General features: G+C 44.5%; 2 protein-coding genes, 3 long non-coding RNA genes and 1 pseudogene across 7 annotated transcripts; 5 read left to right on the forward strand and 1 right to left on the reverse strand.

The window, feature by feature from the left end:
• The first annotated feature begins 11,732 nt into the window (after positions 1-11,732).
• On the forward strand, positions 11,733-20,234 carry LOC135973705 (uncharacterized). Its single transcript, XR_010590675.1, has 3 exons — positions 11,733-11,869; positions 14,771-14,880; positions 19,079-20,234. It is a non-coding gene; the product is annotated as an uncharacterized LOC135973705 (long non-coding RNA).
• Positions 20,235-23,074: 2,840 nt separating this feature from the next.
• Positions 23,075-27,601, forward strand: LOC135973706 (uncharacterized). The gene is made up of 3 exons (XR_010590676.1): positions 23,075-23,208; positions 25,726-26,290; positions 26,950-27,601. It is a non-coding gene; the product is annotated as an uncharacterized LOC135973706 (long non-coding RNA).
• Positions 27,602-86,253: 58,652 nt separating this feature from the next.
• Positions 86,254-90,188, forward strand: LOC135973610 (RING finger protein 112-like; annotated as a pseudogene).
• Positions 90,189-94,005: 3,817 nt separating this feature from the next.
• LOC135973707 (uncharacterized) lies at positions 94,006-95,162 on the forward strand. The gene is made up of 3 exons (XR_010590677.1): positions 94,006-94,181; positions 94,759-94,889; positions 95,108-95,162. It is a non-coding gene; the product is annotated as an uncharacterized LOC135973707 (long non-coding RNA).
• Positions 95,163-95,615: 453 nt separating this feature from the next.
• On the forward strand, positions 95,616-102,985 carry LOC122172968 (centrosomal protein of 164 kDa-like). The gene is made up of 6 exons (XM_065557439.1): positions 95,616-95,687; positions 95,877-96,089; positions 97,271-97,351; positions 97,546-97,758; positions 102,273-102,362; positions 102,552-102,985. Exons 1-6 carry the CDS (start codon positions 95,616-95,618, stop codon positions 102,939-102,941), a joined length of 1,059 nt encoding a protein of 352 aa, XP_065413511.1. The 3' UTR covers positions 102,942-102,985.
• Positions 102,986-113,889: 10,904 nt separating this feature from the next.
• PXYLP1 (2-phosphoxylose phosphatase 1) lies at positions 113,890-208,331 on the reverse strand. Of its 3 annotated transcripts, none has more exons than XM_065558049.1 (6): positions 208,126-208,331; positions 184,388-184,519; positions 146,984-147,145; positions 145,766-145,892; positions 120,438-120,577; positions 113,890-116,588 (listed from the first exon to the last, which is right to left on the reverse strand). In XM_065558049.1, the coding sequence occupies exons 2-6, from the start codon at positions 184,464-184,466 to the stop codon at positions 115,657-115,659; spliced, it is 1,440 nt and encodes a 479-aa protein (XP_065414121.1). In that variant the 5' UTR covers positions 184,467-184,519; positions 208,126-208,331; the 3' UTR covers positions 113,890-115,656. The 3 variants fall into 3 exon arrangements, with proteins under 3 accessions (XP_065414121.1, XP_065414122.1, XP_065414123.1); XM_065558050.1 differs by lacking the exon at positions 208,126-208,331 and adding an exon at positions 207,439-207,539; XM_065558051.1 differs by lacking the exons at positions 184,388-184,519; positions 208,126-208,331 and adding an exon at positions 154,265-154,329.
• Positions 208,332-288,358: the final 80,027 nt, after the last annotated feature.

Raw genomic sequence — 288,358 nt, forward strand, 5'->3', positions numbered from 1 at the left:
AAGGACACTGAACATAGAAGGGGCTTCTTGCAGAAGTACCGAAGGCAGAATGTAGGTCATTTCTGCAGGGCCAGGTTGGGGGAAGAGATGCATCCTCCCAGCCTTCACCCAGTATGTGTCTACCCACCCCCTCCTTCCTGGGAGATCTCAACCATGCAGAATGCCTTCCTTGTGGTCTTAGGAAAGGGGAATGCTGCTGCAAAAGAACAAAATACTGTACCACTACTATCTACTGCAGACCTACTCATGTAAGTTTGCATGTGATAGAGACCTAAAAGTTAGTAGCAGGAAACAGAATGTGGTTCTTAATAATGTCATAAGCATATGGCGTAGCCGATGACTGTGGTGTACCCTATGGATTTATTACACGCTTGCAAGGTATTAGGCGAATGATCATCTGCGCTGGAATGACCATAAGAGGGGAAACGAAATTTGATTGGATAGTAGACATGGGCTATGTCTGCACTACAGCCTATTTCGGCAAAACTTATGTCGCTCAGGGAGGTGGAATATTCACACCCCCGAGCGACATAAGTTTCACTGACACAAACATTCGTGTGCACAGCACTACGTCGGCGAGAGAGCTTCTCCTGCCACCATAGCGTATGCTCCTTGCGGAGGTGTTTTTTTATGCTGACAGAAAAGGTCTCTCCCGTCACCATAGAGCGTCTTCAGCTGTAGTGCTGTATATATAGACATACCCATCCTGAGTTGTGTTCATGGAAAGCACATAGGGGATTTCCAGGATATTATGGATTGGGAATTCTTTTACAGAAGTCCATCTCTCTCTGATGAAGGAGTCTGGCTGGCTCAGGATGCTTCCACATATCCAGTCGGATGGAATACTGAGATGCCCACAACTCTTTTTTGTAAAAATGCACCTTTAACTTTACCCTAAAGACAAGAATATCGCAGCAGAAATGAAACAGTGAGAAAGAGGCTTTGGCATATACTGAAATTGACCAATGCGACATGTAGGCTTCTCCTAAGGGGCAATCTACAGGTTTCTGCTGGATTAGAAAGCAATCAGATGGGTGATTTTCTGAAACCATGTTTGTATTTAAATGGATTTTGAAAAACATTGTGAGCCTGAACCTACTAATTCAGGACAATGCCTCCTGAAGTGATATTCACAAGTTTAAGCCAGCTCAGGGAGCAATTCGTTCAGCAATTTCCAAGAAGTTGGATTCTATAAACACAGAGTTCTGCAGAGTAATGCCTCTTGATGTGAAGAAATTGACAGAATTTTGTCCAACCCAGGCAGCATATCAGATTGGCAATTTCTGCACTAAACTTTCAAGCTTTAGGGGAAACAATCATGACCAGAGTCCCTAACAAAAACAGAACAACACATTCCTCCCTATCCCTGATTCTGATTTATCATATCATTTCAGGTGTAAGTTTTCAGGATGAAACTCAACTCAGCTTTAACAACCTAAGAGTGATTTCTAAAAGTGAAGAAAAGCCATGACACTTCTCATTGTACTTCTGACTCACAGCAATCTGGTTGAAAGAAAGGAGATTTTATTTGCTGAAAGTAAAGATTAGCGTTTTGGGGTTTTTTTGAAAAAGGATTTCAGACCTTTCAGGTCTCACTCAGCCCACAGGCTACTACCCCATGCTACACTCTCACTGATCTCTACCCTTGTTTTGCTTTTAAACCCCTTGATATTTTCTTGGCCCACGATCTGAATTCTGAAGGGTCAGGGCAGAGCAACAGACATCTTCAGTGTTTCATGACAGACCACAAAAGATATCACATGGCTACCCACTGACTTTGTTTACACATTCTTGTAAAAATGCGAAACAGCTCAAGTTCAGCCCTCTGTTGGCTATTTTTTTTTTTTAATCACCAAAGGGCATGAAACCTAATTCAGTTCTCTCCAATATGACACCTTCTCTTAGTGAATTGTTGTCAAATCTGATACACTAGCAATACAAATAGTAGTATATTTCTTTGCAGGATTATGAAGCATGTGCTTCGTTAAGACTATATTATAATAAAAAACATAGGATGACATCTTGGCTTCACTGAAGTCAATGGGTGTTTTGCCATTGACTTCAAGGGGCCAAGATTTCACTCACAGCATTTTTTTTAGTTCTTTAATTAAAAAACTAAAAATACTATACAAAGTCAATGATGCAATAGGAAAGCCCGTGTGGCAGCTGAAAGTGGGAAATACAGTGCAACAGTACCTTAGTGTATTTGCTTTGTATTTAGACATCTTATTTGTAAGGTAGCCTACTATGGGCCTATATTAACCTTATTCACAATGAATAGGACTTTATTCTGCAAGTAGTACCTTTCATCCAATGGGACTGCTTGCAGATTAAAAACAGATTTTAAATTTTTATTAAGAGGATGTTAAAAAAAAGTGAACAGAGTTTGAGCATAGAAGTTTCTGGTTATCAGGGAATAATGTACAGATTATCGAGGGTGCAAAGTTTCGTTTAAAATCGGGTGGCATAAGGAATATATAATCTGCAATATCCCCAATTGGGGGTAAAAGGTTAATGGGTCAAAGTACAGGCATTGAGATACGAGGGTATGAAGTTCATAGAGTGGCTATGTTCGGCTATGAGTGGATATGATGAGGAGGATGGATTGACCCTCATTTGGTGAGATTACTACTCAGCATGATTAATGGTGGCAGACAATGGCCCTATGTTAGTACTGAGGAAACAATGAAAAGCCAGAGAAACACCAAGGTAGAAAAATATTCCTAAATCATTAAATCTTTTAATAACAAATACAATATTCAGAAAATTTAAACTGAAGTTCTTACAAGAAGACAATTGGAGTAAGTGCACACTGGCAGTAAGGTATGCACGTTTCATCTTTAGAAGAATGCTCCTGAGATAATACATTAGTAGTCATTAGTAGTCCTGTAAGCTACTCATTAGAAGAAGTTTTCCCCATTGCCTCTCCCTCTCATCCTTAAAAGTGGTTCCTCCCTGGTAGGGTGAGGCAATGATCTCCATTACCATTCAAACCCTGATCTTTCTGCTTATGCAATTAAAAAGGCTGCTAGTCAGGGCCAATTCTGGTAGTGCTTTTGTGATGCAAACACATATCCTGTACTGAGACACTCCTTATCAAATAAGGGAAAGAAAACTAACAGAAAAGATAACAGCTACTTACCAGCTAAGAAAGAGAAGAATGCAGCAAGCAGAGACCAGTTCCAAAATGGCCACTTACAGGCTGCAGCTGTTTGGCGCTGCCAAATTTAAAAGGCCAGCCCAAGCAAGGGCTGCTGGGGAAAAGATCTGTATAGAAGGGCAACCCTGCAATACAGAGAGCTGGTAGATACCAGGGAATCACTAAAGAAGAGCTCCTAAAGAAGGAGCTGCTTTGGGGTTATTTTATATTGCACCACTTAATAACCATTAGGTTATTATAAAAGGTTCATTTGAAAAATGGCAAAAATAAATTTTAAAAGTGTTATTACTGAAATGGGGAGCATTTGATGCCAAAATCTAGACATTAAAGGTTCTAGGAGCCATCTTGTCCTGATGTTATTTTAAGGAAAAACTCACTCAACTGATGCAATTATGATATTATTATTATTTATATTACAGTAACATCTAGAGCAGTGGTGGGCTACCTGCAGCCCCCAGGCCTCATGCAGCCCATCAGGGTAATCTGATTGCGGGCCGCGACATTTTGTTTATGTTGACCATCCTCAGGCATGGCCCCTGCAGCTCCCAGTGGCTGTGGTTCACCATTCCCGGCCAACAGGAGCTGCAGGAAGCAGCACAGGCCGCAGGGACGTGCCAGCCACCGCTTCCCGCAGCTCCAATTGGCTGGGAATAGTGGTTCACTGTTCCCAGCCACTGGGAGCTGCGGGGGGCCATACCTGTGGACGGTCAGCATCAGCAAAATGTCTCGTGGCTTGCAATCACCTTACCCTGATGGGCCACTGATCTAGAGGTTCCAAATGAGACCAGGGCCCCATTGTGTTAGGCGCTGTACATACACCTTACACATAGTAAGAAAATGTCCTTGCTCCAAAGAGCTTAACACCTAAATAGATAAGACAGACAAAGGGCGGGAAGGGCAAGAAAGGTAAAGTGATTTGTCCAAAGTCATGAATAAGTCAGTGATAATAGAAATAGAACCCTGATCTCGAGCTTCATAGACTAGTGCCTTATCTACTGGACCACACTGCTTCTCCTAGATGAGAGCATAATGTTGGCATGTAGGATTGGCCACCGAAGGCTGACAATACATGGAATGAATGTTAAAATGCTGATGAAGTGTCACTGCCATTTTATCCAGCTTTGACCCCTTAGTAACCACAAAAAATGACACCATAGCAAATCTTCCTCAGACAGTTCCCCACCCCACCCCCCAAAAACAGCCTAACAACGTGATTTAAAAATTGTAATGTCACTTAGATTGTTTAAACTCTCCCGGTTTCCTCTGGGAGGCCACTTTAAGTTAATGACTGAATAAAATGGAAGATTTCCACTTTATTGCCTTTCTTTATGCTCTTGAAGTGAATTTGGGTTTTTTTGTCTTGCCAATTTCCGAATGTTCTTTTTCTGTTTTATGCTGTTACCTCCTCCTTTCAGTGAATCATCTGAATTTGGAATCTCATCAGATCTGTGTGTTCAGAGCTGTAATTCTAATTAAGCTTTTGCAAAAGTGGATGTTAACTTTTACTATAGCTATAAACCAGCACAAGAGAAAAAAACATCAAGAAAGCAGTTAAGAATAAAAGGAGGGAGAGAGCCTAGAGTGTTGCTAGGTGATGTGTCCCTTTGCAGTCTTTGCTTTTCTTCACTTGACACTTTCCCCACTCTTTGTAGCTCATTTTAGGCAGCTTTTCCTCCATATAGTTTTCATCAAAGTGGTTAAAAGATGACAGCAACACAGCCTTGGATCTCTCATCCACTGCAATCATTTACGCACTTCTCCTCTGCACACATGGACCTGGTTTCCCCAACAATTAAGTAGCTGGATTTCGGCTACGTTCTTTGCTATTTTTGCAGCTGATGTTTCAGAAATCTGAGACTAGACCATTTAGGAAGAAGATGATAGAGGCAAGGGGTCAGGCATTCAGAATCTGCAACCCATCATCACTACCCAGTGACCCAGGCTTCCACTGCAGTGAAGCAAAAGACAACACTTCTGCATGCTGGGTAAGGCAGTTAAAAGGTCATACATAATTCATATTAAAGAGCCATATTTTCAAAACAAGGCACAGAGGTGCACACGGGGGAAATGTATGTCTCCTAAACTCATGGTTCCATATGCACCTCAGATAGTGATATGCATGAAAGGTGATTCTCTGAGGGGGGAGGTGTTTATTAGGGACCCATTATCAGACATGCCAACTCTCGTGAATTGATTATGAGAGTCGCGATTTCGGAGTAAAACTAAGCCTCACTCATGATCTCAGGAGAGAACTCTCAAATGTCAGGATTCTTTTTTTTTCAGCCAGCACAAATGTGCTTCCACTTTCAAACAGGAGTTACCCCATCCACCCTAAACAAAGGAAGGTGATTTCTCTACCAGGCAGTTAATTCCAAAGTACTTTGAAAGACAATGAGAATTCATTTACATATCAGACGAACAAAGCTATCAAGTTAACAAGGGGGGGTGAGGGGCTACACCCCAGCAGGGAAGAGAAACTTAATCTGAGATATAAAGAAGGTGAGGCCAACCCTCAAATAAGTAATTGAATGAACTGAAAAAAAACAAAATCATGACATTTGAGAGTTCTAAAAGTGAGGCTTAATTTTACTTAGGCTTTGTCCACACTGGCAAGTTTCTGCACAGTAGAGCAGCTTTCTGTGGTGGAACTCCCAAGGTGTACACACTGCCAAGCCAGGGGTGTGAAAAAACCACCGCCCTGAGCAATGCAAGTTCCAGCACTGTTAGGGTTACCATATTTCAACAATCAAAAAAGAGGACATAGGGTGCCACCCTAGCCCCGCCCCCTCCCACTTCCCGCCCCCCTCAGAATATAGCGCCGCGGTGCCAGTGTAGACACCCTGGTCAATTACAGTGCTGTGATTGGCTTCTGGGAGGTGTCCCACAATGCCTGTTCTCGCCTCTCTGGTCATCGATTTGAACTCTACTGCCCTACCCTGAGGTGACCAACCATGAGCTCCACCCCTTAAATTCCTTGGGAATTTTGAAAGTCCCCATCCTGTTTGCTCGGTGACCTGTGCAGTGGTCTCAGCACATCTTTCCAGGTGACTATGCCTGCTCCATGCACCAGGCGATCCCCTGCTTGGAGCAATGCCGAGCTGCTGGACCTCATCAGCATTTGGGGAGAGGAGGTTGTCCAGTCCCAGCTGCACTCCAGACGTAGGAATTATGATACCTACAGACAGATTTCATGATGCATGACAGAAAGGGGCCATGACCGGGACACACTGCAGTGCAGGGTCAAAGTGAAGGTGCTGCGGAACGCCTACCAAAAGATGCGGGAGGCAAACCGCTGCTCCGGTGCTGCGCCCACGAGCTGCCGGTTCTACAACGAGCTGGACGCGATATTAGGCGGTGACCCCACCTCCATTGCGAAGGCAACTGTGGATACTTCGGTGGCTCGCGTGCCAGTTGAGAGTGGACTGAGCCAAGAGGAGGAAATCTTGCATGAGGTTGTGGAGGGGGACCCAGAGGCAGAGGACGATTTGGAGGTCAGAGATGCATGCAGCCAGGAGCTGTTCTCTATTCCAGAGGAGGTTAGCCAGTCACAGCTCTCAGAGCTTGACAAAGCACAAACAGGAGAGGAGGCCCCTGGTAAGTGGCTTTGATTTTGGGAATCATTGAAAAGAGTTGTTGGGGGCAGGAGGGTTGCAGAAAGCAGGCTTGTGTCTGTATGATGCGCATACCACCACATGCCTAGTCTGAGTGGTGGAACGGGGTGTTGATTGACTCCCTCACCTCACGGGAATCTGCCTCAGAGATCTCCAGGAAACTCTCGTGGAGATACTGGGCAATCCGCTGCCACAGGTTCTTTGGCAGAGCTGCTTTGTTTCTTGTCCCATTAAGGGTAACTTTTCTGCGCCACTCTGCCATCACTAGGAGGGCAGGGGGACAATTTCGGCACACAGGCGAGCTGCATAAGGGCCAGAGCAGAAGCCACAGTCTTGGGAAGATCCTCCCTTGATTCCCTGCTCACCCTCAGCAGCAAGATATCATCCATAATGAACACAGCCTGTGGAAAATGTGGGGACAGGAATGAACTACCCCCCCTCCACCCCCAATAGTGCTGGCTCTCCCCAAGTGTACAGTACAGTCCGGGAACACTGATTTCCCCTGCCCCTGCAGTTACTTGTGGCTCATGTGTGCTTGCCTGTGGTCAGCCAGTTAGTGCCAGGTATGTGAACAGTGGCTCTGATTTAAATCATTGAATCAGTGGTCTCTGTGTTGCAAACAATACTGCTTCTGTAAAACGTTGCATTTTGGCTTCACAGATATGACCTTGGGAGCCCAGCCTCCCTCTTTGTTATTGCCAGCTGAATAGCTTCGCAGAATTAGAAAGCGGCCACGAAGAACTAAAGAGGACTTTCTGCGTGATGTCATGATGCCCTTGGCGGCCCTAAAACAAGAATTGAAGGAGTGGTGGGACAGCGAGAAGAGGGACTGAAAGGAGAATGCGACGCGCTAGAACGAAATCACGGAGCAGCTCTGAAATGTTATGGAGCGCCAAGCAGACACACTACTAGCACCACCCACTGAGCAGCTCTGTGCCCTCCCTCCCCTGCAGCCACTGTCACAAAATTCTTTCCCATCCCTCCCACCCACCCCCGACACTGCCAACACACTGTTATCAACCTCCTGGCTCCAGTCTGTACCCATGGCATTCCACTCCTCCCCATCACAGTCCAGCCCTGCGGACTCCCAGTACCCATTGCACTCAACACCCGTCCCTCTGCAGTTTGGCCCTGCTGAAGTACAGCACCCGCTGCACTGTACTTCAAAGGACAAAATTCCATATGATACCTAGACAAACATAAATCTTTAATCATCCTGGGAGCCCACCTCCTCCTGGGACCCTCCCTTCCCGCATCTCCCACAGTGCTGATGTGTATTTTTGTTTGTCTCTCTCCTCTGGTTGTTGTTTTTTAATAAAAGAATTGTTTTGGTTTGAAAGCAATCTTTATTCTATTAATTGAAAGCAAACAGAGTCCTGCAAAGCAACAGGCAATTTTCTTAAACCTTCATAGTGTATCGTCTGCACCAACCACAATCACCTCCTAGCATTACAAGCACTGCATCACAAGCATAGCAATGAATATTAGTGGCTTTCAGCTTCAAATTGCTGCTTCAAGGCATCCCTGATCCCTATGCCCCACGCTGCACTCCTCTAATAGCCTTGGTCTCTGGCTGTTCAAACTCAGCCTCCAGGCGCTGAGCCTCTGCAGTCCAGCCCTGAGTGAAGCTTTCACCCTTCCCTCCACAAATATTATGGAGCATACAGCATGCAGCTATAAGCATAGGAATATTGTCATTGGCCAGGTCCAGCCTCCCATATAGGCAGTGCCAGCGAGCCTTTAAAAGGCCAAAAGCAAACTCAAAAGTCATTCTGCACTTGTTCAGCCTGTTCTTGAACCACTCCTTGCTGCTGTCAAGTTGCCCTGTGTATGGCTTCATACGCCACGGCATTAAGGGGTAGGCGGGATATCCCAGGATAATAATAGGCATTTCAACTTCCCCTATGGTGATCTTCTGGTCCCTGCTTGCAGCTTCCTGAACAGGCCAATGTTCCAAAAGATGTGTGCGTCATGCATCTTTCCGGACCACCCTGCACTAATGTCCGTGAAACGCCCACAGTGATCCACAAACATCTGGAGAACTACAGAGAAATACCCCTTCTGATTAATGTACTGGGTGGCTAGGTGGTCTGGTGCCAGAACTGGAACATGCGTGCCATCTATCGCCCCTCCGCAGTTAGGGAAGCCCATTTGTGCAAAGCCATCCACAATGTCACGCACCTTGCTCAGAGTCACGGGCTTTTGGAGCAGGATGCAATTAATGGCCCTGCACACTTCTGTCAACACGAGTCCAATGGTCGACTTTCCCACTCCGAACTGATTAGCGACCGATCGGTAGCAGTCTGGAATAGCCAGCTTCCACAGTGCAATTTCCACGTGCTTCTCTAATGGCCGGGCAGCTCTCATTCTCGTGTCCTTGCGCCGCAGGGCTGGGGTGGGCTCATCACACTGTCCCATGAATGTGGCTTTCCTCATCCAAAAGTTCTGCAGCCGCCGCTTATCATCCAGATGTGCATGACAATGTGATCCCATCACTCAGTGCTTGTTTCCCGAGCCCAAAAGCAGCGTTCCACTGTGATTAGCACTTCCATGAATGCTACAAGCAATCTCATGTTGTAGCTACTACGTGTGGCAAGATCAGTGTTGAACTCCTCTTGCCACTGTACTTTAAGGTCTTGATCTTTCTGTGCCTCAACTTCACAGCTGTAAAATGGTGATAAGAATACCATCACCTATCACAAGTATATTTTGAAAATAAATCAATTGATGTTTGTGAAGCACTCGGTTACTATGGTGAGAACACCATAGAAACACCCAAGTGGAAATTAATACTGTTTTATTTGGTGCAGTATTGGAAGATTGTAGGAAATAAGGCCTAGGGCCACACACCGAATGTGGAGGATAAAAAAGAAATAGTGAATAACTACCCATTCACTATATGAGGTGGGGTCCTGTGGAAAAAAATAGTACATGATCATGTAATTAAAGACTGTATCATAATGCATGCATACAAGGGGGATGAATTAAGATTACTTAGGCCAGTACTCTGGCATTTCCTAACTTTGGCATGCTTGACTTTGCAAACTAATGTCCTTGTAACAGAGTTTTTAAATTATAATGAAATATATTATGGTAGTCCCCACTGATCCCAAACAGGATTGGGGTCCCATTGTGCTGGGTGCTGTTAAAAAGATAAAAATTGGCAATCCCTGCCCTTCAGGGTTTACAATCTGAAGATAAAGTGAATCTATTGTCCTTTGCTCAGCAAAAGTAATGCACAGAATTTCAGGACATTATGGGCTAGATTGGGCCCCTCTTATTGGCCAAGGGAGGGAGTAAGGTAGAGTAAGAGTTCTGTCATCCCTTGCTTTTCCTACCTGGACAGTGGCTCCTATTCTCTGGTCACTCCTTGTTATGGCCTTGGCTGGCCAGAGAAGTTGGCCAAGCACATGGGAAAAGTAAGCTGTGCCCTTTCAAGGGCATCCCCACCTCCCACCCCAGCCCAAGTAAGACAGGGGTAGGGAACGAGTTGTGAAACTGAGTCACATTTCCTTTCCATAGCTGCTCCTGGGCTGGAGCAGATATGTGCAATCCCTTACTCAGAGCTGAGCTTGAAGGCTTAATCTAACCCTCAGAGTATGTCTTTCAGATACTCCCCCCCAAGAAATATGGCTATTTTTAAAATAAGAAAAAATTACTTGTGCATCTGAGAGCTAATATATTGCTATTTAAAATAAGAAAAGCAAATAGTGACATGTGTGCTTAGGTACAATATCATAAAAATAATACTACCTAATGCCTTCACAGAGACTCTTCGACTGTATTCATCCTCTGCATATTTCCCATAATAGTCTCCCTTTCTTATGCAGTATTTTCACAAAGATTCCAAGGGCTACATTACAGTATTAACAAGAGATGAGCCAAAGCCTTCCACAAACATTAATTAATCAAATGAATGAATCAGAGATGGAATTCTTCCAAACAAGACCAATGTTGCCCAGCCCATTCTGTCTTTCACCACAACACAAACCTTCTCTCTCTCTCTCTCTTTCACACACACACACACACACGTCACATCTCCTTTATTAACACAGTTATTTCAAGTGTTCCCCTGCAAAAAGAAAATCTGTGGCAAAGCCTTTGATAGGCAGCCTGAACACTGACATGTAGCTAGTGCTCAGATACTTCACTTACTTGTTTTACTGAGTTGTCAGTTATCTCCCTGTCTCACTTTTCTCATCATCCCAGGCATGGCCCCTTAAAATGTGACTCAAACGTGCAGTGCATTTGACCTTGGTAGACTATTAAAGGAAAAGGGGTTTGGGACTGGTATATAAAAGACTAATGGCAGCAGGTCCGGAAAAGAACCCTGATGGACAAAAGCCCAGAAGCCAGACGGTATTAGAGGTGGGCTGAAGATGAGCCAACATGTCTTGTGTTCTTTTGCTAATAGATATGGAATGAGAAAGTTTGTGCTAATAGAAGAGAAAGAATTAACTATGGGAAGATGATTGTGTTGGAAAGGCCAACAGGGTCTGGACAGATTATAGCGTCTGGATTTTCTTGACAAGGTATTTGAATTTCCTGTCTGAAATGACTGATACTGTTCAGACACATTTCTTGTTAGATCATAAAAACTACTATAAATGGTAGAAATGTGATGGTCAGTTTATTGTAGTTCTTGCATTGTTTTGAGGTGGAGAATTTCTCAGGGCCAGAGGGCTGGGAAATATATCCATGCCGTTCCTTGCCTCTATTGCATGCCTCCTTGCAGCTATTGAACATTGTCATGGGATGGGAGCCAAATTGAGTGTCTTTGAGTTTGAAGTGACTTAGAGGGGGTTCACTTAAAAAGTTCATTCTAAGTCTAGAGCCCGGCCGAGCGCAGCAAGCTGCCGGTCCCTCCCCCACCTTTCTCCCTCCCCATGAGCCCTGCTGCGGCGCGCGCAGCACTCTGGGGGCCGGGGCTGCACGCTCCCATGGGGCAGGGTTTGGCTCCATGGGGAGGCAGACACCTCCCCCCTCTCTTGGAGCCCTGCCGCCGCATGTGCAGTGCTCTGGGAGCCAGGGCTGAGCGCGCTCCCGCGGGGCAGCGTTTGGCTCCGCGGGGAGGCTGGGAGCCTCATCGCATGCCATGGTAAGGAGTTGGCCAGGGGGGTTGGCTAAGGGGTGGGGGGAGTCAGGGGACAGGGTGGGTTGGATGGGGGTGGGATCCCGGGCGGGGGTGTTAGGGGCAGGGGGGTCTCTGGAGGGGGCAATCAGGGAGCAGGGGGTTTGGATGGAGCATGGGAGTCTCTGGGTCTTTCAGGGGGCGGGGGGTAGATAGGGGTCAGGGGACAGGGAGCAAGGAGGGTCCTGGGGGGCAGTTAGGGTGGGGGGGCCTCTGGAGGGAGTGGTCAGGGGACAAGGAGCTGGGGGGGATTGGATGATTTGGGAGTTCTGGGGGGGGGGCTGTAAGGAGGCAGGGGTGTGGAGAGGGGTTGGGGGAGGCAGGGAGCAGAGGGGGTTGGATGGGTTGGGAGTTCTGGGGGTCCTGTCAGGGGGCAGGGAGCGGTTGGATAGGCGTGGGAGTGGATAAGGGTTGGGGCAGTCAGGGGACACGTAGGGGGTAGGATCCTAGGGGGGCAGTCAGGGGACAAGGAGCAGGGAGGTTTAGATAGGGGGTGGGGTCCTGGGGGGCAGTTAGGGGCAGGGGTCCCAGTAGGGGTAGTCAGGGGACAAGGAGCGGAGGGGTTGGGGGTTCTGAGGGTGGCAGTCAGGGGGCAGGAAGTAGGAGGGAGTGGATGGGGCGGGGCTAGGGCGGGGCTCCCTGGGTGCCCACCCTAATGAAATGGGCTGCACACGCCTATGAGAGTATGACTGGTACCCACTAATATCTCTGTAACCAGAATGAACACTTTCAATTGTGGGACCTTTATTTAAGGGCAATTGGAATGAAATAATTCTACAAGGACAGTATGACATACTTTTGTGGTTTATAAACTTAAAGGGAAGGCAAGGATTTTTAGTGGGAATCTCTGATCCATTTTTTGGATTAAAGATATGTGTTAATGTAAAACTGTCTTGAGCTTTAGGATTTTTAAACAGACAGACCTTTGAGAGTTAAAATGGACAATAATATTGGGAAACTTAACAAAATCTGGCAAATTAAGCTTCTCACTGGTTAATTGCCTGATCCTAGCTAGGAATTAGTTAATGAAAAGATTTCCCATTGTATTCGTGTGGACACGTTTGGGATGGAGGCTCTTTTCAGGCTGGTCAATAAACACAGATGGGATTCACACCAGTTTTACAGCAGTATAACTCCACTGACTTTCATGGAGTTGCTCCTGATCTATATCTACCCAGTGCAAGGGAGATGAGAATCACACACATTTTGTGGTACATGTGTATGAGGGGTATAGTATACGTGTGAATGAGTGTGCAAAAATTACTACTCCCTGTTACTTTTTCAAACAACTTTTTTATTGAAAATTGTTAGGAAATTAATAAGCAATAAATTCCTTGGTCAAAAAATGAAAGTTAAATGCAGTTATGGGATATGACAGACTGTTGTAAATTATACACTGAACTACAGCTACCAAATGGGACAAACCCTTTTTGGACAAAGGAAGCCTCCTTTTTAGCTCGCTTGCCAGCAACACTGCCAACTACTAACCAGCATTGTCTTAGGTCAGGCCTTAGCTACTGCAATGTGTAGGACACACACAAGAGCAAGCTCAGGCACTGGGAGAGGAGTTCACTAATTGATTCAATCTGCTCTGGTGTCTACCAACAGCTGCAGGCAACACAATGAGGTCACAAGAAGAGACCTGGGGGAAAAAATGTTGGAAAATCCTCGAAAGAAAATAATGAAACATTAGGAGACCCTGATTTTTTTTTACTTCACCTGTAAGCAAGCCAAGGCAAAGCCCAAATACAAAATACGCAAGAATCATCATACTTCTCTTTTCTCAAGTGCTCATAAAGGTCTGTGAGCACAGCACACACCCCAGTGAAGAAAGCTAGTGCATAGTGGCTGTCATCCTGGGCCACCTCTCAACAGTCTGAGTTTGTTCTGTTCAGAACTGACTCCTAATTATAAACAGGCATCCCACTTCATTATCTTACAGAAGAATTGGCAACTAAAATCAAACATTTGCTCAATAAAGGTCTGAAAGCTGGCAGTGGGAAAGGCTGTCCATAGATCTGTCACACAATCACAAGCACAGCCAGCTGGAAGATTTGAGTACTTGCAGCTAACGCCACGTTCTGCAGATTTCCTTCTAAAAGTGTACTTCAAAAAGTAATTTCAAAGGTATTTGATGCAGTAGCATATGGAAGAAGCTAGGACAAATTCTGTCCTCCACTATATCCATGCAACCCCATTAAAGTCAACTGATTTCACAACTGAGGGTAGAATTTGGCCTGGGCTCTTTGAATTTGACTGATGCAAGATATTTACTGATCCTAGTAAAACGTCTACTTTATATGCAGTGGTGGGAGGAGGGAAGAGAGATTTACAAGGCTTCCCCTCTGCTTTGAAGACCTTACAAATCAGAGGTTTCCAATACCATATGATTGATATTAAGTGACTTTCCATTTTCAGTAGAACTATTGGGTCAAATTTTTCCTTTTGGTTACACTGGTGTAAATCTGGAGTAATCCCATTGCTTTCAGAAATGATACTATGCATTTACATCAGTGTAACTGAGAGTACAATTCGACCCATTGGCTCCAAGCATTAGAAAAACATTATACAGGTGTCACAGGTACAGGGCTAGCCCCTTTTCTGGTCTTTGAGTGCACTTATGTCATGTGTTCTTACCCTTATCTATCATCCTATATGTCCAACTGGGTTTCAGGCACCTGCATTACCTCCCTATGAGACCTGTGACCAGTGAGATTGGTCAACTGCCTTCCCCAAACAAAGTATATTTATTTAGCAGTCGGATCAAAGCATTAAAGTAAAAGGATTTTAAAACAACAGTCTACTCATATATTTAGTCTTAAGCTTTCCTGCAAGCTAAATTAGATAGTCTCTCTTCTTAAATTGCAGGAACCAAACTGAACCAACTCATGTTCTCCTAACCAGACCAGATCTTACTGTGTGTCTTTGGACCTCTCAGTCTGATTCCCTCTTATTCAGACTGGTTTGGGGGAAAGCAGGTAAGAGCCACGGAAGCTATTTGCTCTGACATTTTCTTTTAATGACCTATAAATGGTCTTCTCTCTCTTTGTGTGTAGACTGGTTCAGCTACCCAGACAGACCCCTGAGGTGAAATATCCTCACCCATTTATGGAAGTGGACATACCACCCTAGTGACAGATCCAGATACAGTACCAATCATCATTAAAGAGTACCTGTAAGGACCCAGGCCTGCAGAGCCTGTGATAGCTGATACTCCCATAGTGCCACCTGTGAGGTCATGCAGAGGTACAGCCAGGGAGTGCTATGGAGAGTAGGCGCTGCAGGAAGTGTCCCCAAGAGACCCAGAGTCAGTAGTGCCAAGCCCAAATGTTCAAAAATCACGAGATTGGCTCACTAAAAATCATGAGATTGACTTTAAAATTATGAGGATATGTAAAAATAATAGATTTGGTGTTCTTTTTAGTTGCCTTCTGCTTTTTGAGCCTTTAGGGCACACTGGGGGTCACATTTTGAACCTTTCTCCACAGGGCTAGAAACTTACTTTTTCTTTAAGAATGGAGGTTGAAATCATCACATATCCCCTTGACTCCAGGAGCTGGGGCTTTAAGGAAAACAATAATTATCATGAGACCCATGCCAAAATCATCAGAGTTGGCAACACTGAGAGTGATGGTACCTTGAACCCTCTGATTGGTCAAGCCCCCTGTTTAACCCCAGTGGTTGCCCCAGGAAATTGTCTGGACAACCACACAGACTTTGGCCTGCTGCAACACCAGACCTTGCTTGATCTCCTGATCTCCAGCCTCTGACTCCAGCCTGATTCTGACTCTGGTTCCTGCCTCCCAGTTCTAACCGGGTACTGCCTCTGATTTCCGGTCTCCAACTCCAGCCTGATTCGGACCCTGGCTCTTGCTTACAGAACCTGGCTCTTGCAATTCCTCCAGCTGCTGCCTGGCGATTACCGTCCCTTGTGGGCAGACCTCAGCCTAGCTGTGACCACTAGGCCAGACCACCTATGCTCAGTTCTATTATAGTCCCCCTATGTGTCTCAACAGCTAATGGGTCCCTATAGTTCCATGCTGCAGCAATACTCATGGGAGAGGACTACAACATTCCCTGTTCAGAGATTCCTGCCCATTGACCTTGTTAGGAGAACAGAGTGTGCCACACACCATGTCTATATCCCCCCCCTCCCGGCCTCCACTCCCTGGCAGCACAGGAGTGTTGCACTGGGGTCCAATGGGGCTATGTTGCAGGCTGTCTTATAATTTCCCAGAGAATCTTTGCAAGATTGTGGTGGCTGGGAGGAGATAATGTGCATTTTCTTTGCCCTGCCCCCACCCTTCTCCGCATTTTATCAACCTTCTCCCCTTATACATGACTCTGCACCCATGGCCCTCTGGAGAGTCATACGGAAGTAGGAGGATTCTCCCATGGAGGCAGCTGAGTCTCTTTTGCCCACCAGAAGGGAGATGTGCATGCAGAAGAACCCACCTAGGCATGGATCTCAGGGGTACTTACTTCTGAAGCACTCTCAGTGTGCTCAGGCTGCTGTAGAACATAAGAAAAACATTGCTAAAAATACATTGAAACATTATAAAAAAAAATAAAACTCTCCAGTTATAACTGACGTTGCAATCTATATAATTTTATAAAAATATGCTAATGAGTGAATATAATGTAACTGGGATATGCTTCATGCAAAAGTTCTCTTGTAAAGTATCATTACAAAGCTTATAATCTACTGAGTGTGATCATCCTATTTGTATAAATGTACGACTCTTGTATCTGAAAGTAGAAATATGAAATATAACTCTGAGGGCCTATTGTAATTATGCAAAGTGTGGGCCATTAATGGTGGTTTGGAATCTTGATGACTCCCATTAACCAGGACAATTGTCTGCAGATGGGTGTGTTTTAATGTAAGTCTTCCTGTATGCGTGTGTGTGCTGGCAAGTGGGCAATGAAGTCTTGCAGTGACATGTGACCATGTCACCTGAACTGGAATCCATCTTTAACCTGATGTCTTTCCATTTAGAAGAAGGGGGTGGGAACCCAGAGAGGGACAAAGGATTCCTGCCTTATGCAAAAGATATATAAAAGGGTGGAACAGAACAAAGGGAAGAGAGGAGCCATCATGAAGAGTCCCCTAGCTATCACCTGAGCTGGAACAAGAGCTGTACCAGGGGAAAGAATTGTGCCCAGGCCTGGAAGGTGTCCAGTCTGAGGAAAAAACTTACTGAAGCATCTCTGAGGGTGAGATTATCTGTATTCAGTTTGATTAGACATAGATTTGCGCATTTTATTTTATTTTGCTTGGTGACTTACTTTGTTCTGTCTGTTACTACTTGGAACCACTTAAATCCTACTTTCTGTATTTAATAAAATCACTTTTTACTTATTAATTAACTCAGGAGTACAGTATGTATTAATACCTGGGGAGCAAACAACCATGCACATCTCTCTATCAGTGTTAGAGAGGGCGAACAATTTATGAGTTTACCCTGTATAAGCTTTATACAGGGTAAAATGGATTTATTTGGGTTTAGCCCCCATTGGGAGTTGGACATCTGAGTGTTAAAGACAGGAACACTTCTGTTAGCTGCTTTCAGGTAAACCTGCAGCTTTCGGGCAAGTAATTCAGACCCTGGGTCTTTGTTGGAGCAGATGGGAGTGTCTGGCTCAGCAAGACAGGGTGCTGGGGCCCCGAGTTGGCAGGAAAGGCAGGGGTAGAAGTAGTTTTGGTACATCGGATGGCAGCTCCCAAGTGGGGTTCTGTGATCTAACCCATCACAATAACAATCAAAACAAATAGGCCGTGCACAGAGCACCTGCAGAGCAAGCTGACTTATTACTGTCATAAACGGCAACAATGACTCAGGATACAGTATGGTTCATTTTTCTACTTTCTCCAGTTTAGATTTAATGCAGCAAATACATACATCACAGAATACAAAACTCCCCATCAGGCATGGAATTGTCACAGGAATAATAATGCTGAAACAATGGCACAAACAAGTGAGGAAAGAGGTTCCTTGTTAGTGTCTATTTTGGGGAGGAAGAATTATGCTTTTATTGTAATTGTGTGAGTAGGGTGGGAGAGAATTAACAAAGTGCAATTAGCCAGGAAGTATTCTCTAGTTAAAGGCTTTAAAAGTAGACATTACAGAACAAACAGGAGGAAGAAGTGCTTAAGGGGAAACCCTGCCAAGACAAAATACAGATTTTGCTGTAAGGGTCAGAACTTGTGCTATTAACAATGTCCTATGTTATTAAAAATGGGGAGGGGAAAATCAAGAGCTCTATTAGCATCAGTACCAATGATCAGATTCTCCCTCTAGAGGGCAGAGGTGGGCAGTGCCTCTGGGGCAGAGGCAGCATTGCAGAGAGGGTGTGTGAGGGTTTGCGCCTCTGGTTACCGGGCAATACGGCCTAGTGGCCAGAGTCCATAGAATCGCCCCTGGCTGCAGGGCAATACAGCCTAGTAGCCAGAGTCTCTAGGGTCGCCCCGGGGTTGCAGGGCAGTATGGCCTCGTGGCCAGGGCTCTCCCACTCCACCGGGTCCCGCCTCCAGCCTTAACCGTGGCGTAGGACCGTGCCCTTGGCTCAGTGGGGGGGGTCCTACCGAAACATGCTGAGGCTTGCTGGGGGCAAGGTACCAGTCTGTCACACACACACACCCCGGAGTCGCTTCCTACCGGCTTGAGTGTTGAGGTCTTCCATGAGTCCCTAGATTCCCTGTGGGCCTCTGGGTCAGTCGCCTCCCTGGGTTCTCCTATAGTGGGGCTTTGAGCCGGCCTGGAGAGGCTTCAGTCCCGGGACCTCCGTGGGCGGTGGCCGGTCCTCCGCAGGAGCTTCCTGGTCTGGTCCTTCCCCTGCGGCTGCCAGCCCAGACTGAGCTGGTCTTGCTTCTTTTATACTTTCAGAGCACTTGGAGCATGCCCAGTATGGACGGGGCGGGACTTCAGCCATCAGTGCTACTGGCCTGATGCTGCTGGGGCTGGTGCGGGGCGGTGCTGCCCCGTCACAGGGTGCAAGAAACAAATGAGCTGGAGGTGGAGGTGGGTTGGGAAGATGAGACATCAGTAAAACAGTTTAGCAGAAAATCAGAAGCCAGAGATTGCCATTGTCTAACCAATGCCAGACAGGAGCGATGTAGGTATCAAGTGCCCAGTATCTGAACCAACACTTACAGAGTTTTGTTTTGTCTTTCAGAATGAATGCATTGGTACCCTTTTCTTACTCACAGCTTATCGGCAACAGCAAGTCCACTAGACATGTGGGGACACCAGCCAAGCCACCTGCAACTCCCGCTGCACTGGGATCCCAAGGCCTGGACGTCTAGTTCCAAAAATGAGCAGAGCTGGCCCAGAAGAGAGTGGGCTCAGGAAAGCTGGGCCATGCACTGATGCAGCCCATCTCCCAGGGACCCTCCCACTGGCTGTGTTGCGATGGCTGGATTTTGAAGCTACCCTCCCTACAGAAACTCTCCAGAGGGCACCAGTGAGGGAAAAGGGACACATTTTTCCTCAAAAGGGAGATTGTCCACCTGGGTGGGAGCCAGGCACAATGAAGCCTTCTCTGATGTCCACGGTCCACGTAAGGGCCATGCTCATTTGTTCTCCCTGTGCTGAGCAGTGCTGCCTCCGTAATCCCTAGGGCACAGTAGTCAGAAAGGGACAAGGTGTGGGGAGAGGCAAGATCATCAATACTTTCCCTTTCCAAAGCAGACCCCAGTGTGGGCAGGGGAGATTATGATGCACCTCATAGAGGTATGCAGTAGTAGATGTATTTGCCACGGAACTGCAACACTGTGCCACCATCTCCAACACAGGCTATGTCTTAAAGGCACAGCTGAGCCCATTGTGAATAACCCTGCTAATGGAGCAAACAACCCTAGCAGTCAGGGTGATTTAGCTATGTTTAGAGGACTAGCTTTGCAATGAAAGGGGTGGGTAACACATTCTTTTATAATCATGAAAGAAAGATTTCAGACTCAAAGGAAGATTTTGCCCCTGAGAGAGATTTAGTCAAAAAATTTGATCCTGTAGTAGAAACTACGTTTCTGCTGTAACTTTAGAGCAAAGTTCTGCATCCCTTCCACTGCTAGATACTTATGTGGTAGAAAGGATTGGATCTAGTTAGTGTTGATATAACAGTCAATTATTACTGGATCCAGCAATCAGCCAGCACAGTGTTAATTCTCGATATGTATGTATTAGTTATGCTGAAACACAGCATTTTTCCTGACTCTCATGCAGGTGTATAACACATGTGCACTGTACGTCTGAAGATCTGGTTTGTGCTTGATCTAACATTACTGTCAGAAACTCTTTATCGCACATGCCCAATAAAAGAATTTAACTTGTAATCAAATATTTCCATGTTGTCTACACAGTAGTGGCTGAGAATTTCAGTGCATTAAGGGAAATAAAGGAAACCTGCAAATTAGTTAAACTTTACACAAACAAAACCATTGGCCTTGATTCTCCACTCCATCCAAACACAACTTGGATGAAGCAGAGAGGGCCAGTAGCCAGCAGGTTGCAGGTTCCTAATTCAGAACCGCCTGGCCCCATTGCAAGTTAGGGATGCACAAGGAAAGTGCTAACTTACATCAGTGGAGAATCAGGAGTAGCAAAGCTCTGCTCTGTCACACCCTCTCCTACTGGTGCCCTGCCTGTATCCTGCTCCCAGAATGTTCCAACAGGCCCCCTCTTTCAGTTTTAGCTGGGGAGAAGAAAGGGGTGACTGGGGAGGAGCCAGAGGATCTGTGTCTGCCAGATTTTCACCAGTGGGGTACAGGGGAAATTCTCCTTTGGTCATCTCCAGTTGATCTGAGCGACTTATGCAACACAACATGACATTAATGGACAGATGAATCAGCCCGGGGCCTGTGTCAAAGAGAAAGATTCACCTCTTTCTATATATTATAGCCCTATGCCCCGATTTTTGACCCTACCAGAATCATGAAGAGCAAATTTGCTAGACATCTACTGGGCTTTTACATTGAAATCAGTAGGAGTTAGGTGTCTCACCAGGCATCATGTGCATCTTTAAAATCTGGACCTAAGATCTGAGACTTTCCTTTTTACCTCTTCAGTTTAATTTATGTTCTAGGTCAAAATGAAGTAGTTTAGGTCTTAAGCTTTATCTGCATGCAGAGGAGTGCATAGACAAAACAGAAAAGGTAGTTTACTCAATTATTTGAGCAGGTCTATATTTAAAACCTTGCAGCGGCACAGCTGCCACAGATGCTACTATGCCGATGGGAGAGGCTCTCATGTTGGCGTAGTTAATCCACTTCTGCGAGAGGCAGAAAGGCAGTAGCTATGTCGACAGGAGAAGCCCTCCTGTCAATACAGCGCTGTCTACACTGCGGGTTAGGTGGGTATAACTGCATTGCTCAGGGGTGTGGATTTTTCACACCCCTAAGTGATGTAGTTATACCATCGTAAGTTTATAGTGTAGACATGGCCTTTATGTAGCCTTTAAGGAAACCAGCTCAGTTAGGTGCTGAATCACTGAGAAGCTCTCATTTCATCAGAAAAGTTTTTTCACACACTAGAAAATGCTTTTTAAAAAAATAGTTTTTGTGCAGTCAACCAAATTTTTCTTAGCAATTATTTTGCTCTGGAATATCAGCAGAGAAACCTTTCAGATGGGTTCCATTCCTCTTCCTTTTAATGAGTCGTTAGCAAAATGCATTCTTACCAGGCTTCACTTTAGACTGCACCCTCCTCTAGTGAGCCAACATTTAAATGCTAAGGTCGGTCATATTTGCATGTCACCACTTATGCTAATAGCAATCCCAGCACCACATTCTTTAAGGAAAGTTATCAATCATTTTGAGCATAATTAAACAATAAAGCGAGTGAACTCCTCACAAGGTGATCTCCACTGTTTTTCAGCCAATTAATGTTGTATTATATTCCGTCTGTTCAGAGAAATGCTTTGGCTTGAATCTCCCCCCGCCATCCCTTTATTGTACAAGGTAGCAAACATAAATTGCTCCTTTTTATCATTAGTTTTGATAGCACAGACATGTATCTCCAACTGGCTGCAGTTCCTTGAGTGTGTGCTTTCCCAGATGTAGTCCAGATGCCTCCTACATGCATGTGGCAGGAAATTCTTAGCAATCTTTTCTGTTTCCCATATATTATTGGTTTATAATTGCTGCTATCCATCATAATTTTTTTTAGCTACTGACTACTGCCCTTGCGTTGGTTTTTTTCAAAGAGTTTTGCAGGTGTTTAGATGAAACCCAGGCCCAGCAAGCTGAGCTAGTTTTGCATCTGTCTCCGTGGTGAGAGGTTCAACTAGTCATTTAACATTAGCTTAAAGGGACACTTATTGGAAAAATCCAGTGTAAACAAGGTACTGAATATGAATATTGCATTGCCTCCAGAAGAGTAGCATGCAGCTCCTGACAAGCAATTCTGCCATTTTCCTGAAAACTGATTTAATTAGGGGGAAGATTACTTAGCAATGTTTCAGACATTTTCTTTTGTTTAACCTAAAAGGCTGATTTTTACATGGAAAAGAGGAGACCTAAGACAGTGTGATAAACGGTATGCAGGACCAAGTGTGTAGCATAATAGGCTCTTTTGGTCCAAGATTAAGCTTAAACATGCACAGCCAGGACTAAGATGCTTTAGCTGTTGGATGAAAATTCACACATGAATTTGTGCGCTTTAGTCTGAGCCACGTGAAAAGCGCACTCAAAAACAAGTGACTACGCCAATGTATATAATAATCATAATAAATAGATGACTCCACATTTTCCAACTTTCATGATTGTATTGCGAGTTTCACAATATTTTGGTGTTTTTTTCATGAGGCCACAGCTGCTGAAATCAAGAGAATCTCACCTTTCATTCAAAAGACTAAGTACATTTCTAGCCCTTGAGGTTGCGGAGACAAGCTTGAAAATGTGAAGCGTGTGCCTTCTGATGTCTCAGAAACCAGAAGGCAAAGAATAACCCCCCCAAAATGTAATATATATTTTAAAAATCTCATGATTTTTCTGCCATTGTCATAATTTCTTTGGTCCAGACTCATGCTTCCTGAGCACTGGGGTTGGCAATGCTGTGACACAATCATTTCACTCAGCCTAATGGAAGGTTTTCGAAATCAGAGCAAAGAACCCCAAAAGAGGTCAGAAAATGAACACAATTCAGGCTTGACTGAACCTACCTGTATTTTTTCCTCAGCTTCTATCTTTGTGAGAAAGTGCCAGCTCTTCAGGGATAAGAAAAGGGAAACTACGAGAGTTAAGGACCAGCTCAAGAAGAAGGAGGAGGGCAATGAAGGAGATGCAGCAAGAAACAGACCTTTGCAAAATGGTGGGTAAGATTCTGTGCTGAATTTCTAAGAACCATCTTTGCACCACTCTAGCCCTGGGAGCTTGCCTTAGTTACAGTAACCTCCCCAAGCTACCGCATGGGCTGCAAATCTGGGGGGCAGCCTTAAAGCTGTCTTCCACAGTTCCTGTATTGCAGGACTCCTCCCGCCTTTTCTGCAACCTTTACACCACTCCTGCTTTTTTACCAATCAGTATAAAGGGGCCAGAGCAGGAAAGAGGATCTCACCTAGCCACCTGAAAGCTGATGCTACTTGACAATATGACTTCCGCTAAATATGGAAGGACAGACCCAGAAATACATGCTGGGAAAATGTCTATATAAGAGGTCAACTATTCACTGAAGAGAGTTGGTAGATGCTAAGCAGCCACAAAGATTGATGCCTCTATGCATTACTGCGATATCACAATTATTTTGTATAAGATGTATTATGACGCTGCTAGAAAAGATATAATACAGTGCTAACTTCCTCTCTTTGAAACAAAAATCAATCACAAAGGCTTGAAGTGTTTGGGTCCATGTTATTTTTCTAATCACTTAACTCTAAAGTTCAGTGCTGTATTGACTTGTAATTGAGTCAGTGTAGCTCTTACAAATCATTCTCAGTCAACTGATTTGGCTAAAAAGTGAACTAGGCAATTGGGAGTGTTTTTAAACTTGCCAGAATCTTTAGTCCTTCAAGTCCTTGGAGTTTTGTGTGATTTATTGCTTATAGTCAAAGTTTCTCCCTCATCAGATTAGTGGTGATGACTACTTGATATTGATTTTTTTTCTCATCTGCCTCATCTGCTTTATGGACACTTTGCAGAGGCCAAGTTAGGTGTGACAATAACAATTTTTTTAATTGAGAATAATTTTAGAGCTCATTCAAATGAGCGACTGTGCACACTAGACAGCAGTAGCTATAGTTGTACTGTACAAATCTGGCTACAAAGCTCTGCTAATGCATCTTATATCTGACTTGTGCAATGGGCCTATTATTCTAGTCTTGGATCTCTCTGAAGCATAGATTGCCAAACATCTTTAACTGTGTGGTGTGTTTGTGATGCACAGAGAGGAGAACTAGGATCATCCATTTAGCTACTTCCACTTTCAATTTCCAGCCACACGGATCAAAATCTCATTAACCTATAGACAATGAGTAATGCTCAACAAAATACTGCTGGTTTAGTAATGAGCTTCAGTCACACCATTTGGGGTTGGAATAAATCTAAACTTTTAAAGAAAATTCAAGTGGTACAAACCCATGAGAATCAAAATAGACCAAAAAAGTTAATTTCATACTGTAGAAGAACAAAACTAGTAAGATACATGCAGTCCCAGTTTGAGCACTCAGTCCCCTGATCTCAATTACTAGCCTTTATCCTCCCTGTATGTAACTGTGTGTGTGAAACTGACAGAGAGTATTCTCCTTTTGTTAGCTGTTTCACATAGCAGATTGTACTTAGCTCAGGAAATGGAAATGAACAGTATTTTTCAAGAATATATTACAAAAAATTCTACCCTTTCCTTTTCTTAGACGGCAACTATCACAGCAGGGCCAACATTTAGTGCCACTTTAATAGTCACCGCCATTACCGCCCGACTATCTACTAAGGGTCATATCTGGAAAAAGCCTGCTGCATGCAGTGTTATGAATTGTCACTCACACACTGAAGTGTTCATGTTTTTAATAATATTGATTGGTTATAGCAATCAAATAGGATGGCTTCAGGATTTGTCATTTACTCCAACAAAATACATCACCCATAAATTATAAAGAAAAATAAACAAACATTGGTTGTAAATCTTATTGTGTTATGGATTTATTGTGTTACTTTCACTGAGTTCAGTCAGTGGTGAGTTATTACAGGAGCTCTCTCTTTGGCTTGAATAATGTGAATGAGTTATAACTTGTGCCTAACATTTAGCAAATCATAAGGAGACTGATAAAGCGGTCAGTTGCCAGCATGCCTCCATTGCCCTTGCTGGTTTCTACAGCTCTAGGAATCCATGTACACAGGATATTCTGCATGGTGGCAAAGACTACTCTCCTCTTGCTCACAATGGTGTAAATCAGGAGTAACTCCGCTGATGTAAATGGAGCTACAAGGGGGTAAAACTGGTATAAGTGAGGAAATTCTTAATCTTCTCTTAGGCCGTGGCTACACTTGCAAGTTACAGCGCCGTAAAGCCGCCCCCAGCACTGTAACTCATTCCCCGTCCACACTGGCAAGGCATTTGCAGTGCTGTATCTCCGTGGTTGCAGCGCTGCATGTACTCCACCTCTCCAAGAGGAATAGCGTGTATTGCGCCGCCGCTGCAGCGCTGCGGTGCCAGTGTGGCCGCCCAACGCGCTGTGACTGGCCTCCAGAAGTATTTGGCAGTATCCCACAATGCCTGTTCTAGCCACTCTGGTCATCAGTTCAAACTCTACTGCCCTGGCCTCAGGTAACCAACCATGTGACCCTCCCTTAAAATTCCCCGGGAATTTTAAAAATCCCCTTTCTGTTTGCTCAGCCAGGCATGGCGTGGAGTGCTATCAGCGAATCTTTCCAGATGACCATGCCTCCACGCGCCAAGCGAGCCCCAGCATGAAGCAATGGCGAGTTGCTGGACCTCATCAGTGTTTGTGGGGAGGAAGCTGTCCAGGCCCAGCTGTGCTCCAGCCGTAGGAATTACGATACCTTCGGGAAGGTATCAAAGGACATGATGGAAAGGGGCCATGACCGGGACGCCCTGCAGTGCAGGATTAAAGTGAAGGAGCTGCAGAGTGCCTACTGCAAAGCCTGCGACGCAAATGGCCGCTCGGGTGCTCCCCCCGCAAACTGCTGATTCTACAAAGAGCTGGATGCAATACTTGGGGTTAACCCCACCTCCACTCCGAGCACCACCATGGACACTTCAGAACCGGGGAGGGAGGAGGAGGAGAAGGAGGAAAATGGGAGTGAGGGTGGTGGGGCAGATGGAGACACCCCGGAATCCCTGGAGGCATGCAGTCAGGAGCTCTTCTCGAGCCAGGAGGAAGGTAGCCAGTCGCAGCAGCCGGTACTTGGTGGAGGACAAACAGAAGAGCAGGTTCCCGGTAAGCAGGTTTATTTTCGGGAAGGAATTTTTTCGGTGCGGGCTCTTCGGGAGAGGAGGGTTAGGCATGCATGCCTAGATGCGGAATAGTGCATTGATGTGGTTTATCACATCGCAGTAATCGGCCTCAGTAATCTCTTAGAATGTCTCATCCAGAACGTGTGCAATGCGCTTGCGCAAGTTTATCGGGAGAGCCTCCGGGGTCCTTGTCCCAGCCAGGTTAACGTGTCCGCACCACTGTGCCACGAGGGGTGGGGGGGGACCATTGCTGCACACAGGCAAGCTGCATATGGGCCAGGGTGGAAACCGCATTGCAGTAGAAGACCCTCCCTTGCTTCCCAGGTCACCCTCAGCAGTGAGATATCGTCCAGGACGAACTCCTGTGGAAAATGTTGGGATAGTGTTCAGTGTAGGTGCCCCCTGCAGCTGTTGGCTCTCCCCAAGGCACGGAAACCCAGAGGACAGTGCAGCCCTGAAACAATCAGTCCCCCTTACTCACCATTTTGAGGCTCCTGTGGGTTGTGTGCGCTCTGTTTGGGATGGGAAAATTATGCTATTGTGTAGACCCTGTGTGTGCCCTCCTTAAGTGTGGGGGAAATCATTACTCTGTCTGCTATAAACAATGCTGCCTCTGTTAAATGTTGCATTTTGCCTATACAGCTGCAACAACCTTGAGACCTCAGCTGTCCCTCTTATCGCCTGTTCAGAGACTGCAAAGACTCAGGAAGAGACCGCGAAAAACCAAAGAAGACATGCTGCAAGAAGTGATGCAGCAATATATTAAAGAGAATGAAAAAGCACAGAACTGGAGGGAGAGAGAAAGCAGGATCCGCCAGGAAAACGCAGCGCACTGGCGGCAAAGCACAGAGCACCGTCAGCAAAGCACAGATCGGCTCATAAGCATCCTGGAGCGCCAAGCAGACGCTATCCAGGAGCTCGTAGCCATGCAGAAGGAGCAGTACTGCAAACGCCCCCCCCCTTACAGACCTTGTCCCAAAACTCTTTCCCTTGTACCCCATTGTTACCTCCAACCCACTTTCCCCAACTTCCGGGTTCCTCATGCCACCAGCTGCCTCCAACACCAGTATCTTCACCACCCAGCCCTGAAAACCACGACCCTTACCCTCTGCACTCAATCCCCATCACCATGCAGTATAGCTATCCTGAAGTGCAGCACTCACTGCACAGCACACCAGACAGGACATACACGAATCTGTGATTGTACCATTCCCCACTCCACCCCCTTGCCCTTTCTGATTCCCAAGCAGTTGTGTTTCTTTTCAATAAATAAATTTTCTTTTCAATAAATGGATTTTTTGGCTTTGAAAACATTCTTTATTATTTATTAAAGTAAAAGATTCCTTAGCCCAGGAAATAAACAGGCAGTGCAAGTCTGCTTAGCAAACACTGATTCCTAAAGATTGGAACTACTGCACTTCACTCCCGTGCAGGGCACCAGATATCACTGCTGGTTTTCAGCCTCAAATTGCTCCCTCAAGGCATCCTTAATCCTTGCAGCCCCACGTTGGTCCCCTGTAATAGCCCTGCTCTCTGGCTGTGCAAATTCAGCCTCCAGGTTTCAACCTTGGAGGTCCATGCCTGAGTGAAGCTTTCACCCTTCCCTTCACAAATATTATGGAGGGTACAGCATGTGGATATAACCGTGGGGAGCTGTGTTTGGCCAAGTCCAGCTTCCCATACAGAGATCGCCAGCGGCCCTTTAAACGGCCAAAGGCACACTCCACAGTCATTCGGCACTGGCTCAGCCTGTAGTTGAACCGTTCCTTGCTGCTGTCAAGGCTCCCTGTGTAGGGTTTCACGAGCCACGGCATTAACGGGTAAGCGGGATCTCCAAGGATCACAATGGGCATTTCAACTTCCCCTACTGTGATCTTCCGCTCTGGGAAAAAAGTCCCGGCCTGCATCTTCCTGAACAGCCAAGTGTTCCGAAAGATGCGTGCATCATGCACCTTTCCTGGCCAGCCTGTGTTAATGTCAATGAAATGCCCACGGTGATCCACAAGCGCCTGGAGAACCATAGAGAAATACCCCTTCCGATTAACATACTTGGATGCTAGTTGGGGTGGTGCCAGAATAGGAATGTGTGTCCCATCTATCGCCCCTCCACAGTAGGGAACCCATTTGTGCAAAGCCATCCACTATGTCCTGCACATTACCCAGAGTCATGGTTCTTCTGAATAGGATGTGATTAATGGCCCTGCAAACTTGCATCAACACGATTCCAACGGTCGACTTTCCCACTACAAACTGGTTTGTGACCGACAGGTAGCTGTCTGGAGTTGCCAGCTTCCAGATTGCAATAGCCACCCGCTTCTCCACTGGCAGGGCAGCTCTCAATCTCGTGTGCTTGCGCCACAGGGTGGGGGCGAGCTCCTCCCACAGTCCAATGAAAGTGGCTTTTCTCATCTGCAGCCACTGCTCATCATCCCAGACTTCCATGACGATGTGATCCCACCACTCAGTGCTTGTTTCCCGAGCCCAAAAGCAGCGTTCCACGGTACTGAGCATGTCCGTGAATGCCACAAGCAATTTCGTGTCGTATGTGTTACGCAGCTTGTCAGGACTGAGATCCCCACTTTGAACTTTAGGGTACAAATGTAGGGGCCTGCGTGAAAAACTTTTAAGCTTAACTACCAGCTTAGCTCTGGTTCGGCTGCCACCATCAATGGATTCCCTCCCTGGGAAGCCTTGAAAAACCCTCACCAAATCCCTGGTGAAAACAAATCCAAAACCCCTTGGATTTTAAAACAAGGAGAAATTAACCATTCCCCTCCTTCCTCCCACCAACTCCTGGTGAATCAGTTCCAACCCCCCCCTTGGGATCTACAACAGGGAGAAATTAACCATCCCCCCTCCTTCCTCCCACCAACTCCTGGTGAATCAAGATCCAAAACCCCTTTGGATCTAAAACAAGGAAAAATCAATTAGGTTCTTAAAAAGAAGGTTTTTAATTAAAGAAAAAGGTAAAAATCATCTCTGTAAAATCAGTATGGAAATTAACCTTACAGGGTAATCAAACTTAAAGAGCTCAGAGGACTCCCCTCTAGTCTCAGGTTCAAAGTACAGCAAACAAAGATAAACACTCTAGTAAAAGGTACATTTACAAGTTGAGAAAAACAAAGGAAAACTAACACGCCTTGCCTGGCTATTTACTTACAAGTTTGAAATAGGAGAGGCTTGTTTAGAAAGATGTGGAGAACCTGGATTGATGTCTGGTCCCTCTCATTCCCAGAGAACGAACGAACTCCCAAACAAAGAACACAAACAACAGCCTTCCCCCCCCAAGATTTGAAAGTATCTTGTCCCCTTATTGGTCCTTTAGGTCAGATGCCAGCCAGGTTACCTGAGCTTCTTAACCCTTTACAGGGAAAAGGATTTTGGAGTCTCTGGCCAGGAGGGATTTATAGTACTGTACACAGGACAGCTATTACCCTTCCCTTTATAGTTATGACACAGCTCGATAGCATCGTCGGAGTCCTCACTCTCACTGTCACTTTGGATCTTAAGGAATAGTTCGACAGCCAAACGTGACGTGCTGGCGAGACTCGTCAGCATACGCCTCAGCAGTTTGGACTCCGTTTCCCGCAGACAGATCACGCTGCACGGAAACCGTTGAAAGATGGCACCAAAGGTGGATGGAAACAAAGGGATTTCTGGGATGCGAAGCGATGCATCACGGGGCGTTGGGACAGGACCCAGAATTCCCCGCACTCACGCCCCCTTCCCACAACCCACGGCGCCAGAATGGGAAGAGGTGCTCTGTGGGATAGCTGCCCATAGAGCACCGCTCCCAATGGTGCTGCAATTGCCGCAAATGTGGCCACGCAACTGTGGCTGTCAGCTGTCAGTGTGGACAGACTGCAGCGCTTTTCCCTACTCAGCTGTACAAAGACAGGTTTACCTCACAGCGCTGTACAGCTGCAAGTGTAGCCAAGGTCTCCGCCATCACTCACACATACTTAGCTGTTGCAATCATTGCTCATGAGTCAGTCCTTTCCACCCTGCTCTGATAACTTTGTTGTACTCTCTCCCAGTTGTCAATATCATCCTTGTACCCATCTGGCCAAAGTCAAAGTCTATTACATCTCCCTGTTCTGATCTAATAGCACGGGGAATACTGTGTGTGCAATTTACTAAGCATGCAAATTAGTGTGTGCAAAATTAGAGGCTGCATTCGGAAAATTGGGCCTCAATAAGATGCCAGAAGAAAATCTCTCTCATCTGATAACATCCCCTCTGGCCTAAGCAACTGGTGACTTGCAATAAATAATGTTCCCCAAAGGATTCATGGGGACAATCATTTTCTTTTCATTGTCATTACCACCCTAGGGTGAGCAGCTTGTCTCCTCTTTCTGCCCCTATATTTTCCCTGATAGAAGCTTGTAAAAATAGCTGAATGTTCTGCTAGATGTTTTGCTATTGCTTGTCTTCCCTCTTTATGTCCAACTGCCTTTTATTCAGGGGTTAGAAGGTGTTCCAAGTCTTCTTTATATGCTCCACTATGGCCTTTCTCCTTTAACTAACTGCCCAGCACTATTCTTTTGGTGTGGGCCTCAGAAATCTGAGCCCTTCCTTCAGCTGTTCTGTCTGCCACTCTAGTGCTGAGTGCCTCCGCAATGTTGCCCCCGATACCTCTATTCTTTGTCTCCTCTCTCTGCTAGGTTCCACTGCAGCCCTACATGACTAGTCTATCAATACTCAGTACAGTTGGTTCAAGGGTTTACCCACCCACTCTCCCATCTATCAGCTCACAGTTCTTTAATTCACTCACACATTCTCTCATCATTCATCAGGCCATTTACACATTCTCCTATCCATTCACACATTCTCTCTCACTCTTTTTCATTCACTTGCGTATTCCCTTACCACCACCACCACCACCCCTGTCATTTTTGCATCACTTCCATTTGCTACAGCCTGTCTCTTGTGGGCTCCACAGCACCAGCTTTCAGAGTACAACACAAAGTATTATTGTATACCATCTTCCACTCAAAAGTACCGTGAAACACTTCACAGCTAATCACAGTACATACCTTCAAATACAAGTGAACTAGATTCATTGGGCCGGTTACCTCACCTTGTTCCTGCTCCCAAGCCCTAACTCCAATTATTGACTTTGGCTTGACCGTTAGTGCAACTCTGACTTTGACTTCAGTTTAACCCTGGGCGTGGCTTCTAACTCTGACTCTGGCTGGACCTTGGGCGCGACTACCCACGACCCTGACTCTACTCTGAGCTCTGACTAGTAGGTCACATCACTTGTGTACTGCTCTGACACCACCAGACAGCAAGAAGCACCTCCCAAGCCAGTTGTTTACATGAAACCAACTTCAAGTACCCATCAGCCCAGGAAAGGACAATGGTGGACAACTGAAGTTAATGGAATGACATTGAGACATACCCGCTCCCAAATCAAGAGGGGTTTCCACACTCTGAATAAAAGTGAATCACCATGGGCTAAGGGAAAAGAGAATAAAGCCTTTTAAAGGAAGGCTTGTGTCTGAGGTTTGGCAACAGGAAACTGAAGGGCAGGTCTATGTTGTGCAAACCCTCTAACAGTCTGTTGTGCAACTGTGTGGAGTGTGGGTGCAAAACTGAACTGATAACTGGGGGGCTGGTTTCACTTGTGCAGGGGGAAATGATCTGAGAGTCTGGCACTTAAAAACTCATGGAGAGTGGATTTGGAGAGACTCAGGATTTAAAGAGCTATTGGTGTCAACCTGCAAGCAGTAAATAGGCTGGTGGAAGCCAGGGTGAGAACTTGCGCTTGTAGGGATCTGAACCATAGCAGCATAGCATTAAGGTTACAGGGCGGGCAGTGACAGAATTCCTTATGGATCTGGGTGATCCCCAACACATCACATTGTTGTCAGGTTTTCTGTAGGGATCATGACAAAGGTCAGGTTTAAGGAGAGTTGCGAAGGCAGAAAATGTGGTAGCTTTGCAGATATTTATGCTTGTGGGGATTGGAAGCTGGCCTCATGTCAGAGGTGGGAGTCAACATCTTGATAGTGAAGAAGATATGATAGTTAGGGCAGGGATAAGCTTGAAAGTGAAGACAAGTGACTTATTCTTGGCCGATAGAGAAGAGGTAGCTAGTGGAGGAATTCAAAGAGAGGAATGACATGGTCACAATGCAGCAGCATTCTGAATGGATACGAATGGGGCAAGTTTGCATTTGTCAAGGGCAAAGAAAAGGATGTTGAAGTAATTTAGATAGAAGACGAGAGCCCAGGTGAGAACTTTAGCTGTGTGATAGATAGGAAGCCATACCTTAAACTTGTTAAGCAGAAAGAATTGCAAGACTTAGACATGGCCTGGATGTGGGGACCTAGACAGTAGTCTGAATCGAAATGATGGCCCCTGTGATAGGCCTGAGTGACAGGCAGAATCGTGGTGTTGTCTACAATGACCAAAAAAGGAAGTAGTGGGGAGGTCTTGGGGGAGGGAAAGATTAAGAGCTCTGTTTTTAGCCTTGTTGGGCTTGTGCTGACGGCTAGAGATCCACAAGAAGATGTCAGAGACACAAAGTGAGATTTTAGTTTGGACAGAAGGAAACAGGTATGGAGTAGAGAGGTAGCTCTGTAAGTCACCAGCATCAAACCCAAACACAGCATGTAACCCTATCCTGAATGGGTCATACCAAGCCTCTGATAGACCTCTGAGAGGTATGTCTTTTTCCTGCACTTTGGCAACACTTGTATAGCTTGTCATGGCGATAAAGTCTCAATGAATTGAAATGAATGAGCGGGAAGCGTGGGGGAACAGAACCAATTCTGTCACGAGTAGTGGAGGGAAAGTCCTCAAAAATAGGAAGAGAGATGAATGAGATCAGATTGGTTAGGAAAGTCAAGCCAGAGAGGGTCCTGAAGACCTGAAAGAATAATGTTTTATACTGGGTTCTGAAATGTCCAGGGAGCCAGTCATTATCACAGAGGATGAGATTCGTGCTTCCAGGATGGACTGAAGTGGGTTGAACTGGCTCTAGTGGGGACCATTTAGGGTGGGAGGAAGGACAGTGAAGATTTTATGAACCCATGAATCAGAGGAGGAATTGAGAAATGGTCATGGACATTTTCAGTGGGGAAATGTTTTGGAGGTAACGGCGGGTAGATTTACAGATCATGGAAGAGGTGAGAAGCATAGGAGTTCAAAGAGACAAGTCTAAAAAGCCTCGCTTACTCTGCCATTCATTCCTGACCTCTAGAATACTTGGGGTTTATGATAAAAGCACTGACACAAACTTTGCTGTAAACATGTTAATTAATTAGTTATCTAAGGCCACTGTCATAACAAGACATATATAAATTGCATTCAGAATAGATTATCACTTACCAAATCAAGTTACAGTCAAGGGAAAATATTTTTGTGGGCTTTTCCTCCCCTTTTTCAGGCTATTGCAGAATTATGATGATGTGTTAATGGGTCAAAAGTACCTTTGGCAAGTTGGTACAAGGCTCAGATTTCATTGATAATCAACAGATGAATGAGCCTGTAATAATCCTTCAGAGTCAATTTTCAGTGGTTGAGTTCCTTTACACTCTCCAGAGCATTCATGTGGTTTTGATGTCATTGCTAGCTACCTTGACCAGAAAAGATTACTGATAGCTGTGGGTTTTTTTTCATTTACATTTCTAGGGGATAGTTGGTTGGATTTAACATCTTGGAAGCTTGTATTTCCTTTAAACTACAACCAAAATGACTTGGGTTCTAAAGGAACTGTGACCACTATGGAAAGAGACCTGCATGATAATGGATATACATCTGTTCACTGTGTACTCATGGTCAAAAAAAGCTAGCAAAATATTAGGTTACATAAGGAGTAGGCTGGAGACTAATACTGAAAATATTATAATGCCATTATATACCATCACCTCTCATCTGGAATATTTTGATCGGTTTTGGTCACCCTATCTCAAAATAGATATAGCAGAAATTAAAAGGGTACTCACAGATGGCTGATGAACTAGTTAGAGCAGGGGTTGGCAACCTTTCAGAAGTGGTGTGCTGAGTCTTCATTTATTCACTCTAATTTAAGGTTTTGCGTGCCAGTAATACATTTTAACATTTTTAGAAGATCTCTTTCTATAAGTCTATAATATGTAACTAAACTATTGTTGTATGTAAAGTAAATAAGGGTTTTAAAATGTTTAAAAAGCTTCATTTAAAATTAAATTAAAATGCAGAGCCCCCTGGACCGGTGGCGAGGACCCGGGCAGTGTGAGTGCCACTGAAAATCAGCTCGATTTTGGGAACTGGGTGTCCATTTGCCCTTTGTGCCTTTGGAAGTCTCCTCTGGCCTATCCAAAACATGGGATCCTCCCAAGACACAAAAGCAGCATGGTGGCCACTATACTAACCTTTTTTGCTGCTGGTGTAGACGGCTTACTCTCCTGCAACTAGCCCTTTGGGCTATTGGTAGCTGGTGTAACTTAGAGCTGCCTGAAACAGAGCTGGCCTAGAATCAAGGGAGAGCAAAGACCATCTTTGCATCCAGACTCCTATGAAGTTTCACAGTGCAGTTCTTGGCCGTAGCCCAGGATCTAGTCCTGTTCTGCTCAGAAAGGAGAGGGACAAGCATGGGAGCAGTATGCCTCATCTTTACCATTCATTATTTTGTAAACGGAGTGCTCCTAGTCACCCTGTCAAAACATGCAAAAAAGGTGCTGCCAGTGACAAAGAAGAGACAAAGTTAAAAGCTATTAAAAGAAAATACTATTTTCCTCAATGCATAATTAACCATAGAACTCACTGTCACAAGATTACACTGAGTGCAAGAGCTTAGTAGGATTCAAAGAAAGGATTGGCCATTAATATAAACTTACTTCCACAGCTACCCCAGATTTATTTTAAAATTAATTGATAAACTCTCAGGCTTCAGGCCAGGAGCCAACCATTAACCGACGGGTCAGGAAGAAACTACCCCTATAAGAAGAGTATTCTAAAACTGTCTATGCTGAGGTATCTTACACCTTCCTATGAAGCATCTGGTCCAGGCCACTGTCAGAGAGAGGACAATGGACTAGAAGGTCCAAGGGAAGGCTCTGATATGGCTTTTCTGATGTTTCTTTCAAAATTATAGCCAGAGGGATCATTTTATTGTGAGCCTTCTCTGCAAAATCTTGTAGTGTTCCATCTTGTTGCATCAATTTCATAAGTGGCATGTCATTAGTAATGTTCTTTTGTGCAGTTTTTCATCGGGGCTGCTGTTCCTTTCCCAGAATTATAGTTAAAAGCCAGTCTTAGTTTCAGAGTTTTATAACTCTATGTCACACATGAAATAACAGAGATTAAACGAGGCTGTTGAAATGTTGATTAATGAAAAAGAGCATGAAATCCTGTGAGCTTCTGGCAGAAACCTTAAAGGAGCAATTCTCCATATTCTTTCTTCATTTGCATATATGACTTTCTATGGGACTCAGCACTACAGTATCTGAGCACCTCAAAGAGGTTAATGATTTAATCCTCACAGCATTTCATTCAGGAAGAGTGGTAGCCCCAATTTTACACATGGGGAACTGAGGCACAGAAAGTAGAGTTTCAAAAACACTCAGCATTGGCCTAACTCTGCTCTCAGTGAAATCAACAGTGAAATTCGCATTGACTTCAATGGGAACAGAATTAGGCCAGTGCTGAGCACTTTTGAAAATCCCCCTCATAGAGACGAAATGACTTGCCCATGGTCACACAGGAAGTCCAGAGCCCAGCCAGGAACAAAACCCAAATCACCTCAGTCACAGGCTGATGCCGTAACCACAAGACCATATTTCTTCTGATTTTGTGGCCATTGCAGCCCCAGTCAGCTCTCTTGAAAATTCTGAGTCCAGTCAGAAGCAAAAGAGCTGGTAGTCTCCAAGCTGTTCTAAGGAGACAGCAATCCATTATGCACAAAACTACCAATGCAATTTTTATTATATTGCACTGATAAGCACCTTTGCTGGCAGTGTTAGCACTCACCAAGGACTGGAAGAACAGCATCGAGTCTAACCAGCCTTCTTCCTGGCATTGTCAAAGTACCTTGGTGGAGAAGCGTGTGGAAGAAAGTGCACGGATGTTTCCTCGGTTCAGCATGTTCTGTGTCTGTATAGAGGAATTCAGTCTACTAAGCTGCCAGTCCAGCATTTTTTCATAAGGTCTGAATTCATTTAATTCACCCATTAAGCTTGTACTAGGTTTATAGACAACTAGACTTTGAAGGAAAAAACTCTTTCCAAGATCAGATTCAGTGAGCCAATTCAAATGGGGCAAAGCTTCCAACTACACAAATACTATATGAAGAGTGTGAAACTCTGAACAATTCAGAAAAATGTTTCTTATTGATATGCCATTTCCTACAACAGTCACCAAATATTACACATCTTAGAAATTTGCTAAGAGTTTACTTTTTACAGAAAAGGTTGGAACAAAAGATTTTTTTCCCCCTCCACAAGATTTCTACAATACCTAGTGAGAAAGATATCTCTTCTCTCCAAATATTACTGTGACACAGAGGGTCAAATTCAGTACAGCTCTTTGGAAGTCAATGTAATTTCAACTGATTGTGATCTTACATTTATTTTAGAACACATTTAGGTTGCAGTCCTGCCACGGGGTGAGGACACTGACACACTCCCAATGGAGTGCAAACAGAACTTCCTGGAGGGAAATTCTGGCCCCGTTCAAGTCAATAGAAGATTTGCCATTGATTTCTATGGGGCCAGAATTTCACTCTGTGGGAGCATAACAGTCTACACTAGTAGACTTTATTGTGAGATTGAAGTATTAGTTTTACACCAGAAGCAGTACATGAGTCCCTGTATTTTTAATAGGCCTAAATTTTCAAAAGTGAGTAGTGATTTTTGGGTGCCCCAACCCGAGACACTTCAAAAGGAACTGATATTTTAGAGGGCAGGTGCACAACACTTTCTGACACCAGGCCCCTTTAAAGTGACAGAGTTGGGAGCCCAAGAATTTGGGCAGCCAAAATCCTTAGTCATTCTTGAAAATCTACACCTAATATTATTCTTTGCTGAGTCATCGAATATTCTTCTAAAGAGACACTGTCCACTTATATATAAGAAAAGCCATAGCACGGTGAACAAAACACTGGGATTAGCCAAGATAAAATACACTTGCCAAAAAAATATATTCCACAATTCTTCCCCAATTTACCCATTGTAAAAGATAGAATTTCAAAGCCATTTCTCTGTAAGACAGTGATTATTTTGGGAGAGATGGTCACATCTGTTAACTTCAAATAGGAGTCCATGGGCAGAAATGCAGGGTATTTTGGTGAAACAGACACAGATTCTCTCTTTCACTTGTTTTTACCTAGTTATCAGCCACATTAGGATTTTCCTACCTTATGCTAAGAGACTGATCTATGTCACTTCACCCTATGAACCTTTCTCAAACTGCTTTTTATTTCCAAATCAGAGCACTAAGCTGCCTGCCCTGCATTACCATATTTAAACATGTCTCTCTTTTCTTACCCTTGCTTCTCAACAAACATCAACTCCCCCAAGAGGAAGTTTGTCCCAAAGCTGGGAATATTGAACCAATATTTTAAAACATAGGTACTGGCAGGACACAATCACCCTTGTGATACAGGAGGATGACAAGTACTTGATTGTTAACATTTTTATTTTATAAAATAAAGTTTATATCTCCATGAACCACTTGCCACTTCCTTTCCAAACTTGATGTTGTTTATGCTAAACTTCCAGAGGCCATTGCTCAACCCCATGGCTGTTACATAAATTAGAAACTTGTCTGAGTTTAGAATTTAGAGCCCTCTTAACATCCAGAATATACTTAGAATAGTTCTAATAAATCCTTTATGCGCTGAAAATCAAAATATAAATAAGGAAATTAAAAAGCCACCTTTAAAATAAAAATAGCGTCAATGCCATGGACTGTACTGAGGCAAAACAAGAGCTACATTTCAGCATTACTGCAACACATTTCCTTAGCCAGACAAGAATAACCCTCTCCCTCACTTGGTGGGATATTACATTTTATAGCTATACCTCTTTTATTTTTAGACAGCCAAAAGCTCTTTGAGTATATAGCTTATGGTTTCCTTAATTTCTTTTGTATGTAATGTGTTTAGATATTTTTTAAGAGTTAAAACAGCTGTAAATTGGCCCGGGCAGTAGAGGTCTTTAAAAATGTTAAACAGTTGAAATCCACAATATCCATAAACATTTTTATTATCCTTTCTAGCTTAGTGGAATGGCTGGCAGCACGCGTTTCTAACTTGGCACCATAACTAGCATAATTTTGGAAGTGAATGAGCATAGTAACATTATCTCAGTTTAGACAGTCTAAATAGGGAGGAGAGTCTAAGTACACTCTTCCTGTAGAGCAAATGTTATTAGTGCTATAAAGTGTTCATGACATAAAACAGCAAAGGAATCTCACAGAATTTGTATATAGAAGAGTCGCTATTGTTGCAGGTTGATTCATGCCGCGGACAGACACATTACTATATACCTATACGCAATACCACTGCTTCTTCTAGCAACCACAGGCATAATGGGGACCTTGCTGAGTGAGTGCTAATACCCTCTGGAAGAGACAGCATCACAGCTCTGATAATGAGTTGGCTGATGATTTTTCAGTTCTATCAACCAGAGAAACTAAAGTTTTTCCAAGTACCAGAGCTGTGATCCATATCCAAGGAGTCAGGCAGGCACAGTGGGAATGGACAGTTTTCGTAAGATCAAGGATCATAATTTATGGGTGTGTTTTAACTGGGAATGAATTTCTGAATCATTGTAATAGGTAGGATTTCAAAGAAAATTGGTAGCAAGCATCATTAGAGCATTCCAGTGAACTGAAGCCAAGAGCTGGTTTCCTTGATGTCAGTTTTTCCATTGGAGAGAACATAAGTGTAATGTTAGTGTTTGATACCAATACAAGGTGAGTGTCAGTCTCAGCTATGCATTCCACTAAACATTAAGCTTCAGATTTAAAACAGGCTCATACCACAAAAATGTACCTAATTCTTATTCTCATTTGAGGTACGACATATTGCCTTTTTATTACCACTAAACTAAGCTCTGCTCTCATTTTAAAACAAGCTCAGTTCGCTCAAATGGGATACTCTGCAGAATGAATACGTTTGCTAGAAAGATCTCCCAAACATTATGATCCTAGTCCTCAACCTCTGGTAGGGTCTTTTGGGGGCAGTCACAGTAAAAGGAACCTTATATCAGCTTGAAAGGGGCCACTGAAGATTCCCTCAGCATAAAACTGGCTTTGTACCATCTATTCCCTCACCTCTGGCCTGGGGAGCATGTTGAGGTGATAGGACTGCAAGGGGAAGCTCTTTGTTATTCCCCAGGACCAGGGGAGCAAGAAGGAGGTTACAGCCACCTTGTTCTCCCATCTTTTCAGTTGTACTGGCTATGAGTAACTGGTCTCTGTGTGTATGTACATATTACAGGCAGGCCTTGTAGCACCACCTATTAAGGTAGCCCAACAACTCTCATTATAAGATCCTGTTCTAAGTTGCTTAACACTTTGCCAAACGTTAACCATTCAAACTGAAATTTTCTATGCAAGGTGACTGCCTCAGGCTGACTTTTTCCGGAACATCTCAGCCAAAACTGTTCAGCCATTTCTGAGAATGAGGCTAGGGGGAAATAATGTTGTTTGGCACATGTTAAAAAACTCTGGCAATCCTTTCTTTGAACTATTCTAGTGCCTTCATGCTTTGGAGCAAGGACTTGAAATTTAGCAGGAGAGTGGCCCTTATATCTGGCCTTTGGCCACCCCGTGAAAATCTGCCCAGATTTGGCCATATTACAATCCTTCAACAAATCGTAGTTCCCACATGCTCCATAAAAACTTCTTCAATTTCCAAAGATTCCACCCTCACTGAGCATGTTTGAGCCTTTCACAGCTTCTAGCACTGACTGGTTTGTGCATGCGCCATCCCCACGCAGGTCCTAGTGCTAACCAGGCTGCATATGAACCGTCCCCACAGAGCAACTGAGCAAGCTCCAGCCCAGGGCTACAGTTGAGAACCTGGACTTTCTCTATCATGGCTGCTCCCAGCTACTCTGGCTAGGATGGGGCCAGGAATCCAAAATAAGAGTTGGAAGCCTGTGTCTCCTGTGCTCTCAATGATCCCCCTGCTAGCAGGCAGTGTGGAAGAGGAACCCATCTGATGTGCATGCAGAGGGGGAAAAAGCTGGGTGAGGTGGGATGGAAAGGAGGATATTGGCACAATTAGTCTAAGATTGGCATTAGTGGGGGGGAGTGGAGAAACTGGGACTGGTTGGGCATCGAGACTGGGACTGGAACCCAGTGTATGGAACCTGGGAATGGAAGAGTGAAGAAATGCTGGGACTGAGAGCTGGTGACGGAAACAATGACTGGGAGCCAGTTGACCTCGGGGGAGGGAGAAGGGAATGGAGTAGGATACTGAGATCAGATGAGGAGCTAGGGAGCAGTGGTGAGACTGGAACTTGCTGGACAAGAAGCATGGGTCTAAGAACCAGTGAGGGCAGGGAGGGGAGACAGATTGGACAACGGGCTGGGGTGTGGAGAGAGAACTGGAATTGACTGGACAAAGACTGGAACAAGGATCTTGGGGGAAGGATTGGGGACAAGGACCTGGGGCAGGAGGGGGGAAGTGGGAGTGCTAGGCAAGGAGACCGGAACTGGGTGTGGGCAGAACAAATGACAGAGAGGGTGGGAGTTTAGGATTTAGACAGAGATCCAGGAGGAAGAGACTAGCACTTGCTGGGCAAGGAGACTGGGTCTAGGATGAGAAACCTGAGGAATAGGGAGTTGGACTGGGCAGGCATTTCCTGGGTGCCCAACATACTCCAGGGCAGGGGCAGTGGAGCCTTCCCAAAAGTGGGGGACCAGGGACTCCCCACCCCATCCGTGGCCCCATCCCGCCCCTCCTCTTCCCCCCAAGGCCTTGCCCCCAGCCAAGCCAGAGCAGGCTGGGGAGCCCAGGCCCCTCCAACTGCCCAGGGTAAGGGGGCCCGAGAGCAGCCACCAATCCGTGTCATCGCCCCCCGAGCCCTCTGGCCCACAGCAGGTGGAAGGTCCGCAGCTCCCCACATCCCCCTGTGCAGCTCTTATCCCGACCTGGCTCCAGCCAGGGGGTGGAGCCTTGGAGCCGCAGCCTGGCCATGGTAAGAGCCACAGCTGTCGGGAGCCGCAGATCCTCCATCTGCCCTGGGCAGGGACGTGGGCCAGGAGTTGCTCTCAGGCACCCCCAGGCAGGTGGAGGATGCATGGCTCCCCACTGCTTCCCCGGGCTCCAGCTGCCAGCCTGGCTGTGGGGTGGGGGCTCGGGGGAGAAGAGAAGGGGCAGGGGGCAGGGCCCGTGGCAAAAAGTGGAGGGGCCAAGCCTGTCCACTTTCAAAAAGTGGTAGGGCCATGGTCCCCTGGTTCCCCCTGTTCCAGCACCCCTGCTCCAGGGTCTGCTTAAAAGTGCTGAGGCCTGCACCTGAAGTCAATAGGATTGTACGCTGAACATAGAACATGCTATATAGTGCTTTGTGTTCTGAAAAATCAGTTCCTAGGTGTCTCAGATTGGGCACCCAAAATTATTGGAAACTTTTTATCTTAATCTCTGTGATTACTCCTCATCTGTAAATTGGGGATAATAGGACCCCCTCAGCTCACAGAGTTGTCGTGGAGATAAATGAATTAAAGTTGTAGAGCATTCAGATACAGTAGTGATGAGCATGATGGAAAACTCCATGAGGAAATTAATAATTCTGTCTTCAAAGCAGTGTTTGAATAGTGTGCAGTAGCCAAGGCCTGGGTCCACACATTGAACAATGAAGATAAAGTATTGAATAGCTGCTATTTAAGTGAGCAAAATCCATCCTGTAAACTGAATGAGGCAGGGGTCCTATGAAAAAACAGTATGTGTTCATTTAATTAAAGACTATCATAGTGCATATGTATAAAAGGGTTGAATTAAAGTTGCATAAGCAACATTATTTTGGAATTTCCTAACTTCTGAGTGCTAGACTTTGCAACCTTAATAATATTCATTTAGCAGGCTGAGGTTTTTTGTTTTTTGTTTTGTTTTTGTAATATTTTTATATATTCCACTTTCCTTTGTTATCTATTAGACATCACTTGGAGCCACTGAAATCAAGAAAAGACCACAAAGCATAAATGTATCAAAAAGAGAATGCAATCATAATAAATATTTCAGACAAACCACGTACTCCTTCCTCATCACAGAGGTAAAACATCCAAAGGCTGGGGAAAGCAAGCAGGGATAAAAGCAAGTGGGGTTTCTACTCCGTCCATCGACAGAATGCAAACTTGGGTTTAAAAAAAAAAATGTAATCATGTTCATGTCGGCTGTTTCAGGCTATCTGGGCAGCAGCAGTGGCCAAGAGCACTTATACACATCTGCCTTGCAAGTAGCTTGAGACCTTTTCTTTTGGAAATCTTGCCACAACTCTCCATGCCTTTGTCCTCCATGTTAAATGACAGCAATGCCTTGTATATGAGCCAAGTATTGAAGGGCTCGTAGAAACTTCAGCTAGTGCAGAATGGGGCTGCCTACTTATTAAGTGGATGTTTATGCAGACTCTTACTCCTGGATGAATTCTGTGCCTAAAAATTCTGCAACAAAAAATTAAAAATTCTACACAAAATATTTTAAAATTCTGCATATTTTATTTGCCAAAACAACACAATCTAATCACACCAGTTTCAATTATTGTTGGTCATTTATTTCAAAATACCTGTTAGCAAGTAGGTCTGTAACAATACAGACAACAAAAAAGATTCAGGAAATGTTTTTTGACAAATAGATTCCTTACTAGGTATATTAACACAGAACTATGAGTAATAATTCATTTAAACTACAATACAGAACTGTATTTCCAGCACCCCTCAGAAGCAGTGCAAAGGCTTGGGGGAGTTAGAGCTAACAGAGGGAGAGGGAAGTAAATTGCTGGGAAGGAGCCTGGGAGTGAACTTGGAGGGTTGTTGGGTGTGGATGGGAAAAGTATGAAACAGGTTTTGGGGGGGCGGGGAGGGATTGTTAGGGAGCTTCCCCCATGCCGACCCTGGCTGACCTCTAGCCTCTCCCATTCAGTCAGGCACATCTGCCCCTGTCCCCATGTGTTCCTGCACCCCTATGTGTCCCTCCATCTCCACTCAGACACCCACTTCCCCCATCCATCCACTCCCCGTCCCTATGTGTCCCTGTCCCCATGTGTCTCTGTGCCCCCACCCAGCCATTCCCCTGTCCCCCTTCCCAATGTCTCTGTGCCCCCACCCAGCCACTCCCTTGTCCCTACATGTCCCTGCCCCCCTCTCCTTGTCCCCATGTGTCTCTGTGCCCCCCAGCCACTCCCCTGTCCTTACGTGTCCCTGTCCCCTTGTGTCTCTGTGCTCTCACTGAGCCACTCCGATCCCCCTCCCCATCCCCATGTCTCTGTGCCCTCACCCAACCACTCCCCTGTCCCTATGTGTCCCTGTATCCCTCCCCCTGTCCCTATGTGTCTCTGTGCCTCCACCCAGCCACTCCCTTGTCCCTACATGTCCCTGTCCCCCCTCTCCTTGTCCCCATGTGTCTCTGTGCCCCCACCCAGACACTCCCATTCCCCTCCCCGTCCCCATGTCTCTGTGCCCCCACCCAGCCACTCCCCTGTCCCTATGTGTCTCTATGCCCCCCCCGCCACTCCCCTGTCCCTATGTAGCTCTGCACCCCCTTCCCCATCACTATGTGGCCCTGCACCTCCTCCCCCCCATCTCCACAGCATTTCAGCAGAAGCTTTTTTCTGCACAAAAAAATTAAAAATATCTGAGACTCATTAATTATGCACATGTGCAGTTGTTCAGAATTCCCCCAGGAGTAACAGACAGAACGTTTACACCAGCCATGCATCCTAGTTAGCTGTGTTTATATATTGGTTTCTTGGTGAAGGCAAAGGTGAAGACTTTGGATTTTAGAGCTGGTCAGGAATTTTTGGATGAAATGTTTCTCCATTGGAAAATGCTGATTTGTCAAAACCAAAACTGTTCACAGATAAGGGCTGGTTTCAACAAATCTCCCAATTTGAAAGAAAAATTAAAAGGTTTTAAAATTTTCAATTTTTAGTTCAAAATGAGTTCTTTTAAAATTCAAAATTCTTTTAAAAGAGCATATTTTGAAGTTTATTGAGATTTCAACTTTTCATCCCAATTCCTGAGAGGAAGAAATTTCAAAATCTTGAAAGCTCTCACGGGATGAGAAAACTGTTTCCTGCCCAGCTCTATAGTGGTCCTGACTATTTGAGGAACCATGTCTCTCCTTAGGGCATACTTTACAGTTGTGATCAGGTAAGGCACTCAAGCAAACAGCCTCAGCTTTAACCAGGCGAAGGCAGGGCATTTTCAGTGATCGTTCCTAAGATCTGACACCTATTCACCAGATCTCAGATTCAATGGGGTTAGACTAGATGACCCTTGCAGTCCCTTTTAACTCTATGATTCAAGCCCTTAAAGAGGCACCATCACAGTTGTTAGCCCTTACCCCTGTCAAATTCTTTCAGTTGTTCCATATTCCAGACTTCAGTGATTCTGTAATGGAGCTGGTACTTTACAGAAAATATCAAGCACTTATTTAGGTCATTACATTTTCAAAGAACGTGGCAAACATTAACTAATCTTCACAGCATCCCCATAGGTCTTGTAACTATTATTATAGATGCAGGAGTCAAAGATACTTGCCCAAGACCACATGGTGTCAATATAAGTGTCCAGATTAAAATTCAGATTCTCCTAGTTCCTAGTTCTGTGTTCAGGTCACTTGAAAAGGACAGTTGTACTAGTAAACTCAAACTGAGCCTGATTCTCCACTGCCTTTCATAGAATCGAAGTCCAGAAAGGACCATTCTTATTACCTAGTCTGACTTCCTATATAGGCACAGGCCATAGAACTTCCCCAAAATAATTCCTATTCCATCAATACCAAGGCAAAGTATCAAATATGAATTTCCCCCTCATTTTCAACCAGTGATAACCTTTTTACATATATATTAATGAGTGCACATGGTGTATGGCAGTGAAGTATCCAATCTACTATTGCATCACCTTTTATAGTGCACCAGTTTATTTACTAACTGATGCAAGGTATGTTGGACATTTGAGAGATTTCTTACTCACTGCAGCCAGGACTGTTTTTAAAAATTAAGCAATAATTGCAATGCTTTGCATAAAAACTGAAACATAGACAATTCTCAAGGTAACAGCAGAGTAGGAGATGCTATTTTTTTTTTTTTTTGCCCTAGCAACTTCAGCCCTCCCTCTAAATTAGATAAATCAAGGATTTGAATCCAGATTTGATTTAGGCCAGAGTTTGAGTCAAACCAGAGCTAATGTTTTGCCTTGAGTATCCAAACAAGGGCTAATGTCAGATTCAATGACACCAAACTCTTTCTTCTCTCAAGCTATTTCTTTGATATTTTAACACCAAATGATGGAAATCTTATAAGATTAGCTGTTTTCATCAGCTTTCTGATCTCTTGGGTTGCATCTGACCCATATTCAGAAGTAAGAGAGCTGTAAGATTTAGATCCTCTCTGGACTCAAAACAGGATAACATTTGAAACCCCAGGACAGTGTAAGATACTCCAGTAACCATCCTAAGAATTTCTCTATTCTATAATGTCAGTGCTATTATGGATGCACAGGTTTATTAGCATATATAAGACACTATGTAATAGGATGATTTGAGATCTAAATGACCGGATTAAGGTCCCCACTCCACACTGTATTTGCAATTCATGCTGAATGAATTTGCTGTCAAACTGTCATTTTATATTAGAAGTGAATTTTCCTGCTCTTGATTCTCTTTCTGCTTATGCTTTCCCCATTCTTCACTGCCTCAGGATTTTGGAAGAATAATAAAAACTGAAATATAACAAACTACTTGAGTCACTGAATACATTTTGCATGGTATTCATTTCCATCTCCATCAACTTCAAGATGTGCCTAAGAATGACATAAAACAACTTGATGCAAATTACCATTAATACAGCAGTGCATTTGAATAACGAGTCTTTGTTTATAATAAATAAATAAATAAAGGTCTCTTGCTGTCATGTTACAGTGTAACTGAAACTGAATAAAGCTATTCAGCCAGGAGGTGTATATACACAATAGCAGTTGGTAAGCAAAGCACACAACTTCTGAAAACAAAATGTCGGCACACAAATATGGCCAAGAAATTAGGTCTTGGATTTCAGGAATGAATTGATAGAGTATATCAGAGTTAAATGGCATTAGATAGCTTATTGTTTAAAAAAAGAACAGTGATGGGGACAACAACTGCACTTGATGCATTCAGGCTAGATTCTACCCCTATTAGTATGCCCCATAAATATGGATTTTCCCATGAGTTGGCTGAGACTGCCATATGAACAGTCATTCAGTTGGAGGTAGCAGCAATTCATATCACAGTGGTGAAGTCATAATATCAGTCTGAAGAGCCTGCTGAGTTTTTTGATTCTATATTATGAAATGTGCCATTTTCGGTGGCCCAGATAACACAGGGGAACTTCCAAGTTACCCAAGTTATTGAAGAAATGCCACGAAGTACAATGGAGAAATGTCATGATGCCTACCAATCTGTATTGCCAATGTCTAGCTACTGTAGCTGCCTCCTGAATACTCAGTATTATGAATAGTCATCAGTCACTTCAAGATGATTTAAGATGATAAAAATAAGATGTATATATAAACTATATTGCATCCTCACATCACCACCACAGCCCTTCCCGCTGCATAAATAACTCGTTAACCCATCACTTCCTAGGACAGTTTTTTAGCCAGGGCAGCTGGTGGTTTTATGTACTCTGAGCTGAATGTAAATGTCAGCAGCTTCAGAACATTAGCAACAGATATGAAAATTGAATGTGTGTTTTCTTTGCGTACAAACAGGACCATCCATGAACTAGGTAGAATTGCAATGCGTTTACTACAGCACATAAGGCCGAGCTTATCAAAAGTAACTAGAGATTTTGGATGTGTCCATTTTTTGAGAGCCAATTTGAGACTCCTTAAAGAGCTCTGATTTTCAGAGGGGAGCGGGTTCAGCCCTTTCAGAAAATCAGCCCATTTTACAATGTCTCCAGTTGAACACCCAAAAACCAAAGCACCCAGAAGCACTAGTCACTAGTGACTAGGCAATACTTTAGGGTCAGATTCAATATGTGTTACTGTTCGTGAATAGTCTCTTACTCATGCAATATCTCGATTGATTTCAATAGAACTACTTAGGGCGTAAGGTATGACTCAGCATGAGCAGGGGTATCAGAACAGAGCCCTTGGCGAGTATAATAAACAGTTGTATGCAGTATTCATTCTAACTTAATAACTGAGTCCAGTTAAAAGGACAGCTGGGCAAATCATGCAACCACTTCTCCCCCTCAGAAAACCAACCAACCAACCAAAAATCTCATCCCTAACCCCTCTGAATTTTCATTCAAATATTTTAATTAATCAAATTTTACTGGCAAGAATATTGATAGATAGAAAATTCCTAAAGAGTGCTTGATTTGGATCTTACACCAGTGCAAATCTAGAGTCACTTTGTTGACATCGATTGATGTCAGTGGAGTTACAACTGCTGTACAAGGTGACCATGAGAGAGAAAGAATCAGGCTTCTTATGTGTAAGTATTCATAGAAATAAAATTTTAAATTTATTTGAGCTACAAGTATTTCCATGCTCACTCAATTAGTGAACAGGAAAAAAATCATGTGATTTATCAGACCCATCACAATTAACACAGCTCAAATATCAAGTATTCATGATCAGGTTCTAGTGCAAAAATATTCAAAGATATGTTCAATAAATAAATAACATAAAATTAAGGGAATCATGCCTTGCTAACACACATTCCAGGAGCAAAAGAGGTTTAATTCATGAAATAAATTGTGAATTATTTTCTCAATTCTAAATAAAATCTTACAAAAGAGGGTGTCTGATCCCATTATTTGAATGCCCTCTTCCTAAATTTGGAAACAAATGTTACTTTGAATCATTTCTGAGTGAAACAGAAGTTTTTTGCTTGTCTGCACAGCCCCTCTGTTTATTAGGCAGGACTTGTCATCAATAAACATTGAAATAGCCCAGATTACAATGTACAGCTGATTTCTTTGTTTAAAAACCTGTGGTGCCTCTTCTTCCCCAGGGCTTTCAGCAAATTAAATTTTTTATCTTCTAGGGCTATCGTCTCCTGACCATTTGTAATGAATGAATTACATTTGCATTTGTGCAAATTCATCAAGTCACGGCTGTGAAAACTCTTTACTGGATGACTATAAAAGGTGATGTGAAAAAATCAATATCACATTGTGAGTGGACAAACCTTCCAGGGAAAAGAAGAGCAAGGCTTATGTATTACCTGGTGTCAATGACCAGGGCAGTATGTGACAGAACAGTAAATACCCGAATGGTTGTAGCTTTTGAAACTGAAGGAATTGTCCAGCACTGGGATCCCTGATGAATAGGATGACCTAGAATAAGCTTTATTTCCATTGGCAACAATGTCTTGAGGAAACACCTGGGGAATTCTTCCTATACCCTGAGGTAATTGGCTGCTACTTCCATACATGAAGAATGACAGGAGAATCTCACTGCTGAATTTCTAAGCAGGACATTGCTGACCAATATCTTAATTTAATGCTGTTACAGCAGAGGTGGGGGAGAGTCCCAGCTCACTGATGTAAATTTCATTTGACACAGTTAATATATTTCCCCTATTTGGTAACTTCTATTCTAACCGCAGCCTTCATGATCTATGACATGTCTCTAATACAATACAAATGATCAAACCTAAGGAGACTCTCTCAGCATGCAACTTAATTTAGAAACAGTCAGTAAAGGTTTAGAGCAGCGGTGTACAGATCAGCCCTATCTTTGATCAAAAACGGTTTTATTCCTCACTATTTAAGGAGCATTCAGTCACTGTTCCCTTCAGGGCATGAAAGAAAATAGTGGGGACAGGTATTCTAGCCCTGAGGAAATCTGCTGGGAGAATTTCAACAGCTGTGTCACACAATTATGTTCATTGCCTGAGGCAAATTGGAACACATTCCCCCCCTCCACATCATTCGCTCATTAACTAGTCACCTGGGACAGAGCACCACCTCACATCGAGTAGTACCTTACACTGCCGGTAGCTCCACTGAAACCAACATTTCCACATTCTTATTCAATTAGCCTGGCCTGATGATGGTTCCTTACAGCGATATGACACACATACAATGTTGAATGACCTCAGAGCAGAAGTGAGATTTACAATGGAGTGTCATATACATTAAAGGCCTGATGCAATGTCCATGGAAATCAAGGGGAGGCTTTCCATGGACTTCAAAGAGCTTTGAATCAGGCTCTAGGTGAAAATAAACAAGTTTTATAGCAGTATAGTTATGTGTTATAGCACCCCGCAATGAGTCAGGTGGTCCCTGCCCTGAGGAACTTACCCTGGAGGTAGATACACCATACAAATGCAGGGAGAAGGAAGAAGACAACAGAAAGTGAATGAACAGGGGAGTGTGCCACACTTTTTGTAGTTTCAGTATATTTTCATAATGATGTAAATGGGAGGTTATGAGCATTTCCCTAAGTGCTAATCTAGTAAATTGATGAGCCGTTTGGTCAATTGTGTTAAGGATGGAGATAACTGACATCCCTCCCCACCAAAAATCTCACATCTTTCACCTTTTCAGTCCAGCAGAATGCAAATTATGGCTGATCACTTTAAAGCTGTTGCTGTGTTCCATGGACAGGGCATTGGACTGGGATTCAGGTGACCGGGGGTCTAGTCTTGGCTCTTGTCTGACCTGAGGCAAGTCATTCCATGCCTGTTTCCATCCTGCCCTTGTCGGTCTTGCCTATGGGGCAAGGATTTTTTCCACTGTGCATACCTACCCTGTCTAGCACAATTGTGCCCCATCTCACTTGAAGTCTCTAGGCCATAATGAAATACAACAACCAAAAAAATTTTTTTTAAAACAATATGAAAAGAAATGGAACTACAATCATCGAATTTGCCATTATATTCGCTGTACCTATGTAAGAAACAGTCAGTCTAGGATACTTGGATACAAAAATGTATGAATCATTTGGAGGAATTTTTAAAGCAATCTTTAATGCCATGGACCTAATATAGAGCATAAACCTATAGTCTAGGCCTTGAGAGTTCTGTGCTGTATTACATTAACACAGCAGCAGCAGAATATTTGTAAATTGCTGTAAATATTATGATGAACACGTGCCTAAAAATAAAATCATTTATGTCTCCTAGTTCAGATGCACCATCAGTTACAAATTGGATTCTTAAAGGAGGAGTTCTTCAAAAGCAGAAGAGTTTGTAGGACTCCAGTTCTCCACCAGCCAGCTCTCCCATTCTATAGCCTGCTGATATGGATTAGTGCCTGACCTGCTTGGGGTCAAAAAAATTTGACTGATTTTCAAATATGAAATTTATTGCATTTTTGATCATTTTCAATTTCACTGAAATACTTTGGACCCCTCTGATATTAGCTGTCTGCAGAGGAGTGTTTTCTCTCAAAATGGAGGATCAACAATCTGATGAGTACTTCCTCTTAATGGGGCTCCAGCGAAGAGGATCTGTTTCTTAGTTCACTATAAAGATGATGATGAAGGGAGATGATTCCTTCCCAATTCCTGTGCATCTTACCGGTCCCAGCTACTGGGGCTTATAGTTTATCCCTAAATGAATGGCATTAGGATTCTGCATTCAAGCAATTAATTATTTTTGCGATCAACTCTGGATCAATGTATAGTATATAACAGCGTACTTGTGACCTACGTTTCATTATTAAATAAAGTTAGTACAATTTAATACAAAAAACAAAAATTCCAAAGTAATTCATATAGCAGTACATCAGTTAATGTTACCAGGCTGGCCATACAGGGAGAATTATCATCTTAGATTTCTGAAGGATCTCAAAAGAGCTTTGCAAAGGCACCAAAATGCTATACAAACTATACATGTTATGTCATCTTTTATCTCTGAGGAGAATCCTAGCATCTGTTTAACAGTGCACCGCAATACTACACAGCAGTAGGGCAGGAAGTAGAGAATAGCTTGTTATATTGAAACTGCAGGGGGACTTGAGACAGAAGAAATGTAATTATTCAGTCTGGAATATAGCCAGAACACTGGGGTTACCATCCCTTTCACTGCTTTGTCTAAAATCAGAAAAACTTTAGTTAATATACCACTTTTTCTTGGGTGGCTTGTATTTTGAAGTGACATCTATGTAGTGTCTGCAGTGGCAAATACGGGAGCTATAATTCACCACCACTACGGCCCCACTGGTAAGAGCTATAGCGTAGATGGAGTTCAGGTGCTTCTATCTATATGGAATCTAACCCTGTACTGAACAGGGCTACACAACACAATGGTGAAGATGCCTGAGCTCTCTCTACACTACCACTTCCACCAGTGCTCTCACTCATGATGGATTGTAGGTCCCATTTTTGCTAGTGTAGATACAGTACTAAAGTTTCCAGAAAATGTCCTGACTCCTTTAGAGCTGATTATTTATGTGTACTATTCTTCCTTCAAGTTGCATTGCCCCAGTTGTTGGAATGACTTGGGACTAAACAGTCTGCTTCTCTTTAAATCATTGACTAGAGTAGCAATGAATATAATGGTGGAAACACTTAACTGCACCATATTCCTGGGCAAAAGTTAATCACAGCGATGGCAGAAGGTAAGAATTTAAAATGGTAACTATGTGCCAGATTCAGATACCCTTATGTTGAATAGCACTTTACTTCACACGTAGTCCCATTGACATCATTGGAGCGCCTTCAGGAGCAGGTACTGTTGGTGTAAGTGACAGTCAGCACTTCTACACTGCAAAAGAAGCCATGTGACAGCAAGTCTCAGGGACCAGGTCAACTGACTCGGGCTCGTGCTATAGGCATTTGGGCTCAGGCTGAACCCCAGGTTCTGGAACCTGATGTGGCAGGTGGATCTCAGAGCCTGGGATCCAGCCCGAGCCTGAAGGTCTAAACTGCTATTCTTAGCCCTGTAGTGCGAGCCTGAGTCAGTTGTCCTGGGCTCTGAGGATGTGTCTACGAGGCAATTAAAAACCCATAGCTGGTCCATGCCAGCTGACTCAGGTTCACCTGGCTTGGGCTAAAGGGCTGTTTGATTGCGGTGTAGATGTTCAGGCTTGGGATGGGGCCTGGGCTTTAGGACCCTGCAAGGTGGGAGGATGCCAGGGCTGAGGTTGCAGCCCGAGGCCAAATCCCTAGGCTGCAATAAAAGAGCCCCTTAGCCTGAGCCCCGTGAGACCGAGTCAGCTGGCACAGGCCAGCCCTGGGTGTCTAACTGCAGTGTAGACATACCGTGAGACTTGCTGCGATTTATTTATTTTTGCAGGGTAGACATACTCAGTATCATAGCAAAGCCTGAAGAAAGCCAAAATCTGAGACACAGGAAGACAAAGAGCACTAACTTTTCAAAAACTTGCATGCAATTCAGTCACATGACCACCATTAATCTTTATGTGAACTGTATTGATAAATCCCATGCAACTCTGGAAAATTAGACCAACATTTTAAAAATGTCAGTGGCTACAGTTAGACATTTAAATACATATGAAGCACCTAAATAAGTGGCATGTTTGCCAGAGATGCTGAATACCATAAGTTCCTATTGACTTGTTCTGAAATTCAGGACACTTATTAAGGTGCTTAAATATGGATTAAGGAGCATAACTTTAAGCAGCCAAGTTTGAAAATGTTGGCCCTAAAGTTTAAACTTTTATAAATTGAAGCCTACCAGTATTTCCTGAACTTGAGCTTTCTTTAAGACAGCACCCAAAACCTTATCTAGTATCTGTGGATCCTTTTCTGGGGAGACTATAGCCTACCTTTCAAGGGAAGTGGACTTCGTTACAATAAATAGCTTCCTGATAGGGGCAACTGCAGCTGAATTATGTATAGAAACTTCACAAACTCTGCTCGCAGAAGGTGCTTGATGAGACAGAACAGTATATATGAAGGAAGGATTAAAGGCCGAGCATTGCACTCTCTTGATCCTCTCTCAGTGCTTACACACTGAACAGAGTTGATGATTTAATAGTTTGGTTTCTCCATCTCTAACTATGTGCATCCTGTTACAAAATATGTGGTTGTGTGTGCACATTCGCACAAGCACACACTAAGACAGAGGCAGTGTTTGGATTTGTGAGAATGCCAGACCTTGGAATGGTTACACCTCCTAAAAAAGCCCTCACCTCTTCAGCATACATTTATGTTCTTAGTATACAGACTGCACTTTTAAATAGATCAGTCATGAAAGGGGTAAGGTTTGATCAAGCATGCATCAAGCACGCCTGGATTCTATGTCTGGAGATCACCTCTTGTATGCATTTTACTAAAGCAACCTGAGCTGTCACTGACTTAACAGGAAATATTTCAATCTCTTTGGAGGGAAAGAAAGAAAGAAATGAAAAGTAGCAGATCCAGACAGTATATATTATTCCCTTTGGAGATTTTTTGGCAGGAACCCAGGGAAGAAATCTACATTTGCAAACTCCTCTGGGTATTGAGGTTGCAGAGAAACCACAGCCCTGCCAAGTTCTGTGGCTCAGTTTTGACAGATGAAAAGTCATCATATAGTTGTACCTGACTCACACTTCTCCATGTCGGAAACTTTGAAGAAGAAGCTGTACACTTTTGAAATGCTTAAGTGCTTTGCCAGGAGACTCTCATGAAAATAATCCAGCAGTATTTTACACAACAGATATTAGAAATGTAGGACCTGAATCCCTTATTGCACTGTAAAAATATCTCAGTTTATAAAAGCTGAGACACTCATGGTACCAGGAAATGCAGTCTTCTCTTTATTTTACGTCAGATTAAACTGCACACAGTACCCCATGATATAGACATACAACTGGCACTGAGATCTAGAAACTTTATTTAGAGTGTCCTTAAAATGAATGAAAACCAAAGAAATTTGGCAGAATTGCCATAACCATCAGTATTTACATACATATTTTTTACTCTTAGCTATTGACAGATAAAAGGGCTGGTTGAAAATTTTTGGTCCAAATTCTATTTCCAAAAGAAAATTGGAGAGAGAGAGAGAGAGAGAGAGAGTGTAGCATGTGAAGTGTCTGCTTCCCTCAAAAGCTTTTTTAATTTTTGGCCCAAAATGTTGGGTTTTTCAAGAAAAAATATACATGTTCCACAGGGGAAAATAATCTTTTCTGACCAGCTCTTCTAGGACTATATTTTAGGGAAGTGGGTCCATTGAATTAACTTCCTTCAACATTCAGACATTTTAGGTAATATGTTTGTAACCCTTCTGCCAGGTGGAGCCAGCAGCAACAAGGGCCGGGTTCAGTATCTAGGGGTTCCTTTTCAATAATATAACACAAAACCGGCTTGAGCCCCCACCCAGTGACCTGGGACAATTACACACCACCCCCCGGGTGCTTCTAAGAGGCAATACTTCCCCTCTCACAAGCACAGAGTCTGAGTGTAGCAAAAACTTTTAATAAAAGGGGGGAATTAACTCAGCATTAATTTGGGAAAACACTGCAACTAGTGTTCATAAAGACAAACCATGAGCAAAAGACCCACCCCCAAGTAAGTTGGGCAGTGTCCTTTTCCCCTCTGGGTCTGAAGTCTAGCAACCCAAGAGTCCCTTTAACGTGCCCGTCCCTTCTCTGTACCCCACTCACAGTTGCTGTCCTTGGCCAGTGTAGCCCCAGAGTTCAGAGGTTCATCTGCAGAGTTCATCTTCCACCCTGTGGGGAAGGCGGTGGGGATAAGGAGGTACCTTACATGCTGCACTGCTCGGGCGCTCACTTGTCTCCCCAACAGCCAATTGCCATGCCTCGGTGGGGCTCTGCTCTGGCCCTCTCCACCAGCTTCTTTGCTGGCCGCTTGACGTGTCTTTCCGCCAGCCGCCCTGCTGGCCGCTTGCCATGCCTCTCCATCAGCCACCCTGCTAGCCACTTGCCACACCTCTCTGCCAGCCACCCTGCTGGCTGCTTGCCATGCCTCTCCGCCAGCTGCCTGCTTGCCAAGATGTCTTCAGCCCCCCCCCCACATGTTTAACACAGCTCTCAGTGATTTCAGCTGTTAGTGGGGGAGCCTCACTGCTGGTGCACACTGGGCAGTCTCTTGCAGTAGAGACACTGTCCCAAAGTAGGTCTAGTCTTTAGACCGAGGTATCAGTGATTTTAGCTCTGCAGCATGTAGCAAGACTCTCTATTGAAATTAGCTCTTTTATTATACCATGGAGAGAGGAAGGGTCAAATGGTGTCTAGGACCCTTAAACACAGCCCACACCACCAAGTTCAAGTGTCTGTGCCCACCCTCTCTCAACTTACTGGGCTTCGGAACCCATGTCCCCTGCTTAGAGAGTGCTGTTCAGTTGAGGGTGAATCCCTCCACTGGGGTATGCCAGGTACAGTTCCGCTGCCCTCAGTTCACACAGTAAGGATAACAACTCTTTATTACTCCTGCCCCAATAACAAGGAGACTGGGGATCCAGCACCAGCCACAAGTGATCATTTGGGCAAGCAGGGTGGGTATGTCCATGCAAACAAGATCAGCTTCTGAAGTCTTTTTCCACAGTTCACCACTAGATGTCAGGGGAGAGCTCATCCAGTCTCTGCTTACATGTTAATGGCATTTGTATCAACACTGTGTGAAAGAAGCAGTTGTGGATCACAGGCGTTCATGCATGCAAACAAGTTCCAGGTCTGTGTGGATTTATGTAAACAGAGCTCCACTTTAAGATTTGGGTTTAAACAAATTCAAATACTCCAAGTAAAACAAACAAAACTAGCAATGTTTGCTGCCCAAAGGTACGGGCCAGCTCCTCAGATGGTATAAATTAACCTAGTTCCATTGATATTTAATTCCTTTGGTCTTTACTATGCAGGAGCTCAGACTAGATGACCATATCACTGCTTGCTGGCCTTAAAATATCTGAAATAAATCGAACTACAAAATTCTCCTTTCCCTCCCCAGTGATCTAGCCCAATAAATCAACTCAAATTTGCTTGCCTAGTCTTGGCTTGCCCTTCTGCCCAGACTTGTGCTAACTTTGAAGAACATTTTGGCAAATTTGGTCTGAATTTTATAAGACAAGTATTGTTTCCTCTAGCAATGAAAAGTGTGCAAGAGTGTAAACCTTGTTTGATGGTCATGTTGGACTGGATCTCCCTAGAGGTCTTTCCTACCTTCATCATTCAGTGCTAGTGGAATAATTATATTTCTTGCTGTTACCCAAATTCAGGAAGAAGAGAATGAACTAAACTGTTGATTTAAAATAAGATATTGGGCCACATTCTGCTCTCAGCTACCCTGGTTTACTGTAAATTTAGAATAAATTCACTGGGCCAGATCGTCAGATTGGCAAAAGGAGCTAGGATTATTTGCACCAGCTGAGGATCTGGCTCACGGACTTCAGTGGAGTTACTCTGAATTTATGCTGGTGTAAACAGAAAGCAAATTTATTTCCTAAATCAAGGCATTTTGCATTAATTGGTTCATTTGCATAACACTCATTTATATTATCCTTACAATTAATTTCACTAAATACGAAGAGGCAGGAGAGGGGAAGCCTCAAAAGCTCCATAAATTATATTGATTTCCTCTTTCAGTGCTGTACTATTAAAACAATATATGTAAATGTGTTCAGGTGTTTGAAGAGTGAAGAAGTAGCAGTGAGCATTTCAGTGGTAAATGAAAAGCATAAAAGTGAATGAGAGATTTTAAGAAAAGGATCCACATCTCTCTCTCTCTCTCTCTCTCTCTCTCTCTCTCTCCGTATATATATATATATTAGTTAAAAGCATTCAGAGCTAAGAAAATATGACTTGGATTTTAGGCTGATAGAGTAGGATTAGTAATGTGATTTTTAAAGGGCTGCTGCCACCATAGCTACCCCGTATTTTCCTTAAAATATCCTAGGGCAGTCATTTATCAACATTTTTAGAGCCGGGTGAACTATTCACAATGAACCATTTATCCAATGACTCTAGTGCTCTCTTCCTGTTCACAAAGTAATCAAAAACAGATTGACTTTTTTATTATCTGAAAGTATTCAATTAATCGATTGTGTGATATATTTTACCTATGGGTTCCATGCAGCCTATTCCCTCCCTGTGCCTCTTGCTCAGAGTCTTCCCTATCCCTAATTTAGTATTGGGTCACCTAAATTACATGTACTGACATTCCTTCTGCTCCCTGACTGGATGACTTCCTGTTAGCCAACCAGGATGAGGTCAGTCTAGCTTAGTGGGCAGCATGGACATCAGGACCCAAGGACTAGGGTCAGAACCAGAGGCAGTAAGTCAGAAACTGGAGCCAGGGTTAGACTGGGGGGCAGGAACTTGATACCAGGCCAAGGCTCAAGCCAGGAACTAGAGCAAACAGGGTATCAGGCAAGGGAGGGTTTAAGGCAGGAGCACAGAGGCAAGGCTGGGTGAAAGGCAGGAGCAGCAAGAACCAGGTAACGCAGAAGCACGCACAGTGGTGGGCAGGTGCATTGAGAAGCCAGCATGTACTGCAGGCCAACTGTAGTGATAAGGCAGCCTGGAGACTAGCTCCGCCGCAGGCCCTGATTTGTGACACTTTTAAAACCAAAGACCACATGAATACTTTCAGTAGACAAAGTTGTGCAAATGTGTATGCATATGAGCATTTGCAGACAAACACACATATACTGTAAAAGTACTTGTGAAATTGTCCATTTCAGTCAACCAAAGTTTGCTCATCCAATATTTGTGACAAAGAAAATAAACAGGATTACAAATCCTGCTGAAGTGAATTTGCATGGAGGGGAGATATTTATAATTTGTTGTTAATTTTTCCAAATGCAACCAATATACCAAACTGCAAGATTCATCAGACCACACAAGTAAATAGATAGGGTTAGGATAAAGTGAGGGGAGGAGAAGCAACACATGTATCTTCGGGGCATATGTTAATCATAGATCTCTAAAAAGTCAGCCCAAATTTCTTTGCATTTTTTGGGCCTTCCCTTTCCGTGGAATGCCAGGCATTCGTTAGCTGTTAGGTCACCCATATCACCGAGCAAGACATCAATATTTGGTGGGGATCGACTTTGCCATTTTTGGAGGATTAATTTTTTTAGCAACCAAAGCTGCATGTTGGAGCCATGCCACCTTGTTACTAGGTAGTCTCCAAGTATCAGGAATATATCCAAGAATGAAACTTAAGGAGGAGGGATCCAACTTAGGATTCAATACCAAATTAGTCCTTTGACACACTTCATACCAGAAATGCTTGATACCGGGGTACTCCCAAAACATATGAGCTAATGTAGCACCAAGGGAGTTACATTTCCAACAGTGGTCAGCATTTATGAGGCCAATTAGCCTTAGCCAATATGGGGACCAGTATACTTGAAAAAGTGTCTTTAGTCTCAGGTCTGTAGGTGCTTTTTAAACATTAGACACAGTTGTATTCCATTAGGTCGGAGATTCCAAGCAACTCTCAAATTATCAATCTTTGGCAGATTTCTTTGGGCCAGAGAACCATAAAAGGATACTGCTGGCCAAGAAAATCCAGGATATTTCCTCCAAAATAATAAAAGTTCTGGAGGTTCTGGAGCTCCTAATGCATAGGGTCCAAATGCATTCATAAGTAAATGCTTAAACTGGAGATATTTCCATGCTCCGGAGCAGGGCTAGCCAAATTGTTGCTGAAGATCTACTAATAGTTTAAATATATCATGGTCAATTAGATACGACACAGTCACAATTCCTCTGGCCATCAATCCCTCAACATCAACTTTTGCCACTGATTTTAAGGGTAGTATAGCTCCACAGGACCACCTCTACATGGAAGACTAGAGGGAAGCAGAACTTTTTAGGCAAGTTTGATCAAGCTGTCTCACAGCCATTATTGTGGGAGCAGAGCTCTGGAGCTATCAAATCTATAATAATTTGATCCTACAGTTCCTGAAAGGAGGAGAGGCTGTACTAATTCTCATTCAAGCTGAACCCAAGGTAGGGGCTGTGGTGTCATATCTAACAGTCTTTTGGGACAGAAGATTGTTGATGTCAGACCTTATATTGATGAGGGTTCCGAGTTTTTCTGGGGAAGGGGTCAGAAGCATAGTCTACATTCAAGGCCTTAATTTCCTTCACAAAGGTATCAATTCTATGCTCTCTCCATTTCTTTTTTAAAGGTGCCATAAGAGATGATATGGCCTATGGGGAAGGCTTTAAAAGTTTCCCGAAGTGTGGCAGCTGGTGAAGTAGTGAGGTCATTTGTTCTTTAATAAAAGTTCTAACTCCTGCTGGATAGAGTTAACAAATGATGTTTCAAACATCAGAAAGGTATTTAATCTCCACATTTTAGTGGGGGGTGCATGCTCTGGGGGTCTAAAAGGAGCACGGTCAGATTGTGGCATTAGTACTAATGCCACAATCAGTGACAGAACTGATCAATTCTTGTGACACAAAAATTAGTCCAATCTTGAATATGTTGAATGAACCGCAGAAAAAAAATAGAATCTATAGTCGCTGGCTGTAGTCACCAGACATTTTGCAGTTACCACACATTTCGTCAACCGAAATCACCCACATATGTCTGAAGTACCTGATGAATATTCATGTTTTGAGATGGAGATGATTTATCAAGGACTGGGTGTGGAGTTTGATTCAGGTCTCCAGTGATAACAACAGTATGATTGCCCATGTCATGAATCATGGGATCATCCTAGTTTGCCCGGTGCAATTGGCAAAGATGATTATAGAACTTCGAATTACACTCGAGGACAGTAAATCCACTCTCACTGTCAGACCTTGTGCTCAGAATATTAGTATTTAACTTTTTGTATATTAGTATGGCAATGACCCTCACTTTAGAATTAAAGCAACTAGAAACTAAGAGGCCTACCCAACGTCTATTCAGTTTACAAGCTTCAAGTTCTGTCAGAGATGTCTCCCGGAGTATGGCAATATCCACACATTTTTTTAAGCATTGAATATTTTTTTTTCTTTTAATAGGGTTATTAAAACCCTTTATATTCCAGGAGACATATTTAATTTCAGAGCCATCATTGTTAAAATATACTGGATAAAATATAAAGTCTATTTGTGAATAAATGAGAAGTTGCAAATTTTCCTGAGCAGCATACAGTTCGTGCATAACTATGCAGCAAAATTATATAATCCCTGCTTCCCAGTACATATTCTACAGGAATAGGAAGGAAATTCTCAGCATGGGAGGGTAACAGGAGGAGGGCAGAAAGAGGAATTAAATAACTGAAAATACAAAACAGAAAAGAGAAATACTTAGTAGTACCATATAATCTAAAGGGAGAATCTGTTTAAACAGTCCAAAACCACACATTTGACACCTAGAGGGGGCAGCCGAATCAAGTGAAACTTAAATATCTTCACAGCACCTGAGGCCCCAAACAATACAATTACAGTAATCACCTTTTACCAACAGAACCTTCATATATTAGTTCATAAGAAAGCACCATCTAATACAGCAATGATAATATATAATTACTAATCAAATGATAGATTTTACATTGATGCTCCTTCCCCATGAGTTAAGGCAGTGGTTCTCAACCAGGAGTTCCCTGGGGGTACTTGGTGATCTTCCAGGGGTTACATCAACTCTAGATATTTGCCTAGTTTTACAACAGGCTACATAAAAAGCACTACCGAAGTCAGTACAAACGAAAATTTCACACAATGACTTGTTTATACTGCTCTATATATCATACACAGAAATGTAAGTACAATATTTATATTCCAATTGATTTATTTTATAATTATATGGTAAAAATGAAAACATAAGCAATTTTTCAGTAATAGAGTGTTGTGACATGTCTGTATTTTTATGTCTGATTTTGTAAGCAAGTAATTTTAAAGTGAGGTGAAACCTAGGGATATGCAAGACAAATCAGACTCCTGCAAAGGGTATGGTACTCTGGAAAGGTTGAGAACCACTGAGTTAAGGCAATAGGAAGTAAATTGGTTATAACCCTCCAATCCCAATGAGAGAGAAAAAAGGGAATTAATGTATCAGTATCAATCAGCACCCATCAACTTGTTTAGAGCGACCATCTATAAATTCTATACAGGCAGATTTCATAGCTATCTCCTCTTGCCTGGGAGCAGTTTGCAGATTTTTGAGGTATTTTTCTGCCTCCTGAGGGCAACTGAATGATATTATTGTCTCACCATTCTTAATATGGAGTGTTGCTGGGTATTTAATAAAAATACTTCAAATTCCTCTTCCTGGCCAATTGTTTCGCTTTTTAAAAAGCTGAGCTCATTGAAACCAAACCACAGACAATCTTGAAGAGCAATATTTTAATTATTGCTTCTCCCCATAATAGCTTTTTTCCTTGCGATTTCTGCAATATTAGATCCTTAGTGATAAACTTCAGGAACTTCACAATCAATGCTCTAGGCCAATGGATATGGGGTCATGGGCACAGTGTGCGCCTGTTCGATATCAAACCAAAAATCTATTGGCATATCAAACAACTTAGTTCTCAGTTTCAGGACAAATTCAGAGGGTTTACCTTTCTCTTTTCCCTCAGGATGTTACATCATCTTGAGCGGCTTTCAGATCTATTAGCTTGGTCTTAATAGTCTTGATATTATTACAGTTCTTCACAACCTGTAAGTTGTTCTCTTTGAAAGCCTCTTCCACTTCAGAAATTCTATGTTCTGCTTCACCCATCCATCTGCACGGAGATTCAGAGGGCACTACAAGCTCTGTCATGGTGGTCTGTAAGGTGGAAACTATAGGTATAATTTCAACAGCAGCTGCGCCACCTGTTTCAGCACAGCCATCAGCTGCATTCTATCAGGCTCAGGCACCATTCTGTTTGTGGAAGAGAGGAAGGCAGATCTCCTTTGGTTTTGGGGGCTTTCTGACTTAGAGAGGAAGTTGCAGAGCTACAAGTCACCTTGGGGGCTTCAGTAATTGGGTGGAATATTTATTGGGGTTGGATGATGTTTGGAGATTCTCCGTAAGATGCTTTAGGGCTCAAGAAACCTGAATCCACCTCATCTGCACCACCCTCTGGTGTCCCAAATTTGCAGTTTTTAATCAAACAAATAGTCACAAATAGTTTTTACAGTTTTCACTAGAGGCATCTGTTCAATGTTGACAGAATCTTTTAATTAAACTCTAAAATGTTTTACTAACACAGGGGTGGCCAACCTGTGGCTCCAGAGCCACATGTGGCTCTTCAGAGGTTAATATGCTATTCCTTGCATAGGTGCTGACTCTGGGGCTGGAGCTACAGACATCAACTTTCCAATGTGCTGGGGAGTGCTCACTGCTCAACCCCCTGCTCTTCCCCAGCCCTGTCCCCACTCCACCGCTTCCTCCAAAGCCCCCGCTCCTTCCCCCAAATGTGCTGTGCCCTCCTTCCTCCCCCCCACCCCCCAGAGCTTCCTGCGTATGCAAAACAGCTGATCATGGCAGGCGGGAGATATGGGGGGAGGGGGAGGCACTGGGGACTGGAGGGGGCGGAGCTGATGGGGGGCTGCTAACGTATTACTGTGGCTCTTCGGCAACGTACATTGGTAAATTCTGGCTTCTTCTCAGGCTCAGGTTGGCCATCCCTGTACTAACATGTTCATACCTAATAATAATCACGGCTAGTCTGATCTTAAGTTTAAGACAGATATTTTCCAATGATGTACTGCTCACAAGTCACTACTCAACAGAACTCATGCACTGAGAGTCATCTCAGTGGAGTCATCTTTGGACCAAGAGGGAAGGGCAGGTGGTGTTCACACTATTGCCCTTCTTTGAGAGTTTTGCCCAGGTAAACCAGCTTTAATATTCAGTCTAGAATCCCATTGGGGAGCCTGCCAGGGGAGTGCACTGAATCAAGTACATGACTCAGCTGGCTTGGCTATCCCATCTCCCAGCAAGCACTACTCAGGTTTGGGGCTGAACTTGCCAGCTCTGGACCCTCTGACACAGCAGGGCTTGCTTTGTTTGCACCTTCTCTTGTTGCTTCCCATTTTGGATGGACTCAATCCTGCTCTGATTGACTCATATTATCTTTGAAAAAAAATCATACGAACAATCATTCAGTTCTCTTAAATTACATTATACTGGAAGATGTTTCCCATGTTTCAAGGTTTACTTGAAACTTCCCCAGGATCTGTCTACCTCCAGTGAACCTTCTAAATCCTGCCCCAACCTGGGCTTTGTAGTCAGGACCCCACGTAGCAAAGCACACCTTTTATAACCCTTCCATGTTTCCTACAAGGGTACATTTCCTCCCCACATATATATCCCCAAATTAGACCAATTCACTATAGCTCAGGACAAGGGAATCTTGTTATATGCTCTCATAAGGACGGATACACAGTGCAGTTGTCTAGATGTTTGAGAATGCCTTGTCTGTTTAGATTGAAATTCTTGCTTCCTCTCATTCTAATGACAGGCTGACATTCTGACCACGAAATAGACATTTTTGCTGGCAGTGGACAAAATACTTTTAGTCTCAGGTACTGATGAGTGTGTAACTTTTGTAATTCTCTACCATGAGGCATTAAACCATCATGATTTCTTTGTTTTCTGTCCTACCTTGTGCAACTTGACTTATGTTGTATTAAGTGGCTATTTTACAAAGTCACTGTGGTTGGTCTTGACCACAAGAGGGAGCTCTTCACCTTTCTCCACTCCACAAGAAAGTGGCTTTGGAAGTCTGAGGAGGAGGAATGTAATATTAACTCCTTCTTCTTTAAAAAACAATCTTTCCCCAAGCTGACAAAATGACATAAAACATACTGTACTGCAGACAGCAATTTTTTCAAGTTCCACAAAGTACAGCTGTGTGACGTGTGCATACACATGTACACCGAGATTCTCCAGCCTGCCCAACTGGAGCTGGGGCAAAGTGGAGGGGGTACAATAATGGCAAAGTTCTTGGTTCAGGCTTGTAGCAGTGATAGAATAAACTGCAGGTTCAAATCAAGTCTCTGGAGTACATCCACAGCTGGGATGGGTCATTCAGTCCTTTGTATAGAGCTTCCTTTTATAGCAAAGTCCCTCCAGAAGTATGAAGCAGGATTGAAGACAAGATGGAGACGAGGCATCAGCCTTTTATAGTCTCTTGCCGTGTGTTCTTTGCTTTCTTTGTCCCAAGGACACTCTATCCAGCATGTGGCATAGAAAAACCTTAGAGTTCTGTCCATAGGCAGGTTCCTGCATGCCTTGCTGAATCACAAGGTGTATCTACCTTCTCTCAATGGATCAATTGTATAGCTCATGATCCTCAGTGGGCCATCAAGCAGGCTAGGCAGAACTAACACCAACTTGTCTGGGGTGTTCCCCGGAAGCATAGCACAAGTTTTAAATACGGACAGTATAGAGCCAATATTCATAACGTCAACTACAAAACTGATACACATATACAGATAGCATAATTATAATCAGCCAATCAGAACCTCTCCATAGACCCCTTCCACGACAACCTTTATACAATATTGGCTGCAAATATATAACAGTGGTCACAACGGTGATCTATACAGTTACAGATTATGTCAATAGCATCACAGGAGGTGACACGGCATCAGTGAGACTGATATTGGAATACTGCATCCAGTTTTGGTGTCCTCCTTTGAAAAAGATATTGTGAAATTGGAGCTGGGGCAGCAAAGAGCCACCAAATGTTCTGAGGGCTGGAGAAAAATGCCTTCTAGTGAGCGATTGAAAGAGCTCAACCTCTTTAACTTATCAAAAGAAGATTGAAAGGTGACTTCATTGAAGTGTTGAAGTGCCTTAATGGAGAGAAAAGATTGGGTATTAAAGGGCTCTTTAATCGAGCAGAGAAAGGCAGAACAAGACCCAGTGGCTGGAAGGTGAAAAGAGACAAATTCATATTACAAATAAAGCACAGATATTCAACAGCGAGAATGATTCACCACAGGAACAAGCTACCAAGGAAAGTGGTGGATTCGCCCTCTCTTGCTGTCATTTAATGAAGACTAGATGCCTTTCTGGAATGTGTTTGCCCCCAAAGTAGCTATTGTATCATACAGGAGGCCTGTGACATGCAGGGGGTCAGATTAGATGCTCTAATGGTCTCTTCTGGCCATCAAGTCTACTAATTTCTGAAAAACTGAGTGTAGCATTGGGAGCAGCGTCTGAGGTTTTACTGTCTAGTCAGCTTGCTTCCTAGAATGAACACGCCTTGAGTGGGGTGATCCACAGGGAGTAGCTCAAAGCTCCCAGGTGCCTGGCCAGGGGCAGGACATTAGCACAGCAAGGGAGGGGCGTGGCAGTGACATCACAAAGGCCTTTTGCAGGACCTCAGACTATTGGTCAAAGGTGGTGACCTCACAGAGAGATGCTGACATCAGCCAGGCAGGACAGAGGCGAGTGGCCCGGGAAAGCTCAGAGACCCCTGTGGCTTTGCTTCAGCAAGTCTCTGTCTCGAGGTCTCTCTTTGAGGACTGAGAGAACATTCGGGTTCACGTACGTGAGCGGCAGGAGGAACCTCTGTCGAGTTTTCTCCTTCCCTTTTAGTGATTGTACTAGAAAGCAGACGTCCCTGTGTAGAAGGTAAGAGTCTCCTCGAGGTTTGAAACCTGTTCAGTCTGATCCATCGGGTGAGAGTTGAATTCTAGGCATGGAAAACACGAGCTTGAGGAGGCAGAATTTTATTCCACACCTGGGATTTTGTCCCTTAGAATCACTGGGGACATTGGGGTTTGTCCTTTTTGTTTCACCTTTTCCTCCAGCCCTCCCTCCTTTCTTTTCTTCTCTTGCTTCTTTTGTCCTTTCCCCTGTTCCCCTCCCAACACCAGGGTGTGTGTGTTTGTGTGTCGCGGGGGAGTGCTCTGCAGCTCCCACTGTGGGAGGTCCACCCAAAAATGTGGGGCTGAAATAGTGCCCCGGCAGTGATCCCCACCAGTAGCGTAGCTGGGGGGGGGGGGGGCAGGGGAAGCAGCCACTTCCCCTCAGCACATTTTCCAAAAGTGGCGCCTTAGTCAGGGGTTACCATGGCGCCAGCGGGCGAGGCCCATGCTCGGCTCTGAAGCTTGGCCTGCCCGGCCGGCGCTGACATCCTGCACGCAAATTCAAGATCCGATGGTTAGTTTGAAAATCAGAGCTCTTGGGTCCTATTCCCAACTCTGCCACTGACTGGCTGTGTGACCTAAGACAAGTCAATTCTCCTTTCTCAACCTTAGCTTCTCCGTCTTTCAAGTAGGGATAATAATGATCCGCTCCTACTTACCTCACGGTGGGTGGAGGATGGAGATCCATTGGAGAGTGTCACTAGGAGGAGTGCATAATATGAGGTGTCCTATCTCATTTACTCAGATCCGATTGTGACATAATAGAATAGCTGAAATAGTTTATTTTATTTGTATTTTTTTATTTTGAAATTGATAAGAGCAGCAACTACTTAGCTCAGACTGAAGCATCTTATCTAATTTTCGAGATCTAAGGGTCTCCTCTTGGTGTGCGAGGAGACAATTTAACACACTGTGACAAACAGGAGATGCTTTTGTTTTGCAACAAAATATTTTTGCAAAGAACTTTCATCCCACTTGTTATGAGTTCAAGAAACAAACTGGTTTAGTCTGAATGGGATTTTCTGACAGAAATGGTTTCAATGAAATTTCAAGTTTCATCTCGATTCCTGGGCTCTATCCCTGCCCAGGGGTGAAAGGAACTTAAAGGATTTACCATTACGCCGGAGTCCTGAGTGGGGGTGTGGCCTCAACCAGAGGAGGCGGGGCCTTTCAAGATTTAAAGGCCCGGGGCTCCGGCTGTGGCTGGGAGCCCCAAGGTCTTTAAATCACCCCAGACCTACCAGCTGCAGAGGCGGCTGGGAGCCCCGGGGCTCAGGGGCAAATTAAAGGGCCCAGGGCTCCAGCCACCGCGGAGCTCTGGGCCCTTTAAATCACCGCTGGAGCCTGGCTGCTGGAGCTCTGGCAGCGCTTTAAAGGGCCCGGGGCTCCCCGCAGCGGCTGGAGCCCTGGGCCCTTTAAATCACCGCCAGGGAAGCCGTTCCAGTCCGGCACGGCGTAGTGGCTCTTGCTGGTACACTGTACCGGACCGGATTGGCTTACTTTCCCCTCTGCCGTACTTCTGCGGGGTTTGTTGTCCATTAGAACAGGAGTCAGGACTGGTGGCTTCTCTTTCTGGCTCTGCCACCGCCTTGCTGTCTAGGCGCGGTGCTCGGCAGGGGCTGGGGCCGGGGGCGCAGGGCCGGGGCCGGCGCAGTGCTGGGCTGGTGGTGCGGGCACTTGGCCGGGGGCTGGTGTGGTGCTCGGCCAGGGCCGGGGGCCGGTGCAGTGGTCGGCCGGAGCCTGGGGCCGGCACGGTGCTGGGCTGGGGGCCGGGGCCGGCGTGGTGCTGGGCGGGGGCCGTGCCGGGGGCCGGTGTGGTGCTCGGCCGGGGGCTGGCGCGGTGCTCGGCCGGGGGCCGGCGCGGGCACTTGGCCGGGGGCCGGCGCAGTGCTGGGCCAGGGACCGGCGCGTTGCTCGGCCGGGGGCTGGCGCAGTGCTCGGCCAGGGGCGGGGGCACTTGGCGCCCCAGGGGCCGAGCCGGGCAGGAGACGCCAGGGCCAGAGCCTCTTGGCCTGGGTCGGCCAGCCACCGGAGGGAGCCGCTCGGCCAGTGGGGCCGGACTGGGCCGCGCTGCACCCCGCCCAAGACTACCTGCTGCCTCCCTGTTTCAGGTTTCCCGCGAACATTTGATTCGCGGGAAGCAGGGGAGGGGGAGGAGCAGGGGGAGGAGCGTTCAGGGGAGGGGGCAGAGTTGGGGCGGGGCCCCATGGAGTGTCCTCCTTTTTAAAAATTAAAATATGGTAACCCTACTAGTGAGCATGGACTTGTCAAGAACAAATCATTCCAAACCAATCCTCGCTCCTTCTTTGGCAGGGTTATAGGCCTAGGGGAGGTGGGTAAACAGTAGATGTGATCTCTCTTGGTGTTTCTAAGGCTTTTGACACAGTCCCATGGGACATTCTCACAAGCGAACGAGGGAAATGTGGTCTAGATGTAATCAGTGAAATGTGAGTGCAGAGCTGGTTGAAAGCCCAGACTCCAAGAGCCCTTCTCCATGTCTGGCTGTCCAACGGCGAGGGTGTACCTAGTGGGTCCGGCAGGGATCAGTCCGGGGGCCGGTAGTATTCAATATTTTCCTTCAGGATTTGGAAAATGGAGTGGAGAGCATGCTTCTACAATTTGCAAATGACACCAAGCACTTTGGAGCACAGGATTGGAATTCAAAACGCCCTTAACAAATTGGAGACTTGGTCTTCTTGAGCCAGACTCCTTGGCTGGGCCCCTCTCTCTAGACTGGGCTGAAGTGAAACCCCAGAGCCAAACCCTCCTCCTCCTGGGCAGTGCGCTCCCACCTTCAATGGGCAGATGCTGCTTAGCGCTGTCAGAGCAGCTTTTGCTGGGGGCTTCTCCCAGCACTTTCCAATAGTGGGAAAGTATGAAATCCCCGTTTGACTGCTGGGGACAGAGCCAGAGAAGGGGGAACAGGAACAGGAACAGGAAAAGGAAAACACCCAGCAGTGGAACCAACAGGAAACCCAGCAATGGAACTCAGGAGTCCTGGCTCCCAGTCCCCTGGTCCAGTCACTCCAGCGGAGCACACTCCCTCTCAAAGGCAGAGGGAGTGGACATGGGGGCCTGGTTGAAATTGCCAGCTGTGGGAGGGAGGGTGCAGCAGGGGTTAGCGAAGGGGCCTGGAAAGAAGGCCTGCTGGGTCCCATCCATTCTTCTGACACTTGGTGTGACCCTGTGCCAGTAGCTTCCCATCCCAGGCCTGGTTCTCATCAGTAGGGTTGGGGTCGCAGTCCCAACAGCCCAGGGGGGTCGGGAGGCTCCAGGAAGGTGTGTAAAGTGCTGGGATGTCGGAATCCCGGATGCGCTGTCACCCCTGCACTAGGGCGGTGTTCTGCACCCCCTGCTGCTAGCCGAGTTTCTCTGTCCCTTGGCAATAAGACAGACTCTTGTTTTCACAGCCAGCCGATCGCCCCGTGCCATCACCCTGCCTGCTTCCTGGGCAGGGTAACTCCTCAGCTCACCACCACCCTCTCCAGCCTGGGCTTGGAGAGTGAGGAGAAGGGCGAGGGACGACCCTGAATATCCTCCATCCATCTCTCCGTCACCAGAGCAAGTGAGTGGCATTAGGGTTCCTCGGGGGCATCCCCTGTCTGTCTGGGGAGAGGCAGAAAAAGGGGGAGAGAATCTCTCCCAAAGGAGATTGGATTTGCAAACAGTCCCCAGGACCCCCTCGCTCTCAGACCGGGAAGGGGCTTCTCCAGAGCCGTCTCCAGTGTGTTTGGCAAGGTCCCAGCAATGGGGCTCCCAGCCCTTCCCTTGTGGGAGACTGTTCCCCAGGCTGAGAGTCTGTGAGCTGGGCCAGACCCAGTGAGCTGCTGAGCATGGAAATCAATGGGAACTGAGGGGGCCCTGGCCTTGCTATGCCTAGGGACTTTGAAGTGGGGAATGGTTTCCCAGGAGAAGTCCGGACTCCTGGGTTCAGGGCCGGCTTTAGCAAGTGCGGGGCCCGATTCCTGGGGCGGCACTTCGGATTGCTGGCTGGGGGAGGTGGCCCTGCGGGGCTGCCGCGCTCCGGATGGCACTCTGGCCAGGAATGCAGGGCCACGGGGCTTGCCGTGGTCCGGCCGACGGTCCGGCCAGGGTCGTGGAGCTGCAGGGCTGCTGCGGTCCTGCTGGGGCTGCGGGGCCGCGGGGCTGGCCGGAGCTCCAGCTGGGGTCGCAGAGCTGCCGTGGTCCGGCCGGAGCTCCAGCCAGGAGAGCGGGACTGCAGGGCTGGCCGTGCTCCTCCAGAGCTCCAGCCGGGGTCACGGGGTCACAGTGCTGCCGCGCTCCGGCCTGGGTCGCGGGGCCACGGGGCTGCCACGCTCTGCCTGAGCTCCAGCCGGGAGAGTGGGGCCGCGGGGCTGCCGCGCTCCGGCCAGCGCTCTGGCCAGGGGAGCGGGGCCCCCGAAGATGACTGCTGCCGTGGTGAGTGCGCGGGGCCATCTTATGCGCGGGGCCCGATTCTGGGGAATCGGGCGAATCGGCCTAAAGCCGGCCCTGCCTGGGTTCTGTTCTTTCTCTAGCCTGGGCGGGAGGTGGGGGTTGTGAGTGTGGTCTGGAGTCGCAGGAGGGAACTGCTTGTCCAAAGTGACCAGTGTCTTTGTGACTGACCCCAGTGTTCGAAAAGGACGAGACTCCCCAGTTCTTGCAGCCCCAGGGATGACGAGGGGGAGCGTTGAGGGGGAGCAGATCATGCAATGAACTCCTGCCAGTGGGGGTAGCTTGCCCTCCCTGTACCCCTGTGGGGGGAGGAGGAGCTGCTCTGGCTGGGGCAGGGATCGGGAGGGACCAAACAGGCTGGTTAGTGAGAGGCTGCCTTGACCCCAGACTCACGCCTGCTCCCCTCTGGGTTCCAGGATGGCCAGGCTCCTGAGGATGTTCAGGAAGAAGGCTCTGCAGGTGGCCCCAGAGCCTGAGGGAAGCAGCCACCATCTTCCCCAGGAGCGAAGCGGCCCCTCCGTCCCCGCTGGAGGGGAAGAAGCTTCCGGCCGCGCCAGGAGGTGGAAGTGCAAAGCCTTCTGGCGGAGGAAACCCACTCCCGGCGCAGGTGCCGAGGTGGGAGCATCACCTCCCAGGCCAAAATGGAGCTGGGCCAGGCTACGGCTGGGCAGGCAGGACCCAGCCCAGGGGCGGAACCGGGCAGGGTGGCTCTGGGGCTTGTTGTTGTGTGGGCAGCAGCGGCCCCAGGAGCCCAGCCCCAACTTCCAGCACGGGGCATCGCCCTGCTCGGTCAGTGAGGACCTTCCAGCCTCCCCAGGGCAGGAGGTGGAGGATCCCTCTGCCAGTCCCAGCAGCTCGGGCCGCTCCCCATCCGACAACAGGAGCGCCTGCGACTCGGACAGCAGCCTGGCCGATGGACGCTTCTGCTTTGTTCTAGGTGAGGAGCCAGGCTGGGCTCGGGGAGGGGTGAGGAGGGGGCTGTGAACAGCCAGGGCCCAGGCCCTCGAGCAGTGCTATGGGGGCGGGTCTCCAGCCCAGGTGTCTGGCCTGAGCCATGTGAACCCCACGGACACTAGATGCTGCCACTTTGGTCCTTGGTGCTCCATTGGGCGGGGGTGGGGGGAGGCACCTCCAAGGGAGTCCAGGACAGTGGGGAGGGTCTCTTTGCTATGGGCTCCTGAAGGAGTTGGGGGCTGATGCCATCACTGAGAGGGGGGAGTGTGGGGCCCAATCTGCCCTATGTCCCGGAGGTGGGAAGGGGACACATTGTCCCACCATGCCCCTGTCCTTCCCCCGAGTGGCAGCAGGAGTCACCTTGTCCCCTTCTCTCCCTGGTGCAGCGTCCGCCAGGGACTCTGAGGACGACGAGGAGAAAGAAGAACGGGTAGACTTGGTAACAGAGGAGGCTGCTCTCATGAACATCCGAGAGCAGCTCTATGCCCGAGAAAAGGTACAAACGTTCCCCAACGGTGCTGGAACTGAGATTGTCCTGCTCCTTCCCAGCATCCTGACCCCCTGCAGAAGGTCTTGGCCCTAATGGGGACCTTTCTCCTTCATGATCTGGGACCCCCAAGATGGGGGTGTTAGTCACACACCAGCCGGGGTCTCCTCCCCCCACAGGCACTGTCCCAGTTCCTGACCCTGATTGTGGAGGAGTCGTGGGTGATTTGAACAATAGGCAGGTCCCCACTATCCCCCATTCAGGCCTAAGTCCTGCAGCTGGTGTGGCTGGGGCAGGGAGGTCCCTGGCTAACTGGCTCTCACTCCCCTAACCCCACTCCTGGTGGGCGCAGGACGAGGCACAGCAGCTCGAGTTCCTGCACGCCATCTACCCCGCGTGCCTTGCTGCCCAGCAGAGAGGGGACTACACATTGGAGCCACACTGCTCGAAGGCGGCTGTGGTGGAGAGGATTGTGGTGAGTGAGACACGGCTCCCGGCAGCTGGAGGGTGGACAGAGATATGGGAGGGGCAGGGGTCTCCCCGGGCCGAGGGTTGGGGGATGGCTCGTGCTGGAGGGCAGCTAAGGGCAGGGATTGCTGGGGCTGAAGATTGGGGAGAAGAGACGGGAGAACTAGTGGGCAGGAATCGGAGGAGCGGGAGGCAGCTGGGGGGATCCTGCTGGCTGTGTAATCTCCTCCTTGGGGAGTGTCAGTGAGGCCCGAATCTCACACGCTCCCTTGTCTCCTTTGCATCTCACAGGAGCTCATTGAGGAGCTTCCTCCTAACTCTCCACCCGGCGCCGTCCTGGCCAACTCCCTCATTGCTGTGGCCAACCTCAGGTACCGAGACCCTCCCGCCCGGTTCCCCTAACCCCGGTGCTGCTCAGGCCCATGGCTGGGAGTCACTGCCCCTTCCACTCCCAGCTCACCTCCCAAGGGTGGCTCCTCTGGCAGAGGTGGCAGGAAGGGTCACTCCCTCTCCTGGCTGCTCTGTTCTTTTCACTCCAGTCACATTGCAATGGCTTTGGGGAGAGGCTGACTCCCAGGATCAGATACAGGAGGGGCAGCAGGGTCCAGGGAACAGGCGCCATTCCTGCCCTGCCACTGTCGGTCTGGGAAACCTCAGCCTTATCATTCCCTGGCTCGGTGCCTCAGTTTCCATTCTCGCCAGCCTCTGCCTATTTCCCTGCAGTTTCATGTCCGTGTTGGTGCCAGTCCCACCCCCGCACGGCACAGTCTAATACCGGCTCCTCTCTCTTGCCAGCACCATGACACCTGCCCTGGAGCCGGAGCTGGAGACCCACCTCCTCCAAGCCACCCTGCAAGCAGTCTTCACCCTGGGCACGCAGACGGACACCAACCAAGTCCAGGTACATCAGCCAGCTGTTATCCTGCCCGAATCCTTGCTAATTGCCTGCAGTGGGATGTGAATGAGAGAGGCCAGGATATGTGTTTGGGGGTCTCACCAGTGCTTCCCAGAGACCCCTCTTCCCATCCTGTGGCAGGTGTAGCCCCAGTTTCCCTAACTCTGACCCATGGCTCTCCCTTGCTTTGCAGGATCTGCTTAGGGTCATACCAGACCTCCTGGACGCCATGCTGGGGAAACTGCTGGCAAAGACCCCAGACACGGACAAGCTCCACTACATCTTGGAGGTGAGCCCGATGAGGGGATGGGGGCAATTTTACCTTAACTCTTAGATCCATTTTCCAGTCTGTCCTCCTAGCTGGGCCCCCAGTGGCCATCCTTGGTCAGGGCAGTCAGTGCAATGCAGGGTCAGGCCTTTCCTCCTTGAAGGACAGAGGAAGGAGCTGGGACTTCAAGTCAGAGCTCTGCCTGCTTGTGTTGAGCACTAACCACAGGGCCCCCGGCTGGCTTGAACCCCTCCTGGGAGATCCAGAAGATGGTTCTCAGAGAAGAGCCACAGCCTCATTCCTAGAGAAACTGGAGGGCCCCAGAGAATCAGCCCTTGTCTCTGACGGGCCCCGAGATTCCTGGGGGGATTGTGCTCACACTCAGTCCCTTCACCCAGCCAAGGACTTGAGAGCCAGGGAGGGGGGAGGGGTCTGTCTCCTTCCTGGGGAGCTGTTCAGGAATCAGGAGTTCAGGGAGGATGGGACCAGCCCCGACACCGAGCATTGGGCCAATCTAGAGAGACAATGACAAGTTGTGACCTGCAGGATACAAGCATCATCCTGGGGGCAAGAGTCCCCTTCTAAAGCTCTGCGGTCAATGAATCAGATATTCCACCCCCACCGCATGCAATGTCTCAGCCCCCTTGGGATGGAGGGGGCATTAGCACTACACATGCACCCCCTCATCAATCCTGAGCTGCCTCCTTTCCCCACAGCACATTAACTACTGGACCGTGTCCAGGGTGCCACGAGAGAGAGCCAGGGCCATCAGGAGCAGCGTGGCCCTGCTCACGTCCGTCATCACCCTCCCTGACTTTGACGTAAGTGGCCTCTGAGCCCAGCTTCCTGACTCCAGGCGTAGGGGGGCCGGCTCCAACGGGCTGGAGGATCTGCTGCTGCAGGGGCTGTGGGCTAGGAGTGTTCCTCTTGGGAAGGCAGAGTCAGAGCAGAGAATGAGCCTGGCTTGAGTCAAATTCTTCTTGTCCTGGTTAAGTGGCGACTCTCGCTTGTAAGGAGAGTATGCTCCAGGTTCTTGCCTTCCTGTCATCCTGGAGCAGCTGGGGAAGCAAATCCTCCTGGAGGGCCCTGCCCACATCCCTGTTCTCCGGGCTCCCTTGCAGGCAGAGATAACTAAGGATCCAGCTCTAGCTCCTATCCTCTAGCATCTCCTGCAGAGGGGCTGAGGGGAAGGAGAGTCCTGGCCCAGGCGGGGACTGGGAGCTGACAGAAAAATGCTGATGGAGTCCCCTCTCCCTCTCCCTTCCATTAGAACTCAGCCGAATTCCCCAGGATGGGTCACCACGTGGCACAGCTGGCTCTGTTCGTCGGTGACCCAGACGAGGACATCAGCCGGCAGGCCAGGGAGGGGGTTTACCGGCTCTACCAGCTCCTGCTGCGCCAGAGGGGTAAGTAACCCGGCTAGATGAGTGAGACTGGGCCCCAGCCAATTTCTCTCCGAGTGACCCCGGCTGGCGGATCAGTCTCTCTCTATCTCTTTCTGTGTTCTCCACCACCCCCGCAGTTCTGTTGGGCTCTGCCCACTGTGCAGCCACCAATGGGATTGGAAGGACACAAGCCCTGCAACCAGAATGACCAATGTGTATGTGTCTCTCTCTTTCCCAGACCTGAACATCCATGAGGTTGAAGACCTTTGGTGCTGGGACTGGCACCAGGACAGCAGGCTCCTCGGCTATAAGAACACCGCCAGGGTGGGAGAGGTAAGGACACTCTGCCAGGGCATGGCACAGCTCTGCAGGGCAGGTGGCTGCCTCCTGGAGCCATGCAACGGAGTTGCCATTCTAGGCCAGGATTTGGAGCCTGGTTCGGGGCAATCTGCTGAAGCCTCACATCTGGTTGGTTTCAGGTTTTTGCCAAATTTTTCTCGGAGGGGCAGAGAAGATTCTTCCTGCAGACAGCAGTGCTGGCCATGCACGACCCCCTGCTGCGTGTCAGCCAGGCTGGGCTGCTCCTTACTTACTCCCTCCTGGGGCAAGCCGAGCAGCTGATGGGGAGCAAGGTGAGCAGCTGCATTAGACTCAGGAGATTGGGGCGGGGCCCAGGCCTCATTCCCATCCTCTGGCCATTCGCCGGCCTGGCAGCAAGGCGACTGGTGGGGAATGAGAGTAAGAGCAGGTGCTCCTGGGAAGGGAGATGAATTCACCTCCATGAGCAGGAGGGAGCCAGCTTGTCCCCGGAGCAGCTCCAGCCCAGCTCTTTAGCAAGGCTAATGAATGACAAGCATTGCCTCAGCACGGACTTCTGTTCTTGGGAAGGGTAGCAGAGTCCTCTACGTGCCCTCTGCGAGCCTCTCCTGTCACCCGTGCCACCACCCAGAGTTGTTCCCGTCACTGGCAGCCTGGGAGGCCAAGGACTGAGGGGTGATGGCGACTGACCGGGCAGTTCTGAGGCACATGGGTGGGGGAAGCTCGTCCTGCTGCCGGCAGGGCTGGACTCGCTCTAGAGAGAACGGGAGGATTCAGTCAGCAGGGGCTGCTGATCTGCCCCATTCACCAGGGCTGCCATCCTGTGGCTTCAGCCTCAGTGGCTGGGATGACTTGGGGAAAGGTCTCAAGCTCCCCACATCCCACTTCACTGCTGCCAGAATCCCTCCGCCCCCCGCCCCGCTAGAGCCCCCTCCCTGCCCAACCTGGGTGGGGGTGGAGGAGAGGGGTCAGAGAACTTAAGCTGTGGATTGGAGGTGGAACAGCTGTCAGGGGCACTGGGTGGGAGGTGGCAGGAGCTCCCCCTACAAGGAAGTTGTTGGCACTGGAGGTCCCTTGAAAGGAAAACAAGACTCCATTCTGGGGGTCAGGAGGGGGACTTCATCCCTCAGAGGTGCGCGGGTGCTGGGTGGAATTGCTGCTGGTCCCAGGTGCCCTTAATTCCCCCTGATTCCACGGAGGCATCTGAGTCTCTGACAGGTCCTTGTTCCCTTGCAGCTGGAGGTCGTCACGGCCAACATAATGAACCAACTTCACATCATCCGGCACTTGCGCCAAGTGCCGGAGGCGCTGCAGGAATTCTGCCTCCAAGGCCACCAGCAACTCCTGCTCCCTCTAAACGGGGAGTGTAGTGAGACTGAGTGGCCTCCCTCCGAGCAGGAGAGCGAGGGCCCCTCTACACGACCCTGGGAGGGCAGAGCCTATATCGCCCCACCCCCCTTGCCTGTTGGCTGGCCACCGGGGCCTCTGGTAGACTCTGTTGCAACTGAGCGGCCTCCCTCCGAGCAGGAGAGCGAGGGCCCCTCTACACGCCCCTTGGATGGCAGAGCCTATATCGCCCCACCCCCCTCGCCTGTTGGCTGGCCACCAGGGCCTCTGGTAGACTCTGTTGCAACTGAACAGCCTCCCTCCGAGCGGGAGAGCGAGGGCCCCCCTACACGGCCCTTGGAGGGCGGAGTCTATATCGCCCCACCTCCCTCGCCATAAGGACCGGGGCATGGGGTCAGAAATATAAAAGGCCGGCCCTTCACCACAGTTGGGGGACAGCCTGCAACAGAGGAGGACACTTGGCCTGTTCTCCAGAGTCCCCTAACCCTAACCCCAGACATGGACGAGGACTGGCCCGGAGTACCCGCTGCGGTTTACCCCAAGGAGCCGGAAGAGGCCTGGAGGCCGCAGGTACCAAACCCCGGGGAGGCAGGAAGTAGCCCAGGGGCAGCCCGGGAGCTGCTGGCTGCAGAGCCCGGCGCGGCTCAGTCGGCGTGTTGCGGCTGGATCCCCGCCGACGCAGGGGCAACCAATCCTGCCCCTGCCAGCACCTTGGGCTGGGACGCGGGGGAGGAGGGTGGGACCGCGTCCCCCTGCCACCCCACCCCGGGTGGCTGACCCCCTACACGGTGCAAGGAGGCTCTAGCCCAGGACAGGAACTGTTTGTTGGCTGGCCACCGGGGCCCCGCCCAGGCTAGAGCCAGCCCTGTCAAGTCTGTCTGTTTGCTGGCTGCCAGGGTTCCACCCAGGCCAAGGCCTGCCCTCGAAGTCTGGTTGTTTGTGGGGTGCTTGGGCCCCGCCCAGGCCTGAGCCACCCCCGATACAGTGTGTTGAGGGGCTGACCACTTGAGCGACCTCAGCCCAGCAGCGCCGGCTCTACCATTTTTGCTGCCCCAAGCAAAAAAAAAAATACAACAGCGCTCGGACTGCCAAAGTGAGCAAAAAGAAAACCAAAAAACCACTTGGACTGCTGCCACCCGAACTGCCGAAGCAGAAAAAAAACCAACAACAACGCTCGGACTGCCGCCGCCTGAACTGCTGAAGTGCAAAAAACAAAAAAGTCGCCCGGCCTGTGCTGCCCCAAGAATGGACGGAATGCCGCCCCAGGCATGTGCTTCCTCCGCTGGTGCCTGGAGCCAGCCCCGCAGCCCAGGCCACAGCCTGGTTGCGACAGCTGATCGCTGAGGTGGGGCGGATGCTCCACCCCCATGCAAGAGGGCGCTAGAGTAGGCCAGAGCGGCTGCAGAGGCTGGTAGCCAATCAGAGAAGGGCCAACTGAGAGCCAATCAGGGCCGAGATTAGAGCCAGCCAATCAGGACTAAGCTAGGCCCTATATAAAGGCTGCCCAGGCGAGCAGCAGGCAGTATCCCCAAGACCTTGATGGGAGAAGGTCTGTCTTCAGAGCAGGAGACCAGCATCTCTGAAAGAGCAGTGCTGGGCAGGCTCAAGCGAGCATACTACAGCTCTGGCCCAAGACCTGCCAGACTGCGGGCCCTGATAGAAAGGGCCTAGAGGACCCAGAGGGGAAGTGTCCCTGGGACAGTTGGACAAGGGGAGAGCAGGGAGACTGCCACTAGAGGATCCCTGGGTTTGGACCCAGGATAGTTGGTGGGCCTGGGTCCCCCTGTTCCCTCTTGTACTGCACCTGGCCATGTGGTGGCTGAGTCAAACTGCAACCGGGCCTTGAGACAAGGGGCTAGACCTTGGGGGTTTTGGTTGGCCACTGAGGCATGTGCAAGGACTGTTGCTAACCTGCTTCCCCCCTCCCCGCTGGAAGGAGATGAGGATGGATTAGGGGGCACTGCTGGAGGGAAGTGGCCTGAAGAAGGACACCGTCAAGCGGACTAGGCAGATTGTGCCACATGGAGAGACCAAAATGGTGGAGAAAAGAGACTTCTATTGGAGGGCCTGGGTGGCTCGGCTTGCCGAACAGCAGAGGGAGTTGTTCTGGCTGCTGTGGAGGTCGGCACCCAGACCAAACAAGAGATCCGGCACCGAGGGCGAGAGGCCAGGAACGCTGAACTGCTTCGCCTGTAGGTGACAGGGACACTAAAGGAGGGAGTGTCCCTCCTGGGAGGGGGCAGAGAGGCCCCACCCAGAAAAGGCACCCCCTGTGAGAGTAACAGGGGGGCCCCCAGCTTGTTGGGTCTGTGGGGAGCCAGGGCACCTGAAGAGAGAGTGCCCCTAGGACTCCCAAGGCCCGGGCCAGCCCAGAAGGAAGGGCTAGGGCCCAAACAAGCAGGAGTAGGGATGTGGCAGGGGGAAGACCCAGAAAGTGCTTCCACTGCCACCAACGGGGACATCTAAAGAGGCACTGCCCCCTGAGGCAGAAAGGGGGAGTGTCTGAGACAAGGGCTGGGTCAGAGACTAGCCACAGAGAAGAGGTGGTGAAGACGGAGGCCCCTAGAGAGAAAGGGGCTGGGGCAGAGAGGCCCCACCGAAATGAGGGAACCCACATAGGAGCCAGGAGGGCCCATGGGGGAACCCAAACAGAAGTAGGAACCCACGTAGGACCAGGGCGTTCAACAGTGGGAACCCAGACCCTACAGCTGAGAGGCAGCTGGCTCCAGACTTTGGAGGGCCTGCGAGAGGAAAGGGATGCCCTGCAGGCCCCACTACGTAGGAAGCTGGGGTGATAGGGACCCCTTTCCTCCCCTCCCCCGTGAGCATTTTTTAAGGGGGAGGGTTTGTGGTGGGACGGCTGCCCCACCCCCATGTGAGAGGGAACTAGAGTAGGCCAGAATGGCTGTGCAAGCCATCAGCCAATCAGGGAAGGGCCTACTGAGAGCCAATCAGGGCCGAGATTAGAGCCAGCCAATCAGGGCTAGGCTAGGCCCTATATAATGGCTGCCCAGGAGAGCAGCAGGTAGTCTGTCCCAGAATTTCATGGGGGAAGGTCTGTCTCCAGAGCAGGAGACCAGCATCTCGGGCTGGGCAGTACTGCATCTGGCCATCCGATGGCCGAGACAAATTGTAACCAGCCCTTGAGACAAGGGGCTAGACTTTGGGGGTTGCAGTTGGCCACCGAGGCAGGTGCAAGGACTGTTGCTAACCCCCATCCTGGAATGGGGTGAGGATGGACTAGTGGGCACTGCTGGAGGGGCAGTGGCCTGCAGGGCAGTGTCAAGCGGTGAGCAACGCGGCTCCAGATGCCAACGGAGGACAAGAGATGGATGGGATGCTGCCAGCAGAGGGCGTTCCCCATGGACTGAGCTAATTCCCAGAGCGACCAGCGGGAGGCGCCATGCTGGTGAGTCCCAACCCTGTCAAAACCGCCCAGCCCTATTGTGGGCCCACTGCTACCCTGCAGACTCTGGTCAGGACCAAACTGGGCCAGCTGGAGTGGCCTCCCTCTGATTGGGAGAGCGAGAAGGGGAAATGGAGCCCCCTGGCACTCACAGAAACTCTCTCCCCTCTCTGTGGAGCAGGGTTCTTCCCTCTGCCCCCCAAATTCCTTCATATGGGGCAGGACCTCTTTCCCTTGCACCCACTCCCCTCCCCCCTTTCCTTGGTCTACCCCCCCTCATTCCCACTGCGCCCAGGCAGAGCTCTCCCTGCCCCATATGGTGCAGAAAAGCCCTTGTGTCAGGGTCACAGCCCCACTGGAGCTCGGAAAGCTCCACTTTTGAGGAGGTGGGGGTGGGACAGAGACTCAGGGCTAGCTTCACCTTCTGCCCTTTATTCTCCCCTTGGCCCTTCTATGGGGTCTCTGGGTGTGACAGGAATAGGAGCCTCCTTCCAGCTGTCTTTCAGGCCCTGGGATCTGGCACAGCCTCCCAGACGGGCGCTTCCTGTAGCTGAGTCGTCAGGGAGCAGTGGGGACAGGTCACCTCGTCCCAGCAATGCTGGCTCTCAAAGAGGCTTAGATGGAAGACCCCAGTCCCTCATTGAGGTAAGAGCCATTTACTTCTTGGGGCGTGTGGGTCTCTTGGGGGAGAAATGGCATCCCCGATGCATAACCTGTCTGGGAGCTTTCCCTGTCCCTGGATCCCAGCCCTGGTACAGAGCCCTATTTCTCATCATGATATCCTCATTTTATTCTCAGAGGCGGTGTCCAGGATCCTGGAGACTGTTTCCTGCTGCAGGAGGTTTGAGCGGGGAGAGATCACTCACTGTCACGACCCAGGGGTCTCCAACCCGGGTCTGCAGGGTTCATGGGAGCAGCCACACTCCAACCCTCCACCTCGAAGCCTGCTGAAAATTGCTTACCTCGGACCCATGAAGTTCAGCCCCAGTTTGAGGCTCCACTCATGAGGTTCTATTGGAGGAGTCCCAGGAAAGCTCACTGGCCCCCTGGCCCTGCGTAAGACAGCAGCAGGAACACGAAGCTGACTGAACACCAGACCTGCTCCCGGTTCTGGACCGTGCGCTGCCTGGTTCTGCTGCCGCTCCCCTGGCTTGATTTCCTGGCATCTGAGTTGTGGTGGTGATAGCAAGTTTGTCTTTTGCTGCTGATCTTCCAGTATCCTGACCTGGCTGACTCTCCACTCCTGTCACGTGAGTGTGGACTCTGGCTCTGACCAGTAGGTCTGGCTGCACTTGACCCAGCCGTGACATTGACTTTGGTACAATTTCTCCATTGCCCCTTTCTGATCTCCAGCAAGATACACCAGTCCCTTGGCTCCCAAAGTCCCAGTTGCCCGCTATTCAAGGGCTGAGGGGTAGTGCTTGTATCGCCCCACCCCAGCTGCTTTTCCTAGGGGAATCTCCCTAGGGCAGAGGAGAAATCTGCTCTTTTCTTAGGATCAGTGCCACCCTGGCCTCAGCTTGGCTACTTTGTTTACCTGGGGTCAGGCACCACTTTTGAAGCCCTTAGCGTGGGGGTGGAGGTGGGAGCAGAGGCTGAAGCTCCAGCAGTTTCCACCAAAGAACACCCCCCTGTCTTTCTATGGTCCAGCTAGGGCTCCCCATCCATCCTGGAGCTGAACACCAGATGGGAGCTGATGGACTGTCCTTGGTGGGCCATGTTCTTGTGTGTGATGAGGGCCAGGAGCAGATGCACCACGCCTGGCCAGGACCGGGCTAAACAGCCTGTAATGCTAGGTGAGTCAAACCAGGGCCACAATACAGACACCCTGGGCATCCATGGGGACTGAATCTGGGCCCTTCACTACCAAGAGCACAACTGGTTCCAACTTGAGTCATGACGCTGGTGACCCCTGCCAGCCCCTCTGAGGTGGGTCAGTATTATCCCTGTTCGCTGGGGCATAGGGATAGAAAGCAACTGGCTGCAAGGTCACACACGACGTCCCTGACAGAGGCAGGAAGGAAGCGTGGGACTGATACCAGTCCAGCTCCAACCGCTAGACTCCACCCACTTCCAAAGTCCGAGAACCCAGGAGCCCTGACTCTGACACTAGGCCTTAAATGACAAGACCAACCTCCCTCCCACTCAGGAAGCCATAGAAGGGACCATGTGCTGAGCTCCCCTTGGCAATGCCGCTGTCAGAGACCATTGCTAGTGGATGCCAAGTGCCTGAGCAGGGAACTGCTTGAGAGCCTCCTAGAGACTCGCAGGTGTTTGACTGTGACCCTCAGGGAGCCATGGCAAGAGACTCTCCGGCTCTAACAAAGGGTTTCTGTTCTCCTAGACAGTCAGCCAGTGAGGCCAGTTTGCAGAATGTGGAAGAGCCCTTTGGCGAGGCATTGGAGGATTCACCATGAAGGTGGCAGCAGCGGCAGTGCCTGGGGTCCCTATGGGCCAAGCTTCAACTCCTGCCCATCCAGGCTAATCTCCCCCTGCTTTCAGCAGCACTTGGCTTTAGCTGCTGGGGCTGTGAGCCTAGACCAGGGGTCTCAAACTCAAATGACCACGAGGGCCGGCTGAGGACTAGTTCATTGGCCCGAGGGCCACATCACTGACACCCCCCCCCTCGCTGCCCCCAGTCCTGCCCCTAGAGGGGGCAGGAGGAGTGTGGCAGGGGCTCAGGGTGGGAGTTGAGGTGCAGGGGGCTCAGGGCAGGGAGAGGTGAGGTAGGGGGTCGGGGTGCAGTAGGGGGTTCTGGGCAGGGGGTTGGGGTACAGGGTGCAGGAGGGAGTGTGGTGTGTGGCAGAGGGTTGGGGTTCAGACAGGGGGCTCAGGGCAGGGGGTGGGGGATGCAGAAGGGGGCTCAGGATAGGAAGTTGGGGTGCAGGAAGGATGTAAGATGTGGCAGGAGGTTGAGGGCAGGGAATTGGGGTGCAGCAAGGGGTTGAGGTGCAGGCAGGGGGCTCAGGGCAGGGAATTGGGGTGCAGCAGGGGGTTGAGATGCAGGCAGGGGGCTCAGGGCAGGGAGTTGGAGGGGTGATGTAGGGGGTTGGGTGCAGTAGGGGGCTCTAGGCAGGGGGTTGGGGTGCAGGGGGCAGGAGGGAGTGCGAGGTGTGGCAGAGGGTTGGGGTGCAGGCAGGGGGCTCACGGCAGGGGGTTGGGGTGCAGGATGGCATTGGCCTGTGGCCTGGAGCCGCTTACCTAGAGAAATAGCCCTGCAGGCTCCGTGTTGGAGACCCCTGGCCTAGACAGAGCACTCAGGTATTTCCATCAGCCTGCTCAATGGCAAATGCAGCCACCCAAAGAAGTGAAGAAGAATGGAAGTGAAAGAGTAAAGCTGGACCATCCACTGAGCTGCTGCAATCAAGTGAGCAGAGCCGGGGAGAGAAGAGGGAGAACTCGAAGGTGGCTGGCGGCAGTAGGGAGGAGAAGCAGTTTGGGAGCCAGGAGAGGAGAAATAAATAGTTAATGACAAATGCTGCCGGCTTTCTCTTGTGTGGTGAAGGGTTGAAAAGGGGTCTCTTTACTATCAGGCTAAACTTTAAAATAGCTGTGTATGGGGGGGGGGGAGCTATAAAGGTAAGAGGTCACTCTAGGGGCTTGAAGTCCCAGATTCTGGGGCTATTGCAACTCCCTCAGGTGGTAGCAGTAGTGAGCACTTGTCCTCCTTTTCTGGACTAGCCACCAGATAAAGGACACGATACATGTGGCCAAGGAAAGAGAGAGGCAGTGTTGCCTATTAACATGGCTCTTGTGGGGGAGCACGGCAGGTTACTTTGGACTAGGTAGGAGCCACGTGTCTCCAAACCTGCACCTCCCGAGGCTCCAGAGACTTCGCTCCCGATCCCAGAGCGTCCTCAGAGTCCTACAGTGCCAGATGGAATCTGGCCTCTCCCCCCACCTCAGCAGTCCAGAAAAAGTTACTTGTAGACATGTTCTGTGTCCTCTCCTGCTACACTCCCCTGTTGGCGACTAATGCAGTCACAGAGTCCAGGCTCGGATATTAGGAAACACTATTTCACTAGGAGGGTGGTGAAGCACTGGAATGGGTTACCTAGGGAGGTGGTGGAATCTCCAGCCTTAGAGGTTTTTAAGGTCAGGCCTGACAAAGCCCTGGCTGGGATGATTTAGTTGGGGATTGGTCCTGCTTTGAGCAGGGGGTTGGACTAAATGACCTCCTGAGGTCTCTTCCAACCCTGATATTCTATGATGTCTCTGTCCCTCTTTTATACTCTCTTTCAGTTGCTAGAAAGATCGTTGCTGTGTCATGGGGGTCAGGCAAGCCCATTGGTCAGGCAGTACCCCACTGACTAAGTGCCCTCTCCAAGGAGTCTCTCAGAGAGTGGATTCTTCCTGATGGGCCATCAACACCTTTCTGGCCCTCCTTTGTTTCTACTGTAAAGCTGGCTGTGGGCGTCTTCCAACCTCACAACATATTTCAGAAACGCACAGAGAGCATAACTTCCCATACAATGGCAGCACATCCAATCCAACAGGTTATTAATGTTCAACAGATCCAGACATTTTACATACCACCTCACAAGGCATGCATAATACAAAACATCTCATAATCATATCACAGTGGTGAATACTGTGTGCTACTGAGGGATACAGGGTTCCAGAGTGTCAGTGTATCATGGCCAATGGCAGTAAAAGCCCAAAGGAGATGCTATCCTGGAACAGCCTTTGGTGACAGCAAGGTCCCCACTGAGAACTTCAGTGCGACTCTGCAGCTGTTACCCACATGTCCCACCCCAGCATCAGCTGCAACTCAGTGCTTTTGAGTGGCTTCATGCTGGCTGCATGCCTAGACAGCAGATAAAATCTGCTAAATCTTTTCTTTCCCAGAAAGAGCCATTCCCATGTTTCTTACGATGTCCACCCGCGTCAGACAGGAAACAAACCCAATGCAGAGTGGAGGGTGTCACGGCCGTGATGCACTCTGAGAAAACCCAACAGCATTCACAGCTGGCTATGTAACTTTTCATTGTCTGATCACTGCCTTCCTGCCTCCCAGCCTGAGATCCAAAGTGAAGATGTGGGGTGTTGAGAAGTGGCTTGCCATTAGTAGGGTTCAGAGTTAGCACCACATCGAGATGGACTGAGGCCAGCTCGCCCCCCCCTCTGATAGCTGTTGTGTGAGGCCCACTACAGACTCAGGCAGAAGTTAGTTTGTTCTGGAACAGCCTTCTAAGAGGAGCAGTGAGGGCAAAAAACCTAACTGGCTTCAAGACTGAGCTTGATAAGTTTATGGAGGGGATGGTATGACGAGACTGCCTACCGTGGCATGTAGCCGATCTGTAACTGCTAGCAGCAAAAATCTCCAACAGGCGGTGATGGGACACTAGATGGGGAGGGCTCTGAGTTACTATAGAGAATTCTTTCTCAAGTGTCTGGCTGCTGGGTCTCCCCCACAAGCTCAGGGTCTAACTGATCGCCATATTTGGGACTAGGAAGGAATTTCCCCCAGGTCAGATTGGTAGAGACCTGAGGGGAGGGGTCGCCTTCCTCTGCAGCACGTGGCACAGGTCACTTGCAGGTTTAAACTAGTGTCAATGGTGGATTCTCTGTAACTTGAAGTCCTTAAACCACGACTGGAGGACTTCAGTAACTCAGCCAGAGGTTCGGGGTCTATTACAGCAGTGGGTGGTGAGGTTCTGTGGCCTTCAATGTACAGGAGGTCAGACTAGATGACCTTCTGACCTTAACGTCTAAGAGTCTTATTGAGTGGTTCACCCTTAATCTAAAGAACCAAAACCTGGGAAATACCAGACAGGAGACCATCAAACAGGAGTAAAAAGCCTCAGCAAAGAGCTCCAGGATACATAGCAGGGATCATGTGGCAGTGAGTTCCAAAGACAAAAGGACCCATTCATAAGATCACGTTATCCGAAGAAGCCACCCCAGAGACAGCTGCATCTCAGCGCTGGGCGAGCTATCTCCATGTAGTGTTGCTGTGCTGCTGTTCCTCAGCTGTTCCACCCCAGAGGTGACTGCATCTCAGCCCCAGGTGACCATTACCCAGCAGTGGAAAGAGTTCAATATTTGCTAAGGGTTTTTGTTTTCAGTTCTAAGAAATGCCTCATTTCTGAGAAGAGGCAGTTGGGGATGTCATTTCTGGACGGAGAGGCAGTGGTAACATCCAGAAATTCACTAGGGGGTGTATCTCTGGCCAAGCTGTCCGGCCCCCCAAGTTGATCACAGTTCCTGGCACTTTCAGTGCCTTTTAAAGCACGTGAACTTCCAGACCCTGCTGCTCCAAAGAGCCTGTGGGGGGATCTGGGGAATGAAGATTCTCTGCACCCTCCAGTCTCTGTCACTTGCTTTTCCAGCCTGGCCCCACCTCTCCGGGCCTCTCTGTGCTCCCCTCCCACACGCACTCTGCCTCCCACCCCCTCGTACTACAATGTGAGAGCAGGGCCGCCCCACCCACCTTCAAACTCCCGCCAGCTGGGCTGCTGGAAGGATAAGACACACGGAGTTACGCTTTTGTTTCTCAGACAAAATTTTGCCTGCACGGAGAGAAGCGGAGATTTGGCCGGGTAAGAGCAGGAGGCGGAGGGCGTGTGGAGCCCATCCCCCGCCAAGGAGCAGGATTGTCCCCGCCACTCTATCCCCCTTCCCCCTCCCCCTCAGACAGCGGCTAATCTACCCCTAATGCTGGGTCTGGCTCATGGCGTGATTTGAAACACTGTCAAACTCTGACCAGTTCAACCAGCTAAAACCCGGGCAAACCCTTGGGCCTGTGGAATCACCCAGAACAGTGGCTTGTCTTGCGTTAGCCGCGATCGGGACATTTACAGGCACAAGCTAATCTATGGAAGGAGAGCCGGCCCCTCAGATGTTCACCCCCCCCCACACACACACACAAAAACGAGGGGTTCTATATATTTGCTTGCCGGTCTTTGGAGCCGCTTTTCCAGCCCTTGCCACTGGAGGGAGAAGCTGGAAAAGGGGCTCCAAAGACCAGCAAGCAAATATATAGAACCCCTCTTTTTTAGGGGGCTGGCTCTTTCTGTGGGTTAGTTTGTGCCTGTGATGGGCACTGCTTTGCCTTATCAGAGTGCAGCAATCCCATGCCTCCAGCAGCTGGGGATTGCAGGAAAACCCCAACTGCCCTGTGAATCTGGCAACTTCATCCAAAGAGGGAGGGAAACAAAATTCCCATCTTCTATCTTGACGGGGGGGAAGGGGGTGTCCACTTAGGATGAAAAAACGAATTGGGCTGGCCCTGGTGCTTGCTCAGGAGACATCACTGATGGTAGGACAGATAGAGCCGGTCCCCTTTGGGGCCCATCGATGGCTGGGAGGGATCCCAGGGTGGGAAACTGGAGAGTCTCCAGCAGAAAAAGAGGAGACTTTGGTGCTCCAGGACCAGAGCCCAGCGTTAGGGGAGTGGGGTTGGGCCAGGGCATGTTCTTTCCCTTTTCTGTGCCTCAGTTTCCCCCACCCAATGCCCAGGGCTCTGTGGGGGTGAGAGGGTGAATTTGCTCTCACGCCAGCTGGAGGAAAGCTCGGCCAGTCAGCACCCAGCTCACTGCATGATGGGAAGGAAGCTATTTCCTTGTTAGGCCCTGAGCGTGGCCTTTCCTAAGGCCGAGCTCGGTGCCTCCCGGACTCGGGCTCCAGGAGCCCCTGTGTCTCCCCAGCTGCCCTCGGCAGCGAGTCTGACTGAGATCAAACTCCTCTCAGAGGCTTGTGCCCCTGGCGGGCATGGCACTGCCAGTGATTAACCCGTGGCACATGGTGTCTGCCAGGCCGTAGGCAGCGGAGAAAAGTCCAGTGTCACCAACAGCCCCAGCGCTAGGGTAGGCTGGGCACAAGCCAACAACACGTGCTGTGATACAGCCAAAGAGCGTCGGCCATGCTCCCAGCCCGGTGGGGGGTGGAGGGGTGGGTGTCTCTCCAGGGACGCAGAGACGCTGACAGAGTGTAGGGGAACATGGGGGATAATCAGCTGGACGTGAGTCCCCGTGCGACAGTGTGGCCAAAGGCGCTAAGGATGCCCAAACAGGGGAATCGCGCGTAGGAGCAGAGAGGTCAGTTTACCTCTGGATTTTGCGCTGGTGCGACCGCTGCTGGGGTCCTGTGTCCAGATCCGGAGCAGTCCAAGAAGGATGTGAATATATTGGAGAGGGGGCAGAGGGGGGCCAAGCGAATGGTTAAAGGATTACAAAACGTGGCCTGGAGTGATAGACCCCAGGAGCTCAAGCTGTTTAGCTTAGCAAAGAGAAGCTCCCACCTCCCGGGGTGACTTGACTCCAGTGTAGAAGCACCTACGCGGGGATCAAATATTTAATAATGGGCTCTTCAGGCTAGCAGAGAAAGCTCTAACGTGACCACATGGCTGGAAGTTGAAGCTGGACACATTCAGCCTGGAAAGAAGATATCCGTGTTTACCAGGGAGGGGAATTAACCATGGGAACAATGTACCAAGGAGTGCGGTGGATTCTCCCTCGAGGTGGGATGTGTTTCTAAGAGATCTGCTCTCGTTCAAACAGGAATTAACTGGGGGCAGTTCTCTGGCCTGTTATCCAGGAGCTCAGCCTTGGTCCCTCCTGGCCTGGGAATCTACCAATCTCCGCCATGACTTCTTGGAATCCGTCTACTCTCTCTGGTGCTGCCCGGTGGACAGGAACACAAAGTGGGCAGGTAAACTGAGTCACACAGCTTGTTCACAGAAATATTCCCATGTTCTCTCGCTCCTCCCCAGACTCCTGCTGCCAGGAAGGGGCACACCTGGGCTAGAGATCAGCCGTCCTCCAGCAGAGCCCTACTGCTCCGGGTGCCAGGTCCTGACCCAGTAGGTTCCCCCCACTCAGCGGGTCTAGAGAGATGGATCAACTCAGGGAGGACGTCACCTGCTCCATCTGCCTGGATGTCTTGGATGACCCCGTCTCCATCGAGTGCAACCACAACTTCTGCCAAGGCTGCCTCGTGGCTCACTGGCGCGGGGTCTCGTCCCAGGGCTACCAGTACCCCGAGTGCCGGACCTCCTGCTCCAGGGACAGGATGACCCCAGACACGCGTCTGAGAGCCCTGGTGAAGAAAATCACAGAACCCCTGCGGGAAGAGATGGAGCTGGTGAGACCAAACAGGCTGAATCAGGGGAAAGGGGCGCACGCTCTCACAGGCCCCAGGGCGGGGACTGGCTGGATCAGGGGGTGGGGAATGGGACACGGGGCCTTTCCTCTCTAGGGGGCGCAACCTCTGATTTGGAGGGCAGGGGACTGGATGGCTCACGGGGGGTGGAAATGGCTCAAGAGGATCTGATCTGAGGGGCAGGGACTAGTTGGTTCAGGGGATGGGAATGGGGCACGGGGCTCTCATCCAGAAGCAGGGACTGGCTGGCTCTGGGATGGGGTCCGAGCTCTGACCCTGCTCTGTCCCTGCAGCAGGGCCTGGGAGCTCAGCCAGAGCCGGGGCGCCTGGTGCAGCTGGTTCGTCTGGATGACAAAGGCAGCCTGATCCTGTACGAGGAGGCCCTGAGCCTCCGCCTGGAGCAGGGTGGGGTGGGGGATGCCCCCGTCTGCCTGGTGTCCATCATCGGGGAGCAGCGCCGGGGAAAATCCTTCCTGATGAACTGCCTGCTGCGCCGGCTCCAGAGCCCGGTGAGTGGGGACAGGAGCCCCAGCTATGGCCCCATCGCCTGAACCAGAGATCCCACCCACCCCAGCCAGGGCCCTGCCCCTTGCAACACAAACTCCACCCACCTCGGCAAGGGCCCCCTCCTCCTCCATGACTGGCCATGCCCCTTACAGCAAAGGTCCCCTCTCCCCAGGCAGGGCCCTCCCGCTGTACCAGGCCCAGGGCCGAGCAACTGAGGCCCCACCCTGCAGCCATGGCCCCTCCCCGTGCACCAAAGGCCCCACCCTCTGGTCGTGGCCCCTCCCCCTGCAGCACAGGCCCCACCCTCCAGCCATGGCCCCTCCCCATGTACCACTGGTCCCATCCTCCAACTGTAACCCCACCCCCAGACCCTTAGAACTCCACCTCCTCCCCCAGTGTCCCACCACCCTGCCCCCTGAGAATGCCAGACCCAATCCCCGTTCCCTTCTGACCTTGCCCTGGTCACCCCCTACAGGAGGCTGTGGATGCGTCATGGATGGGCCGAGAGGACGAGGCCCTGGGTGGTTTGAGTGTCGCAATGGGACAGCGACCGTGACGAGGGGCGTGTGGATGTGGGACCAGCCCCTCTGGGTCCAAGCCCAGGGGAGGAGGGTGAGTGGGGCAGGGAAGCAGGCAGGGGAATGGGGGATGGGGCAGTATGGGAGGGGAAAGAGAGTGGTGTGGGGAGAAGATTCTAAGGGGAGCAGGGGACTGGAGTAGTGGGGGGGGGGGAATGGGGGAGTCTGGAGGGGGTAAAGTCCTGTGCAGGGGCAGGGGGACGGGAGGGGCTGGAGCAGGGGGGAAAGAAATGGGCAGATGGGGATAAGGTCCCAGCCCTGTAGTTCCCTACAGGCTCCCTGGACCTGCAGCGCCGCATGGAGACCAGCATCAAGCTCTCCGTGTTGGGCATATTGCTCAGCTCCTACTGGGTGGGGGAGCCGTGCTGCGGGGGACGGGACTGAGGGCTCTGCAGGGGGTGCCGTGCTGTGGGGAGCGGGGTGAGGGGGCCAGCAGGGGGGCTGTGCTGCAGTGGGGTGAGGTGTGGGGTTGGCAGGGGGGCTCACCTTTTCTTATTATTATTTTCCAGATCTTTAACATTTCCAGTATGTTTAAGCAGACGGAGGCAGATTATTTGGAGGTGGGTGGGGCAGAGGATACACACAGCTCTACTGACACGGACCTGCCAGCCAGGTCTCTGCTGGGAGGACCCAAGACTCTGGGTGATGTAGGGATTGGAGGGGGGGCAGTCTAGAGGCTGTTATTGATGTTTAGAAAGTCCCAGAGATCTTGCCCCAGGCTGGGATTCGAGCAATGAGTCTGAACAGTAATACGTGAGCAGTAATTAATCAAATATTAGTGACTGTCATATTTCTGGTTCTTTATCATTACCTGGTGGCTATTTGTCATTAACCAATTAGCTCTGGTTCTCACTGTTGAGTGCTGGACCTGCTGGGGGGCTGGTGGAGAAGAGACTTTTGTGTCCCGGTTCACTCCCGTAAGTGATCTGAAATGCGCCTGCAGACTCAGGTTTCCGGGAGGGTCAGGTAGCCTTGTGGTAGCTTTGGTGACCCAGAGCTGAGGTGGGTGGAACCAGGGCTGACGAGGGGGGGGAACCGGTACAAATTACTGGGACCTGGCGGTCTGAAAGGGGGCCCGGGGCCCAGCGGTCCGGAAGGGGGTCTGGAGCCCAGCTTCCCCCCCCCTCGTCGGCCCTGTTTAGCCGGTCCGCCCTTGCTGGGGGGCCCGAACCCGCTCTCGGTGGCCCTGGCACCATGCCACTATGGAGCAAGGTGCCCAGATACAGGTGCCCCCAGAAATCAGCATTTCTCACAGAACGTGCCCTGCCAGAATGTCGTGCTCAGCCAAGCCAGGGCCAGCAGAGTTAAGGGAAATGCCCGCCCAACCGTACCTCGGCCTTCTTGGGCTGGTGCTCCAATATACTTGTGGCACCCAGCCCTGCTCTCTGCCTGTGCCCCATATGGGGCAGGAGCCACCTGCACCCAGACACTGAGTCTGGATGGGCAGGAGCCAGCCCTGGGCACCCTGCATCGCTCTGCGTTAGTTAAGGGTTTGTGATGGGAAAAATGTTCCATTGGAATCTTCCCAACCAGCCCTAACCCTAAACCTATGTCCCATCCCCCAGCCCCACCTCTGTGTGTGCTTCATTCCCCCTCCCCCCGTGCCAGGGGTCTATGTGCCCCCCATTCTCCCTGCTCAGCACCCAGAAGTCCCTGCTACCTTCCTTCCCCAGAGTGATTGGCTCATTGGCTGCTGATGCTACTCACCAGATCTAAATGGAAATTGGGCTTTCCCGTTTTCCAATTTCCCCCGCCCCCAAGTCAGTAGTGTTCTTTCAACTGTTGCCCAGCGTGTCCCCTGAAATTTGGGAATTGATCAGATGTGGTCTCAAAAAGTGATCACGATACAGACAGACAAAGAGAAATGCCATCCGGTTGTCTTTTAGGCCTTTTACTTCACTTAGCCAATTAACTAACTTGTATAATTGGTTATTTTATATTCATTAGTAGCTGCCAGTTATTGATTATTTGTGAGTCACTACTGGCTATTAGCTGTTTGTTATTTCGTACCCACCATTAGTTGTCAGTTGATTTCATAGTGACCAAGTGGGGAGATGGAAAATAAAAGTTTTGTTGAAAAATGGAAAGCTGACAAAATCAGAATGTTTTCATGCCAATTTCCACTTTCAAAGAACAGCCAAATGTTAGCATTTCTTGGGTTTCTCTCTGCACGTTTTTGGGTTCCACTCATTGTTTCTCAAGTTTCGATCTATGATTTTCAGCCTTTGGTTTTCAGTTCTCGTTCATTGTGTTTTGGTCCATGCTTGTCAGTTTTGTGGCTTTAGTTATCACCACTCCCATTTCATTTATTGGGTTTCATTCTTTGATTGTCAGATTTTGATCTCACTGGTTTGAGGGGAGCGGTTCATTATTGGTTTTCTGCTTTTTGTTTATTGGTTACAAGATTTCAGTGTTTGTTTACAGAGCTTCATTTATTAGTGTCTCTCTACTGATTACCGGCTTTTAATTTTTCTTTATATATTTGGAGTGTTTAAACTTTTTTTTCATTTCTGCTGTTCACTTATTGCTTCTTTATACTATTGGTTTCTGTCTTTGACTATTCATTTTCTAACTTTGACTTGGTTTTGTGACCTTGATCTGGTTTTCATACCTCAATTATTGGCTTTCTGTTTTGGCTATTGGTTTTCTGATTTTCATTACTACTTTTCTGGCTTTGATGATTGGACTTCTGCATTCAGTTATTGCTTTTCTGATATTGATTACTGGTTTTCTGTCTTTCACTTTGGGGTACAGTATTTTGACTTTGATATCTGGTTTTCTGACTTGCATTGCTGGTTTTGACTCTGACTACTGGTTTTCTTATTTCAAATACTTATTTTTTATTGTTGGCTTTCAGATGTTAATTCCCGATAACTTGCTTTGATTACTGTTTTTCTGACTTTGATAAATGCTGGTTTTCTATTTTTGACCATTGGTTTTCTGGCATTAATTATTAGTGTGTTGATTTTGTTAAGTGATTGTGTGATTTATTTCACTGCTTTTCTGGTTTCAATCATTGGTTTTCTGATTCCAATGACTAGTTTTCTTCTTTTCATTATTTCTTTTTGGTCTCCAATTGTTGGCTTGATGAGTTTGATTTTTGGCTTTCTGTGTCTTCTGTGACTGCTTTTCTAGAACCAACTATTGGGTTTTCTGAATTCAGTTATTGCTTTTATATCTTTGATTACTGGTGTTGAGTTATTGTTGTTTGAAATTATGTTTTCTCTCTTCATTTTGTCAATTTTTCTCTCTTCAAATCAGTTTCCACTGAATGTTGTCTGGGATCCCTTTAGTTTCAGTGGCATTTATTTCACTCATTTATTTTGCATTGCCAATCTTGATTGGTCACATGTGCGGGGATGGTTTGTTCAAGATGGAAAAATGTTGCCCTCTCTCTCTCTCTCTTTCTGCATCTCAGATGTTCATTCAGGTTGCGAAGGAGGTTGGAGGGACCTGCAATCTGGCCCCAATCCAGATGGGTCCTTGTTTCCCATCACCCCCCATATGAGGATATAATGCTTGTTCCACCCCCCGCCAGTCCTGTTATCCCACCTGATTCTTACTATTCCTATTTACTGTCTCTATTGCCAGAGCACCTCAGAGCCCCCGTCCTAGACCCAGACCCCATTGTGCCAGATGCTGGACAAACCCCAAAGAAACAGCCAGTCCATTGTTCTCCCTCCACGCCCACGTCATGCCCAGGGTCTCAGTGTCCGTGGCTGGGTTGGACAACAGCCTCCAGCTCTGGTCTCCTCTCTGTGCCCCCAGCCCCAGTGTGACCCTTCTCCTGTGCTCTCTGTTGCAGCACCTGGACCTGTTGGTGCGAGATTGGCAGCTCTCTGGAGCCTACGGCGCGGACACGGGGCAGGAGTATCTTGGAGAAATCACACAGGTAATGATCAGATACCACGTGTGTTCATGGAAACAGCAAACTTTGGGGCGGAGCTGAACGTTTCCACAGCGGGTCTGATTCCCTGCTGATGGCCACAAATGTTGCTTTGACTCCCGCAAGACCTGGAGGTCTCTGCTGAGCAGCCCCTGGTGTTGGAAGCCCTGAGGGCGAGCGGCACCCGGTGCTACCTATTGCCCCACCCTGGCACTCAGTTCACCAGGAGCAGGGCAGGGATGCCAGATGGTAAGAGACCCTCATCTTCTCCCCTCTCACCCCCTGCTCTGCTCCCCCAGTCCCCACCCCCTCCTGCACTGCTCCCACCCTCTTCCCTGCCCCCATCCCCACCCTCTCTCCTCTGCTGCCCCTTTCTTCCCCTCTTGTACTTCCCCCACCCCAAAATCCCAGTGCCCAGCTCACCCCCCTTGACTTAGAATTGACTCTACTGCCCACTGCACAGGAGCACTTGCTGGGTCACAGCATCTGTGTGGGAGGGGAGAGGGACATGGGGGGGGGTGTCACTGCTGGGGTCCTGGTCTGCTAGGGGAACGCTGCTGGGGTCCCCCTTTTGGGTCTTCATGGGTCCCCTGGCACCACCCAGTGGAGATTGCTGTCTCCCCCCTGCAGCCTCTCCTTGCCCCCTCATGCCTCTCCCGCATTTTCCCCCAGGCAGTGGGGGTGGGGGGGCGTTAAGCAGCTGTTGCCCAGAGATGGAATCTCATTTCCTGTGGCACAAACTAGCCCACCCAATCACATTTAACGTGTGTCCTACCCTGGACACCTGGATCCCTCCCGGATGCCTGGGTCCTTTTCCCCTCTGCAGACATGGACGAGGATTTCCGGCAGTGCCTGTGTGAGTACGTCACCAGTGTGGTGCACTCAGCAGGGACACACGTCCGGACGGACCGAGCCGGGCAGGTGCTGACGGGGGCTCAGCTGGCTGCCAGGATCAAGGTGGGAGAGTGGGGGCTGTTAAGGGGGGGCTGGATGGGAGACAGCAAAATGGGCCGCAAGGCGGAGACAGGGATTCAATACGGGGTGCTATTCTGCAGGGAGCGGGGCAGGGTGCTCAGTAGGGGTCGCTGGGCTGCAGGGAGCGGGAAGGGGCTCAGCGGGGGCAAAGGGGCTGAGCTGTCCCTGATCCCACTTCCCCCGGGCGTTATTCCCTGCAGGGCGTCTCCCAATATTGGAAGACCCAACGCTACGACTTCTCCTCACCCATGAAGGTACCAGGTCACCCCTCCCTCCACCTCTCTCTTTCCAGCCTGGATTTGGGGCGGGGGCTGGTTCTATTGACCCCAACCCCAGGTCCTCCTAACATTGGCCAATCACACTAGCCCAGAAGGGGCACCACAACAGCTCCACCAAATGTCCTGATCGAGGACCCCTAGCACCCAAGAGATAAGGGGACCTGCAGGAAGCCCTGCCAGAGAACCAGCCCCTCCACGGGGGTGGCAGCAACGTGGTCATGGCTGCGGGGTTGAAGTGCTGCCCTCTGGTTCTATTGAAATGTGGAGGGTTGGGGACCAGTTCGCAGGTGATAGCGAGGAGCAGGTCCTGTACGAATGTGGGGAAGGTGGTGACTGGGGGGGGGGCTCCCAGTTCAGAGATGGGCCCATCCCATCCGCACCCCCAACCCCGTTCCCTCTCCCCACACAGATGGCTGAGGCATTTGCAGTGATGACACAGGAGTTAAACAGGAGAGCAGTAGAAGCCACCAGGAGGGAATATGACCAATTTGTGCAGGAGCTGGTGAGTGCAGATGGGCTGCGGATTGGGAGTGAGGGGCACCAGCATCCCTCGGGGGAGGCAAGGCTGAGGTAGCAGGGGGCTGTGTATCGGAAGTGAGGGAGCTGCGGGTGTGTGAGGAGGCAGCGCCCCCTGTGGCTGGGTAACGCTAGTGCTCGTCCCTAATGGCTGATCACTCCCCCATCCCGGCAGGACCGTGACCACCAGAGCATGAGCAGCTGCCTGAGGGTGAAGCCCCTGGAGATGCAGCGACGCCTGGAGGGGAAACGCCAGGAGCTGCTGGAGTGCTGCCGGGGGGAGCTGCGGGGCAAGGACCCCCAGAAACAGGCGGCCCTGGAGGAGCTGAAGAAGGAGCTGGACAAGCAGATGGCGGAGTTCCTGCCGCGATATGAACAGCACTTTAAAGTGAAGAAGGCCGAGTGGTTGGGCCTGTACATTGGGCGGGGGGTGGGGGGTGGGGTTTCTGGCAGTGGTGGGTGCGGATATCGGAGTAGGCATCAGGGCGGGTACAGCTCTAGTGGGGCTGGAGGAAGCAGTGGCCATTGGGATTGGGGCTGGGGTCTTTGGCCTGATTGGGGGGGTTGGGCACTGGCTGCGGGCCTGGTTTGGACAGAAGATGGCCCAGAACAAGACAGGCACCAACACCCCAAGTCAGGGGAATGAGCGGGAGAGGAGGGCAGGATGTTCAGATTAGGAGCCCCTGCTGCGGGGGGCAGATAGCGGGAAGGAACCATCACACCTCACTCTGGGTAAGGGTCTGTCCCAGCCGTCAGCACTGGGAACCTCTGTATGCAGGGGATAGATAGATATGAGGATGTTTGGGGATAGATAAAAACAAACTTACAACAGGTAATTTTGCGAGATTACAAAAGGACACAGAGGTTGATTGATTTACAGCCGGGTCACCGAGATCAGAATCCAGCCCAGATCCCATCGACCTCAGTATATAAATAACATGGCCGTAGATCCTGTGCTCCGAGCCACCCCCTGCATCCCTCGGTCACAAGTTTTTTTGGTTTTCATTTTCAAAAGTGGAAGAAAAATTGATTTTCATACTTTGTTTGTTTTAAATATTTTCTCCTCCCCTGATTCAGTGCGTGTGTAGAGGGGACAATTTGGGGGCATTTCCTCTCATTTCCCCACTGATTTTAAAACAATCCTAAGGGGTTAGGGAGGTTAGAACACCCCCAAATCCCAAACCAACAGTTTCAGTTTATTCTCACCCCAGATCCTCCTGCCATTAGTCAGTTGCACTAGGCCAGGAGGGGGCACCACGGCAGCCCCCTGCAAAATGTCCTGATTGGGGCTCCCTGACCCCAGCCCCTGAGAGATAAGGGAACCCCCAGAGACCCAGCCGGAGAACCAGCCCCCTCCACAGGGGTGATGCTAATGTGGCCTTTGCTGTGATGTCATTAGGGGGCTGTCCCTGGCTCTGGGGGAATGTGGGGGGTCAGGGGGCAGTGGGGAGGTGACAGTAGCGAGCAGGGCCCTGGAGGAATGGGGAAAAGGTGAGTGGGGGGAGAGGAGTTCCCAGTGCAGAGATGGTTCCATCCCCATCCCCCACCTTTTTTCCCATCCCACCACAGATGGCAGCGATGATGGAGGAGGAAAACAGAAAAGCAGTAGAAGCCTCCAGGAGGAAATATGAACAATTTGTGCAGCAGCTGGTGAGCAAGAAGGGCTGCGGGTCGGGAGTGAGGTCACCGGCAGAGCTGGGCTGGGGAGGGGCAGGGATGGGATAGCAGGGGGCTGTGGTGGGTCGGAGTTGAAGGGGCTGTGGATGCATGACATGGTGGTGCCCCCTGTGGCTGGGAAACACTAGAACCCGTCCCTAATGGCCAATCTCTCTCGCTCCCCACAGGACCGTGGCCACCAGATCATGCGCCGCTGCCTGAGTGTGAAGCTTGCAGAAATGCAGCGACGCCTGGAGGGGAAACGCCAGGAGCTGCTGGAGCGCTGCCGGGGGGAACTGCGGGGTGAGGACCCCGAGAAACAGGCGGCCCTGGAGGAGCTGAAGGAGGAGCTGGACAAGCAGATGGACGAGTTCCTGACGGCCTATGGGCAGCACTTTAAAGTGAAGAAGGCCGAGTGGTTGGGCCTGGCCATGGGTCGGGGGGTGGTTCTTGGCAGTGGTGGGTGCGGGTATCGGAGTAGGCATCAGGGCGAGTGTAGTTGTAGTGGGGCTGGAGGAAGCAGTGGCCATTGGGGTTCTGGCTGGGGGCTTTGGCCTGATGGGGGGGGGAGGGTTGGGCAGCTGGGTGGGCCCCAGTTTGGATGGTAGGTGGCCTCGAGCAAGACAGGCACCAACACCCTAGGTCAGGGTGATGAGCGGGAGAGCAGGGCAGGGTGTTCAGATCAGGAGCCCCTTCTGTGGAGGGACACACAGCGGGAAGGAACCATCACACCTCACTCGGGTAAAGGGTCTGTCCCAGCCCTCAGCACTGGGAACCTCTGTATGCAAGGGGATAGATAGGTAGATAGATAGATAGATGGGGCGTGTGGGGATAGATAAATAGATAGATGGGGTGGATGGGGATAGATAGATAGATAGTGTTGGAGAATAACAGAGTTCTCACTTTTTGTTTGGGTACAGCAAGTCAGATACTTTATTTTCTCTAACAATTGCGTAGAGGGAGAGAGCTAAACAGGTCTCTCTAGTGGTAAACAGTTACAGCAAACCTTTATACCTTTCATTACAGACAATAATAAGCAACAGCTGCATTTTGTTTATACATAGGCCATCTTGATATCTTATTTTTCTCACTTGTTTTGACTCTAGTCTACATACAATATTTTCTACACATTATCTACACAAGGTCGCAACAACTTCTCACACAGTTCTTTCACACTCGCCTCACACAATCCTCGCGTCTACAAATCTCGTGTTATTAGGGTTACAGTTAGCCTGACTCTTGCTAACAAACTGTCATGAATTGCAATCCCCTTCCTGTCAGTTTTTTCTCTGCTTCCACAACCCCCCCTTTTGTACTACTAGTACAACAAATATTTTTAAATTTTTATTTGCATGAAGTTTTGGAATTTAGATTTTACATTGGATGCTTTAATCTTAGGGGTTTTGATTGGATGTAATGATAATGCATGATGAGCATGGACATGAAAGGTATTATTATTATTATGTTTTCTACAATAACAATAACATACTTTTACACTAGCTAACAACAATACAAGCAATAACATTTTTATAGCGACAATATGATGGGGTTGTTGTACATTTTTAGTTATAAAACATAATATATTATATTTAGTACATAAGGTGGACATTTTATAAGCTGTATGAAAGACATACTTTTTAACTTGATATATATTTTGAAGCATGTGAATTTGCTTTTGTACTTTAGAGATTTTTTGAACCTTTGGTAACAGTGAAAGCAAATTTTGAAATTGATTTGGTATTAAACTAGTTTAATGAAAGGGTATTTGGAACTTAAAGGCTATTTGCAAAACTTTATTTGCAGGCCACTAGATAATATGATTGCTGCAGTGGTAGTGAGATTAAAATGTATGTCGTGCAATGTGGTGGCATTAATATACACACAGCTATTATTAGCTTGGAAAAGTAAATGTTTTGTTAGGGTAGTTTTTTGTTTTTTATTTTTTTAGCAAACGTAATTATGAACAGTGACAACTTTTTTTGGCTTTAGTTTACGTATACACTGAAGCTGTGGGGGTTTTAACGGCCAAAATGTCCATTGACTTTCTAACTTTATTTAAATGTCAGGTGTAATTTTAGGAGCACTGACTAAAAATTGATTGGGCATACCAGGTAGTTTAATTTTTTAGATGTTTTGGTGAATTACCCAATTCCACGTGCATTTTTTCCATGGACCCGGCAGGATTCGGTATATGGGAGCCCACACCCCCCTAACCGGTTCATATGCTTGGAAGGAGCACTGAGAACGTCTGCACTTTCACCCAGAAAGTCTCCAAGTATGTTTTTATGGCCACAGATTAGATGGTACTTCTGATGTGTCTGTAAGGGCAGTGGGCCAAGCGTGATGCTCAAGATCATTTTGAATGGCCATTAGCTGGTTATTTAGGAAATTCTGAATTTTTGAACTTGCTAGATTTTACTGCAATGCCTTTTTAGCCTTAGTGATATTTAATATATCACTTTTAGACTCCGCACCTGAGACTCGTGGAGTCTCTTTGTTGCTTTCTTTTACCAATAGACAAATTGCTCCCACTGCGTATTAGAGGCTTTTGGCGAAGCCAGGGTTTTTCTGAGATATGTAAGTTTATTTAAATTGAAGGTACCTTCTAGTGGGCATTGTATAGATGGATTTGCACGCGTGTAAAGATTTCAATTCTCTAAATACCTGCAGGTTTTCGGACCATAATGTACGTACATGAAATAAGCTGGGGTACCCTTAGGGGGTGAGAGGGAATGCTTAGACTGTTCCCCACCCATTTTTTAATTACACACACAGGGAGGATGCTCTGTCCGCGCTAGCGGCTCAGAAACTAAGGATCTCTCCCTACAGGATACTCATACAGGAGAGGCTAACGAGGATGGCCACAACCCTCCTACACCTCCCTTCAGCAAAGAGTGTCGGCTAGTCTCAGAGAGACGGCGCCGCTCATTCTCTGTGCATCCAGCGAGATGATCAGACTGTCAGTGGCTCACACAGAGAGGAAAGGGGAGGGAAGATGGGTTCACACACTCCTAGACCCAGGTAGCTTCCTTGCCGGACGATGCCAGGCCGAGTCAGCCCACCGTGGGTCAGATCTCCTAAAAGATCCTCTAGTTACCGGGCTTGCGTTAGAGTAGTTCTGGTCACGAGCCAAAAGACTTCGCAGAGTACTCTGGGCGTCTTCTGGTAACTCTCAATTCGCACTGGTGTGTACACACACACACACACACACCCCAAGGCCTCTATTTCCAAATACCACGATGCATCTGTACCTTATGTCCAGACTCAATACACTATGAGGCGGTAACAACCCCTCTTGAGGCGGTAAAAACCCCTCAGCACCGGTGCATACCTATGCATTTTTTATATGCATATGGGGGCGGCCAAACTAACAGGTCCCCAGAACCACATACAACTACCTTATTGGGGGCGGCAAAACAATTCCCCAGAACCGCTCTGCATCAGATCTTGCTGCAGAGTCAATAAGTTTGGATGGCGTGAGCCCAACAGGGACAGACGGCTCCATGGACAGTCCTTACTTGACACCCCAATAGAGATTTTAAAAGGTCTCTTACCCCTATTGTGGCGCCATGGGGTTCGAAGGGGAACGATCCGTAGCAGCTGCCGGTACCTCTGCGGGCATTGCCATCCCGGACGAGCCCCCAAATTGTCGGAGAATAACAGAGTTCTCACTTTTTGTTTGGGTACAGCAAGTCAGATACTTTATTTTCTCTAACAATTGCATAGAGGGAAAGAGCTAAACAGCTCTCTCTACAGGTAAACAATTACAGCAAACCTTTATACCTTTCATTACAAACAATAATAAGCAACAGCTGCATTTTGTTTATACATAGGCCATTTTAATATCTTATTTTTCTCACTTGTTTTAACTCTAGTCTACATACAATATTTTCTACACATTACCTACACAAGGTCGCAACAACTTCTCACACAGTTCTTTCCCACTCGCCTCACACAATCCTCACGTCTATAAATCTCACGTTATTAAAGTTACAGTTAGCCTAACTCTTGCTAACAAACTGTCATGCATTGCAATCCCCTTCCTGTCAGTTCTTTCTCTGCTTCCACAATAGATAAGAAGGTTGTGTGGGGATAGATAGATAGATAGATAGATAGATAGATAGATAGATAGATAGATAGATAGATAGATAGATAGGGTGTATGGGAATAGATAGATAGATAGATAGATAGATAGATAGATAGATTAGATAGATGAGGGGGTGGAAGGGGGTAGATAGATGAGAAGGTTGTGTGGGGATAGATAGATAGATGAGAAGGTTGTGTGGGGATAGATAGATAGATAGATAGATAGATAGATAGAGGTGGTGTATTGGGAAGAATGGGGAGAAGGTGAGTGTCCAAAAGGACACATAGGTTGATTGATTTACAGCGGGGTCACCGAGATCAGAATCCAGCCCTGACCCCATCGACGTCAGTCAATAAATAACCCGGTCCTGGCTCCTGCGCCCCGAGCTACCCCCTGCATCGCTCAGTGACAAATTTAATTGGTTTTCATTTTCAACAAGTAGGAGAAAAATTGATTTTCATATTTTGTGTTTGTTTTAAAGATTTTCTCCTCCCCTGATACAGTCCGTATGTGTAGAGGGGACAATTTTGGGTGATTCCCCTCATTTCCCCACTGATTTGAAAACAATACAAAGGGGTTAGGGAGGTCTGAAAGCCCAAATCCCAGTCCGACAGTTTTCAGTTCATTCTCACCCCAGGTCCACCCGCCATTGGCCAATTGCACTAGGGGGCCAGGAGGGGGCACCACAAAGGGGGCACCAGTGGGGGGGTGACAGCCGCAAGCAGGGTCCTGGAGGAATTAGGAGAAGGTGGTGAGTGGGGGAAGGGGGGCTCCCAGTTCAGAGGGTATCCCATCCCCACCCCTACCCTTTTTCCTCTCCCACCACAGATGGCGGAGATGGCAGAGATGAGAGAGAAGGCAAACAGAGGAGCAGTAGAAGCTGCCACGAGGGAATATGGACTATTTGTGAAGCAGCTGGTGAGTGCAGAGGGGCTGTGGGTCGGGAGTGAGGGGCACCGACAGGACTGACGGGGGGCAGGGCTGGGCTAGCAGGGGGCTGTAGGTTGGAGTTGAGGGGGCTACAGGTGTGTGAGGCAGAAGTTCCCCCTGTGGCTGGGTAATGCTAGTTCCCGTCCCTCATGGACGATCTTGCCCCCCTCCTGGCAGGACCGTGGCCACCAGAACATGAGCAGCTGTCTGAGAGTGAAGCCCCTGGAGATGCAGCGACGCCAGGAGGGGAAACGCCAGGAGCTGCTGAAACGCTGCCGGGGGGAGCTGTGGGGCGAGGACCCCCAGAAACAGGCGGCCCTGGAGGAGCTGAAGCAGGAGCTGGACAAGCAGATGGACGAGTTCCTGTCGGCCTACGGGCAGCGCTTTAAAGTGAAGAAGGCCAAGTGGTTGGGCCTGTACATTGGGCTATCGCCAGCTGCCAGCGTGCGCCAGGCACGGGCTCGCCCCCACTGGCCCGTGCCCCTGCCAATCAGCAAATGGCTCCGGCCCATTGGCTGCCCCTTCAGGAGGTGGGATGGGGGAAGCAAGGGATTCTGGGACTTGTAGTTTTATGTACCCAGTGGAGGAGAAGGGGGAGCTATGGCGCTTATGGGGGGGGGGGGGGTCTAGTGGTTGGACCAGAGCCCTGGGGTAGCAGGGGGCTCCAGGGGCTATTTAAAGTGCTGGGGCTCCAGCTACCTCGGTCCTCTAAATAGCCATGGGAGCCCCACAGCTTCCCCAGGGCTCCGGCAGCTATTTAAAGGGCCAAGGTGGTAGAAGCAGGGGGGCCCCTGCCCTACCTGCAGCCAGCCCCTGCTGCACCCCCTACCCTGCCTCCAGCCCCGCACCCCCTACCCTGCCTGCAGCCAGCCCCTGTCTCCAGCCAGCCCCGCACCACCTGCCTGCAGCCAGCCCCTGCTGCACCCCCTGCCCGCACCAGCCCTGCACCCCCTGCCTGCAGCCAGCCCCTGCTGCATCCCCTGCCCTGCCTCCAGCCCCGCACCCCCTGCCCCCACCAGCCTGTCTCCAGCCAGCCCTTGCCTGCAGCTAGCCCCGCACTCCCTGCCTGCAGCCAGCCCCTGCTGCACCCCCTGCCCGTACCAGCCCTACACCCCCTGTCTGCAGCCAGCTCCTGTCTCCAGCCAGCCCCGCACCCCCTGCCTGCAGCCAGCCCCTGCTGCACCCCCTGCCCTGCCTCCAGCCCCGCACCCCCTGCCCCCACCAGCCCGTCTCCAGCCAGCCCCTGCCTGCAGCCAGCCCCGCACCCCCTGCCCGCAGCCAGCCCCTGCTGCACCCCCTGCCCGCAGCCAGCCCCTGCCTGCAGCCAGCCCCGCACCCCTTGCCTGCAGCCAGCCCCTGCTGCACCCCGTGCCCTGCCTCCAGCCCCACACCCCCTGCCCCCACCAGCCCGTCTCCAGCCAGCCCCTGCCTGCAGCCAGCCCCGCACCCCCTGCCTGCAGCCAGCTCCTGCTGCACCCCCTGCCCGCACCAGGCCCGCACCCCCTACTCTGCCTGCAGCCAGCCCCTGCTGCACCCCCTGCCCTGCCTCCAGCGCCGCACCCCCTGCCCTGCCCGCAGCCAGCCCCACACCCCTTGCCCTGCCTCCAGGCAGACCCTACCTCCAGTCAGCCCCTGCCCTGCCTCCAGCTAGCAATGTATGTAATATACAATTTTATTTTATTTATATAGTTATGGAAAGTAAATAATACATGGAAGAAATAAAAGGGCGTTTTTTACGTGTGTTTTTTTTTAGTCATCCCTGTCGGGGCCCCGCCTAAAATGTTCAAATTGGGCCCTGCACTTCCTAAAGCCAGCCCTGGGGGGTTGCATAGGAAGCTAGTTGTACTCCCTGATCCTGAGCTGCCCAGGCCAGGTGCAAGTTAGTTACTTCTCTATAGCTCTAACTTAGGCCAGTGAAGGATCAAGTGGAGTAGAGCTCTTTTCCCACCACGTCACCCAAAGTCAGACACAGAGGCAAACTGGTGTTCAATCAGCAGAGTCCCCCACCTCACACTACTGTAACTCTCCATGCAAGAGTGGGAAATAAGAAAATTAAATGGAAACCAAAAATAGAACAAAAATTGGCAGTAGGGCTTCATTTTAAAAGCACAAATAGCCATGGGTGTATTCTGCTCTCCGAGAAAAGCTGCGCAGATACTACTAAATGCTTAGAGGCTCTTTCTAATTTCAAAATCTATGACCATGTGAATGCCTAGGGCCAGGGAGATAGGATAGTTATTATGGGTAGATTTTTCAAATTGTCTAAGTGACATAGGATTCTAAGTCACTTCTGAAAATGGGTCTTATAGACCCTTTTGAAAATGTTACCCTATGTCTCTATATTCGTCTCCAAATAGAGTGAAACTTACTGCATACACATCTATGAACAACATACAGTGTTTGGGTTTCTGGGTGAAGCTCTAGTAATTGACAGTGGCAGTTGCAGTCTTCAGGACATAAATATCCAGTTCTTATGTAATTATAAAGTGAACAATAATTTCCAGCATAGCTGAATATGAGTGGCAAGTAAAATGCTCCCTGTATATACCTGCAAAACCTACAATAAGGGCCACTTCTAAGAAAACAAGCCCCTGCCTTGCACTTTAAAATATCCCTGGGGTTTCCAGTACTGTACAATTTCATTCAGACCAACTTTCTACTTGACAACTGATTTTTGCTAGCTCCTTGGGCGGTCCCTTAAGACAGGACACCGTAGAGTGTAAAAGCCTAGTGGGATCCATCAGGATGAAAGATGCTATTTATCCATAATTTCTAATTATCCATCTCTATGAAATGTAAACAAAACTGAAAATGCACAGCAGAAGTTTGCAGGATGCTGCCTGCGCTACACATGCATATTAACACCACATGAAATGATCATTGATTCAGAAGAATGATGTACTGTAGATATTAATGTAGTGACTGGAATTAACTGCAGAAAACTGACAGTGTCTGCACTAACAGAACAGGCAATCCCTAAAACGACAGCAGCAATTCACTGTGGACGTGCATAACAGATTGCATTTAATTGCACTACTTCAAAATCTATTGCCAAGGCTGACTATAGAGAAGAGGTGGCCATTTCTTTTTGATTTGTTGGAAGTGCTCTAGAAGCTATAAAATCTAAAAGGTCCAGGTGGCATTTCAATGAGTGATGCAATGGTTAGAGTAGGTCACCAGGAGCTGGATTCTTGGTTCAACATCTGGCCTCATCATTTACATTGGGAAAGTCTCTTAACATCTGTGTCTCTATTTACTCACAGTAAAACAGGTACAATACTGCACACCTACCTCAGGGTCGGGGAGGGGGGATCATGAATTGTTTTGACAGGTTCCAGTCAAGCATAATACTAAATTACCTTCTATCTTCATTGTCTTTAATGGGGGTTGAAGGCACTCAGCAGCAACACATGAATGACCCCTAAGGATAAAGTATTATTAGGTTTCAGTTGCCTTAAAAGACAGTCTAAGCAATTCCTCACAACCTTTGTCTGCAGCTCTGGGTGTTAACTATAGGAGAGGCCAAGCAGTGTCGAGGCAAGGGCCCATTTCCAAGGCAATGGCTGAAGTGTCCCGACACTGGCTATGCAACACACAACAGTGTGTCAGATCTTAGCCACTTTAAAAGTGATGCCAGCAAACACAAAGTGGGATGGCTCCTTTTATGGGCATGAAGGGGAAAAGGAGAAGAGGTCAAATCACAACTGAAAAATAGTCCCCCCAAGAGTGATAGTGTTTGTGTTCTAGCACATACCACAGTGCACTGACCACAGAACTTAATTTATTTTGTAATTTACTACTTGTTAAAGAGTGGGATTTGAGCACATGGGAAAACAAAGCCCTCTCTTTACCCACAGCCCAGAGACAACATGGCAATCCAAGCTTCCTCACACAGCCCAGCAGCCTTAATCTTGTTCTGAAAGAACAACTTCTTTGGCTGAGAGAGGGTTCACTCTCTCACTTCATTCAGTTCTCTGTTGATACTGCTGATTCACCTCACATAGTTACCAAGAGCCACCAGCTGGTAACTGCCATATGATACCAACAACCTGGGCTTGGTTCAGTATGGAAAGCTAAATGCACTAACTCCTGTTACCAGTGCCTTGAGCCCTCCAGTTCCTACTCTGTGTCTTAGTTTTTAATAGTACAGTCTGACAATCTGCTTTCTTCCCCCCGACACATATACACACTTGGTGATTCTTTATCTGGTACCTTTGCTGCCTGTAGCAGTTATTATCATAGAATATCTGAGTTGGAAGGGTCCTCAGGAGATCATCTAGTCCAACCCCCTGCTGTAAGCAGGACCAATCCCCCTCAGGGATTGAACTCACAACCCTGGGTTTAGCAGGCCAATGCTCAAACTACTGAGCTATCCCTCCCCTACCAGCCCTTGATGCTGGGTTACTGGAACAGCCTTGGCAGTCCCTCACTTTCCTCTTTCCCCTCCAGAGTCCACCATGACCTACATGGGCAAGCAGCTGGGGCTAGAGTCACCAAGCTGAGCTCTCTTCAGCCTCCTTTAGTTCCCTCCTCAGAGCTCTACTAACCCTTTTTCAGTTAGCCTCTCCAGGCAAGTCTATCCAGGTCTTCTGTCTGCCCTCCGACTCCTTTACCATTCCCAGATCTCCCTCTTTCGAGAGCCACTCTCCTATCACCTTGGTCAATCCTCCGCTGAAGCTCTGCCCCCTCTGGTGATGTCACTGCTGGTGATGTCACCAGCCTCAGCAGTTCTTTCATGCAGTGTATTGATAGAACATGTCTTGTGTGAAATTCAATTACTCGTGTTCTGTAATCCTCTTGATGGTACAGCAATTGGTACATTACTGCCAGTTTGTTAATTAGTAGTTCAGTTTAAGAGACAAATAGTGTGCTAAAAAATAAGTTGGTTTGCAAGACAGGCAAATAACTATCCCTTTCCATTTATTACACTGTCACCATCTCTCCTGCTAACACAACCTCTGCATTTAATCCATCACCAGAAAGCAATAGTTGAGAAATAGATGCAGAAGATTGGATACCATCATGAATCTGCCATTCGGTGTCTGCCCTACTCATCCCAATGTATTTTGAGCAATATCTTCTAGACGTAGGGACTAACACTAGAGCTATGCAAAAGGAAGGACTTTTTCCACCCAAGCCATTATGCAAAAGATATGTAAGTTAGAGGCAGTTTCACATGGAAAAATTAAAATTTCCATGGGCTGTTTTTCACATCAAATCACGCAAAAATTAGTTTTGTACAACAGGAAGCTAACACAAAGGTGTGTCCTATCTGTACATATGCAAACATATAGTATTTATTTTTCTGTTAGGATTTCTCACCTTCCCATATCCGTGCCCATTTTTACAGTCTTACTTCTCTGTCTTTGCACAGTGCAGATTCCCTCTGCCTGCTGCCCCATTTCTCATCCTCGCATTTCATCATTAGGTTTTGCCTCAAGCTCTCCTGAATGCAAAGCCAATTATGCTAGGGCTCAAGCCAATCCATTTGAGCACTACAGTGTCCAAGTGGGTTTAAAATATGGGAAAGGAAGTTCACCCGTTCTAGTGTCCTTAGTCATTTCACAAATGACACTGTATAAAAGGGAAGAATGGGAAATAACCCACCCTGTTTCTGCCATGAAAATGCAAGAAGAGTATGAGTTTGAGAATCACTCAACACTCACAACCCCAGCTATAGTCAATGGGAATGGTAGGTGAACTCAGCACCTCTGGACCGGGACCTAAGTTTTATTTAAACCAACAGGATGATTTCAGGATAGCAAGATTTTTTTTTTAAGCTTCGTTGTAAAGTGTCAGCTGTTTTTATTTCTATGCTGTCCATTTGATTAAACCCGTAGCCATTCAGTCAAGCTTTCCCGGTTTGCATATCTAATCTAGTCATCCAGGTAGCAAAATTATGGTCGTGTACCAAATATAAATCCATTCTCAACTGTCAATTGGACAATAAATGATACAAAATTGTTAAACCTAGTCATGAAAGAAATGTAATGGCTTGCCTGGCTCATCATTTCATCTCCTTAGAAGGGTCAGTGGTGTGAACGCAACTAAGCCATGCAATGGCCTTTGTTTTAGCCCCTTAAGTGCTGGGAGGTACCGCGGGTCTTTCAGTGCTGGATCTACAATATCCCTTTGTGCACAAACATCCCATCCTTTTGAATGGATGTTCAAAACGGAAGGAAAAGTACTGCTGGGACATAGGCATATTCTACCAACAGTAAAGAGTTTTGTGAGTGCTGGGGTTGGTGAGTCTCATTTTACTTACAAACCTTAAAATAATATTGATTGCTGAACTTGCTGCACAGTTCAGTTATCACAATTAGTTCCGCACCAGAGAGAGGGCTTGATCTAACACCTAATGACTTCCATGGGAATTGGGTCAGACCTTAAAAGCCTGTGGCTTCAAAAAGGTGACACACTGATTTTCTTGACGTATGCAATTTTTTTCTAATCCGCTGCATTTTTTCATTTTAGTGCCTCTGCTCACTCCCTCTCTGTCCAGGTCAGATGGCTGAGGTGACTATCCTGACATCAAGCTAGCTTTACGGCTCTAGAACCCATGTCTCTAGGAATATTAATGTACCATATAAACATTAATTATGCCTCCCAACTCCCGTGAGGAAGCAGAGGACTAGTATTATTATATATACTAACAGGTTCTAAACTAATTTAATTTGGGATGTATAAGATGTGCCTGTGTGCAGAGTTTAAAAGATCAAGACCAGGTTGAGGATTAACCCTTTAAATGCTAGCCTTACAAAACAAGCAGAAGAGTTACACTTCTTCCCACGAGAGATGAACTTGAGTCAAAGTCTGGACCAAGAATCTTATCCAAACCCAAATTCCCACAGAGTTCAAGGTTATCCAGATTCAGCGATGCATTTTTTCCCATTATAGAGTTAGGCACAAGTCCTGAAGTATGGATCCAGAATTGGATATCAACTTCAAAGCTCAGAGGGCTCAGTTCATCTGTACCATTTGGCCTTCTCTTTCCTTCATGTCAAAAATACAAACTTAGTCATCTTGGTTTATAGAGCACCGTTCCTCCAGTAGATCCAGATTTTAAGGTGCTTTTCAGGGTAAACAATGGAAAACATGAAAGTGGCACATTCACTGGCAGTCTTTACAGACAGGTTAGTGAAAGAATGTGGATGGAGACCGAACCACTGTTCCAGATTAGCACTGAGGCATTTTTGTGGGCCATGTGGGGAAGCTTGTGATGCTGGTGTCTAAGTAACAGAAAGCTTCAGTACACAGAGTTGTCATGCCTGTTCTTCTCATGAGCCCCAATTTTACGCTGCTTCTCTCCCTCTCACTCACAAACAGTCCTAATTCTCTCTCTTTTTCAGTAATGCAAGTTTGTTTACAATGCTGCAAAGATACTAGGTTTAGTCTGAATTCTGGAAAAGTTCCAGTAGTAGCAAAACCCTTAAATGAATTTCCTGTAAGTTTAAAATACTTGAAACCTTTAAAGATGCAGTGAACTGGTTTTCTCCATAAGGAAAAAAAAAAGCACTTAGCTTTTAATCTTGACATAACCTTTACTTCTCTATAAAATCATTTATACTGCACCATAACAGAGTATCTTAGAACAGCAACACATGGAAATGGTTAAAGACCTCCCCCACCCTTTATTTATTTATTTACTCTAATGCATGCACATAGCCACAGTGGTACAAACTGAGCTGCCAAAAATGCTAGAAACAAAAACCAGACTATTAAGACCTTTGCCCCCTCTTTCATTATTTCTTAGCATTTTGCTATGTCCTACTCATGCAATTCTCTTCTTACGCATTTCTTTTGGCCTTTATATAAAGCTGAAGGGTCAAATTACACCTCCATTTATATGGAATGCCCCAGGTCCTTTTCAAGATGCTCTGCAAATCCATTGGCACTCAACCCACATTGTGAGTAATCAACATTAGTTCAGCTCGTGCCTTTGTAGTAATTAAAGATAACAGGCTGAGTGTTTTGAGAGCACAATTCTAAGCAATGAGCTCTAAGTGCTGCTCTGTCGCCATTCTTTGACCTTCTTAAAGAGGTCATTTTATTAAGTGTGTTGGTGCCCATGATTTTCTTGTCTGAAACTACGTTGCCTTAGATAAATGAGTTGCTGCGGGTATTTCTTCTTCCATCAATATCCTGTGCGGCCATATAAGGCCAGCAGTGAGAGGAAAAAGCGGCATCGAAATGGAGTTTGAGAGAGGAGAAGAGGCTGTGGGAAAAGAGGGCTGTCGGGAAACAAAGAAACGTTACTCATCAGTAACAGAGGTTCAAGTTGCCTCTGGACGTTGACACACATTGAAGTAGCACCCCCACTACCTTGGGCATGGAAGCCTTTTCCAAAGCAGTGTCTGTGGGGGCTGCACACCCGTACCCTCTACTGGAGGCAAGCGTTCCAGGCCTCAGTCTATCTAAGGAAGTGCAGCTGTTTACCTTCTCCACCATAGGCTCTTCCATAGAGCCCCTTTTACAGTTTTCCATCTAGTTTTAGGTGTTATGTTTAAGGGAAATGTTTCTCTCGTTTCCAGTCAATTGCAGAACTTTGAGCCTTCATGGGCTTGTCTCACACTGAGACCACTCTGACTGGCGAATCCCTAAAAGGGACAGACTCTAGAGGGCTGGGGCCCCATATAGGGCCTATAATGGCTGCTGTCAGCACTCACAATCCTCACACAGGCAAAACTATCAGCCCCGACTTCTCCTTGGGTACCCAATTCCAAGCAGGGCTCAAGTGTAAGGCCTGTGAACAGGACCAAGAAGCCCATGGAACCTTCCATCTTGGCTACACTTCACACAGAGGCTTGGAGAATAGCACCAAAACCAATTCCATAGACCCATGGGCCTGTGACATTCATCTGTGACATTTTACCTCCTGACATGAGGAATCCATTCTTGTACCCACCCCAACACACGGCACTGACACCACACCATAGAGCCATCACATCTCAGAGCAGACTCTTCCTGTGAAGAGAGAGCAAAAGAGTAAACCCTGCTGTGGTACCCATGACACCTAATAAAAGGAAGAAACACAGACAGACACTTTTCCCAAGATGATCCTCTGGAACAGACCTCTCTGGTGCACCTGGACACAGCAAAGGGTGTGTGACAATGCGGTTCTGGCGGAACCCAACTGAGAGTGCCAACTCAGGACAAATTGCTCAAACAGGGCAGTTACAGCCCAAGGCTGGGGTTTTTCCACCTCTAAGGCAAACCAAACCAGCCAGACTAGGAGGACTTCGGTCTCACCCCACTGGCTAACCGCAAGTCTCACAAGCAATCTCCTTAGACACTCCAGTTTCCCAGTATTACCACCAGTGCCACACGTTATGGGGACAAATGGTTATGAAAACCAATACCCCAGTAAAAGAAAAAGGTTCTCCTGATCCCAAAGGACCAAGCCCCAGACCCAGGTCAATATACAAGTCGGACCTTACCCACAAATCGCGCTACTGCCCATCCTTTAGAATCTAAAATCTAAAGGTTTATTTATAAAAGGAAAAAGATAGAAATGAGAGTTAGAATTGGTTAAATGGAATCAATTACATACAGTAATGGCAAAGTTTTGGTTCAGGCTTGCAGCAGCGATGGAATAAACTGCAGGTTCAAATCAAGTCTCTGGAATACATCCCCAGCTGGGATGGGTCATTCAGTCCTTTGTATAGAGCTTCCTTTTATAGCAAAGTCTCTCCAGAGGTAAGAAGCAGGATTGAAGACCAGATGGAGATCAGGCATCAGCCTTATATAGTCTTTTCCAGGTGTAAGAACACCTCTTTGTTCTTACTGTGGAAAATTACAGCAAAATGGAGTCTGGAGTCACATGGGCCAGTCCCTGCATACTTTGCTGAGGTACAAGGCCTTCTCTCAATGGGTCCATTGTATAGCTGATGGTCCTTAATGGGCCATCAAGCAGGCTAGGCAGAGCTAATCTCAGCTTGTCTGGGATGTCACCCAGCAGCATAGCATAAATTTGCCATACAGACAGTATAGAGCCATTATTCATAACTTCGACTACAAAACTGATACACACATATAGACAGCATAATCATAACCAGTAAACCATAACCTTGTCCTAGACACCCCATTTGACCCCCTTTATACAAGATTTGGGTGCCACTACAGGACCTCGGTTGCAACAATGATCTATATGGTCCCAGTTTATGTCAATAACGTCACAGGGTGCAATGCTGCTAGAGGGTGCATATGTGCAGGGAGCACCAATCTCACAATTGAAAATGTACAGGGGTCCGCGATGGGCAGCGCTTACTGATGGCGCTGCATAGGGGTTTAGCAGCTGAGTCACAACTCTGTCCTGTTTCTAGCATCCACTGCCGGTGGTCACTCCCGGCACTGTGACGGTCTCCTTTCTGGTAGCATGTGATTTGGCCACCAGACACATTGACTGTTGAGTCAGCCCCCTTCCAGGGGGTTAACAGAATGCAAATATATATATGTTTCCCACAAAAGAAAGTTTTCAGCTCGCATCCAGGCCTCTGTGGGCTGCATGCCCTTGCCTCAGGGTTTACAATGTCTCTATCCCCCCTTATCTCCAGGGAGAAGGGGGTTGTACCCTTTCGCAGGAAAGGGGTTGGTAAGGAAGCCTAGGCCTTCCCTCTCCGCTGGGTTCTAGCCCAGGAGCCTATGACAGGCAGCATTATCAAACACCAAGGAGTGCTTCAGGGCTGTCACTCTGGGCCACTCCCTACTACTGGCCCTCCCAATCCAAAAGCCTCACAAACGGTTCACCAGAAGATGGAGCAAATGGTTCCCTATTCCTAGGGAAAGACTAGTCCCTCGCCTAGGGGTTGCGGTAGCACCGCTTGTAGCCCTCCATCCCTACAGCCAGGACTCCAGCTAAGGAGTGTCAAGATAGGTCTCTCCTCCTATCCTGCCTGCTCCCCTTCTGAGCTGTCTGGCTATCTTTTAAGCTCCTCCTCCAGCTGCAGCAAGCTCAGCAGACATGGTGGGGAAGAGCCACTTGGGCCCAGAACTGCTCCTTAACACCTATCCCAGTGTGGGGTTTATATACCCATTACAGGCCTTAAACAGCAGCTTATCAGCCTGAATTATTTATTGCAGCAGCCCTTTGTAGAGTGACTTAGGGAGTGCAATGCCTACTTTAGACAAGCTGATCATTTTCAATAAGTTTAAAAAAAGGTTGTTTAAAGTGAGCTAAATCTCTCAACTTGATGCATTCTATACCCTTCCCAACCCACCAGAAGAACAATTTAAATTTGCTACATATACAGAGGGACAGGAACTTTTCCTGTGATTACACACTCCTAATGCAACATAAAAGACCTAAGATTTATACCTTTATTTCTCTTTAAGACCTTACAATGTGTTTACTAGCCCCTACTCAGAAACAGTTTTAAGGAGACAGAAAAAAAATTAAATAATGCAGTGACAGTGAAAATTATCAATGAAGCAAACAACAGCTTGCAAGATAAATTTTAAAAGCTGAGTATAGTAAAGAAAAGCAAGAATTATATTGAACTCAAAGCACACACAAGTGTACAAATATTCCCCAAAACTTTATTTATAGAAACGTATTCAAATTCAGAATTTGAAAACGAGAGAGAGAGACAGGAATGCTGATCAAGTTAGAGAATCTCATGTTCAGTTACATTTTCTTTGATTAACTAGCACCATTAAGTCACAAACCACAAACTAAGTCATAATTATTTCTAGACATGTAAAAAACTCCACCATTATAAAATGCAATACTCTAGTAATGAAAATCCTTTTCAAACATTTGTATTAAAAATTGGATCTGTATTAACTACTTGTAAGAGATGAAAGTAGTTTAAAAATGGAGTTTTCATACCTACTTTGGTGGCTCAAGGTAAATCATCCATAAAAGCTAGTTTGTTCCTAAGTCTGTTTATCCTGATCAAGGGAAAGCACCTACAAAATCAGCTTTTCACAGCCCTTTGCCAACCAAGCAGGTAAGAAAAATTTAGTGTGCTACACATACACACAATACAGTATGTACCAGACTTGTCTTATAAAATAACATCTTCCTAGTCTATAAAAATACTAGTTGGACTACAAAATTTCTGAGCGTTTAGTCAAGCTGTCTTTCTGCCTCACACAACCACTACATCAGACTGAAACACATTGGTTTGTACCACAGTCTATCAGCATGAATACAATTACTAAAAGGAAAGATCCAAAAATTTTGCCATTAGACTGATTTATTGTTCTAATTTCCCCCTCATGTTTATCTGTAACATTAGCATTTACTTATCTGTTTCTAGTGACAGTCACACACCCTTAACATTTCTGGATTGTGTTCAAACTATTTATGAAAGTGCTGAAAGTGCAATCAAAGGATAGGTCTACACTTACCTCCGGGTCCGGCGGTAAGCAATCGATCTTCTGGGATCGATTTATCGCGTCTTGTCTAGATGCGATAAATCGATCCCGGAAGTGTTCGCCGTCGATGCCAGTACTCCAGCTCGGCAAGAGGAGTATGCGGCATCGACGGGGGAGCCTGCCTGCCGCGTCTGGACTCACGGTAAGTTCGAACTAAGGTACTTCGAATTCAGCTACGTTATTAACGTAGCTGAATTTGCGTACCTTAGTTCGAAGTGGGGGGTTAGTGTGGACCAGGCCAAAGAAGAGAAGTTTATATCCGTTTATCCAGCATACCTACCTGAGGGACAAGTTTTCAGAAGGCTGTGTGCAAAAAAACATGCATACATTTGCGCAAGCTCAAACACATGCGTGTATTTCTGCCAACTTGTCCCCTAATATTTCTGGCAAAGGGAAGGATGTTCCTGTCACAGGATTTCTTTAGCATGACTATACTAAAGATGGTTGGAATTCATAAAATACTTTTGATCCAGTGTGCTCCTTATGTATTAAAATTATCATGATAATATGGTGGAAAAAACCCATTTTGTTTATAAATGGTAACTTGCAGTGTCCAAATATTGCCCTAGAATACAAAGGAACCAAACCTATACTCAAACTTTTTCAAGCAATGTCCAGTTTACAGTAGCATATTTAATTTATCAATTAATTACAGATAATTTAGCAAATGTGTTCATACGCATACTAAAATAACCTAGCAAATTATTTTCTACTCCAGAACATCTAGAATGTCTTCTGATGAAAATACAACTGTATTAAAATCTGTTTCAAGCAATATTTTGTACTTTAATGTACAAGAACTGGGAAACCCAAAAGGTGAACTCGACCCCCTCCACCAATACAGACACACAGACCTTGTGTCAAAACACAAATTAACATTTCTTCCTCTCCTCAACACCCCCCTTTAAAATGGTCTCCTGCGACATGCATCATAATAATTAGTGCTATTAAAAACTGAAAACATGCCCCTTTTGACAAAATGAACAAACTTTTCCAGAGGACACATGGGCTTGCTGGAATGCATGTTATGCTCCCGGCAAAACAAGGTCTGGAATGTGACATCAAACCCATTATATAGGATGCGGATAAAGTGTTCTCTGGGTTTTTTCCCATCCTGCCACAACTCAAAGACTAATCTGGCTGCAAATCTTGGAAACCTGGCTTCTGTAATGCCCAAGGCACTGAGAACAGGTGACAAGGTTACATCATGAGCTGAGTAAAGGACAAATAATTCTTCTTTCTTGCCTTCTGCAATGCGCTGCATCCGGTTAACAGTCTGATTAAGGAGAGGATGAATAGCCAGTAGTGCATACCAGAAATAAAGTTTCTTTTCTTGTCTTTCTCTCTCATCCTCTAACTGGTGTGTCTTAATTACCTTAAAGTGTTCAATGTCAATGCAGCCATTTTTAGTACAAGGGAAACTGACATTGTGGCAAAAATGGCACAACATAGAATCTATTGGGTTAGAAGCTCTTAATTGCCTAGTGGGAATGCCTACTATTTTTGCCATATCCACATATGTTCTCTCCAAATGGCTGTTTTTCACCCTTAAGCTATACTGGCGGCGTTGCTCCTCTTCTAGGTAATGGTTTCTCATTGGGCAATCACAGCTTCCAGAACAAAAGATAGTGCTCCACTGATGTTTTATGTTAATTTTCTTCCAATCAAAATCTGGAAGGAAAGTATACAGAAGTGCTAGCCCACTCTGCAGGGTTCGACTTTTTCCTGTTGTTTCCAAGTAGAGATGCTTTGCTGTCCAATCACTTGATAGCAGTTTATGTTTCTTTATATAAATTTCCCGTAATAGCTGTCCATTATGTAAGTGCTGTACAACACCTAGGAGAGATTCAAAAAATCCTGTTATCAGTGTTCGGATAAACGGGTTCTGGGAAATGTCTAGAACTTTGATATTTTTGGAAAATGACAATTTAGCAGTTTTCTAACATGCACAAATTAGTTAAAAAAATGTTGATCTTACCCAGGAATCAAATTTCACTTAAGCTTGGCTAGTATCCAGGAAGATATCACAAAGTTCCTGAATAATAGCCAAGCTTAAGTGAAATTTGATTTATATATATATATATATATATATATATATATATATATATATATATATATATATATATATACACACACACACACACACACACACATACACACCTAAATCTGAAATATAGGTTAGCTCTGTATACTCTTCAGTGTAGATAGATAGTTCTATAACCTTTAATAATAAAGCAGCTCATTCATGAGTAGTACTGGATATAGAACTTTAAAATAATTGAACAGGAAAGCAAGTCTGATGATCTATGAAAAATACTATGTGGTTTATAAAATGGATCCACATTCAGAGATTAACTCCGTTTCCAGGAGAAATTTGTTAACACAGTGCTGCTTGCACAGATAAACAGCCATACAGTTTCAGAACAGCCCTTAAGAAGTGCATGTCACAAACCTGGAATGGGTTAGGGGAGCATAAGCTGGTATACAGACTCTCAAACTAGGGAAAGGAAATCAAGTCCCAACGACCAGCCTCTTCCCATTCTTTCTTCAGAGCTTGCTTTATTTCCAGAACCAAAATTCAAAGCCGGCACAAATCAACTCATACTACAGAATAACACCCTCCACATCTCAGGCCTTTACAGCTTCAGACGGCTGGGAAGGGAGAAGTGCCACCCTTCCCCTACAGTAGGCTCCTTTGCAACAGACTCCCTTTTCCTTTTACAACCCTGTCCAGCGCAGCCAAGTGATGGGCAAGAACTCAGTTACTTTTGCATGCCAGAGCACCTTTACACGTTGTCACAGGGAGCGTCAGTTCTGGATACTAACTGACCCATACAGCCGACGTACGAGTCCCGGGATGGGGTAAAGTTAGATTTAAGATTGATGTATAGGTTACCCTGCTGCATGGCAGAAATCCTGGGATAGCTTTGCAGATTCCTCAAGAGGGGTGGTATTGCAGGGGCTGAGGCCAATGTCACTCAGCGACTGATACCCATGAGGAGGAGGATTCTTTTGATTTGACTCCGGAATTTACGGCTATGGTGACAGTCACAGGGCCACCCCAGCTGGTTTCTGGTTTTACAAATCTAGCTGGCCACAATCTGGATCTAGTGCTAGGAATGGGTCTGGAGAAGTTATGATTACACTTTCAGCATGGACTGGCCAACTAGTTATTGTTTCAATGATCCACTCCAAGGTGATCGATGAGATCTGACAGGCTCCAGAAGGTTGAGGGAATTTATTGTGGTATGACTGACCATTATCAAAAGTCCGATCAGTGGAGACACTATAGCTGGTGCTTCCTCAATACAGAAAGGAGGCAGCTGCTGGCATTCTCCACAGAGGCTCCTCAACTCTACAATGTGTTTGCCACCCTCTTTGGCCAGAGCCCAGATTTCTCCTTCCAGATACATTGCAAAGAACTCCATTTTTCATAGGTATTTGGGGGAAGAGATAGAATTAAGGTATAATGATGTTATGGGGCAGAAATGAAGAATGTGCAGGTGGTCCACAGTGTACTGCTGGGGGAATTTTGTGCCACTGCGCAATGTAGAATTTTGAATAAATTAATGTTGTGCATGCAGAATTTCCTTTTTTACCCATAGAAATGGGCTGCAGAGATGTTGGCTGCCACTAGGAGCTGCTGGACCTGGCAGAGCCCAGCTCCCAAATAGAAGACAAGGCTGGGGGAAGGGGGTGGGAACTGGAGGGTTCCCAGCAGTTGCAGTTCCCAGCACGCCCTGAAGGAAAGAGACAGCAGCACACAGGAAACTGTGCAAGCCTGGGACCCAGCATCAGTCTGTTTCTTCCTGTGGATCTCTGGGAGGGTAGGGTAGGGTCTGTGAGTGTCTGATCCGGAGTGGGGGGAGGCAGCTGGCCACTGGGGAGTGGTGTAGGGCTAGGGGTTGTGAGTGTCTGGGCTTTGGGGGGGAGGAGGGGAGCGGAACAGCTAGGCCTCTGGGGGGAGTGGGGGTGTGAGTGCCTGCACTGGGGAGGGGCCACTGGCTGGGCTCTGCGGGGGAAGCGGGCAGGGAAGAAGGAACTGGGTTGACATAGGGGTTTCTTTAACTCTCTACTTCTGGGGAATTTTTGTGTGTCTGTATTGTTACAGACATACTTGCTGAGAGGTATTTTGAAATAAATTACCAAAATAATTGAAACTAGTGTGATTATGTAGTGTTATTTTGACAAATAAAATTTGCAGAATTTTAAAATATTGTGCGCAGAATTTTTAATTTTTAGGCACCAGATTCCCCCAGGAGTAACAATGGATATGAATGGTTCAGTATTGTTTTAAATATTGTAAAGGGAGTCCAGAGCATGGAGGTGTGTGCTGCTAGTGTGTTTTTTAGAAAGCAAAATAAATCCATATATGGAGGTAAGAAATCTGACAACAGCAAAACTAATTCCTTGCTCACAACCACATTTCAACCCAACTGTGTAATGACTCCTTTCCCTAAGTTTATAGATAGGGATTTTGTTTTGTTTTGTTTTATAAGGGCTTTTGTTAATTTTGGAGGAAAATATTTGGACAGCAAATAAAAATAAATGTACAAACAGGGATTGTAGCTTATACACAACGGGTGCTATACATTGACCAGAATTGATAATACACATAAAATACACAAATATATTTGAGGACCTGAGTCCAACATGTTTTCATATATCATGTGATATATACACTTAATTTTTATTACAATAGTGAGGATAATGTATTTGGTTGACCTAAACTGTAACATGGTTTTACAAACAGGAAATGCATGATGGTGTAATATAAAGGTTTTATCAGAATAAATGAGGGACAGAATGTTACGCACAAGGAGTGAAGCCATGACAGAGTTAAGCAAACAATCCCCATTTGCTACCAATGAAAGCTATACACTACATAACAAAGCCACCATGTGTCCTATACATGTCATATTTTAGAGCCAAGCTAGTTCAGGAATGTTTTAGAATGGTTAAACAATTTATTGGAATTCCTTTTTAATCCCATCATCTGTAAAATTCGGCTCCCTTCATATCAACTTAATCCAATTGAACAGAACTCAGAAAGAGAAAGAAAAATAAACTCATACATTAAAAGCCCCTCATATAATCTAAAATAGAGTTTCCATTTCCATACTGACAAGTGCCACAATTTGACATGTGCTCTCTCAGGATCTCCCTGGGCTAGAAGCAGCAACTTCATCACAGGGGAAAATTGTCAATTAAATCTTGCCAATCATTTCTAAATTTGATGGATCATAAGATATTGAACTGTAAGCCTGCTACCAACTCAGCATTAATTATTCTTCCTGGATGTTGGACTAATGTACATTTTTAGGGGGTGCAGAGAGGAATTCCATGTTTGGGAGAGGAAGGAAAAGGAAATAAGGTTGATTTTTTTTTAAATGGCAACTGTTTGCCGTTCTGAGGTTTAACATGTTAGAATTAGTCTCAACAGTGATGCATTAGTAGGCTGAATGTAGGCAAGGTATATGACACTATCATGACTGTGTGGTATATGCAGCTTTTGACATGGCCATATCCCATCTACACTGGGACTGGAAACAAAGTTAGCTGGCAGAATCATTTTTCAACATGGTTCTACTTAATACACACTGAATTCCTATCTAAACAGGGCCACAGAGCCCTGGAAGTGGACTATGTTTTGTTGGAGACCGAGAAGAAGGTACAGGAACTTACCTGTCTGTGTAAGTTCTCCCATTTCACACAAAGAATGACTGGGGTAACGAGGCAGGCTGCTCAGGGTGCCATCCATTTGGGCTTCTGAGCCTTGGGACATATGCCTAACAAAAGCTTCAAGTTGAGGGTGAGACGGCTTCCTGAAGAGGTAAACCAAAACATAAACACTCTCGTAAGTGCATGCAAAAATAGCTCAGAAAAGTGAAGAGTTCTAATTAGGGTCAGTTCACGTAATCTCATGACAAGGGGATATTTCCTGTTGAGAAAACATCTGCTCTTAGTCAGGGCTTTCCTTAAAAAAATCCAGCCACATAGCTGTGCACTGATATTAAAGAACTGGTGAGGACAAAATAAAGAACTTTAATGTGTCCGAATGTCCAACAAGAATATCAAAAATTCAATAAAAGTTAACATTCTTCAGTTTAGTACCTTTTGTGGTTACTTGCACCAATATCATTATAACAATATTGGGAAAAATCCCTTGTGTGGAGGGATTTTTTTTCAGAACCAGAAAGACTACTCCATTTCAACAGCATGGTCTGTAGCCACACGACCTTGGTTTGTGATTTTGTCAGGTCTGATAATCTAAATAGGGCTGACTGGGTCAGTATTTAGATGGGAGATCTTCAGGGAATTCTTAGGTACTATAGTGCAGGAAGTACTGTTGGCAATGCAGTAAGTCATACTTTTCTCTGAGTCCAAATTACATTTCTACTCAGTTTCTTAAAGGGCACTGTGCCACTGCTGGAACTGTCCTTAAATGAGAAGTAAAAGCAACCTCCTAACTTCTCCTGGCCATTAGAAACACCATGGTACTTTTTGTAAGAGTAGAAGAATTAACCCACATGACCTGGCCAAATTAATGGATAATTCATGGGGTAACTACCCACCTGCAAATTCACATTCAGTTTTAATTGAATAAGATACTCCTTGTATCAAATAGTATAGTGTTAGTCTGTAACCACTTGCAAAAGTGTTTTTAAAAAACTATTCTTATACATACTTTACATGACCTTACAGCTAAATTTTCATTTATATTGTAGTAGCACCCAAAAAGCCTAAATGAAATGGGGCCCTTTGCATCAAGCACAGTACAGACACATGAGATGACATGCATCCTAACACTCTTGGCCTGACCGTTATGGATGAGGCCAAAACAAACCAAGCAGTGTCACAGTAAGATTGAGGGGAGATATTCACAGAATACTCCGTATTTTACCCAGGCAGGCAAACCGACAACAAACATCAAATATTCTCCATAATCTCTGTCTAGCAGCAGAGCGTGAGAGTGAGTTAGTTCATATAAATTGTCAGTGTTAGTGGCAATATCTAAATTACATATTCACAATTTAATAGAGTGACTAAAAGTCATTTTTAGGATCAAATATCCCTGCAAAGATACCCTGATGCCCTGATTTATATACATGCAGTATGTATTTCACTACTAATAAAACTTTGCACTTCCAAGCCTTTCCAAGTGCTTTACCACCATTAACGAAACATTCATCAATTTCCCTCTGAGACAAGTATTTTCATTTTACAGGTAGAAAAACTGAGCAGCACAAAGCTTAAGGAAGTTGCCCCGGACATTCAGTCATAACATGGACAAGGATCAATATTTAAACATTACACCAACGCATAACATTCTTTCAACAAATAATTTCAGTTATGTGAAAAGTAAATATTTGGCTTCCCTGATACTACAAAAAAGAAACATAGCTCTAGCTCTGAAGTAGTCAGGTCTTGGCTGTTGCTCCATTTCAAACTTTTGCAATGTCCTCGGATATAGAGCACACCTAGGAACTCGCAGTGGCACTAAAATCTCTCATGCATTGCAGCTTCCAAGGTGTCCTTGGCACTGTGGCATGTAACTAATGGACAGCTCTATGAGAATGAAACAGAGGGGCAGCAGTATGGAGCAAGGAGGTTGATAGATACTGGCCTTTCCTTCTCATCAGTGAAGATGGCTATAACAGAAAGATGGTTAACCCCATCCTAAAGTTACACCCCATCAAGCGGAGATGGCTACTCCACAGCTGTTCCTTTAGCCTTTCACTGAGACAGCTGGGGAAGTAGTGTGTTTATTTTAAGAAATTAAATAAAGTACACATGCAGTAACAGTAACTGACTGCAAACATTCTCTTATCATACAAGTGTCATGGCTACAACTGTCATGGATATAAGCAAAAAGTATCTGAAATTAACAGGTGTTCCCTATATCCCAAGGCATTGCAATAACTGAGAGTTCAAATTAATGGAAGATGTGTCTAAATTCCCCACCCTGCTTTGAAAATCTCAACTAAGATGATTCCATACCACAATATGAACTCTTATATCATTGCTGTTGGTGGGCTACTTAAGGGGGTATTTGAAGATTAAGCAAGATAATAATAAGAAAAAAAATGAGGAGAGAAGCAAAGGAATAGTCTGATTTTTCTGTGTATGGGTGGGAACTTAAAAGTGTACGTTCAAATTCCATGACAGGACTATATCACAGATGTACATGTTAAGTCATATATTTAACGCATGCAGAAATGAAAAATACGAAACACACACACACAAGCTTTGAAAATCATAACAATGTGTGTTTGCATTCTCATATTCCATTACATACAAGATACACTTCTAAAAGGTTCTACTTTTTCATCTAGTCCAGTGTCATTGTATTTCCCCTCCATCCCTATCCCAACTATTTCAGCTCTACACAGCTTACTTAACCATGGAAATCCAAGACTGTTGACATCTCCGCGATATGGCTTTTAGCCATCAATTTGAGATATAGCCACCTATTTCTTAACATTACTTAGAAACAATTTGATTGGGATTTTGGTTTTAAGCAGAACTGACTTTGACTTTATAAAGAGAAATTCTTAAAGGGTCTCTAGTACTTTTATGGAAAAGTTTATATAGAACTATTTAAAAAAAAAATAAAGACGCACACCTACACCCTACTGACTTTTGCCACAGTAATATACAAAACTGATATGAAAACTAATGTCTACGAACTTTATGCTTTTCTCTGAAAGTTATCTGAACCTCTAGAGGGTGCCATAATGCCATCTGAATAAAAGCATTCTGAAACAAGAAATCTGGCATCAGATTTTCTCAATATAAAGGCAACAGTGCTCACATGGGATCTTCCTAGATGCATAGTTCCAAGGGAGCAGATGTCTTTTGTTAACAAGAATGTATCTAGCATGAAGATACACTAATTGCATTAGCTCTCAGGCAAATCAGTTCACTCAATTGGGATCAAAATGCCCCTTTCTTTTTTGTCTGCAGTCTTAAATAGATTCCCAAAACCACAGTGTGTATTATATTTTTCTTTATAAAGGTATTAGAAAAAAGTTGTTTGTACTTTACTGTAACTATGTAAATGGAAAATCATGAGCAGTGACAAATTGTGAGAAAAGAAAAAGGGCATAAAGAAAAGTTTAAGTTTTACAGTACTAATACAGGTTTCAGAGTAGCAGCCGTGTTAGTCTGTATCCACAAAAAGTACAGGAGTACTTGTGGCACCTTAAAGACTAACATTTATTTGAGCATAAGCTTTCGTGGGCTAAGGCCCAATTCTTCGGATGCATGCAGTGGAAAATACAGTAGAAAGATATATATATGTATATATATTTACACACAGAGAACATGAAACAATGTGTGTTACCATACACACTATAACAAGAGTGATCAGATAAGGGGAGCTATTATCAGCAGGAGAGTGTTTGTAGTGGTAATGAAAATGGCCCATTTCCAGCAATTGACAAGATGATGTGAGGAACTGTGGGGGGTGGGGGGGAGGGGAATAAGCATGGGGAAATAGTTTTACTTTGTGTAATGGCCCATCCACTCCCAGTCCCACGAAAGCTTATGCTCAAATACATTTGTTAGTCTCTAAGGTGCCACAAGTACTCCTGTTCTTTTTGTAGTATTAATACAGTTTGGAAGGAAAACAAATTAATTTATGGGATTTTAGCCAATTCCACGCGGTTTCCAGATTTTGGAAATTTTTATGTAGGTCAAATAAAGTGCAGTGTTAGGAAAATACAGGCCATAAAAAGTTTTCTTTATTTCTAGATCACTTCGAGTTTCCTATTATAGCAACTTCGGCCATGTACTACAAAGCTTAATCCTGTTCTAAATATGGAACTTAACTAAACCTACAAAAAGTTTAGTGCATTTGACGTGTCTCAGGAAAATGAATCTAAAATTAAAGAAATACATTTAAAGAAAATTATTTTGTATGTAATCCTTCTGCCAACGGGTTTGTACAAAATTTGAAGGCTAGAACATGATCACAATTTTTTTTTTTTTGGCTAACCAAAAGCAAGCCTAAAACCTTTGTGGTCTTTTAATAAACTTTAGCCGGCGTAACCTGCCATTTGTACTTTTCTCCCAGCAATGCTCCCCTTTAATGACATTTCTAGCTCTTTGGTTAAGCTCTTCAAACAACACAACAGTGAGACAAATTGCAAGAGCTGCTCTACTACTTGCTCTGCTGCTTCTGTTACATCACCTATAATTCTAGTGGACTAATCCCATCCCTGGTGAAACTGTTAGGAATTATTTGAGGGAAGGAACGGAAACCACATAGCAGATATCATCTCTCAAAGCATTATTACTGGTACAATGCAGAAGGGAGTGATACACAATACTAGGACAGAACAACTAATATCCAGGACTTAATAGCAACCTTTGAATGTCAATGAATTACAAAACACGAAACTGATACATTAAGTTATTTAATTTCTAAGTTTTTTTTAACATACAGATGCTCCCCGACTTATCCAAGCATTCCGTTCCGGAATGCCTTGCGTAACTCGAATGTTGTGTAAGTTGGAAACATATACCTGACAATGATGCAAAAAAAAGAACCCCCCTCAAAAAAACCCAACTCCTATTTCTAGTTTACGCAACTTTTTCCGTAAGTGCGGCTTGGCGTAAGTCGGATTTGCGTAACCCAGGGGGCATCTGAACACGCATACACCCACAGAAATCAGTACAGACGATTACGTTATTGGATTCCCTATTCTGAAAGCTGGATTTCAGACCTGGAAAGCTTTCTGGTTGCTTCCTATAATTTCAGAAAAGTAGAGAAGCAATCCAGAAATGATGGAGTTTCTTTGCCAAAATGTGTTTCTGCTTTCTATCCTTATTGTAAAACTCCAGTATGAAACAAACAAACAACAAAGTATTCTAGTGGTTTTACTGTGGCAAGTTTCTATATAAAAGCAAACAGAATTCTGCAAGTGGTGTTGAAAAGCAATTCTTGCAGTAGTATTTAAACTGGTAGTTGACAAATTCCCTTTTCCCAAAGATTTTTTTTATTTAGATTACCAATCTTACTGTTGAATCAGCCAATTTACAGATGCCGCAGGAGATGGAGTATCTAGGCAACACTGCTAAGACTGCTGGGACTGCTTCTGAGCAGGAAGCAAAGAAAATGACTCAGTTGTGTAGTTGAAAAGATTAAGCCCTCAAAGAAATTTGTAAAATTTAATTTCCATAACATCACAGAAGACTCAAAGTGCAATAAAAGGGATTCATTGTGTAATTTGACTGACTTCTTTATTATTATAGCAGCAGCATTACAAACAGAAGTTGGTGAATCAGGAGTTAATATAGCAGCTATTTCAAATCAAGTCAGTCCAAAATTTGTTTTTAAATTGTCAGCCAGTACATTGTGAAATTCATCAGCTGTTACCATCTAACTTTATCTGATCATGGACATCTATTTTCTGGTTATTAGTTGAATGACTTATTTATATCTTTGATTTTTAATTAAGTTTTTATTGCTGTAAAATAAACTGATGATTACCTGTAACAAAATACAAGCATTTATTTCCTTTTAACAATAACACGTGCTTGCTTTTTTCATGTGACTTCCTGTTACCAATGCACTAGGTTTGCGCCACAGCTCAGATACAGATCTATATTGGGATAACAAAAACCATTTGCCAGTTTCATTTTCTGGCTTTCATGCATTATTAGCACCAATGTGGAAGAATGTTTAAATCCAAACATTTTTTTTAAGTCTTTAAAAGCATTTATATTAGATCTTCTAGAACCCTTTTTAGAAAAAAATAAATGTATGCCAAAACTATGACAGTTCTGTTCATGTTATATTGCTATGCACTAAGGAAAGTATATTGTGAAACTACATGAAAAGGAACCATATATACACCAATGCCAAAAACTTAGCTGACTCATCCTGACATGAAATTGTTCTTGTTTCTATTGGATTACAGTAACTCCTCATTTAACATCATCCCGCTTAACGTTGTTTCAATTAGGGAACATGCTCGTTTAAAGTTGTGCAATGCTCCCTTATAACGTCGTTTGGCTGCCTGCTTGTAAGATTCTGTGGAAGAGCAGCGACTTTACAAGAAAGGTTTCAGAGTAGCAGCCGTGTTAGTCTGTATCCGCAAAAAGAAGAACAGGAGGACTTGTGGCACCTTAGAGACTAACAAATTTATTAGAGCATAAGCTTTCGTGGACTATAGCCCACTTCTTCGGATGCATATAGAATGGAACATATATTGAGGAGATATATATACACACATACAGAGAGCATAAACAGGTGGGAGTTGTCTTACCACCTCTGAGAGGCCAATTAATTAAGAGAAAAAAACTTTTGAAGTGATAATCAAGCTAGCCCAGCACAGACAGACAGTTAGATAACAAGTGTGAGAATACTATCTCCCCTTGTAAGTATTCTCACACTTGTTATCTAACTGTCTGTCTGTGCTGGGCTAGCTTGATTATCACTTCAAAAGTTTTTTTCTCTTAATTAATTGGCCTCTCAGAGGTGGTAAGACAACTCCCACCTGTTTATGCTCTCTGTATGTGTGTATATATATCTCCTCAATATATGTTCCATTCTATATGCATCCGAAGAAGTGGGCTATAGTCCACGAAAGCTTATGCTCTAATAAATTTGTTAGACTTTACAAGAGAGCATTGCACAAGTTCCGCTTCTCCGCCTTCTCCCCCCCCGCCCCAGCGCTTAGGACTTTCTGGGAGGGAGGGGCAAGACCGGGGAAGCGCCGTGTCTCTGCTCTTTCCCCTCCCTCCCAGAAAGTCCTAAACGCCACTAACCAGCTGTTTAGTGGTGCTTAGGATTTTCTGGGAGGGAGGGGGAGGAGCGGGGAAGTGCTGCGTCTCCGCTCCTCCCACTCCCTCCCAGAAAGTCCTAAGCGCCGCCAAACAGCTGTTTAGTGGTGCTTAGGACTTTGGGAGGGGGGAGGGATGTGGCCCCGGAGAGGAGGTGGAGTGGGGGTGGGAAGAGGTAGGCCTGGAGTGGAACGGGGACAGGAAGAGGCGGGCATGGAGCATTCCCGGCAAAGTCCGAGCCTGTTCTTCTCCAGGGAAGCTGCTGCTGCAAAGGTGCTTCCTAGCGTCTTTGCCTGCAGCGGGCTGTGCCTGTGTGGGGTAAGCCAGGGGCACTTCCCAACCACAGTACAGTACTGTACAGTATATAATGCCTTTTTTCTGCCCCCCAAAAATTTCCTTGGAACCTAACCCCCCGCATTTACATTAAATCTTATGGGAAAATTGGATTCGTTTAACTTTGTTTCACTTAAAGTTGCATTTTTCAGGAACATAACTACAACGTTAAGTGAGGAGTTACTGTAGGTCTAGAAATCAGGAGATATTTTAGCTGGTTTGATGAGAAATGAACCCTGACTTCCGTTTTGTGGTTTAAACTGTTAACTAGTTAGATGCCTCTGAACGTATACAGCACATTGGGAAATCCCTATTTTTGGTATCTTTGTTAAAAAACAAAAACAAACAAAAAAAACCCACCTAAGCTGCAACACATACAGAACCAAGAGGAGCCATGTTGTAGAATTTGGGTCCAGTTTGCCATGGAGTACATTTTGTGTGTGTGTGTGTGTGTGCGAGTGTGCATGTGTGCGAGAGACATGAACTCATGGTTTTAGGTATATACATGTTTTTCCCACATGCATGAAATGTGATTTATGCACAAAAGGTCATGTTAAGTCCTCAACAAGCTGGACATACATTCTGCAGCAAGGCCCCTTGCTTCTGTGACACTCTGGGACAGCAGCTTAGAAATTCTGCTGCACTTATTTAAAGTTTTAAAAACGGAGGTTTTTACTGATTCTGGGAACTCAAATCAGTACATGGAAATTGTCAGGGAATTAGCTGGAGCTTTTGCCACTGAGAAAGGTATCGCTCTTGGTACACCAGAAGGCCTGGGAGGCCATTCAGGATCATACAGTGAACTCATTAAGCTGGATATGTTCATTCAAATGCTGAGCATAAAAACAGAACATCAACTCAAGACTTCAGAGTTAAAACAGGGAGATGGATATGGACAGTTCATGCACCTCAGACCTACTGTTTGAGGCTAACTCAGGAAAACAAAACTGTCAATGCACCCAATTTACATCTGGAAGATTTTCTTTTCACCCATCATGGCTAGAACCTTTTTTTTGATTAATAATTCAAATCACATTCTGTGGCACAATTGTATTCTTGCTACAAGTAGGCTGCATATTTAAAAAAATATTCTTTTACCACATAATGTGGATTAAACTGAGTAGAAAGTTATTTTTGTTTTGTTTTCTTTCCAATAAATACGACTACTTATGATATTTGGCAAACCACTATGCTCCATATGTTTGTTTTAGTGAGGTTAAAAAAAAAAAAAAAAAAAAAAGATCGATATTGGAATCTACAAGTCATTTGAGATTAAACTTCCATGAAAACTACAGGGTCAAACTGAGTAATAAAATGATGGAGTACAGCATTTATTAGTGAAACTGACATTAAAATCTTATCTTGACAAGAAAATACATGTTTATTTTTTAATAATTTAAATATTTGTAAATATTCATAAATAGAATAAATAATGCAAGATGCTAAAGACAAACAGAAGACAAGCTGTCAGACTATGATTAAAGGAAAACTGTGCTGTAATATGATATTTTAATCATCATGTTCAATTACTCAGTCACATGTTTAAAAATGTGTCTTAAATATAGCGAGAAGAAAAAGTTAAATGAATAGTTAATCAAATAGGAAGCTGCCAATTTGACAGATTAAAGATGTACACTAGAATGCAGTGGGGTGCACACTCTCTGTTAAATCTTTCTCTGGCCAGGTGCTGTGTTCACAGCACAGGAATCTGTGCACTGAAAGACATCTGCACGCCTCAGGAGAGAATCTATGGAAGTATGTGAGGATACCCAGGAAAAGGGATTCCTCACCTCCACATGTCCACAAGGAAGTGGAACTTGCTGAAGGAATATGAGCAAATTTCCATTCTGTGTACTGACTGGAGTTACTGAAGTCGGGCTAGAGCCAGACAGACGTGCTCCAGAAGACGAGAAGTGGACAGGCTCTTTCATCCTATTAACACTGAGCATCAGAACCCAGATCACACCACTGGTTTACTAGGTGAGACAGTGTCTGCTGTGTGGTTTCTATCTGAGATCTCCCTTAAGAGCTCCTACTGATCTGTCAAGCCTTTGGTCACACCTGGCTCAGATCCTTCTCCCTCTCACTCCTGGGGGGAATTCTGTGCCATAATTAATGAGCTGTGGATATTTTTAATATTTTGCACAGAGAAAAGCTTCTGTGGGAAATTTATTGCAGTTCCACCTTTTGCCCAGCAGAGGGTGGTGTGGCGATAGAACAGAGCAGCCTCAGCAGAAAATAACTTTAGCTGGAAAGTTGCTGCAGTTTTGCCATTTTCCCACCAGAGGACACTGTGGCAATAAAACAGAGCAGAAGCTCCCAGCCAGCTAGGGAAGAGAAAGAACCTGCCTTTTTTTTTACAGTGCCTGTCGGGCCAAGTCAGGAGACAGGGGCCATTGGGAGGCAGACAGCATGGTGCTACTGGGGGGTCAGACAGGGGCTCATAAGGGCTAGTTGGGGACGACAAATGGGGGATGGGGCTGAATGGGAGTGGAGGTGCAGGGACACGGGGGGGAAGGAGGTGCAGGTCCACACGGTGATGGGGGAGGGGATGGAGGGCCACATAGGGACAGGAGGTGGATGAGTGGGGGCACAGAGACACATGGGGACAGTGGGACGGAGTGCGGGGCCACGTAGGGATGGGGTTACTGAGTGGGGACGGGGGAAAGGGTGCAGGACCACATAGGGATGGGGGAGTGGATGTCTGAGTGGGGGGGTGAAAGGAGACTAAATGGGAGAGGATAGGGGTCACACAGGATCTTCATTGGGGAACCTTCCCTAACAATCCCTCCCCGCCCCTCAAAAAAACCTGTTTCATACTTTTGCCACCTATACCCAACAACCCTCCAAATTCACACCCAGGCTCCTTCCCAGCAATTACTTCCCTCTCCCTCAGCTCCTCCGTTACTCCATGACTCCCCATGCACTGCTTCTGAAAGGTGCAGGAAATATGGTTCTGTACTGTAGTTTAAATGAATCATCAGAGTTAATATGCCTAGTAAGGAATCTATTTGTCAAAAAACATTTCCTGAATCTTTTTTGTTGTCTGTATTGTTACAGATCTACTTGCTGACAGGTATTTTGAAATAAATGACCAAAATAATTGAAATTGGCGTGAATATTGTGTTATTTTGTCAAATAAAATATGCAGAATTTGAAAATATTGTGCACATAATTTTTTGTTGCTGAATTCCCCCAGGAGTATCCCTTTAAACCAGGGGTTCTCAAACTTCATTGCACCGCAACCCGCTTTGGACAATAAAAATTACTATGCGCCCTCAGGAGGGTGGACCAAAGCCTGAGCCAGCCTGAGCCTCCGGTGCAGGGGGAGGGGTCCCACTTCGGGGTCCAGACCCACAGTTTGAGAACTGCTGCTTTACACCAGCTTATTGTATTTGTATTTTAATATATTCTGGCTCAGAGTTATACTGAAACTAAGTTCAGTTTTTCTTATGCTTACTGAGTTTAGATGATTTTATAACTCCACAAGGGAATCACATACATTTTTATGCAAGCCTGACGTCAACTTCTGAGCAGTCAAATAGCTATGGATTGAGGGACTGGATTATTTCCCTCTTTGGAAGACGAATGAATGGCCAGGGATATAGGATTAATAAATTATCCTAATCTGCATAAAGAACTTTGAACAGAAACACAATACAGTTTAGCCTTATTTACTCACTAAAATGCAGCAACTTTCACTTTCTTAGGACATGTCACTGGGCAGGACTCCCCAAAAATTAGTACTTTTCAGCCTTTAACTATTTTTGTAGAAGTACTCCCACTTTCTAGCCTTGCCATATGCTTCTGCCATGTGGTTTATAGGATAAGTGGATCAGCTTCTAAATAAGATTTAGCATAATTCTTGACAGCCTCTGCACCTTAGTTTGAGAGGACTCTGCTGTTATTTTTTCTGTTAAATTCTCCCAACACTGCACTACCCTTTGAGAGCTACACTGGTGACAGCAATGGAGCATGAGTGTACTGTTACAGCCATGCCTCCTAGCACTGGTGGGAGCACAGCAGCCTTAAAGACAACAGACCAAATTCCCTGCTACTGTAAGCAGATACAGGCCTTCGGAAGTAAGTGGAGTTGCACCCACTTGTGCATGAGACATACCCAAAACTCAAATATTGTTATTTAACTTAGTCACATCAATACCTCACAAGCACTTGCCAATTAAACCAACATGCTATTAAACTGGAACATTCTTCTGTAATGGTTTTAATCTCTTCCGATTACATTTTTCTAAATACAACTTATTTTAGTAAATTGATGTTCTCTATTTTGTATGCGTTTGACATTGACACACTATAATCAAGTATTTGTTATAGAGAGAGAAAAACACGACAAAATAGTTACTTTATTTTTAGGAACAACTACTACTATGGAAAAATTTGGATCAAAAGCATAAAAATAATTCTCATCGAGAAAAATGTGTGTTTAAGTTCCCTCTGTAAATTTGCACTCTGAATGTTGAAAATAGTAAAAATGTTAATTGAAGTTACAGACAAAAGAAATCTCCAAAGCATTTCATCCATTTTTCTTCTATTCATCCCACATTTTATGTATATGACACAATCCGTAATTCACAAAGCCCAAGCAAAGCTATTTTACATATCTATTAAAAGTCCATCAGGCTGTGGCATAATCTGTGTAATTAATGAATTTCATCAGCAGAATACTAATATCAAACAATGAATGGACTGAATCTGAATGGCATACTTATCAGAAAGTAAAGTCCAAGCAGTTTAAACAAATTGAAATATTAGACACCTCAGATTAATTATTCAATAGCAACAAACCTACAGTTCAAAAATGTGCCAATTATATATATTTTAATATCCTGATTACAAATTTGCAATTAAAAGCCAATATAGAGTCATAATGGAACTCAAGGCTGACAGGCAAAAAACAATAAAATCCTCCTGACATTAAAACAACATACCATCCAAAATGATGGCAGCAAAATTAAAAATGCCAGTGTTTTTACCTAAGGGATCCACCTCTGCCAAGCCTTGAAACTATGGCATATGCACCTCAAGCTGTCCCCTTCACTGACTGCTCCACTCTTCTCGCAGGCAGGGTTTTAATTTACAAGAGGATTGTTCCCATGAGAGACAGTGTTTCAATTTTAGATAAGTTCTCATTTTTAGTGGCTATGAAAGGTGGTGGATACACAGATCTGAAGACTGACATTCTATTGATCCACAAATTAATAACAGGCATGGGCAAGCTTCCTCAGACTGCAATGCCTTCCACCTTGCCTTAGAGGGACCAGAGGTAAGAGGACTCTTGAATTGTAAAACCATTAACTCTCTGACCTGGACATTCTGCTGAGAATGCCCGCAGAGTTACCAGTCAGTTAAATTTTATGGGTAGTTTTCATGATACAAACTCCTTTCTACTACAGTACAGACTGAGATCACAGGCAGAAGAATCAAATAGCCATCAAACAGTAATTATTTTCAGTCATTACTGACCTACACCCTTTTCCTACAATCTGATCCATAATAAAGAACCCTTACATCCATACAGAATCCTGCTAGCACAAAGGGGCTCCACAGAGTGGACTGATTTATATTAGTGATTTAAATCACTGAATTAAATTACGATTTAAATTAGCAAGCAGAAAACCTTGATTTATCTAATTAACTTTAATCATGTTTTGTTTTTGTACTTTCTATCTTCCTGAAGAAAGCTTGATTTGTATTGATTGGTAACCATTAAAACACATTGATTCACAACTAAGCATAACACTAAATTTGGTGTTTCTTTTTGCTGATCAGGAAGATATATACTACATCTACGCTCATTTATTTAAGCAAGTATATAAGCTTAACTTATCCTTACACTGATTTGTAATTTTTATATTAGAAAATGGTGTACACTACCTATCTTATTTACAAGATTATTAATTTTTTACTTGTGATTTGTGTCAAGCTCCATTTGGATGGAAATTCAAATGCAATTAAAAATACACAAAAACATCATTTAATACATTTTTGCTAAATAAAACTAAATTAAAAGTTACACTAAAATGTTTATCAAGCCATGATTTGCATTTAAAACTGATTTATTAAACAAATGAAGTATTATATGTAGTTGGTTAATTTAACTGGTTGTTTCTGGTCCCCTTGTCCTTCAGGATTTTGGAACTAATAGATCTCATCCTCTCACACTTAATTTCTATTCAGAGACTGAAAGGGAAAAACAAGCTTTCCTGCCTTTTCAATGCCTAACTGATTTCTTAATTTTGAATGAACTAGTCAATGAACTGAACCAGTGGAATAAACTGAAATGAAGAAAATACTCTCTCTACACCTGCAGAAGAGACTACTGGTGGCAAACCTGGTTTCACTTCAACTAACTCTGATTCCAGGTGCTTAGCCAATGACTCAAACCGCTGAACTCATGGGAAATTTCTTTAAAACCTGGCAGCAAACATGTACCAATTAGTTGTACTTTATATTTAATTTGCATGATTTTAATAGATTATAATTAGTTTTGGTCTTAACACAGATTACAATTTTAAATAGTTTTTTAATTTTAATTCAGCTGTAAGCTCCACAGGAGTGCAGGGGTCTGCCAGCATAGATCGGATTGCAGGTTCAGGTCCCTGGGTAGACTGAGCTAGTAGCCTTCAGGTGAAAAGCTCTCTCTCTTATTTAAGCACTTCCACTGAGCAGTCCCACTAAGAGGGAGTAAACCGTTTAAAAAAAGCTGTGACTTTTGCACAGTATTTTAAAGTAAAGACAAGGAACTGCAGATGCCTTTTTTAGCCATCCATCAACCTTGACTTCTCTTCAAAATATCAAACTGAAGTCTCATATCCCCCTGTAATCCAGAGAAATAAATCTAGTCACCCAACATCATCATTTCCAGTTATCTTTGCAAAGGTGCTTTCTTGTATATATTATAACATAGCCGACATTCTCTGAGATGAAAAGATCAGACCCTTTACGATCTAAGTGGATTTGAATTATGTCTCCTTATTTTCCAAAGGAAATATCTCACTCCCTAGAGACAGATAATTAAAAATCCTATCTTAGCAATTAGCAATTTGCTCCTGGTTCATCTTGTTAGAGGAATTAATTGCCTGCTCAGCCCCGTGATAGAGTTATTTGGTGGCATGCAAAAGACTAAAGTCTGGGAGAAATCTCAACTGTACATGACCTAATTCACACAGTAAGTTTGATTTGTGGAGAGTGCTGACCAATGTTCTCTATTAGCGTCCATACCGCCCACTGAATGGGTGATATTTCAGCACCACCTTATCATTCTGGAAGGTTCAGTTACAAGCACCTGAAGCTCTTCTGGTTTAAGGCCTGGTCTACACTATGAGTTTAATTCGAATTTAGCAGTGTTAAATCGAATTAACTCTGCACCCATCCACACAACGAAGCCATTTCTTTCTAAATAAAGGGCTCTTAAAATCGATTTCTGTACTCCTCCCCGACGAGCGAAGTAGCGCCGAAATCGATATTGTCATTTTGAATTAGGGTTAGTGTGGCCGCAATTCGATGGTATTGGTCTCCGGGAGCTATCCCACAGTGCACCATTGTGACCGCTCTGGACAGCAATCTGAACTCGGATGCACTGGCCAGGTAGACAGGAAAAGCCCTGCGAACATTTGAATTTCATTTCCTGTTTGCCCAGCACAGGAGAGCACAGGTGACCACAGAGAGCTCATCAGCACAGGTAACCATGCAGGCCGATAATCGAAAAAGAGCACCAGCATGGACTGTACTGGATCTGATCGCTGTATGGGGAGAGGATTCAGTGCTAGCAGAATTTCGTTCGAAAAGATGAAATGCCAAAACTTTTGAAAAAATCTCCAAGGGCATGATGGAGAGAGGCCACAATAGGGACTCAGAGCAGTGCCGCATGAAAGTCAAGGAGCTCAGACAAGCCTATCAGAAAACAAAGGAGGCAAACGGTTGCTCCGGGTCAGAGCCGCAGGCATGCTGCTTCTATGCTGAGCTGCATGCAATTCTAGGGGGGGCCGCCACCACTACCCCACCTCTGACTGTGGATTCCGAGGCGGAGGTAATCTCATCAGCCACACCGTACCCTCCCAAGCCTCCCAAGCCAGTAACCAAGACCATGACCCCATGGAAGGGACCTCAGGTGAGTTTACCTTTTAAAATATAAAACATGGTTTAAAAGCAAGCATTTTTTAATGATTAATTTGCCCAAAGGACTTGGGATGCATTCGCGGCCAGTACAGCTACTGGAAAAATCTGTTAACGTGTCTGGGGATGGAGCGGAAATCCTCCAGGTACATCTCCATGAAGCTCTCCTGGAGATACTCCAAAAGCCTTGCCACAAGGTTTCTGGGCAGTGCAGCCTTATTCTGTCCTCCATGGTAGGACACTTGACCATGCCAGGCTAGTAGCAAGTAATCTGGTATCATTGCATGACAAAGCCTGGCAGCGTATGGTCCCGGTGTTTGCTGGCATTCAAGCAACATCCGTTCTTTATCTCGCTGTGTAATCCTCAGGAGGGTGATATCGCTCATGGTAATTAAATTCCCATATTTCAACCAGGTTAAGGGGACAGAGGTGGCTGAAAAGAAATCCTTCCCTGTAGTAAGCCAAGCGCCTTGGGGGGGGGGGGGGACAAGAGGGGGACTGGCGCTGAGCTTTTCACGTGTGGCTAGCAGGGATCTTCCCTGATACCAGCCACGTGGTGGGAGGAGGGATAAACCGATCATCCCAGAGAATTGGATGGGGGGGGGGGAGGGTTAGTTTGTTTTCTGCTACTGAAGGTTAACAGGAAAACCGCAGCACTCAACGAGCTTTGCTTGGTATGTGGGAAAGGAGGGTGCAGAAGCCGAAAGACAATGGCCTACCATGGCCGCATGCAAGCCAAATTCTGTTGCCCGGACCTGCGTCTGTGATCTCTAGCAGCAAAGCTACAGGCACTCAACATTAAGAGGCAAAATGCGACCTTGCACAGGAATAACATGTGCTATGTAATGTGAATAGTGTTGTTCACCGTGAAAGAGTATAAGCATTGTTCCGTAAAATGTATCTTTTTAAAAAAATGCTCTCCTTTTTTCCCTCCCTCCAGCAGCTGCAAATTTTTCAAGCCTCCCTCCTCCATCCCGAAGGCTATCTCAGATAAGGTGTCGGAAAAAAGAGGACGCAAGACGAGATGTTCGCGGAAATCATGGAATCCACCCGCAATGAAAGAGTTCATCTGAATGAGTGGAAGGACACGGTTTCAAACTATAGGAAAGATGCCAGTGAACGTGAGGACAGGAGGGACCAACGTGAGGAGAGGAGAGACGCTCGAGATGAGAGGTGGCGGCAGGAAGATCAGAGGAGGCAGGATGCAACGCTGGGGCTGCTGCATGAGCAAACAGACATGCTCCAGCATCTGGTGGAGCTTCAGGAACGGCAGCAGGATCACAGACTGCCGCTGCAGCCCCTGTATAACCCCCCTCCCCATGTTTCATAGCCTCCTCACCCAGACGTGTAAGAACGCGGGGGGAGGAGGGGGAGCGGAGGCTCTGTGCACCCTCCCATTCCACCCCAGTGGACAGCCCAAACAAAAGGCTGTCATTATTTTAACCATTTTTTAGTGGCCTTTTCCTTCCCTCCGATCCTCCTCCCAAACATCACCCTGGCTACCTTCTCAGTTCTCTCCCTCTTTTTATAATCAATTAATAAAGAATACATGATTTTTAAAGGATAGTGACTTTATTTCCTTTGAAAGCAAGCTGTGATCGAAGGGGGAGGGTGGGTTGCCTACAGAGAATGAGTCAATAAAGGGGGCGGGTTTTCATCAAGGAGAAACAAACAGCACTTTCACACGGTAGCCTGGCCAGTCATGAAACTGGTTTTCAAAGCTTCTCTGATGCGCTGCGCTTCCTGATGTGCTCTTCTAATTGCCCTGGGGTCTGGCTGCGCATAATCAGCTGCCAGGCGATTTGGCTCAGCCTCCCACCCTGCCATAAAGGTCTCCCCCTTGCTCTCACAGAGATTGTTGAGCACACAGCAAGCAGCAATAACAATGGGGATATTGGTTTGACTGAGGTCTGAGCGAGTCAGTAAAGTGCGCCAGCGATCTTTTAAACGGCCAAATGCACATTCCACCACCATTCTGCACTTGCTCAGCCTCTAGTTGAACAGCTCCTGACTCCTGTCCAGGCTGCCTGTGTATGGCTTCATGAGCCATGGCATTAAGGGGTAGGCTGGGTTCCCAAGGATAACTATAGGCATTTCAACATCCCCAATGGTTATTTTCTGGTCCGGGAAGTAAGTCCCTTGCTGCAGCCGTTTAAACAGAGTAGTGTTCCTGAAGACGCGAGCGTCATGAACCCTTCCTGGCCAGCCCATATTGATATTGGTGAAACGTCCCCTGTGATCCACCAGTGCTTGCAGCACCATTGAAAAGTAACCCTTGTGGTTTATGTACGGGGTACCCTGGTGCTCCGGTGCCATGATAGGTATATGGGTTCCATCTATCGCCCCACCACAGTTAGGGAATCCCATTGCAGCAAAGCCATCCACTATGGCCTGCACATTTCCCAGAGTGACTACCTTTCATAGCAGCAGCTCAATGATTGCTTTGGCTACTTGCATGACAGCAGCCCCCACAGTAGATTTGCCCACTCCAAATTGATATCCCGACTGACCGGTAGCTGTCTGGCGTTGCAAGCTTCCAATAGAAGCTTCTATTGCCACTCGCTTCTCAACTGTGAGGGCTGCTCTCATCCTGGTATTCTGGCGCTTCCGGGCAGGGGACAGCAAGTCACAAAGTTCCATGGAAGTGCCCTTACGCATGCAAAAGTTTCGCAGCCACTGGGAATTGTCCCACGCCTGCAACACTATGCGGTTCCACCAGTCTGTGCTTGCTTCCCGGGCCCAGAATCGGCGTTCCACGGATAGAACCTGCCCCATCAACAACATGATCTCCAAAGCACCGGGATCCGCGGTTTGAGAGAAGTCTGTGTCAATGTCCATGTCCTCATCACTCTCGTCGCCGCGCTGCCGTCACCACCGCCTCCTTGCCTCGTTTTTCTGGTCCTGGTTCAGCATAAACTGCACGATAATGCGCGAGGTGTTTACAATGTTCATGACTGCTGTCTTGAGCTGAGCGGGCTCCATGCTTGCCGTGGTATGGCGTCTGCTGTGTTCACCCAGGAAAAAAGGCGCGAAACGGTTGTCTGCCATTGCTTTCATGGAGGGAGGGGTGAGGCTGTACCCAGAACAACCTGCAACAATGTTTTTTCCTCACCAGGCACTGGGATCTCAACCCAGAATTCCAATGGGCGGGGGAGACTGCGGGAACTATGGGATAGCTATGGGATAACTACCCACAGTGCAACGCTCCGGAAATCGACGCTAGCCCCGCTACATGGACGCACACCGCCGAATTAATATGCTTAGTGTGGCCGCATACATTCGACTTTATACAATCTGTTTCCAAAATTTGAATTCTGTAAATTTGGATTAATCCCGTAGTGTAGACGTACCCGTAAGCGTAAACCAAGTGTGGCTGGAAGGCTGCAGTGAGACACAGACACTCAGGGTATGGCTTGCATACTGGAAGGCTGTTTGTGACCAGCTCAGTTGGAAGCTACTTCAACAAGGCATTATAAGGCACCCAAGGCTGTAGGGTAGAGGTGACATAGCTGCTCATTAGTCTGGATTGTCCCCTGGTTCATCACGGTAAAGATTTCACTGATGCCACGTGTAATGAGCATCAAATACACCAGTGCTGGCTTTGCAGGTATCCTCTTTGCCTTCCTTTCACTTTCTGATCCCAGAGCATGGCCTATGCTCAAGGAAGTGCTGGCCAGCGGTGACTTTTCCAGCTACACTTTTGTAGAAACCATCACATCAGAGTCCAAAGTGACCTGTGTGGACTGCTCTTGCAGACGTAACTTGAGCTGAGCATCCCTGGATTTGCCGAACCTAGAGAAGGATTTTCATCTACCTGGGATGTGATTCTCCCCTAGGCAAGAAAGGCACTAACTATGTTCGCCTTTGATGTGAATCAGTCCGTCACAAGATGGGCAGGTTTGCCCGACAGTTTGAGTCTGCTGTGAGGTATAGCTCTTGGCACAAAGCACCTCCCTCCACTTACTAGGGCATATATAGAGGAGGAAGTGACCAATGCTTGCTGCTTTATTTTGTTATGTCCAATTTAAGGAAATGGAAGTGTGAAGATTAACTTTTCTTACCTGAGAGTAGTTGAAAAAAAATTGACTGTAGTCTCTAAGAAGAGTAGCAACAAGTCGGACGCTTGCTGGGTTCCATCTTGCTGCCAAAGGTGCAAAGAGGAACAGAGAGGACTTCTTTGCCTTTTATGCCCTGGCACGGGAGAATGGGGTGGGGAAACACAGAGCATGGGTGCCCGATCCCACCAGACTCTGCTATTCAAAAGAAGCCAAACTCATATGAAGGAGGCACATGCTCACCAACAGTGGATTTTGGTCTGACATATCCTAAAACAAGAAGTTTTTTTACACTATAAATTATCTGACTAAAAATAAATGAATGCTTAGGGCATAATGTTTGAGATACTGGAAACTGACTGTCTAACCAAATTGCAAATTTTTAGAATGGATCAATCCATACTTACCTAACTTTGCCCGCGTAGATAAGTGATTAGAATCCTGATTGATTAATCGGACCTTTTACCTAAGTTTTACACTTTAACATCTCAGAACTGGATGGAGCAAATTAACAGAACTATTGGTCAAGACAGATCTCTGCTTTTTTGTGGATTCAATACAGTATCCACGGGCCCCTTAAGTTTAATTGTAATAATTCACTGTGACATGTTTCAAAAATGTAATATATTAGGGGTAAATAATACTATGCAATTTTAAACTGTATCTAACTTTCTAAACACAGTAACAGTACATATTTGAACCTGTACACAGCCAAATATTTTTCTGAACATTATATCAGACATTTTTCACAAAATAGCATGCACTTTACATACAATATTCCATGTTTTAACAAGATAAAAGTTAAATTTCCTGAAAAAATGTGTGTGCATTAAACTAAATTGACTCTTGACTATCAAAGTCAAAGTACCCACAAGCCAATGGCTCACAGGACTGATGCAGTTAAAGCACATCAGTTTCACAGCCAACAGTACACAAGGGAGTGATGTGGCCTGCATCACATCTGACTGCCCTAACCCTTGATTATACCAGTGATAAATCACAGCCAAAGAGATTAATACTCATGTTCCCTTCCAAAGTGAGGGTGTGCAAGTAATTTGTTTTCCCAAAATTTCTGCCCATGATCTTTTCTATAACTAACTGTTTCTTTGCTATAAGACAATGAAAATTGCTAGCATTAACACAGTGTAGCCAGGGAACTGTGCAGCCGGGACATATTCTAGTCAGAAGGGAATGAGATGTGGTCTCCGCCCAAAAAAAGGCAATGGCTGGGGAGCTGGAAGCCTGAAAGTAGGCGCGCTTGCTGGACCACTGAGAGAAAACACAGGTGGAGTTGTCCTCAATGGTGACATACGGTATCAGGGAAAAATTGTTTTACAAGAAATATTGTTATACATATAACCAGGATGTGAGAACTATGTCAAATAATGAACTAACTTCTCCTACTCTTTATATTAAACTGCATCTATTTTAAGGTTAGGAAAGGTTTAATTTTCATTGCATTTGGCAGTTTCATGAGGCTATCTGGAACTCTAGTAATTGCTAGGAAGTACTGGAAACTTTACAAAAACCCAGCCCTGGTCCAAATGAGATTTGTAGTCAAATTCTCTGCTGCTCTGGCCCACAAACCTGTCCCAGTGAGGAAAGAAAGAGAAAGACAAAGAAGTTTTGCAAGACATTACTTAATAACACTTAGCTCTTGTACATTGCTTTGGATACATTGACCTCAATGCCCCTCACCATGGACTGTGGTCCCAACTTTACAGAAGGACAAATATATCTGAAGAAATAATTAACAAAAATATATTGCAGCTATTCATTCGGTCTTAGGTAATCAATATGCATAGCAAACTACAGACTGATAGAAAAGGATATTTATGTTGGGCATTCATTTTTTGTTTTTACTTTCAGCTTTCAAAATTTTGAGGGTACGTCTATACTACATTTCAAAACTTGTAGCAGCAAGTCTCAGAGCCTGGGTCAGGCTACAGTGTTAAGAACAGCTGTGTGGATATTCAGACTCAGGCTCTGAAGCCCTGGGAAAGGGTGGGTTTCAGAGACTGAGCCAGAACATCTACATAGCTGTTATTAGCACCGTAGCGTGGGCCCAAGTCTGTAGACCCAGGCTTTGAGACTTGCTCCTGCGGGTTTTGAGTGTAGACATAACCTCAGAAAGTTCACTGGGGAAAACTGTGTCTTTTGGGAACTCAATCACCACCAATGACTCAAGTACAGTATAAATAAAAAACAAACAAACTAGGGTGAAGTCTTTTTATACTGTATGTTTCTAATGTCCACTTTTGATTCTTCCATACTGCACCTCTCATATCACTGAGCACCACCTAAAGTAAAAAAGAACAAATGTTGCTGCCAAAAGTAGTGGCAACACTCAGAGAATGTCTGCAACCGGAATTGGGCCTGCTACCAGTGGAAGTGCTAGGCTGTAGGCAGTCGTATAATGTGAAATAAAAGCACCAAGCATTCAAATTAAGTGGTTGTCATTAAAATATTTTATTACACAGAGGTAACTGACATACTATATTTTTCTTTTTTACTTTGGCTTTGACCCTGGCATCTCAAATAGTACTGTGTGGTAACTGTTGGTAAATAGTAATTTTTGAATAGTGACATTGTATCTGTTGACCTCAAAGAGCTCAAATTAAAATGACACATGTGCAATCTCCCCCCACTCACCCCGCCCAAAAAAGATATTCAATGCAAAAAGAAACTAAACTGAAGAAAAAGTATTATTTTTCTCTTCGACACTAAGGATAAATGTTAAGAAATGAAAATCAAAGGTAACTTATACATGTGGAATATAAATATTTTTAGAAGTTTCAAAATTTCTATAGCAGAGGCTGGATCTGAACTCACTGAACAGAGATTGCAATTTACTGTTATCATGCAGGAAAGGAGATTTGATTAACTGAGATGGAAATTCTTTCCTATTGATGTGGAAAAAGCAGTCAGTCTCTAATGCTTCATTTAGATAAGGGACAAGAGGTTTTTAAAATCTGAAAGAGGCACTGTATCTAGTGTAGATATTCAATTAAATTGGTTCTGGTTCTTTATAAGCAGATGTAGCCCAGGATTTGCATATGAAGATAGATAATCCCTAAGAATATGTGCTGCTCTGGACTGGTATCAGAATAGGATATTTTTATTTAAACATAACATGCTAATCATAAGATTTATTATCTGTATTACTGTAATGCCTCATAGCCTTAATCATTCACCAAGACCCCACTGTGTTAGGCGCTGTACAGACACAAAATAAAAAGGCAGTCCCTACCCCAAATTTACAGTACACCTCTACCCTGATATAATGTGACCCAATATAACACAAATTTGGATATAAAGCGGTAAAGCAGCACTCCGGGGGGGCGGGGCTGCGCACTCTGGCGGATCAAACCAAGTTGGATATAACGTGGTTTCACCTATAACGCTGTAAGATTTTTTGGCTCTCAAGGACAGTGTTATATCGAGGTAGAGGTGTATAAGTCAAGAGACCACCAGATGGATACAGACAGATGGGGAGTACAAGAAAACAATACTAGTCAGCATGACAGGCAGTGGTCTCTAACCACTGTCAAGTTTTTTGTAGGCATCACGGAAAAGGAGAACGTTTTAAGGAGGATAATTAAGTAGTTTCGTGGATGTTTACAGGGAGCTCCTCCCAAAACTGAGAGGCAGAACGGGAGAAATAGATAGGTGATTGTTTGAAAATTTAAGCAGTGCATGATGGAGGCTGGCATAGTGGGCCGACTGGAGGTGGGCAGTGACATCTCAACTGTGAATGGTAGATGAGAAGTAGGATGGAGGTAAATTGTAAAGGGCCTTGAAAGTGAAGACAAGTAGCTTTTGTATGATGCGACTGAAGGGGGAGCCAGCAGGGGGATGCAAAGCGGTAACATGGTCAAAGTGAAAGGCTAGGAAAATTATCTTTGCTTAAACCAAGCTATCAGAGTGAGGAAGTGGCAAGGAAATGGTGCTCTGGAGTTTGCTGGGGTAATGGTTACCTCAAAAAAGAAGCAGGACAGCACACAAGGCTTTGAGGCTGCTGTAAGCTAAGAAGAGGGATAGTGATGAAAGGGACCTAATGGGAGTTCACAGCAGTCAGACTTGCTCCCAGTAGAGAGAGGAGCCAGCTTGTAGGAAAATCCTGGAAAATCCTAGTTGATTTAGGAGGAGGAGAGAACATGTGAAAATGCTTTGTGTGAGGCCACTCAGAGAAGACAGTCAGGGAGCTGGGTCACAAACAAGATGTTTACAATGAGATATATCAATCAGACTACAGTTCTAGAGACTTACCAGCAATTGGGTCTAAGTTCAGTCTGAGACTGTAGGTACCAGCACTAAGTGGGCAGCTGTTTGACTCCAGATGGGTCACAAATGGCCCCCCATGACCCATGCCATCCTCAACCATGCTGAATTCTGTTCAAATACTTATGTGAATGAGGGCAAAACATATTCAACGCTCACAGCCGAAAGTATGCTGAGCACTGCAAACCAGCAGAACTTTATTTATTCCAGCAATAAAACTAACCAAGGAAGCTTCTCTACCAAGAAGTACAATGAACAAAGTAAAATTACTGCAGAATAGGAATGACACATTCAGTTTACATACCAACAGCACTTTCAACTACCAATTCAACCTGTAGTTGTGAACGAGGACATTATCACTGCCCTAGTACTCAGGGGTAGTATCTCTCCTCAAGTGCTAATCACATCTGCCTACAAGTACCCAAGATAATGTAAAACTAAGCTCCATTTATCCACCCCCTTCAAGAATGATTAAATACATGTTGAACCTTACCTACAAACAGCAGCCAAAGTCAATTGTTTTACCAATTAAATCAATTGAAGAGTTACCACCATCTTCAGTTCAATTTCCCATCTGGACCCAGGAAATGGCCTCCTTAATGAAATCTTATTACATTTTATTACTTTTGCTAAATAGCTTAATTTTTAAAGTAGATTTTTTTTAAAGAAGTCTATGATTCTGTCACTTTGAAAAATCATCTGAATTGTCTTTTAATATATTAGGGTTAAAATTTAAAATTGCTCCAAATTCAAGAAATTGAAACTGAATCTCACACAAAATGACAACAAATTGGCCATTAAAACTAAGGCATTTATCTTAATATTAATATATGTTAATACAAAACCTATACATGGATGAGTGAGCTGGATTACAGTTGTAAGAACCATAACTTGGAATTTCTACAATTTTGTCCAATTAATCCCAACCAAAATGCTTCATTAATATAATCTGTGTGAAAAATATTCACATGCATCTGTGCACTATTACATCATTTTATTTTTACATTTTTAAGGACCAAATGAAGAGATTAAATAGCATCTTAATGCACAGGGCCTGCTATGACAGAAGCCATCTTTTCAATGACAAACAAACTATTTTGAGTGTAGCTAACACAGTGGATTTTTTGATAATTCAATGACCCTCTAACTTTATCCAAGCAGTAGACATGCAAAAGAGACTGCAAAACAACAGACTGCTACATGACTAATAATAAAACTTGGACAACCGTTCATGGCTGAGTGAAGAGACAATCAACCATTCCCAGATAGTTGTTTTACACACTGGATGCATAACAACAACAGTAATTTCTCTCTCTCTAATTTTGTTCATACACCATGCCTCAGCTCTCACACATTTGGAAATGTTACAGTAAATGTCAACATGGAGAGAGAAATGGTAAAATCCAGGATGTTTACCTTCTAGACACCAATGTACAGTCGATCTCTGGTCTTTTTGTTTTGGGAATGGCATAAAGTGGATATCTATCCCCATGACGAATCAACACGTGGACAGACACAAGCTTAAAATAATGTGGTGCATGACCTATGTGGAAGGAAGAAGTAAAATTAAACAGCAATCTTAATCCTCTCCATATGTTTTCCAATTCTACTATTCCAAGTAAAAAAGCATGCATTATTGTTAATTATCTATTGTTTTCAACATTGTATTCAGTGCTTAGAGAATATGGAGGAGAGACAGTCCTTTGTCCTGAAGTATTTATTTCAATTTAAATAATAAAAAGACATCTATAAAGGCTCTAGGCGCCCAACACATAATACTACAATAGAACCCCAGAAATGTTAGAATAATTATTCAAAAAGAAACTCTGCTACCATAAAGCTCCTTTCCTTCCCTTCTTTAATCATTCTGGGAAGCATACCCACAGCCCTCTCCAAAAACCCAGTTCAGCAGATGACTTTTCCAGCATGCCTAGAAAATCACCAAATGTGGACTACTTTGGATCAAAGTATTGGTTTTTTATCTTTACCTTAGGTTTACTTTCTAAGGGGACTGACTGATATAAGCACTTAACTGACATTAGTGGACGATACAAAGGTATAGTGATTTAAGATGCTTTGTGCCATACTACGGGGTGAGCAGTCCAAAAAGTGTCTTCCTCAACTAAAGATAGAGGCTGCTTTCCCCTCCCATCATTATCTCTTTCCATGGTTCTCACCAACCTAACCTGTCATTTCTGGGGAAGCACTCCAATTGCTTATGTCCCACTTTGAGACTTCAGCATTAACATATTAAAATTTCACACCACTAGGACATGATTACACGGTTTCCAACAAAATGCTAAATATTTTTAAACAACAGCTACAATCTATATTTTCTTTCCCTGTCCCCCCGTCTCTTTGTGGATCTTACATACAATTTAACTGTCAGAAGAACCTTTGTAGATCTCCTTTAACAACCAACTCCAAAATCAAAATACACAATGAGGGGAAGAAGGAACTGAGCATTTTTGGAAACTGAATATATTTCAGCAGCCAGTCAAGATGTTTGTGGCTAGCTCCAAGTTCTAAAGCATTTACAATGCACACTTAAAATCACCATTTCCAGTGCCAACATGTAGGACCTAATAATGAAATAAACCCTTTCAATTGCCTACACCATGTCTGACAGCCTACCTTCCATGCTGCGTTCAGTTATGCTAGGAACATTACAGTAAACACGAGCTTCATAAATAGGATCAATTGCAGGGGGTTCAGTCAGAGGATCAGGCATTATTCTCTTTCGGCTCTTAGGGTTCAGCCCATCTTCCTTGACTGGGTTGACTGGGATTAAGTGCACTAAAAGACATAAAATTAGCAACATTTGTAGTAAATTAAAACTGGTCATTACATCCATATTATTATTTTAATAATGTGCAAAATACTCAGTTGTAAAAATTGGTTATTTTACCAGGAAATGGACTTCCATGAAAATCAGTCACACTAGACCACTGGGTTGTGTTCATTCTGTCAATTTTTGATGCCGTTACATAATGAAATCAGGAAGACCCTAAAGAGCTCTCTTGCATAGGCAGTCCTTAGAGTAAGACACTGAAATCTATCTGGACATAAGAGTTACTGTTTTTTGTCATTTGCACTCTTTTCCTTGGAACTGCTTCTTGTGTTGGATTTTTCCATGGGGTGATAAGAGCAGCAGCAGGACTAGGAATTTAAAAACCTATATCAACAGTCAGTGGATAAGACATGAGTCATTATCTCCCATGACTGCTGCTATCCTGACTCTTCAGCATAGACCCTGAGAGGTCGGGCAGGAGTTGCTAAAGAAAAGAGACACACACCTTGGTAAAGGAACTTGTAGCCATGGGACTATTGGGACTTTCCTTGGTAAAAAGCACCAGAGCAAACAGTTTAGGAAATTAATATTTAGAAAAGGAAATTCACCATATAAAGGGGAAAAACAGATTTTGGTCTGTTCTTTATGGGGATGGGAATGACTGAATTTCCCCAACTCTTTTTATTCTGAAGTCAGGTTTAATAGCTCAGGATAGTTTTAACTCTGTTAGGCCCTTTTGACAGTAAATATCACAAGCATTTACTTCAGAAACTTCCTCGGTTGCTTTTCACTCTACAGAGTATCTTAGTTAGAAATGTTGCTTTGGTTGCCTGCCTGGAGACTACTTCAGACAGGGAAACGACAACAGATTGTTGGCTTTATATTTCATCATCTCCTTGGAAACATCAGAAGTCTTGACTGCCAGTTGTACAGAAAGAACACCCAGTGAACAGGTCTAAAGTACCCTTATTACACTTCCAACATGTCATCTTTTTGTGAGTGGCAGCCAATCTTGTTTTACACATAGGACAATTTAACCCACTGAAAATTTTCAGTACAAATGGTCATCAATTTAAGGTATGTTGTGATGATTGGGGCCTTGGGAAGTGCAATGTATGGAGAAAGTAGTACATTTTAGTTTTGATTGTTTTATCTACCTAATTTATGATCTAGTAAATAGTGAGAATGGCAAAAACAACACAGGAAAATCACATTAGTCCAGAATGGTTAGGTGATAAGAAAAATTTAGCTGAAGTAATTTTTTATATCACAGAGTATCTCTCAGCCTAGGGATCAAGCATGGCCTAACTACTACTTGTCATGCAGGATCACTTCTTGCCAATCAGCTATCTGCATGGACGCACTTTCGCCGGAGAACCAGTGACTGCTGTCCAACTGGCAGTCTAAAGCTGCAGTGTTTTACATGTGAAGCTAGCTGCAGTGGGCTCACATATTCCTAGACATTTCCCTTTGAAAGCTGTCTCCGCAGCTAGTCTCATGCTAATCAGTGTCCCTCTGCAGCCCTGGGAGGGCTCCTATCGAAAATTCATAGATAAACTCAAGTAACATGTTTTTAGTAAACTTTGATTTTACAATTTTCAGATATCACCCCCTTCCCCCATCCAGACTTTTTGTTTACTTGTGCAATAAAATATTCATAAGGATGTCAAAATATATCTAATAATTTTTATTCACTTTATAATCATTGAACTTGAAACTGAAATGCTGTACACAAATGAAGTCTAAAAATAGAATTCACTCATGTTGGATGATAGCACAGACTTTTTAAATTGGAAAAAGTCATTAAAATATATGAGAAAAAGCTAAATTACATTAAATCATGCATGGTGCCCACAACATCTCAGTGTCCCTTTCACAAGAATGTAAGAGATATGGATTTTAGAAATATACAGAAAAATTACTTAGTTTAACTATTATGGATTTACCCAACTAAAACAAAAACAAAAAGTCAACAAAAGTGAATATTAATGTCGTTGTAAAATGCCCTTGGCAGTATCACACTAAACTGAAAGAGACACAAGTCAACTCAAACTTGTATTGTGAAACAAAAAATAAATGGAAATATTTCTCATAGGTCTTTGGATCTGCAAAAGCTTGTTTCTACAAAATCCAAATTTTGGACAAGGTTGAGTTGACAAAGTCTCTTCAGGTTTGAAGACTATTTTATGTAGTAAGCCCTCAAAGACTGCAGCCATAATAATGAACTCTCAAGGCTTTGCCCCTGCCAACATATTCTTTTCAAAGAGGGAAAGATTTTTCTGATTGAAAATGATGGGAAAAGTATTTCATATTGTTCCCATTAGTCTTCAACTGCAAAGAGGGGAGACTAATTTCAAAACTGAAGGTTTATTGATTTTCTGTCCGTGGTAATTCCTCAAATCACATCATGACTGTGAAGGGCACTGATTTTAGAGGCACATTTGTTCTGTGGGTTGGCTGGTGTGTTGGGTGCAGAAGTGGGGAGAAACAATACCAAGTATTTAAAAGGTGTACTAAAATGCAACCAATACAGAAAACGTTTAAGAGTCCAAGTCAAAATAATTAACAGAAGATGCACATAGATTTAAATAATTAAGGTACTATAGTCTACACACATTAAGAAGGTGTAAAATTGGTTTCTCTTCATCCACCAAAGCCAAAGTTCAAGTCTTTCAGATTCTGTACTCCTCCTGCTCCAGCTACTGACATGGCAACATCTATGGTGACTGGCCCTGAATTTCACCTACTTGTGTTTTTAAACTTATTTATAAGGAAGAAAACCCACAGAATTAGGGTTGGTGCAATCTACGAATATGTAACCTTTGGACTTTGTGGGGTAGGAAGGGGGAACTGTTGGTATTCTACTCTCAAGGCTCAATTGCCACCTCCAGAATTTTCCTACTCACTGCGTCCATTTTTTCAGGTCCTCCCATATTAAGATTATTGCACACTGAGACTTTTAAAATATTGCATTAAAATATTTTTAAAGATATTAATAAGTTATCATTAGTCTAGTCAACATCTCTTGGACTGCTGACTGAGTGGAAAGGAACTTACAGTAGGATTTGTATGGCTATAAATCTCAAATCAGAAGAATACACTTAATTATACTAGTAAGATTATACTACCAGCCTCTGTAAATGCACATTGTTGAAGGAGATCAAAGTAGTTCCTAAGCCTAATAAAACGGTTAATGGAGGACTTCAATTACCCCCATATAAATTGACCCCATGTCCCAAGGAGACAAGGTTTAGACAGATAACTTTCAAATGCTATAAGAAGTTAGTTGTTTTTTGGAACAGCTAGTTCCAGAGCACACAACAGGAGACACTTTTATCAGTTTAGCCCTAAGTAACGTACAGGGTTGGTGTAACTAATAGGGAACACAATATAATTAAGTTCAACATCCATTGGTGGGTAGTTGGGGGGAAATCATACCAACAACTAACACAGTGACACTATAGCTAAAGTAAAAAAAAAAAAAGTCAAAATCATTAGACTTAGCTTTGAAACTATTAAGTATAAGATAAAAAAGATGATGTGTAACCCCTTAAAGCAGAAAAAAAAATATTTAAGTATACTAGAAACAGGAAGCCAGAATCAGGGAGAAAAGAGAGCAATAAAGAGGAGAATAAAGTCATTGCAGAGAAACAAAATTATTTCTTTACATCAGTCCTTACCACAGAGGATATGGGGGAATTACCTGCCACAGGCCTACGCTATCCAGTTAACAAAGATGAGGTACTACCAAAGACTGAAGTATCAAAAGAATTAGTACTGGAACAACTGATAAATTAAAGAGCAACAAGTCACCAGGATCACATGGAATACACCCAAGAGTTCTGAGGGAATTTAAAAATCAAGTGGCTAAACTGCAAAAACGAATATGCATTCTCTGAAAACCAGCTGCAACTCTGCATGATTGGATGGTAGCAAATGTTTTACTTACAGACCAGTTGACAATGGGCTGTCCAAAGTTTCTGTACAAGGACTAGTATTGCTTAATACATTTATCAATTATATGGAAATGGGTGAACAGCTGAGTGGCAAAATTTCCAGATGACACAGAATTATTTAGATTAGTCAAGATAGAAAAAACTTAAGAACTTTGGAGGGACCCAGCAAAATCAGCCAAATGAGCAGCCCGACCACAAATGGAATTCAATTTTGACAAATACAAGATAATAATGCACATTGGAAGGAATGATCTGAATGACTCATACAAATCGAGGTGTCTAAATTAACTGTAAGCACTCAGGTTAAAAAGACCCAGGCATCGCCCCTGGACACTAATGTGGACCCACTTTAATTTAAATTTCTGTTCAATGTGTAGCAGTGATCAAAAAATCAGATTTTTTTCCTGAACATGTAAGGAATGGGATAGGAAAACAACACTGAAAATATTATAGTTCCATTATATTAGTCTATTATATAAGCCCTCAGTTGGGATATTATGTTCTGTTCTATTCATATATGGGTTTGATCTGGTATAGCAATTTCTATACTCCTAGTGGCTGTATACAATAAGGTTATTTCTACTTACCCAATGTCAGAAGTGAACAATAAAAAAATACTGTAATTTAAATACCTGTTTGTGGCTTTTTTTAAAGTTTCAATTCTTCCCCTCCCTCTCTAAATGATTAATATCCACTCCCACTTTGCCCTGTGCAATCTCAGAATTTCTCTCAATTGTTTTCAACTTCTCTTTTTTCCCTCCCCTTCTGCCTTTTCTCTGTCATCCTTTCAGTCTGATGTCTTTAATATTGTGCCTTTTTTCCTTTTGATTTCATTGCTTGTACTCGTCTATTCCCTAGCTGTCTAATCCTTCTTTGCATGCATCCCCCTCCTCCTCCCACTGCCTTGCTCCTCCCCCACTCCCCAATACTTGGCACACAAATTTTATTTCTCCAACTGTGCCACCTCATCTCTGCTCCACAAGCAGCAGCTATTAAAAGCTCTTAGAAGAGCAGCAGTTTTCACTGTCAGTACTCCTTACTGAAACTCCTACTCCTCAGTGCCAACGCTGTCTCTGCCTGAGCAGAGTTATTGACCAGTAAGCCCATGGCAATATGGGGTCACAGGAATCGCTCCAGCAAGTAACTCATGGAGTTGGCCACCTAATGTTGTCCCATCTCTTGCTGATTTTTCTGCTGTAAACTGATATAAGGTTAACTCTCTACTGTACAATGTATTTTACATTACAATAAATGGCTATGACATATTATAGTTATTTTTACACTATGTGAATTCAGCCTCTAGTGCTATCAATATAATGCATGGTGTACAGGATCAAACGAAACTGAGCTAAATGTATCTCTGTGGTACAGTCAGTTCTCTGTCAGTGCTCACATTTGCAAATTTAGAGCCCCAATTAACAGTATTTTAGAATAAGGCCCTTATCCTGCCAGGACTTAAGCATTTCTCTTGTCAGGAGAGGGACCCAAAAGTGTAAGATGAAAATTTCAACATATTTAATTAATTTGCTATCTGAGCATTTCCAGAAGTCAGTGCAATTGATAAAAGGCAGATTTAAAGTATACTCTTGGAGGTTTTTGGAAACCTCACCTACACTGAAACTATGCTATAAAGACGATCTATGTATATCATTATTATAAAAACACCTTGACAACAGAGATGAAATTTAAATAGTTTAGAAAGTTCACAACTTGTAAAAAAATGTTTAAAACTAGAGGAGCAGTAGTATAAAATTATTTTAAAGGATATTTTAAAAAGTCAGGACTAATAGAAACAAGATACAATATACGATTTTTACATTAACATCCAAATACAACAGCAAGGAAGCCCTGACTGTTGTCTTGACAAGCCAAAAAATGTCTGAAACATGAAAAAAAAGGAACACGTAAGTTCCTTTTGGGGGGAGGGATAGCTCAGTGGCTTGAGCACTGGCCTGCTAAACCCAGGGTTGAGAGTTCAATCCTTGAGGGGGCCACTTAGGGATCTGGGGCAAAATCAGTACTTGGTCCTGCTACTGAAGGCAGGGGGCTGGACTCGATGACCTTTCAAGGTCCCTTCCAGTTCTAGGAGATAGGATATCTCCATTTATTTATTTATTTATAAATATCAGTCAAAAATAAAAGGTGCCAAAAATGGGCAATCTGCACAGTTAACTCCAAGAGAATTGCAGGAGGCCGGCCACATAGTAGAAGAAAAAACACCACCATAACCAATGGCCTAGGAATCTTTATGTCTGAATTCTAATGTGTTTTGTATTAACAAAAATTTTAATGGGAGAAAAGGGTCTAAACTCTCAGCTAACGTAAGTCAGGGTAACTCCGTTGAAGACAATGGAGCTAAAACAATTTGTACCAGCTATCTATCCCAAGGTTTTCGTATTTTTCAATTTATTAGCAATGTAAACATCTGAATTGCACATTAGAGATAGTTAAACGAAAAACAGACTTTTTATATAAAAGAGTGTATTACAAAAAAATTGATCTTTTATAGAAGCTGAGGAAACATTTTAAAATATGTAAACAGTTTGGGCTAAGCAAACAGAGAAAATCTTGTGTATGAATAAAAAATAGCTACTTTTTAAACACTAAGATTCCTTTGAATAGCTTTATCTTCACTGTATTTTAAATGTGACCCAGTAAATCTAAAAAGGGTCCGATTAATTTGTTCTTTTGTTTTTGCAGAACAATTTATGAACTCCAGAAAGTGAGTTCACAGAACATAAATACTAGACATATAGTTTCTAAGCAATGGATGCACTCATTACAACAGGCATTTTAAAATAATTGTATCCATGACTACATGAGAACTAGTCCCTTTGGAAAGAAAATATAATTTAAAAAAATCAAATATTATACTTAGATGAATAACTGTAGGGAGGCAATTCTATACAGATTTTGAGTATATAAAAAGAATACAGTTGAGATTGACAGGAACAAAAAACAGCACACTGCAGAAAACGAAATTATTACAAATTTAAATCCACTCAGAACAAAGCATATGCTGTATAACATTAAACTATCAAACCATTGAATTATAAATTCTTTCCATTTCTTCCGGTATTGTTTTGAATATTAAAAACATACATAGTGGTGCTGCAGCAAATTATACAGAAGAAAGACAGTTTCAGAAAAAAATTAATCAACATTTACCTAGAAGCATAAAGGTAGACAACAAAGCCATGTCCCAAACTTTTTTTTTCCTGCAATGGGTCTGAGAAGAAAGTGTGGAGAAGGGCTAAAATGGCCACTTGCATTTTTTTTTCTTGCCACAGAGTGATGTAAAAATTTTCTACATTTATAAGACAGAAGGTTCTTTCAGTTCCATGTCAGAAAACTATTTAAAGCATTGACATGGAACTAAGCCACATAGCAAAAATGCAAAAATACTATCCGGTAATCTTATGCTAGCCTGTAAAAGCAAACAAGTATGTCAGGAACTACAAAAAAGTTACTTATCCCTCCCTCCAAGGTAAAGATTTTTTGGTATTAATAGGTCATTCCGAGGGTCACATGGTACACTGCAGACCAGACAAGTTTCTGAAATCCTCATGATAGCCACAGGGTTTTTTGTTTTATTTTGTTTAAAATGGGAAGAAAATGGAAGAGTAAAGCAGAGGACTGGTGAGGAAAGAACAATAAGAAAAGGGAGATGGGTGTTTAGGGTTACCATATTTTGTGCCTCCAAATGGAGGACACTCCACGGGGCCCCGGCCCCGCCCCAGCCCCGCCCCCCCCGCCCCAACCCCGCCCCTTCCCCAAAGTCTCCGCCCCCTCCCCTGCTTCCCGCGAACATTTGATTCGCAGGAAGCCTGAAGCAGCTAAGGGAGGGTGTGGGGGGAGGAGGCGCAGCCCAGGCTGGCCCCCCTGGCGGCTCCAGCCTGGGTCGGCTCGGGGCCTGGGGTGCCGGCCCCGGCCCCCAGCCCGCCCAGCACTGCCGGCCCCCGGGCCCCGGCCGACCACCCCCGGCCCGCCCAGCACTGCCGGCGCACCCCCCGGCGGCCCAGCCCCGCGACCCCGGCTCCCGGCCCGGCGACCCTGGACCCCAGCCCGGCACCGTGCCCCCCCGGCCCGGTCCCGCGCCCCCGGCTCCCGGCCCCCGGCACCGCGCCCCCGGCCCCCCGGCACCGTGCCCCCGGCTCCCCGCCCGGCCCCGCGCCCAGCCCGGCCCGGCACTGCGACCCCGGCTCCTGGCCCGGCCTGGTTCCCGGCCCGGCACCGCGCCCCTGGTTCCCGGCCCGGCACCGCGCGCCCGGCTCCTGGACCCCGGCCCGGCACCGCACCCCCGGCCCGGCACCATGCCCCCGGCCCCGCACCGCCGACCCCAGCCAAAGAGGCCCCGGCCGAGCACCACCGAGCCCTCCCTCCCTCCCTCCCGATTTTCCTGGACATGCCCGGCTTTTGGGGATTTCCCCCCAGACGGGGATTTGAGCCCCCAAAAGCCGGACATGTCCGGGAAAATCTGGACGTATGGTAACCCTAGGGGTGTTGAAACAATGAAACATGGAATGGGGAAGGAAGAATCTTCTGGCAGATATACAGCATTAAAAGCAGTCTGGAAAAGACAGATAAGGTTTGAATTGGAGAGCTGCTAGTATAAAATAACCTATAATGCTGTCAATTTAAAAGTTAGGTAGCATCAGAAGTACACTCAACTCAGGACCCTGCCATACCAGTTTATGATTCCTGCCATCCTGAATCCACTGCGCAGGGCCACTTCTAGAGCTTTGCTTTTTATACAAATGCATATTTGAACACCAGTGACATTCAAATATGCTGGTGTGTGACAGAACAGAATCCACCTGTCCAATCTGAAGCTTTCTGATAGCTGTACATACGTTTTGCAATTTTGTAATATAAGAATGTCTTGCTGCAGCTGAGCACTCTCACCTTAAGTGCATGTACAGCTGTACAATTATTTGTTCTATTTAACTGCTAACACGTTAGAGAGAAGTTGGTTTGGCCAGTGCTGGACAAACAACTCTCACTCAGTAGATGTCATATTCACAGCCATTATGAGTAGAAGGGTGTTTAAAAAAAGACATTTAAGAGCTGGTCAACTAATGCAGGTAGGGGAAAAGAGACTGGACTTTGGGCAATGTCTGATATTGGAAGAGGAGACTTGTCAGTGCAGAGCTATTCTTGGAGACACATCTCCCTCCAGGCCATCCACAGCTAAATCCCAAATTCTTCCTCGTGCTCAGGTGAAGGAGGAGCGATTACGTGACTCTTGGGGTAAGTTTGTTGTCTGTAGTGTGTGTTTGTGATGTGCTTGCTGCTTGCCTGCTCTGGGGCTGGAACACCTACAGGGGAAAAAAATGGTGCTCCAGCCCCCCTACCAGAACCTTCTCCTCCCCCCAGCACCTCCTGCCTGCCAGCGGGCCCCGTTGATTAGCACCTCCCCATCCCTCCTAGTGCCTACCACAGATCAGTTGTTTCACGGCGTCAGGAGGCGCTCGAAGGAGGGGGAAGGAGCGAGGGTGCAGCATGCTCCGGGGGGGGGGGGGTGGAACTGGGTGGGGAAGGGGTGAGGCATTGGGGGAATGAGTGGAGTGGGGGTCGAGCCTGGGCAGACCTCTGGGACCACCCCCGGCAGATTACAAACTCGGCGCCTATGGTTTGGGGGACCATGTGCTGAGCCTAGCGGCCTGCTAGGCAAAACTGAGCGCTTCTTAACAAGGCTTTGATCCCTAAGCCCTTTAGCACCCATCAACCCTTAGCCGGGGGCGGGGCTACTCAGGAAGACCAGGGCTTTAAAAAGCCCACTCATAAACAACCAAAGGAGCTAGCAAATAGGAATGGCGAACAGGGGAGTTTTGCGAGGGAGTTTAGTGGGAGAGTGGGAGTTAGATACACTTAACATTCTTTAAACTTAAGGCCAAACCCTTTCCCTTATAAAAACAAAACAGCAACAACAAAGGAAGGAGTGGCAGAAGTAAAAGGAGAATGCAGACAGAAGTCCAGCAGCAGAGTGGGGGCTATCCAGTTTATTGCACTCAATGCAGTGTGTATGATTACCTGCCCTATGGGCAGGTAGCGTATGTGTGCATTCGGTGCAAGCAGCTCCTGGCCCTCAGAGACCGTGTACGGGCTTTGGAGACCAGAGCAGCTGAACTGGAGGAGCTAAGGAAGACAGAGAGATACACATATGAGACTTTCCGGGACACAGTAGAACGGCCCCACTCCTGGTCTGACAGCCTATGTGCTGTTGAGGAGGATGAAAGTCTCAGGGAAAGAACATCCAACAGGAGCTGAGGGAAACAATCCTATAGTTGGGACCCTCCTTCCAGATGACATCATGGTATCCTCTCACACAGAGGATACCTCTCCAGTGGGAGGGAACTCCAGTTATTTGGAAGAGATGGATTATAATTATGGGGGATTCAATCATTAGAAACATACATAGCTGGGAGGGCGATGACCGGGAGAACTGCCTGGTTTCTTGCCTGCCTGGTGTGAAGATTGTGGAACTCCTGAGACATCTAGATAGACTTATGCGTAGTGCTGGGGAGGAGCCAGCAGTCATACTACATGTAGATACCAATGACACAGGGAAGGACAGGAGAGAGGTCCTGGAGGCCAAATTTAGGCTGCTAGGCAAGAGATTGAAGTCCAGGACCTCCATGGTAGCTGTCAAGGCTGGATCCCCACTTTGAACTTTAGGGTACAAATGTAGGGGCCTGCATGAAAAACTTCTAAGCTTAACTACCAGCTTAGCTCTGGTTCGGCTGCCACCATTTCAATGGATTCCCTTCCAGGGAAGCCTTGAAAAACCTTCACCAAATCCCTGGTGAAAACAAATCCAAACCCCTTGGATCTTAAAACAGGGAGAAATTAACCATTCCCCCTCCTTCCTCCCACCAACTCCTGGTGAATCAAGATCCAAAACCCTTGGATCTTAAAACAAGGAAAAATCAATCAGGTTCTTAAAAAGAAGGTTTTTAATTAAAGAAAAAGGTAAAAATCATCTCTGTAAAATCAGTATGGAAATTAACCTTACAGGGTAATCAAACTTAAAGAGCTCAGAGGACTCCCCTCTAGTCTCAGGTTCAAAGTACAGCAAACAAAGATAAACACTCTAGTAAAAGGTACATTTACAAGTTGAGAAAAACAAAGGAAAACTAACACGCCTTGCCTGGCTATTTACTTACAAGTTTGAAATAGGAGAGACTTGTTTAGAAAGATGTGGAGAACCTGGATTGATGTCTGGTCCCTCTCAGTCCCGAGAACGAACACACTCCCAAACAAAGAACACAAACAAAAGCCTTCCCCCCCCAAGATTTGAAAGTATCTTGTCCCCTTATTGGTCCTTTAGGTCAGATGCCAGCCAGGTTACCTGAGCTTCTTAACCCTTTACAGGGAAAAGGATTTTGGAGTCTCTGGCCAGGAGGGGTTTTATAGTACTGTACACAGGACAGCTATTACCCTTCCCTTTATAGTTATGACAGTAGCATTCTCTGAAATGCTTCCAGTTCCACACGCAGGGCCAGTTAAACAAGCAGAACTGCAGGGTCTCAGTGCGTGGATGAGGCAATGGTGTAGAGAGGATGGGTTTAGATTATCAGGAACTGGGCAAACTTTTCGAAAAGGGGGAGCCTATACAGGAAGGATGGGCTCCACCTAAACCAAAATGAAATCAGATTGCTGGCACTTAAAATTAAGAAAAGAGGTTTTTAAACTAAGGGCTGGGGAAAGCAGACAGGTGTGGAGGAGCACATGGTTCGGACAGACATCCCTTAGAGAATCTCCATTAATAGATCCTCCCCTATATCTTAGTAAGGAGGAGAGGATGGACGATGATAAAATACGGATAGGATCAGATGAAAAACAGCCAAATGAAAAAGAGTCCCATTCAATTACATCATGTAATGGCAGACAGATAAATAGTGACAAGTTCTTAAACTGCTTATATACAAATATTAGAAGTCTAAATAAAAAGATGGGTTAGCTGGAGTGCCTCATATAAAATGAGGATATTGATATAATAGGCATCACAGAAACTTGGTGAATGAGGATAATCAATGGGACACAGTAATACCCCGGTACAAAATATATTGGAAGGATAGAACAGGTCGTTCTGGCGGGAGAGTAGCACTATATATGAAAGAAAGCATAGAATCAAATGAAGTAAAAATCTTACATGAAGCAAACTATACCACAGAATCTCAATGGATAGTAATTCCATGCTCGAATAATAAGAATATAGCAGTAGGGATATATTACTGACCACCTGACCAGGATGGTGATAGTGACTGAAATGCTCAGGGAGATTAGAGAGGCTATAAAAATAAAAAAACTCAATAATAATGGGGGATTTCAACTATCCCCATATTGACTGGCTATCTGTCACCTCAGGACGGGATGCAGAGATAAAGTTTCTTGACACCTTAAATGACTGCTTCTTGGAGCAGCTAGTTCTGGAACCCACAAGAGGCAATCCTTGATTTAGTCCTAAGTGGAGCACAGAATCTGGTCCAAGAGGTGAATATAGCTGGACCGCTTGGAAATAGTGACCATAATATAATTAAATTTAACATCCCTGTGGCAGGGAAAACACTACAGCAGCCCAACATGGTAGCATTTAATTTCAGAAAGGGGAACTACAAAAAAATGAGGAGGTTAGTTAAAACAGAAATTAAAAGGTACAGTGCCAAAAGTGAAATCCCTGCAAGCTGCATGGAAACTTTTTAAAGTCACCATAATAGAGGCTCAACTTAAATGTATACCCCAAATTAAAAAGCCATAGTAAGAGAATCAAAAAAGTGCCACCACTAAACAAAGTAAAAGAAGCAATGAGAGGCAAAAAAGCATCCTTTAAAAAGTGGAAGTTAAATCCCAGTGAGGGAAATAGAAAGGAGCATAAACTCTGGCAAGTGATGTGTAAAAATATAATTATGAAGGCCAAAAAAGAATTTTAAGAACAACTAGCCAAAAACTCAAGAAGTAATAGCAAAAAAATTGTTAAGAACATCAGAAGAAGGAAGCCTGCTAAACAACGATAGAGATGCTATCGGAGAACTCAAGGACGATAAGGCCATTGTGGCGAAACTAAATAAATTCTTTGCTTCGGTCTTCATGGCTGAGGATGTGAGGAAGATTCCCAAACCTGAGCCATTCTTTTTAGATGACAAGTCTGAGGAACTGTCACAGATTGAGGTGTCAGAGCAGGTTTTGGAACAAATTGATAAATTAAACAGCAATGAGTCACCAGGACCAGATGGTAGTCACTCAAGAGTTCTGAAGGAACTCAAATGTGAAATTGCAGAACTACTAACTGTGGTTTGTAACCTAACGTTTAAATAAGCTTCTGTACCAAATGACTGGAGGATAGCTAATGTGACATCAGAGGTGATCCTGACAATTACAGGCCAATAAGCCTGATTTAAGTACCAGGCAAAGTGGTTGAAACCATAGTAAAGAACAAAATTGTCAGACACATAGATGAACATAATTTATTGGGCAAGAGCCAACATGGTTTTAGTAAAGGAAAATCATGCCTCACCAATCTACTAGAATTCTTTGAGGCGATCAACAAGTATGTAGAGCAGGGGGTCCAGTGGATATAGTATACTTAGATTTTCTGAAAGCCTTTGACAAGGTCCCTCACCAAAGGCTTTTAAGCAAAGTATGCTGTCATGGGATAAGAGGGAAGGTCCTCTCATAGATTGATAACTGTTAAAAGATAGGAAACAAAGGGTAGGAATAAATGGTCAGTTTTCAGAATGGAGAGAGTTAAATAGTGGTGTCCACAAAGGGTCTGTACTGGTACCAGTACTATTCAACATATTCATAAATGACCTGGAAAACGAGGTAAAGAGTGAGGGGGCAAAATCTGCAGATGTTACAAAACTACGCAAGATAATTAAGTCCAAAGCAGACTGGGAAGAGCTATAAAGGGATCTCACAAAACTGGGTGATTGGGCAACAAAATGGCAGATGAAATTCAATGTTGATAAATGCAAAGTAATGCACATTGGAAAACATAATCCAAACTAGATATATAAAATGACGGGGTCTAAATTAGCTGTTACCACTCAAAAGAGAGATCTTGACTTCATTGTGGATTGTTCTCTGAAAACATCCACTCAATGTGCAGCAGCAGTCAAAAAAGCTAACAGAATGTTGGGAATCATTAAGAAAGGAGTAGATACTAAGATAGAAAATATCATATTGCCTCTATATAAATCCATGGTAAGCCCACATCTTGAATACTGCATGCAGATGTGATCACCCCAGCTCAAAAAAGATATATTGGAATTGGAAAAGGTTCAGAAAAGGGCAACAGAAATGACTAAGGCTACATCTGCACTACGGGGGGGGTGTCGATTTAAGATACGCAAATTCAGCTACGCGAATAGCGTAGCTGAATTCGATGTATCGCAGCCGACTTACCCCGCTGTAGGGACGACAGCAAAATCGACCTCTGCGGCTTCCTGTCGACGGCGCTTACTCCCACCTCTGCTGGTGGAGTAAGAGCGTCGATTCGGGGATCGATTGTCGCATCCCGATGGGACGCGATAAATCGATCCCCGAGAGGTCGATTTCTACCCGCCGATTCAGGCGGGTAGTGTAGACCTAGCCTAGGGGTATGGAACTGGGACTTTTCAGCTTGGAAAAGAGATGACTATGGAAGGGGGATATTATTGAGGTCTATAAAATCATGACTGGTGTGGAGAAAGTAAATAAGGAAATGTTATTTACTCCTTCTCAAAACACAAGAATTAGGGGTCACCAAATGAAATTAATAGGCCGCAGGTTTAAAACAAACAAAAAAGTATTTTTTCACACAATGCACAGTCAACCTGTGGAACTTCTTGCCAGAGGATGTTGTGAAGGCCAAAATTATAACAGGGTTCTAAAAAGAACTAGATAAATTAATGGAGGAAAGGTCCATAAATGGCTATTAGCCAGGATGGGCAGGGATGGTGTCCCTAGCCTCTGTTTGCCAGAAGCAGGGAATGGGCGACAGGGAATGGATCATTTGATGATTACCTGTTTTGTTCATTCCTTCTGGGGCACCTGGCATTGGCCACTGTCAGAAGACAGGATACTAGGCTAGATGGATTTTTGGTCTGACGCAGTAGGGCCATTCTTATGCTCCCTCCCCACACCTTGGCTGTCCACAATGCCTGCCATCATTCCACATTCTCCACCCCATTCTAAAACCCTGCTTCACCCATCCTGGTACCATACACCCTCCTCCTACCCCTCCCACTCACTCACACACTCCCCCTGGGCTTTTCTTCCCATTTAGCAGCAGTGCTGTTGGGAGCCCCTGAAGTACAGATACCTCAGCAATGGATACTGTTGCCTGATGCACCCGTACGATGGCTCAGTGCATCAAGGGCTTCCCATAGTGCTGCTGTCTTGGCTCTGCGACATACCGAAAAAAACAAGGGAAATGTGGTGAAGGGGGGGGGTCATATGGGGCAGTGGAAGAGGAGGAGCAATAGCATGGATAAAGGGATTTAACTGGGGGAATAAGGGAAGGAGCTCCATTCTGACAAACCTCCTACTGTTTAATCAGAGCAAAGCTCTCTGGCAAATCATAGGAGGATTGGTCGGAGTACAGCTCTTCTCCAAAACAAGTGCTAGTTTAGTCTAGTACAGGGGTAGGCAACCTATGGCACGCATGCCAAAGGCAGCACGTGAGCTGATTTTCAGTGGCACTCACACTGCCCAGGTCCTGGCCACTAGTCCGGGGGGCTCTGCATTTTAATTTAATTTTAAATGAAGCTTCTTAAACATTTTAAAACCCTTATTTACTTTACATACAACAATAGTTTAGTTATATATTATAGACTTACAGAAAGAGACCTTCTAAAAACGTTAAAATGTATTACTGGCACACAAAACCTTAAATTAGAGTGAATAAATGAAGACTCAGCACACCACTTCTGAAAGGTTGCCGACCCCTGGTCTAGTAGCAGAACTATTTTCAAGGCCAAGTACACAGACCTTAAAAACTCCTCCAACTTCTAGGGGACTCTCACCCATTCCTCTGCTCTTACAGACTTATGTATACTGCCAGAAAACAGGAGACTCAGAATAAGCATTTAATACTAAGCACAGAAAAATCATCCACTATCTGTATTTGTTAATTTATCTAGTTCTTTTTAGAACCCTGTTATAATTTTGGCCTTCACAACATCCTCTGGCAAGGAGTTCCACAGGTTGACCGTGCATTGTATGAAAAAATACTTTTTTGTTTGTTTTAAACCTGCGGCCTATTAATTTCATTTGGTGACCCCTAATTCTTGTGTTTTGAGGAGTAAATAACATTTCCTTATTTACTTTCTCCACACCAGTCATGATTTTATAGACCTCAATAAAAGCAGATATAAAGAGCACTATATCATAATACAAAATTTACTGGATATTTTTTCCTTTTAACAAAAAGATTAGGTAGAAATAATGAGCTATGTAAATTGCCAATTCTGTACCTAAAGCCCTTTATACATAAATGTCATTTTTTGTTGTTTTTTTAACCAACTGGTAAACTGGTTAACTATATACAGATATTATTAGCTTATCAAATTGTACACATTATTTAAAACAGATCTACATTTTCTAGTGTCCTTTATACTTTTTTTTTTTTTAACCAATGGCTAAGTACTTAAGTATATAGAATAAATGGAAATGTATGTTTAGGAACTCTGTTACCATACACTAATCTTTACTCCTGAGATTACACAATAGTTTAAAATAAATAAATAAAAATCCACTACCCACCTGTCAGTAGTCCCACTTTTGAATCCTGGTACTCTACAGCTTTTATTGTGTTTGCAATTCATAGACTACCATGATTGCGCTTAAAAGGGGGGTAGATAGTTGACATAACAAAATTACTACTTTAATTCTGGATTAGTGGAGAAAAAACAACCCATTTATAAAACGTGTTTCATAAAGTTGATTTAAAATAAGAAATCTTCATTTCTGGACAAGTTTAAGAAAATAGTGTAAAACAGTGTAAGACAATTCATCAAGCTACATTTAGTGTCTTTTATATATACTTGCAAACTTTCGATTAAAAGTGTATTGTAGGGACCAACCATATCATTAAAATAAGTTAGTTTAGAACTATGGGTCAAATCTTCCTGCTTCCCAGCCCCACCTTTGAGCTGCATAGAGTCACATAAACTTACCGTGTGCAGCAGTTGTGCTGGATACCAACAATTCAATCCTCTTTTTGCTCCCATACACATGGGGGAAAGTCTGGAAACAGGCCAGTGGATGATCCACTGTTATGCAGATCCACCAACCCAGTCCTTTGTCCTGACCATAGACACAAGAGCTAGATGGGGCCATAGGCGCTGACTCCGTGGGTGCTTCGTGGCTGGAGCACCCATGGGGAAAAATTGGTGGATGCTCTGCACCCACCAGCAGCTCCCCGCCCTGCCCCAGCTCACCTCCGCCCCACCAAGCATTGGGAGGGAGGGAGGTGGTGGGGGAATGCGGCACGCTCAGGGAAGAGGCGGGGCCGGGGCAGGGATTTGGGGAAGGAGTTCAATAGGGGCAGGGCGGGGGCGGAGTTGGGACGGGGACTTTGGGGAAGAGGTTGGAATGGGGGCGGGGCAGGGATGGGAGGAGGCAGGGCAGGGGTGGAGTCAGGGTGGGGCCGCGGGCGCGGGGGAGGGGGGGAGTCGAGCACCCACCGGCACCAGGAAAAGTTGGTGCCTATGGATGGGGCAAACTGCAGCCTTGAGGTCACAGTACCACCACACAGCAGCTCAGTGGTCAGAACTGGGGGGAAGGAAGAGGAGGATTCCTTCTCCTATGCCTCACAGAGAATGTTCCAGCACCCTACCCTGTTACACAGAGTGAATTTGGGACTGAGAGAGAGAGTGTGCGCGCGCAGATTATAGCATCTACTACTATTCCTCATTTATCTGTATGCTAGTAACTTATAAACTGGAAAGTAGATCTGAGGGCCAAAAAGTTCATACTGCAAATATTTAAGCAAAATATTTAAAAGCACAGTGACCAAGGAGTAGATATCATTGAATAAGCATTCTTGTCAGGCCAATGCTTTTCAACAGAACTGAACAAATACTTGCTGCGGCAGCACTTTATACTGCAGTTCACCTTAACCATAGATTTCTGCAGCAAACCTTCAGCACAAATGTATTTTGACAAGAGAACAAAAACATCATCAAAAGCCTACTTGAGTAGTTCTCTTAATGCTATCGAGTGCAAACCTCCTTTCCTACCAAAGAGAAATAAATCCATGACTGTCTGATGGCAACGATCAGTATAGCAGGAGGCATTTCAAAGGGAACATTATTTTCTGAACTTTTAAATATACACATTAGGCCCCCCCAGCAGCAATCATTAAAATCCACAAACTGAGTTTTCATTTTGTTCACTGACCTTTGGAGAATCTATTTCAAGATCAGACTGGATAATATTAGACACTTACAAACATTTTTTAAAATTCCCTTGGCCTCTTTATTGCTGTATTTGTAGCCTCGGAAGCATAGGAAAGTTTGCTTTTCAAAATGACAATAGGCAAATTAAATTCCCATTTACTGGTTAAATTGCTTTCTGTGCCTTGGTTGAGATAGAAGATGGTGGTTTCCCTCTTCATTTGCATTGACAGACCAAATGAGGACCAGTCCCCAGAGAATCTGGGTATAACTTGCCCTGCTAAAAATCTGTTCACCCAGAACCAAGAACTCAGTCCCCAAACCCCACAGGTGTGGGGCAATTTGCAGACAAAAGCCTCTGCTGTTCTGAAAAAAGGGGAAGAGAGATCAATATCCTGCAACTGGGAAGATATTCTTGAGAGACTATGGATAAAGACCAAGGAGTCTGAAGAGGTGAGTGGGCTGATTTTGATTTTGTCTTTTCCAGCCTGAGGGACAACCTTAACCAGTGACTTTGCTGCTTTGAAGAGTGTGTCTGCCCTGCACAGGGGCTTCTTTCCCCTTGTGCAGAAGCAGCATTTCGATTGCCAGAGCTTCCAAAACAACACACGCTTATGTCCCTCACGTGAAAGTGCAGCTATAGGAGGCACACTTGAGGGTTGCCTACTCTTTTTTTTTTAAAATCTTCTGTGACCAAGAGACAAAAGGCAGATTGATATGGCGGCAGCAGTCACCTTCCTGCACTGAGACACAAAACAACTAACTGGAGAAGGAGAGTAAGGAGTCCTACAGAGTGTGAAAATTCTGGATGCTGATTGGTCATCATCCTACTCATCAGCGTGGGTGAGTGAGGAGCCCAACATCATTTAAAAACTACTAAAATTCAGACATTAAAACACAGCCGCTAAGGTGACATCTTAGGGTACGTGTGCACTACCTGCCAGATCGGTGGGTAGTGATCGATCTATCAGGGATTAATTTATCACGTCTAGTGTAGATGTGATAAATCGATCCCCGATCATTCTGCCGTTGACTCCTGTACTCCACTGCGGCGAGAGGCAGAAGCGGAGTCGACGGGGGAGCAGCGGCAGTCGACCCCGTGCCGTGAGGACGCGAGGTAAGTCGACCTAAAGATATGTCGACTTCAGCTACGTTATTCTCGTAGCTGAAATTGCATATCTTAGGTCAATTCCCCACCCCCACCCCCACTGTATACCAGGCCTTAGAAACTAACAGCTGAAGATGGCCCTGCAGTCAAATTAATAGGCACAATAAACACAGCCCAGCCATGCCACAGCTGGCCATAATGAGAGTCCATTCAGAAGCAAAGAAGAGGCAACTATCTTTGTCAGATATCAAAAGGGACAGTTGCAGCAGAGAGGTGCAAAATAGGAGGGTGCCAACAATATTTTGAATTTACTGGTGTTGCACTCCATCAGTTTTAACCATTTTTCTAAAGGGGGCACAAAGAATGCAGGTTGATACTTTCTCTTTTAATTATTCCAATCTGACAAGTTTCCTTTGATATTCTGTGAGCCCTGATAATGTTGCCTACCCAGTTCCTTAGAGATGAGATGTGCTTACCGGAATATTACGACTACAGGTGGCACACACACGCCTATAATTAAGCTTACCTACATGTTTCCATTATTATAAAGTATCATTTGAGGTTTCTTAAATTTTCTCAAATTTTTAATTTTCTGGTTAAAATTTGGTAGGTTTGCTCTAAGCCAAAGAGAAAGACCACCCTCTCCCCCAAGTCTAATTTTTAAAAGATTGAGCTATTTTTAAGCACAGGAATAAAAGAATGTAGTTTTTCTGTTAAAGGAATAAAGTCCGCTTTTTCCTTAAACAGCCTGAGCACCAAGGACATTTGGTGGAAAGTGAAAATTTGGCAGGGTTACTAGGTTGTGGACATTCCCCCTTTATTGAGCTGGTCAGAAAAAAATCAGATTTGATTTGACAGAGCCAGAGTTGCAGTGGTTTAAAAAAAACATTATTTTGTGCATTCACAGTAGCTTATATTAAACAAATCTAGGGCTGTCAAGCGATTAAAAAACTTAATCACAACTAATCACGATTAAAAAAATGAATTGCAATTAATTGCATTGTTAAACAATAATAAAATACCATTTATTTAAATATTTTTCGATGTTTTCTACATTTTCAAATATATTGATCTCAGTTACAACACAGAATACAAAGTGTACAGTGCTCACTTGATATTTATTTTTTATTACAAATATTTGCACTGTAAAAAATAAAATAAATAGTATTTTTCAGTTCACCTAATACAATTCAATTCCCATTACAAGTACTTACAAACATAGAATTATGTAAAAAAAAAAAAAAAAAAAAACTGCATTCAAAAACAAAGCAATGTAAAACTTTAGAGCCTACAAGTCCACTCAAAGCCCTGGCTGGGATGATTTAGCTGGGAATTGGTCCTGCTTTGAGCAGGGGGTTGGACTAGATGACCTCTTGAGGTCCCTTCCAACTCTGATATTCTATGATTCACTCAGTCCTACTTCTTGTTCAGCCAATCGCTCAGACAAACAAGTTTGTTTACATATGCAGGAAATAATGCTGCCCTTTTCTTGTTTACAATGTCACCTGAAAGTGAGAACGGGTGTTTGCACGGCACTGTTGTAGTCGGCGTTGCACGATATTTACGTGCCAGATGTGCTAAAGATTCAGATGTCCCTTCATACTTCAGCCACCATTCCAGAGGACATGCATCCATGCTAATGACAGGTTCTGCTTGATAACAATCCAAAGCAGTGTGGATTGACACATGTTCATTTTCATCATCTGAGTCAGATGGCACCTGCAGAAGTTTATTTTCTTTTTTGGTGGTTTGGGTTCTGTAGTTTCTGCATTGGAGTGTTGCTCTTTTAAGACTTATTCTGATAGCATTCTCCACACATTGTCCCTTTTAGATATTGGAAGGCACTTCAGATTCTTAAACCTTGGGTCGAGTACTGTAGCTATCTCTAGAAATCTCACATTGGTACCTTCTTTGCATTTTGTCAAATCTGCAGTGAAAGTGTTCTTAAAATGAACAACATGTGCTGGGTCATCATCTGAGACTGCTATAACATGAAATATATGGCAAAATGCGGGTAAAACGGAGCAGGAGACATACAGTTCTCTCCCAAGGAGTTCAGTCACAAATTTAATTAATACATTATTTTTTTAATGAGGATCATCAGCATGTCCTCTGGAATGGTGGCTGAAGCATGAATGTTTAGCATATCTGGCACATAAATAGGCCGGCTACAAAAGCACCATGCAAATGCCTGTTCTCACTTTCTGGTGACGTAAATAAGAAGCGGGCAGCATTATCTCCCATAAATGTAAAGAAACTTGTTTCTTTAACGTGGCTGAACAAAAAGTAGGACTGAGTGAACTTGTAGGCTCTAAGGTTTTACATTGTTTTGTTTCTGAGTTCAGTTAGGTAACAAATAAAAAAAAATCTACATTTGTAAGTTGCACTTTCACAATAAAGAGATTGCACTACAGTATTTGTATGAGGTGAATTGAAAAATACTATTTTTTTTATCATTTTTACAGTGCAAATATTTGTAATCAAAAATAATAATATAAAGTGAGCATTGTACAGATTGTATCCTGTGTTGTAACTGAAATCAATATAATTTAAAATGTAGAAAAACATCCACACATATTTAATAAATTTCAATTGGTAGTCTACTGTTTAACAGTGCAATTAAAACTGCAAATAATTGTGATTAATTTTTTTAATTGCGATTAATTTTTTTGACTTAATCACGAGTTAACTGCGATTAATCAACAGCCCTAAACAAAACTAATGAGCTCCCAGTATCCCATTCACAAGATATATGGGTGCATGTAGACAGTGAGGAAATTTCCGCTGAAATTCTGAGGCCTCTCCCATTCATTAAACATGCAGTTGCATTATTTAACAAAGTGGAATGGAATTTAATTTTTCAAAAGGAAGGGACTGTCGAACAGATGCTGCACAGGTTTCTATTTATAGACTTTAGAGTGTCAAATGAGTTTTAAAAAAACAAGACTCCCCCCAAGCTATCATGTCCCCCCTTCCCTCAAAAAAAAAAAAGGGGGGGGGTGGGCTGGGGGAGTCGGGAGTTTACTCCCTACCCTGTGCTATTGCTTTTCTTTAGTGTTTAGCATTAGCACACATGGAAGCAATCCCACCTTTAACAATACTGTGACACTTCAAACTCCACTTAGATGTTGGTTTTAATACTGCCTTGCCACTATTATTGCCATCATCAAAGCAAGGTCATCAGTACAGAACTTCAGCGGAAGAGGCCTCTAATTCGGAACTTTACTGAATTATGGTACGTGAAATGCAACTTTGAAAGTTCGTAAATATACACGAAACCAACTCCCTTGATCATGTGGGGCAGACATTTTACCTTCCATTTGCTCCAAACACCCATTTTCTCTGCATGCAGCCACAGCTAGGTTGCTTTCATTATGGCTCTATCTACGTCAGACACTGGGGAGGACATAGATGCTGCATAGCCCATGAAAGAAAAAAGAAATAGAGCACTGCATGTCACCTGCATGCAGATGGCACTGCAGTCCCACTAGCCTCACTATCTCCAATTGAGATTTCTGAGGATTGCTTTACTATTTCCAGTTGCATTATCTGGAAACTTTGCAATAGGTCAATGAAGTAAACAAAATCATATGTGGCTGGCTATTGTGCGGTTAGCATGCATAGGCAAGGTTCTACACTGATGACATTACTTTTACCAAAGTGCAACAGGGAAGACATAGCAGTGTCATGTTTTGAGACGGAGTTAAATTAAACCTGTTAAACTGTATAACAGGGGCTTCATCATAGATTTTTTTTTTAAATTGGCATAACAGCAAGGATACGTGGCATTGCTTAGAGAACTTTCAGCATTTCTGACTTGTCAACACTAAAACCACCATACTGGTTGTAAACATTTTCAAATTCTATAGAAGACAAATGTAATCCTGCCCTTCGAAAGCATTATTAAAATCAATGTATTGTTTGTGCTACGGGTTATCTAGTGACAAGATGTGAACACATGATTGCTTATATACAGTAAAATGGGCATGTTATTTTCCTACCCACAGGGGCTTGTTTGAAATCCTTGGATGAAAGGTGGTATGTAGAGTGCAATATAATCTTGTAAATTGTATAATTCTTACCAGTTTATCTAGAATGCAGTCATAGCACATCAAGCTGTGAGCTAATTAGGACTGAACCCAGTCAGTACCCTAAAGTTTGCCAAACCAAACTCAGGAGGAAAGATATAGAGACTGAATGATGTACTAATGGTAAAACAAAGTATGCTTGATAGATTCTTGCCGAAAGAAACCAGTACAAGTTACCTGTAACAAACACACAAACATGGACACCAATTGCTGTAAGTATCCAGCATAAAAGAAGAAAACAGGAAAAGAAGCATGACTTTAAAAACACAGAGACATGAAATGTAGGTGCTCTGTGTTCTAGTTTTCTTTTTCTTCATTTGTGGCACAGCTGGAAGTGTGCAGCATTTCCTTGTCCTCGTGCCTGAATTGTTCTTTTTCTTTCAAAAAACTCAAAACCTTTTTCATTTCCCTCTGCATCTCCAGAAACAATTTTTCTCTTTTTCATTCCCTTCAAATTGGTCAAGTGATTGGCGAATTATACCAGACATCTGGTTCTTCTACTTTTCAATGCTCGTAATTCAGCAGTGGCCATTGAAATGAGAGGATTCACAGGCATATTAATGATAGTTAATCCTTGGAATGTGGTAAAGGTAACATTTTCTTTTCATTTTTTAATTCCAAAGCCTTCTTATAAGATACAAAATGCTAAGGATATAAACCTACATTTTCTTCCAAAATATATATTGCTACATAAAATTGGCAGGTTTTCCCTCTTGTGCTTGACCATCTGCTATCCTGAACTAATCTTGCATCCCTTTTAATTTATCCTTGCACTGCTAGCCATATTGAGTGATGCCCTGCTTGGCAAAGTGTTCACACAACCGGTCATTCGAAATTACAGAGCTTAGCTGTGCCTATCTCACAGTTGGCTATAATGGCCACCAGGACATGGATGTTTGCCTCAGACTAGCAAGGAGCACATGTCCAGCAACACTACAATGGCAAAGTTTACGCTGAGGAAGCACACAATGTTAAGTGTACAGGTGAGTGTCTTTTGGACATTGGAGAAATAGAACTCAAAAACTCCACCAGATAGGCACCTACGCAGTGACCAGTGCACTGTGGGAGAAGAGTTTGCTCCACTGGGACTTTTATACAAATATGTGCACCTCCACTGGCACTAAAGTAGCAGAGACTGGCACAGAGGAAGATGACAAAGGTTAGCCTTGCCTGTCTGCTCCAAACAGTGGTGTGCGCATCTGTGCATTGTGCATGCTGGGTGTCCAAAACAACTGTTGGCACACAGAATTCCTCCAAATGAAAATGGGAATGTTTTCAAAACACTAATTTTATCCCTGTCACAGATGTAGCAATGTCCTGCCACATCCTTGGGAGACTTTATTGAATAAAGTTTAAGTATCTTAGGTTATGTAAAATCCCAGCCTTTTGAAGCTATGCCCTGAGGAAAGGTGACTGCTGATTACCCATTCCCAGAGACTTGAGATCACAGATCTGAGCAGTAAGACTGAACAGAATGACTGAACTTCCCAGCCTCCCTGAGTTCTGGTTCTGAATCTGAAACAGTTATGAACTTGTAGCCATGGGGAAAATCCACATGTGGGTTTTGAGGAACTGACACCTACCAGAGCTTGAAGTTGGAGTAGGTACGATCTCTGCTAAGATTTTTAGCATGCATGTACGTTCTATTATTGTTTTTAATATGTTTTCTCTGTAATTCATTCTTAAGGTGAAAGTATTTGCTTGCTTAGAAAGAGCTGTGTGGTAACTTGCATCTGTGGACAATTACACTGTTCATAGCCTTTGGAGAGAGAGCAAAACGGAGCAGCTAGCCTGTTTAGACAGTCTGGCTTGCTGAGAATATCACAGTGTAGGCAGGGAATTGTAGAGCCTGGGGGAAAAAAACAATCAGAAGGGAGTGAGACATGAGTCTCTGCCCAAGAGAGGTGATGGCTGGGAGCTGGAAGCCTTTAAAGTAGGTGTCCTTGGTGGATTAAAGAGGGGGAATACAGTTGCAGTTGTCCCAAAACAGTTACAATTCCCTCATCATAAATGGTGATGGGAGCTAATTTCCACTTGACCTGTGTTAGCATTTCACTGCAATATCAGCAATGGGTGTGAGCGTGAGTCCTACTGTAGGATTTGAACATGCATTATTCAGGTTTAGACTCTATTTTATTACAACCTGAACCACGGTGCCACCTAATACATGTAAATCACTGCTTTTCTCTCAGTGAATGAACTTTACAAAAAATAATAACTTCAGGAGAAGGGATTCCGTTAAAAGTAAGTGATCAAAACCTGCCTGAAGGGAAAGCATTAAAATCCACAGAATCAGCATGGAAGCAACTTAAGAAACCTCATTAGTCAGAGAAGCAGTGCAAACCCTGGAATACAAGAAAGGATTAGGAAAAACTCCTGCATTATTAAATGACAAGATACTTTGGTCTGAATAAACTATTATCTCTTTTCAAAAAATGGAAACCAGCATAACTGAGGATAATGGAACAGAACAGACTCTGATGGGTAAAATGTAAGATGAAGATTAAGAGGCCTAAGAAGAAACCTGAACAGCTAGCCAAAGAAAAAGGAATTTTAAGTGTATCAGAAAGAAAAGCTTGCAGGATGACCTGTACATCTACTAGAGCGCCAGGTTGTAACACGGGGACAATTGAGAAGAATAAAGAAAAATTCAGGAAGGATACAGGATAACCTATTTACATTCTTCATCACAGAGAATGATTAAGAGATACCTATGCCAGAGTTATTCTTCATTGAAGAGTAAGGCGCACCCAGAGACAAAAAGTTCCAAGCAGAAGACCGTTGAACTATTATGAGAAATTAGATTGCAATTAATAACTGGGACTAGATGGTATTCATTTTGAAAGCTCTGAAGAAACTAAAATGAAATGGGCTAGACTAATGCATTCTGAATTAATTGTGAGCACTCAGGAAAATGATCAAGCGTGACTGACCAGCTCCAACAAAGCATCAGTCTGAAAAACAAGAGGCTGTATTAAAAAGGGGGCAGAGTACAAAAGAGATGTAAAAATGTCACTATGAAAGCCAAAGGTATTTAGTTTTGATCACAGCATCTCAGTAAAATCCATCATAAAAAGAAGAGTCTACAAGAAGGCAACAAATAGAGGTCTGGGCGGGGGCAATAGGAGAACTTTCATCTGACAATGATTTAAGAAGCTACTAGGAAGCTACTAGGGGCTAGATTCAAGTCTCAGTGCACCACCACAGCAGCAGAAAGCCTGCCAGGAGGGGGATGGTGGAATTAAAGCACCCAAACTCCACACCACTGGGTGGCCCACAAGCAGACAGCACAACCCAAAAAGAGTGGACGTTCCAAAATACATCCCTCTGGGTAACCCTCAAAGGTGTGGTGGCTCCGATTCAGCCACAGCTGCACTACCATGGAAATCCCAAGGAAGAATCGCAATGCAAACGCTGCACTAAGAGGCATATCTGCCATGGGACGTAAGGGCCCGGCTGGCTCACGTAGGTGAAGTTTGAACCTCCCTGAAAGCAGCAAGCTAAATTTAATCCTAGCGCTACACAGTTTGGAAACAGATAGATGATAATGAATGGATGCCAATCAAGCCCTGCCTATTTAGTCTTTCCAGGAAACAAAAACAAGATGGGCTTTGGAATGAAAAGGCGATAATTTAAAATGGATATTGATATGCGAAACTCATGTTTTACACAATACATAATTAAACTCTGGAACCAACTTCCCCAAGATATTGAGTCATGTAGCATAGAAGATGAAAAGATATTGGAATCAGAAATGCATCTTTAATTACGTGAAAAGCAGCATGACTCAGAGCAACAGTCAATCAATGAATGGAAAGGAGTTTTTGTAGGTGGCTGGCTGGTTGAATAACTGCTGAATTATCTATGTTGGTAAGGATATATTAGGAAAGAAAGGACTAACATTTTCAAAGTGAAGAAATCTAGTTAATACATTTAAAGGTGAGCAGAATTTAAAATCAAGTACATATGCAGAATATAAAATTAATAGTTACAGCTCATTAAAAAAGAAAAAAGCTAATTTCAGAGAGAGAAATCCTGCCCCCCTGAAGTTAAACTCCCTTCAACTTCAACGGGGAGAGGATTTTACTCAGAGTCTTTTGTAGGGATGTATACCAAAGTTACTTGGCCTCCACAGTAAGGAAGATCTAATCAATGTGACCTCATATACAGGACACCTGTGAGAAATAGCAAGTGTGTCCAATAATATTCTTTTAAACTTTGCAAAACAGACCTTAAGCTCCACTTCAGAGAGAAAACTTGTCTAAGAAGAATGGATTTGACAAGGTACAACTTCACAAGCAAAGTGACAATTTACTAACCAACCATGCAGGTATTATACAAAACTCCACTTTGATAGCTTAGTTATTAGAAACAAAACTGAGAATTAGATACCAGGATAAATATACAATGGGACCTAGGATTAATTTGGACATGGAAAGACTTATAAAGGTGGGAACTCCTAGCAAATATAGTTTGGTTCCAGTTTTATCCAAGACCATTTGCCAGGTTGAATCACAGTAGTTTGAACTTCTTTTATTATTTATCCAAAACTCAAACGAAGAATTAAACTGGAATTAGGATGCATTTATTTGGGTTCCACCTTTTTTAATTTGGAAACAGGAATTCCTTTTTTTATTTTGATGAATATTTAAAGTAGGAATTATATTAATAAAGATGACTATTGCAATTACAAGGCTTAAATATAGTTGTTAATTACATGTAACACTTTTTGCACGTTCAGTCACCAGATTCAAGCCTGCTTGTATCAGATGGCTATTTGTTACCAACATTCTTGATTTTCCATTCTCATTTCCTTCCTGCTATAATTTGGTCTGAGAGATGTCTTAAGATTTTTAGAAACCTAGCTATCGATTTAGAATTAGTTTTTGCCAAATATTAAGCTCGCGCTCTCTCTCTCTCTATATATATACACACACACACACACATATACATATACACACACACTCATCTTTAATCATGTTTTAACTTGACTCACACGATTGTGTTTAGAGCTCAGCAAACCATCACAGATGAGGTCAAAAAATAGAATTAAACTGAGTTTATAAACAGTTCTGTGGCCTAGAAAATAATTTTTTCACACTCTTCCATATTAACCTACCAAATCCTGTTTAAACCAAGTCAGCCTGAGCCGTGTGAAAGCAGAGTTTTTAAAATGGTTCCTCTAAAATATTCAATTGTGGTCTTTGTGGAAGGAAGCAGGAGCTTCCCTAGACATCCATCCCTATGCATACATTGTGCCTTTTTCTCTCAAAGAATAATTTCTTGAAAATGTGACAGACATTCTGTCACACACACACACACACCCCTACCTCTGCCTCCGTTTAATGGATAATATATCGTACCATAAACTTTAAGTGGTGTGATTTAAAAACATATGGTATTTTAATATATAAAGCACACATGAAGAATCATTACTATTGTTCATTCTCTCGATTCAACAAACAAAGTTCTGGATGTTCTGTTTTTGTTTTAATTTGATTTTCTTTGGATACAGATGACAACCATGACAAACAAAACAAATGTATTTGCACTACAGAAGATAATTCTAAAGTAAATCTAAACTCTAAGTTGCTATAGTCTCAATATAGTTAACCTGGTGAATGTCAAAGTGTGCTTTTGTACTTGATTTCCCTTTCTCACTAAAAGCATAAAGTAATTTTCCTTGAAACTGTAAATTTAAGGAGTTGCATGTTTATTATTATGCAGCAAGAAATTCTCTTAATTATTGAAGATTTATTCTAATTGATAACCATAAAACTAGTTATCATTTAACAAATTATTCCATTACTGTATGGATGTTGTTCTGCATCCAATAATTTCAGAGCATTTAAAATCGAACTACTTCACTTTGGAAATAAGAGTCTATAAACAGAACTAAATAGACAACTCTGGGAAGGATGGATGTGGTGGGTTTCAGGGAAGTCCGTTATCTCAACCAAAATAAAGCAATGACACAACTTAGATAATACAGTCCCTAAAAATTTGTTAACTGTTACTTAAAATTGCTTTTCAGTTTCTTACATAAACCTACATGGTGTTGATAGAGAAAATTACCAATCTGAAATTCTGCCTCTCTGAAACGTAACTGCAAGGCTTGTTGCTTCAGATCAAGCAAGCCTTTACATGGCCTTCTAGTATTAGGCCAACCAAGTTGTAATAGTAACAAATCAGAAAGCTATTTAGGGATGGTCCTTTGGGTAACAGCCGAGCAAAATGACGTTAAATGAAGCCAGAAGTTGGGTGGTCTTTTAAGAGCATTAGTTCATTTAATAGATCTGTGAAGTGTGTCTCTACATTGAGCATATGAGGAAGAGGGACCATGTGAGAATGAAAAGAATACAGGCAGAACAATAAACTCATTAATGTGAGAGTCCAGTGCCTCACTACAGGAGAATCTTGTATGGCTCTTTAGCACCACCTCACATGGGTAAACCAGAAGCAGAAAATGCAATATAGGAAGGCAAAAGTACCAAAGTGGAGTCAAAGGAGGTACTCCAAAACACAACCAGAAGGACTATTGTGCCACACACACAGGCACTGAAGCACAGATGCAAGTTCCCAAGCAGTAACAAAAAACAAACAAAAAAAAAAACCCAATAGTCAATTGTTAACGCGGGTGCTGAAGCACCACAAAAACTAGGTGAGGCAATCAAGGCCCACGTTAAACACAAAGAAACAAGCACTCTGCCAATACAGCATCAAAGCAGTAAAATGCAGGGGCAGATGCCAAAGCCTCCCACAGTGAAACAGGTCTGAAGCACTTCCCAGAGTGCCAAGACACCCAAGCAAAAGGGTCTCACAAAAATCAATTTTTTTAAAAGTACATGGAACCTGCGAGGAAGGATAGCAAAAATGCCTAAAACAGTCTGGGTAGATGGGTCAGATCAGCAACTGGAAAAGGCAGCTCCTGCAGGGAGTTGCTTGCTGATTACAGAAGAAAAGCGTTTAGGCTCAGCATGTGGTTCCCGGCCACCAGCAGGAATAGCTGGAGCACTCTCCACCAATTACCCCAGAGGCGACATGTGAAGGGGGGCACACAGGGTCATATGCCCCCCTCCCCTCTGCTTTCTGCCTTCCATTTAGCACAGAGGTTCTAACTGGGGGGGCATGCCCTGGCGCACCCCACAGTTTGATGGGGCCTGTGGCAGCCATAAGGCTGCCAAAAACAGTATACGAAGAGGAAAAAAGGATATCATGGGCAGTTAAAGCATAATGTTATATAGAAATAAATACACAATCACTATTTATATGTGTAACATTACTGTACTCAGATATATTTACAACAGGGCAACAGCTCACATTTACCAATAAACTTCAATTGCCAACAGCTGCATACTGTTTGAGACTGAACCTACCACATAATAATTCAGGGTTGTAAGGTCTGCTAGTTGAAAATATGCTGTGGTATCTAGCGGTCAGAGACAATTAGCTCAATTAGAATGTTTTAAGCAGCACTTACTTTTCTATACTATTTAAAAATGTAAAGCATACATCAACTCAGAGGCACCATCTGTTCAAAGAAACCTTGCTTTATAGCTAAGCTGATTTGAATTTAATGTTGTACAGTTTGTCAGTAGATCAGCCAAACTGAAATTGAGAACATATCTGGTTCCTAGTCCTTTGCTTCAAACACTAGACCACACAATCAATAAAGTAAATTATTTAAAAGATGTCCAGAATGCCCTCTGAAACTAGTCTTTTAAAAAGTTTAATATTACATACTTAAGCAAAATACTACAGCAAAATGCTGTAAATACACTGTGCACTTACTAGAAAAAGTAAATAAAAGAGAAGGTTATCCATGAACAAATCCCCTGCCACATATATCAAGGGGGAAAAAGTGGAAAGAGGAGTTATGGACATAAATAGATGCCCATTACTTTAAAACATTACTTGGGATATTTACTAGTTGTACAAATTGGGGGCCTGTCCACCTGCTGCAATTCATTTCAGAGTCATCATGCATTTCAGCAGTTGAAGTCCACACTAAGCACTAAATTAGTTGAAGTTGCTGGGGCAGGGATTGAAAGCATAATCTGAAGCTTTGCCCCCAATTTAAAAATCCACATGAAGCAGAAACATCAGGAGCCCATCTCCTCCTGCTCTATTGTGAATATAATAATGGCCATACTGGATCAGGCCAATGGTCCATCAAGCCCAGGTTCCTGTCTTCCAAAAGTGGCCACTGACAGATACTTCAGAGGGAATGAACAGAACAGGCAATCATCAAGTGATCCATCCTCTGTTGTCCACTCCCAGCTTCTGGCAAATAGAGGCTACTTAAGGGACACTTAAGAGTATGGGATTGCATCCCTGACCATCCTGGTTAATACCATTGACGGGCTTATCCTCCTTGAACTTATCTAGTTCTTTTTTGAACCCCATTATAGTTTTGGCCTTCAGAATATCCTTTGGAAACAAATTCCACAGGCTGACGGTACATTGTGTGAAGAAGTACTTTCTTTTGTTTGTTTTAAACCTGCTGCCTATTAATTTCATAGGGTGACCCCTGGTTCTTGTGTTATATGAAAGAGTAAATAACATTTCCTTATTCACTTTCTCCACATCAGTCATGATTTTATAGACCTCTCTCATAACACCTCTTAGCCTTCTCTTTTCCAAGCTGAAAGTCCCAGTCTTTTTTAATCTCTCCTCATGCAGAAGTTGTTTCGTACCCTAATCATTTTTGTTGCCCTTCTCTGTACCTTTTCCATTTCTAATACACCTCTACCTCGATATAACGCTATCCTCGAGAGCCAAAAAATCTTACCGCGTTATAGGTGAAACCGCGTTGTATCGAACTTGCTTTGATCCACCGGAATGCACAGCCCCACCCCTCTGGAGCGCTGCTTTACCGCGTTATATCAGAATTCATGTTATATCGGGTCGCGTTATATCGAGGTAGAGGTGTATATATTTTTTGAGATGGGGCGACCAGATCTGCACACAGTATTCAAGATATGGCCGTACCATGGATTTACATAGAGGCAATATGACATTTTCTGTCTTATTGTCTATCCCTTTCCTAATGGTTCCTAACATTGTTAGCTTGTATGAAGCATTCATTTCCACTCCTAATATTTCATGAGATAATCTGGCTTCAAATGCATCTCTGGCTCCCCTAACTTACCGTGGTTTGCAAAAAGAACAGGAGTACTTGTGGCACCTTAGAGACTAACAAATTTATTAGAGCATAAGCTTTCGTGGACTACAGCCCACTTCTTCAGATGCATAACGAAGAAGTGGGCTGTAGTCCACGAAAGCTTATGCTCTAATAAATTTGTTAGTCTCTAAGGTGCCACAAGTACTCCTGTTCTTTTTGCGGATACAGACTAACACGGCTGCTACTCTGTTACCGTGGTTTGGGTATTTTCCAGGTCTAAATATACTAAGTCCCAGACTACTGTAATTATCACTCCGTTATTTGAAACTGAAACATAGGCAATGAAATTGAATTTGCTTAAGACAGCATGGAAAAACTGAAAGTTTGGAAACTAAGTTTCGCGGTCTAATAAAACAGAAAATGAGCATGTTACACTCAGATGAAAAAGCATTATATATAAAATATATCAAACCTGAAAGAGATTACATTATCACCACTTTGTGTAAAAGTGGGAACCAAGCATACTGTGAGCATATCTCTTCTAAAGGTGATGGTGTGCTATGTTTCATTGACATCATAATAGACACTGTACTGTATGAAGTAATATTATGATAACTGAGGAAGACTGAAAGAGGATTTATTGCAACAAGACAATGACCAAAAGCAAGCATCCAAATGTACACAAGTCTTCGGGGGAGAGGGGAATGACACAAAGTTATGCATTTTGTGCCATAATCACAGTAATATGATTTGAATACAACAGAAATAATTTGGATGTAATGAAAAAAATAATTAAGAAAAGCTATAATACCAAAGAAAATGAAGCAGCATCCCAGGACTGCAGAGTGAACAACTGCAAGGAACTCTGTCAGGCTATTATGAAGCATGTAAGTAACATTTCAAAGAGACTTCCGTGTGTAATAAAAGATAAGATGGATACATACACTAACTAGAGTGACTGAAAAAAATCCCTCTTCCTGATACACTGGTTTACCTAGTCCAAGGGTCAGCAACCTTTCAGAAGTGGTGTGCCGAGTCTTCATTTATTCACTCTAATTTAAGGTTTTGCGTGCCAGTCATACATTTTAATGTTTTGAGAAGGTCTCTTTCTATAAGTCTATATATAATATAACTAAACTCTTGTCGTATGTAAAGTAAATAAGGTTTTTAAAATATTTAAGAAGCTTCATTTAAAATTAAATTAAAATGCAGAGCCCCCTGGACCGGTGGCTAGGACCTGGGCAGTGTGAGTGCCACTGAAAATCAGTGTGAGTGCCGCCTTCGGCATGCGTGCCATAGGTTGCCTACCCCTGACCTAGTCCATGGTAATTTATGGCTCATGGGAGCTTGGCACTTCTGAATCCTTCCGCCCCATTAAAAAGTCTTCTACTGTGTGTCATGGAATACTGGGTATGGTAAACATTCCTTTCAAAACATTTGATTCCTGTAAATTTAAGTTTCTTATATGGGAGATCATTTTCCTGGTGATAGTGACTTGCTTGCGGAGTGAGTGGGCCTCAGGCTTCATCTACACTACGAAGTTAGGTCAACGTAAGGTCATCTTACTTAAACCTAATTATGTCAGTGTACACACGACAGCTTTGCTCCTGCCGATGTAAGTGCCCTACTACACCAACATCATAATCCCACCTGCAGACGAGGCATAGGGCTTATGTCGGTTTAGTTAGGGCAATGCAGTGTCTGTGTAGACACTGGTTATTTACATGAGTTGTTGGCTGTCATTCTTGTCAATTTCAAGGCTCCATTCTGGAGCTGTGAAATTGACAAGAAAGCCAGTCTGTCACTGCAGGGTGGGTGGGGAGCTCTAGCCAGAGCCTGGCTGCTGCCTGGAGGTTACCAGCTCCCTGATGGGAGCCGCCTAGACTCTGGGCACAGAACTCCCTGCTGGGAGCCTGGGGGGACAGCCAGGCTCTCAGCAGCAGGGAGCCAAGAGCCAGGGCAGGGGGAGTGCAGCCCTGCTCCTATGGGGGTGCCCAGGTTCTCAGCCCTACACATTGCCCCTCTTAAGTTGGTGGAAGCACTCCTAGTGCTTCTACCGCACCACCCACAGAAGGACAGTGTGTACATGAACCACTGCAGTTGTAAGTTGACCTAACATAGGTCAACTTAAGTTTCTAGTGTAGACATGCTCTCAGACTCTAGTACCTGACTGACTGTATATCAAATTTGAAAAACATAAGTTGGTACTACAGACTCATATAAGATTCCTCTCCAAGCTTTTCTTGGAGTTGCTCCTTCAGGAGAACAACATTTTTTCCAAGCTGCATGCTCATCCGCGCCAGGCCTTTCTTGACACACTCAGTGTGAACAGGTCCTTGAAACAGAATCTGGGTCAGACGAAAGATCTTAGGAACTCCACCCAACTTTTTGTTTGACACCAATTTTTTGGGCACCGCTGTTACCAATAGGACCATGTTTTAATAGACTTCCAGTTGCATTTCCTCTTCTTATCTGGCTAGCCTGAAACTAAAAGGCCACCTCCATCAAAGGCAAGGCTGCCATTTCCACAAGCTTACTAAGAATTCTTGTTTGGATTCAACCTCTCTGTATTCCAAAATATTTCCTTGATAAAGGGAGCTCACCTCTCCCATCTCCAAAAAAGTCCTGTTTGTTTTGGAAATGTCCTTTATTTTAATTTTGGCTAAACCTTTCAGCTAACTGAAGCTGTTAATTGTTTCAATATTTCCAGCTTATCTGATTGAGTTTTAGTCTGTTTGGTACCTGCTGGATGGTCTTTTAGTCCTCTTTAGGTAAAATCTCCAATTTTATTTCACTGTCAGTGCTAGCCTTGATTGCTGCAGCCTACTTTCCTTTTGAAACATCCTTCTGTCGTCTTACTCTCCAGGCGTCGTGTGAAAAACGGTTTCTTCAAAGAAATGAAAAAATACTTACCTGCCTTTTTGAAGAAATTATTTCACAGGACTCTCACTCACCTACACACATCCTCTCTAAGTAAGGATTCTTCTTTATGGGGTATCTATTTTTGTTATCACACTCATTTTTACATTTGAGGTAATATTTTTCTGTCTCACATTTTAACTGGCCTCTCTCTAGGACTATCACTTCCCACACAGAAAATTAAGGCAGAGGCACGTATAGCCATAAGACATGGCATGCAGCAGCCTACAGCGTGCCTGGCTCACATCCTACCCAAGAAGGGCAAATTCTCTAAGAGGATTTTTTTTTTTGAGCCATGGGTTTCTGGATTACATTTTGCAGAAGAGTAGTTAATGCAAAAATGCAATGTGAAAACCATTTAAATATTATTCACGATATAGTTTGGGATGATAAATTTTAAATGCAAGGTACAGTAGAGCCTCAGAGTTATGAACTAACCAGTCAACCACACACACCTCATTTGGAACTGGAAGTACACAATCAGACAGCAGCAAAGACACACAAAAAAAGCAAATACTGTACAGTACTGTGTTAAACATAAGCCACTAAAAAAATCAAGAGAAAGTTTAAAAAAAAAGAATTAAGATGGTTAAAAGCAGCATTTTTCTTCTACATAGTAAAGTTTCAAAGCTGTATTAAGTCAATGTTCAGTTGTAAACTTTTGAAAGAACCACCATAACGTTTTGTTCAGCGCTATGAACATTTCAGAGTTATGAACAACCTCCATTCCTGAAGTGTTCATAACTCTGAGGTTCTACTATTCTCCTTTACAGTTGTTATTTTGGCTGCTAAACAAAGCATATTTTATTACAATGAAATTTGATAAAATTAAATACAAGGGCTGAAGAGCTCAAGTATTTCCTAACTAAACTACACATATTCATTGGAGGAGAAGACATTTTCCTATATTCTGTCTATACTTTTCTCCTTATCTTCAGTCAACACCTATTTATTTTTGTTTGTAACAGTACAAAGATGAGGTATGTGCATAGGCCTCGCCCTCATTAGTAAATTTCATTTATAAAGCTGATTTTTAAGTTAGCTGACACAGTGCTGCCTGGAGACAAGGACAAGTCATGCTTATCTACTAGTTTTGGGTAAACCCTACTGGAATTACCCATGATTGGCTGACACAACGTGGAACATGATTTGCCTTTTTCTACATTAGCCAGTCGCTTGTGGTCAGCATTGTGTCAGCTAACTCGATTGTCAAAAGTTTTGTTAAAACACAGTTAAATTTCCTTGTGCAGATAAGACCAAAGAAGGGAAAAGTCTCAGTGCTCAGTACTGTCAGAGCAATTCACTGGATTCCATCTTGTTTGCTCCAATATAAAACAAATCAATGTTTTTACCTACATCAGCTTTGCATAACTACATTGACTCAATTTTATCAACCAAATTCTTAGCAAGGACTATTGTTTTCACAAAATAAATGATCTTTTTGACAAATTGTCCTGATTTTATACTTGCGCAAAGTACCATTTTACTGTTTTTATTCTTAAATTATTTTACCTTCTAAAAGGAAATTTAAAAGAAAAAATTATGTACATTTATATAAAACACACAAACGCTTAAGAAAGGACACAAAAGGCTTTTTTAAAGGAAAAAACCTAACACATTTGGTTACACTATGGGCATATTGTAGGCAAAACAAAAGGAGGTTTTACTTACAGAATTGTAGGCTGAGGCTCAAAAAGGCCAATAAGGCTGCCAAAGCCAGCAAGATCAGAAAACGATTTCGGAAAAGCATTATTAGTCGTTCTGCTTTCTCTTCATGGTTTTATCTCCATATATGAACACTTCCTGTGAATGAAACAGATAAGTGAATATTTAACAAATGGAAGTTTCAGCTACCTTGAAATAAATCCAAGTATAATTTTGGCAGGAATGCAAGAGAGAGATGAGGTTATTTCTTATATGCAAGTTTTGGAGACACAGAAGCTTGATCAAGATACAAAGGCTTTAAGTCTCTTCCTTGCCTCTCAGGCCAGTGTATCAAGCAAAATTTGCAACACAGTAATTGTTTCTCTCCAGTCTCTAACCATTATCTTGTAGAGCTCTGCTATTTTGAGAGCTAGTTCTCAATCTTAACAACTCTAAAATTCCTTTAATTAAAGCAATCTCTCCCTACCCTCCTGCAAAATACAGGTCAGAAAAGCAACATGCTTGCCTACTGGTTCCTCAAAGCAACCCTTATTTACCTTCCCAGGAATGTTCTAACTATCATATACTGTGTTTCGGAACTGTTAAAGAGACAGGTTAAGAATTACTCCCTCTAGGGGGCAGCACTATTGTTAAATAAATTATAGGAATCTTAGGTAAGAGAATAAAGATTCAGAGGAGGAGTTACGAGTCGAGCTGTGCGTAAAACAGAAATTCTAGTTATGAGTGACAGTTGCCTTTTTCTTGTGTTGACTGCAAGATGGAGGAATTTGGTTGGTCTTGAAAGAAGTATTTTGTGATTCCCCACCTCCTTTGATTTGAGGTCTGTTTACAGCAGCACAATATGTTGACAGAAAAGGACTTCTTTTCACCAATGTTTCTTCTTGTCCCAGTACCCTGATGTTTGTATGGAAAATGCCACTCCTGGTACTTTCCTGTTTTGGAGAAGAAGCAGCTTACCTTCTTGCTGGAATTCTGACCTCAGTTTTTTTGATCGTTTACAGTCCATTGGAGGGGGGGGGGGGGTTCCCGATCTCAAAATTGTCAGATTATTTTCTCAGATTAAGGATAAAACCTTTGACAACACTCTTCGGTGTCACAAAACAGTGAATTAACTATATTAGTAAATTCTTTCTACTGGTTCCTGTCTTGATCTGCTTAGCAAGAGCAAAATTTAGGGACCTGTATGCAGTATGTATGAGACAAAGATGATCATCTATATCAAAGCAGCACTGGTTCTGTCCTGATGGGCTTCTTCATCTTTGTGTATCGTTTTCAAAGCAGCACCGCTGTAGCCCTCTGGATTGTTTCTGGGTGTCAAACAGTGTTAAAGGCAACTTAACCAATCAAATTGGCAAAGGGAAAGAAACACAAGGGCAACATCAATAAGATTACATAGTTACTCAATGTGGCTAGCACACAGCATGATGGAGCATATATTTATGAGGAGATAAGTCAAGAGAATGAAAAAGTAGATGTCTAGTCCAGAATGGAGGAGTCCATTTATTAATTAGAACTTACACTGGCGTGCATGATACAAGTGCACAGAAAACTGCACTGTTTACCTCGGGCCTTCTAGGTGGAATTCAAAGTGCTGGTATTGACCTTTAAAGTCCTAAACGGGCCACATTGCTAGAGAGACCACCTCTTCCCTCAAATCATTATTCCTGCAGCAGTAGGCAGTGAATGTGCTCAGTCTAGAGCAACACTGCTATAAAACAACGAAAGGGGATGGACTGGTGGCAGGGGTTACCAGCTTGGAAATGCACTTCTCCACTTAGACCTCCAGAGCCTTGATTTGTTAAACTTTCAGACACACTGAAAAGCTTATAATTTCCCTTGAGAATAGGACAGGATAGGAACTGGATGGGATATTTGTTAACATGTTATAATTAGACTGTGGAGCTGAATTAGCTACCTCTAAAATTTTAATCTAACAGTAGATTTAAGCAGCTTGATGTAATTTTGATTATTATAAGTTTTAAGTATTGTAATGGGGATCTGTGCTTTTCTGGTAATAAAATTAATCGGATTTCTCAGTACATAAAGTTAGGAGTTATAAGTCTTTGCAAGATTCTCTCTCTCTCTCTCTCTCTCTCTCTCTCTCTCTCTCAAAGGATACGGATTGTATTGGGAGAACTGTCTTTCCATTTTGTTATACTAATTTCCAAGAGACTATAAGGAACTGAGGATTCTGAGAAACTAGAAACTGATGCCTGTTCCTATACTTTTCCAAAATGCCCCCAGTGCCATGGGAACACAAGAAATGCATGGCTAAAAAGAGAGAATATAAATGGGAAGGAAGACCTGTAGTTTAAAGGAGACTTAACTTTTCAGAATAATAGCTCTCACTGTACACTAGTGTAATCTCTTAATGAGCGTGTGCCAGCCCACTGACTGATGCTAAACCGAGCTGTGAAGGAGAAGAAGTGAGACATAAAGATGATTGATTACAAACCACCAGGAGAGAAAGAAGCAGTTAAGTTAAACAGATGGAAGGACAGAAGGAAAACTACAGGAAAAACAAAATTAAATGTAGAGGGGAAGAAAAGGTAAAATATATGAGGAAGAAAAATCTCAAGAATTAGTACCAACCTCCCCTACCCCAATATCATTAGTTAATAATGTTGGTATATAATGCAATATGCCACAAAAAGTGAAGAGAGAGAGAGAGAAGCTTAGAGAAGACATTAGATTGAAGAAAGTGGGGAGAACAGATGTCTTACATTAACCAGGATATTTATGGAAGAGGTTTAATTAGCTTAAACTTTCACTCTTCTTGCAATTAAGATTTAATGTTTAGACTAAATAGTTCAGAAATTGTAAATACAAAAGCAAGATTTTTTTTTTAAATTATACATGGTTTGGCATGCTAACGAAGTACAGTTATTATGGTATGATTGATTTGGGACAGTTCCTGTACAGTAATTGTGTTCAATAAAGGGTCTGCCAATAAAATTTGTTGTCAGCTGTCACTTGATATCAAGTATCATGGGATCAGATGCACAGATACAGTATTATGAAATGAAACAATTGGTTTAAAATACTGATAGGTGTGGTATTCAAGAGAAAAACAGCACTAAGACTGCAAACATTAAATAGAAGCAATACAAGCAATAGAATAGATGTTAGTTATACTGGCTGGACATTCAACTGGCAACTTTGAGAAGTATATTCTAATTGAGTAGTACATAAAAAGAAGAAGGGGGGTTAGAAAGTGTAAACTAAAAGCAAGAATATGAACTCACCGCAAAAAAACAAAACCCTCTCTATGTGATCAGAAAAAGATGAGGAGGCAAACACACAGTCAATGTGCTTTTGATATTAGGCCTTGTCTACACTACAAAATTAAAATTGACCTAAGTTAAGTCGACGTACAGCCACCGGAGTAATTACTGCAGTGCTTCATGTCCACACTATGCCCCCGTCGGTTATGCGCATCCTCACCAGGAGCACTTCCACAGACTTAACTGTGTGGGGCACTGACAGCTGGAACTCCTCCACCATGGGGTCAACAGCCCAAGCTGCCAACCCACATGGGGCTGTTTGCCGTGGGGCAAGGGGGGCTCCAGCTGTGATCCCCACATGGGGCTGACAGCTCGGGCTATGTAGGTAATGCAGTGTCTACACCAATGGTGGGCAACCAGTGGCCCATCAGGGTAATCCGCTGGCGGGTCACAAGACAGTGTTTACATTGACCATCCGCAGGCACTGCCACCAGCAGCTTCCAGTGGCCATTGTTCACCATTCCTGGCCAGTGGGAGCTGCAGGAAGCAGTGCGGGCCGCAGGGACATGCTGGACGCCGCTTCCCCCAGCTCCCATTGGCCGGGAACGGCGAACCGCAGCCACTGGGAGCTACAGGCGGCCGTGCCTGCGGACGGGTCAATGTAAACACTGTCTCGTAGCCCATCAGCGGATTACCCTGTGTGACAGACCCAGACCAATGGGTTATAGGAGTCTGGTAGAGGGCAAATATACTGGTCACTGGATGAGTAGTTTTCTGTTCCCTGAGTGACCAAAGCAGAGCACTAGAGTAATCAGGAACCTGCTAGAACCAGTTAAGGCAGGCAGGCTAATTAGGACACCTGGAGCCAATTAAGAAGAAGCTGCTAGAATCAATTAAGGCAGGCTAATCAGGGCACCTAGGTTTTAAAAGGAGCTCACTTCAGTTTGTGGTGAGAGTGTGAGGAGCTGGGAGCGAGAGGCGCAAGGAGCTGAGAGTGAGAGGGTGTGCTGCTGGAGGACTGAGGAGCACAAGCGTTATCAGACACCAGGAGGAAGGTCCTGTGGTGAGAATAAGGAAGGTGTTTGGAGGAGGCCATGGGGAAGTAGCCCAGGGAGTTGTAGCTGTCATGCAGCTGTTACAGGAGCCACTATAGACAGCTGCAGTCCACAGGGCCCTGGGCTGGAATCCGGAGTAGAGGGCGGGCCCGGGTTCCACCCAAACATCCCAATTGACCTGGACTGTGGGTTCTTCCAGAGGGGAAGGTCTCTGGGCTGTTCCCCAACCCATATGGTGAATCTCTGAGGCAAGAAAATCCGCCAATAAGTGCAGGACCCACCAAGATAGAGGAGGATCTTTGTCACACCTGATAGGCCACAAGTTGCCCACCACTGGTCTACACAGACACTGCGTCATCCTAACTACACTGATCTAACTGCTAAACCTTTCACCAAGATGGAATTATTAGGTCGATGTAGTGGGAGACTTACATTGGCGGGAGCAACGTTGTAATATACATACTTACAGATTGAGGTTGACGTAAGCTGCCTTATGTGGCCCTAACTCTGTGGTGTAGACCAAGCCTTAGAAATACACTGTTACAGAATTAGAGATACTGCTGCAGAATTAAAGCTCACAGTATTACAGAGCAGCTGCTGTTTGGATGACATTTGGAGTATATTGATCTTTATCTATTTACTTTATGGCTGGTTCAGAGTGCAGGTCATGTCCTAGCCTCACTGTCTCCACCTGAAAGCTCTCAGTACCCGAAGGCCAATTTTATCATCAACAATTGACATAACATTGGCTCTACTTGTTGGCTCGTGATTCTCCAGTCTTTGACTCTCTTGTTCTAAAAGATGAATAAATACTGTACTGCTAAAAATGTAGTCCACACTCAGCGTTCTCGGCACTGGCATTCTATCAGCAGGTTAATAAATTGGTATAAATCACAGAATGTATTGCACATAACTAATGATATAGGTATTCAGCTCAAGACATAACGCTAGACTGGATAAAGAAATTCTGCTGAACTGCAAACTTCATTCAGACATTTCTAATCATAAGACATACAAAATCAACCTATAATTTAAAAAAGAATAATGTAATGATACCGCCTATAACCAAATGTAGCTAATAATTAAAAGAAAAGCTACTCGGACACCTAATACAGTATATGTCCTTGCTATATGATTTTTTTATTTTTCTCCCTCTTAAATTGTCTCCAATATTTATTCTAACAAATCACAAAGGCAGAAGATTACTGATCTAGTTTAAAGTATCCCCATTACCACCTACTCAAGCATAAAGATGTCATTATGTACTAACGTATGCTGTGCAACTTCTTGCATATTCACTCCAGGCTGAAAAAATGGTATTGTTATTAACAGACAGGAGAGAGGGAGTCAGGAAATCTGGGATCCATTCCTGCCTCTACCAGACTTCCTCTGTGATCTTGGACAAGTCATGGCTTCTTTCTGCCTCAGTTTTCTCAACTTCAGATGTGGAAACCTACTTGACAGAGATGTTGTCTGACTGAATTTGTGAATGTTTGGAAATCACTGCAAGGTCTCCTCAGGCTTATGTAAGAAAGGTGTTATTTATTAGTATTTCACACAATGCACTGAAAATATATCCATACCACCAAAGACTTTAAAAGTTCTTGAGAAATTAGACTTGTCCAACCCCCAAAAATAATCATTACCATTCTGTGCATCTCTGCCACTTGACTAATAACATTACCTCTAAATTAGCTGCATCCATCTAGGATGCAAACCTACCATGTTACTTAGCGTGTAAGCACATTATTTCACTGAATCACCATGACAGCTGAATGAATTTACTTGATTAAAATAGCATGTATCCATAATAATCAATACTACTCTTCAAAGTCTGCTTCCATACAATTACTGTACTTATCTGGTATGGCAGATCCAGCAACATCACATTGGTCATGTGGTCATTGTGAAATGGAGAAGGGAAACAGTCACAGTTGTAAGGAAGAAAGCTTCAAAGTCTATAACTGAATGATTGCCAGAGACAGTCACAACAACCATACTGTGCTATCAGGCTCTGCAGTAGCAAGACCAGTCTGGAAATTGAGGAGAGAACGCCTGGAAACAAAAAAGATATGGGCTGGTACACGGTGACGTTCATGGATTAATTTGGGGAAAGTTACTGAAGAATTTAGATAGCCCCCTCACTAGTGCCATATCCACTACTGACAGTTCTATCTCTTTGAGAGCTTTCATTTGCTTTTGATCTGTCTTGTATCTTTTCATTGCACAGTAAGGATTTTTTTCCCTGCATACAGGAAAGCCTTGTTTTGAAGGTAACTGAACTGAAAGTGATAGCAGCAGATGGGATTATGAAAATTTTTATTCTATTTTCAGTTTCCACATTCAAACTTGAATTGTTAGAAGTACTGTACTTTTGAAGGGTCTATTTTAAAGAAGGGAAAGAACACTGAGTGAAGATCTTTGAAAGCAAATACATAGAATTTCACACAGTAAGCGTCCCTCTATACCAGAACATAGATATCTTATTAATGCCTCACAAACAGGACCAAATTCAGAAAGTTATATAGTAGCTTATGTGATTCTATCTGGGTGAGTGTCCAGTTATCTCATTGCACACTGCACCAAAAGGGAGGATAAATGCACCAAAACCCAAAATAACTCCAGTTTAAGGTCCTGAAAAAAGATATCAAATTATAAGAATGGAACTGACTATAACACTGCACCCCATATTCATCATAGTGATATCACTATAGGATATGATTATGACGTAGTTATGATGCATCTTGTACAAAATCAACGAGGAGTCCTTGTGGTACCTTAGAGACTAACAAATTTATTTGGGCCTAAGCTTTCGTGGGCTAAAATCCACTTCAGCAGATGCATGGAGTGGAAAATGCATCTGATGAAGTGGGTTTTAGCCCATGAAAGCTTAGGCCCAAATAAATTTGTTAGTCTCTAAGGTGCCACAAGGACTCCTCATTACTTTTGCTGATACAGACTAACACGAAAGTTTTCAGGTTTCAGAGTGGAGCCGTGTTACTCTGTATCAACAAAAACAACAAGGAGTCCTTGTTGCGCCTTAGAGACTAACAAATTTATTTGGGCATAAGCTTTCGTGGGCTAGAGCCCACTTCATCAGATGCATGGAGTGGAAAATACAGGAGCGGGTATAAATACATGAAAGGATGGGAGTTGTCTTACCAAGTGTGAGGTCAGTCTAATGAGACAATTCAATTAACAGCAGGATACCAAGGGAGGAAAAATAACATTTGAAGTGGTAAGAGAGTGGCCCTTACAGACAGTTGACAAGAAGGCGTGAGTAACAGTAGGGGAAAATTAGTATTGGGGAAATTAGGTTCAGGTTTTCTAATGACCCAACCACTCCCAGTCTTTATTCAGGACTAATCTGATGGTGTCCAGTTTGCAAATTAATTCCAGTTCTGCAGTTTCACATTGGAGTCTGTTTTTGAAGTTTTTTTGTTGAAGAATTGCCACTTTTAGGTCTGTTATTGAGTGACTAGAGAGACTGAAGTGCTCTCCTACTGGTTTTTGAATGTTATGATTCCTAATGTCAGATTTGTATCCATTTATTCTTTTGCGTAGAGACTGTCCGGTTTGGCCAATGTACCTGGCAGAGGGGCATTGCTGGCACATGATGACATACCAATGTGATATATGCCATCATATAATATTACTTAAGCAAAAAAAAAAAAAAAAGCTAGTCACTTGAATAGAGAAACATTACTTTGGCTAGACAAGCCACTACTACTTATGGTAAGTATAGTCATTAGAGACCATCAATAAATTTAGCTGTTTCAGCATAATCAATGATTCCTAAAGACAGACATTTGAGAAGAAAATTAATATCTACTAATTTTTAGTAACAGGAAATTATAGGGACAGGACACAAGGTATAATAGTTTATCTAGATCCGCCTATTGGAGTAAGCGTTTCTCCTCCACATTCTTAATGCTGTTACTACAGCTACTGCATATATGCCACAAGAGTTTCACAAAAATTCTCAGTGGTGGTGACTGCACGATTTTATTTTCTAGACTCTGCACTACCTCATGTATCAGGGTGCTGGCTAGGAGAAACAAGCCAGGCCCCTGTTAGCCCTGTTCCAGAGGAAGAAGGGTATTAATTGGGCTGGCTGAAGGGCCACACCCTAATTACCAGAGTAGATCCACCTGCAGGCCTGGGTAGCCAGCCTGCCCTATAAAGCTGGCTAAGAGACAGGAAGCAGGGGGGAGACAGGAAAGGGAGGAGTGTGGGCTCTAGATCCCTGCTGGCTGGGAAGCTAGTAGTCTCCCAGAGTGTTGCTCTCTGTAAATAATAGGTGGGGGGAACAAACACAAACAATAAAAGGACACGGGTGCTGCACTTCAGTTGGTCTCTGACTGCATTTGTGGAGGGGCCAGGAGCAGGCATTGCTACACTCCCCAAAAGCCGTCCCCTGCTACTAGTCTAAAATAAGCTCAGGGGAAGGGGATTCCCCCCCCCCAAATTGTCTCCACTTGAGAGGAATAACGTTAAGCAACTTGCTGTCTCACCCGGCCTTTCTAGGAGTCTGTCAATATCCTTATTGCAATTGTTCTACCTCCTCCTGCCTTCGGTATTATATTTATAAAGAGCTGTAACATGTCAGTCTGAGAGGACAAAAAAATAACAGGTCCCTGCACTGAGGAGTTTACAAAAGTCTAAATTATCCACGATAAGAAACAATGGGTGGGAGAAATACAAAGAGGATTTCACCCAGAGGAGATTATGAGTTGCACTTATTGTTACATCTGTCTTGCTAGCTCCTTTTTATTTCACATAAAATAATATATTAAACTTGGAAAACATTTGGACAAAACGCCAGGGTGGAGGTCAGCTTTGAAATCCTTGTATTCGGTAAACTAGTTCAAGTATTTACTCCTTGCATTAGTTCCTTTTATTTACATCTGCAATCATGTCTTCCATGTGATTCAGAACCAAATCTAAAATTGCTTCTGCATAATTCTGTTCTTTATCATTGATGTAAGGAAGAGGCATTGTCATGCACCTATACCCATAGGACTACTGCTCAATTCTTCCAATGGAGTACTGCAGCTGTAAGTCTGTATTTGACTAACTGATTTCTCTAATTATGAATTTGTTTGCCCTTTCCACAAGGCCTCAATTTCCATTTATACTCATGCTGATGATCCTTCTCATCATATGGTCTATAACAAAACCCTATCAAATAGATTTCCTTAGTCTCTATTTGCACCAGATAATTCTATCCCCATCTAAGGTCCTTGTTATCGGTCATTTATGTTACAAAACATAAGTCCACCCTTCTAATCTGGTCTCTTCTGTAGAGTCTGTGGCCAGGACTACAATAAAAGGTAGGTTGACCCAGTTATGTTGGGCAGGGGTGTGAAAAATGTACAACCTGGAGCAATGTAGTAAAACTGACCTAACCCCCAGCATAGACAGCATTAGGTCAATGAAAGAATTATTCTGTCGACATAGCTACCACTTCTTGGGGAGGTGGATTAACTACAGTGATGGGAGAACCCCTCCTATCACTGTACTGTCTACACTGAAGCATTGCAGCTGTCATGTAGACATAGTCTGTGTAACTCTAGATACTTTAACCCCACTCAATTGCTTAGCTGGACCACCCCGCTCTTCCCCAGTTCAACTTAGAATTCTGTCTTTATGCTTAGTTGGCTATTTGAAATACAAATTGCATATATCTAGGATATGTATCTCAATATCAAGATCATCTATAATGCAATTTTGTATTTTATTTTAACAGTATTTTCCATTTACATGGTTCTTTGGCAGGACAAATGCAAGCAGAAAAGATGGTGGGGGAGCCTTGAGATTGTTGTGGGTAATAGAACTGTTATTATGCATTTATTCTAAGTCCATGTTTGTTATAGTTTTTGTTATGATTACAAGCATTAAACAGAATCAAAGCAGTTTTATTTTTGCAGCAGCTGATCAAGAATAGAAGATCACTAAGAAGTAACTGGTGATGGAATGTGACGTATCTGGGTTATCTTCCTATGCTTATTTCTGTATCTGTGCACAGAAGCTTGTGCACAAAAATACAGGCACAAAGGTGCATGATATAGTAGATGTATTGACTTTTTTCAATTTAGAGTTTACAGATGCATGGTAAAAAGTAATTCCTTAAGTACCTTGTTTTGTGGCTCTGTTTATAGTTAGCTTCAGTTATTTTGATGTTTCCAACCAAATTAAATTCGTTCCTTGGCTTCAATGGACTTAATCCCAATTTACACCACAGTAATAGTAAAATGTGGCTCTTCATACACTAATGGATACCATTTCATTACATTTTTCAGCAGTGACTAAGAACAAATGATCTTCAGCAAATGATCTACAGCTGAAATGTCTAAGAGATATTACATATTTTCTAGTTTTGGACACTCAAGTTTAAAAAAATTAACATTTCTTATAGTCCCATTAGTTAAGAAAAACAAACAAAAAGCTTAGCCAATATGATAAATAAGTAATACTATTGTAAGTTACTTACCAGTACACCTTTACTAAACAAAAGGAAGACTTTAGTATTGTTGGGGTTACTATGCCTGCCTGAGCCAGAGTTCTTCCATGTTTAACTCTGATCGACCTCAAAAGCCAAGGACAGGAATTGGAATGTGTAAACAGCTAGTTAGCAATTACGACCTTGTTCATTTCAGGTACCAAATAATAATGATGAGGTTTGCATGTTTCTAGCTGGGGAAGGGGTAATAAACTAAGGGTAAACAGGACCAAATAACTGTTTAGAGAGAAGTTACTAACAAGCTAGATTTATAGCCCTAGAATGATTTAGTTGCTTAAATGTATAAACATGTCTTTGGTAGAGAGGGGGAGTAGAGGGGAGGTGGTAGAGAGGGGGGGCTTAGTTGTAAAATGTATAAAGAAGAGAGAAACTGTTTTTGCTGGTGTGCTCGATTTGAGACTTGCCTGTCTCCTTGCACCACTTTGGGATCTCAAATAAACTTTGATTGTTTCTCCACCCCGGTATGTTTATTGGCGTGAAGCACTCCGGGCACCGAACCCCACTGTTGCTGTCCTCGGGCCCCTGTGCCGGCAACAGTATCACTACAGACCTATCTATAGGGGAATTTTTCATAAAAATTGCTTGTATTGCATGTGTCTGTCATCATACCATATGACAAAATTAAACAGTGTATTTACTTTAAATCTTTGAATTTCCAAAGACATACTATTATTTCTTTGACATCTGTTGGGGAAAAAATTATACAATATCTTGCCACTAGTTACAATCCTCTACTACAGATGAAAAATTTAAACCATCATCCACACTCCTTGCAACCAACAAAGAAAAGAAGAAAACAGCAAAAGATCTACTACCAGTGCGTTAAGTACAAGGAAATGTTGTATCCATTTGTGTTTCACTAGCACTTTAACTTAAAAGAAGCTGAGTACTTTTTGCTACTCCCTTCATACTCTTCCGCCCACCCCAATGTGCTGTTAAATTTACATTTCAGCCTATTGGGAGTATTCATTTTATGCTAAGCCAGTCACAAACATGTACAAATGACTATCCTTTAAAAAAAACCTCAAAGGATTCTGCACATTTTTAGGTTACCAAAATGAAGACTGAGAAACTAAATCATTGCAGCAGAAAACCACTTACAAACTGCTGCTATAAAATTTCTGTAAATGGAAAAGTTGCTATTAAGACTTACATGGTTTCAAGTTTAAGACAAAATGAGAATTTTAGAATACATTTTACAATGGAACAGAAGATACTGGACCACAGATTGCATTGTACATTAACTCCCCCAATATATTACTTTATAATCAAATCTGTCAAATTATTAAGCTTTTAACAGTTTTCAAATAACTTGCTCATAAACAAATCCTTTAGTTTTAGACTTTATGGCCTGCCCCCATTAATAGTACTACACAGCTATGCCAGAAACTATTACTATAATATTAGAAGGTGTCTTGCAACCTTAACAACCCTCCTATCCCATTTTCACATGATCTTAACTTGCTGAAACATTGCTTTTTGGAGCTCAAATTATCCATGCTTAGGTCTGACCGGACTCAAAGGTCTTGATTTAAAGAAAATCCTCAATATAAGGTAATGGAGTTAATGAACACGGTATACTTATTGGTGAGACAAGGAGAGAGAGAGAGACATGCACAGAACAAAGCACAAGTGGGTGTTCTTAGCTCAGGCTTCATTTGGCCAGCTCGTACACCAGGATCCCCCTTTCCCTCAGAAGTAGACAGACACCAGATGTCACATTGTGGTCCAAGAGCTCCTTTAACTCCTTCCTAACAACTAATTCAGCCTGGCTGTGAAATCTAAGCATGAGCAGCCTGCAGTGCCTCTTCCTGCCTAACTAACACTGCTTTAGGGCTAACTACATTCTTGCTCTTTCCTTCTCCTTCCAAATTGCTGTCTGATAACCCAACTGCCCAGGAATTCACTGTGCAGGCCCCACGAGGCACAGGCTGTACAAACTTCCGGAACTGGTATGTTTATATGCCATAAACCACATCATATGAAAGGCTAGAATGTCAGGAAAATCCCTGTCGCTCCCTTCCCCATTTAGTGAGATGGCAGGTTTCTAAAGGTTAAAAAAAAAAAAAAGGAAAAAAAATCCCTTCAGCCATCTGGATGTGGAAGGAAGTAAAAATACATTCCTGCTTTAAAAAAAAACAAAAAAAACCCAGCTACTTCAAAATTAATTTGGAACTTGAAAGGAGGCAGAGAAGTAGTGATGGCCCCATGCACTCTGCAGCACAGCAGAATTCCATTCTGAGGCAAGCCTCCCAACTCCTGCAGTAACACTGATTGACTGCAAACATCCCAGAACATACACATTTAATTAAATTATAATAATCCACCAGTGGCTATGGAATGACTGTCTCCTGATCTACACTACAGTTAGGTCAACATAAGGCAGCTTACGTTGACCTAACTCTGTAAGCATCCACACTACAATGGTGCTCTCGCCAATGTAACTCGACCATTACACTAGGGTGACCAGATGTCCCGATTTTATAGGGACAGTCCCGATATTTGGGGCTTTTTTTTTCCCCCCCCAATATGGGCTCCTTTTACCCCACCCTGTTCCGATTTTTCATACTTGCTCTCTGGTCACCCTACACTACACCGACTTAATAACTCCACCTCCATGAGAGGCGTAGGGCTTAGGTCAGTGTAGTTAGGTTGCCAGAGTGTCAGTGTAGACACTGTATTGACTGTTCCAGTTGTCAGCCTCTGGTGGCTGTCAGCCCTGGTCGGCGGGGCTCTGGCTGTCAGTGCCCCACAATGCCCCACACTGACAGCCAGCTCAAGTGCTCCTGGTAAGGGTCTGCACCGCCAACGGAAAGAGCTAGTTTGGACATACAAAATCAATGTAATTACTGTGCTGGCTGTACGTCAATGTAACTTAATTCTGCAGTGTACACATGCCCTGATACGTTCAAATCTTAAGTGGCCTCCATGCACTCAGAACTGTACCACCATGCCCTCCAAGGGCTTAGAGTGTAAACAAACACACAGTTCACAAACAGTGGATGATCAGAAAACATTATGACCTCAAAAAAGTGCCAGGCTGGGGCAGGGGAAGGTTGAATTTTTAAACACTTTTGAATTGCTGAAAGGCCGTCCTCATGATGTGGATTATTATCCCCCGTCTACACAAGCAGACGCACACACACACACACACACAGCTGTCCCTAGCGGTTCTGGGGCACTATGCAGCCCCCCCACAGGGAGCATGTGTGGGGCCCCAGGCCTCTGTGGGGGGGAGCGGGCCTTTGCGGAGGAGAGTGGGGGGGCTGTCCCCAGGCCTCTGTGGGGGGAGCGGGGGAGCTGGCCCCAGGCCTCCACGCAGGGGGGAACCAGCTTGGGGGGTGGGGGGAACCACCCCCCAGCACTCATCAGCGGCGCGGCTGCGGCCAGGTCTGCACTTCCCGCCAACGGTGAGTGAAGGCCCGGCCATGCTGCAGTCCTCAGGGGAGTGGGGGCAGAGCGGAGCAGGGGTGGGAAGAGGTGGGGCGGGGCAGGAGTGGAGCGTGGGGGGGGGGGGGGGGGAGGACCCTGAGGAAGAGCCGGAGCTGAGACGTAGCTGCGTACTTTGCCTATGGGTAAGGATGGCCCTGCACGCGCGTGCGCACACACCCCTCATCTGCACTTTCATTGTCTAAACCTTTGCATGCTTATTCTGCCTTCCACTACTCCAATAGCCCTATATTCTCTTCTATTGACAATATCCCTCCCCGCCCCCACTCTCCTCCCCCCAACATTATCTTTGGAGATATGTCTTGCAGGGATCCAGCCAGAATTAACTGGTGATCAAGTCACCGGCTCAGGTCAAAATACGGTGACCAATCATGAATTTTGGAGACAAATTCTTTAGGTTGTCTGGAATAATCAAATCTTGCAGACCACTCTGCAAGCACCTTGTCCAACACTTGCATTAGTACTAGTATGAAGAAATACATTTATTTCTACTTACTAATCTCTTGCAAAAAGTCAATGGGACTTGTGCTCTTAAGTCAATTAGGCTTTTTTGAACTCCGATGTGATCCTGTATCTCTAGCTGTTCTCCACCTGTTCAGTATCACCCCCTAAATATCACACCTTCTGTGATAGCTAGGGTTGGGGATGAATCCATTGTTATCCTGGATACACAAAACCACTCTGTTTTGGTGTATTGTTCCTCAATAACAGAATCTATGCGTTTAGGGAGAGTCAGTTGGCAAGGAGTAATTGATTAAGTACTCAACTCTTCCGTTCACTCACCAGATTAGCCTGGAACTTCCCTACCACTTTAAGACAAACCTTGCATCCAGTCATCTAGCTGACTTTTCCTTCATTGGCAACTAGCTTAAAATCCTATAGCATCTAACCATTAGAGTTCACCTGATTCTCACTAACCTTAAAATGAAACAATTTTCTTCTGCAGCAGTTGCCACTAAGATTTTTACCATACTTTTATACTTAACTTTACTGAGGTACTTCCTGTGGTAAACGTAAGAAATATCACACCACAGAAAGTGTTAACCAGTAAAAATAAAAGTTATCTATGCTCTCCACTTCCCAGGTTGGATTTCTGGTTCCCGGCCTAAGATTTTTTTAAGTATCAGGGGGTAGCCATGTTAGTCTGTATCTACAAAAACAACAAGGAGTCTGGTGGCACCTTAAAGACTAACAGGTTTATTTGGGCATAAGCTTTCGAGGGTAAAAACCTCACTTCTTCAGATGCATAGAGTGAAAGTTACAGATGCAGGCATTATATACTGACACATGGAGAGCAGGGAGTTACTTCGCAAGTGGAGAACCAGTGTTGACAGGGCCAATTCAATCAGGGTGGATGTAAGATTTTTTTGTGGTCCTACTCCTACTACAGCGGCTGCTCCCGCTCCTTGAATGATGGGTCTCCACTTATCTATCCTTCACATTTATCTACACTGTGCTGCCACAGAGCTGAGGTAAAACAGTGAGGCAGCTAAGTGCCAGAACTGCTTCCTGCCCCCTCTATCCAAAAGAGCTGGGCAAGTGTGGCTCTCCATCCCAGCAGACTATACTCACCCTTCTTTCCCTCAGCTAGTGTTGATGGGCAGCAGCATATACTGAAGCCACTCTCCCATCTCAGCTCTACAGGAACACAGCTAAGACTCTGTTTAGAAAGTTTAGCTTCCTCCCACCTGACACTGGGCTAGTGGTGCATTAGGAGCAGGCAGGGTCTTCGGTTTTCTTCAACCCAGAGTTTCACTGAAGATTTATCTAGAGCATGTAGTGGGGATAGGTTTCAGTGATGATTCCACCCCATAGCTATAGAGAATGACATATTTTCTTGGGGGAACGGCAACAGGCAGCATGTGTGACTTTAAAACAGATTGAGCCCCATGAAAGTAGAACAAGCAAAGCTGTGGAAATAGCATGGGATCTGTCAATTAAAGGCTATTAGACAACATATACACTAGCAGGCAGATTGATGGTTGCATAGTCCACCTGAACTTTTACTTCTACTGACTTCTAAATGCTTTCCTATGCAAACTCAGTGTTTGCACCATAGTTTTTGTTTTGTTTTTTCCATTTATTTCTAACAAATTCCTTTCAGGAATCATAGGCCAGATAGACATCACCGGGACCGTCTGTCAAAAGATTAAGTTGAAATTCAAGTAGCATGAAACAGAAGTCCAAACACATGGGGAATGTATGCCAGCCCAAAACAGAAATGTGAAGAAAGTCAAATGAAGTGAGTATGGTCAAAATTGGTGTTGGTATTAGTTTGTCCCTTTAAAATAATCATTAACAATACAGAATAGAGCCTCTATATTTCACTCACAGGAGAACATCAATTCTAAAAGAACATCACAGGATAATGATCTACTGCATAAATACTCCTGGTTTGTTGTGCAATTTATCAAAACAGACCTCAAGACAAAGCCATAGGGTTTATTTTCAAAACAGGACACAGTAACCCTATGACAAATTTCTGTGATGCTGACTTTATTCCTATTAGATCAACTGATTAATGCAGTTATGAAAACTTTATCTAACAGATGGGTCACTTGAGAAATGCTTACTCACTGCAGCATTACTGAATAGCTTCTTTTCTGATTGGCTCAGAAAACAAACCAAATTATTTCAGCCCAAATCAACAGTTCTTTTAAAGCATACTCTATATATGTCTTAAGTAATTTTACTTCTTGTTGCCTGAATTTTTATTTTATTTTGTTCAAATCAACAGAATCAACTTCCCACCAACCTGATTCTGAATCCTATTTATGCCCTAAGTGTCAGATGCTGCTTCGGGCATGAACAAGCCTCTACCTTCCCTGTCTGTTCAATCTGATTGCCTGGCACATATTTCATAACTATACAGCACAATGAAAATACCTTTGCTCTTTAAGATCAACCAATTACATTTAAAATACATGCAGTATATTAAAATACCATCGGATATATATGACATGTACCAAGATATCAACTCTATCACTACAAGTCTCACCTCCTCTGCATATGCCTCAATTTCTTCCGAGACATAAAAATCAAGGTATTGGGCAACTGTAATCAAAGATCACATAACACTTTACACAAAAAAGGAATGCTAATCCCTGAGTGCTGCCAAATTCCAAACTAGGATCCTGATACTGCAAAGAGAATCACATGAATGCTCTTGCATGGAGTTTCACTGGCTTGAATTAAACTGAGGCCCAGGTACTTACAGTCAGCCTATCTGGAATATCCTGTGCAGTTTTAAGAGAAAGTATTCATAATTTTCTTCCCTTAACTGTTGTGTAGTGTTATACTGTTCAACTAAGGAATCACTGTTTCACCATATAGATGGCAGATGAAGTAATTCATAATTTAGAGAGCATCTGGTATCTTTCTGGATAGAAGGGGTTATATACCTTTCTGCATACACCCCTTTGTCAGATTCCCCACCTCCCCAACACTAGCAGTTGCAGATGTTTGATGTAGTAGTTGGTTATGGTGGGAGAGGCTAGTTTTGGTGTTTGCAGAAGGATGATAAAGGGAGTGTTGAAAGGTATTGTCCTAGGGCAGGGGTTCCCAATCTTTTTCTTTCTTCGCCCCCCCCCCCCAACATGCTCTAAAAACTCCACGGCCCACCTGTGCCACAACAACTGGTTTTCTGCATATAAAAGCCAGGGCCAGTGTTAGGGGGTAGCAGGCAGGGCAATTGCCTGGAGCCCCATGCCACAGGGCCCACGCAAAGCTAAGTTGCTCAGGCTTTGGCTTCAGACCCGGGTGGCAGGGCTCCTGGCCCTGGGCTTCAGCCCCATGTGGTTGGGCTTCGGCCATCTGCCCCTGGGCCCCAGCGAATCTAAGGCTAGCCCTGCTTAGAGGACCCCCTGAAACCTGCTTGCGGCCCCCAAAGGGACCCCAGACCCCCGGTTGAGAATCACAGGACAGAACTAAGTTTCCAGTGCTTGATCTATGATGTACAGTGTTTGTGGTAAGGTATGGGGGGAAGAGTAGAGGATATATAACGTTAGGTTGGTTAACTTTTCATTTCTTTGCTTTTGTGATTTAGTGTCCGGTAGGTTGTGAGTGAATCAACCCTAATTGCTTCTTATCAAAGTTTTTTGTGTATTCATCGTCTCTAGATTTTTGTAACACTACAAAAGGGTGGGAACTTGGGGAGAAATTGTGGTGGAGGCAGAAGCGTAGCAGTTGATGGAGAAGATTTTCTCCATTTCTCCATCAGTAGCTGTGCAGAAAACCTTGTGTGTCAACAACTTCACAGGAAACCCTTCTCTACCATGCAATAAAGTGACAGGAAAGGTAGCTCCTGACAGGGACGATTTTGCGCGCCCAGCCTCCATCACTCAGATCTGCTTACTCTTTTTTGTAAGATTTCAATAATAATGTAAACAGCTGCTAAAAAACAAGCCTAAATCCAATAAAAAAAAGCCTATCCACTGCACCATATCTACTCAGAGCATCCACCTCCTGCCAAGTTTTGTGCAGATGGACAATCTTGTTTTAAAAAGAAAAAGTCAACAATGAAAAGTCAGATTCCCATGGAAAAATTTCAGCCAGAGACCAATTTCAAAGACCTATTAAAAATTTATGAAGAATAACCAGACAAGAGCTGCAGAGAAAATTCAAAGGGCTTAAAATGTTCTACCAATTGGTCACCTACTCTTACAAAAAGAAAAAAACAAAAAGCAGGAATTTATGGCCCATTTTAAGACCATTCTAGAACGTAACCCTAATTATGGAGGCATTGCCATAGGCACCTTCATAGTCAATCAGAATCCCTCTCTTTGGGGAGGAGATGGTCTAGCAGAAACTCTCTAGGAGACAAGGAGCTGTGCCTACACATATATTGCCGGTTATTGGTTATAAAAATTAAAGTAGTGTTTTACTAATGCTGAGTTTACACAAAATATTTAAATGACTACAATTAAAAACCACTAAGATAAGGTTAATATGATTTATCCCTCTGTGCTACTTTTAGTCACCTTTTTGAGAAGAGATTAAAATTAAGAAGCTTTTCCTTTTCATTCCACTCACACCGACCCACTACCAATTCTGTCTGCTTTAATCCTCCTTCCACAGATGTCAAAACAGGACATCAGTATTAAAACTACTCATTGCCAAAATCTGTTAGTGTAGCATCCCATTATTATTGTAATGCTGGCACAATAACTTTATTATAATGTGCGACAGTTCATGCAGCTATTCAATGCTAGATCCACTTGCTCCAGAGATTTTTTTCTCCATCTATAAAGAATTATAGCATAAATATTCTTAAAAGATGAAGTTCTAGATGAAAATAGGTGCTTGTCCCTTAATCGGCAGTAACAAGGTCATCCCCCTGTTCATTCTGTTTTCCTAACACTTACATAAAGTGATCAGCCAAGAGAGTTCAGTCTTCGGACAGACATGGTTATGAACATCACTTTTAACCCTTTATTTTCTCCCACTTTTTGAGGGAACTCACATTTTACTGAAATTAGGAGGCAAAAATTCTGTATAACCAGGGCCCTACCAAATTCACAGCCACGAAAAACACGTCACAGACCATGAAATCTGTTTTTTTGTGCGCTTTTACCCTACACTATACAGATTTCTCAGGGGAGACCAGTGTTTCTCAAATTGGGGGTCCTGACCCAAAAGTGAGTTGCAGGGGGGTTGCAAGGTTATTTTAGGGAAGGTCATGGTATTGCCACCCTTACTTCTGTGTTGCCTTCAGAGCTGGGCAGTCAGAGAGCAGTGGCTGTTGGCTGGGTGTCCAGCTCTGAAGGCAGCACCCCGCCAGCAGCAGCACAGAAGTAAGTGTGGCAATACTATACCATGCCACCTTTAATTCTGCGCTGCTGCCTTCAGAGCTGGGTGGCCGAAGAGCAGCAGCTGCTGACTAAGGGCCCCGTTCTGCAGGCAGCAGTGCATAAGTAAGGGTGGCAATACCATACCATGCCATCCTTACTTCTTCAGTGCTGCTGGCAGCAGCACTGCCTTCAAAGCTGGGCTCCCGGCCAGCAGCCACCACTTCCCAGCTGCCCAACTCTGAAGTCAGCACTGTCACCAATAGCAGCACAGGAGTAAGGGTAGCAATATCGCAATCCACCCCCTACAAATAACCTTGCAACACCCCCCACATACACAACTCCTTTTTGGATCAGGATCCCTACAATTACAACGCCATGAAATTTCAGATTTAAATAGTCGAAATCATGAAATTTACTTTTTTAAAAATCCTATGACTGTGAAATTGACCAAAATGGACCGTGAATTTGATAGGGCCCTATGTAAAACTGATACATTCTATAAAGGACCCAAAGTATGCAAACACAAGAAATTTCAAGGGAGATTCGATAAAAGTCAAAAGGTCTTTTCTAAACAAAAAAATGTTTAGGATGAAGTTTTGGTACACTGAAAAAAGTGGACTTTCCTTAAATACATTAAAGGCAGCGAACTTCACAAAGATTGAATTTTTTAAAAAATTGACACCTGACATTTAAAAACATATCATAGCTAATGGTATGTTGTGATGTTATCTGATTAAAATATGACCATACACATCATTGTTGCAGCCACTGTTATATATTTGCAGCAAATATTGTACAAAGGTTGTAGAGCAGGGGTAGGCAACCTGCGGCACGCAAGCTGATTTTCGGCGGCACTCACACTGCCGGGGTCCTGGCCACCGCTCTGGGGGGCTCTGCATTTTAATTTAATTTTAAATGAAGCTTCTAAAGCATTTTAAAAACCTTATTTACTTTACATACAACAATAGTTTAGTTATATGTTATAGACTTACAGAAAGAGACCTTCTAAAAACATTAAAATGTATTGCTGGCACGCGAAACCTTATATCAGAGTGAATAAATGAAGACTTGGCACCCCACTTCTGAAAGGTTGCCGACCCCTGTTGTAGAGTGAGGTGTTTATGAAAAGGTTATGACTTGCTGGTTCTGATTATGCTACCTGTATGCATATATCATTTTGTATATGAAGTTATAAGTATTGGCTCTATACTTGGATTTCAAATGTTTGCTCCTGAGGTAATGCCTACAAGGTAATGCCCAACACATCTTGGAGGGACTATTCAAATTAAGTGGTTCATCAAGGAACACTTGGTTGACAATGGACCATGGGAGACACCGATCTACACTGAGTGGACTGTCATGTAAACGTGCTGTCTGGAGTGTAGGTAATGGCTTCCTGCAATGACTAAGGGAAATTGGGCATAAATATGTGACTTGCCCATGTGACTCCAAACGCCATCTTGTTGCTGTAATTTTCCACTGTAAAAACAATGGGATGCTCTCCACATGGCAAGAGCTATAAAAGGTCCAGGGAACACCCCCATTATGTCTTCAATCCTGCTTCTTACCTCTGGAGGAACTTTGCTACAAACTGAAGCTCTGAACAATGAACTGAATGACCCATCCAAGCTGTGGATGTACTCCAGAGACTTGACTTATTCCATCACTGCTACAAGCCTGAGCCAAGAACTTTGTCATTACTGTATGTAATTGACTCCTTTAACCAATTTTAACTCTCACCTTTCTTTCTCTTTATAAATAAAATCAGGTATCAAGGCTGTCAATAGGGGAAGAGAGAGGATTCTGTCTAGCCTTTGCCATTATGAGGGATTATTCTATTTTTTACTATTATTATTACTTATTATTTATTTAGCCATTTTTTAAAAAGTTACTTGCCTGGGATGCTGCCACCAATAGACCATTCAGACTGTCAAGTGACAAGCTAGGGGTAAAATTTTCAGTCACCTAGGTGACTTAGGCTCCTAATTCCAATTTAGATGCTTAGACGCTTAACTTCTAATCAGCAAAATTTAGGGTAAAATTTCCAAAAGCACCTTTAAGGAATTGTCTATAAGGAAGTTTTACTAGTTATACCTCCCTGTATGGGCACATTTATTCTGGTAAGAGTAACTTTTTTTGGTTTCCCTTATATCCCACCACAAGCCACAAACTAAACTGAAAAAAAGCCATTCACATCCCAGAATTAGCATCTACAAAGGGAGGTCATACCAGGATAATCATAAAGGTGTAAAGTCACACTTTAGATTATACTGACAAACTTTCCCATGCAGACAAAGCCAATGGATAAAAAGACTTTGGGTATGTCTACAAAGTCCACAAAAGCAAACCTCCCAGCCTGGGCTGAGAGACTCCAGCTAGTGGGGCTTGTAGCTTAATGGCATTCTAAAAAACAGCTCTGAAATTGCTGCTCTGGTCCCAGCTCCACACCCAGCCACAACTTCAAAGTGCTGTCTACAATGGCTAGCACAAGTCCAAGACAGTGCACCGGGACAAGGATGACTGCTGCCGGTGGTGGTATAGACATATCCTTAGGAATTTAGGGGCCTAAATCTCATTGGCTAGTCCACAATAAAAAGAAAAAAAGATGCTTTCTCACCTTTTGTTAGCTAACACATGGTAACAGAAAGGGAAATCCTAGCAAGGAGAAGGCAGTTTGTAGTTTTTAGATGTGTTGGCAGGTTGAGATAAATGCTACATCAGTTGGCATGAGTAAAAGCTGCAAACTCCTTTGTCTTCCTTGTGTCAAGGTAAGAACACACATTTTCCCTAGTGAAGACAAGGCCACTAAACCTTAATGGGCTATCACAGCTTATTCTTCAATGCCAAAAGGGAGGAGTTTGTTGGAGGGTCGTTTGAGGGAGGGGGTTACAGGATATTATTAATTAGTGGTAGCATAGCGGCACTTAAGGGACCCTTTGCGAACCAGACCCCGCTGCTCTAGGCAGGGCACCAGCCCGCACGGAACCGAGCCCCTATCCAGCTAGTGGAGACTCACCCGACCCGGAGCGCGGCTACCGACTACCCCTAACGGGACTGGGCTACGTGGATGCCCCAGCTGGCGCCGGGCGAGCTGCCCAGCACTGGGGGAAGTGACACTCCCCCCTAGAGGGAGCGCCGGCCGGACGCAGCCCGAGCCAACCGGGGAAGGAGAAGGAGGAGCAGGGGCCGCCCCGCCCTCAAGCCCGGCTGCTCCTGGTCGGGACCCGCGGGCGCGGAGGAGCCCAGCGGGTCACGCTCCGCGGAGTTTCCCCCTAGACAAAGCAGCCCCCGCGCCGGGAAGAGGGCCAGGGGAGCTCGGCGGCGGCGCCCGATGCGCGGAAAGGTCCGCGCGGAGCTGGGTGCCCGCTGGCAGCGCTGCCCGCAGCGGGGAGCCGGGGGTCCCCCGGAGCTGGGGGTGTCCAGCAGCAGTGCTGCCCAGGGGCCCGAAGGAGCGCGGAGCTGCGAGTGCCCGCTGGGGAAGAGGCTGCCCGGAGCAGGACGCCCGGTGACGGCGCTGCCCGGGGTGCCCGGCGCGGGGGAAGGGAGCGCCCGGTGGCGGCGCTGCCCAGGGTGCCCGGCGCGGGGGAAGGGAGCGCCCGGTGACGGCACTCCCCGGGTGCCCGGCGCGGGGGAAGGGAGCGCCCAGTGACAACGCTGCCCGGGGTGCCCGGCGCGGGGGGAAGAGGTGGCGGGCGGTTCCTACCTCCCGCGCGGCTGCCGTCTGCTCCGCTCAGCGCCTCCGCCCGGGGCTGGAGCCGAAACCCGCAGCCTCCTGCTGCTGCTGCTGCCGCCGAGCGACAGCTCCAGCTCGGACTCCGCGGAGCGGATCAAGTTCTGCCGAGCGCCGCCTCCTGCCCCGCTCGCACACGCGGGGCTCCCTGGGGCCCAGCGCGACAGCCGCCAGCGCCACCTGCCGCCGCAACCGGGAGATTGCAGCTTGGGCTCCCTCCTCCCCCGAATGGGGAGCGGCGCGGTGACTCCTCCGGCTCAGCCGCGCTGCCCACAACCGGGGTTCCGAGCTGAGCCACCCTCCTCCCTTCCGCCTGGGCCCCAGAGGCTCAATAGGTGCGGAGCAGAGGGGAACCGGGTTTAGGGCTGGGCACTCCTCCCAGCGCGGCCACTGCCTCCCCGAGTGAGCAAATGAACCCGTGCCCGTGCCTCACTTTCCCGTCTGTACAAAGGAGGTGATATGGTTTGTATTCTAGCGTCACCCAGAGGCCCCGCTCAGGACTGAGCCCCGGGCAGTGAGGCACCCCACAGGATGAGCACATTGGTGCTTGTGACTTCATCAGTGTCATGATGCATAACATATAGAATCTGAAACTTCTCTGTTTTTCCTTGGTGAAGATCAAAAGCTAGAGCTAGGTTTAATAGTACTTTGAATACATACCTGCTGATCAATGTAATGTTCTTACTGCCTCCTATTGCTCCCAAGATTTATGTGTATAGTAATTAATTCCCTGTATAAGAAAACAAACTATAGTTGACCACCATGTGCAAAAATACTAGCCATCACCTACAGCCCCCAACTAAAACCTCTCCAGTGCATCATCAAGCATCTACAACCTGTCCTGAAGGACGATCCCTCACTCTCACAGACCTTGGAAGATAAGCCAGTCCTCCCCTACAGACAGCCCCCTAACCTGAAACAAATACTCACCAGCAACTACACACCACACAACAAAAACACCAACCCAGGAACCAAACCCTGCTACAAACCCCGGTGCCAACTCTGTCCACATATGTATTCAAGGAACACCATCATAGGACCTAACCACATCAGCCACACCATCCAGGGCTCATTCACCTGCACATCTACCAATGTGATATATCCCATCATGTGCCAGCAATGCCCCTCTACCATGTACATTGGCCAAACCGGACAGTCTCTATGCAAAAGAATAAATGGACACAAATCAGACATCAGGAATCATAACATTCAAAAACCAGTAGGAGAACTCTTCAGTCTCTCTGATCACTCAATAGCAGACCTAAAAGTGGCAATTCTTCAACAACAAAAACTTCAAAACCAGACTCCAACGTGAAACAGCAGAACTGCAATTAATTTGCAAACTGGATACCATCAGATTAGGCCTGAATAAAGACTGGGAGTGGTTGGGTCATTACAAAACCTAAACTTAATTTCCCCATTCCTAATTTCTCCCTACTGTTACTCACACCTTCTTGTCAACTGTCTATAATGAGCCACTCTCTTACCACTTCAAAAGTTATTTTTCCTCCCTTGATATCCTGCTGTTAATTGATTTATCTCGCTAGACTGACCTCACACTTGGTAAAGCAACTCCCATCCTTTTATGTATTTATACCTGCTCCTGTATTTTTCACTCCATGCATCTGATGAAGTGGGCTCTAGCCCACGAAAGCTTATGCCCAAATAAATTGGTTAGTCTCTAAGGCGCAACAAGGACTCCTTGTTGTTTTTGTTGATACAGACTAACACGACTCCACTCTGAAACCTGAAAACTATCAGCAAAAGTAACGAGGAGTCCTTGTGGCACCTTAGAGACTAACAAATGTATTTGGGCCTAAGCTTTCGTGGGCTAAAACCCACTTCATCAGATGCATGGAGTGAAAAATACAGTAAGCAGTATATATATATACAGCACATGAAAAGATGAGAGTTACCTTACCAAGTGCGGGGTCAGTACTAACATGGCCAATTCAATTAAGGTGGAAGTGGCCTATTCTGTTGAAATGGCCAATGTCCACCTTGATTGCATTGGCTTCGTTAGCACTACAAAAGTAATTTTCCCTCTCGATACTCACCCCTTCTTGTCAACGGTTGAGAATAGGCCACTTCCACCTTAATTGAATTGGCCTCGTTAGTACTGACCCCCCACTTGTTAAGACAACTCCCATCTTTTCATGTGCTGTATATATATATATATATATATTGCTGTATATATATATATATATATATATATATATATACACACACACACTGCTTACTGTATTTTTCACTCCATGCATCTGATGAAGTGGGCAGTAGCTCACGAAATCTTATGCCCAAAGAAATTTGTTAGTCTCTAAGGTGCCACAAGGACTTCTTGTTGTTTCTGTCATCACAGTTGCCTTCCTGAGAGCTACTGTTGAGCTCTGGCATGTCTTTTTTAGGATTGCCCCTTTAAGAAATACAGATTTCAATTACTGACAGAGGAACACTGTTGGAATTTCCAATAAAAGATAAAATTGAGTTGGACTCCTTATTTCATAACTCTATGAATTACTTGGAGACATTGATAATGTATAATCCTCAAAACTATTAAATTAGTCTTTTTCCATAATAGAAGATTGTTCTACACCATCACAGTCTCACATTTTCTCCTAAAGTCTGTTCTTTTGAATAAATCTGTTTTTGTTTTTTTTAAATCTCTGGAACTATTAAACTAAATTGTACAGATTTGTGTAATCTTAGTGTAAAACTGCTCTTTTTTGACTCGTATTTAGGTATATAACCTACATTTCAAAAGTTAAATTTAATTTGTGTCACTAAGCAGAACTATTAAACAGTTACATGGTGTATAACAGGGACTGGACACCAGCTGTTGACTATCAAAAGAAAAAGCAAACACAATACAGTCAGGTCTGTAGTATTAACTCTGGAGCCCAATCCTGAAAATATTACCAAGAACAGTCAAACTGTCATGACTCATCTCATTGATTGAGGCATGGTAGTAAGTGCTTTCAAGGAGAGTTACATCCCCATCTGGGCCTAGAATTAAATATAATTCACAAAGGATTTGGCAGTCAGGAACTCCCAATCTGTTCTCTAACTAATGAAAAGGATTTAATTTCCTTCACAGAATCCTTTAGCTCTGGAGAATAACACATTTGTCTGTACACACAAAAGAATTTGTAATTTTCTTGGAGTTAAAGTCATTAGGTTATTTATACTATACCATAGTATGTGGTGAGGCAAACTCCACTCTCACTCTGAATCCAGGGCATGTGGACTACAGCTCAGCACTCTACAGACTGGAATAGTGGCCACAGTCCTACTTTATCACATCTAATGAATTTTCATTCAACTGGATCTACAGACCTTTCCCCAGTCTATTTCCTATCATAGAATATCAGAGTTAGAAGGGACCTCAGGAGGTCAACTAGTCTAACCTGCTGCTTAAAGCAGGACCAATCCCCAGACAGATTTTTGCCCCAAATGGCCTCCTCAAGGATTGAGCTCACAACCCTGGGTTTAGCAGGGCAATGCTCAAACCACTGAGCTATCCCTCCTATGGCCCTATAGATCTTTGTAGGAGTAGCAGAAATATTCTTTTCATTACACAGAAACTACTCTGCTAGTAACACCACCAGGTATCCTTGAATCAGGGTGAATTTCAACCATTGTAAAAGTTTTTGTGCAGTAACTTAAAACTTTAGCAGTCTCTTACTAGTATGCGTGTGGAAACAAAACCTGTCAAAAGGCCCATTAACTGCATCCAAATCCTTGCTGAGACAAGGCATTATGCATTGGGTCAAAATGGAGAAGATACTATGAAATTGACTACAATGTCATGTGGCCCATCTGCAACTGCTAGTAGCAAGTATCAGGACACTGGATGGGGAGGTCTCTGTGTTACCATAGTGAATTCTTTCCTGGGTATCTGGCTGGTGATTCTGGCTGACATGCGTGGTGTCTAACTGGTTGCCATATTTGGGGTGGGAAGGAATTTTCTCCTATCTCAGATTGGCAGAAACCCTGAGGAAGGCGGGGAGGGGGTCACTTTTATCTGCAGCATGGGGCATGGATCACTTGCTGATTTGAAGTAGAGTAAATGGTGGATTCTCTGTAACTTGAAGGCTTTAAATCAAGATTTGAGGACTTCAGTAACTCAGCCAGAAGTTATGGGTCTATACAGGAATGGGTGTGTGAGGTTCTGAGACTTACAATGTGAGTGAGACTTGATCACAATGGTCCCTTCAGGTTTCAAAGTCTATGAGTCTAACTTAGTCTGATATTTCCCTATCTGACTTCTGTTCAAGGTTAGACGGGCAGACCTGCAAATCAGAAATTATAGGTGACTGAGAGACCAAGCCCTGTTAACACAGCCTCCTCCCTCTGGAGGAAGGTTGAAACTAGTTTCATGGTTTAACTAGATTTCAAGGTACTGATTGGTACGAAATTGAGACTCTCAGATCTGGCTTCTGCCAACCCAAAAGCTGGCCAAATTAAGAAAATGTATTATTTTATTTTAAAAAGAAAATTAAGAGTAAAGTACATTATCACCAAGTAGCCATTGTTGTGTTTGTACCTGGCTGCCTCCTTTTTGATATTTTCAGAGACTGTCTTTATGTTATTATCATTCCCTGGGGAGCTAAACAGCAGATACAAGATGAGGGGGGAAATAGCAGGACAAATGTATTCATAGATGTGACATAAATACTCTGATCTCATTACAAAAAAGCAACTCCAGATTATAAAGAATTAAATTATACACCCACAAACCAGAAGGAAAATGTACTTTGTACATACAAAGAACAAACTTCATAAATACATTTTATTTAACCAAGATTATCATTAGTCTTTATCTACTCCACCTGCCTCAGTGTGAGACTCCATATGATTCACTCAAGACAGCCTCTGGGTAACACTTCAGGCACTTGAGAAATTTTCCCTTTGAAAAGAATTCTTTAAGCATTCAGTCTTAAACTATTTAGAACAGACTAGCTTTTCACTGCTCTCATACCACCACCTCAGTGAAGCAAGGCAACTTGGTCCAGATCCTTAAAGATTCCTAGGCACCTAACCCCCAGATTTGGGCACATAAATATCAGATTTAGGTGCCTAATCCCAGTTTTGGGGCCACTGTGATGGACCCAAACTCCTTGTAGGCACCTACATTTTCAAAATAAAAGCTCCCTAGGTGCCTGTTTCTGCCCCTAGGCATGCACACTTCTGCCTCCCTCTAGGCATCTGGATGCCTGTCTCCTGCCTAAGCTCCTGAGCAATTCACGAAAAAGGTGATTGGCCGCCTAAGTCACTTGCAGGACCTAATCTGGTAGGTGTGCTCAGAGGCCACCTACCAGATTGGGTCAACTGAAACTCCAGCTGGAGGAGGAGGTGATGCTCACCATACAACTTTTAGCACAAAACTGATCTTTGGGATATTCTGACATGGACTCCCTCAAGTTCTTCTGATGAAACTGTTCCACTGTGGATAAATGAAAGAGTGATTAGAGCAGGGAACTGGGCCCTGGGTTTCCCACCTCCCAGCTGGTGCCCTAACCACTGTATTATAGAGTCTCTCTCTCTCCCTCTCTGGCCTAAAGATTGTTTCAGTATTTATCCACAGTGGGACAGTAACTGGATTGCAAGGAGAGAATGAGAATGATGCTGTAGTCCAGTGGTTATTGAAGCAAATGGGAGTTAGGTGCCTACATACCTTTGAGGATCTGGGCCCTACTGTGTATCTGAATTTCAGTAGCAATTGATTTCTTATCATAAAGTCAGAGGTAAAGTCACTTGCCATATATGGTACAATATACAATTTCTGACCATTTGTTTACCCTGGAAATTGTAAGAATCCTTGTAAATTTAAATGTTATCCATTAGAAGATTGTGTTACCTTACCTGTAGACTGCCTGACCTTCCTGGATAAGATAAGAATGTGTTCATGAACCTCTCATGTCCACGGGTTAGTAATGCATCACGGGATCTAAGCACTTCTGATGCTGCAAAGAAAGCAGCAGATAAACAAACTGAAACTTTACTGAGAAGTAACTAGAACTTTGAAGCATGCTGCTACCCTGACTCAAACCCACAAACAGGAAGTTTTCTTTCTCCTATTATACCACAATCTATTACATTTCTTCCTGAAGATTTCTGTTCCGTAGAATGTTTTTAAAATACATGTGATGCAGACTTTAAACTCAGTCCCATTGTTCACACCCTTAACTGTCTTCAACTTGCTTCAGCCTGTGTGTGGCCTGACTGTTCTACCTTGAAATCACATCATAGAGTCTGCAGTTACTAGCACTTAACTATTGAAGTCTGGTCTTTACCAATTTTAACATGACAGACTCTTTGATTGTTCCTGGAAAACAGACATTCCATCCTCTTAATGTTGATGCCAGTCCAGATATACCGTAGCTAGTTCATCATTAGCTTTCATTTCAGGCCATCACTATCTTCATTCATCCTATTAGGATCTGCAGTGTCCTGTGGTTGTCTTTTCTCCCCTACAGAAGTGATATATGTGTGATGGTTTATGCCAGGTTTCTTTTTAGGTAGCTCTTGTTTCTCTAATAGATGCCATATTCATAGATTCTAGGACTGGAAGGGACCTCGAGAGGTCATCAAGTCCAGTCCCCTGCCCGCATGGCAGGACCAAATACTGTCTAGACCATCCCTGATAGACATTTATCTAACCTACTCTTAAATATCTCCAGAGATGGAGATTCCACAACCTCCCTAGGCAATTTATTCCAGTGTTTAACCACCCTGACAGTTAGGAACTTTTTCCTAATGTCCAACCTAGACCTCCCTTGCTGCAGTTTAAACCCATTGCTTCTGGTTCTATCCTTAGAGGCTAAGGTGAACAAGTTTTCTCCCTCCTCCTTATGACACCCTTTTAGATACCTGAAAACTGCTATCATGTCCCCTCTCAGTCTTCTCTTTTCCAAACTAAACAAACCCAATTCTTTCAGCCTTCCTTCATAGGTCATGTTCTCAAGACCTTTAATCATTCTTGTTGCTCTTCTCTGGACCCTTTCCAGTTTCTCCACATCTTTTTTAAAATGCGGTGCCCAGAACTGGACACAATATTCCAGCTGAGGCCTAACCAGAGCAGAGTAGAGCGGAAGAATGACTTCTCGTGTCTTGCTCACAACACACCTGTTAATACATCCCAGAATCATGTTTGCTTTTTTTGCAACAGCATCACACTGTTGACTCATATTTAGCTTGTGGTCCACTATAACCCCTAGATCCCTTTCTGCCGTACTCCTTCCTAGACAGTCTCTTCCCATTCTGTATGTGTGAAACTGATTTTTCCTTCCTAGGTGGAGCACTTTGCATTTGTCTTTGTTAAACTTCATCCTGTTTACCTCAGCCCATTTCTCCAATTTGTCCAGATCATTTTGAATTATGACCCTGTCCTCCAAAGCAGTTGTAATCCCTCGCAGTTTGGTATCATCCGCAAACTTAATAAGCGTACTTTCTATGCCAATATCTAAGTCGTTAATGAAGATATTGAACAGCGCCGGTCCCAAAACAGACTCCTGCGGTACCCCACTCGTTATGCCTTTCCAGCAGGATTGGGAATCATTAATAACTACCCTCTGAGTAGGGTTATTCAGCCAGTTATGCACCCACCTTATAGTAGCCCCATCTAAATTGTATTTGCCTAGTTTATCGATAAGAATATCATGTGAGACCGTATCAAATGCCTTACTAAAGTCTAGATATACCACATCCACAGCTTCTCCCTTATCCACAAGACTCGTTATCCTATCGAAGAAAGCTATCAGATTGGTTTGACATGATTTGTTCTTCACAAATCCATGCTGGCTGTTCCCTATCACCTTACCACCTTCCAAGTGTTTGCAGATGATTTCCTTAATTACTTGCTCCATTATCTTCCCTGGCACAGAAGTTAAACTAACTGGTCTGTAGTTTCCTGGGTTGTTTTTATTTCCCTTTTTATAGATGGGCACTATATTTGCCCTTTTCCAGTCTTCTGGAATCTCTCCCGTCTCCCATGATTTTCCAAAGATAATAGCTAGAGGCTCAGATACCTCCTCTATTAGCTCCTTGAGTATTCTAGGATGCATTTCATCAGGCCCTGGTGACTTGCAGGTATCTAACTTTTCTAAGTGATTTTTAACTTGTTCTTTTTTTATTTTATCCGCTAAACCTACCCCCTTCCCATTAGCATTCACTATGTTAGGCATTCCTTCAGACTTCTCGGTGAAGACCGAAACAAAGAAGTCATTAAGCATCTCTGCCATTTCCAAGTTTCCTGTTACTGTTTCTCCCTTTTCACTAAGCAGTGGGCCTACCCTGTCTTTGGTCTTCCTCTTGCTTCTAATGTATTGATAAAAAGTCTTCTTGTTTCCCTTTATTCCTGTAGCTAGTTTGAGCTCATTTTGTGCCTTTGCCTTTCTAATCTTGCCCCTGCATTCCTGTGTTGTTTGCCTATATTCATCCTTTGTAATCTGTCCTAGTTTCCATTTTTTATATGACTCCTTTTTATTTTTTAAATCATGCAAGATCTCATGGTTAAGCCAAGGTGGTCTTTTGCCACATTTTCTATCTTTCCTAACCAGCGGAATAGCTTGCTTTTGGGCCCTTAATAGTGTCCCTTTGAAAAACTGCCAACTCTCCTCAGTTGTTTTTCCCCTCAGTCTTGATTTCCATGGGACCTTACCTATCAGCTCTCTGAGCTTACCAAAATCTGCCTTCCTGAAATCCATTGTCTCTATTTTGCTGTTCTCCCTTCTACCCTTCCTTAGAATTGCAAACTCTATGATTTCATGATCACTTTCACCAAGGCTGCCTTCTACTTTCAAATTCTCAACGAGTTCCTCCCTATTTGTTAAAGTCAAGTCTAGAACAGCTTCCCCCCTAGTAGCTTTTTCAACCTTCTGAAATAAAAAGTTGTCTCCAATGCAGTCCAAGAATTTGTTGGATAGTCTGTGCCCCGCTGTGTTATTTTCCCAACATATATCCGGATAGTTGAAGTCCCCCATCACCACCAAATCTTGGGCTTTGGATGATTTTGTTAGTTGCTTAAAAAAAGCCTCATCCACCTCTTCCACCTGGTTAGGTGGCCTGTAGTAGACTCCTAGCATGACATCTCCCTTGTTTTTTACCCCTTTTAGCCTAACCCAGAGACTCTCAACACTTCCGTCTCCTATGTCCATCTCTACCTCAGTCCAAGTGTGTACATTTTTAATATATAAGGCAACACCTCCTCCCTTTTCCCCCTGTCTATCCTTCCTGAGCAAGCTGTACCCATCCACACCAACATTCCAATCATGTGTATTATCCCACCAAGTTTCAGTGATGCCAACAATGTCATAGCTGTATTTATTTATTAGCACTTCCAGTTCTTCCTGCTTATTCCCCATACTTCTCGCATTTGTATATAGGCATCTAAGATACTGGTTTGATCTTTCCTCCCAGTTTTGTCCTGACCTTCCTTTCTCTCTGACAATATAGCCCACACTCCCTCTTGTTTCCGACCCATCTCCCCGGTCTCCATGTTCCCCACTTACCTGTGGGCTTTGCTCACCTGTCCCCGTCGAATCTAGTTTAAAGCCCTCCTCCCTAGGTTAGCCAGTCTGTGTCCAAATAGGGTTTTTCCTCTCCTCGAAAGGTGAACGCCATCTCTGCCTAGCAGTCCTTCCTCGAATAGCATCCCGTGGTCTAGGAAGACAAAGCCCTCCTGGCGACACCATCTTCGCAGCCAGGCATTCACCTCCATGATGCATCTGTCTCTGCCCGGGCCTCTCCCTTTGACAGGAAGAATCGAAGAGAATACCACCTGCGCTCCAAACTCCTTCACCCATACTCCCAGAGCCCTGTAGTCACTCTTGATCCGCTCAGTGTCACACCGCGCAGTATCATTTGTGCCCACATGGATAAGTAGCATGGGGTAGTAGTCAGAGGGCTGGATAATCCTCGACAATGCCTCCGTAACGTCTCGGATACGGGCTCCCGGCAGGCAGCATACCTCCCGAGATGAAATGTCAGGGCGACAGATGGACGCCTCCGTCCCCCTCAGCAGAGAGTCTCCAACCACCACTACCCTACGTTTCCTATTCGCAGTGGTGACAGCAGACCTCCTAGCCTTAGGGGTACGAGGCTTCTCCTCCTTTACTGTAGGGAGTGATTCCTTCTTTCCTGTATCAAGAAGAGCATAACAGTTACCTATTACCACGGCAGGAGGGTTCGGAGCAGGGGTGGAGCACTGCCTGCTGCCAGAAGTAACCAGCTGCCAGTGTCCACCCTGAGCCATCTCCTCCTCCACCAGTGGTGTATCAGCAATCCTGTGTACTGGGACAGCTACCTCAGCTGTCTCCACATGGACACTGTCGAGGAATTCCTCGTGGATTCAGATGCTCCTCAACCTAGCCACCTCCTCCTGTAGCTCTCCCACCTGCTGCCTGAGAGATTCCACCAGCAGGCACCTCTCACATTGGATGGTCCCCCCCAGCCTGGATATCAGTAAGTGGAAATTGCAAGTTACAGTCTCTGCAAAACCACACCAGGATCTGGGTAGAAGCATCCATGCTCAGGCACTCTGTCTGGCTACAGGCACAGGTGGAGGAGACAGAAGCAGTGCTGGCACAGGTGTTGCGGGTCTTCCTAACCATCGTAAGCCTCCCTCTGTCAAATTCCCGTCTGCAGCCCCCTGTCCGCTGAAAGGGTTGTTTAAGCAAGAAGTTTTGAATGTAGTTGGTTATAGGATCAAAGGGGAATAAAGAGAAAACAGATAGAACCGGCCAGGGACCCTCGCCCCCTTCCTGCTCCCTTACGAAACTCCCTGTTAGCAGCCCCTGTTCGCAAAAGCTCCCCGGTCGCTTGTGCGCTGCTTTATAAAGCCCTGGCCTGTATGAATGCCCCGCCCACTGATTAAGGCTCAGCCACTTACCAGAGGCTTCTAGCTTTCAAACCTTCCTTTGAAGCTCACAGCTTCCAACTGCCAGCCACAGCACACGGTCCTTCAAACAACCAAAACAAACAAACAGACTGACAAACACAAGCTCAGCACACAGCAAGTAACCCTCAAACACAAACAAACACACACTACAGACAGTCACTTACCCCAAAAGGGTGCTGTATTGCTCCTCCTTCACCTGGAGAACTCCCTTACGAAACTCCCTGTTAGCAGCCCCTGGTCGCTTGTGCGCTGCTTTATAAAGCCCTGGCCTGTATGAATGCCCCGCCCACTGATTAATATTCTGAGGTATCAGTGTGATAAGTTTTGGATTCTGCTCCTATTCTTGATGAAACACTATAAGACCCCTCAGGTTGCTCCTGGGGAGTTCGGTGCCAAAGAATTTAAAATCCTTCACACAATATTTTAAAATTCTGCATATTTTGTCAAAATAACACCATATAATCATGCCAGTTTCAATTATTTTGATAATTTATTTCAGAATACCTGTCAGCAAGAATGTCTGTAACAATACAGACAACAAAAAAGATTCAGGAAATGTTTTTTGACAAATAGATTTCTTACTAGGCATATTAATACAGAACTTTGAGTAATAATTCATTTAAACTACAATACAGAAATGGATTTCCCACACCACTCAGAAGCAATGCGAATGCTTGGGGGAGTTAGGAGTAATGGATGAGCTGAGGGAGAGGGAAGTAATTGCTGGAAAGGAACCTGGGAGTGAACTTGGAGAGTTGTTGGGTGTGGATGGGAGAATTATGAACAGGGTTTTTTGGGGGGAGGGGGGAATTGTTAGGGAGTTGGGGAGCTTTCCCCAGGCAGACCCTGGCTGACACCTAGCCTCTCCCATTCAGTTAGGTACATCTGCCCCTGTTCCCATTGTCCCTGCACCCTCCCTCCCCCCATTCCCATGTGTCCCTGCATCCCCACTCAGCCACCCCTCTCCACCCAACCCCAGGTGACCCTGCACCCCATTCAACCACTCCACTCTCCCTGTCCCCATGTGTCCCTGCACCCACCATGGCCCTACACTCCCACTCAGCCACCTCAGTCCCCATGTGTTCCTGCACTCTCACTCAGCCACCCCTCCTCTCCCATCCCCAAGTGTCCCTGTACCCCCACAGAGCCACTCCCTCCCCCCATCCACATGTGTCCCTGCACTCCCCACCTCCTACCCCCATGTGACCCTGCACCCCCACTCCCATTCAGCCCTCCTTGGCTCAATGCTGTCACTCCACTAGCTCCTGTGCTCCTGCCCCAGTCTGTCCCCTCCACTAGTCCTTCTGAAACCCAGTCTATGTGAACCCCCCAACAGCTCCATGTGCCCTGCTCTTTCCATCCTCCTGGCCCCATATCCTGTGCTTCTTCACCTGGCCCCGCAGGCAAGTCACTGTGAGGAAGACAACCTATCCCCTTCCCCCTCCACAGCAGCCCGAGCCAGGAGCCCTTTCTTCTGGCAAGACAGCAGCCCCTGGTCGGTGACACTGCAGCGCCTTCCCGGCAGAATGTATTTTCTACGGGGGGCGGGGAACTTGCGGGGGACATGAATTCTGCACATGCACAGTAATGCTGAATTCTCCCAGGAGTAATGGGTCTAGGAGGCCTACAGAGCTACCAGATAGCTGGTTGCTCCAGGTTGCTACCCAGCAACAGCTGTAACCTGCTTATGCTCCAATGCCCATGACCCACTGTGGACACAGACTATGGGAAGTCCTGCCTGAAGGGGTTTGACAGGCAGCAGGCTCATGGCTCCTGATTGGCTCCCCACTCTATATAAACACAAGGGGCAGTTCAGGTAACAGTGTGGATTTCCTGTAATTGCTATGGCCATGTGTGCTCTTGGCTTGATTTGAACTTTGCTTTCAGACCCTGAAACCTGATTATTAACTTTGCTGTTACTCCCAGCCTGAGGTTTCATGCTGCTTTAACCCTTGGATCTGGCTGTCCTTATTATGATCCTGACAGGCAGTATGTAGCCACCCTGGTAACATTTCTCTCATGTTTCATTGAAAACAAACAGAAGTCAAATAAAAACATACCTTCTCTTGCTAGAAGGTTGTAATATAACATTTTATTTCTTAAAATTCAGCATAACACACAAGATCCAAAAACATGAAGCAGCCTGTTTTCTCTAAGGCAGAGAGGCAGAACTTGCTGTTCCATAATTAAGATTAAGCTGAGGTTTGCACTTTAAAGAGGGATTCAACCACTTTTATCTGAAGCTGGGCACATCTAAAGTACATGCCAATCTATTTCTGTGTGAAATACCAATTAGCAATTGAGCAGAAGAATATAATGCACCAGTCCCCGGGCAATTTCTTAAATCTAACAGAACCTGAGGGTCTATTTCTCCTTTTTAAAATCATACTTTTAACTACCTAATCACTCTTTCAGTTATACTGTTTGATTGTGGATACCCTGGGCGTGTATTTCTCTAACATGTTCCCCAATGCTTTGCTAAATCTTTAATCTCTCATCTAGACAAAGGTCACTAACCATTTCTGATAGTATCTTGTTTCTAGCAAACACTGCTTTAAGCTTGTTAATTACAGGCTGGTATGTCTCATCACTCATTCTCAGTATGTATAAGCATTTAAATGAACATCCTATAATCAGCTAAAAAGAATTTACTTTGAAATCACAATTCTGTGCCTGCTTTTTGCCACATCATATTTGGAAACTAATGTGGTCTCCCAGATTCTTTTGGGCTGCTTTGTTCATGTTGTACAAATTTTGTATGTTTCTAGAGCATTTGGAATGTCATATGACATATATGATCAATGCCTGACTGAAGTAGCCCTGGTTCTATTCCTTTTGATACCATGATGACTCACTCACATGTAACTGTTCTAACATTATATTCCTACTTCCTCCTGGGATATGTATATTATTACCTATCAATATTAGTCCATCTGGAGTCTTTGCAAAATCTTTCATCACATTCAGTTGGTGACTATGACATTATTCAGTCAGCAAGGCCAGTCACCCACCTCTGTATAGTGTACCATTGCATTTCAGCATCTCTTCCAGTTTCCTTTTAGAGTTTGTTACCTCAGTCTCAGATGTCTGCCATTTTTCCATTTATGAGCTTATGATATTTAAATTATGACCTTTGCTTACTTTCTTTGGGAATCGCCACATTTACCCTCAAAAAGCTTTATTTTGTATTGTATCTGGTTCCTGTTAAATGTGGTATATTCATCTCTTGCTCTTGGCATGAACTTCCTGACAATGTTATCATGCTCAGATTCATCAGTTGAAGCAATAATCTGCAATTACAGTACATACAGTCCAGGAATATTACTAACAATTTCGTTCTTTTTCTGGACTATTTCACTAGTTGATTTAATCCCTAATGATAATCTACAAAATCTGTATTGTTACCATAGGGTATTAAACAAGCAAAGGATGCTCATCCAGCTGTATATGCAAATACCCTTCTTTCTCATGTAAAAATCAGCCTTTGTGTATTCTCTCATGTGAGTGCAGAACAGTGCTAATTGTTAAAGTTTTAGCTTTCTGGGGTATAAATAATGTGCCTGCTAGCAAACTACTAACCTGTTCAGCTGAAACATCAGATCTCTTAATTCCAGCATCTTCAAAAATAACGATTGTTTTTCTCCCAAGAGAAGTGAAAAGTATCTTTTTACACTCATGAAAATGGGGTAACATTTGTGGCAATACAAATGTGTTCATCACCACAAAACTCAAACACATCAACATACTCTAATTACATCCTCTTGGGTAGCAAATGTTCTCTAGAGACTGCAAGCTTCACTCTATGCTGTCAGTGTAGCACCTCCCTTGTTTAACATCAGTGTAGACATTACTCCAGCTACACAGCAGGGCAACTTACCTTTAATATAATGGTGGGACTCACCAGGTGGTGCTACAACAGTCTTATAAGTGCTTTTTCTTAGTGTGCAAATGAGGTACAGTTTTTGAGAAATGTAGTGTTAGTTTTATGATGTAGTTTCTTTATGGGAGGTTGCTCTGTCCTGTAATACCTTTAAATTGCTGGGGTGCACTTGCTCCCTAGTAGGACTGTGAACATTTTTCAAAAGTAAATGTATGATGGAAGAATGGTAAAGCCAAATTTGAATGGTGTGGACCTGGCCATCCCTCTGTCAGCATGACGGAGGGCCAGCGGGGCCAGCTTTTAGGGGTTTTGTGACCTGGTACATGGGGTTGCAACATCATGCAAATTTGACCTGGCCACCTCCACTAGAATTCTAAATCCGTACAGGGACACCTCTTATCCTGAATTTCAACTGGGATGTAGCGTTGTCAGAGTAGGTCAGATTCAGCAAAACAGAATAAAAGTACTTATCTAGTGAGGACTTATCTATACTTATCTAGTCAGGACAAGCAATTTTGTTTAGTTAAATAATGAATTCCCTTATAATACAAGGCTGTTGGCAACCCTACTCCCTGAGAACCAGGCATTGGATTTTGGGCTTAGATTTCCAGAAGAGGGGTTTGCCTGTGCGCCATTTGTGACTCTCTGTTTAAGGACTGGTGAATATAATACCAAATTAAACTAAGAAAATACCCACACTCCATACTACTGATTATTTTTTCAGTGGGAAAACCAACTTTCATGGCCCTGACATCTGCTACTGCTTTGCAGAGGTTAAATGGTATTCTTTGTAGCCAAACCGCATTCAGCATGAACATGTTTACATCAGGCCTAGTACAGTATTTTATCAACAGATATCACTTTGCCCAATGCCACTGGAAGACGACCTTGAATGGCACTTTGTGATGTAATTTTTTGAAGTGCTTTGTACTAAGAAGTAATGTTTACCACTTGTTGTCAAGAATGGTGACTTATGCTTTTCTCAGATCTCACTTGCAATTCCTAATACAGTCCTGCTGTTAATATCTTATAACTAAAGGTAGCTTTGGATAATTTTGTACACTCAATTTAACAGCATAAGCAAATGACTCACTCTTGCCTAGCTTTTGTTCTAAAATCTGCTGTCATGATGGGTGAATAGGTTTACAGTTATGGCTAATTCATATTCAGGGGTCCTAATACTGTATCTGAATGCTGTTTAGATAAGGTTACCATTCGTCCGGATTTACCCGGACATGTCCTCCTTTTTGTACTAAAAATAGCGTCCGGGGGGAATTTGTAAAGCACTCACAATGTCCGGGATTTCCCCCACAGGCAGAGCAGACCGAGCGGCTGGGAGGGCTGCAGGGAAGTCCCGGGCTGGACTCCGGAGCAGCTGTAGAGGAGTCGGATCCGCCCTGCATTCTGAGCAAGTGTATCAGCACAAAGTGCAGCCCTCCCCTTTTGCAACTGGGAGCGGTTTCTGCCATGCAGTGTAGCAAAACGGGAGCGAGAGCACTTTGTGCTGATACAAGGGCAGCTCTCCCCTGCAGTCCGGTCTGGGCCAGGGACCGGGTTTTGTTGTGCAGGGCCAGGGACCCGGTTTTGTTGTGCTGGGGAGCTCAGCCACGTGTCCGGCTCGCACAGAGCCCAACACCCTGTTCTGAGCAGCAGGGTAAGGGGGCCAGGGGGCAGGAAGGTTCTGGAGGTGGCAGTCAAGAAACGGGGGGGGGGGCTTTTTGGGGGGAGTGGAGAAAGTTTTGGGCAGTCAGGGTACAGGTAGGGGGTAGGGTCCTGGGGGGCAGTTGGGGGGGTCTTAGGAGGGGGCAGTTAGGGGACAAGGAACAGGGAATCTTAGGTAGGGGGTGGGGTTCTGGAGGGCAGTTAGGAGCAGGGGTCCCAGGAGGGGGCAGTCAGGGGACAAGGAGCGGGGGGGTGGGGGGCTGGGAGTTCTGGGGGGGAGCTGTCAGGGGGCAGGAGTGGGGAGAGGGATCGGAGCAGTCAAGGGACAGGGAGCAGAGGGGTTTAGATGGGTTGGGAGTTCTGGGGGGGGGCTGTCAGGGGGCAGGAGTGCGGAGAGGGATCGGAGCAGTCAGGGGACAGGGGGCAGAGGGGTTTAGATGGGTTGGGAGTTCTGGGGGGGGCTGTCAGGGGGCAGGAGTGGGGAGAGGGATCGGAGCAGTCAGGGGACAGGGAGCAGAGGGGTTTAGATGGGTTGGGAGTTCTGGGGGGGGGCTGTCAGGGGGTGGGGAGTGGTTGGATGGGGCGTGGGAGTCCCAGGGGTCTGTCTGGGGGTGGGGGTGTGGATAAGGGTTGGGGCAGTCAGGGGACAAGAGGCAGGGAGGCTTAGATAGGGAGTGGAGTCCTGGGGGGCAGTTAGGGGCAGGGGTCCCAGGAGGGGGCAGTCAGGGGACAAGGAACGGGGGGAGGGTTGGGGGTTCTGGGGGGGCGGGAAGTGGGAGGGGCAGGGGCGGGGCTAGGGCGGGGCTCCTCCCGTCCTCTTTTTTGCTTGCTGAAATATGGTAACCCTAGTTTAGACCACCATCCTCCATTTTGAATAGCACCTATTGCTCCTTACTCATGGCCCTTACCCCTCAATTTATGGCCTTAAATCACCAATGACCTTGTAAGGTAGTAGGCAGGCTCTTAAGGGGGATAACTAGATGGTCTGCCACATCCATTCAGGCTCCTCAAAAGGTGGCCAGCAAAGTACGGTTACTCCCTAATGCACCAGTGAATATATCTCCATTTTACAGTAGTTGCTAATATTTATTCTAGGTGGCAAATTTGTCTATTTATCCATCCTTGCTCTCAGAGTCAATATTTTTCAGGCAGTGTTAATTATTAACTTGGAGCAGGGCTAGGATTAGCCCCACTGAATGACCCAGATCTCAAAGGATTTTTTTTTCTTGTACAAGTGAAATGGATTTTGGGTGATTCAGATTAAGTATCAAGCCAGCAGACACAAAACAAGCAAAGGCAGAAAATAATCAGCATGGGCTGATAGATTTCCTCCCTTCCCCCCTAAATGTACAAAGCTACTCTCCTAAATCCCATATTCTCTAGGCAACTCCTCCTGTCATGCTGCTGAGAAAGGCTATTTATATAACCTTAATTGGTTATAAGGGTAACAGGGTCCACCTGTTCTGTCTGGCACAGCCTGCTTTCTGTTAGCCCAGACAAGCTGGGGAGGGAGAAACTCAAAGCTACCTACTCTTCAGGAGTTCTACTCCCATAGTCTTGAGCCTGACTAGAATCTGGATTGGAATTTCAAACAGATCCCCTAGGAACAGCAATTGGCTTCCTAGGCAACCACTGGTGCCCTGAACACATTACTGCAGTATTTACATGGTAATTGAGGGGTTGTTTCAGTAGGAAGTGGGGAGCGAAGAAGGGTTTTCAGATCATGATGTTTCTGTCATAAATGGAGTGTATTATTTTTTGTGGGGTTTTAGGTAAATTCAGACCCATGCAGGAGCCATGTTGCCTGGGCAGTGGTGTTGTGAAAAGTGACAGCTACTCCTGTTCGGGATGTGCCCCTCCACAGTGAGTGGGATAGGATAAGGTGGCATAGAGCCAACAGTGCTAACTTTAAACAATCTGTGGATGTAGAGGCAACCAGATATCCTGATTTTAGGGTCTTTTTCTTATATAGGCTTCTATTAACCCCCACCCCACCCCATCTTGATTTTTCACACTTGCGGTCTGGTCACCCTATGTAGCTGCTATGTCAGGGAAGCTTTTTTTACTGCTCAGTAGTTAGATAAGCTGAAGATTTACCCAAGAAACTTCTGAATTTTAAATGTATTTTGTGTTTACATTTTTCTAATGCATTTGGTGTTTATGAGAAATGCTAGCTTGATAATAGTGAACATGGAAGTCCCCTACTTTACAGAAGAGATACAATTTGGGCAGTGGCATTGCCATCTTCCTTACTGCCCTTTCAGTTACTATGCCTCAGTCCTGTCAAGGAGGGACCACCTCTGGGTGTAAGAGGGTATGAAGATACCTTTAAAATCCTTGGCCTCCCCATACTATTAAAATTGCTACCAACATTTAACAAGTGTATTTACATTTCATATATCATTGTACCTATTAACACTTAAAAAGGTAATAAGCACCTTAAAAACATTAGATGGAGACACAGATGAGCTCAAGTTAACACAGGCATAATTCACTCTCTAATAAGATCCTGTACTGTAAAAAGAAAATAAACCCAAAGACAATACACATTACTAAAATCTTTCTTCCTAACTTCTTGGTAATACTAGTATATGTTAGAGCAGGCAAGTACAATTACCTTTGCAAGGGAGATCCTTTAGCATCCCAACCTGCAGTTCCATCTTATAAAGGAAATAAACACATTATGATTTGTGGTGGTGGAAATGTGTATAAACTAGTGTGGTTTGCTTACTTGGGGAAACACTAATATGACTTAATAGTTGTGACACCAAAGCCACTTTGTTCCCCATTTCTGTGACTAGAATGTAAGCTGTGTAAAAGCTGGAGCTGTGTCATACGTAAGTGAAGATGCACACCATTGTGACACTCACCTCCAATGTCTCATCCCTGCTTAAAATTAACACCTGCTGAGGGATTCTGTAAATCAGTCAGGGTCTCTGCCCAATACACGTTGTCTGCCTCTGCAGAATCTGCAATATACACTCATCCCAGTTCTCTCTATATAGAACATTAAAGTACTGTGCATCTAAACAGCCTCTTAACCCAAACACTCTGAATTTATCTTACTACCTTAATTGTATTCAGGGATTATGCAGGCTTGGGAATGTATCTTTCTTTCTTCAACCTGCTCATAGTGAATAGTGCTCATTATCACAAATAGTTCCCCAGAGGAAGGGTAACAGAACAGAGCTATTAGGTACCAGGAAGCAAAAAGAATCACAGAACCCTTTTTGGTAGTGAATATAGTAGATGGTATGCTGGTGAGGGGTGTCATAGAGGGTGGGCTGGTGGGGAGGGTGTTTGCTGGCAGAGAGCAGGCAGGGAATAGACGCAGCTTTCTGAGACTGCAAAGGGAAGACAGGAAGAGCTGTCAATGGGGCTGGGCTACCCTTGCAGTGGCTTCCACCACCACATAGGGTGGCCATTTTAATTATCCGTTGCCTGATCTTTATTTTTGAGTGAAACTTGTATGAGTGAATATTTGCCCAGTGAGCAGATTCTGTACAAATACAGTCAAAACTGGGCATTCATTCCAGCCCTATCCAAACTTAATCTCAAACGAGACAGTATAAAAATAAACAATCAGCCCATTAAATCTAGGTGAGTTTACTGTGAACAGCTGCAACCAGCAGGAGTGGTTCAATGCGCTGGAAAGGTCCAAATTGGGAAAAGGCAATTGTAACAATGCCTCACTACTTTCAGATCAGGCAAGTCTCCCTGTATTCATGATGGCTCTTACAAGTACGTGTGTGGCACTTCTGGGGAAAGATCTTCAGTCGCCTCTACAGCTGTGACTTTGTACCGTCAGTTGCCTACTTCTTTCCTCATTGCCCTGGAGAGGCCAGAGTACTTAATTTCTCCAAGTGTGTCTTTCATTAACACTTCGGCTATCCAGGCCTGGTCTTCATGAGAATAAAGCTTTAATTTTAGTGATGTAGAATAAAAAAAATTAAATAAAAGAGCTAAAAATAAACACTATAGAGAAAGCATTTCTAGATTGGCATTGAGCTTAGTTACAAACTAGAGGCTCTGGGCCAGATCCTGGACTGTTCATCTAGCTGATTTGCACTGTTTGGGCACCAAAACAGAGCTGGAAAACTGGTGGGGCAGCTGAGGAGTCTCCTGGCATAAGAGAATCCCTCAGTGCTGTAAAGCCCACTCCCAGCTCCCATTTCCTGGCACAGGGAACATACTGGGGACCAACCCTGGCCAACAGAACAGTGCCTAAGAAACTTACTGACTGCATAACAGAGAGTAGCTCTGAGGTGCTGGGTGGTGCTAAGATCTGTTGTTGGAAAGGTGGCTTGAAGCCACCTTTGCCTGGGGTCCTGCACCAAGCACAGATCATAGAGATCCAAGGATCTGGTAATTTGTTATCTGGGTCTGTATGTGGCAAAAATTTATCTTGTCATGCAGCCTAAAGTTGCTGCTTTTCCACCAGTTTGATGTCCCCATTGTGATGTCACAGAACCCCTACATAGACTCTTTTCTGACAAAAACAAAACAAAAAAACAGGGTTTGGCATGCCGTTTTTACAGGGGCATAGCTCTATTGTCTACAGTAGTTATTCCTGATTTAAATCAGAATAAGGCCCAGAAGCCATAGTCTTTTGAGGTCCAGGAGTCAAGAATCCTTTAATATTTGGGATTACATCCTTTGTTTAATGCCTACATTCCCTTAGATTTTCATTTTATAAAGAGAATGAGTTTGCTTCTAGACTTCCACTGTATATTTTTTTCTTGACACAGACATCAGGCAATATTCCCTGTTCATATCCATTTCCAATTGTTCCTTCAAATATAATGATGATGCTCAGTTTTTTGCATACAGCTTATTAGCATGTCTCAAAGGCAGGGAAATTCAGGAGAGAGGTGGGAGGGACTCGAGTCTAGAATGGAAAAGAGTTGGATTGTGAACTGTGTGACCAGATTGGAAGCTGTGTTCCTCTCCTTCCAGATCAGAGTCTTAGGACTGTCGTCCCCTTGTCGTTCACTATGCCTATCCCAGTATATCTGATTTTAGTTCAACACCTGCAGTTCTTCTGTCTCTGGGACAATGACAGCGTTAATCAAAGCACCATAGATGTATTTAGGGCAAAAGCAATACAGAGAAAGCATCATAAAACAATAGTCTACATGCACACTAAGCTTACTAGAAGTCACTCATCCTCTGCCTGGGATCCTGGTAGGTCCATACACACATCTCAGTTCTTTATTCCAGAGTGAGTCTGCTCAGTCAGATCAGACTTTTTTTACAGTGTGGGAACTTTGTCTCCCAGGCCTCCTGACCATAGGCGTCCGCACAGGGTGTGCCGGGTGTGCCCCGGCACACCCTAATGCCCTGAGATCCGGCTGGGAAGGCTGCTGCTCCCCTCTCCCCTCCTCAGCTGTTTGCCGGGCAGGCTCAAATCAACTGCTTCCTGCCTCCCTGCTCCGGCAGGGGCCAAGTGAGTCTCACACACACACACACACACAAAAAGCCTTAGGGTTAGGTGTGGGCGGGAGTGCAGGGCTATCAGCAGCAGCACAGCCCCTGCTTGCCTAGGGCTGCCCTGCACCTCTTGGACTGGTGGCCATGGCGTCCACGTGTATGGCTGCTCCCTGCCAGCCAGGCTCCACTCCGGCCACAGCAGGCAGCAGGTGACCCAAGGGATCCCCGCTAGCCTAGGGCTGGGTGCAGTGGGAGAAGCTCCAGATACCGGCAGGAGCCATGCGGGGGTGGGGGAAGAGAAGCCCCAGACGGGGCTGGAGCCACGTGGGGGGAGGGAGTGGGGGGTGGAGGAGAAGCCCGGACCCCGGCAGGAGTTGCACTCGGGGGCGGGGAGGCGGAGGAGCCACACTGGGGCAGGGAGGAGAAGCCCTGGACCCTGGTAGAAGATGTGAGGTTGAAGTTCCCGTCTCGGGAGCCCACCTGTGGAGCTGGGGCTGCATGCTTCTGCGGAGCAGTATTTGGCTCTGTGGGGAGACTAGGACCCTCATCTCATGGTAAGGGATCCAGGGCCGGGGGTTTGGATAAGGGGTGGGGGCAGTCAGGGGACAGGGAGCAGGGTGGGTTGGATAGGGGGTGGGATCCCGGGGGGGTGGTTAGGGGCAGGGGGTCTCTGGAGGGTGCAGTCAGGGAGCAAGGGGGGTTGGATGGGGCATGGGAGTCCCACGGTCTGTCAGGGGGCAGGGGGTCGATAGGAGTCAGGGCAGTCAGGGGACAGGGAGCAAGGAAGGTCCTGGGGGCGCAGTTGGGGGGGGGTCTTTGGAGGCGGTGGTCAGGGGACAAGGAGCTGGGGGGGTTGGATGAGTCAGGAGTTCTGGGGGGCTGTCAGGAGGCAGGGGTTGGAGAGGGGTTGGGGAGGCAGGGAGCAGAGGGGGTTGTATGGGTCAGGAGTTCTGGGGGGGGGCCTGTCAGGGGGTGGGGAGTGGTTGGATAGGTGGGCAGTCCTGGGGGTCTGTCTAGGGGCAGGGATGTGGATAAGGGTCGGGGCAGTCAGGGAACACGTAGGGGGTAGGGTCCTAGGGGGCAGTCAGGGGACAAGGAGCAGGGAGACTTAGATAGGGGGAGGGGTTCTGGGGGGCAGTTAAGGGCAGGGGTCCCAGGAGGTGGTAGTCAGGGGACAAGGAGCAGGGGGGGGTTGGGGTTTCTGAGGGGGGCAGTCAGGGGGCGGGAAGTAGGAGGGAGTGGATGGGGGCAGAATGGGGGCAGGGCTAGGGCGGGGCTCCCTGGGTGCACACCCTAATGAAATGGGCTGCGCACGCCTATGCTCCTGACCCAGGTAATGCCAGTCAAGGCTACTGCCCCCAGGGGGTGAACTTCAAAGGGCTGGGTATCTGCATAACCAGCACTGAAAACTTGCAGTAATTTCCCTCTCACCCTATCTCCCCAGTGATTCCAGATTCCCCAGGAAACCAACCCAGCAAGCCAGGAACACGATACATACACCACTTATTGATACAATAGTTTATGAATATCCCATGTGTCCATAGCCTCTGGCACATCTCTTTTGAAGTTTCTAGACTTCCAAGATCTCCCATCTGTCACAGAATAAATAAAAGACATACTCATATTCATTATAAAAAGGAGTGCCCAAGCAACGCTCAAGCACTTAACTCCAAACTGAGCTCCAAATGCCACATCTGAAAGCAAACACATTGAAATGGATGAACCTGTCAATATGAAATTCATTAATCCCACCCTATCCCCCAAAGAAGAGTGATCTAGCTGTAGGACCTTTTGATGTGTGTTCTCATGTGTGGAAGTGGGGGAAAAGGAGAATTTCTTTGCTGCCATAGGACCAAAGCCTCAGCCCCAGGTATATGAGAGTAAAGGGTATATTAGCCTGAGGCTAGTCTGGCCAGAATGGTTCCAAGTAAAATCCATGGAACTGCTCATGTTTGTGCAGCTCTGCAAACAAGACACAAATAACGTACATATATAGCATTACATACTAATGCACAGTCAGAACATGTTCGCTCTTCATATAGTAAGTGTCATTCACACAGACTACAAACACTCCCTAGTTAATTTGGAATCTCTTCCACATATCTGTACTGTGGCAGAATTAGATTTGAATCTGTATCCTAGCACCAAGCACTGCATGCTGTGTGCAGCTGCCCCAGTGTGCAGAAAATGGAACTCTTTTCCTTGACATTAATTAAAGCAAGCAGTCATCACAATCATCGCTCTAGGCAACCATGCAGCTATTTATCTCTCAGCCTCCAGGAGGACACAGTCAAATACTTTGAGACTTACTCCCTTCCCCCACATCCACTGTTTTTGATATCCCATTCAGAATCTATTGTCTCATTTTTACCATGCCTTGATCTTTTTTTTTTTCCTTCAGGCTTAAAATAGGATTTGAAATTAAAATAGCATTTATGTTTGCAGTGCCATTTCCACTGAGGTCAGCAGAGCTTTGGAAGCAGCAATGGTGGCTAACACAAAGGTACTTTGGGGCCTACACCCTAGATTTAGGTGCCCAAGGACCAGTTTTTGGCTGAATTGCAATCCATGCCTGTGTAATCCTGTAGGCACCTAAACTTGTGTGGCACCTATGTTTTCAGGGTAACAGTTCCCTTGGCACCTATGTTTCTGCCTCTGGGCATGTGCACTGTGCCTCACTCTAGGTGTCTGGACACCCACTTAAGCTTTCGAGCAATTCATGAACCACGGGAAGATAGGCGTTCATCTACTTTCATCATATGCAGGGCCTGATCTGGTAGATGGCCTTTAAGGCTGCCTATCAAGTCAGGTCTCATGCAAAATGTGGTAGCAGGTAATAGCCTGGCTCAGTTTATAACTATTAGCTAAGTGGTTAGAGCACTCACCTAACATGCAGGAGGCCAAGATTCAATTCCCTGCTTGGCCAGATGTGGAGCTTTAACCACTGAGCTATTCTGATGTGGGGCACCCTCCGTCTCTCATGGTGAAGCTGTGGATAAATAATGGAAGAGTGAAAAAGGAGAACTAGACCCTGGGCCTCTCACATCCCACATGGGTGCCCTAACAACTGGACTGGAGAATCATTCCCGCTCACTTGCTTTCTCTCTTGCCCAATTACTGTTCCACTATGAATAAATACTTAAATTGTTCAATTCCCCTCTCTGTCTGTTGGGGAGAAAGGATTTGAAGAGGGGGCTCCTACTTCTCAGGTGAGTCCTCTAAACAGTGGTCTAAAAGTTGTATAAGGTCAACTTCAGCTCCTTCTTCTCCAACTGTTTTTGTGTGGAGCAATGCAGGTGCCTAACTCATTTCCCCCCTTCCCCTCAAGAAACAGCTTAAGTGTCTAAGAGGGGTTTCCATTTGTGGATTGTTAAGCAGAGATAGGTACCAGAGAGGGGTGGGGCTTAGTACATACCCCTCTGGTCAGCCTCTCCCACTAGCTAGCTTAGGTAGCTCCATACCAAGTATGTTGGTATTTGTGGATTGCATTCTGCGGTGCCTATTTCTCTCCATTTACTGTATAGGAAGACTAAGCACCTAACTAGGCTGGTGGAAGCCAGGATGAGACCTCTGTCTGTGAGCAGGATATTGGTGTCAGGGCTCTTAGCCATAGCAGACAAGTATTAAGGCACCCAAGGTTACAGAGCAGGCAGTGATTGAATCATTTAGTGGTCTGTGTAATTTCAAAATGACACAGTAGTACTGTCACATTTGGGTTTTTAATAGAATGTAAGAAAACTTGATGCTAAATTTCTCTTTAATAAGGGAGTCCTCCAGAAATCTAATGCTTCTAATGCATTTAGAGTACTTTGCAGTTACTGGCTCATTTTACCCTGACAAGCTAAAAATTCCCTTGAAAAAACAAATATATTTAATTGCTAATTATCATACTTTTACCAAGAAGCCTTCACATTCTTGCATTGCTAATACATACCCTCATCAAACATAGCAGCTTTCAGCTTTATAATAGCTTTCTCACTTATTAAAGTAGAGAGGAGGTAGAATTAATAATAAATATTTTAAAAGAGCGCTGCCATTTTAGGGATTGGTGTGTTCTCTCAACAGCAGGCAGGGTTTGTAATAACAGAAATAGTCAGACTCTTCCCTCAAAGACTGTGCTTCACTGTCTCAATTCACGACGTTTCCAATAAACTGGGGTACAGCATATGCAAGATTACTCCCATCTCATGCACAGTGACATTAGGCTGGTTTATTACTATAGTGATATATAAGTTTTAGTCCACCACTTGTTACCTTGATCACATTTGTAAACTGACCTCTCAGTGTAGAGTTTTTGTGTTATAATTTGAAATGCGTCCAAGCTCACCCTATCCAAAAACCACTGACCAAGATTTAATAATGGTCCATCACAGTGGTGGTATAACTTACTTAGCAGGTGAGGGAGGTGGTGACTAATGATAGACAAGATAATGCAAGTAGGTGGTTTTTTGTTTGTTTGTTTGTTTGTTTGTTTGTTTTTACAGCCAGAACCAGGTTTTTATTTAAACCAGAACAAAGGGAACTGGATTCCACCTATCTATAATAACATTAAATATATATAAAAATAATAAATTCAAATACACACACTAACTTATTACAAAGTGTACTTATCTAAATATAATCCTCTACATAAACAATATTTCTATCTAGCTATATGTACTGGCTATTACCTTACAGATTATTTTATTTTTAGTTCAAGGTTCCCTTCCCCCAAATCTTACTGGGTGCTGTCTAATGCCCAAGTCAGTCACTGAGCCTCAGAAGTGCCTCTTGTCAAGTCCATCTTTTCAGGAAGAGATGCCAGTGCTGCTGGCTTGTGGGGGTGCACATTAGACCAGACCTATGGGATCTAAAGAATATCTGGTTCTCCTGTCCCAGATCTCTGGGACCACATGAATCAATGACAGGGACAGATGTTCAAGAACATGCCATCAAACATGGACTCACTTGACCAACCAGCTTTAAACTGACAGGATCCTCCTGCACATCTGTCCTGCCCAGCCTCTGCCTTTCCACTCACTCTTGGTTTCTCTCGGGTACTGTTTGCCTCAGTCCCTCTGGCTCCCCTCTCCCCTCACCTTGTTTCTCTTCACTTCTAATCTCTCTCTTTCGAATGCCTGCCTAGGTCCTTCACCTGCCACCCTCTTCTCTAACTGTCACTTCCCCTCCCCTGGGCACCACCTCCTCTGACTTTCTCAGAGGGAGTGGCTACCTTCTCACCATAGAACAATGACTGCACATTCACCCTGAACACACCCTAAATCATATAATGCCATACAGGGTTGAGTCCCTTTACCATATTTACCCATTTTTAGACTATATTTTCACTGATTCCTGTAGTATACATTCAATTCTCTTGGAACCAGATCCAAAGCCCATTCAAGTCAGTGGGCTTTGAATCAGGGCCTTGATACATTGACCGTCATTGTACACTCTCCTAAGTTCTTTGGGTCAAATCTTGTGGTGATTTACACACTAGGGAAACCAATACACTGTTGCAGAGCTTGGTGCCTGGCATGTTAACAGTAAATGTGGTTGGGTGTCTATTCCCTTCTAAGGGTGTTCTAGCATGCTAAATACAAGGGAGAAAAGTATTTAACTTTCTTGTTACTCAGAGGATCTCATCTGTGACTAATCTGGTTTTGTTCCATGTCACCCATTTCTAAAGCATATTTTTCCAAGCTTTGCAATAGCAAAGGAAAAGCTTGCCATTTTGTGTGATATTTTCCTAGTTTAACATTACTGTTGATATCAACAATGGAAAGAGGTGAGTAAACAGTGATTTGATGAAAAAGATGGCTGGACCATAAAATGAATGCACTGACACTGGAGTATTTGCATTGTACTCACAATAGTTCTGTTTTTCTAACTTCACAAAGGAAAGGAACATAGAATCAAACAGTGCTGACTGGTGAAAAATAGCAACGATCTCACTGGTGTTCCCATGGAGCTTCCATTTGAAATGAAATGGAGCCTCATGGGGTAGCTAATCTCATTCCCCCCACAAGATCTTGCTATGTGTTCAGTTGGCAGCACTGTATACAGATTAGAAAAGCAGTCTGGGAAGGCTAGTTACAAAGCTTAGGGTAAATCTTGGCACAAAAAACCTATGTTAAGAAAAATGGATGATGGATCAGACTCAAATCCTCCAGAGGCAGGGAAATTCATATTTAAGACTCTTCAGCCTCTCCTCAGCATGTATTATTGTTCTTCCAGGACCAAATCCAGCACTGGTGTAAACAGGCCCAACTCCTGTTGCACAGTGCAGCCCATATGGCACATAAGATTATGCACTGTTCACGTATCTCCAAAGTCAACAGTACTTAGACACAAATGCATTTGTTATTTAACATTGTGATAAAAGGGGATGTGACTTGACTTAAATGACCAAAAACATCAGTTGTATTTAGGAATTTCCTTGCCTGAAGTAAATCTGTTCTGTTTTTAAAAATGTGGAAGTGGTCAGCCCAAAGATGTGTATTTTCCCATAAAGCTGCTGTCCCAGTAGAATACCAGATGGTGTATCTGAAGCACTAATGTTATCATTTAGAAAGAAATGCACCGAGAGCAACAAAACAATGCGCTTAGTCTGATGTCTCTTCCTCTGTAAGCATTTTAAGCTTTGTACTAAGGAAATAGTCTTTAATTTCCAGCCTTTGATAAATAAGATGACAATTAAAAGGGGGAAACCTTCAAATACTAGTTGACCTTAAAATTTCCTAAGGTAAAAGGTGTTCCTGAATTAATAGATTCCCCTAGCCTTTTATTGCAAAGGCTGAATCAAAGAGGCCAGTGGAACATCTTTACCTACCATCTAAGCCAGGGGTCGGCAACCTTTCAGAAGTAGTGTGCCGAGTCTTCATTTATTCACTCTGATTTAAGGTTTCGCGTGCCAGTAATACATTTTAATGTTTTTAGAAGGTCTCTTTCTTTAAGTCTATAATATATAACTAAACTATTGTTGTATGTAAAGTAAGTAAGGTTTTTAAAATGTTTAAGAAGCTTCATTTAAAATTAAATTAAAATGCAGAGCCCCCCGGACCGGTGGCCAGGACCCGGGCAGTGTGAGTGCCACTGAAAATCAGCTCACGTGCCGCCTTTGGCTCGTGTGCCATAGGTTGCCTACCCCCAATCTAAGATTACAAATAAACAAAATTATATGTATCTTCATGTCATTCCTATTCACCAGACATCCCTTAGCTGTAATGCCAGCACCCATTACTCCAGGCACAATGTTAACCTTTTGTTAATGAAAAATATTGTCATCATGCAATCCCTCAAACTCTGGTAAATATTTAGATGTAGTCAGAAGCTGTCCCGTTTGTTAAATGAGGAAATAAACCTCTCTCCATTTACTTTGTTTCACAATATTTTCTGTTTTCTTGTTTCCTCCATAAGGTAATTTTATCAAGAACCAGTGAAGTTGTCACTACTTGCAAAAATATGTCTAGTATTTCAATAGTTTTCTCAACTGCCTCCAATGGAAGAATTTGCTCATATTAAAGAATTTTGAATTGACTACAATTTGACTGTAGTATATATTGTCTGTTCAGAGCATTACAAATTGCAATCAGTGTCTGGTGGCTCTTTTTTCCTTAGTATAGCACAGCTCCTGGTGGGACAGAGTGCTACCAATCCTGGATCAGTGTCTGAGACTGACAACACTATTTGTTGCTGTTGGGCACTAGTGCTTAGTGCCCAAATTGTCATTTATATCTGTGCAAAGTGAATACGAGAACCTTTCAAATAGGAGTACTGTTTTATACCCACTCTGCACTCATGCTGCGCAGGTGAAAATAACTAGACAGAAGGCCCAGTAAAGCAGTGGAAAATAAAGAACAATGTGATTTAGTGGTGTTTTCTTCTAGTAAAAGGTTTTTTAATGCAGCTTTGACATTTGTACCATAGCTATCCCATCTAATTCTAGTCACTTTGAGCCTTGCCTTGGTAGTAGCCCATAAAGTTCCCCTGTTAATGTTTCTCAAATAAATTGGTCTTCCTTGAGATGAGCCCCAGCCATTTATACTAATGTGTTGTTTATAATCTAAAACTAGAACCATTAACTGGGATTTTTAAGGGTAGAGATCTCAAAGGATTAAAATACTAATGAGCCAATGGTCCTGAACTTGGTTTAATTTAAAATCCTCATTGGATGTGTCACCAACTCATGCAACACAGTAACATTTCAATGACAGTGGAGCCATATAACATGCACAGTAGGGCATATGGTAGCTTGTAGATTGTGTCTTGGTTGTGAATGGGTTCTGGGAAGAAGTAAGTGGGTAATACCAATTACTGTGTTCTTTTTTAGAAAGAAAACAGTTTAAACCTTCAGTCCTGTAAAATTCTGTATAAACAAAATTTAATATTTTAAGCTTTTTAATGTGATTTCTCAAAGACAGAAAGGAATATTAACACCATAAGTGAATGAGAGGGTTGACTTAGTTGTCTAAGGTTTGAAATACCTATTCATTGACATCACTAGTTCAAATTCCTAATAAGGCTTACTCTAATTTTAATCTTTCCAGGGCAGATAGACTGAATCCTCTTCAGTCTGCTCTGTGCAATTCCAATGGAACCTCTAAAAATTCAGATCTTGTCTCTTGTGCATGGATAATAAAGATCCCATGCACTCTCTGTGAAAGCACTGGTTTGCTCTGGTGTCCTTGGAGACTTTCCCCTCGCCCCCTTGTCCCTGTCCATTGTGCCGTGCACCTCTTGGTAACCCTGCTTTTGCTCTACTGCCCCCCATGTGTGGTTGCACATCAGTGGTGCTGTATAGGATGAAAGGCACTATATGAACATTAAAAAACAAAACAACCCCCCCACCTCTTTCACACAGAGTAGAGCCTCTTCAGACAGTTCTCAGAGCTAAACTATTTGATCTCTGCTGAGTCTAATTGTTTAATCTATCAGAGGTGGCTGTGGTATCTGATTTTAATTTTTTTTCTTTAACCAAGGCAATTCATTGGCATGGAGGAAATAAAATGTTTCCCATTGTCAAAAGACATCTCCTCCTCCCAATGACAAACACAAATTAGAGACCGCTTAAGCCCTACTGTGATTTGTTTCAAGTCAGTTGAGTTACCCCAGTGATAAAACTTGGCCCAGACAGTCTAAGATGTAACATTCAATCACTAAAACCACCATCTTACATCCCCGTCCATTCAGTTGTGTGGCGGGAGTGTCAGCATTTCATATCTAGATCCTCCTTGTACCTGGCAGAAGTACAGCAGCCTCCCAGTTCTTAAAGATCAAGGCCTTGCACATAAAGGAGAGATTTTACTTTATAGCTTGTTGCCTGTGCTTTTATTACTACTTGTAAAAACTGTGGTTGGGGTAGTCATTTTTTAGTATTCCCATTCACAACACTCCAGACAGGAGCTGTTGTTCACACTACAAATTTTCACCTCTAAGCAGCCTTTGTGGGATATACACCGCTACCTCGATAATGTGACCCGATATAACACGAATTCGGATGTAACGCGGTAAAGCAGTGCTCCAGGGGGCTGGGGCTGCACACTCCGGTGGATCAAAGCAAGTTCAATATAACGCGGTTTCACCTATAACGCAGTAAGATTTTTTGGCTCCCGAGGACAGCGTTATATCAAGGTAGAGATGTACTTTTTTTTTCAAGCATTGCAGAAAGCAGTTTGTATGGGAGGCAGGTTTGTTAGAGAGGACAGAGAGTAGCCTTTGTGCTTTCAAACACTTTCTCCTTACAAAAGAAGAAAAGGGCTAACCTAATAAATGAGAATCTATCTCATATCATCCCTCAGTAAAGTCTATGGAAGAGGGACAGAAGGTCCAGTGAACGGAGTTTTTGAGTAAAGCTGTACTGCTCCCAGCCCCGCCCCTAGCCCTTCCAGGCAGCTGCGTCTCCTGTCTGGGGTCTGTACAGTCCTGCCAGAGGGCAGGGTTGGTGGCTGTACAGCTGCGCCCAAGGAGCTGTCGGCCTGGGACGCTGGCTCCTGGAAGCAGCGGCCCCACATTCTGCTCCTTTCGCCACTGAAGTTCCTGGGAGAGCCCTGCAGTTCAGTGGATACCAATTGCTGTCCGCGGATATCCGCATCCGCGGGTATAAATTTGTATCCGTGCAGGGCTCCACAATTCATTCTTGAAAATGTGTCTTTACAGTATGGCGTACCGGCAATAAATGTCTTAATGATCTGGCATATCTGACCATATCGGCTTACTTGTACCACTGTGGAGCTGTAATTCCCAAGTGGACCCACCATGCACATGCAGTAGAAGCATGTAGAAGAGGTGCAAGTGGTTACACAAGGAGCAAAGCAATTGAGAATTGGGCCCATTGTTTTTTAAGAGGTTTATTGTACTTGACTACTCCTTTATTTCAAATAATTTACAAACTCAAAGCAAATTTGAGTTTTGTGAACATTTTTGATAAATAAGGCCTATGTTTTGAATATTAAAGAAATTATTTTTACAAAGGGATGTCTGCTAGGCAAAAAGTAAGAAAACCGTGAAAAATATTTTTTTCTGTTGTCAGGAACATAATAAATAAGCCAGACCAGAAGCCTTAGATTCCCTGGATTCTACTGGGAAATATGCCACACATAGAATACAATGAAACAAAACTGAATTAGGTATTCAGAGCCATGTTGTAAGTCATACGACCATCCAACAGCAGTGGTCACACAGGCAGTAGTGTCCTTGGATATCATTAGAACAGATCTATAACTTGTCGGGAGCTCTGTTAACGCAACAGATCAACAGCTGACAAGTCACAATAGCAGGTGCCCAAAACACCTGTGCTGTTTCTATCCGGGAGGGATAGAGGAACTCCTCCAAAGAAGTGGTGACACCCAGAGTAGAATAATTTAATTTAAGAATAATACATAAATGGGCATTGGTGTAACCAAAGTGGTGGTAGCAATGGGGAAGTTTTAGAGAGAAAAATGTAGCATAGACAAGGCCTCAGACTACACAAAACAACATTTGATTTGGTCAAGAGACACCGAAGTGGATTCTTTGAGCATTCCATAAGAGTATCTAGCAGAGAGAAGTGTTATGTTTAGTGCAAAAAAAAATTATCTGTACAAGCTTCTGAAACTCAGATTTTTGATTTGGAGGAAGAGGAGGGAGCCTGAAAACTTTATGGTTTTCAGAACAGTTTTCAGTGTTTGGTTCTCCCCTCTCCTTTTTTGTCCTTTCTTTTTCAATCTTTTTTCAGAAGGGGTGTGGGGAGGAGGGAGAGGATGAAGGGGAAAAAAGATAAAGAAAACTAAAAGAAAAACCTGAAACATGGAAGACTGAAAATGAACTTTTTTTTGTTTAAAATCAGAAAACGTAAAGTTCTATTGAAAACATTTGTTTTTGGAAGGGGGACAAAAAACGTTAATTTTTTTTGTTTTTTGTTTTTTTTTTTAAATCTCAAACCAAAATGTTGACCAGTTCTAGTATCCAGTATATAGTTATAGTGCTGGTCTAGAATTGATCTAGAGAATGAGAATGTACTGGTGGGCAATTCTTGCTAGTCACCATTCTGGCAAATGTTGGTATTAGTGTGCAGTCCTGCAAGCATAGATTCTACATGCTTGAAATAGTCAGAGAGCATTGTTAACAGGCCATGAAAGCCAGTAATAACAATTTCTTTGAATTGAATCATATTAATAAGTTCTATTACTTCTCCAAAGATTTTTTATTTTTATTTTTAACTATGCTAGCAGCAGGATATAACAAATGCAAAATACTTGTTCAAGATCACCACTGTTTTCAGCAGGGAATAATTAAGAATACATTTCAATAATATTTAGGATTCTAATGAATAAAAGATAACTCATGTAGGCAATTCAGAGCACTGCATAATTTTCTCCAAGGGGGTTAAAATGCATGATGAGTGTCTAATTCATAAGGAAGCACTTCTGGGTTATATGTTTCAGTAGCAGGCAGCAAGAGATCAGGGTTCAGGTAATGCGGAGCCCAGGATCTTTAAAATTCCACCTTTTCTGAAGGGAGGCAGAATTTCTTTAGCAAGAATTCAGTATAATTCAACATAACTCACCCTGTGAGGCAGCATACTCCCTGCAGGAAAGATGAAATTTTAGAGCTTCGTGACTGTATGAACAAAACAGAATCAAATCAAATATGGACATGGAGACACTCTCCATTTTTATTCATAGAAGAAGTGACTGCTTTTTCCCAGCTGGATCTTACTCGATAAACAAGTGATAAGCACAATTGTGCTGCAATCTCCACAAAAACAACATAATGAAGGCACTAAAGAATATGACAATCAAACTCTGGCTTTCTTTCGTACTCTGCTCCATTCCTCTCCTCTCTTTTGAGTGCCAGATGTAACTATATATTCTTGCATCACAAAACTGCACTGATCTTTTTAAAAAAACAAACAAAAAGATTTTAAAAAGCACAGAGACAAAAGTTATGTAGCACAGAAAATCTGGGAGGGAGTAGGGCTAACCATCACTAACACATTTTATACCCCACTTCTTGTCTATGATAGGTGCAAAGTCCTACTTTTAAAAAAAGGTGTAGGGGACAATTTCCTGGTACAAGTGCTAGAGGAACCAACGAGAGGCAGAGCTCTTCTTGACCTGCTGCTCACAAACAGGAAAGAATTAGTAGGGGAAGCAAAAGTGGATGGGAACCTGGGAGGCAGTGACTATGAGATGGTCGAGTTCAGGATCCTGACACAAGGAAGAAAAGACAGCAGCAAAATATGGACTCTGGACTTCAGAAAAGCAGACTTTGACTCCCTCAGGGAACTGATGGGCAGGATCCCCTGGGAGAATAACATGAGGGGGAAAGGAGTCCAAGAGAGCTGGGTGCATTTTAAAGAATCCTTATTGAGGTTGCAGGAACAAACCATCCCAATGTGTAGAAAGAATAGTAAATATGGCAGGCGACCAGCTTGGCTTAACAGTGAAATCCTTGCTGATCTTAAACACAAAAAAGAAGTTTTACAAGAAGTGGAAGATCGCACAAATGACCAGGAAGGAGTATAAAAATATTGCTCAGGCATGCAGGAGGGTAATCAGGAAGGCCAAACCACACTTGGAGTTGCATCTAGCAAGAGATGTTAAGAGTAACAAGAAGGGTTTTTACAAGTATGTTAGCAACAAGAAAGTCAAGGAAAGTGTGGGCCCCTTACTGAATGAGGGAGTGACAGAGGATGTGGAAAAAGATAATGTTCTCAATGCTTTTTTTGCCTCTGGCTTCATGAACAAGGTCAGCTCCCAGACTTCTGCACGGGGCAGTACAGTATGGGGAGGAGGTGACCAGCCCTCTGTGGAGAATGAAGTGGTTTGGGACTATTTAGAAAAGCTGGACAAGCACAAGTCCATGGGGCCGGATGCGCTGCATCCGAGGGTGCTGAAGGAGTTGGCGGATGTGATTGCAGAGCCATTGGCCATTATCTTTGAAAACTCATGGCGATTGGGGGAGGTCCCGGATGACTGGAAAAAGGCTAATGTAATGCCCATCTTTAAAAAAGGGAAGAAGGAGGATCCAGGAAACTACAGGCCAGCCAGCCTCTCCTCAGTCCCTGGAAAAATCATGGAGCAGGTCCTCAAGGAATCAATTCTGAAGCACTTAGAGGAGAGGACTAACCTAATTGCCTTCTATGACTAGATAACTGGCTCTGTGGATGAGGGGAAAGCAGTAGACATGTTATTCCTGGACTTCAGCAAAGCTTTTGATACGGTCTCCCACAGTATTCTTGCTGGCAAGTTAAAGAAGTATGGGCTGGATGAATGGACTATAAGGTGGATAGAAAGCTGGCTAGATCGTCGGGCTCAACGAGTAGTGATTAATGGCTCCATGTCTAGTTGGCAGCCTGTATCAAGCAGAGTGCCCCAAGGGTCGGTCCTGGGGCCAGTTTTGTTCAATATCTTCATTAATGATCTGGAGGATGGCATGGACTGCACCCTCAGCAAGTTTGCAGATGACACTAAACTGGGAGGAGTGGTAGATACACTGGAGGGTAGGGATAGGATACAGAGGGACCTAGACAAATTAGAGGATTGGACCAAAAAAAACCTGATTAGGTTCAACAAGGACAAGTGCAGAGTCCTGCACTTAGGACGGAAGAATCCTATGCACTGCTACAGACTAGGGACCGAATGGCTAGGTAGCAGTTCTGCAGAAAAGGACCTAGGGATCACAGTGGACGAGAAGCTGGATATGAGTCAACAGAGTGCCCTTGTTGCCAAGAAGGCTAATGGCATTTGGGGCTGCATAAGTAGGGGCATTACCAGTAGATCGAGGGACGTGATCATTCCCCTCTATTCGACATTGGTGAGGCCTCATCTGGAGTATTGTGTCCAGTTTTGGGCCCCACACTACAAGAAGGATGTGGAAAAATTGGAAAGAGTCCAGCAGCGGGCAACAAAAATGATTAGAGCGCTGGAGCACTTGATTTATGAGGAGAGGCTGAGGGAACTGGGATTATTTATTCTGCAGAAGAATGAGGGGGGATTTGATAGCTGCTTTCAACTACACCTCTACCCCGATATAATGCAACCTGATATAACACGAATTCGGATATAACGCAGTAAAGCAGCGCTCCCGGGGGGGTTGGGGTTGCATGTTCCGGCAGATCAAAGCAAGTTCGATGTAACGCTGTTTCACCTATAACGCTGTAAGATTTTTTGGCACAGCGTTATATCGGGGTAGAGGTGTACCTGAAAGGGGGTTCCAAAGAGGATGGATCTAGACTGTTCTCAGTGATACCAGATGATAGAACAAGGAGTACTGGTCTCAAGTTGCAGTGGGGGAGGTTTAGGTTGGATATTAGAAAAAAACTTTTTCACTAGGAAGGTGGTGAAGCACTGGAATGGGTTACCTAGGGAGGTGGTGGAATCTCCTTCCTTAGAGGTTTTTAAGGTCAGGCTTGACAAAGCCCTGGCTGGGATGATTTAGTTGGAGATTGGTCCTGCTTTGAGCAGGGGGTTGGACTAGATGACCTCCTGAGGTCCCTTTCCAACCCTGATATTCTATGATTCTGTGAAATTGGGTTAGTAATTAGAACTGGGTGGGAAAGAGTTTTCCCATCTCAGAATTTTTTCCCCCCATTTCAAAAAAAATTCCTGGTCTACATCAGGCTGAAACCAAAACCTTTCATTAAAAAAAGACCCACCCCAGAATAGTCAATAACCCATAGACCCAAGTTCAAGTCCCTACATCTTCTATATGCCAGGTGAGTGCCTTAACCACTAGGCTATTGGCTATTCTTGGATGGGTCACTCCCTATCTTATTTTGACCAGAAATTCCATCCTGGACTGGAAACAACTTCCCAATGAAAGTTTGGTCTAAGCCAGAGGTTCTCAAACTGTGGTCCTTGGATAATTCCCTCTAAGGTGCATGCCTGGGCGGTCGCACACAAGAGAATGAATCTGCACAGGAGTGGGGCTCCACTAATTAGTTGCCTGGACCCTGGAAAAGATGCACATGTAAGGTGAGGTGGTGGCCTTGGGAGGAATAGGGGCTAAGTCGGAGGGGGCAGTGAGGTGAGAAGAGGAGGTGGGGGGAATTTGGGATGTGCAGGGTTGCGGCGGCCAGAGAAAGAGGACATTTTCCCCAGCTCCAGGGCTGCGGCTGCCGGGGAGAGACGGCCCTCCTTCCCAGCCTCAGCTCTGTGGCTGCTGTGGAGGGGGAGAGAGGGCACATCCATTGCATTAGAAAGGTAAGATTACTGATATTAAAATATGAGTTTTGTGCTTTTATTTGTAGAACAAAAAAAGTTAATTATTATTATTTTTTTTATATAGCACCTTTAGCCAAAGCTTTACAATAGTTAGCTAATGGTGCAAACAACATTTGGAAAGATCATTAAGTGGTCTGCCGAGACTCTCAGCAATGTTCAAGTGGTCCACAGAAAAGAAGTTTGAGAACCACTGGTCTAAGCTGATACAGCCCTGTGAAAAATTACAATTTTGCCAAACTGGTATTTTCTGATGAAAGGCCATTTCATTGAAAAAAATCTCACCCAGCTCTATTATTTACAACATGTTAGCTAAAATCTTTTTAAAATATGACCTGTTTTCCCAGGGTAGTCATGATATCTATGGGATGGCACAAAGGGGCTATGTCCCTCCCTCTCCACCACTTTGAGTACCTCTTCTGGGAGGCTGTATGCCTTAAGGAGAATAAAGAGAAAGCAGTCTCTTGAGCCAATGTACTGCAATTGTGCCTAGGCCTTATTTGGGTTGCACAGATGCGGGGAAAAGGGTAACTGCTCCTTATGTCCTCTCATCCTGGTGAGGGCCAGGAGCAGTCAGACACTTAGGCCAGATCCTCAAAGGTATTTAGGGACCTAACTGCAAGGCACCCAAATACCTTTGAGGATCTGAGCCTGAGTGCTGCTTAGTACTGTAGTTCCCAAAATAGGCAAAAGTGTGTGCTCTGAGTGTTTAGATGCTTGTAACTGTTATTTCCTTTGTTCCAAATGGTAAAGTTCAGTTGTTTAAGTTACTCAGATGAATCAAATGTTCTCTCTTCATTAAGTCTGTTTCTTTTCTTTTTCTCCCCACCCCCTCCAAAATGGCTGAAGGGATTTTCTTCAACCTTCCCAAAAACGTTTACCTCAAGGCCGACACCAAGCAAAGAGTATCGCTCATTGAAGAGGTTCCCTGGATAGGGCCCCACCACACTACAATACCCTGCCCCCATGAAGAGCCACAGAGTAGCCTGAGTTTTGGTGAGTTAATTCCTAGCGAAGTTTCAGGGAATTTGTTCAAACAGGAACTCCCATATGGGAGCCAACTAAGTGCAGCTGGTCCTCATTAGACTCAGTATATTGAAGAGGGGCTGAGGTGTTTAACAGCAGTCCCGGGAGCTCTGGGGAAGTAAGAGTGGTTCTGTGTGGTCTGTTTTGTATGTGGGCTTTATTTTTTATAGACTGCCTGACCAGAACTGAGCCAGACACATTGTTGCCAGTTTTGTCAGGGCTGCCAAGTTGCATCTCCCAACCCTGCAGTGCCTTCCTGTTGCACCATAGATTCATAGACTCATAGACTCTAAGGTCAGAAGGGACCATTATGATCATCTAGTCTGACCTCCCGCATGATGCGGGCCACAAAACCTGACCCACCCACTTCTGGAAGAATTCTCTCCCTTGACTTAGCTGTAGAACTCCCAAATCATTATTTAAAGACTTCTAGTCGCTCAGAATCACTCCAGCAAGCGACCCCTGCCCCATGCTGCAGAGGAAGGCGAAAAACCTCCAGGGCCTCTGCCAATCTACCCTGGAGGAAAATTCCTTCCTGACCCCAAATATGGCGATCAGCTGATCCCCGAGCATTGCGGGCAAGATTCTCTAGTCAGACCTTCTGGAAAAGTTCTCTGTAGTAACTTTTAATATCCCATCATTGACCATTGTTATCGACCTATTGACTAAACTCACTGTATCTCATCAAACCATCCCCTCCATAAACTTATCAAGCTTGAGCTTAAAGCCAGAGAGGTCTTTCGCCCCCACTGTTTCCCTTGGAAGGCTATTCCAAAACTTCACCCCTCTGATGGTTAGAAACCTTCGTCTAATTTCAAGCCTAAACTTCCTGACGGCCAGTTTATATCCATTCGTTCTAGTGTCCACATTAGTACTGAGCTGAAGTAATTCCTCTCCCTCCCTGATATTTATCCCTCTGATATATTTAAAGAGAGCAATCATATCCCCCCTTAGCCTTCTTTTGGTTAATGTAAACAAACCGAGCTCCTCGAGTCTCCTTTCATACGACAGATTTTCCATTCCTCGGATCATCCTAGTGGCCCTTCTCTGTACCCGTTCCAGTTTGATTTCATCCTTTTTAAACATGGGAGACCAGAACTGTACACAGTACTCCAAATGAGGTCTCACCAGTGCCTTGTATAACGGAACCAGCACCTCCCTATCCCTACTAGAAATACCTCGCCTAATGCCTCCCAAGATCGCATTCGCTTTTTTCATGGCCACGTCACATTGCCGACTCATAGTCATCCTGCGATCAACCAGGACTCCGAGGTCCTTCTCCTCTTCCGTTACCTCCAACCGATCCGTCCCCAGCTTATAACTAAAATTCTTGTTAGTTATCCCTAAATGCATAACCTTACACTTCTCACTATTAAATTTCATCTTATTACTATTACTCCAGTTTACAAGGTCATCTAAATCTCCCTGCAGGATATCCCGATCCTTCTCCGAATTAGCAATGCCTCCCAACTTTGTGTCATCCGCAAACTTTATCAGCCCACTCCTACATTTGGTTCCGAGGTCAGTAATGAATAGATTAAATAAAATTGGACCCAAAACTGAACCTTGAGGAACTCCACTGGTAACCTCCCTCCAGCCTGACAGTTCACCTTTTAGAATGACCCGCTGCAGTCTCCCCTTTAACCAGTTCCTTATCCACCTCTGGATTTTCATATCGATCCCCATCTTTTACAATTTAACCAATAATTCCTCATGCGGTACCATATCAAACGCTTTACTGAAATCGAGGTATATTAGATCCACCGCATTTCCTTTATCTAAGAAATCTGTTACTTTCTCAAAGAAGGAGATCAGGTTGGTTTGGCACAATCTACCTTTCGTAAAACCGTGTTGTAATTTGTCCCAATTGGCATTGACCTCAAGGTCCTTAACTACTTTCTCCTTCAAATTTTTTTCCAAGACCTTGCATATTACAGATGTTACTAACAGGCCTGTAGTTACCCGGGTCACTTTTTTTCCCCTTCTTGAAAATAGGTACCACATTAGCTATTCTCCAATCAAATGGTATCACCCCCGAGTTTATGGATTCATTAAAAAATATCGCTAATGGGCTTGCAATTTCCTGCGCCAGTTCTTTTAATATTCTAGGATGAAGGTCATTCGGTCTACCCGATTTAGTCCCGTTAAGCTGTTTAAGTTTGGCTTCTACCTCGGATACGGTAATGTCAATCCCCACTCCATTATTCCCATCCGTCTCCCTTCTACTATTCCTCGGCCTTTCATTAGCCTCATTAAATACCGATGCAAAATATTCATTTAGATATTGTGCCATGCCTAGATTATCCTTAATCTCCACTCCATCTACAGTCTTAAGCGGTCCTACTTCTTCTTTCTTTGTTTTCTTCCTATTTATATGGCTATAAAAGCTCTTACTATTGGTTTTAATTCCCCTCGCAAGGTCCAACTCTACTCGGCTTTTGGCTTTTCTCACTCCATCTCTACATGCTCTGACCTCAATAAGGTAGGTTTCTTTGCTGATCCCCCCCCTCTTCCACTCCCTGTATGCTTTCTGTTTTTTCTTAATGACCCCTCTGAGATGCTTGTTCATCCAGCTAGGTCTAAATCTCCTGCCTACGAACCATTTTCCCTTTCTCGGGATACAGGCCTCCGACAGCTCCTGCAACGTCAACTTGAAATAATCCCAGGCGCCTTCCACCTTTAGATCCCTAAATATGTTAGTCCAATCCACTTCCCTAACCAGTCCCCTTAATTTATTAAAATTAGCTCTTTTGAAATCGTAAACCTTAGTCTCCGATTTAATTCTGTTAATCTTTCCATTTAGTTTAAACTGAATTAGCTCATGATCACTCGAGCCAAGGTTGTCCCCTACAACCATTTCCTCAACTAGGTCCTCACTACTCACCAGCACCAAATCTAAAATGGCATCCCCCCTCGTCAGTTCAGCAACTACTTGATGAAGGAATTCATCAGCTATCACGTCTAGGAAAATCTGAGCCCTATTATTGTTACTAGCATTTGTTCCCCAATCTATATCTGGGAAGTTAAAGTCTCCCATGATTACACAGTTTCTGTTAGTATTTACTTTCCTAAAAATGTTATAGAGTTCCCTGTCCATATCCAGGCTAGATCCCGGCGGTCTATAGCACACCCCAAGCACTATCCCAGGGGAGGCTCTAGTAGTTCTTTTACCCAATGTGAGTATTGCCCAGACAGACTCCGTCTTATCCATTCCATCACTTATTACTTCTTTACAGTTTACCTCATTATTGACATACAATGCTACTCCCCCACCTTTACCTTTGATCCGGTCTTTCCTAAACAGCACATACCCTTCCATACCTGTACTCCAGTCATGACTACCGTTCCACCACGTTTCAGTTATTCCTACGATATCCGGTTTCATTTCTCAGACCAGGAGCTCCAATTCCTCCATTTTGTTACCTAGGCTTCTCGCATTGGTGTATAAACATCTTAATTTATGCCTTTTGGCCTCTCTCACATTCATTCTCCCATTTGATGTGGACACAGTACTGCTATGACCTATTAGTCTGGTATCCATCCCCCTCCTCCTCTTTATGTCCAATCTCTTCCTCCCGGCTGTATCAGTTCTTATCTCTTTGTCCTCCCTCTCAATGTTATAATCTGGTGTGGAGATTAACTGGACATCTCCCAACCCTCTCCCCCAAATTCCTAGTTTAAAGCTCTTTTGATGAGATGAGCCAGCCTCCCTCCCAGAAGTCTATTTCCTTCCCTACTCAGGTGAAGTCCGCCCGTGAGAACAGTTTTCTGTCCCCGAAAGCCTCCCAGTGGCCATACATCCCAAAGCTCTCTTTATAGCACCACTCCCTTAGCCAACTATTTATCATCACAATCCTTTCACCCCTTTGCTGCCCTTCTCTAGGAACAGGCAGAATCCCACTGAAGATGATCTGAGCCTCGATTTCCTTAAGCGTCTTCCCCAGCCTGGCATAATCTCCCTTGATTCTCTCTAGCGAGAACCTAGCCGTGTCATTTGTTCCTACGTGAAGGATGATCAAGGGGTTCTTACCTGCTCCTTTTAGGATCCTTTTCAGCCGCAGGTCCACATCCCGTATCTTAGCGCCCGGGAGACAGCACACCCTTCTGTTCTCTGGGTCTGCCCTGGTCACAGGCCTGTCTAACCTCCTCAGTAAGGAGTCCCCAATCACGTAAACCTGCCTTTGCCTTGCGACAGTGCGATCTACTAATCTATCCCCTGTTCCCTCTAGTTCCACCCCCTGTCCATTCCTATTTTCCCTTATAGTCCCCCTTATGCCATCTTGTATCCTCCCGGGGCCCAGAATTGGTGCTGTCTCCATCAACTCCTCCCCTCTTCCTATGGGACTAGCCGCTCGTCTCTTCTTCCTCACCCCGCCCCCTTCAGTTACCACCTGCTGCACCTCTTCCTCGTTCTCCAAACACCCAAACCTATTCCTGAGCTCTATTTCTCCTTCACTGGCCCTCCTTTTCCTTTGCCTGTTTCTCACCGTAACATGCTTCCACTGCCCTTGTTCTCCCCCTGGCATTCCCCCCTCAAAGGTCTTAGCCCCTGCTACCCCTGAGCATTCCCCTTCAGCCCCTCCCGGCCTTTGCTCCATCAGGTGCTCGAACCCCCTTCTAAACTCTATCAGGGTATCTACCTGCATCTCCAACCCTCTGATCTTTTCTTCCAGCAGTTCTATTAGGCGGCATTTCATGCACACATACCTCTATTCAGGTACTGCTCCTAGGACCATGTACATACCGCAGCTGCCGCATGCTATCATCTGCACTGTGTCCCCTGCGGCTTGGCTCATGGCTGCTGTTGTCAGGGCCCGCCTGCTCAGCTGTGCCCTCTGCACCTGGGGAAACACAGCACACAGGGCCCCATGCCCTCCTGCCTCCCCTTCCACCTCCCTCTGTAAACTCCCACTCAAACTCCCCTGTTAGCAGCCCTGTTCGCTGCCTCCTGTGCCACTGCTCGCACTGAGATTGCTGTATTGTAGACAGCCAGCCGCTGTCCTTCTACCAGCCACTGTCAGCTGCAGCAATGGTGGGTTTAAGAAGACTTAGTCTCTACCTCTCTGCTCCCTTGCTTTTGCCAGGCCAGTGTGGAGCCCCTGCAGGAGGTGGCGGTGATGGAAGCAACTGGTAAGGAGCAAAAGGGGATGAAGCGGAGGCAAGTGGAAACCATGAGGGGAGGCTGCCCCAAGTCCTTCCATATCCTCAAGTTCCTCCACCATCACAACCTCCACAGGTAGTGCTGAGTCCCCCACCCCACCTCCTTGCTTCAAACACCCTTCATGCTGTTCTCCCCACCAGCAATATTGTAAGCCTCTATAACCTGTTCCCTGATGGCTCTCTAATACCCTCAGCTCTGTCTGGCTCCCTGATTCTGAAGGGAATGGGTCTTTCCCACAACTGGGCAAGATTGGATGCACCCAAAGGAGAAATTAGTAACTGTTTTCAACAGGGAGAAATGTCACATGGGAAACAGTGTGCCAACTCCCTCTCTCAATGTTCTCATAGTCTCATATTTGGTGTGGTTTATTTTCGTAATGACCAACCTGCTGGAGTCATGTGAATATGTGAGAATATCAGCTTTTTTTGTGAAGCAAGCTTCTAGTCCTTATGGCTGCTGAGAAAAGTTTGAAAATGTGACCTGAGTGAATGCTGAAGCCTCAAAACCCAGAAGGTAAGCAAAAAAAGCCCCCACCCCAACAGGTTTTATCATCTAAAATCTCATTTTTTTAAGACCATCCAATGGTTTTTGTGTGTCTGACAAACTTGAGGCAGTACTGGGGGCTGTAAAAACTTGGCAGAAGTGATTTGGTTACACTAGAGCTTTCAACAGAAAAAATAAAATCTTAAACCCAGACTGGGCTGGACCAGGGTTTGTTCTAAATATTAATGCACATGTTGACTTATCAATACGCTCTGTGTACAGTCTTGGCCTCCTTTTCTCCTTCCCCACACTAAACCTAATTACTTTTCATAGGAATAGGCTGTAGATGTGGATTACAGCCAGAATACCAGAGTTGTAATAAAACTGACTTGCACAATATATGTGTATCGGTTGGTAGTGAGTACATTCTATTCTGTGCACTTGCCAAAACTTGTCCAATAAAGCATAATCTTACAAACTCTTCAGTGAGTCATCCTTGAATTCAACTGAACTACTTCCCTGAGTAAGGGTTTGCTGTATTAAACTTACAACTTGTAATTGTTTTATAGAGGGTGTAAGTGTATTAGGATGAGCAGTCTACAATGAACAATGTGCTTGGAACCCTTTGAGGCAGACCAGGGGAGGAGCCATGCGAATCATATTTATTTTGGACATACAGCACAAGGGACTGTCGCTGCTATCGAGGCACTGTCTGTAAAGTGCAAGTCACCTACATAGAGCCTTGTTACTCAGGCTTTTATGGATGAAGTGAATTTCATCTAAAGGGAATATTGTAGTAAGTTATATAACTTTTAAAAAAACTGTATGCCAAACTGAGGGGGGATCTATAGTGGTAAAAGAGCAGTTTGTTAAATGATCCTGTAACACTGATACAAATAAAGCAGGAACAATGGTTTTCATATATACTAAGGATGTACATTAAGAAATGTGTGTATTGATATACTGAATAGACATACACTCTTTAATATACAGGAATAAGAATGTTTCTTATGAATGCTTTAAAGGTAAAACTTCTAGAGAGGCCTAAGGGAGTCAGACAGAACCAAAGGGCCCAAGAAATGATTGGGAGGCATAAGACCTTTGTACAAAAGGTGCTTACCTCCTATAGAGCCTCGAAGGTCTGTAGGACTAAACCACAGCACATTCTGTGGTGGAGATTAAGGACCAACTCCTCTAACAGAATGGTCTAGAAAAACCTCATGGAGTTTGCTGCTCACCAACCCTCTCCTGTGGGAAGGTCTTATATACTTCTCCTACCAATGTTCTGTAAATCATGGACTAGGGACACCGCCAAACTCAGAGGAGTTGCTCTTGATTTCCACTGGTGTCAGGGCGGGCTCCAGCTTTTTTGCCATCCCAAGCGGCGAAGCAAAAAAAAAAAACAAAAAACGGCGGCACTTCAGCGGCAGCTCAATCACGCCACTTCATTCTTCGGCGGCAATTTGGCAGCGGGTCATTCGCTCCCTCTCTTCCTCTTTGGTGGCACTTTGGCGGCAGCTCAAAGACGAAGAGAAGGACTGAAGGACCCGCCGCCGAATTGCCACCGAAGACCCGGACGTGCCGCCCCTTTCCATTGGCTGCCCCAAGCACCTGCTTCCTTCGCTGGTGTAAATGAAATCAGCATCTGGCCCTATGACTGTTTGAAGGAGGTTAAAAGTGTTAATGCATTTCTGAAAATGTCAGTTCCAGTACTTTACTGGAACATCGCCTAATTTGCTGGGGGTAGTACTTGGTTTTACTGGAAATGATCCTTTTAATTCATGGTAAGCGAGTGATTAAAAATTATGATCAGTTCAAGAGACAGTAGGTCTGAGGTACATTTCAGAGTGTAGATCAATAATCAGAGAAAAATTCAAAATACACTCTCTCTGCTAAGTGTTAGTGCATATTTTCTTCATGAAATTAATATAGTAGCGCTGCTCCACTGGCAACTTCATCATTCAGCACTTAGCAGACACAGTAATGACTTTAGGCAAATGTGAACACTGAAACTCAAAGAACCTGTTAGCTTAAGTAGGAAATGACCTATTTTAGTTATGTTTTATCTTAGCACTGATTCCCCCACGACAGAGGAATAGCAATGTATAAAACAGGAATACAAATTTTGGTCACATTGCTCCTTCCATTGGAAAAACCCTTAAAGGGGAGCCAGAGAGGCAGGAAAACCCTGTAAGGTTTCCCTTAAGGAGTTTATTACTAAGCTTCTTCTGAAGGAGGAGGAGTTTGAGGCCCTGAAGGGCTCACAGGGGTTGACATTGCTAATGTATAGCTCCTGGGCATCTGCAGGGACGGCCAACTCCAGATGCATAGAGGCAGGAGCCTAGATCCACATGGTTGACCCCTGCTTCAATACTGCTTCACTACTCTTCCCCCACACCCAGCTGTGGAGGGGACCCAAAGACTTCCTGCATGAAAATCCAGAGCTGAGCAGAGGATGGTGTCACTCCTGGTAGTGCATTATAAGATCCTCATGTGAAACATGCTACAGTGCAAAGTGTAGTGCAAAGCACTATTGTTATCAGATTGTTATTGTTAATGTACCAGAGCTCTTTATTTCAATTAATAAGGTATCTTTATTATTTGATTAAATGTTTATTTAAGCTATTAAATAACAGTACCAACAAAATTGAGATAATTAATAGAATCAGTTAAGACACACTTGGTCCATTCAGGGTGAATAACTAGTGCCCACTCTAATTTTGATAGCTCATTATGTCTGTAGAACGTTAATAATAATAATAATATGTATTTTATTATTTCCTAATAAAATCTAAAATATATTAACTTTTTTTAAATGTGGGTTGAGGATATGATTTTTTTTTCCAGCAGAACAAAACTAGGTTTCTTAAGAGGGTGTAGATGGAGATTTAGGTTTCTCTCTCTCTCTCAAGTCCAGTTGCTGGCATGAGAGAAACAGTCTGCTTTTATAACATTCCAGTAAAAAGGTGCAGGAATCTCTGATTTACACAATCTCTTCCTGAGGTAATACACCTCTACCTCGATATAACGCTGTCCTCGGGAGCCAAAAAATCTTAGCGTGTTATAGGTGAAGCCGCGTTATATCGAACTTGCTTTGATCCGCCAGAGTGCGCAGCCCCTCCCCCCCCCGAGCATTGCTTTACCGCGCTTTATCCGAATTCGTGTTATATCTGGGTAGAGGTGTATTGCCACCAGGCACCCAGCAAGTACTATGCAGAATGGGTTATTGAACCTCATTGGCTGTGAGGGGACTGGCAGATCTTCCTGAACCAGCCTTTTTTGGAAGACAGTTGCAGAAACATACTGTATAATATTGTGGACACTTTAATGATATCATACACCTATAAAAATCAGAACAGAATGAAATGGGAGATGAAGCATACAAGTTCTTCCTTTTTTATGAACATGAAGGACTGACTGGCCTTTCTCTTTGTAGAAAGAGAATAGATGGAGCAATGACCAATTGAGAGAGATAATTTGTCCCACCACAGCAAAGTGCAGTCTCTGGTTCTTAATGGATTATAGTTACAGTACTTTTGGCTGCTCATGAAAGAGTAAAAATAATAATAATAATAATAATAATAAAGAATACAGAATGTTACTAGCTTTAAGAAGAATAGCAATTACTAAGGTTAAGGCCACTGTATATATTAAATAAAAACATTGTAGAGACCTTAAATTCCTTTAAAGTATTTTTTTTGTTTTATGTTTGTTTTCATTTTGGGGTGGGGGTGGGGGGCAGGGTGATGGACATCATATAGTGATGATGCAGTTATAGCTTGCTATCTTAAGCAGCTACTTGGGAGACCAGCAAAAATCAGTTGCCTCAGACAGCTTAATTTCTACCTAAAGTTTGAATAAAATTACACTGGTAATTTTGATGCTTTAAAGTGATCACTCAAGAGTTGATCGCTTATTGGAGGGGGGGGTTAGTATGGGCTTCACTGTAAGAGAATAACAGGCTTCAATTAGCTGGTATTTCTCATAGCTACTTGGACCTTAATATGGTTTGACAAGATTGTCAAAGTTTCTTTTAGAAGATCATCTGGTGGTCTTTATAGTCCTAATGCTCTCTGGATTTTTTTAAATCCCCGTGGCACTTTTTGAAGTGAATGAGGTTTAAATAAACTGAGATCTATGTCAGTATTTGTTATACATAATTGTTATCCATCCTCTGAAAATATTATTGTAATAAGCTGGATGAAAGGGAAGCCAGTCTAGCATACTCCCTCTTAATGAGATCATGTTGGATAGTTATGAATTTAGAAAAGGAAGTAAGGCAGAAACCTGGCTCTCTCTCACTAAACAGTCTGAGTCTAGCTTCACTGCTATATACAGAGCTAATGTTACTTATTTCTAAAGTATTGCTAAATCCCTAGCTCTTCTAGTAAGTTATTTATGTTCTTCAGACAATGCAAGACCAAGCAAGAATAAAGCTTTGGTAATACTGTGTGACTGCATTGAAGTAAATAACACACAATTTTCATAAGATTATTATGTCTAGGGCAGTTTTCTGAGTTGTGTTGTAAGGAAACTATTCATCTATAGCCAGTATTAGAATGAAGTGATAGTCCTTTTACAGACTTTCCCGGCAGCATTATGGATATAGGACAAAACATTATATAGAAATTTACTTTTTGGTGTTTATAAGATGATCATAGAAAATAAACTGCTACAACTCCAGATAAATATCTGGATCTTGCAATCCTTCTGACAGTAGTTCTTACCTAGTAGTCTTCTTAAGATGAGAGTGCTCAGCACCTCACAGTATCAGGCCCATAAGGGGGTGATCAGTTCAGCATTATAAATTGTTCATTGTCACCCCTTAGTATTTAACACTTACTGTAAAGTAGCTAAAATAGCAGTTATAGAGAGGACATTAAAAGCTGAAAAAACAATGAGGAGTCCTTGTGGCACCTTAGAGACTAGCACATTTATTTGGGCATAAGCTTTCATGGGCTAAAATATACTTCATAGATTAATGGAGTGGAAAATACAGAGGCAGGTATAAATACACAGCACATGAAAAGATGGGAGTGGCCTTACCAAGTTGGGAGTCAATGCTAATGAGCCAATTCAATTAAGGTGGAAGTGGGCTATTCTCAACAGTTCACAAGAAGGGAGGAAAATCACTGTTGTAGTGCTAATGAGTTCAATGTAATCAAGGTGGCCCATTTCAAACAGTTAACAAGAAGGTGTGAGTATCAGCAGGGAGAAATTAGTTTTTCTAGTGACCCATCCACTCCCAGTCTTTATTCAGGCCTAATTTGATGGCATCCAGTTTGCAAATTAATTCCAGTTCTGCAGTTTCTCATTGGAGTTTGTTTTTGGAGTGTTTTTTGTTGTTGTTGAAGAAGTGCCACTTTTAAGTCTGTTATTGAGGGTCCAGGGAGATAGAAGTTTTCTCCTACTGGTTTTTGAATGTTATAATTCTTGATGTCAGATTTGTGTCCATTTATTCTTTTGAGTAGAGACTGTCCAGTTTGGCCAATGTACATGGCAGAGGGGCATTGCTGGCACATGATGGCATATATCACATTGGTAGATGTGCAGGTGAATGAGCCCCTGATGGTTAGGTCTATGATGCTGTCCCTTGAATAGATATGCGGACAGAGTTGGCACCGGGGTTTGTTGCAGGGTTTGGTTCCTGGGTTAGAGTTTTTGTTGTCGGGGGTATAGTTGCTGGTGAGTATTTGCTTAAGGTTCGGGAGCTGTCTGTAAGCAAGGATTGGCCTGTCTCCCAAGGTCTGTGAGAGTGAGGGATCGTCCTCCAGGATAGGTTATAGATCCTTGATGATGCGCTGGAGAAGTTTTAGTTGGGAGCTGTAGGTCATGGCTAGTGGCGTTCTGTTACTTTCTTTGTTGGGCCTGTCCTGTAGTAGGTGACTTCTGGGTACCCTTCTGGCTCTGTCAATCTGTTTCTTCCCTTCAGCAGGTAGGTATTGTAGTTTTAAGAATGCTTGATAGAGATTTTGTAGGTGTTTGTCTCTGTCTGAGGGATTGGAACAAATGCGGTTGTATCTTAGAGATTGGCTGTAGACAATGGATTGTGTGATGTAGTCTGGATGAAAGCTGGAGGCATGTAGGTAAGTATAGCGGTCAGTAGGTTTCTGGTATAAGGTGGTGTTTATGTAACCATCGCTTATTTGCACTGTAGTGTCTAGAAAGTGGATTTCTTGTGTGGACTGGTCCAGGCTGAGGTTGATGGTGGGGTGGAAATTGTTGAAATCCTGGTGGAATTCCTCAAAGGCCTCCTTCCCATGGGTCCAAATGAAGATGTCATCAATGTAGCGCAAGTAGAGTAGGGGCGTTAAGGGACAAAAGAGCAACGCTTCCTCAGCTAAGTCAGCCATAAAAATGTTGGCATACTGTGGGGCCATGCAGGTACCCATAGCAGTGCTGCTGACTTGAAGGTGTAAATTGTCCCCAGATCTGAAATAGTTGTGGGTGAGGACAAAGTTCAGCCACCAGGTTTGCCATGACATTATCACGGATACTGTTCCTGACAGCTTGTAGTCCATCTTTATGTGGAATGTTGGTGTAGAGGGCTTCTACATCCATAGTGGCTAGAATGGTGTTTTCTGGAAAAATCACCAATGGATTGTAGTTTCCTCAGGAAGTCAGTGGTGTCTCGAAGATAGCTGAGAGTGCTGGTAGCGTAGGGCCTGAGAAGAGAGTCAACATAGCCAAACAATCCTGCTGTCAGGGTGCCAATGCCTGAGATGATGGGGCATCCAGGATTCCCAGGTTTATGGATTGGGTAGCAGATAGAATAACCCTGGTTGGGACTCTAGGGGTGTGTCTGTGTAGATTTGTCTCTGTGCTTCTTCACAGAGTTTCTTGAGCAGATGGTGTAGTTTCTTTTGTAACCCTCAGTGAGATCAGAGGGTAATGGCCTATAGAATGTGGTGTCAGAGAGTTGCCTAGTAGCCTCTCATTCATATTCCAACCTGTTCATGATTACTACAGGACCTCCTTTTTCAGCCTTTTTGATTATGATGTCAGAGTTGTTTCTGAGGCTGTGGATGGCGTTGTGTTCTGCACGGCTGAGGTTATGGGGTAAAAACAGATATACCTATGACATTTCAAGCACTGTTTTTTGCATAATGTATAGTAAAAATTTAGGCTAACTAAACATTAGGGGCTTGATTACAAGCTAAATACTGTGGTTTAGCAGCTAACTACTAGGGGATTGACTCTGTTCTTCCATTCACACACATGAACAATCAAAAAGGGAAAAAATCTGGCTCACATTTTTAAACATAGGGGCACACTTAGGCACTTCAAACCCAATCCTGTACCACTGATGTCAACAGAAGCTTTGCCACTGACTTCAGCAGGAGCAGAACTCTAGATGACGTGTCCTGATTTTCAGAGGCCCTGAACATCCCCAATTCCCACTAACAAACAGTTATTTATAAATCCTTTTAAAAGGAAGTCATTACTCAACTGAGTGCTTCCACTGAGTTCAATGGGAGTCAAGGCCACAGGATTGAGCTCCTACTGCCTGGTTTTTGAGGGGGTTCTGAGCCTGCACAGTTCCCTTGAGCTGTCATTGGAACTACGATGGATGCTCATCACCTCTGAACATCTAGCCTTTCTTCTTTATTCAAGCAAAACTCCCACGGAAGTCAACATGAGGAAAGGATTGGCTTCAGGATTGGCCCAGTCTGTCTGCTAGTAATATTTGATTCCACATAATCAGACTATGTTCCTCCTTTATTCTCTCCAGTGTTTGAGGAGTGTGGCAGAAGTATGTTTCTAAGAGAGAATAGAATGTGGCTTGGGGATGGGGGGGGTGGTTTTCTTAGGGCATAGTCCTGCATCCATTGAATTCAAGAGCAGGACTCCCATTGAGTTCAATAGATATAGGATTAGGCCCTTAACAACCAAGGACGGAGCCAGTACATGGAGTAACGTGAAAATGCAAAAACTGAGTGGGAGAAAGATTGATTAAAAACCAGTGAAGCAGAAGGTGTGAGAGAAGCAGGAAAGTTGTAAGAATAAAATCATGCATTTTCAATAGCACAAAGTGATGGGACTCCAACTGGTAAATTCTTTGGTTTGCTGCTATGACAGTAACAGCCAAAGCTGTAACCAGATTTTTTTTAAAAACAAAAAACCTCCGTGTTATTCACACTGCGCTCCCACAACTATACCAATGCTGTGGAGTTCTTTAGGTAGCACTTCATATAAGACACTCTGACACAGGTAAATCCCAGATTCAGTTTAAGCACCTATTTATAATAGAAAATGGAGATGCTGAACGTGTATTCTGTAGGAGGTGCTAAGCTGACAAACTGATCTGACCCAGAAGGGCCGTTATGTTCTTATCTGTTTAATCTCTTCCACTGTGAAACCTAGCCCACATTCCTTATGAACTTTTCTTGAACTTTCCTAGTCTTTCTTGCTACAAAAGCCAGGAAAAAGTATCTGTAAAAGTTGTCCCCCTCCCCCTGATTTTGCACTGCTGCCAGGCCTGAAACACCGAATGCTATTTTTGCAAGTAGTCTACTGAAATACAGCAGGTCTGAAACAGTGTCACTTTTATTGTGGTTGAGAGAGCACCCAGAGGGTGCACCATTTCCCCCAAAGCCTGTAGACTTCTTGCAGACCCATGGCAGTGAGACTGGCATATGCTGACATCCTTTAAGACTGCTAAGGTCTACACTTAAAATTTTGATTGACATAGCTGCTTTGCTCACGGGTCTGAAAAATAAGGAGTGCCAATTTTTCACACCTCTGTATGCCGTAGCTATGCCATCTTAACCTTGGTATAGACAGGGCTAGGTCAACAGAAACATGATTCTGTCGACCTAGGTACTGCCGCTCGGAGAGGTGGATTACCTACAGCAACAGAAAAATGTAGGAAGTTCCTAATCTATGGCGCTACAGCACCATAATCGTGCCCCCATAGTGCCTGTAGTGTAAACAAGTCCTTTGTCATTCAGGATCCAAACTTTTTGACTGACATTCTGACTCCACAATGTATTGATGCAAAACATCAGGCCTGGCTTTTACTTGAGTTAAGAAGTGAAATGATTTATGAGCCTAATCCAACAACGCTTACTCACACAAACAGTCCTATCGAAGTCATGAACGACTCAGCAAAGCAAGGTTTGCTCACGTGCGGAAGGACTGGGCTCTGTATTTGCTTGATTGTAAGAACTGCCCATGTTCAGTGATACCTAATGCTTAAGTGACATCACTAGAAGCTGAGGCCTCTCCAATGCTCAGACTAGTCACTAAACAAACATGCTTGGACTAGGGATAAGTGTTTTATTGACATTTAAGTTGTGATGTTTATATTATTCAGGACTCAGCAGGGGTAAAACTACACAAAACAACTCATTCAATGCTACAGTGGGCTCAAATCTGAGGAGCAGCAGAGCTGAAGGATATGCAGCAAAATAAATGTGACAAGCCTCATCAGGCCTTTGGATTAACTCTTCTCATTCTCTTCCCCCGCCCCCCTTTCTACTCACTGAATGTTTTGAACTTCATTTTTCAAGTGCATTGTTAACTCATTCTAGAGAGAATCTCATTTACTACTAGACAGATTATCAGAGGAGAACGAGCTCCCTCTGGCTGCAATGGAATAGTGGCGCTCTTTTCTTTCCCTGTAGAAGTCTCAGAAGAGTCCCCTAGATATATGCACATAGAACACTTTATATAGTACTATAACTTTGCATGACATTTATAGAGATTTAACAAATAAAATAAAAGGCAAGCTCCTGCCCTGAAGAGTTTACAACTGAAATAAGAAACATAGAAAATGAAGGATATTTGGCATGCAGGGAATGGCATGAAGACAAGATTGAGAGGAAGACAGTCAGTGCTTAATTTGTGCCAGGGCTGAGCCCCGGCACTTCTAGGCTTGGCAGTTCATAGTCCTGGCAGCTCTGGACTTGCCGTGTCGGTTATGAAAGTAAAAAAATTGCTTGCACCTCTTTCATTACAAATCAAGAGAGAGAGCATAGTGCAGTGGGCTTTCGGGAGAGCATAAGGAAATGAGAAGAGATGTAGGTGGGAGCAGATGCTGCCAAACCTTTAGCCTCAGGAGACACTTATGCCACCTGTGTAGGCACAAGTTGGAAATGCCAGTGTGAAACTTATCACTCCTCTCCCGTGCTCTATTATGTCGGGTAAGCTGCTTCCTGCCAGCTAACAGCACTGGAGTAATAACTTAAGCCCCCTGGGAGGAATCAGGCTCTCTCTCTTTAGGCTCAGCCTCATGGGGAACATCACAGATTCCATTATATCTTCTGTTTAATAAGAAACCTCTATCCAGTGCCCCTCCATTTCCAAAGGCACCCACACTAGTTCTATAAAGTTCCTTATTTCTCCCTCACCACTACTGCCTAGCTGGCATGTTGGAGTAACTTGGGGCAAGACGTCATCTACTGAAACTTGCAGCAGGGGATCTAACCCAATCACTTTGCTGGAGCCAGGTCTGGCACATACAATGAGTGTGTGTATGTGTGTGTGCACATGCATGTGTGTACTTAGCTCAATCAAGCTACTTTTACTTAATTGAAAACCACACTCAACACCAATAGGGACCCATTTAGCTTGGGTTTTAGCAGGCTGAGTATTAGCCAGAAGGGAGCTACTGAGTCATATGTTTTGCTACTATTTGATCCAACTCCCATTAAAATCACCAGGAACTGATTTAAATCCCTTGGACCCATGACCATTTGATAGTTATAGTGGGTTAACTGGGGCCTGGTCTACACAAGGAAATTAGGTCATTGTAACTACATTGCTCGAGGATGTGAAAAATCCACACCCTTAATGGGAGAAGCCCTCCCATCAATATATGTAGTGTCTTCACTGAAGTGCTACAGTGTAGCTGCAAAAAGCAACAGAGGGTCCTGTGGCACCTTTAAGACTAACAGAAGTATTGGGAGCATAAGCTTTCGTGGGTAAGAACCTCACTTCTTCAGATGCTTTTTACAGATTCAGACTAACACGACTACCCCTCTGATACTTGACAGTGTAGCTGCAGTGTTTTAAAGTGTCACCAAGCCCTGGGTTTCCTAACTTGGTTCTAGGCTGGGCATAGACAGTGTCTTTCTAAAGTTTCTCTCAATCTCTTACTGTAGCAATCTCTTACTTTGACTGTAAACTCTTTGGGGCAGGAACTTTCTTTTCAGTATATGTGTAAAATGTTTGTCCCTGATTAGAGCCTCTCAGAGCTACTGCAATACAAATAAAAATAATCTATTTGTATGGGGAAAACTAATGTAAAAGGGTGAATTTAATCCTTGATGTCATAAAATGAAAACCAGTCCATGCCTTCTCGTTGATCTAGAGACTGTTTAGTTTTGTGTGTGTGTGTGTGAGAGAGAGAGAGAGTGATTCATACCATTGCAGGTTGAAAATATTGCAGCCAGAATGTTCATAACTGGGTGTCTAAAGTTATCATCTTAATTCCACGTTTTGAAAAATTCTGATCAGCAGTTTCCTGGGCAGGCAAAAGTGTATTCAGATACATCTGAGGTGCTTTTTCTGATACTATAGCTGTTTGGATACCATGGTGACAAGTACAATATAAACATCTAGGTGAATATGAGAGAAGGGTTCCAAATGAGCATGACTCAATAGCGTTGAAAGGTTAAAAAAAAAATCAGTGAGTCTGACTGGTATTATTCCAAGGCATCACTTGATGGCAAAATTATGTCACGGATTTAAAATGTTAATTTAGCGAATGTAATTGAAGATGGTAGTTCTGTTTGTATAAGAACAGCTGTTGCTCTTCCAAGCATATTAAGCTATTTGTTTCAATAATACCCTGGAACAGTGAGTTCCACAAATGATGTGCTGTTTCCCTCTGCCTGTTTGGATTCTGCCTTTTAATGCAAGTTAAATCATCTTTTGAATATCCTCTTGTACTTTTGTTATAGGAACAACTAAGCGAGACTGCAAATTTGGCCTTCTGTAAATCATTTCTTGCTTTATTTAACACTATTGTATCTCATCTTCTTTCCTTTTCCACATAAATTAGTACAAATCGTTTTAAAAGTTCTTGTCTCCAACCTCTTCGCTACATCCACAAAACTCTAAGCAGTTCGGTTGCCCTTCTCTGACTTCTTACACTTTTGTAGTATCTTTAAAAAGAGAACTTATCATGGAGCAAAAGATTATTCCTGCTGGATGGATCTTATTCAATTCTTAATTAATATTCTTTAAGTCTAATATACTAATACTTAGCATTTCAATGTGTCACAGAGCCTTGAGATAATTTAGTGTCTCTCCTGCCACCTAGTGGTGACTTCTCTGTAGGACACATTGGATTAAAAAGAATGCACAATGATTGTGCTTTGTAGTATTCATAACTCTCATGACAGCATCCTGGCAACTTCTCATTACAGGGTTATTCTAGAGAGTTTTCAGGAGCTTCTGACAATTACAAGTCCAATAATTTTATCACTAATGAGTGTCTGAGTTTAGGAACATGTTCGATATTGGTTATGGGATTTAAATGAGTATCAACATTGTAGAATTGCCATTTCCCATGGCAAGCAGTCATATTAGTTAAGCAGTCTTGTTTCTCCTGAGGTTTTATGTTTTCTTCCTTATTTTACTTTGTGAATATTTAAAATATTTTTGATAGCTTGAGGAGATCCTTTTTGTAGAATCTATCTGTACTTGATCCTCCTATTTCAGATACAATTCATCATGCATAGGCAGTGATATCAGAATAATTGGGAGCAATCTCTTAGGGTTACTACAATGATAGGACATGAAAGTGTTAATAAAGCACAACTACCAAAAGAATTTTCGAGAAACTCAAGGGAAATTAATGGAATTGTTAGGATGACACATAAAGTGAGTTCTTCCTAACAGAACCACGACTTTCCTCTCAGGATGTAAGATAGAAATTTTTTTTAGGTCTCTCTAGTTGATTTTAATCCTGATCTGAATTTAAAGAGAAGGAAAAAATTAATGATACAATTTATGAACATGCAACAAACAAGTCTTTTACTCTATTTATAAACAAAAATAAAATGGCAATCCTCTTGTTTGCAACACGGGGAAGGGAGAATATCCGAGAGGAGAGAATATTTCTCCGTTTTTGCTGCTGTCCACTGCACCTTAGAATGCATGCATTTCTCTGCAGCCACATTTGCAAGAGAGGACTGGGCATGTTTGCTCCACAAAAGCCCAGCTCCCAGCTCATAAAAACCTGACAATCTCCACCTCCCACTCAGGGCCGGCTCCAGGCACCAGGCACCCAAGCACATGCTTGGGGCGGCACCTGGTAAGGGGCAGCAGGGGGAGCGCGGCGCGGCATTCCGCGGGGGGGGCGGGCTCCGGCGGCGCGGCGCTCGGCGGGGGGGCGGCACTCTGGGGGGGGGTTCCGGCGGCACTCGGCGGGGGGCGGGGGCGGCCTCTGGCGGCGCTCGGCGGCGGTGGGGGGGGGCGGCATAAGGCTCAGCGCTCGGGGGGTTCCGGCGGCGCTCAGTGCAGGGGGGGGGGGCGGGCACCGGCGCGCAGTGCTCGGCGGGGGGGCAGCGCGGGGGGGCGGCGCTCGGCGGGGGGGGTGGCACAGGGGGCGGCGCTCGGCTGGCGGCGCGACGCTCGGCGGGAGGGCTCGGGGGGCGGCGCTTTTTTTTGCTGCTTGGGGCTGCAAAAAAGCTAGAGCCGGCCCTGCTCCTACTACAGCGTCGTACCCAGAGCATTTTGGCCTAATGAAGTGAAGTAGTGAGGCTTTGAACATTGGGGGGGGGAGGGAGAGGGAATTACTAGTTAAGAGAGTGGTGTTTTTTTTAAACAGATGGTTACAAGAATTTTGCTCACTCACTTGCTATCTTCTTTATTATTCTTGCTTTTTATTGGGTGTTAGAAATAAGCTCTATTAAAATGTTGAAATTATGGTTCCCTCATTGTAATAACAGTATTGAAATTGAATGTAGTCCTGGTGAAAGTTGCTGGGGTGACAGATCTGGATGACAAAGTCAATTATTTAGCTTTGGGACAGATTATGTCTGGACAGCTGCTCTACAAGCTCTACGTTACCCACTCTACTCCTGGAATGGCTTCTTTTGGGGTGAGGGTACATCATTCTGCATGCCCATTCAGTCCCCCTTTTGAGGCAGCCAACAAAGGACCCATAGTGATCCACAAATCTGGAATGGCCTCGCCCCTTCTTTTGCACAGGACTCAAATCTCCCAGATAATAACTAGTTTCAGTTGCTATCAGCCTCTGGTGGATTTGGGTGATTTAGATAGTACAAACCATATATGGAAAAGTCCCTAGAGTAAGACTGATCTTCAGCAGACAAAATGAGGAAGATGCTTTGAGCTGGCTTGCAAGCTACACATTTTTCCACCTTTTGAACCTTTGGTTAAAGTGGCATAAAGGCCTCCGGTATTGATAAAACTAGAATTTCAAAACTATTACCTGCATATTATATTGAGAGTTTAATATTTGATAGTATATGTGTGTGTGTGTAAGTGGCAACACATAGCTATTAGTATCACCTAAGCAAAGTGACTTTGAACTGAATTGACATTCTTTGTTAACAAATTGTCTAAATTGGAACTTAAGTTGTTTGGTTGAACTGCCCAGGCAGTCCCATAATTCTACTGGTTTATAAGATTGGTTGGAAATGAATAAGGATGTATATTTTTAAGGATCCATAGTGCCACATTGGAGGGGTTAGAGGCCCAGCCTACCTCTGACAGCTCTGCCAGGGGAATGATCCAACCCAGGTTCACCTGGGGACAGTTAACAGCTAGGTTATTGGAAGGCAGTTTATTAAGCAAAGAAGCACTGGGACCAATAAAAGACTTTTAACAGCTGTTAGGGAGGGTCCCCTGAGGAGGAAGGAAGCTCTGGAGAAGCCCCTAGAGGGCTTGAATTGGCTAGAAGTTGTGCTCTTGGAGCTGGGGAGCCTGACTTAAGCAGAAGGTATGCTCCTAGGATAGAAAGCCTAGAAGAAGAGAGGTAAAGAGTGGACTCAGGTGATGGCAAACAGAATGGGCCTGACTGAGTCTCTGAGTGGGGAAGCTGAGATAAAGGGATTTGTTGTGCTTTGTGCAGGTCTTTTTAATAAATAAATGAGACCCTCAGGGGAGAGTGCTCTGAATATCTGAAGCTTGTTTGTATTTTTTTTTTTTTTTTTACTTCAGATTGAAGGAAAATCAATGCTGGTCTCCTCAGGTGCACCACATCCAACTACAAGGGGTCACACTAGGGACAGGCCTGCACTAGGATAGTACCAAAATCACCTGGGCAGAAGATTACAGAACAAGGAAAAATGTTCGCCTCTGTAATAAGACCATGATAAAACCCAAATGAATTGAACTGGTTTATTATTTCTTGATGAATTCCACATGGAATGTTATAGTTTAGTTTTTGACATTGTAAACATGGTCATCTTATCTTTAATGGTAAATTACAGGAAAAAACAGTTTTAATTGTAACCTTGACTAATAACTCATGAATTTGTTATAATTCTTCAGTCTGCACTTTAGCTAAGGAATCGAGAGCCAAAGAACAGTGATAAACTAGCAGAGTAAACTAGTGAATTGAATTAAGTAACCAAAGTGTGTGTTACGATGTAAGTTTCTTATAAGATGATAAAACACAGTTTGGCCCCATGGATGCTGGCCCACCAAACTATGTTTATATAGTAACCAGTCTAGCGGTGAAGACTCCAAATATCTTTACCAGTCTAAGCCATCCACACTGAAAATATTTTTATTAAAAATAGTTATACAAATTATTTAAAAAGCAAAGATGTGTTCCAGGTAGAGATACCAGGGGCTTTAAAAATCCTTAATTTCTGCTGAAGACCTACAGACTCTAGGAGATTTTTAGCTCCCTAATTCTAGTAGTTACTTTTGAAAACCAGCATTTTTAAATCTCTGTTGGGAGTTGAAACTGAGAAGGTAGTTTTCTTTCTGTCAGTTACCATTCTACTCCTGTTGCAATAGAAATGGGAATGAGAAATACTGTAGATTAAATATGGAAGATAACACTAAGGGCATGGGTGAAGTCAATATTACATATCTTTGTTTCCTTCATGTCTCGCACTTTAGGTAAAATCCTGCCTCCACTGAAATCAGTGGTTAAACTCCCATTGACATGAAACAGTATGAAGTATGTGGGAGGGATAGATTCAGGCCATGGATGAGGAACAGCATCCAGTGTATAACTTGATGTTCAAGTAAATTCTCTTTACTACAAAAAAAGAGTTGTTGATTTGGTTATCACATGGAACACTCAAATTCTCCTCTGTTAGGAGATCTAACTGATAGTATGCAACCCCGTAATGGAGAGGATCTAGGTAGAATGGATTACTCTTTACATTTTTTTATGCATGTCTGGGGGGGGGAAGTGCAAATGTTTCAATATCCACTCCTCCAATGCTATCTTTAAAAGAATGTCTATAATGATAAATAAAAATACTACCCAACGAATACCACGCAAAGTGAATGAGTGCTCTTTGCCTGAAGCTAACACTTCACAATCCTATTTGCATTTAAGAGAGAGAAGTGGAGACACAGTCACTCCTGGCTATTAGCCACAATCCAGATATAAAGCATCTTTCCAGATGATATGTGTGCAACTTACTGTTATTTACAGAAGAAGAATTTTTGTATTTAGCCCTAGAAACATGGGTTATAAATAGGGTTGTCTAATAATCGCACTTAAGTCACGCGATTTAGCTGGGAATTGGTCCTGCTTTGAGCAGGGGGTTGGACTAGATGACCTCTTGAGGTCCCTTCCAACTCTGATATTCTATGATTCTATGATTAACTAAAAAAAATTAATCGTATTAAAAACATTAATCACACTTTTAATCACACTGTTAAACAATAGAATACCAATTGAAATTTATTGAATATTTTTGAATGTTTTTCTACATTTTCAAATATATTGATTTCAATTACAACACAGAATACAAAGTGTACAGTGCTCACTTTATATTATTATTTTTATTAAAAATATTTACACTATAAAATGATAAACAAAAGAAACAGTATTTTTCAATTCACCTCATACAAGTACTGTAGTGCAATCTATTTATCATGATCTATTTATCATGCAACTTACAACTGTAGATTTTTATTTTTTGGTTACATAAATGCACTCAAAACCAAAACAATGTAAAACTTTAGAGCCTACAAGTCCAGTCAGTCCTACTTCTTGTTCAACCAATCATGCAAACAAGTTTGTTGCAGGAGATAATGCTGCCTGCTTCTTGTTTACAATGTCACCTGAAAATAAGAACAGGCGTTCACATGGTACTGTTGTAGCAGGCGTCACAAGATATTTATGTGCAAGCTGCACTAAAGATTCATATGTCCCTTCATGCTTCAACCACCATTCCAGAGGAAATGAGTTCATGCTGATGACTGGGTTCTGCTCAATAATGATCCAAAATGGCGTGGACCGATGCACAATCATTTTCATTATCTGAGTCAGATGCCACCTGCAGAAGGTTGATTTTCTTTTTTTGGTGGTTCGGATTCTGTAGTTTCCACATTGGACTGTTGCTCTTTAAGATTTCTGAAAGTATGCTCCACACCTTGTCAGTCTCAAATTTTGGAAGGCACTTCAGATTCTTAAACCTTGGATCCAGTGCTGTAGCTGTCTTTATAAATCTCACATTAGTACCTTCTCTGTGTTTTGTCAAATCTGCAGTGAAAGTGTTCTTAAAATGAACAACATGTGCTGGGTCATCGTCTGAGAGTGCAGATAATATTTTGTGCTTTGGCTTGTTTTTTGTTTGGGGTTTTTTTTTTTTGAGAGAGAGAGAGAGAGAGAGAGAGAGGTTCTTATTCTTTGCATATGATAAACATTTGACAGAGGGTTCATTTTAAAAAGGCTGTTCTGGGTTGAGAGGTATTACTGGCCTCAGTAATTCCCCATTTTAAGTATAGGTACACTGCACCTTTGTATTTGTTAATGATATAGTATGTATGAAACATAGATGTCCTACACTGGCTCAAATAGTCATTCTAAACATTTTAGTATTTTCTTCTTTTTTTTTTTTTAAATATATTTTATAATTAAGTTTTATTATTTTTAACCCACTAGAGGGCAGATTACTACAATATAACTACATACGGAGCCACGTTTACAAAAATGAAAAATTTATCCAAGCTGCTTGCATTAAAAGGACATACATTTTTAGTGACACCTCTGCCAAATTTAAAGTCCCTGCTCCAAAACATGGATGTGCTACTGCTTTTCGGTTAAATGGCTATAAAAAATGTCCTTAACATGGGCAGAACTACATATTATTCCCCAACCTTGTTCTGAAAAACAGCTGAACTGTTTTCAAGCTGAAATTTGCATGCCTCTCCACCCCCAAACAATCAAAAACATTTTTTTTTGCTTTCATAGTATTCCATCTTGAATTCTAACTATTGTCCTGAAATGTTGCCAAAAAAGTGAGATCTCATAGTTGCAAAACTGCTCTAAATATAGTGGAAATCTTATTTGTGGGAAGCTTTTGGAAAAAGCATTTCCTTCTCTTAGCACAATTCTTCTCTACATGATCATATTTGGGTTTGTCTGACTGCATTACTGGTATTCAGGAACTGGTGAAACAGAAGAGGCTTATACTCCTGCTGATTCATGCACTTTATTACTACCAGTGTGATCAGCTATAGACTTGCTTTGGCAAAAGGTGTAAGGAACGACTATTTTTCAATCTAGTGCTGAAAAACAATCTTCCAAAGTGATGACAGCTACAGTGCTTAAAAACCAGCATAAGAACCAGAGTAGAAGAGAACAATGTGAAAGGTTATCAGGCCAAGCCAAATGGTCAAAAATTCTCATTGGCAAATTCACCTCAGATTTGGGATAACAGTAGATCTTTTTCTGCAGTGTAAAATTCCTACTGCAAATTATTAAGAAAATAACAAAGAGTTTGGAAGGGATCTAAATCTTCATTCTCCAAGACATAAGCCAACACCAACTACGAGGGTTTGGGGGAAACTTTTCCTGGGGCAGGTTACCCTGTAACTACTCACTTTAGCATTTCTTGCACCTTTCTCTGAAGCTGCTGGTACTCATCATTAACAGTAACAGGATATTAGGCTAGAGAGACTGCTGTGGCAGGGCCTATGAACTAGGTCCAATAAAAATGCTGCATAGCTTTTGGCAGCAGTAAGGTGACATTTTGTCCACCTTCCAATCCCCTTCCCCTCTGTCATTGCTTGTCAAAACACAATGGGATGTCTAGGTATCAGATGTGGCCATGTTAATTAAAAAAATATTACCTCTGTTTGCCTAAGACTTGCCCCCACCATCTTTTTCTGGAAGCCACTGATGTGAATGGATTGAGATATGGACTTGTTACAGTTTGAAGGAGCAGCCTTTAATAAAATTACAGAGGAGAGAGTTTTTCAAGGGAAACTTGGCTATTCCCAGAGACAGAACTATGCTATTTTTTATTGCAAAAACTGACAGAAACACTACAGTCTCCCTATTGGAGAAATCCAGACATTCTCATGAAAACATGCAATAACTGATCTTCCAGGCAAATACTCCCGAACTGAAACATGGCACTTCCACACAGTTGTAACGACAGACTGCTCCTTGATCCCCTTCACTGAAGATGGGTGGATGTGTCGCCAGTGAGTCAGACAACAAGTGGCTTTCCAGTTGACTTCAGACAACAGGAACCATCCACCAAATAATAGAGCCCATCACTTCTGTAATTCCTCCAGGCTCTGTCCTGAGACCCTGAGTGACAATATCTAAAATAAAAAGACAGTCTTATGCAATAATCCCAACTAACTTGTAATATGAGTTATGAGTATAGGCCCTGATCATGCATTTGATAACATGGGCAGGGTGTTGTGCCCACACAGAGCCCCAACCACAGTCTGGCTATGCAATATCAGTGGAAAGATTAGGGCCAGAGTCAGTAATAACAACCTCCATGTACTTTGAGGAGTGACAGGGAACAGAGGGGAGCAATGTTTGAGTGACAGCAGTACAGCATAAAAGATGGTACAAAACATGCTGGGTCACTGTTTCATGAAGTATTCTCTGAACAACCCATTCTGTAATCAGTGAGAGCTTGTGACTGTCAGCACGTCTGAAAGTCAGGGCAGTAATGTAGATCCCTAAAAATGGATTTAGGCATCTAACTACTGACACCCAGGTTTCAAAATGTCAGCCTGAGTGTCAGTCATCCATATATATACAGCTGCTAAAATTCTTAATTTCATATAACTTTAGTAGACTTACTTTGGATTTACACAGATGAAACTGGTTTATAATCTGGAATATGTAAGGATATAAATAGTAAAAAATGTCCTTTGATGCCTCACCATTCAGTGAGCTGTGACATTCACCTACTGAAATCAGCAAATGTACTTGGGTTGAGACCTTCAGCAGAGATGTTTGGAGGATGAAAGAGGAACAACTGATGAAGAACAAAGAACGGCAACCACAATAGCTGACAACTTTTCATCCAGGTAATGAAAGCATTTAATCATCTGCAGTTTATCCAGCAGCCATCCGCTCACTAAGTGTTTATAAAGATGAGTCAGAGGTATTGAATGTGCTTTTGAGTAGGGTGGGTCATTTTAAATGGTCACCACCTGCCCTCAGGAGTTATTAGTGAACAATTTGCAAATTGTTCATCTGTTTCCTAAACAGGTTTGCCTCCTGAATTTGTACAATAAAAATTCCTGTTATGTATCTCAGGATTTGGGTTTAGGAAATATAAACATAATCTGAATACAATTATTGTAATCTTTTGCTAAATGATCATACCAATTAGGACAAACTTGATATGGAAAAGGAGAGAAACAACTCCATATGGAATTAGACCATAAGGATAGATAGAATGTAGGCCTCAAAATGTTTCTCTACGGAGGTGTCTCCACAAAACACAGTTGAATTCTTAAGAGCGCTTTTCTTAATGTGCATACATAACCTTTGTTAGCAGAAGTATCCCGATCAAGAGGGGAAAAGGCCCCTCATGCTGAGAATGCAAAGTTAGATAACAACCTATACAAACATTATATTGTCATTGGGCACATGTGTGAGAGCAAATACTGTACATCCTTGATATTTGTAAATGCAAACATCTGGAGAGAGCAGGGAGAGCTTTTAAACTACAAATGCATATGCAGCTATTAGTTTTAAGAAGGTCCATATTGTTCCTGGTCCTTGCATGGTTGCCCAGGGTGCAAGGAGTCTTTCCCTCCCTCGCATACCTCATAAAAGACCAAGATGAATCAGTCCGTTGCACTCAGGTATTTCAGGAGTACAGGAAATGCATTTCATACACCCCAGAGTGGGTGGGGAAATGTGGTGGGACAATGCAGTCGTCTTGTACACCAGATTGCTCAGAGAGGGATGGGCCTCTTGGACATACAATCCTTCCCTTAGCTCTGCTGGAACAGAGTGACTTTGCACCACACCCTGAACGCTGCTGTGTGTGTTCTTCATTTGACCCCTGAAGAAGCCTTATTTTTTTCCCCCTAAAAAGATTTTAACATTTCCTTTAAAAAAAAAAGCTGAGTTACAACATTTTGATTCCGCTTTTGTGCTTCTGCTCTTAGCATATTCCAGGGACATGTGGTTCATTGATGCATCTCCTCATGTTTCCCCGCAGTTTGTATGACTTATACAGCAATTAACTGCTTCTTTTGTTGCCTTTTTTCTCATGTTCTGCCAACTGCTTAATTTGGTTCCTCTAACTGTGCAGCAACATCCCATCAAATCAATAACCTAGCTGCTGAAAAATATATTGGGCCAAATTTTCTGGTGCCATAACTCCTTTGAAACCTTTGAGGTTATCCCAATAGAGAAACTGACCCATGATTTTTACAAGCATTTGCAGCTATTAACTTAAAACTAGACAGGGCTTAACAGAGTGAGAGGAAATGTGGTGTAGTGATTAGCACACAGACAACTTGGGAGCCAAGACTTCTTGGTTCTCTTCCTGGGTCTTAATCTAATTCATTATGTGACCTTGTATAGTTCATTTAATATTGTTATGCTTCAGTTTACCCATCTGTACAACGGGGTTTTATAATAAGTAACTATCTCTCAGAGATGTGGTAGGGCTTATTTGGGATTTGCAAAGCACTCTGAGATAACATGCACAACAGCCTTTCATCCAGGTAAGTGTGGTTTTATGTGTATCTTAGTTACTTGCTATATTTAAAAGGCTCATCGCTTCCATAAGTTTCCACTTCTGTAAGAGGAGAAAGAGAGGGACAGGGAAATGTAACAACAATATCTGTTTGCAGATAACATTAAGGGTCTGACTTAAAAATCAAATAGGCAATTGGGTGTTGAAACAAACTTAGGGTTTAATGTCTACCTTCTCAGTCCAGTTCTCAGTGAATAAGTGGCCACTTCCACAACTGGTACTAATTTAGGGTTACCATTCGTCCGGATTCCCCCGGACATGTCCAGCTTTTAGAGTTAAAAATAGCATCTGGGGGGAATTTGTAAATGTCCGGACTTCCCCCCCACCCCGATGCAGAGCGCGCGCGGCTAACAGGGCAGCCGGCCGGAAGGTGCCATTTACATGGGGCTCCGACAGCCAGAGAGAGCCCCTCCTCCACCCTGCAGCTGAAAGCACTCCCTCCCTGCATTCGCAGATCACCAGCCGGCTGTTCGCAGCGGCAGTCTGGAGCTCCTCCCCCTGCTCCTCCTCCCCGGCACGCTGGTCTGAGCAGCAGGGTAAGGGGGCCAGGGGGTCGGAGAAGGGGCAGGGAGGTTCTGGAGCGGGCAGTCAAGAGACAGGGAGCGGGGGGGGGGGTCGGGAGTGCGGGGGGGGCTTTCTGGGGGGGGGTGGATAAGGTTTTGGGCAGTCAGGGTACAGGTAGGGGGTAGGGTCCGGGGGGGCAGTTAGGGTGGGGGGGTCTCAGGAGGGGGCAGTTAGGGGACAAGGAACAGGGAGGCTTAGGTAGGGGGTGGGGTTCTGGAGGGCAGTTAGGAGCAGGGGTCCCAGGAGGGGGCAGTCAGGGGACAAGGAGCGAGGGGGGGTTGGGAGTTGTGGGGGGGCTGTCAGGGGGCAGGAGTGGGGAGAGGGATCGGAGCAGTCAATGGGACAGGGAGCAGAGGGGTTTAGATGGGTCGGGAGTTCGGGGGGGGGGGCTGTCAGGGGGTGGGGAGTGGTTGGATGGAGCGTGGGAGTCCCAGGGGTCTGTCTGGGGGTGTGGATAAGGGTTGGGGCAGTCAAGGGACGTGTAGGGGGTAGGGTCTTAGGGGGCCAGTTAGGATGGGGGGAGGGTCTCGGGAGGGGGCAGTCAGGGGACAAGAGGCAGGGAGGCTTAGGTAGGGGGTGGAGTCCTGGGGGGCAGTTAGGGGCAGGGGTCCCAGGAGGGGTCAGTCAGGGGACAAGGAGCGGGGGGAGGGTTGGGGGTTCTGAGGGGGGCGGGAAGTGGGAGGGGCAGGGGCAGAGCTAGGGCAGGACGAGGGCGGGGCTCCTCCCGTCCTCTTTTTTGCTTGCTGAAATATGGTAACCCTAACTAATTTGTAACCCTTTGGCAGTCTCAACAGATATGCCCATTCAACCCTTGGCCTGGGATCTGACCTATATTCTCACCTCAAAAGGAGACCTCTCCAGGTCCAAGTAGGACAGTGGAAAATAGTGGGTAAACAGGAAGGAAAAAACAATAGACGCTCAATAGCAACACATGAGTGCCTTTTGCTATGTTGCTACTAAGCAGTTGTTGCTGTTATGGGGAGTGTCGTCTGACCAAAGGCATATGAAGAGTTAAGGGTGTTTTGGAAGGGGTGAGGCAGCCATGATGTGGGAGGAGAATTGGGGCGAGGGAACCCCAGGCTTGGGGGGGAATGAAGCAGGGGAATCCTGGGTTTGGTGGGGAGCCCCCACTCAGCAAAATGGCTGAGCCAGCCCAGCTGCTGGGGACAGCTTGAGGATGCTCCTGCTGGCAGCTTCATGCTCCATCCTGGCAAGGAATGGTTGGCGGGGGAGGGCACTGTGTGCAGCCTGCAATGGAAGGGGGAGTGGCTCCTACCACAGACAGCAGAGATGGAAGGTGACAGGTCAATGCCCTCGGGAGAGGGTTCCCCTAGGCCCCAGTGCAAAACAGCACATCCACACCCCTATGCTGGCAACCAAAATGGAGGGGACTGCTCAGTGCATGGGAGAGTCCTCGATACTCCCCACTGCAAAATAGCAACCCCCACCGCCTGCAAGCCAGATGCAGAGGAAGGGAGGAGGAAAATTTCCAGCTGCACCTCTGCTGTTTCCCTGACCCCAGCTTCTCCAACTCCCAAAAAATCCTTCTCTACCAGACTGCCCCCACCCCCAAAATCCCCCCAGCACAGGCTCCCCACTCAGGCTCTGTCAGGCAAGGCAAGTGGATGGGACTGTGCGCCCTGCTTGCCTACAGACTCTGACCTCAATTCTGACTCAGTGCCTGTCCCTGGACCCCACTTTCAGGACATCCCTCCACACACAGCCCAGTCCTGACCCTACATCCAGCTTCGACTGCTGCTCCAACCTCCAGGCCTACCTGCCTGGAATCAGAGCCTGACAACAAGAAATAGGAGCTCAAAAACCAGACATGGAGAAATGCTGATGAGAATAATCATCTACTTTGAGTCAGATTAGAACAGAAATTTAAGATCTTCCTAGCTGCAGCTGAAAGGAGAAATAATTTTTAAAAGCCTTCTGAGATACATAATAAATTCCAAGCAGTGGTGGAAGGGATGTGTGAGCCAAATGAGAATTACAAAGTATTCATACATAAGGGTGAGCTCCACAGACTTTCCACGGTAAGCAATATGGAATGCAGAGCCCAATAAGAGTATGGGTAAGGGGAAAAACAGCAAGACATGAAAAGTGGTTGAATACACTGTGAGCTATTTGAAAGTAAAGGTAATAGAAAAAGTCAGCAACAAGAAAGTCCATGATCCAAGCTTTTCTGAAGGAAAGCAGGAGAGATGAGATGAAGGAGTTATTGGTGACAGGGCAATAGAATATTTATAATTATATCAAGGACAATGATGGAACGTAGAAAAAAGATAGCACTATGGGGCGAAGCAGGGGTTTTCCAGTATATTTGCAGGAATGATTATAGATAGCCAGGCCAAGCATCCTCACTAAAGGCCAGAATGTGCCTAGGTGTAATGTGTGATAGGTTACAAGGAACTTTTCCCCAATGTGGCCTGGAAGGGAATTGCCAGGTGCTCAGGTGGCGAACGTGCTCTGATACCATGAAGCTGGGAACAGTGAAGAACCTGACTAGAATAGAGTTCCCACTCCAGGGTGTGTGAAGCATAAAGGACTGTAGTAGCAGGCATGCTCCCCTTGTGTATTAAGAAGTTGAGAGGCATTCAGCCTATCAGAGATGGAATATATAACAGTGTTCTTCTGGAATGTGTTTGGCTCCACGGTACCCTTTACCCTGGGGTGTGCTTAACAGGTTCTCCAGCCTTGAGTGATTTTTAAGGAAGTCAACAGGTAAGCTGGGGATATACTTCAGGGGGAAATTTTTCCTTTCTTACGTATTTTGTGGATTTCTAGTACACAATCTGCATTGGTTCTGGACATAGGGAATTTCCACTGGAAATTGGAAAGGGGGAGTTTTTGCCAGTTTTGGCGAGGAAGGATGTCACAATCGAGGTCCCTTCCAGTCCTACATTTCTATGATTCTATCAATGTCCATCTGCAGGTGGTATAAATTCCAGTGGAGAAGAAACTGTATAATGAGTATTTCCTCAGGAAACACTTATGAATAAGGAGAAGATTTCAAGACTCACTCAGTCAGAAGACTTTGACCTCTGAAGCATAGTTAAGGTTACAAAGGAGTTCAAAAGATAAGAACATTAGCTGTGTGAAATTTTTTGATGAAAGCTCTTTTCAGCAAAAAAAAAAAAAAATGTATATTTGGTTTGACTGAAACACTTCACATCTTCACCAAATTGTTTCAGTAGGGTGGGGAACAAAATTATAAAAAAATCAGAAATATTTCAGTTTTTGACTAAAAATTTTTGTTTGAAAATTTGCTTGTTTTATTTTTTTTAAATGTAGTTATTTATGTTGTTTTTGTTCCCCCGAACTACAGTTTTTCACTCAGTTCTAATTAGAACTGGAAAAAGGAGTGTGTGAAATGAGCCATCCCCTTCAGATCTCAAAACCTGGTCAGAGAAACAAAAGTTGTCCTGCTCAAAGATGTTCTAGCTGAGCTACTGTAGGTAGACATAATATTGTCATGACGTTCTCCAAGACAAAATACAGAACCTGATTGAATTTGCATGTCAACTTTAACAAGAGTAGTTATCAATGGCTTGCTGTCAAACTGGAGGAAGGTATCAAGGGATCCTGCAGAGTCTTGAGTCTGGTACTATTCAATATTTTCATTAACTGTTTGGATAACTGAGTGGAGAGCATGCTTCAAAAATTTGCTGATGTGACACCAGGCTGGGAGGGGTTGCCAGCACTTTGAAGGACAGGATTAGAATTCATGTCCATGACAGACTGGAGAATTGGTCTGAATTCAACAAACTGAAATTTAATCAAGACAATTGCAGAGTACTACACTTAGGAAGGAAAATCAAATGTACAACTACAAAATGGAGAATAACTGACTAGGTGGTAGCATTGCTGAAAAGGATCTGGGGATTACAGTGGATCACAGATTGAATGTGAGTCTACAGCATGATGCAGTTGTGAAAAAGGCTACTATCATTCTGGGTTGTATTAACAGGAGTGTTGTACGTAAGGCATAGGAGGTAATTGTCCTGCTCACTCAGCACAGATGAGGCTTTAGCTGAGTACTGTGTCCAACTCTGGGTGCCACATTTCAGCAAACATGTGAACAAATCGGAAAGAGTCCAGAGGAAAGCAATGAAAATGATAAAAGGTTTAGACCTAGGAGAAAGGGTTTAAAACAAAACAAACAAACAAAAAACTTGGTATGCTTAGTCTTGGGAAAAGAAAATGGAGGGGGGGACTTGATAAGTCTTCAAATATGTTAACAGCTGTTATAAAGAGGACTGTGGAGAACTGATCCTGTCCACTAGAAGTAGGACAAGAAGTAATTGGCTTTATCTGCAGCGAGGCCGATATAGATTAGATATTAAGAAACACCTTGCTAATATAAAGGAGTTAAGTTCTGGAATAGGCTTTCAAGGGAGGTGTGGAATTCCTGTTGGAGGTTTTTAAGAAAGGTTGGGAAAACACCTGTCAGGGAAGGCCTAGGTTTACTTGGGGCTGGTCTACACTGGGGAGGGGATCGATCTAAGATATGCAACTTCAGCTACACTATTCGCGTAGCTGAAGTCGAAGTATCTTAGTTCAACTTACCTGGCCGTCCTCATGGCGGCAAGTCGACCGCCACAGCTCCCCCGTTGACTCCGCTTACTCCTCCTGCCGAGGTGGAGTATGGGCGTTGATTCGGGGATCGATTTATCACATCTAGACGAGGCGCGATAAATCGATCCCCGATAGATCGATTACTACCCGCCGATCCGGCGGGAAGTGTAGACGTGGCCTTGGTCCTGGCTCAGCCCAGGGGACTAGACTCAATGACCTCTCAGAGTTCCTTCCAATCATACATTACTATGATTCTATGCAACGTAGACAGTGGCTTAAAAAAATAAGAATGTTCAACAAATGCAAATGTGATACACTAAAGAAATTTCAGTGTCTGATTCACCACTGCCTTGTACTTCGTAGACTCACACCTCTGCAAAGTGAATATAAGGCATTATGGGCCTGATCATTCTGCCAGTGTAAAGCAGCCTTAAAATTGGTGTAAAAATAATTTACATCAGGCTTAAGGCCCATTTACATTGCCAGAGTTATGTATGTAACCCTTCTGCCCATCTAAGTTGGCAGCAACAAGGGCCGGGTTCTGTACCTAGGGGTTCCGTTTCAATAACGCAATGCAAAACCGGCTCGAGCCCCCACCCAGTGACCTGGGACAATTACATACCACCCCCTGGGCGCCTCTAAGAGGCAATACTTCCCCTCTCGCAAGCACGGAGTCTGAGTGTAATAGAAAATGTTTAATAACATGAGGTAAACGACATCAGCATTAAATTGGAAAAACACCACAAACAGGATTCACAACACAAACCATGAGCAAAAAACCCACCCCAGCAAATTGGGCTGTGTCCTTTCCCGTTGGTTCTTGAAACCAGCAACCCAAGAATCACCAAAGTCCCAAAAGTCCAACAACCCCCCAAAGTCTCTGTCTCTGGTCAGTGCAGCCCCAGAGTTCAAGGGGGGGACACGCAGGGTGTTAAGGGGCACCTTACGTAATCTGAGGCCGACCGGCTGCCTCTCTGTGGGGTTCCGCCACAGCCTTCACCACGAGCTACTCCACTCCACCAGCTGTCCTGTGAGCCGCTCCCGCCGTCCCACAAACTGCTCTGGCAGCTGCTCCACTCTGCTCACCGACCTGTGAGCCGCTCAGTTCCGCTCCACTCCAACCGTCCCCGCGAGGCTCCACTCTGCTAGCTGCTCTGCCAGCCGCTTAGCAATATAGCTTCAGGCTCCCCCACTAGTTAACACAGCCTCAGTGATCTCAGCTCTTAATAACTTTAGCTCTTTTGTGATTTCAGCTCTTAGCAATTTCAGCTCATAGTAGGGGAACCCTAGTGCTAGTGCACCATTGGCCCAAAGTGAATTCAGCTCAGCAGTCTGTAACTAGACTCCTAATGGAATCAAAGTTAGCTCTGACATTCAACAGTGGAGAGAGGAGGTAGTACAATTGGTGTTTCAACCCCTCAAAGAGGGCCCATACCATCAGGTACAAATACCTGACCCCATCCTCTCTCTATTCACTGGGTTTTGTAACCCATGCCCCTTGTCAAGCAAGTGCTACTTAGGTAATGGTGAAGGACTCACTCAGTCCTTCTGTCATACAACAGTTCCACTGGCCTTGATTCACAGAATCAGGGTAACAAAACTTTATTCTTCCTGCCCCAATAACAGAGAAAACTGGGGATCCCACACCAGCCAAAGTAACCACTTTGAGTTGCTGTTGTCTCATGCCAGGCGAGTGGGTGTGCCTATGCAAACAAGATCAGCCCCTGGAGTTCTTTTCCACACTCGCCATAATTCACCACCAGATGTCATCCTGACTCTGCTTACATGTAAAGGAACTTTAGTGCAAAGAGGAATCAGACTTAGCAAATCAGAATGGTAGCACATTTTATACCAACTTTGCAAAAGCATAAGTGACTAAACAAACAGTAGGCAGTGGAGACTCCGGTTCTTCATTTTATTTATTGTGGTGCCAATAATTCAAGAAATATGTTGACAAATTGATAGGGTTCAGAGAAGATCTGTGAGAATGATTAAAGGTTTTGAAAGCTTGCCTTGTAGTAAGAGACTCAAGGAGCTCAATCTTGTTTAATTTAACAGGGTTAAGGGATGACTTGATCACAGTTTAGACTACCTACATGGGAACAGAAATTTGATATAGAAGATTCTTCAATTTAGCAGACAAAGGTATAACAAGATCCTATAGCTGGAAGCTGAAGATAGACTAAAAATAAAATTCAAAATTTTAACATGTGGATAATTAACTAATGGAACAACCTACCAAAGAGTTGTGTTGGATTCTCCATTGCTGGACATTTTAAAATCGAGGTTGGATGTCTTGCTAAAAAAAAAAAAAAAAGCCCTATTGCAAAAAGGAATTAAATTAGGTAAGTGTTCTCTTGGAGGTCAGATAGGATGATCATGGTGGTCCTCTCTGGCTTTATAATCTGTGAATATTAATAGTCTGAGCCAATGTGTATATATACCTCAAGGAGCATATGGGTACACACATCTCTTGCTAGTAAATTTGTTAGTCTCTAAGGTGCCACAAGTACTCCTGTTCTTTTTGCGGATACAGACTAACACGGCTGCTACTCTGAAACCTCTCTTGCTAGTGTAACTTTAGCGCCCTCATGGCCAAGATGGAGTCTGCTCTGCAGGCAGCTCTGGCCAAGAGAAGGCGCGCACAGGAATGCAGCAGGAAAAATCCCTTCCACCCCAGGGGCACCTGTTCCAAACCCCCCAGAGTGAACACCCACACCCACAGGAAAAGTACAATGGATATAAGAAAGGGAAATATTTATTTACAGAGGGTTGAGAGGAGAAAAATAACAAGGGGAAATATAGGGGGAACAGTAAAACAGGGCTGCATCCAAGCCAAGGCCCCACGGGCCCAGTGATAGCACAGTCTGGGAGGTCAGACACTCAGCCATGTGTCTGCACACAGAGTTCAGGAGTCCCGAGCAAAGTTCCAGTCCAGTGGTGAGTCTTGGGTGTTCCTGGTCGTCTTCGGCGCCAGTGAACTTTCCCCCAACAAACCCCTCCGGTGCCCTCTTCTGCTGCTCTCTGCAAAGCCACACAGAGCGACCACCTCCCCACTTAACTATCTAGCAACCTCCCTCCTTGTTCCCAATGCAGAGTTACAAGCCCCAGTACTCATAGCCCCATGCAGCTTTGGGCAGCAGTCATACTGGGTCTAGCTCCGGCCTGTCCTTCTCGGGCAATTCCTCCCTGGCATAGTGCTCCTTCTGGGTCCTGTCCTGGGCTGTCCCCGAATGGCCGCCCTGTCCTTCTCAGGCTTCAGGCAGGTTCTCTGTTGCTTCACTTTTCGAGGGCCTGCGGGCTGCCCCTCTCTCTCCCTCGGAGCTCCAGTGCCACCCCCTGGAGTTTCCCTCCTTTTTTCTTACTCTCTCCCTCCCCCCTAGGAAAAAGATTTAAAGGGGCCATGCTCTCTAAACCCCAAAGGGGTTACACTAGCATTAATGGGAGTTAGTCACCTTTTTCAAGATATACCCATTTTTCTAAATTAAAATATGACAAGACAGACAGACCTCTTAGTAAATTGTACAGGCAATTGGTTGATCACAGTTTGGTTCATTATGAAATATATTCAAGAGATCAAATAACAAGTGGCAGTCAGGTTTATTGCTCTAAGCCAATAATAATATAGTACAGGAAAATGGTTCTATATGATACCAGTCTCCCTGGGAAGCCATCTTGTGAAGCGATGTTATATTCATCTTGTGAGGAAAGCATGATCCCAAAGTTACACATTTCAGAAGGTATTATTTATATGGTGATTTTACAAGTTACACATCTCTTTACATGTCACTGAAATCCAACCCATCAGTTTGTCCCAATTTCCTAACTTGTTCTGTTCCTTGTCTTTTTGTTTTGTATACTAGCATTCCAGGTACTGGTTCTAACTTACATTTGTTCTAGAACTTAATACATCTTGACTCTGATAAGTTTCCTATCTGCTTATTCCAATGCTTACATCAGCCAATGCAAGGAGTTATGGGATATTTAGCATAAATGAACAGGATTATGGTATAGGCCATTTTAGGCTATATTATAATATTTGTGCTTAATACATCTATATATATATAAATATATGAGAGGATAATACATAATATGATTGATATATGCTGGCTAATATATATTTTATATATATGTCAACAAACATAAGATAATAAATCAGGATAGGGAAGGCCAGGAGGTTATTGTTAAGTATAAAGGAAGAGTGTTTGAAGGAGGGGAGAGGATGATGCCTGGCAGAGGAACACAGTAAACAAAGTTTTGATACTGTAACATTTCAGTTAGTTATATTTAATAGCATAATTGAACAGAAGGAAAAGTGAATACTCTACCTTGTATTAGTGATTAGCTTACGTGATTGCTCAATTCTGCTCCTGGTAAAGTCGAGTCAATGGCAAAACTCCCACTGACTTTCAGTGGGTGCACTTTAAAAGTTCATTCCAGGTCTGGTGATATTACCAGATGTAGCAGTAACCATGATTTTAAATGTAGGGAATGTCACTGGAACCAGTAACATAACTAAAGTCAGAATGAACTTTTAAGTGCATGCGCTGTAGGTGAAGTAGGGTTAGGGGCCCTACATGAAAGTCCTTAATAGGATTCACTACGAAAGTATATTTTCATTAACACTGGTTTCCTGGAGTAATTGCCAACAAAACTTAAAGCTGTACCATGAAGATATGATTATGCTACTCCCATGAAGAGGTTAACCAGTTCTTGTAAGTTGCTAGACAACAGTATGCACACTAATCGGAGCTAATGGGATTTTTTTCCTGATGAAGCAGTGATCCTTAACATAATATCCTTGCTCATGCTTTTGTTGGTGTAGCTCTGTAAAGGCTGGTTTAAACGGGTTCTAGCTAGTTCACAAGGAATACTCGTGTCTTTCCTGCTTATGAGATTGAACAAATCTCTCTTTAAAGCTCTTACTGTTTGTATAATTGATCACTAGACTCTTCGGTAACTCTGCTGGCAACAAGCTCCTTTTGGTACATACAACAGGGAAGTATTTGATCCTCACTTCCATCAAAACATAGGGACAGACTCTGAAAGCAGAGATTACCTACAGGTTTAAGTACCCAGGTCCCAGTTCTCTGATGCATTAGGGCTCCTTAGTGGCACACCAGCGCATAAGGCAGACCTAGACATGATTTAGCTGACCAGTGGAGGACTTCCCCTGTGCAGGAGAAACTTCTAGTGTTATAAAGCCACTGTAGCTGTTCCAGTCTTCCTCCTCTGTGTAGGGGACACAGCTGGATTTAAGGATACAGACTGAGTAATTGCTGCCTCATTAACCCTGGCGGATCCCTGGCCACTGGAAAAGCCCTCAGACTGGGACCATTGCTAGTTGGTATGCCCTGATGACTCCATGAATGGGGGAGTGCAAAAATATCTTAAAGCCACCTTTGAACCTCTCCTGACCCTGAGCTGCTACAAGTCCTCCTACAACACAACACAGGATCTAGGTCGTAGTTTTCAAGACACTAAACATTTTGTTAAAGGCAGCATTTCCATATTAAACACTGAATTCCTGCCACTGTGTAAGATTATTATAAATGACAACTCTTTGCTCCTTTACTTTGCTCACCCACCTTGCTTCTGAAATAGAGGGGTAACTGCGTCGCACCCCGAGTAATATTTTTCTCATTCTCAGGCAGTGTTGTTGTCAGTCATGTCTGATTATTTGTGAGCACCCCTTTTATGTGAAATGTCCTTTGTATAATGGAAAAACATACAGCAGTGAATCCCATTATCAAGAGGCATATCTATTGCCATTGGGAGTCCTGTGTATGCTATAGTTTTCTGTTAGGAAAGTGGAAGCATAATAGTCCTCATACATGTTTGTGACAGACCGATCATTTCCTGCAATATCCTGAATAAACTTCATTGAATTAAATTAAACTTTACTGAACTAAGTTTAACACATTTGGAGTTCATTGTATTAAATGTACAAGAGATGTTGAAAGAGGCAGAAGGGGTGGGGCTGCGGCTAGCCTCCCCCAGCCGGCAGTTCACACGCTGCCCATGTCTATTAGCATATTTGGTTTAAATTAATGTAAGAAAGAATCAGAGCCAAATCTTCATCTGCTGTAAATTGCCACTGACTTCAAAAGAGCTATACCCAGTTGATATCCATTGTAGATCTGACCCAGCTGTTTTCACATATTCTTTATTATGCAGTCGGCTACTATAAATGAGTTTCAACTGTGCTTTTTGTTTAATAGTTTGAGCCAAAGGAGATAATCCTGTCAAACACCATGGCTAGATATTTAAAGAGGCAGGATAATTTTATGACAAAAAATAATGTGTTCTTATGCAAGTTAAGGTTAATCAGATTTCATGCTTCAGATCCAGCATGTAAGCAGGTTTCCTGAAGGAGTCAAGAAGGGTTTTTCCCCTCAATGTACAGAATCTAAGTTTGGCTGGAAGGCAAAAATGCCCTTTGTTGAGAACTTTTGAGGTTTCAAAAACTTTTCATTCCACACTGGAACAAAATCAAAACTTTCTGAACATTTTTCACAACATGGAGTTATGCTCTCTCTCTCTCTAATGAGAAGTGTCCAGAGAATCCACCTTGGACCTCAGACACCTTGCCATCAAAAACATTGTCAAAATCAATACATCTTTTCAAAACATTCTGACTTCAGCAAAACAGCATATTGCTACAGAAAAGCATTCAGATGGAACCTACCAGCTCGGACAGAACCACACCAGCGAGATGCTACGATGTGGAGAGAGGGAAAGGCTTTGCTTTGCTCTGAGCATGAAGGCGTTGGCAAGTGTTTGATGTCAGAAACCAAACTTGACAGGCCAGCGGTCTCCTCTGTTCCCACAAAACTTGCATTTCTACTATCTGGCTTTGAAAACCGATTCAATCTTCATCCAGAAGTCTGTAATGTGACAGTCACTTTCAAATCTGTAATCGAAGCCAAACGAGAATAGAAGTGTTCTATGCCATGCATAGTGCACTGCTGTAGTGTGCATGTACTCAGAATGGAATTGGGTTACATTTTGGATCTCACACTGACATGTAGTGCACAACACCATACCAAAGTCTAATTTGGTAGGGATTAAAACAAAATGTTGTCCCTCTCTGCCCAGGGTGGATGCAAACCTTTTGGATCCCAGCTAGGGGTGAAGCTCACAAGAGGGAGCACAGTCTTCCCTGTATCATTCTCTCTTTCCCCCAACCCCATGGAAACTCCTCCATACAACTCAAACTGCATGGTTAGGGATAGGGGAGGCTGAGCACCAGCCCAGGAGGACTACCATTCTCTACAGAATAGGCCATGTAGTGCTGTAAAGCTCCCCTCACATATGAAGAGAGATTCCTGACCCAGTGATGGGAGTTGCTGGCAGAATGGCTTTTTGTAGAAACCATGCTTCCAAGGGGCTTGATGGGATTCAGGGAGATCTGGAACCTGTAAAAAGACACAGACTTCATGAGGGTGGCCTGTGTGTCTGTGGATTTCAAGGATCCACTGGTTTTAGGTAGTGAACCCTTGTTAGTTCTATGGGGCCGGGGGGAACCATGCCCCTCCCCTCAATGGGAGAATACATTGGAAACTTTCAGAGTGTAAATGTTTGGCGTTTCCTATCTCCCGTGGGGCACAGCTTGCAGAGGGAATGGTGCTGCACAAGTACACTATTATGTTCTTCCTTCCTTTCAGATGAAATAGCATGAAAGAGTTGGTGGAAAAATCAACATTTCAGTGCAGCCGCCTTTGTCAAAGTGCAGTCAAATATCTGTAAGTAGTGACAGTGTTATAAAAGGAAGAATTGGCTTTGTGGTTAACGTATAAGACTGGACATAAAATCCGAGTTGGGCAACTTCAGCAAGGTGAAATTCACCCCTGCACCGAAGGCTGTCACAGACTACATGTCTTTGTCTCAGTTTCCCCACATGTAAAATGAGGCTAAAACTTCTCTGCTTCACAGGGGTATTGTGTGGCTAAATTCATTGTTTTGTGAGGCACTCAGATACTGCCCTAATGGGGCACCTGGTAATTATTAAAAATGAAATCAATGTAGGAGTTCATGTATGCTTCGATTGTGTCATTTTAATGACACAGCTTGATTTTTTTCTCTCTTATCATTTACATCAGTGTAATTAGATTTACTCCAGTGTGAGTGAAAAGAGAATCAGGCCCCCAAATAAAGTAAAACCCACCATCAGCGAATGGGCTTCTTGGTGACTTTGCACCAAAACAGAACAAGGAAGCAAAGAGAAAAAGTTTTATCCGTGTTACATTTTATAGAGAAGAGAATGCCATGCTTACAAAATATTCTTTCTACACAAAGGTGACATTTGAAACTGGTGGCCAGGTAATGCTATCTCACTGGGGGAATATTTATAGACAAAGGCTCAGATTTTTCAAAGGTAGTTAGATGCCTAACTTTCATAGGAGTTAGGCCTTTGAGGATCTAAGCCAAAGTACTTTTGAGATGTGAATGAAATTGTACAGCCTTGGGAGTAGACTAAGCACTGCTTAACAGAACTGCTGTTGTCTGGACAATTCTAATGAGCTTGCAGAATCAGCAAAGCATCAATTATTATCACTTGGAAATGCAGCTATACTGCTTCAATTCCTTTCTTTGTGTATGCTATTGATATTATTGTCCAGATAAATTAATTACACTATATGCATATCGCTTTTCTGGCCTGTTGATATTAGAATAGGCAGGAAACTTAATCCAGTG

This window comes from Chrysemys picta, chromosome 9, assembly GCF_011386835.1.
Source record: "Chrysemys picta bellii isolate R12L10 chromosome 9, ASM1138683v2, whole genome shotgun sequence".
Taxonomy (NCBI): domain Eukaryota; kingdom Metazoa; phylum Chordata; order Testudines; family Emydidae; genus Chrysemys; species Chrysemys picta.

What these genes read in the sequence shown, in the direction of transcription:
- LOC122172968 (XM_065557439.1), top strand. Translation starts at nt 95,616, where the DNA reads ATGACACAGGAGTTAAACAGGAGAGCAGTAGAAGCCACCAGGAGGGAA. An exon ending in CCTATGGGCAGCACTTTAAA is followed by an intron (nt 97,759 to 102,272) that starts GTGAAGAAGGCC and finishes CTCCCACCACAG; the next exon opens with ATGGCGGAGATGGCAGAGAT. An exon ending in GACTATTTGTGAAGCAGCTG is followed by an intron (nt 102,363 to 102,551) that starts GTGAGTGCAGAG and finishes CCCTCCTGGCAG; the next exon opens with GACCGTGGCCACCAGAACAT.
- PXYLP1 (XM_065558049.1), bottom strand. Translation starts at nt 184,466, where the DNA reads ATGCTTTTCCGAAATCGTTTTCTGATCTTGCTGGCTTTGGCAGCCTTA. An exon ending in GAGCCTCAGCCTACAATTCT is followed by an intron (nt 147,146 to 184,387) that starts GTAAGTAAAACC and finishes TATGTCTTTTAG; the next exon opens with TGCACTTAATCCCAGTCAAC. An exon ending in GGGAGAACTTACACAGACAG is followed by an intron (nt 116,589 to 120,437) that starts GTAAGTTCCTGT and finishes AATCTCTCCTAG; the next exon opens with GTGTTGTACAGCACTTACAT.